Source organism: Ictidomys tridecemlineatus, chromosome 2 (assembly GCF_052094955.1).
Source record: "Ictidomys tridecemlineatus isolate mIctTri1 chromosome 2, mIctTri1.hap1, whole genome shotgun sequence".
NCBI classification, from domain to species: domain Eukaryota; kingdom Metazoa; phylum Chordata; class Mammalia; order Rodentia; family Sciuridae; genus Ictidomys; species Ictidomys tridecemlineatus.
This window is the reverse complement of record NC_135478.1, coordinates 12753662-13042019: the sequence shown is the minus strand read 5'-3', so window position 1 is coordinate 13042019 and position 288358 is coordinate 12753662. Positions and strand designations below refer to the sequence as shown.

Sequence of the window (288358 nt, the reverse complement as noted above, 5' to 3'; positions counted from 1 at the left end):
AGACCGTCTGGGGTCTCCTCGGTGCCTTCTCAGTGACGGGTCCATCTGTGCTCCCCGGACCTCATTTCTCCTTCCAGAGTTTTGGGGGACTCCCTTTATTCACGATGGATCTATAAACCAGCACGTTGTCCCCCATGAGCCTGGGGCCTCCTGCCAGCGGCTTCCCCCACAGGACCCTGTCTCCTCCTGTTAGTTACGCCCACACATTTTCCCTTCAGGACATTTAGGGACAGGGACTCCCTCCCCAGCCAGCCAGGCAGGGCTGGACGGAGGCAGCTTTGGGTCCAGGCTGAACCCTGTGGCTGACCTCCTGGTTCTAAATCAAATGGTTCCTTAGGATGAAGCGCAGCCGGGCTTCCCGAGGGGCCTGTGACAGCCCACCCTGGTCGTGTTTTCAGGCCCCTGGCCACCAAACACAGGGGACGGGGGCCCACAGAAGCATTTCCATTTCTTTCAAATCCAGATGAAGAAAGTTGAAGCTATCTATCCAAGTCGGAGTAGAAATGTCTTTAAACAAATAGACATCCACAAAATGTCACTGTAAGTAGTTTTGCATTGGAGGACAAACAACAGTGACAGGTGACTCCTGTTGGGATCGACAGAGGCCAAAGTGCCCCCCCACCCCACCCCATGCATGCAAGTCACCCTGGAGCCTGGCCTCAGCCTCGTGGCTAGTTTTGTAATAAAAAGAGAGCCATTTGGCCGTCACCCCCGGCCACCCAACTCCAGATGAGTGACAAGCCCTCTGTAAGCATTTGCCAAATGAGTAAAGTCTCTGAGGGGATGTGGCTAAGGTGACAAGGGACTGGCAGGAACTTCCCTGTGACTGAGTCCAAGTCCCTTGTTCTGTGTCCTCTGTTCTGTCAGAGCAACCGACTTTGGCTCCTTGGTCCTGTCTCTCCAAGGTTCACTGTTTTTATCTCTGAAAACTGCTTCAGAGTGTCATTATTTTACTGTCCCCAAAAGGGGAGATGAAGCTGTCCCTGGTCTCAGCTCCGGACAACGGTCAGGAGCTCTGATCACACCCGGAGCCCGGCAGCAGGCCCTGGAGTCCCTGGCCCTCGCTCCCCCTTTTCAGGGTCTGAGGGAGGCCCCGCTGCACCCCGCGTGCACCTGGTCTCCCCGCATCCCGGGTGTCCTCAGGCTGAACCTCCTTGGAAACCAGCCCCTCTGATAAAGGAATCCTTGGCCCACGGAGTCACCGGAAAACCTCTCTGAGGACAGAGTCCCCGAGGGACAGGGTTTCTTAAAATCTCGGGCAGCTGCTCATTATCTCCTTTTTTCTTTTGTCAGAGAGAAAATGAAAAGCCCTGGGAGTTGGATCCCCGAGGCTGGAATCATCCCTGGAAGATGGTGGAAAGCCATCTTCAACTTTCAGAAATATTATTTCCTCCAGCTGCGGGTGAGGCTCGGTGGAACAGCCCTTGCTCGCACGCACCTTGGGCACGGGAATACAGGGAAAAAAATGTGATTTCTGGTCTTCAGAGGATCTCTGCTGAAGGAAATAATGGAGCATGATGTTGGAGATTCAGCCAGGAACCAGCCAGCTTCTCGGGTCTCCATATTCTCTGTGGTGCTCTACGAACTCACAATCCCAAGAAAAAATAAATGCTGCAGGTACTGATGCCCATGAGGACCTCGGCAAAGTCACTGGGAAAATGGGAAAGGCAATAGTGGGCATGTGGTAATGTGGCCAAAATCAGGGGACAAAATGGTATAGGCACCAGGGTATTGAACCAGGATGCAGAACTAACTGAGAGTCGTAAGTCATAAGAGTCCTAACATAAGAGTCGTAAGTCATTGGAGGCAAGACCAGTGACCCCAAATAAGTCAGGAGAATGAATAGCTGTTCATCCCTGCTAGAACCATTGCAAAAGATTTCCTGGTGAGTGGTGCACATACACAACGGAATATTACTCAGTCATAAAGAAGAATGAAATCATGGCATTTGCCAGTAAATGGATGGAACTGGAAGCTATCATGCTAAGTGAATAAGCCAATTCCAAAAAAAAAAAAAAAAAAAAAACAAAAACCAAAGGCCAACTGTTCTCTCTGATATGCCCGGGTTCAATCCTCAGCACCACATACCAACAAAGATGTTGTGTCTGCCGAAAACTGAAAAATAAATATTAAAACTCTCTCTCTCTCTCTCTCAAAAAAAAAAAAAAAGGTCCACTAACAACTAAAAAAAAAAAAAAAGATTTTCTGGTGATACCATGTGTGTATCTGATGTGAACTGCTCTTTTCTGGATGACAGATGGCATTTGGGGACCATGATAGAGGTGAAGAGATGCGCACGAAGGAGACTTAGGAGAAGATGAAGCCTGAGTTCGGAGGTGGAGGCCAGAGACGAGGAGAAGCAGGCCTCGCCCTGAGAAGCAAGTTGATTGCAAAGACAGGCGTCGGCAGGGATCCCAGGCTGGCTTTCCGGGAGTCACAGAGGGATGATTCCCTGTAACTGGTCCTGTGGCTTTGCCCTCGCCTCACCAGAGAGACTGCTGGGAGTCACATACCACGGAGGACCCTAACCGGCCTCTTCTTACTGGAAGGATGATCCAAATTGTGATTCCTGAAGCGTGACCTGTGTTTACAGAGAGCAAACCCTAGTGCTCAAGGGGAGGCTGGAGAATGTGGAGATGCTCCCCAAGTCCAGGTGTGAACTGGAGAGTCCCTCTCCTTTGAGATACCACACCTTGGCAAGGCTCAGACAGGTGGGAGAGTGGGCGCCTCGACCGGTAAATGGACACCTGAGTGGCAAACGGGAGAGGGATGAGATGATCCACGAGCAACTGGTCTCCTTGTGCGATGGTGTCCGCCCAGGAACAGGTGAGAAGCAGGGATTCTCTGACGGGGTGAGGGGACTGTAGAGGTTGGATGAAATATAAAAACAAATTTGCAAAAAGGCAATAGCATCCAACAAGTCCATATGTCAATACTTGAGAGTGTTAAGAAGATGTATGTACCCCGGGCCAAGCTGATGCATAAAAATGGAGACTGTGAGGGTTTAGATGTGGTGTCCCCCAAAAGCTCATGCGTGAGGCAACACAAGAAGGTGCAGAGGAGAAGCGATTAGGTTGTGAGACTCTTAACCCAATCCCTGAGCTTCCTATACAAGTCCTGTACCACTGAGCTATTCCCTGCGCACTGTTTCTTTTTCTTTTTTAAATAATACTTGGAAAAGTAGTTCAAATTCTAATATTAACATGTAGAGCTCTGTAAATGTTTGTTTTCCTCTCATGGGTTTATTGAGTATTTTAAAAATAAATGATATTTAATATTTTACGAAAGTGTTTTATATTTAATTACTTTTCCTATGAAACCGATGTTGGTATCTTTTTCTCTAAAGGGCTCATTATTCCAAAAGAATTTAATGAAATTTTTTTTTTTACGTGTCTTACGACTTTAAATACTAGTAGCTTCCCAATTAGCTGAATTTATTTACACAGTTGGGTTTATTTCTGGATTGTTTTCGGTTCCATTTATTTCTGAGGTCATAAATAAGCACCAAGAAGTCTTTGTTATTATATTTGATGAAGTTATTATTATATTGGATTAAAAATATATTTGATGAAGTTGGTCTTGTCTCATGGCTTTAATAATTTCTTCTGGAGTCTTTAAGTTTTGCACTTGAACTCCATGATCAGGTGGGCTCGTCTGAAGAAATGCTCTTGAAATATTGTTACTTCTTGAGGTGGGTCTCATTGTGTGGCCCAGGTTGGCCCCGAACTCTTGGGTTCACGTGCTCTTCCGGCCTCAGCCCAAAGTCCAAGTGTGAGCTGGTGAACTAGAGTCACCCACGAGTAGTGCAGCTCTAGTAGTGCAGCTGTAGCGCACCTGGTGAACATGTTAATTCGTTCATTTTCTTTTGAAACTCGGGTGACAAGGGTGGAGTTAACCATGCTCCTCTGTTCCTGACTGATCCCATCATTTTTCCACACATTACTTACTCATTCCCAATTCTCTTCTTCCAACTCTCCACCCATATGATTCTAGAGAGGCTAGCCTGATCCTTTAATTTGCCAAATTTGTTACTGGGGTGGATGTATGTTAATAATCACAAATATGTTGCTGTTTCACAGTTCTCATGCTGATTCTTATCTTTTTCATGATTCGCTGTTAAGCCACGGTTTAAGGACATTCAGCCAGCTGCAGGGAACCATCAAGCCGCGTTTCCCTCTGCAATTCCCTAGTGCTGGACACCCGGGCTGCTCTAGGGCAGGGAGCATGTCTCCGTCTGCCTGTCTGACGGTCTCTCCAGGATCTAGAGCTGGGAGGTCTGCAGGGTTGTAAACCCACCTCATCGCTCCTTGGCCACACACTGGCAGCCCACACCCCACCCTCAGCACAGATCCCTCCACCCCCCACACCTCAGCTGACCCTAAACACTCCTGGCCTTGTTGATTCTTGCCTGAGATAGATGTGAAGTGTCATCTCACTGTTAAAACTTTCCATTTCTCTAATAAACCATGACTCTGGGCCTCTCTTCTTCAATCTCTTGTGTTTATAAGTTTATCTGAATACATAAGATCCTCTGGGAAACCTCTGGGAATTCCTAGGTTAACTCCCTTGTCTACTTGTCTCTCGGGTCGCCTGCCATTTCACGTGTTAATTGGCAGGAATTCCTTGGATAGTCAAAATATTGTTCTAGATCAATATGTTGATTGTAGACATTTTCACCGAATCATCTGAATGTGAATTTGGTCTAGGATTGCGGTTTTTTGTCTTCCAGTTTATAATTTGGAGCTTTTACGAATTCCTGTTGCTAAGTCACAAAAATGCAATGTTACCTTCTTGGAACTTTATCAGGCTAGGAAGGGGAGTAGAAAGAGTTGAAAAGCAGGTACAAAGTCACAGTGAGAGGGAACTTCCAATCCCGTGTTCTCCTGCGACTACCAATTGCGGTTGACAATAGCAGGCTGTTTACTTCACAAGAGCTAGGAGATGGGGATGTGGCTCAAGCGGTAGCGCGCTCGCCTGGCATGCGTGCGGCCCGGGTTCGATCCTCAGCACCACATACCAACAAAGATGTTGTGTCTGCCGAGAACTAAAAAATAAATATTGAAAATTCTCTCTCTCTCTCTCTCACTCTCTCTTTAAAAAAAAAAAAAGAGCTAGGAGAGAGGACTTTGAATAATTTCACTGCAAAGAAATGCTAAAGGTCAGCAGCCATGGGAACACTGATTAACTTTACAGTTCCACCTCTCACAGGGAGAGAGACTTGCTCTCTGCACGCAGTGGACAAGGATTTGGTTCTTTGGGTTCACATCACGGGGTCTGTGGAACCTCCTTCATCAGATGCTAAATTTCACCTATTCTTGAGTCTGACTTGACGCTCTGCTTAATGGGTCTGTTTTCCTATTCTTGCTGCAGTGCTGCAGTTTTAAAATTTCTCATTTCATTTCATTACTATGCTTTATATATATTTAAAACTTTTTGTTTATTTATTTTTCACTTTTCAGTGGACACAATATTTTTATTTTATTTTATGTGGTGCAGAGGATCGAACCCAGTGCCCCGCGCATGCCAGGCGAGTGCATTACTGCTTGAGCCATATCCCCAGCCCTCATTACTATGCTTTTGTAACAGGTTTTCCTATCTGCCACATTGAGTTCTCCATTTTTATTCTTCTACACACACACACACACACACACACACACACACACACATATTTAAACTGAGGACTGAACCGAGGGGCACTTAACATTGAGCCATATTCCCAGCCCTTTGAGATTTTTATTTTGAGACAGGGTCTTGTTAAATTGCTTAGGGCTTAGGGCCTCTCTAAGTTGCTGAGGCTGGACTCAAACTTGGGATCCTCCTTTTCTCTTGAGATCCTCAGCCTCCCAAGCAGCTGGGATTAAAAGCACGCACCACCATGCCCAGTAGTTACTTTTATATTAAATTAGTGCTTGACCAACTTGAACTCTTCCAATTAGAATTAGATGATCAATTCTTGAAAAAAAATTCGGGTAGATTTTTTATTGGATTGTATTGAATATATTGATTAATTTAGAAAAACATGATACTTTATAGTATTGTCATTCCACCCTAGAGTGTTGAGTGGATCTTATTTATTCAAATAAACTTATAAGCATAAGATTTTCAGCTTTTGTTAGCTCATTATACATGTTTTAAAATTTTTTATGTAAATGTATCAGCACTTCTACACCCTTTGAATGTTGTGTTTTGCTGATAAATGCTTCTAAATATACCAGATCAAGTTTTTGTGACTTTGATGTTCTAATGTTTAGACCTTTGATCTATCTGGGATTAGGACAGAGGGTCAGAGGGCAGCAGCAAGAGGGTCTCATGGGGCGGCAGTGAGGCTGGGGGAGTCTTTCTGTTTGCTCCCTGGATAACTGTTTGGGGGCGGTTCCTTAGGGCCATCCCAGCCCAGTTGCCCTTCCTGACCACGTGCGTCAAGAAGAGTCTTCAGGCTGGGCATGTAGTATAGTGGCACCCCTCTGCCACAGAAAACCTTAACTCAGCTTCTCCAGAAATCTTCACTATAACTGATTTTAGGACTATCAGCAAAAGAATCTCTGCAAAAGAGTTCAACGTAGTTAAACTTTCTATTTGCCTGTTGCTCTATTTTACTTGGCCACTGGCCTGGGAGAGATCAGCCACTTCAGGTGCTGAACACCCCTTTATTGGTTTTTCACAAACATTTATCCAGTATAATAATGTGTAGAAGTGTGTTTGCAAATGCAAAATGTGATTAAAACTAAAAAAAAAAAAAAAAAGACTGATCCTTTAACAAGGCCCCTGGCCTTGACCGGGCTTCACCGAGATGTCTACATTCCTAAGATAGAGAAGTTACCAGTTGGGCTCCATGGTAACAGCTGGGAGGGGGAGGGAAGAAAGGGAAGAAGCTCTCCCCTCTCAGGTGTTGTCCTTGAAGAGTTAACTTGCCCAGAACAGTGCAAGGAAAAGCTGCTTTTCTGTGAACTTCTGCAGACTGTGAACTTCGGAGCCCCTCCTCTCACATGCTGGGAATAATGTTCTGAAACTGCCTGAATTTGGGGTACAGGGGGATTGATTGATTACAGCGAAAGCTGTGCCCTCTGAACCTGGTATAGCTAAATAAACCTGATTCCTATTCCTATTTCCATCTTGCCTCTTTGTCCCCGGCAACAATAGCTCAGCTGGGAGCGTGCTTGCCTCCCATGCACAAAGCCCTGGGTTCCATCCCCAGCACCACCCCCCAAGAAAGGAGAGTCTGCGCTTGCACCCCCCAGTCACAATCATCTCCCGCTGCTGTACCCAGGACGTTGCCCTCCCCGACGGCCGGGTCATCCCCAAAGGTGCCCACAACAGCAGGGGGAGGAGGAGGCTCCTGGGCACAGTGGTGGTCTCATGGGGCAGCACAGACCTCATCCTGATTGTCCCCTCTTCCCCTACAGGGAACGTCTGTGCCATCAGCATCTTTGGGATCCATCACAATCCGTCGGTCTGGCCAGACCCTGAGGTGCTGCTCCCCCTCCCCATTCCTGGGGCCTGGTGATGGGGCGCGGACCTGACCTGGGACACCAGCCTCTGTCCCTCTACTGCACTTTCCCCCGGGGTGGCTGGTGTGCCTGCCGAGAGACCCCTCCCAGCAGCCCTCTCTTGCCCTGTCCCCAGGTCTATGACCCCTCGCGCTTCGACCCAGAAAACCCCCAGAAGAGGTCACCTCTGGCTTTTATTCCCTTCTCGGCGGGGCCCAGGTGAGGGCAGCGGGCATGGAGGCGGGATGGGGAGGGTGTGCAGAGGGGCCTCGTCCCAACGCCCCCTGCCTGATTGTGGGGCGCGTGCGTCACGGGCTCGAGGTTTGGAACGGGATCCCAGGAAAGGGGTGTGTGTGGCAGAGTCCCCTCCCTGCTGCTGGTGCGAGCTGGGGCAGGAGTCTGGGCCAGGCCCCGGGACATGGGGACGCCCGCAGAGGTCCAGGCGCGTCAGCGCCCCTCGCTGCTCCTCAGCCCGATCAGGGTCGGAGGGGGGATCCCGGGTCAGGTTGCGTGGGGATGGCCCTGGATGGGGGTCCCCGACACAGTGAGAGTCCCCTCCCCGCCCGCAGGAACTGCACGGGGCAGACGTTCGCCCTGAGCGAGATGAAGGTGGGGCTGGCGCTGACGCCGCTGTGCATCCTTGTCCTGTCCGGGGACACGGGGGACACCGAGCCGCGCAGGAAGCCCGGGCTGATCTGCGCGCAGGGGACGGGCTCTGGCCGCAGGTGAAGCCGCTGAGCGCAGTGACCCGCCGGGGTCTGACCTGGGACCCACCTGGCCCCACCCTCCTACCTTTGCAGGTCCCCAGGAATAAACCATTGTCGCTGGCGCTGGAGGCTCAGGGGGACAGCGGGGGGCGCGGGGCGGGGGACAGCGGGGACCAGGGGCTGCCTGTGAGTGGCGAGGCGGGGCGGGGTCCTGGAATCCGAGATGGTGGACTGTCCCAGAGCCCAGGCTGGAAGTGTATTCTGCGGCCACGGCTCATGCGGAGGGGCTGAGCGGGAAAGGACCAGGGTTCAGGACGAATTTAAGGGGCAAGACTGAAGCTTTATGGAGCCCCTAAAAGTAGATCCTTCCTCTGGGGTGCCCCGGCCCCCAATACAGAGGTCCTTGGCCAGCTTCTCTCTTTCAGGGGGATGGATATTCGTGGGTGGTGGATATTCACGGGATTCTCCCAGGATTCGGGAAACGCACTCGGTTCCATTCGCTGGTGGTTGCGCAGCTCAGGGCTGCGTGGGTGCAGACGGCGGCCGCCTTAGTGAGCCCAAAAGCACCCCTGAGGGCAGAAGCGTCACACGGGTCGCAGGACACACGGCTACATCCGCAGGGACAGTGGCCCTGGGCAGGTGGAATGCCATTTTCCAGTCTGTAGGGGACCTCTGTGGGAGGCAGAGCAGCTGCTTCCTGTCCCCATCTCAGCCCCATCGCAACCCCCTCTTCTGCCTTCAGGAAGACCCCCTCTCCCTCTTCTGGGCTCCAGGCGCCCAGCCCTCACTGTGTGCAGGGTGCCCCGCAGGAGGAGGGCTCATCCCTCTCCCCCTTTCCCCTTTAACTCCAGGTTCCTCCTTCATTACCATCCCAGACATTGGAAGTTCTTTTGTGACAAAAATCACCCTCAAGAGCATGAGACACAAAGCCAAACTGCTTGGGCTCAAGTCTGAGCTCTGCTGCGTGACTTGGGCAAGTTGATTCCCCTCTCTGTGCTTCAACCATGTAACGGGGACAGCAACACCACCTGAGCTGCTCCAAGGAGTAAAAGAGCAAATGCTAGGGACCTAGAGAAGGCCTGGCACATAGTAAATGCTCAATAAACAGGGCCATTATTACTTCTTCCAGAAAGTTTGGCTCTGGCAAATCAAAAGCATGCCTTTCAAGACCATGTCTGTGTCTTAAACCCAAATATTCTGATATTTGGCTCCCTGAATCAGCTTTCCCCACTTTAATAGTTCTGCATACAGGAGGCAATTTTTCTTAGTGCAAGGAAGTGAAAAAATGAGAGGACCCTCACTGGTTAATGTGCCAAAAGGACATCTGGCCACAGAATCCATCTCTCACCCTAGGCCCTAGTCTGGGGGTCTCTACCTGCAGAGCCTCGCTGACCCCCCCTCTCCAGCCCACCTTCCTCCCCCAAGCACTGGATTCTGATCTCTGGGGTTGTTCTTCTCCCACTCTTTGGTGAGGATTCAGGGACTGGCTGAGGTGTCACCTGGTCACAGAGGCTCTCCCTCTACTGTGTAAGGACCACCGTGCCCCCAGCCATTCCCACCTGTTATCCACTGTTGCCATAGCGATTTCCTGTTCTGAACTCACATTGTCTTCTAGTTCCTTGTTTGTCTTCTCTGATCAAGATTTGAGCTCCAAGGAAAAGAAAAAAGACAAGCGCCACACGACACAGACCCTGCCTGTCTTGTTCATCCCTGATTTTTTGATATATATTTTAGTTGTTGATGGACCTTAATTTTATTTGCTTATATGTGGTGCTGAGACTCAAACCCAGGGCCTCACAAGTGCTCTACCACGGAGCCCCAGCCCCAGCCCTTCTTCCCTACTGTTTAAATAGTTGTAGCCACAGCTAGGGAGCGTCTCCCCTATCCTTTGGAGCATCAGTATTTCAATCTTTGCAAACTTGGCTTCCCACTGCAGGTATCTCTACCAAAAGCTTCCGGTGGCTGCATCTCACCTGCCCTCAGAGGAAGCAGAAGTGTGGGAGGAGGACTGGGCGCAGGTGTGAACACTACCTGGCCTCGCCCTCTGCGGGAACTCTCACGTGCATTACCAACACTGTCCTCCAGGGGTCTCTTTCTCCTTTCTATTGGGGATCATGGCCTCAAGACACCGGTATCTCGAGTATTCCACGGAGCATACCCACATTAAAAAAAAAATCCGTCCACTGATTGACAGATACTTATATCGATCCCACATCTTGGCCACATTGAGCAATACTTCAGTAGACACCGGTGTGTCGTTATGTCTTGACACAATGATTTCAAGTCCTTTGGATTGGGATTGCTGGATCAGTTAATTGCTTTTAGTTTTTTAAGAAATTCCATATTATTTTCCATGTGCCTATATTAATTTACGTCATCACCAACAACCTTTTGTGGTTCCATTTTCTCCACGTTTTTGCCAACACTTGCTATCTTTCTTTTTTATAATAGCCATTTTCAAGTGCTACGTGAAATCTCATTTTGGTTTTGATTTGTATTGCCTTGATGATGCAGAGCTTTTTGCCATATATTTGTTTGACATTTTTATTTCTCCATTTGAAAATGTTTATTCATGTCCTTTGACTATACTTTTTTCTTCCTTTCTTTTTATTGAGATATGTCTTGCTCTGTGGCTATGGTGTCAGAATCCTGTGCTTCCGACACCATAGAACACGGTGACTACAGTGAATAGAGGAGTCTTGCATACATACCCTGTAATCCCAGAGGTTTGGGAGGCTGAGCCAGGAGGATCACAAGTTCAAAGCCACCCTCAGCAACTTAGAGAGGCCCTAAGTAATTTAGAAAGTTCCTGTCTCAAAATAAAAAATAAAAAGGCTGGGGACGTGGCTTGATGGTTACAGATTCCTGGGTTCAATCTCCAAAAACAAAAAATAAAATAAAATTCTAGATTCAAGTAATCTCGTGCCTTAGCCTCCTAAGCAGCTGGGACTACAGGCACACACCAGTCTGTCCCATTTAAGCAATTTAAAAATCAAGTTGTTTTCTTGGTATCAAGTTGTTTGAGTTCCTCATATATTTTGGGTATGAACCCTTGTCATGGATGGTTTGCCAATATTTTCTTCTATTCCATAAGTTATGAGTTTCCTTTTCTTTCCAGAATCTTTTAATTTGATATAATCCCATCATTCCCCCCCCCTGAGATTTGGGGGTCAAACCCAAACAAGAAGGAGTGGGTGAGGGGCACGTGGCATACATGCACATGGAACACTGCGCCATCTTTTTCCTAATGCTTGTTGTGGTTTAGATGGGAATAATCCTTTATTTTATTTCTGTGGTGCTGAGGATGGAACCCGGTGCCTCCCATGGCTAGGCTGCGCTCTGCCACTGAGCCCCAGCCCCAGCCCCAGTCCACCTTTAAAAAGAAGGGAAGTCTGTCACTTTGCAACCATATGGATGAGCCTGGAGGACATTACGTTAGGAGAAATAAGTCAGCCACAGGAAGACTGCATGGTCTCACTTTTATGTGGAAACTCTACCATGGAGCGTGGACGAGCCGAGGGTAAAATGGTGGCTGCCAGAGCTGAGGGGTGGGTTCTGGGGAGAGGTCCGTCACAGGATACAAAGTTCCAGTTAGACAGGAGGAAGAGGCTCAGGAGCCCCTTGTGCAACACCGTAGCTGCATACAGCCTCCCTCTGGAGCCCTGGAGAGTTGGCTCCAGGGCCTCCTGGAGATGCCTGAATCTGAAGGTGTCAAGTCCCTGGTGTAAAATGACCTAGCGTTCGCAAAGGACCTACCTGCCAAGCTACTCAGTGGGTCCCTGTCTCTAATAAAATACAAAACAGGGCTGAGATGTGGCTCAGTGGTCCAGGGCTCCTGAGTTCAATCCCCCATGTTCCCCTAAAATGTTTTAAATGTAACTGACAGATAATAATTGCATTCCTTCATGGGATACAATGTCACCTCTTGATATCCGCATTCATTGTGGAGTGAGTGATTACATCAGGCTGATTATCCACTCACCTCGAATATTATTTTTGTGCTGAGAACATTTAGAATCTACTTTGAGGAATTTTGAAGTATACTAGATGTGCTCATTGACCGTGGTCAGGATGGAGTGCCACAGGTCATTCCTCGGGCCCCAGTGAAACTTTGTACCCTCTGACCAACAGCTGCCCACCCGCGCCCTCCTCCTGGCAACCTGGGTCCTGTCCTCGGCTTCTGAGTTGGACTTGGGAGAAGACCTGGTGTCTCTCTGGGCCTGGCTTCTTTTCTCACCCTAATGCTACCACATGAGCTACCGCCCAGCACAGCCCGTCCACCGCCCGCAGTCCACACAGTTGCTGTCACCCTGTGGTCAGGACCCACCCTGGCTCCCGGGTTCCTGCGGGTCAGCTGGGACAGCTCTGGCTTCTCTGCCCAGTGCAGATCGTCAGCTCGCGACCTCTGCCTGGGGCCAGCAGCACTGTCCCTCACGCAGGGACACGCGCTGTTCCTCCCCAGGGCGCGCACAGCCGTCCCCGTGTTGGGGACACTCAGGAGCACTTAGCGCCGTCCCCGCTGTCAACAGAAGTCGCCAGCTGAAAGCACCGAGATGTGGAAAATGTGGCACAAAAAGGACCCTCACGGGTGGGCGGACCTGCGGCGAGGAGGGGGAACGTCCCGCGCCCCCACCCCGTGAGCCCACCCGGGGGACAGCCCGAGCGCGGTAGCGTGTAACCAGCGGGCGGATTCGCAGATGGGGAGCTGCGGGTGACCAAAGGGTGTCCCCGCGGGCAGAGGGACCCGGCGCCACTGCCCTGCACCCCTGGCCGCTCCCTGCCAGGTTCCTGCACAACCTCCGCGACCTTGGGGTCCCTTGCCCCTTTCGGAGCCCCATTTCTCAAACTTGGCACCGCGGGTCTGGGGGGGCCGCTCATTCTAGGTAGGGGCATGGGGCGGGAAAATGTCCCCAGATGTCCCCTGAGGGCAAAATCACTCCTGATTGAGAACCACGGCTCCCGAGTTTATTTAACCGAACTAGGAACGTCAACCGGGATTCACACTGGACTTTGAGTCACGTGTCCCAACTTACTGGAGGGTGGGGCAGTTCCCTCTGTGGCTCTGATGTGGTCCAGTCACAGGGAACACGGCCGGTCTGGGTGGAAGAGTGAGTCCCTGTGGTCGGTGGAGGCAAGTGCAGGCCGTTGGGAATGTGACCAGGAGGTGGGTGACAATCCCACTCTACTGGTGGCTCCCTCCCGCAGGCCCCTGCCTTTCCTGCCTCCTGCTTCAGCTTCTCCTCAGCCACCTCACCTGGCCCCAGGCCCCTGAGTCTTGTGCACAGAAGCAAGCTCACCTGGTCATCATCACAGCAGGGCACAGGTGGGGAAGTGCCAGGGACCAAAAGGGAGTTCTCCTTCAAAAAATAGCCTGACAGTTACAAGAAACAGCCCCCTAGGAGACATCTCGCCTGGGAGACACCCTGCAGCCATCCATCTCCCTGAGACACCCTGCGGCCATCTGTCTCCCTGAGACATCCTGCGCTATCTCACCTTGTGAAGACTTCTAGCAACTGCCGATAAGAGAGCTCCCCCCATCCCCAGCCCATAAATACCCCTGTGTGAACAATAAAAGTTGCAGCTTGATCAGAACTTTTGTCTTGCTGTCACCCTTCGTGTCTCTTGTCCCTTCATTCCTCCCCATCTAGGTTCGCTGCCCACGTTGATGTGTCCCGCCGGTCGGGGCAGGGAAGGGGTGGTAGGGACAGACAGGCAGGCACCGAGGACAGCAGGAAACATTTGTATTTGGCTGCAGCCAGGCTCAGAGGGCACAGCTTTTGCTGTCATCAATCAATCCCCTGAACCCCGAGTTCAGGCAGTTTCAGAGTTTTGTACCCAGCATGTAAGGGGAGGGGCCCAGAAGTCACAGTCTGCAGAAGTTCACAGAAAAGCAGCTTTTTCTGTCACTGTTCTGGGCAAGTTAACTCTTCAAGGACAACACCTGAGAAGGGAGAGCTTCTTGTCCCCCTCTCTCCTCCCGCTGCCAGCTGTGACCATGGAGCCCATTTGTTAACTTTTCTTATCTCGGAAACGTAGACATCTCTGTGAAGCCCAGCTCAGGGCCAGAGGCCTTGTTAAAGGATCTCTCTCTCTCTCTCTCTCTCTCTCTCTCTCTCTCTCTCTCTCTCTCTCTTTAAATCACATTTTGCATTTGCAAACACACTTCTACACAGTACTACAATGGATAAATGTTGTGAAAAACTATTAAAGAGGCATTCAGCACCTGGAGTGATGATTTCTGCCAGGCCAGTGGCCAAATAAAATAGGGCTACATGAAAATAGGAAGTTTACCTACGTTGAACTCTTGTAGAGACTCTTTTGCTGACAGTCCTAAAATCAGTTATGGTGAACGTTTCTGGAGAAGCTTAGTTAATATTTTCTGTGGAGAAGTGGGTACAAGGGTGCTTAACCACTGAGTCACCCTTTTTATTTTGAGACAGGGTCTCACTAAGTTGCTTAGAACCTTGCTATGTTGCTGAGGCTGGCCTTGAACTTGTGATCCTCCTGTCTCAGCCTCCCAAGTCTCTTCTCTGGGATTACAGACAAGCACCACCATGCCCTGCTAACAACTGTCATTTCAAATTAGGCCAAATGGAACTTGGTTTGGTCCCTGCTCTTGCCCTGAACTCGAGGGCTGAAACTGCTAAGATAAAGCTCCTGTCTGCTCTGCCCTCTGCAGAGAGGAGAAACAACAGCCCCCCCCCCCCACCGCCCCAGGATCATGGAGTTGAGTATCAGGAATTAGGAGTCACCTTTTGCTCTTGGTCCAGAAATTTGAGCTTCAGGCCAGCGCTATGGGCCAAAAGTGTGCCTCCCCTACTGCCCACCTGTTCATGTACCGACCCCCTAGCTCCCAGGTGATAGTGAAAGACCCCCGTCCAATGAAAGACCCCCGTATCCCTGTCCAAGGAGAATCACACGAAACACTGGCTGCAAAAGCAAGAGGTTGGTTTATTGGGACACAGGCGCCTGCGGGTGCCCAGCAGAACCTCAGCCGGAGCTTTGGTGAACTGGCACACCGGGCTTGGGGATACAGAGATTTTTATAGGGTTTGGGACAGGTTTCGCGCGCGGGAAGCAACAGGTTTCTTATTGGTTTGTTTAAATCTAGCATATAGGCCACCTAGGGGGTACAGGTCTGCATTCCAAAAACCACAGGTCTGCATTCTATTCTTTCTGTTCCTGCTTATCTGTTCCGGTTTATTCATTCATGCCTCAGGATGCAGGTGCTCTGTTCTTCAACCGGTTGTCCGGAAAGCATGCCTGGCGCCTGAACCTGTTTATGGCCTGTCTGGTATCTTGGTTTCATATCTTGGCCTTAGGTAACTAGGCTGACTGGGCTAGGGTCTTTCAATAGTACACTCAGCCCTCGATATCAGCAGGTTCTGCTTTCACTGATTCAACCAACTTTCGATAAAAAAGATTTTTAAAATTGCATCTGTCCTGAACACAAAGAGACTGTTTTCTTGCGGTGATTCCCCAGATGATACGGTAAATCAAGGCGTAGCAGGCTTTGCATTGCATTAGCCATTCTAAGTCATCTGGAGACTCACAGTCCACAGGAGGCTGGGTGTGGGTTCTCTGTGAATACTGGGCATTTTACATAACGCACTTGAGCATCCAAGGATTTTGGTATCTGTGGGGGTCCTGGAACCAACCTCCAGTGGAAACTGAGGGACAATGATATTTGGAAATGGGGCTTTGGGGAGGTTATTAGGTTTAGATAAAGTCTTGCAGGCAGGGCCCTCAAGATGGCATTAGTGTGCCCACAAGAGGAGCCCTCAGTCAACCACGTGAGCTCACATGAGCAGGCGGGGCCCGTCTGCAAGCCAGGAAGAGAGCCCTCACCAGGGACCCTCCCCAGCTGGCACCCTGACGGAGGCCAGTTTCTAAACTGTGACAAAGAAATGTGGGTTTTAAGTCACCCAGACTCTGGTGCTTTCTTATGGCAGCATAAAGCTAAGAAGCTACAACTGGAAAACTCTAGGTCGACCAGCTGTCCTGCCATGATTTAGCAAAGGAGGCCAAACCTGTGCTTCCTCTGGATGCACTTTATGATGAGTTTATTCAGTAAATGTTCACATGTACGTGGCACGCCAGGCACAGTGGTAAAGAGCCAAGGGGACTGTCACCTGCTGCCCTCCAGGGGCTTTGTAGTCTGCTAATTCGGGGGGCAGGGGGGGCTCACCAAACACTGGATATACAACAGTGGTGTTGGATCCTCATGGGAGACAGGGCGGGGCCCCAGAAAGTCTCTTAGTCACAGTCACTGTGACCACGATCTGCTGCCATTTATTTGTTGACTCTGATCCTAAATTTGGCCCAATAACCACAACCACAAATCTATCATCTTAAAATTAATATTCTGTATACTGATTCATTAACACATATTTTGAGTTTTCTCCCCATGAGAAGGTGAGTACCAAGAAGCCGAAGAACCTCATCTTATTGCCCTTGTGTTTGAATTCCTAGAGCCCAGAACACAGAAGGGTTTGATAAGTGTTTGATGAATGAATGGATGGATTGTGAAGGTGGGGGTAAAGTCGATGAAGCCATTATCTGGCTCAAATCAACTATACGCAAACATCTACCGGGCTCCACTGAAGGACGGCATGATACAGTCCAGCGTTTACCAGCTGTTGGCAAGTTTACAAGCTGCGCTGTGATATGATTCGTTTCCCTGTTTGCAGCCAGGCTCAGAGAGGTCAATTCAGTTCATTAAGTTCTCACAGCCAGAAAATGACTGGCCAGGATTTGAATCCCAGTTGGTCTGAGGTGTGTCAGTGCCCCAAGACACAAAGGCATCCAGGCTACTGTGCGAGTCTCCCCTGCCTATTAATGTGCGTTGAGGATCAATTAATCTGTGTTTTTAACACAAAGACAGATAAATTGCACCCCAAGTGGGTTTTGTTTTTTTAAAGAGAACAGGGCTGGGGGGGTAGCTCCGTGGCGGACCACTTGAGGCTCTGGGCTCTACCCTCAGCAAGAGAAAAGGGAAGAGGAGCAGAGCACAGGAGAGGGAGAGAGAAAAGAGAAAGGAAAACAAGAGCGTGGGTCCCCCAGGGTGGTGCCAGGGTTCTCTGTGCCAGGCAGTGGGTAAGGTTCACCTGGCTGCCACCCGGCTCCTCTCCACGGCTCTCAGTGCCCATCTTCAAGTCCCCTCAGCCTCCTTCCTGGAGGACATCGGAGCTGAACAACACTAAGAGCCCCAACTGCCATTAAAGGGCCTCCTGAGTCACCTGCAGGCACGACCTGCCAAACTGCCGCCACAACAATCCCAGGAAGCCACAGGATTCCCAGTGACACCCGGGGCCTCATTAAAAGTCACATGATCTCAGTCCCTGCTTCATTTGTGCAAATGAAGTCCCGGAGGCACAGCCTCAGAGCGAGGCTGACACCCACCGCGCGTCCTGGGGACCCCTCTTAGGTCTGATGAGCAGGAGAGCTGTCGGTGGGAGTCAGAGGTGGCTTCCCGCCCGGGCACAGGGTCCCCAGCTGTGGTCGGCGGAAGCTGCAGCAGGCACCAGGGCCTTCAGCAGAACCCAGGCAAAGCGCTGGAGTCCAGCAGGGCCCCTCTGCCCGTCCAGGCTGTGCACATCGACAGCGTCCCCAGGACAGTGGAGGTGTCCCCTGGCCTTGTGGTCTGCCCGGCTGCCCGGCTGGCTACCTGGCCAACATCTTCCCTCCTCCCTGAGAGGCAGGGTGCAGTGGAGGCGAGGGGCTGGGGCTCTTTCTGGTGAGGTCTGACCCCCCTCTACCTGCAGCCCTGAGTGCAGGTTCTGTGCTCAGCAAGGGCTGCTGCACCTATAGGGAGTGAGAAGACTTGAACTTAAGTTTATTATTTACCCTCTGGGTCGGACCCAGTGCAGAGACCCAGAATATTCACGGGCAAACTGAGCATGCTGCACGGCTGTGGGTCAGAGAGATCTTGCTTATTCACCATTGTTTCTCCAGTGGTTGGACAGACAACTGCTCAGCATGTAGTAGATGCTCAAGAAATATTTGTGGGATGAATGAAAGAACAGTGTCCACAATTAAAGAAAAATTTGAAATGGAATGGGAAAGGCTCTCACTCTACTTGAGTGTCTACTCTGTGCCAGGTTCCTTACAACTAATGTGTCGCATAAGAGTAATTCAGTCCCATTATTTGTGCATGGTACTGGCCACTGAACTCAGGGCCTTGCCCATGCTAGTCAAGTGCTTTACCGCTGAGCCACACACCCAGCTCTTCTTGAAATTTTTGAGACAGGGTCTACTAAGTTTCCCTGACTGACCTTGAACTTGCAAGCCTCCTATCAGCCTCCCCAATAGATGAGATTATAAGCATGTGCCACCCCACCCAGCTCAGCCCAATTTTCCTTTATTCTTTCCTTTGTATTGAGGATTGAACCCAGGGGTCTCTGTCACTGGCTACGCTCCCAGCTCTTTTTATTTTTTATTTTCAGACAGGATCTCACTAAATTGCCAAGGACCACCTTAAATTTGTGATCCTCCTACCTCAGCTTCCCAAGCGTGTCATCAGCCAATTTTTTAAAGAGCAAATGAGGCTCAGAAAGGCCAATCCACTGGCCCACAGTCACCGCACTCCACCAGGAAGGGCCAAGATGCAGCTGCCCTGAGATCCCGGTCCCCCACTCCACTCCTTGGCTGTCCTGTGTGACTCAGCCCTGTGTCCTCGTATCTCTGGGCTCACAGAAGCAGCAACAAGAACATCCTCTCCTAAACCCCGGCTCCATTTCTTGGCTGGTTGTTCCTTTATCTTCCCTTCCTGGTGTGGACTGTGTTGAGAAGTGCCTCATAGGAGAATGTCTGGGGCCCAGCCCAATCCCTCCAAATCCTTCTGGGTCTTCTGCTGTCCAGGGCTAGAGCTTAGAGGAAGGTGTTGGCGGCCACTGCCCCTGCCAGGTTGGGAGTCCAGCTGCTTCCGGTCCTCTTTTCCAGTGGTCCCTCTCTCCTTGCCCACGCAGCACCAGAGCAGGGTTCCCTGACTCCGGCCCTTCGCAGTCGGGTCTCCTAGCTTCCCCCAGCCCACCCCAGGGCTCCTGCGTGGCTCTGTCACGCTGGTTCCTCTGCTGGGGCTACTGTGTTAGTTGATTTTCCAGACAAAATGCCTGAGATAATTCACTGATAAAGAGAAAACATTTATTTTATTATTATTTTTTTATGGTACTAGGGATGAACCCAGGGCCTCATATGCTAGACAAGTGCTCTGCCACTGAGTCACATCCCTCTCCCTAACTGGAGCACAATTGGAGGTTCCAGCAAAGGCAGGGAGCACACAGAGTAGAAAACGACTCACCCCATGGTCAGGAAGCAAGACAGGAAAGGACTGGATGGACCAGGGTCCCCAAATCCTCTTGGGGACACATTCCCAGTGATCTGAGAACCTCCAACAAGGCCTCACCTCCTGAAGGCTCCACCGTCTCCCATCCTGGCACTGTCCTGGGTCCAAGCCTTTACACCTGGGCCTGGAGGGGACACGTCCACACCTTAGAAGAGGCCCCATGGCTCCGGGCACTTCGGACCTCCTGCCGACCTTTCCAAGCTCATCAGAGCACCTCCTCCCCCTCGGCCCCTGACCAGGGGGGTCTCACAGCCTGCAACCCTCCCCCCATTATTTTCCAAACTGTGTTTGCTGAATATGTACCATAGGTAAGGAAACTGTAGGTGCTGTGAACACAACAGGGCTCCCAGGGGATGCTGAGAGATAAAGATGGTTACTCCATTCTTCAGGTGAGCAGGGAGCATCAAGGAGGGCAAGCAACCGCCCTGGGCCTCGCACTGTGAGTGCTGGTGTTGAGAATTAAACAGTCTTCTGAGGTGAGATGTGAGTGGTCCCCCAAAAGCTTATGTGTGAGACATGCGAGAATTTTCAGAGATGAGATGATCAGCTTATGAGAGGTGTAACCTGATCAGTGGATTAATCCACCAATGTGGATTCATTGTGTGGTAACTGTAGACAGGTAGGTATGGCTGAAGGTGGTAGGTCACTGGGGGTGTGCCTTTGGATTTATATCCAGGGTGAGACCACGTGTGATTTCTCCCTTGAAACTCCAAAGAAAGTAGGAATGTCTTAAACTTTCTTATTGAAACACTGAGGTGAGAACAGACAAAGCTCTGTGTTTCAGTTAGATAGTAATTTAGTGGGAAAGGGGGTATATTCAGTAGTCACAAGAAGGGGACTTTATCTTTTGGTTAATACTTTTTAATTACATGATTGTAATTGTACAATTTCCACTATTCAGTATTTTGGACAAATCCAGGATTTTGGAATGCAATAATATGTATCAAATTACTTATGTGTGCAAAGCTTCTAGGCCATATGCAGCTCTGACCTAAAAATACCTTCAGGAAAATAAGTATTCAACAGTTCTCCCAGCTTTAAAGAATATTAGAAATATACATTCTTAAAAAAATCAACACAAAGATGGACTAAATACTGATTAATCAGTTACATTTTGAAACTTTTAATCATCTATATGTGAATGCATGTCAGCTAAGTCTGCAAATTATTAGTATAAAGCTGCAGCGTGGCCTGGGGCTGTGGCTCACTGGGTTTGATCCTTGGCACCACATAAATAAATAAATAAATAAATAAATAAAATAAAGATACTGTGTCCATCTACAACTAAAATATATATATATATATATATATATATATATATATATATATATATATATATATATATATTTTTTTTTTTTTTTAAAGGCTGCAGCACTCTATCCCACAGCTCTGCTGGGTGATAAGGAGTATAGGAAAGTCCTAGACACATCCGTGTAAGGGTGTGGGAAAATCCCAATGTCTTTTGGAAGCACAGCTGGAAGACTGTTTCCGTGACCCACAAAGCCCCAAAGTCCATTTTGCTGTCCTCAGGTCTCACTTGTGCAAAATCAGACTTCAGCACCTGTTAAGGTAGAGAGGAAATGTAGAGGTTTGTGTCTTACTAAAGAACAAAGTGTGACAGTCAAGCCAACCAAGGTGACTCCATTTTGCTTAGTGACTCCATCCTATAAAACAGCCATGCCAGGTAGACCATGACTGGGGCAAGATGTTCTTTCCTTTTGCTATAGAAACCCTTAAGAACACGGAACTACCTAATGGGGCACTGTTTCTGTAACTAGGGTAACGGGCCTGTGTTTCTGGAACTGGGGTGACTGGGCTAACTCTGATTGGCTAAGCGTCCCTCCTCCTGACTGCACTCTCCCGCTTCTGTAACCTGGCTGGCTGGCATTGGCTGGACCTCAAATGTCCCTTTTGTGGTTTTCAGGCTTATAAGGAGCGTCCTGGCCATTGTTCGGGGCTGATCGGGGGAACAGTTTGATGTTCTGGTCAGCCACCACCCGCGTGCTTCAATAAGGGCTTGATTCGATTTATACGTGAGTGGCCTGGAAGTCAGCTTATGAAACCCCGGGACGAAGCTTTAACTATGACAAAAGCAAATGTTTCGTCCGTGTCCTCAGGCACGACTGATTCTCTTCACAGTGTAGGTGTGATTCCACGACTGTCAGCTTCTCTTTAATCATCCTTCGCCTTCTCCCCAAAGTTTCCTTCTAAAGAAAGTGAGGCACAGGGACCTCAGGGCCTTCCTACACCCTCACACTCCACAGTGATGGACTCTCTGTGTGATATGCAAATGTGTCACCAGTGTCCTTGGCATTGTCACAAGTACCATAAGTTAGTGTTTTCATGCAGTTTTAGAAAAGTGGCAGCCATTTGTCAGATTTTCATATCACACCATCAACTACTATTGGGAGCACTGAGGCAAGGATACTATTCTTACAATTTAAGAAAATACCTCGTCAAGACTGATGCAGGAGGATCTTGAGTTCAAAGCCAGCCTCAGCAATAACAAGCAACTCAGTGAGCCCCGTCTCTAAATAAAATACAAAATAGGGCTGGGGATGGGGCTCAGTGGTTGAGGGCCCCTGAGTTTAATCCCTGGAACCAAAAAAAAAAAAAAAAGTCATGATTTAGGATTCAACTTAATGGTTTTTTTGATTTTATTTGATGTGGAAAATCAATAAACATTTAATAAAAACAATATTCTTAAAATTTTTTCCTCCTTCACTTCAAATTGTCACCCCCCCCCACCCCAAGTCACACATGCGTCTCCGACCCACATTGCCCAACCCACCTCTGACGGGTTACCTTGACCTTCTTTATTCCCAGCTCTAGTCTTGGCGCTGAAGGTCCCCTCCTCCTGGATGCTCTCTCCATGACCAGCTTCTTTGCCTTCTTAGCCCACAGCTCCAAGTCCCCAAGGTCCCCACCCTGAACCCCTCTTTAACGCACCTCCTCAGCCCCACCCATCAGTCTCCTTCATTGTCACATCTGTTCCTCTCTGAAGTTCTATTATGTGACTTGCTTATTAATACTTTTTGTGTCCCTGGCTCACCAGCTTCCCCTCTGGAATGTCCACTCCCTGGTACCTGGACACTTCTTTTGTTCTTGGCCCCATCCCCATGCCCTGGCACATACCTCCTGAATGGCTACTGGAGATTCCCAGGATGAGCCCATGGTGGGCTTCTTGGGAAGAGACCTGTAGAAGCCTCAGGCCCCAAGGAGATACCCATTTAGTCATAGAGATAGTCACACAGCCAACCCTGGGCAGGGTGGAGTACCAGAATGTTGAATTTGGGTCTTTTCCTGAATTGATCATGCAGTATGACATTCTTCCCAGTCAGCATTGTGATCAGGAAATGGTGAAGAACTGATGAGTCTGTGCTTACTATATTCAGTAAATTACATGACATTCTCAACACTTCTGTAGAAATCAGGCCTTGTTCGATCATTGTCCCCAGGTGAGGCTAATGGAAGTGCTCTGAGCACGTTCAATGCAGGGCTAAGCTGTGCTGTCCAGTAGATGAGGTGTGTTAAATGCATTTTTAACATGATGATGGGTTTGCGGGGGTGTGACCTGGTCCTATGGGAAGGAACTTCTGTCAACCTGTTACTCAGTCTTAATGACGTGGTGATCAGCACAGTGCCAATCTCAAGAGATTGTTTCATGAGTTCCATGCAAAGTTTCTATAGAACAACTCCCAGAGTAGAGTGAATGATCAGTAAACAGTGGTGCTCTTGATGTCAGAGTGCAGCTCGGAGCGGGGGGGGGGGGTTGGGTTCTGTGTCTCAAGAATTAGAAGAATGAAATCCATGGACACAATGGTGTGCACAAAGTAACAGGATTTATTAGAGCAATAGAAAGCAACCAAGCAGAGCTCCCTAAGGCGGAGGGATCCCCCAGAGTGGCTGCTGTCTGGGGGCTTCCATGGATCTACAGGGAAGCCAGCCCCCGGCCCAACCCTGGGTAAGGCACTCAGTGTCCACAAGTTCTTTGGTCCAAAGAGGTTACTGTGCCCCCCTTTTGATGGGGGTCCACGGTACCAGACCACAGAAGTCTCACTGTCAGTTTCTTCCCTTACAGGAGCTGTCTGACCTTGATGAGGCCGGCTGGTGTCTGTCCCAGCTGCTGGACAGAAGCCTAACTTGAAGGAGCCCGAGTTTCCTGCCTGTCCACTTGAACTCTTTTTCCTGCTTCAGAAGGAAATTAAAAGTTCTTTTGAAACAAACAAAAATGGAGACACTACATAGCAAACCTCCAGGACACAGCAAAAACAGTACCGAGCGGGAGGTTTGTACAGTGAAAGCCCAAATCAAAAATGGAGGGAGAACTCAGATGAACACCTGCTACTGCACCTTGAGGAAGTGGAAGAACTGAAGAATACAAAAACTCACTGAAACAGAGGCGGTTCTTCACCAAGGACTGACAGAAAAGGCACACCTTTTACTCAACATACTGCAGGAAGTCCTAGCCAGAGTCCTTAGGGAAGACAAAGATAAAGTGCATCCAATTTAGAAAAAAAAAAAAAAACAACACCAAAATGTCACTTTGCAGATGACACATAGAAAACCCAAAAGTAGCTGTTCATGGTGATAAACACCTGTAATCCCAGTGATTCAGGAGGCTGAGGCAGAAGGATCACAAGTTCAAGCCCCACCTTACCAATTTAGCAAAGCACTAAGCAATTTAGTGACACTCTGTCTCACTATATAAAATAAAAATGGATGGGGATAGTGCTCACAGTAAAGAATCCCTAGGTATAAAAAAAGAAGAAACAAAAACCCCAAACCACATATACACAAAAGACTACAACTAATAAATGAATTGAGCAAACATGCAGGATTCAAGATCAACACACAAAAACCATTTGGATTTCTGTATACTAATAGTAAATTACCTGAAATAAAAATTAAGAAAGCCATTTTATTAACAATATCTACAAGAAAATAAAGAACATATATCTAGGAATAATTTTCCAAAATGAAAATTATAAAACACTGATGAAAGAAATTGGGGAAGATACCAAAAAGTGAAAAGACATCTTGTGTCATCTTGAATCAGAAAAATCAATATTGTTTAAAAGTCCATGTTACTGGAAATGATTTACAAATTCAATGCTATTCAGATCAAAAGTCAATGGTAGGGCTGGGGATGTGGCTCAAGCGGTAGCACGCTCGCCTGGCATGCGTGCAGCCCGGGTTCAATCCTCAGCACCACTTACAGGCAAAGATGTTGTGTCTAAAAAAAAAAAAAGTCAATGGCATTTTTCACAGATCTAGAAAAAAACAATTTTAATATGTTTATGGTACTAGAAATAACATGAGTAGCTAGGGACATTTTGAGCAAAAAGTACAAAGCAGGAAGAGTAATGCTACCTCACTTCAAAACATACTAGAAAGCTATAGTAATCAAAAGAGCACGGCAGTGGCGCACAGAGACACACAGACCAATGAAAATCAACAGCCAACTGATTTATGAGGAAGGTGCTGAGAATCTGTACTGGAAATAGGCTGTCTTTTCAGCGCAGGTTAGTAGGAAAATTTGGATTTTCAATTCAAAATGAAGCTAGACCCCTTTTTCTCACAGTTATAAACATCAACTCAAAATGGAGTAAAGACTTAAATGTTAAGAGCTGGATCTAAAGCGTGAAAATGGGCTGGGTCATATGTCTGTGATCCCCGTGGCTCAGGAGGTGAGGCAGGAGGATCATGAGTTCAAAGCCAGCCTCAGCAATTTAGCGAAGCCCCAAGCAACTCAGTGAGGCCCTGTCTCTAAATAAAATCCAAAAAAGGGTTGAAGACATGGTTCTGTGGCTAAGTGCCCCTGAGTACAATTCCCAGTACAAAAAAAGAAGGGGTGGCGTGGAGTGAAAATCCAAGGAAAAATGCTTCAGGACACTGGAGGGGGCAAGCATTTTTTGGACAAAGAACCCAAAACACAGGAAATGAAGGTAAAAATAGAAAAATGGGATTGGTTAAAATTAAAAGCCTTTGTACAACAAATGAAACACTCAACATAGAGAATGTGAGAAAATACTGGTAATACACACACCTGGCAGGGAGATGAGATAAAGAATACCCAAGGAACTCCAAAACTCGATAGGCAAAAATAAACCCAATAAAAATGTGGTCAATACATCTAAGTAGCCATTTCTCAAAAGCTGACCTACACGTGGCCAAGGGTACATGAAAAAGTGTTCCACGTTACCAGTCGTCACAGAACTGCAGGTCCCCCTAGTAAGAATGGCTAATATAAAAAAGACAAGAGAGTAGGTGCTGGCAAGAATGTGGAGAACTGAGATCTTTCTAAACTTTTGGTAAGAAAGTAAATTGGCAAAGTCATTATGGGAAAAAGGGTGGAGGTGTTTCAAAAACTGAAAATAGAGAACTACCTATGTACCAGCAACCCCACTACTGCCTCCATATCCAAATGAAATGAGAATTCAGAAGACATTTCTACTACCATATTCCTCACAGCACTAGTCACAACAGCAAAGATATAGAAACAGATGAGTGGTAAGGCACATGTGGTACATGTTGCAATGGCAGACTATTCAGCCATTAAAGGAATGAAATCAGTGTTAGGGGATGCAGTTCAGTGGTAAAGCACTTGCTTAGCATGCAGGAGGTGCTGGGGAAAGAAGGAAAGACAGGAGAGAGAGGGAAGATAGAAAAGAGAAAGGAAGAAATTCATTCTGTCATTTCTAACAACATGGATTGAAATGGAGATTATGACACTGGGTGAAACAGGCAGGCACACTCAAGTGCTGCACAATGTTACTCATATATGGATTCTAAAAAAGCTGATCTTGGGCTGGGGCTGGGGTTCAGGGGTAGAGCGCTTGCTTAGCATGTGTGAGGCACTGGATTTGATTCTCAGCACCACACGTAAATTAAAAAAAAAAATCAATTGACAACTAAACAATATTAAAAAAAAAAAGATGATCTCATAGAAATTGACACGAAAGTGGAGGCCACCAAAGGTTGGGGATGTTAGTGGGCAAGGGGAGAGACTGACCAACAGGCACTAAGGCAGAGATGAGCAAGAAGCCTTAGGGATGCTGTATGCACAGTGTAGTAATTGCTGAAAATGATCACACACTGTACATTTCAAAAAATCTAGAAGTAAGGATACTGAAAGGTTTCACCACAAACATAAAAAACCTGTAAGGGGAGAACATGTTTTAACCTGATTTTAATATGACACAGTGTGTACACATTGGGACATTACATTACCCCATTCATGTGTATAATTTTTATGGTTTTGTGCACCCCACATAAAATTTTAAAAAGCAAAAGCAAAATACATTTGAAACAAGCCAAAAAAGAAAAAAATAAATTTTAAAAGACATCCTGAAGATGCTGAAGTCTCTTTGGCTTAGTGAAACCAATAGTGTGAATCATCTTAACTGGCTTTTCATATATAAATAGGACTTTACATAGTTTAAAAAAGGTTTAACTCTCTTATGTTTGATTCTAATACTGTGGTTTTACTTGGAACTAAATAATTTTATTTTGGTATGCAATAACTAAATGTAGGTTCTTTTAAAAAATATTAGTTGTAGATGGACACACAATATATGTGTGTTTAACAACTAAACAATATTAAAAAAAATTACTTTTATGTGGTGCTGAGGATTGAACCCAGTACCTCACACATGTGAGGCAAGTGCTTCACCACTTACAGCCCCAGCCACAGCTCTAAATATAGGTTCTCTCTTTTCATTTCTGCTAAATAATTCTAATCAATCACCAAGCAAATGGACACCTTTGGTGCACCAACATGAAGGTCAAATAAAATGGAATTTGAAATTAAAAAAGCTATGTAAATCAGCAAAAAGTTACAAGTTCTAACAGTCCTGGTCTTTGCTACTTGTTTTTTAACTCTTCCATGGCCTCACTAAAAGTCTCTTAGTCATCAAACTGTGGTCTGCAGGCCAAATCTAGACATCTGATTTTGCAAGGCTCTTGAAGTAATAATTTTTTTTCCTGGGTACTGGGGATTGAACTCAGGGGCACTGGGCCACTGAGCCACATCCCCAGCCCTATTTTGTATTTTATTTAGAGATAGGGTCTCACTGAGTTGCTTCGTGCCTGGCTTTTTGCTGAGGCTGGCTTTGAACTTGCAACCCTCCTCCTGTCTCAGCCTTCAGAGCCACTGGGATTACAGGTGTGCACCTCCGTGCCTGGCAATATTTCTTTCTTTTCTTGGTGGAGATGTGGATCAAACCCAAGTCCTCATACATGCTAGGAAAGTGCACTACCACTGAGCCACATCCCCAGTCCAAAGATGATATTTTTCAATGTATAAGTTGTTTGAATCACTGAGGAAGCTCTAAAAATCATGTATAGAAATCATGTCGAGGAAACTGGACACCAAAAAGTGAAAAATTTATAAGCTGGTGTGGAGGCAAACACTCAGCTGCTTGGGAGACTGAACCAGGAGGATCTCAAGTTCAAAGCCAGCCTCAGCAACTTATTGAGGCCCTAAGCAACTTGGTGAGACCCCGTCTCAAAATAAAAAGGTCTGGGTATGTGCCTCAATGGTTAAACATCCCTGGGGGTTCAGTTTTTGGTACCAAAAAAAATGTGAAAAATACAAAATTGATGTAAAAAGTCTTTTGTCCCCCACAAACAAATGTGTATATATGTATATACATATATATTTGTGTGTGTGTATATATATATATATATATATATATGTAAAAACCTGTTACATGAGACCAATATGAAAATCCCAACAATAAAAACTAATTTTTCATTGGTCTACTAACCATAGTTTTTTTAAAACTACATAGAATTTAAAATTCATCCATTATTACCTAAATAAAACTTGCATAAGTATGTCACCACAAACTTTATTTTCATGAATAAAAATTAGACAAACATGAAAAAAATTCTACATTAAGAATGAGCTTGGGGGGGCTGGGGATGTGGCTCAAGCGGTAGCGTGCTCGCCTGGCATGCGTGCGGCCCGGGTTCGATACTCAGCACCACATACCAACAAAGATGTTGTGTCCGCCAAGAACTAAAAAATAAATATTAAAAAAATTCTCTCTCTCTCTCGCTCTCTCTTAAAAAAAAAAAAAAAAAGAATGAGCTTGGGGATGGGATTGTGGCTCAGCAGTAGAGCGCTTGCCTAGCACGGGCGGGACCCAGGTTGGATCCTCAACACCATTGTGTTGTGTCCATCTACACCTAAAAAATGTTAAAAAAAGAGAGAGCTATTGGTTGCAATGGCTCATGTCTGTAATCCCAACGATTTGGAAGGCCACGGAAGGAGGAGCACAAGTTCAAGGCTAGCCAGCCCAGCCTCAGCAACTTAGTGAAGCCCTAAGAAACTTAGCAACACCCTGTCTCAAAATAAGGGTTACGGGCTGGGGCTGTAGCTCACAGGTAGAGCACTTGTCTACCATATACGTGAGGCACTGGGTTCAATCCTTAGTACCACATAAAAATAAATAAAGATATTTTATCTATCTACAACAACAATAACAACAACAACAACAACAAACGGTTAAAAATGGCTGGGGATGGTAAAGCATCCCTGGATCCAATTTCCAGGAACACCACCCCTGCTACCACCAACCACAACAAAAAAGAAGAGTGAGCCTCCTTGTAGGCCACACTACCAGGGATGACCAGGGCCTTCTGTGGTCTTCACAATTTGCCTCAGGTTTCCAAAGTCTGGGGCAGAGCGGGCATTCTTCCAGAGGCCTGGGAGTCAGGAACTCTGTGTTTGGGAATACAGCTGGTCCTAACTATGTGGTCAGGCCCTCGGACAGGAAACCACCTCCAGGCTTGGGATCCTGCCCCAAAGTCATGTGCTCACCTATGGAAGCCCGAGCACCAGGCACAATGTTCTTGGCTGTCTGAAGAAACTGCTGTCTGTGAAGTATCTGGGGTGCTGAACTCTGGAAGAAACCTTTCCTCAGTCATTCAGGACTCCCTACCCTTCAGGTGAGCTCAGCAGCTCCAATCACCATCTCTTCAAGACACAGAATGCTCCGCCTCGTCACACTGCAATCAACCCACTTTGTTCACATCAGATCCCTGTGTGGGAGGACGCACAGCCCAGATGGAGGCAGAGGCTTTCATCAGTGCATGAGCTAGGGAAGAAACTGCAGGGCCAGTTTATCAGGACACCAGGACCCTTTTCTTCTTCTTCTTTTTTTTTTTTTTAATTTTAATATTTATTTTTTAGTTATCGGCGGACACAACATCTTTGTTTGTACGTGGTGCTGAGGATTGAATCCGGGCCGCACGCATGCCAGGCGAGCACGCTACCACTTGAGCCACATCCTCAGCCCCCCCTTTTCTTCTTGAGGAGTGACGTGGCCACACAGGTTTCCCAGGGCCGTGGGCACTATGCCAGTGTCTGTGTCAAATCTGAGTTTTTTGCAGCCTCCTGTTGCCATAGTGGCACAACAGAGTTCAGAGATGACAGCTATAACCTCCCCTAGAGCCTGGTCTCCTATGGCCATGCTAAGGGCAGCCCCACAGTCCACAAGGTAACGAGGATGAATGTCCAGCAATGCCTCCAGCTGGGATATCAAGATCTCTTGGTGGACAATATGGGTATTCTGGTTGCCTGACTCTCACCTGTCATATCCCCAAGACACACACACTAGACAAGAGTCACACCACCATGGCAGTGGCCACTCTAGGGAACTCAGCTGTGGCTCCCCCATGCCAACACCACAATCCATGTCAGGGAGAATCACCACAATGAAGCTGCTCCCAGCAGACATGGGAACAGTGGAAAGGGCCGCTCAGCCTCTGGCTCTCACCATTCCAGAGGCAGCACCCTCTCGGCAGTGGAGAGCAGCCAACTTCACCCAGGTCAGTGTCAGCCCAAGCTAGAGCCAAAGAAAGAGGGCGGGAGCACAGGGTCCTCACAGTTGGTTGGCCCTCATCACCTGGGCCCAAGGGAACCCTCAACCACCTGTAGTCACTGACACTCAGAATGTGGCCTCTTCTACCTTACCCTCAGTTGGTTCCTGGAGAAGTCCACACTCATTAAAGGAGACACAGTCTCCTGGTTAGCCAGAGTACAGTGTGTTGTGTGTTCTAACCCACCGTTGAAGCTCTTTGGTTAAAGGCTGAACGTCCACTTGGAGTTCACAAGTTGCACCGTCACCCCTTTTCCACTAAGAGCATTCCAACTCTGTATGGAACCACTGCCTCCTGATGGAAACAGAACAATATCAACTCCTCTCATTTTGCATCTAGCCTCACAACCCCAGAGCTTTCTTATTCACCTTGTTGTTTAAGAGAGTTTGGTGGGACAAAGCCTCACCTCTATTTCATGTGAGGCCAAAGGTAGTTAATAGACTCCTGGATGCTGCAGTCGGCAGAGGCAGAGACGACTCAGACCAGAGTCCCAGCGCCTGGTTCAGAGCTATACACTCTCATCCCTCCAGAGTGAGCAGGCTTTGGAACTGAGGTGGCAGAGATATTTATAAAACATGACCATGCCCTTCACAGCTTACATTCAGTTGAGAAAATAAACCCTACCCTTATAAATCAGAAAGGCTGAGCACCTGATGAGCCCACATATTTATAATTAGCACATTTCCTTCAGTTAATGCATTTTCTCAAGTATTCCAAACAAATTATTTTGCATCAAGATCTTTATATGAAATACTATATTAAATCCTATAGGTTTCAGTAATAAGGACTTTTCAGAAGATTTTAAAAACATTTTTTATAAATGACAAATTTCTTATATTTTTCACATGCACAAGCTTTTGATTCAGTGCAAATACTTATACATGAGTCTACTGAAGGCTTCTATACATCTTTTCTATTCCAGTTTCTCTCCATTCCATGTTCATTTATATGTGCATAATGAACCAAGATGACCGAAGGCATTCCCATATGCTATCCATTAATACAAATTCTCTCCAGTGTCCACTCTCATGATTGACAGAAATGACTTCATGTGCTAATGAAGTCTTTCCACATTCCTGAGTCAGGGTTACTTTCCAATGAATGTTTAACTGGAAGAAATAAAGGCTTTTTCATTTTTTTCTTTCTTTCTTCTTTTTTTTTGGGGGGGGGTGCAGTGGGTCGAATCCAGGGGCACATTACCACTGAGCCACATTCCCAGCCCTTTTGATTTTTTTCTTTTGAAACAGGGTCTTGCTAAGTTGCTTAGGGCCTTGCTAAATTGCTGCGGCTGGCTCTGAACTAGTGATCCTCCTGCCTCCGCCTCCCAAGTCAGTGGAATTATAGGCATGCCTGATTTCATATTCCCTACACAGAGAGTGTTTCTTTCCAGTGTGAGTTCTTTGATGTCTGAGAACATGACTGGATTGACTGAAGGGTTCTCCATATTCATACATATATAGTTCTTTGATGATTTGAAGGGAAAAGGAAAAACTGAAGGCCTTCCCATGTTGCATAAAAACAGAGGGCTTCTCTCCAATGTGAGTTCCTCCATGGTTTCAAAAGGAACTTCAAACTAAAACTTTCCACACTGCTTATAAATATAGGGTTTGTCTAGTGTGAGTGCATGCATGGTATTAAAAGGAATTGGAACGACTAAAGGCTCTTCTGTACTGCATCCATTCATAGGGTTTCTCTGAGGTATGAATTCTTTTATGCTGTTGAAGGGAACTGAGACAAGTGCATGTTTTCCCACCGTTCACAGTGTTTCTATCCAGTGTGAATTCTTTTATGAATTTTAAGGTAACTGAAGGTCCTGAATGCTTTGCCACAATATTCACATCCATATGGCCTCTCTCCAGTGTGAGTCCTTTTATGTCTGTGACAGGAACTAGAAGTAGCAAAAGCTTTCCCACAATCCTTACAGACATAGGGTTTCTCTCCACTATGAGTTCTTTTATGTCTGAGACAGGAACTAGGGTCACTGAAGGCTCTCCCACATTCCTTACATACGTATGGTTTCTCTCCAGTGTGTGTTCTTTTATGTCTGCGACAGGAACTAGGGTCATTGAAGGATTTCCCACAATCCTTACATATATATGGCTTCTCTCCGGTGTGAGTTCTTTGATGTGTAAGAATATGATTGGATTGACGAAATTCTTTCCCACATTCCTTGCACACATAGGGCTTGTCTCCGTTGTATGCTCCTTCATGAACTTCAGTGCAACAGGAAGAACTTAAGGCTTCTCCATACTCCTTGCCTACTGAGGGTTTCTCTCTAGTGTGAAATCTTTTATGATTTTGAAAGGAACTAGAAATATTAAAGGTTTTCCCACACTGTTTACACACATAAAGTTTCTGTCTACGGTGAGTTTGTTCATGTCTTCGCAAGTATTTTAAAGAAAAGAAGGCTTTTCCACATTGCTTACATACATAGGGTTTCTTTCCACTATGAGCTTGCTCATGTCTTTCAAAGCTCCTGAAACAACTGAAGCCTTTCCCACATTGCTTGCATCCATAGCGTTTTCTGCCACCACGAATCCCTTCATGGTGTGCAGGGCTACTGTGATCAGTGAAAGATTTACCACATTGCATAGATGCATATTCTTTTTCTTCATTCTGGATTTTTTCACGTATTTGAAGGGAACTAGAACGAGTTAAGATCCTCCCATGTTGCTTGTGTTCTATAATGTGGGACGTTCCATGCTTCTGATGATAACTGATGGCTTTGCCAGGATTCTGACACCTGTACTGTTTCTCTCCATGTTCCTGATACTCATATGGTTTGTGTCCAGCATGAGATCTGAGGAGCACATTTTGTGATGAATCACCAATAAGGACTTCTCCACATTCATAGCTTTCACTTGGTTTTACTTTAGAAAGAGGTGCACTATTCTCAATACAGTTTGGAGTTTGACTCAAGATTTCTTCATATCCACTACCTTCTTTACATTCACTAAGTCTCCTTAACACTTGACTTCTGGAAAAAAATGAGAAGCATATTATTAAGGTTTTAATCGTTTTCTTTTTTAATATATATTTTTTTAGGTGTAGATGGACACAACACAATGCCTTTATTTTTATGTGGTACTGAGGATCGAACCCGGGTCCTGCCCACGCTAGGCGAGCGCTCTACTTCTGAGCCACAATCCCAGCCCCAAGGTTTTAATTCTTAATGACTTACAAAGAGAAACACTGGTTTTATGGCTTGTACAAATTTTTGAACATGAAATGATTTTATGCTCTGCAGGATGGATCAAAGACAGATATTATCAAGACAGTGTTTCTGTGTTTGTTTTGCTTTGGATACTATGGATTGAACCCAGGAGCTCTTTATCACTGAGCTACATCCCCAGACTTTTTTATTTCTTATTTTGAGACACAGTCTAAGTTGCTGAGGGCTTCACTAAATTGCTGAGGCTGCCTCAAACTTGTGATCATCCCATCTCATTCCCCCAAGTAGCAGGAATTATCACTATGCCTGGCAAAACAATGATACTATTATCAAAGTATTAATATTGTTTCCAACTACACTATTTGACAAATACTGTATATAGTATTATATGTACAATGTGATATACAATAATATATTCAATTTAAGTACAGTTGAATACTCCTATGTGAGAGGATAGGGATCAAAAGCATTTGGATTTTGAAATATTTTTCATATATATAATGAGATAGCCTGGGTGTTAGTCTAAACACAAAACTCAATTTTGTATCATAAACACCTTATTTCCAAACCCTAAATTTTTAAAATTACATTTTTGATAATTTTGTGCACTGAAGTCTCTCTGTGTGTAGCCATCAGAAAAGTGCCACATAAGACATTATATTAGTGATCAAGATGTTTTCATTTTTGGAACACTTTGGATTTCTGATATTCTGATTAAGGTCATTAATCTTTTCAAGTTTAGAGAAAATTTCCTTAGATCAGATCAACTTGAAGCTGGGTTTATTTGCATTGTTTGCTTGTTTTAAAAATTTCCTGTCATCCCAAAATTCTTGAGTGACATGGCTTTCTCCTTTGAGTATAGATTACCTTAGATTTCTGCTTAGATTTTTGTACACACCTTCCTTGGTCTGGTTGTCGCTTCCTTTTCCTAAAATGCAGACCCAGAAAATCAGTATGAATAATTAAACAATATAGAAAAATGACTGCATTCTAGCTAGGTTCCTGGTGTTTCGTGACCATGCTTGGTATAATCACCAAACATTCCCTTTCCATATTTCATGTATAGAGGAAACATTATGAGGAAGAAACTTTTTTTCTTGATTAAATAAATAAGGGAAATGATGTCATTCTTACCTAGAAAGGCCAGGCTCCTGAAGGTTTCCAACATCACTTCTTTGTAGAGCTTCTTCTGGGAAAGATCCAGCAAAGCCCACTCATCTCGGGTGAAGTTCACAGCCACATCCTCAAAGGTCACCGACTCCTAAATTATCCCACATATATTTCCAAGAGGAAGAGTAAGACTCAGTACCAGAGATAGGAAATCATTTCATTAAAAGCCAACACGATGCTGTGTGCCTCTACACTCACTCCATGTTTTGTCATCACCTTGAATGTCCCGTTCACACTCACATCCTCTTACAGCAGTTCTGATACTAGTCTGGAACTGTTTACACAACAGCAGAACAGTAACACACATGGTGCTCCTGGGTCACACCAACATCTTGCTGTGCAATAGGGTTTGTAATGCCGCTCAGAACAAAGTCTTAATATTGAGTGTACCCAAGACAGTAAGTACCACCTGTCTTGAGACAAATCTAACTTACGCTGGTTCTCAGAACTGCTCCTGGATGAACCTCACCAGCCTAACTGGAGAGAAGGGCTTAGGGTTTCCAAAGATTGTGCTCTTAGTTCATAATCTGTTGGTCTCCCTGAATGTTTACAATATTCTGAATGGTCATCAGCCCCCAAAATACACTCTGGATAACGAATCTCTAATGAGCTGCTCTGACAGACACAATTTAATATCACTTGTCACAACTTGTTTCTTTGGGAATGGAGCACATCCTCTCCTACTACACTAAGAGACAATATTTGCAAGCTTGCACTTTTTTTTTCACAGACCAAACTTAAACAAATACTAAATAAAATTCATGAATAGGGAAAGAGCACAATGTCACCTCTCCCACATATCAAATATACAACTAAAATGACAAGCCAGAAAAGATGGGAAGCTTATACAAAAACCCAGAACAACAAAAATGTTACAAATATGGTACTTATTCATCCAAATATTATCAAATTATTTTTAATGGAAATAATCTGCATACATCACTTGGAAGACTGCGTAGAGAAAAAAGGAAGACTCAACTTTGTGTTCTCTCCAAGAAAAACTATTATATAGATAAACATAGAGAGAGGGGAAATTGGGGGGAATATTGTTCAAGATTATAAAATTTAATTAAATAGGACAAGTTATTTCACAACCTCTATTAAATAATGTAGTTATAGTAAGTAACATTGTATTATGCCAGCCTGTAAACCCAGTGGCTCAGGAGGCTGAGGCAGGTGGATATGAGTTCAAAGTCAGCCTCAGCAACTTATCAAGGCCCTAAGCAAATCAGTGAGATCCTGACCCTAAATAAAATACAAAAAAGGGCTGGGGATGTGGCTCAGTGGTTAAGTGTTCAGAGCTGCTGGGATTAAGGTGTGCCCCCACACCCAACTCACTGCTTTGTTCTGTTTTTGCAGGACTAGGGATTGAACCCGTGGCATGCTACCTCCAGCTATGTCCCCAGCCCCCCTCCCTTTTTCAAAATATTGAGACTGGCCTAGACTTGTGATCTTCTGGCTTCAGCCTCCTGAGTTGCTTGGGTTGCAGGCATGCACCAACACACCCAGCTCCAAAGCTATTTTGTAGAAACAAGAATCTACAAATGAAACAAAAGAGAAGCAGCTCAGAGAAGTAAACTGCTTCACCCATAGTTCCCAAGGAGATCTTTACTCAGAGGTCAAACACATCCCTAAGCTTACAGAACACTGTCACTTTGCAGATGCAGCCTAGGTGTTCACAGGCAGGAAGTGAGGAAGAGAAATCTGAATAGCCAGAAAACTAAATCCTGGGACCTCCACACACCTGACTTTCCACTCTTCCCACTACGGAAAGGATCCCTTGTGCACAGGCTCAATTCTAGTGAGCACTTATCCAGAGTCATTTGAAGGTTGTGATCTGTAGTATCTTTTTCTGAAATTATCTGACACTAAATCTGTGGTGTTTGAACACCACCCAATTTTTCAGTACCAACTGAGTGTCAAACAATTCTTATACCACCTAGACTTAGAGTCCCTGCAAGTTCAGGCGTCAGTCCCAGCACACTGACCCCCCTGCAGATGTGAATACAAAGCAGGTGTTTGATTTGTGTGATCAACAGTCTCTATTTTGAACTGATAGAGGGATGGTAGCTTGAGTCAACTCCTGGGCACAAATTCAAGTACTGCCTAAAAGAGGTTGAGGATAAGCACCCAGAGATTCTCCTACTGCTCACGAAATTCCAAGGGTTTTAGGTTCTCTGTGCCAGAATTATGGACAAATACCAATTTTTTAAAAAAATTCGACCATACATCCAAATAAACTATAAACCCTAAAACACATAAAACTTTTCTCCAGCAGGAAGAACTCAAAGATATCTTCCAGACTGCCTCTGTCAGAAATTATACTATGACAAGACCAACTATGTAGTTGCAAAGGTTCAATTTCATGTAATCCTAGAAATCAGTGGTGATTAACAAACTCCAGCAGCCTAGTGCAATCAACGTCCTACTCATTGCACTAACCTGATGCTCCCTTTAGGTTACCTATGACAAAGGTGACCACACAGATTCCAAATACCCACTTTTTGCCTCAAAAATGATCAGCTCAAGTGATCGGTAAAAATCAGCAAACTTTCCCTAAAATTTCTCATTCCTCCAGGCCTGAAATCTTTGACCAACCATAAACCTGACCCAGCACAAAATCTCTCCTTTATAATCACCCAAAGAACAGGGGAACCTGAGGGGAAAACCTCCACCCTCCCTTCCTTGCCCACCTGGTTTCTACTCCCACAGGCTTCTCAAGGTTCTTTTCTTCCTAACCCGTAAGACGCTTACCATCTTACAGTTGGTTTTCCCTACTGCAAACTCCTTTCAAATGAAGTCATGTCCCATGTCACAAGGGGAGTAGTGTCAGGTGGATTCTGTGTCTCCCGAGTTCAAAGAATGAAATCCACGAACAATCGGAGAGTAGCAAGATTTATGTAAAGCAAAAAAGGCTGGCCTGTCTTCTAGGGGTTTTTATGGGCTTGATCTGTCCCTATAGGAATCTGGTGGGATGACATGTAAATATAGGATTTAGAAAGAGGGCTATCATTTCTATTTTGTCTTCTTTGGACAAAACTGGGGAGAGTAGTTTTCAAGCGTCTCTTAACATAAGGAGGGCTGAGGTTTGTTGCCTCAGGTGCTTCAGAGATTGTGCGGCTGATGCCTAGGGGTAGTTAAGGCGCTGTCCCCGAGGCCAGGACGAGCTGGGGTCAGCAGCTGGATTTCCCAGTCCCCTCCTCCTCCTCCCGTTCCCGGACCTCTCCCAGCTGCCTGTGGACGGACTAACTTTTTGTCAACTTCAGTCAGCGTTTCTAACAACGTCTGGAACGTATATAACAATGACACGGGGGGCACTCCCCTCCCAGCCAGTCCGCGGGACACCCTCGCCATCGAGCTTAGAACGCGGGGAGTCCCAGAGACGTGGGGGTCCCCGCCGGGTCCCCGACCCCCGCCGTCACCGCACAGCCTGGGGAGACGGGCCTGCGCCCCGCAGAGGGCTCAGGACCAGGTAAAGGTACCGCGCAGGTCCCCGCGGCCAGACCCGCCCCGCGGGACAGAAGGGACCAGGGGACCGAGGGCCGAGCGCGGTGCCAGGCACCTACGGAGCGGGTTTCGCTGGGCCCCAGTCAGAGCCAGGCCCTGTGCCCACGTCCGGGACGCCTGGGCCCCGCACACTCACCATCTCCCTGCTTCTGGGTGTCCTGCTGTCCACCTCACGGCTGCCGAAGTCAAAGGAGGTCACAAGGCCAAACAGGAAGAGCAACCTCGGGAGCCGGCAGGGTCCCAAAGATGGCGGAGCAGAACGGAAGGTCCCGCGGTTCGGAGCGGACCCGCCTCCCGCCGGCGCTCCTGATTGGACCGCTCTGCAGCCCCGCCCCGCCCCCCGGTAGGCTGTCAGTCAAAGACCCGCCCCGAGCGCGCCGCCTGAACCGAGCTGCAATCCCGTTCCCTCTCTGCCTGGAACGTCTGTGAGCTCCAACCAGAGCTCTCCCCAGGCCACACTTCTCCCAGGCCGCGACCAGCAGCTGCCCCAAGACGGTGCACAGAAGCACAACTTGCTCCTGGCTTTCCACGCGGCTCTGGCTGCTTCTTCAGTGGGCCCTTCTTGTTCCTCCTGGAAATGGGGCCACAGGTGTGCTCAGGGGATTCCAAACTCAGTGTCCCATGCAGACAACCCTGTTCTCAAGAAGGAGGGGTGCCTAGGGCAGGCCAGGACAGGCCTCACTGGAACCGAAGGAAGGGCCTGTTGTCACACCAGAGGACCCTGGGATAAGACAACTGACTTCCTGGTCAAGGCTTTCTCACTCCTATTTTCAGCGAAGAAAATAAGATGCCAATAAGAGATTAGCATCATTAAACCGGAGGGGGGCGGGTGAGGAGTGTCCTGGAACCATATGGCAGCAATATTCTGCGAAGAAATCAAGATGGAAGTGAAGGAAACATTTGGAGTGCCTCAGGCAAGAACACTGCTTTGTCTGGGGTCACAAGGAGAACCTGAACTCATAAAGTTAAACATATCCCCATATTTCAGAGCCATAATGGAACACCACTTGGTGTTGAGGAAGGTACACCTAAGGATTAAACTCTGGGAATTTAATGCCCTGATATCTCCTATTGCCAGTATGGAAACCTTTGTACTTCAACACCTTGATATTCACCAGACAGGAGCTATCACCTGGTGCCAGCAAGATGTCAAATTCATAAACTCTGTCTCTGGGAGACTGCCTAAATGAGTCTTTCTCTAAGCCTGACTTGCACAGATTTTACTTATATGTAGAAATTACAGGTTGAGTACAGCAATCCTCTACAGCATCCCCAAACCAAAACATTCTTTATAAAACAGCTGCCTAACAACCAGACTTACCAACCTCTAAAAGGACAGTATCCCCAAATACATCTGTATGTGGGTCTCCTGCTTTCCAGTGCTCTACAGCTGCTCACTGTTGACACTAATTCTGCAGCTGTTCTAGTTATTGGGTGGTACTGAGAAACTGATGTGACTCCATTTTTGAGAAACCAGCCTCTACCTTAGAGCAAAGCCTGTCCAAGGAAGGGGGCGTGACCTTTATCCTTGGAAAAATCCACAGAGCACTCCTAGGCATATACCCACCCTGTTGAGTTGTTTAAATACAAATAACAAGAGAGATCAGTGGTGCCAGGTGTCCCTGACAGTCAGGCTAGGTAAGGACCCATAGCAACCCCCTAGCAACCACCAATCAGCATGAGACAGGGAAAATACCTGGGATGCCAGATGACCCTCCCAGTAGTTTACGGTGGCTGACAACATGTTGGGAAACCATGCAGTTCAGCACGAACACCCCTCGTAGCTTAAACCAATCAGTTCAAACGAATCCCCCTCTTGTACTAACCAATCACCCTTACCCAACTTGTTCCCGCCAGTGAAGGTGCTAATCATGTTTTAGAGTTGTTTTATGATTTTCCCGCAGTGTGTTATGATTTGCTAAGAGATGCTATGCTATATGTAGGGTCCCTGCCCTCCCCAAAGAGTGTATAAAACTGCTGCAAACCCTGGGCTCAGGGGCCTCTCAGCATCACCAGTTGCTGTGTGCGCGGAGGACCAAGCTAGCTCGCAATAAACACCTCTTTGCTGCTTACATCCATCTTGGTCTCTGGTGGTCACCTGGGGGTCCCGAACTCGAGCATAACAGTACAAGATCCTACCTGGGAAGAAAAGAGGCTTGGACATAATGCTCTCTGTTCCAGAAAAATTCAGAGTCAAATTGGTATGAAAAGAGGTCTTATTCAAAGTCAGCTTTGAAGGAAAATGAAAGGCTCTTCACTGTTTTGAAAGTTTCATCGCGGTAGCGCGCTCGCCTGGCATGCGTGCGGCCCGGGTTCGATCCTCAGCACCACATACAAACAAAGATGTTGTGTCTGCTGAAAACTAAAAAATAAATATTAAAAATTCTCTCTCTCTCTGCCGCTCTCTCTCTCACTCTCTCTTTAAAAAAAAAAAAGAGGCAGTGTGCATTAGGACAAAAGTTCACAGGTTTCCCTTCATAGTCATAAGTCCAAAAGAATTTCACGGGTTGGGTTGTGACTCCTTTGTATCCAGGAACCATCCTTATCACATCAAAAGGAGCTGGCACTTCCTGGGGCTAGCATGTGTATCTCCCCTAACATGGAGAAGGGAAGGTGCTTCAAAATACAATGTATTTCATACTGAGCACCAGGAGATTGGTCAGGAATAGTGGAAGGCAGCTACCCAGTGGCACTAAGGGGAACTTTACTGCTCTCCCTTGGCAGGCTAAAGTCTGACCTCAGCTTGGAATCCTTAGGAGGCAAGAAGAACACTAAGATACTTCATACACATTTATAAACTTTCTCTGAGAAAGCAAAGATGCCTGTCAACTCCAACTTATTTTCATGTGAACAAACATGGAACCAATCAATCAAAGTGTATAGCCCCTTTTGCATCTATTCCAGCATTTCCCATGTACTCTCATTCCTTTGTGCAACCTGGTAATCAGTGCCTGGGGACTGACATGTGGTTTACAGTTTTGAAGCTGTCTCCAGACCCCATCCTCACTAAGCCAAGCACTCCACTCCATAGCTGCATCTTAAGCATGCCAGGAACACATTTCCCTTTAAGACTTTTATCTGGCTCCAGGTTGCACCCTCCTAAGCCCCTCTCACACCTCTCCATTTAGTTATCCATTTTAAGAGCTAAGGAAAGGGCCAAGGATGTGGTTCAGTGATAGAGCGCTTGCCTAGCATGAATGAGGCACTGGGTTCGATCCCTGGCACCAAATAAAAATAAACAAATAAAATAAAGGTATTGTGTCCATCTACAACTAAAATAAATAAATAAAATAAATAGTTAAAAAAAGAGAGAGCTAAGGAAAATATTAAAGGTCTTCCCTGTCCGTTTGCCTGCCTGACTCACGCATCCTTAATGGAACATCTAAGGAATGCTGACTTCTCATGGGCTTGGCTCACTCACAAGAATTTAAGAGTCATTCACCTATCTCAAGTCTCCCACTTCCTTCCTTTGGAAATCTGGCCAGTCTTTGTGGGGGTTAAAGTGTCCTTGAGGGGATCGCTAGGTCATGCAGGTTGTTAGAATGGAGGTTTCTTTGTTCTAACTTGCATTTAAGGAGTCCCACTGGGCATGAGACTTTGGAATCTCACCTGTGGAGAGGACACTCTGCCTGGGACTTCCCAGTTGGGACCCTGAAAGGCTGCCCCAGGACTCTCCACCTACATGACTGGGGAGCTACATGATATTGAAGTTGATACCAGTCTCAGAGATCAGGAACAGGTCCTTGTTCCCCGGTGTTGAAAAATAAATACCTGGGCTGGGGATGTGACACAAGTGGTAGCGCGCTCACCTGGCATGCGTGGGGTTCAATCCTCAGCACCACATAAAAATAAAATAAAGATATTGTGTCTACCTAAAATTAAAAAATAAATATTAAAAAAAGGAAATTAAATACTTGAGAAATGCCCAGGCAAGTGTAGAAAGCAAATTTTATTTAAGAAATAGCAACAAACTCCTCCAAAGACAAGGGGCCCTGAGCTGGGAGTGTGCAGGAGTGGGAGTGGGTATGCCTTGCTCTTTTATAGATCCCAGAATCATTCACCTTCTCTTTCTTCTCCACATCAGTGCCCAAGGGCAGGAAGGAGCAGGAGTATATTGTGCAGGAAGTGCAAACCCAATCCCATCCTGAAGGTTAGCTGTCAGCAACTCACTGCCTTCTATTTGCTAACCAGTAATCATCCGCCATCATTCATTATCTCCACTGACTGCCAGACCTTTGCCCTCCGCCTCAGTTTGTTGAGGAATGTGACATATCCTGTCCTTGGACTGGGCAGGACTGCAGGCAGATTGCTATTTGGCAAAGAAAGCATGTGGGGTGTCAGTATAGTGGGCTCATTTTATAGAATTAACCTTGTGTTCTCACCATCCTCACCTATTTGTCCCTTTACAGTGTTTTCCCCAATCTAGTGATGTATTTTCTTCTCTTTCTCTCCTGCCTATCACTTTGGCTTTTGCTTCCATATTTTTACTGAAATAAATGCTATCTAATATTGTATAAAGAGTGTCTTTATTGTCTGTTGAACCCAACCTACCAAATCCAGCAGCTGCACACATGTAACGCTTTAATGGTCTCACAGAATTAGATGGTGATATTTTGAGTGAGTACTAATGACATTTTGTGTCTTGTGATTTTTCAAAACCTGCCCAGTCACCTTTTTATTGAAGGCACATGGAAAACTACATTCTTGGGGTAGTCTAGGGTATCTGACCCCAAACCTTCTAAGACTCTTAGAATCTTTGAAATGAAAATACTTTCTTTTGCATGCGACAGAGAGGCCATGTGAATGACTCCAGGCTGTCTTCGTTCAGGGTCATCAAGGAACAGATCTTCTTAACAACAGCATGGAGAAATCGGGCTGGCTATTTATCCAATCATATCATTCTTTTGTGTCATCCGTTTTGAGCCTGTTGATGTCTGGAACATCTATCAGTGGGTTGCTAGGAAGAGGATCAATGTTTGTATTCCCATCAGATCAGTTTCAGAGACTGCTTAAAATTAATCCAGCCTGGAAAACCCACAGACTTCTTGATTTAGGTGCTGGAGATGGAGAAGTCACAGAAATCATGAGCCCTCATTTTGAAGAAATCTATGCCACTGAACTCCCTGGAACTATGATATGGCAACTTCAGGAGAAGAAATAGAGTGCTTGGAATCAATGAATCAATCAATCAATGAACAGGGGGTTTCAGTATGATGTCACCAGCTGCTGGAATTGCTGGACTGCTGTGATCAGCCCCTGACTTTGTTAGAAGGTATCAGAAGTGTCTTGGAGCCAACTAGAGGAAGAGTCATTCTTGCCCTTGTCCTTCCTTTTCATCCCTATGTGGAAAATGGTGGCAAGTGGGAGAAACCATCAAAAATTTTGGAAATCGGGCTGGGGACGTGGCTCAAGCGGTAGCGCACTCGCCTGGCATGCATGCGGCCCGGGGTTCGATCCTCAGCACCACATACAAATGAAAATGTTGTGTCCGCCGAGAACTAAGAAAAAATAAATAAATGTTAAAATTCTCTCTCTCTCTCTCTGTCCCCCTCTCTCTCTCACTCTCTCTTTAAAAAAAAAAAAAAGAAAGAAAGAACAAGTGAATAGCCTGCCTGAGGTGTTCAGAAAAGCTGGTTTTGTTATCGAAGCTCTCACCAGACTGCCATACCTGTGCAAAGGTGACATGTATAACAACTACTATGTTCTGGATGACTACTTAGTTCTCAAACCAGTACAGACTGGTGGAGGCCAGAGTCTGCAGAATCTGCCCCAGGATCTATCCTTCAGAAGAGGGTTCACAGTTATGTGAAGGGAGGACCTTTGGGGAAAGCCATTCTAAACAGCATGTAGGAATTTAAAAAGCCAAAATACTAATTATTTCTTTGTAGTGTGTAAATCGAATGTTTTTAAAAAACAAAAACCCAACTCTGGATTTTTATCAACTCTTTACTCAGTTAGAGCTGTTCTTCAATGCCGGTCACATTCCAATTATGATGGAAGATATCTTTTATACTTAATTGCAGTTGGGACTCACTCCCAGACAAAGCAATAGTCATGACTTCATGGAGCCAATAAATGGATTGTTTTTAATAAAATGAAGACTGGTAATAAAGTTGTCCACTGAATTCCAAATATTACTTGTAAGGTATAGCCACTGATATTCTTTCATGTTTAGAAACTGTTATTCAAGAAAATGTTTTTAATTGCTGAGAGCCATAGCCAAGTAGGAATGATGCATGGCAATTTCCTTGTCAGCCTACCCAGCGCCCGCTCCTTGAGTTCCTGTTGACTGCTCGCGTATTCAGAGGGTTTTTGGTATGCAGAGCCCCGTGGAGGGTGTGGATTTTCCCAGAATGTGTATGTAGAGTGCCGGTGAGAGAATAAAGAATTGCTGTTTGAATCCACAAGGCTGTGAGTGGCTCGTGATTTTGTGCCCAGCCAGACTGCGGCATTTAATCATGCTAATAAACTTTTTTTGGAGATAAAGAAAAAGAATATAAAGCACAAGATCATGAAACTGACAAGGATCACAGAAGAAGTGGCATTTTCCCTAGACGATTTTGAAGGACAAAGAGATTCCCAGGCAGGTTTTCTTTTTTCTTCTTCTTTTGGCACTGGGTATAGAACCCAGAGACACTTTACCATTGAGATTCTTTTTAGACAGAATCTCACTAAGTTACTTATGGCCTTATAAGTTGCTGAGACTGACCCTGAACTTGGGATCCTACTACCTCAGCATCCTGAGTTGCTGGAATTACAGATGTGTACCACCACAACCACCCCAAGCAGTGTTAGAACAGCATTCTTGCAGAGGAAACAAAGGCACAGGATGTACTAAGCATGGAGAGAGGGAAATCTGGAAATTCGGCTCTTTATGTATTCATGTGCTATCGTTCCTCATATTTCATTGTCCTTGTACTTAAACCAACTTAGACTCTTTATCAAAATAAAATAAATGGAGCTGGGGATGCAGCACAACAGTAGAGCACTTACTTAGAAAGTGTGAGGCTCCGGGTTCAATGCCCAGAACTGTAAAAGAAAGGAAAAGGTCTCTTTGAGTCCTGAACTAGTCTGCAGGCCTGACACAGCAATTTGATTTTCTTGGACTTAGCTGTAAGAAATGTTGTAGAGGGCTGGGGTCGTGGCTCAGCAGCAGAGTGCTCGCTTAGCACGTTCGAGGCCCTGGGTTCCCTACTCAGTACCACATAAAAACAAATAAATGAAATAAAGATATGTCTAAAATTAAAAAATAAATATAAAAAAAAGAAATGTGGGCTGGGATTGTGGCTCAGCGGTAGAGCACTCGCCTAGCACGGGCGGGACCTGGGTTCGATCCTCAGAACCGCATAAAAATAAAGGCATTGTGTTGTGTCTATCTATACCTAAAAAATAAATATTTTTAAAAAATGTTGTAGAGATGATAACTGTAATTAATTTGATAGGGAAGTCTAGCGTGAATTTCCAATTACAGAGAATCGCTATCCCACTGAAAAAGAATTTCATTCTGGGCTGGGGATGTGGCTCAAGCAGTAGCGCGCTCGCCTTGCATGTGTGCGGCCCGGGTTCGATCCTCAGCACCACATACAAAGATGCTGTGTCCGCCGAGAACTAAAAAATAAATATTAAAAATTCTCTCTCTCTCCCTCCCTCTCTCACTCTGTCTTTAAAAAAAAAAAAAGAAGAATTTCATTCTTCTCAGTTGCTAATCTGTATTACAAAAACATGTACTCATCACAATATTTTCAGTGTTTCCAATAAAAATTTTTCAAAGAAAAAGCTAATGTGTTAATCTATAATTTGTTTGAAACATTTAACAAACACTAAAAATGTATGCACAGAAATCTGATTTGAAAATATACATCTACTGCCATATCATGGGCATGTACAAATATGTAAAAATGAATTTCACCATTATGTGTAATTATGATGCAGCAATAAGATGGAAAAATATGCCATCACAGTGTGAAAAATATAAAATCCATGTAAAAATGTCATTTTTCCCCTGAAAATAAATATACACATGTATACATGTACACATATGTGTATGTATATATATAAATAAGGGGGTACGCATAACCCATCATGTGAGGTCAGTAGGATGTTAGCAACAATGAACAAAGACTCATTCTTCAGTGGCCTGTTAGCCACAAATATTGAAAAACAACATACAAACTAAGACTAATTGCATATTGGAAATAAAATTCAATTTGCTTTTGATCCAACATGGTTCAAAGTGTTAGAGGGCTCACTACCTGATTTGATTAAGAATACACTACCTAGGAAATTCAGATAGTACAGCCTAAACAAAACTTGCACAAGTGTTTCACCTCATTCTTTATTTTGAAGAATACAAATCAGAAACACACAATGCAGAGATCTACTTTAAAAATGAATACACACACACACACACACACACACACACACACAGGGTTTCTCTCCAGTGTGCATTCTGTCATGTATTTTAAGGGTGGAGGAATAACTGGAGGCTTTCCTGCACTGCTCACATGCATGTTTTCATGTCACTGTGAATTCTTCGATGTTGTCTAAGGGTATGGGGATCACTGTAGGATTTGCCACATTGCTTGCACACGTAGGGTCTTTCTGCAGTGTGACTTACTTCATGTCTTCTGACTAAATAGGAGTGAATGAAAGCTTTTCCACAATGTTTGCAGGCATAGATTTTCTCTCCAGTATGAATTCGTTCATGTATTCTAACGGAGCTGGAAGAACTAAAGCCTTTTCCACATTGCTTACATATGTAAGGTTTGTCTCTAGTGTGAATTTTTTCATGTTTTCTCATTGCATTGGAATGACTGAAAGCTTTCCCACATTGTTCACATGTATAAGGTTTCTCTCCACTGTGAATTCGCTCATGTATTCTAACAGAGCTGGAAGAACTAAAGCCTTTTCCACATTGTTCACATGAATAAGGTTTCTCTCCACTGTGAATTCGTTCATGTATTCTAACAGAGCTGGAAGAACTAAAGCCTTTTCCACATTGCTTACATATGAAGGGTTTTTCTCCAGTGTGAGTTTTTTCATGTCTTCTGATAGCATAGGAATGAGTGAAAGCTTTCCCACATTGTTCACATGTATAGGGCTTCTCTCCACTGTGAATCAGTTCATGCATGTGAAGGGAACTGAGAAATGGAAAACCTTTCCCACACTGATTACATGTATAGGGTTTCTGTTCACTGTGATTTCGTTCATGTTTAATAATGGAGCTGGAGGAAAGAAAGCCTTTTCCACATTGCTTACATATGTAAGGTTTGTCTCTAGTGTGAATTTTTTCATGTTTTCTCATTGCGTTGGAATGACTGAAAGCTTTCCCACATTGTTCACGTGTATAAGGTTTCTCTCCACTGTGAATTCGCTCATGTATTCTAACAGAGCTGGAAGAACTAAAGCCTTTTCCACATTGTTCACAAGCATAGGGCTTCTCTCCACTGTGAATTCGTTCATGTATTCTAACGGAGCTGGAAGAACTAAAGCCTTTTCCACATTGCTTACATACAAAGGGTTTTTCTCCAGTGTGAGTTTTTTCATGTCTTCTGATGGCATAGGAATGAGTGAAAGCTTTCCCACATTGTTCACAGGTATAGGGCTTCTCTCCACTGTGAATTAGTTCATGCATGTGAAGGGAACTGAGAAATGGAAAACCTTTCCCACACTGATTACATGTATAGGGTTTCTCTTCACTGTGATTTCGTTCATGTTTGATAATGGAGCTGGAGGAAAGAAAGCCTTTTCCACATTGCTTACATACATAGGGTTTCTGTCCATTGTGTGTTATCTCATGTATTTGAAGGGATCTATGTAAATGAAAAGCTTTCCCACATTGTTTACATGTATAGGGTTTCTCTCCACTATGAATTAGTTCATGTTTTTTCATGTATCTAGAAGTACTAAAGCCTTTCCCACATTGCTTACACACATAGGATTTCTCTCTGTTGTGAATTTGTTCATGTACTTTCATGCGGCTTGAAGAACTAAAGCCTTTTCCGCATTGCTTACACACATAGGGTTTCTTTCCATTGTGATTCTGTTCATGAATTTGAAGGTCATAGTAAAAACGATAGGCTTTTCCGCACTGTTTGCAATTGTATGGTTTCTCTCCACTGTGAATTCGTTCATGAATTTTAATGTAGCTGGAAGAACGAAAGGCTTTTCCACAGTGCTTACACACATGGGGTTTCTCACTTATGTGATTTCTTTCATGTCTTTTAAGAGATTTGAGACAACGCAAGGCTTTTCCACAGTGCTTACACACATTGGGTTTCTCTCCTGTGTGAGTTCTTTCATGCTTCTGAAAATGCTGGGGATCATGCAAGGCTTTCCCATCTTCCTTATATTCATATGGCTTCTCTCCATGTTCCTGATACTCATGTGCTCTGTGTCCAGTGTGAGCTGTCAGGGGCACAACTAGGGATGGATCAGCAATGGTGACTTCTCCACACACATGATGTTCACTTGGTTTTACTCCAGAAGGACGTATCTTGTTTTCAAGAGGATCTATGATGTGGCTGAGGACCTCTCCACATTGACCATCTTTTTTCTGTTCATAGAATCTCTCTAAAACTTGAATTCTGCAAAGAATGAAAATGACGTTACCAAGGATTTATTTATTAATAATTTAGTAGAAGAATTGACTTTGTGCTGTGTAAGCTTTACTACTGTGCTACATCTCAGTCCTTTGAAAAAAAATTTTTTTGAGACAGCCTCTTAGTAAGTTGCTTAGAGCCTCACTAAAGTGCTGAGGCTAGCCTTCCACTTATGATCCTTCTCCCTCAGCCTTCCAAGTTGTTGGGATTAGAGGTATGCACCACCACCAAATTCAGGTTTCTAAATAATCCTGTCAAGTTAAGATTTTATTAACCCTGAAGATGTTTATCACTTGTGAATATAACTGATCACTACTTATGTGAAAAGCATGGGACAAAACTCAGATTGGATTTGTGATATTTGCATATACACAGTAAAACATTTTCAAAATGGGTCCTACCTGAAGGTAATTTCATACATGTCTAATAAATTGTGTATGGAAAACAGTCTGTGTACGATAAACTACCAGAAAGTGTCACTTATGACACCAAGTCTGTTCCAGATGCTGCCTGCACTGGAACATTTTGGATTTTTAACATTCCAATTATGCATGCTCAACCTATATGGACTGTTGTAAGAAAATGGAGATTAAATTAATTTGAACCTTGGCATGTATCATTTCCTTCTTTTTATGATTTTTTATAAGTTACTCCCAGATTTGTGAGGAACATTGCCTTCACTTGTGAGTTCAATTACCTTAGATTTCCCTTGGAACTGCAGTGATCATCGTTGGCCTGATTTTTCCATTGTTTTCCTAAAATGCAGACCCAGAAACATTATGACTTATTTCAACATTACAGAAAAAACTATCGGAGTCTTGCAGATCTGTTATATAATGTCACCATGCTAGTATAGCATGTAGGTTTTCCATATTCCAGATCATGGAACAGAACTCATAAGCAAGTAATAACCGTTCTCTGATTGACAAAGTGAGGGGAAAAATGTCACCCTTACCTATAGTGGTCAGGTTCCAGAAGGTTTCCTGCATCACATCTCTGAAGAGCATCTTCTGGGAAGGATCCAGCAGAGCCCACTCCTCCAGGGAGAAATTCACAGCCACATCCTCAAAAGTCACTGACTCCTAAAACATCCCAGATATTCCCAGAAGGAAGGTGAGACACATAGCACTGGAGATCTGCACTCACTGTGTGAAAATTTCACATGATATTATGTCCTCCCAATACTCCATCACCTGGTGTCACACTCTTACTCTCCAGCCAGGCTCACATAGCAATTCTGGTGCTTAATTGCACCTACTGGTAGAGAAACAGGGAGAACAGGAACACTGGCTGTGCTGCTGGGTCTCTCCAATTCTCTTTGTACCATGGTCTCCAGTACCTCTCACATCAAAGTCCAACATGTACTGCACATAATAACAGTAGCTGTCCTGAGATAGCATATTCTTAGAAATACTTGGGAACAAACTTTGATCTATGTTGCTCTCTGGGAACTACTGTTGGGATGAACTTCACCAGCTTAACTGCAGGAGGGGTTTGGGGTTCCCAAGCAGGTTGTCCCAACAAAATGCAGCCTGTAAGTCCTGTTGGTCCTCTACATGTTTTCAATATTCTGTATGCTTGACAGAGGTTGTCCATCTCATCAGTCCTCAAAACACACTCTGGATGATGAATCTCTAGTGGACTGGTATGTCAGATCGAATTTGAAACCTCTTTTTACAACTCATTATTTAGGGAATCCAGTACATCCTTGGGATTGTACAAAGGGACCACAACTGGAAGCCTGTACCTTAGGTTCTGTATGTCAATCAGAATTAAATAGTAAATAAGACTCATGAATTATAATTCAGTAGAATAATAGGTAATCATTAAAGGTTTGGTTGGAGAATGTCAGAGCAGAATAAAATAAGGGGAAAAGTGTACATGTTCTTAGAAAGATTTCACTGTCACCAAGATGTAACTGGTAAATGAATGTATAAAATTGCAAAATGTCCATAACAAGACTTTTACTAGGACAACCAAAAACAGTTCATGCCTGCTGCAGTGGCATACATGTATAATTCCAGCAACTTGGACTTACCAAGACCCTGTCTTAAATAATTAAAAATAAATGAAATGAATAGATTTTTTTTCAAAGGGTAAGGATATTGCTCAGTGCTTTAGGGCCTGTAGCAATCTTTACCCAAACTGAAGGAAAAAAAAAAAAAGTGGAAAGTAAACAGGAAAAAAACCAGCTTATCAAATCCTCTAGGTGTACTTAATGTCTAACAACATTTAAACTCATTAGAATAAGAAACTGGTCATTTGGCTAATATACATAAAACATTTTGAAGCCACACAATTTGGAAGACTACACTAAGATTACCTAACAGATCTTGAAAAAGAAAAGAACAGTCAGTCATCCCACATGTGGACAGAGAATTGATTCATGACACAGCAGGCGTGGCACAACAGTGGCAGACACCCCATTCTCTCTCTAGTTGAGAGAGGGACAAAAAGTTATCTGGACAGGCAATGTGTTCCCCTCTACTCCAAGGATGAAACACAGATTACACAGTAAAACCAGAAAAACAATACTGGAATAGTTTGAGAAGCCACAAATATCTTTTAAACATAGAAAATAGTGTTTCCAAATTTAAAAAGTAATATTTCCTAAAAAATAAGTGGAACAATTTACATCTACGAAAATAGAGGAAGGTAAAAGACAACAACGTACAAAAATTTTTGCAACACATGGCATGTAAAAGGACAGCGTGCTCCAAGACTTTGTGGCACACACCTGTAATCACAGCTACTTGGGAGGATGAGGCAAGAGGAGCCCAAATTCCAAAGAAGCCTGGGCACATAGGGAGACCCTGTTTCAAAATTAATATGAAAGCGGGGCAAGAACAGTCACACAAATCTGTAATCCCAGCGGCTTGGGAGGCTGAGGCAGGAGGATCGCTAGTTCAAAGACAGCCTCAGCAACTCAGCGAGGCCGTAAGTAACTCAGTGAGACCCTGTCTCTAAATAAAATATAAAATAGGGCTGGGGATGTGGCTCAGTAGTTGACTGCCCCTGAGTTCAATCCCTGATATCCCCACCCCAAAAGAAAAAGGGCTGGAGACGTTATGTTAGGCCAGTGTGAGAGCAGTTGCCTAGCATGTGAAAAGCCTAGGGTTCAGTCCCCACTAACCCCACCATGAACACAGACATAAGATTGATATGCAGAACAAAAATAAATGAATACATTTATTTTGTTTACATACAGTAAACATTTTAACTCAATATAAAACACCAAAAAGAGAGCTGTGTCCTTGTTTGAGGAAAAAGCCAAATACATATAAATATTGAAGATCATAGCAAAACAACCGAGGTTTATACATAAATGGAGGATAAATTGATGCATATCACTGACACTGTAATTTCAAGTTTCGAAGCCATACAATTTGGAAGACAAAGACATTCATTGGGCAAGTGGTGCACTCCTGTAATCCCACTGCGTCAGCAGACTAAGGCAAAAGGTACATAAGTTCAAGGCCAGCCTTGGCAACTCAGCAACACTGAAACTCTAAACAAAACATGAAGAAGGGCTGGGGGTATAGCTCTATGATAAAGCTTAAATCCTCAGTCCCACCAAACAAAAAAGCAACAAACCAAACAAAAAAGACCATAGAGGAAATTGCAGGTTCCAATTAAAACAATTATATGAAACCATCATTATAGGTGTTCCATGGCATACTGGAGCAAAGAGAACAAAGAATCAGTTAAGATGAAGTTAAATGATTGAAATTATACAGTCTGAAGAAGGAAAAGAACAAGAAAAAAATTTAGAGACTGTTTCACCAGTGTATCTCCTTGTCTACCTTTTGGAAAGAAGTTCTTTAGGGAGAAGCAAAAAGATGTAGGAACAGAGATGTAAAACGAACAGAAAGTAGTTTACAAATATGGTATATATTAATCCAACCACATCAATAATCACTTTAAATGTGAATGCTCTACAGATAGAATGGTAGAAAACAAGATCCACCCTTGTATACTTTATGAAAAAAAAAGTTTTACCTATCAAGACATCAGGTCAAGAGTCAAAACTTTTCTTATATATGAGAAATAAATTCAAGAAATCTAGTACTATGAGAAATCATTAGAGAAGTATGTTTACAGTTCCCTCATCCCCACCCCACAAAAAAAATGTATGTGAAGCAATGTATTTGGTAATTAGCTCAATTTAGCCATTCAACAATGGTTAAAGGCTGGGGACATAGGTCAGTTGCTGGAGTGCTTGCTTCACATGCACAAGGCCCCAGGTTCAATGCCTACCATCTCACACATGCACAAAAAAGGCTACATTGTGTGTGTGTGTGTGTGTGTGTGTGCGTGTGTGCGTGTGTGTGTGTGTGTGTGTGTGTTAGAGAGAGATGGAGGAAGGTGGGGAGGGAGAGAGAGAAAGAGAGGCGGGGGGAGAGGTGTTTACATGGGTTGAAACCAGGAACATTCAGTTGTAAGTTACATCCCCAAGCCATTTTTAAATTTTTATTTTGAGACAGGGTCCAAGGTGCATAGGTTGGTCTTGGATTTGCTATCTTCCTCCTACGCCATTCAAGTGGATGGATTACAGGTATGCCCCATGACATCAGATTGAAAGCACCATGTTCGAAATTACAAATAAATTCCATTTTTATCTATTAACAATATATAGATATTTTCAAAATAGATCAATATGAAAACATAGATGAATTAATTATAAAGTTATGCCCATTCTTGTATTGATCCAAAAATAACTTTAAAATTTCTCTTAATGCTGTACTAATCAAGCTGTATCTCAAATAAATAAGGAATAAAGGGATTAAATAATGATAGAACAGTTGATTCTCTAAGAAAACATAACAATCCTTAATATATACACTCCTAAACAGAGCATCAAATCACATGAGGTAAAACATGGAACTGAAGGGAAAATCACAGATCACAATTATACCTTCAGATTTCAACTCATCTCTATCAGCAAGGGACAGATCAAGAAGTCAGAAAATCAGTACTGGAATAGTTGAAATCAACAGCATCAGGCATCAACTAGAGACATCTGCTCAGGTAGAACCACTATGGAGTGCACGTTCTTCTGCCTGTTCCTTTTGTAGTGTTGGAGATTGAATCCAAGGCTTTGCAAATACTAGCTATGTGTGTCTACCACTAAGCCACATCCCAAGCCTCAGTACAAATTCTTGTCAAGATCACACTATAGCGGGAAATGAGGTTCAGGACACTGAGATCTGGAAGCAATACATTGTTCCTGTTGCCACAGCCCAGAGGGATAATTCCCAAAGTCTGAGCCCTGAGCACAACAGGGCTTTTACTTTTTACATAAGTACATTTGGGGCACATTAAGGCAGGGGATTTGGTGCAATCCTTCTGGAAGGTGCATTCTACATTTTTTATATGGATGCAAGCTTGTCAATATCCCAGGGACTCTCAGCTCTTACTGCTTAGGGACTTTTACTGCATTAAACCTAAAATAGGATTGTTCTGTCCCTGTTGCTTGGTTTACTGCTTTAGTTACTGAAGTTATGATTTACAGGTACCTGTTGGCCACCTCAAGCCTCTAGGTTTAAATGTCAGTAAGACAGTTTCTGTGTGTCCACAGGCAAAACCACAGCCTGTCAGCTCCTAAACTGCCAAAGTTCCCATACTGCTCCACCACAATACAGAATCTTTACCAACATGGACCATGTTACAAGACATACCTTAACAAACCAAAGGAACACAAATTGTGGAGAATGGCCAAGCCCTGGTCATTTCTTATCCTGTGTGGTTGGCAAAAGCCAAGCCTGGGAAACATTTCTTGCCAAAACGCATGGATGTGAATAGCCTTGAACTTGGCTCTGATGCTAACAGTTACCAAATGTTCCAGTACAGTGCGTTTTCTGGGCACAGCAGGATAGCTGCAAAGAGTTTCTAGCTTATAACTTTATAGTGCACAAAGAAGCCTCTTAATAGCTCATAAGCCTTGAACAATTTACAGTGCCCTGATAAAGCTAAACTTCCTGATTAGAAAACCCTACATAATCAACTTGCCAAGCTACTTCTGGGTCACTGTTCCACTATCAGAAGGCAGTGTCCAACCTGGCCCCAGCTGTGCTTAAAAATGCCTCTGTTCTCTTTGTTTCTGGGTTTTTCTCCATCTCCCATTGCCAACTTGAGATCCTTTGTTGATGCTGCATGGGTCTCAGCAAGAAATCAGTTGCTCACTTTCAGACCATACTGAAAAGAAACCAGCCATCAATAGCATAAAATAGCTAGAAAATGTCCAAAAATCACACAATACATAGCTGAATAGTATACACATCAAAGGAATTTAAGTATTTCAAAATATGTGAAAATGAACAAACATGTCTCTTGTGAGATACAGAAAAAGCAGTGCATAGGGAGAAATTTGCAACAATGCTTATATTAGAAAATAAAAAAGACCTCAACTAAACAGTCTGGTGCACCACATTGGATAACTGGCAGAACAAGAGCAAGATAATTTTAAATAAAGCACAGAAAAATAACTTGGAAGAAGTCAAACAATTTCTGGAAAGAAACAATCCAGAAAAACTCACATGAGAAAAGATAAACAATGTAAATAAGGCTCTATGCATTACACAAATTGAAACAATAGCAACTCAAAAACAGGGAGAATCAGGTCCACCTTGTCTTTTGGGCTTATTCTAACATTTAAGAACACCAATCATTACAATGTCTTCCAGGTAAGAGATGCAAAAGTACTACTTCATAATGTATGAGGTCCACAGTGCCAAGAAACAAAATGAGACAGACATTATAAGAAACAACAAAAATAAATGAATAAAGACAAGGAGCATAGTTCAGTGAGAGTGCCCTGAGTTTCAATCCCAGTACAGAGTAGGGGGAGAGAAGACAAACTGCTTCTAAGAATAAAGATGAAAGAATCTTCAAGCTCAGTGGTATAGCATCTTCTTAGCATGTGTGAGGCTCTGGCTTTGATCCCCAGCACTGCATAAATAAATAAATAAGAAAAAAGAAAAAATATTGAACGAATAATGGCAAATTACATCTATCCTTTAACAAACAGAATGATCCAATAAAACCAAATAGGAATTATAAGTAGTTTTTAAAAAATATTTAGTTATTGGGCTAGGATTGTAGCTCACCTGGTAGAGTGCTTGCCTTGCATAAGGGCATGTGTTCAATCCCCAGAACCCCCCTCCAAAAAATAATTTAGTTGTTGATAGACCTTTATTTTATTTATTGAAACGCAGTGCTGAGAATCAAACCCAGTGCTTCAAATATCCTACGCAAGCATCTACATTTGATCCACAACCTATAAGTATTTAAAAACGACCAAACATTTAAAAGTCAACTCATGTAATTGATCACCTCAACCGGCTAAACAACAAAATTCTAAGATCAAATCAATGGGTACAGAGAAAGCATAAGAAATAATAATGATAGGCATTCAGACTGAGAAGAAACAAATAAAAAATGACTCTTCATACATGCCATTATGGCCTACCTACAAAATCCCAAAGAACCAACAAAAACTCTGGGAATTAATACTGGAATGTAGCAACACACACATGAGCTTAATATGCAAAAATCCATTATTTTTCTATATTTCAAGTATAAAAAATCAATTTTAAATTTAAAACAATACTATTTATACAGAACAAGAAGTTGGACAAAGAGATAAACAATTTCACAAAAATTAAGGACACTAAAGAAAAATGCTCAAGGCCAGAGTTAATTAATAAAAGCAACACATATAGTAATGGCTCAAGAGGCTGAGGCAGGAGCATCTCAAGTTCAAAGCCAACCACAGCAACTTAGTGAGAACCTGTCTCAAAATAAAAACAAAAGGGCTGGGGATGCAGCTCAGTGGTGAAGCACCCCTGGGTTCATCCCCAATACAAAAAAAAAAAAAAAAAAAAAGAAGAAGGTTTGTTGCTGGGGATATGGCTCAGAGTTTAATGAGGTTGCCAGTATCAAACAAGACAGACAAACAACAACAAGATAACAAAGAAGGCTGACAGAAGGGTGAACCATTCTCAGATGTATAATTAGGTTGCCACCCTCCATCCTCCCTTAATCTAGGGAAACAGGCCAGAGACCTCCCACCCGGGAAACCCTTACCATAATTAAGCAGAAACCCCCACCATATATACAACATATGATTCCTATTCTTCTCAGAAAGCCTTTCACACAGGATGTTAGCAAAAACAAACAACAACAAACAAACAAACCCACACAAACCAAACAAAACCAAAAAAACTTCTGCATAGAGGCATAGAGCAGCACTGTGGTGGTAGTTTCCTCTTTTTGGAAATTGTAGGTTTGCAAATTAAAAAAAAAAATTGTGAAACCTCTAGTCTCAAAAAATGGAACAAAAAAGCACTTGTCCTGTAAACCTTCAAACCCCTCCTCTCAGGGGGACAAAGTCAAGAACTCCAGACTCTGCCGCCCACAGAGTGCTTCAGGCAACGGCCTCTCTGGGCCCCGCAGTCAATAAACCTGCTTCCCGAAAATTCCTACGGATTCCCGGGTGCCCAACCTCCCCCGTCCTCCATCACTAGCGCCTTCTTGGCACCCCGCTTGCTCCCCTCTAGAAAGAGAAGTCCTTTCTGCCACCCACTGAGGGGTCTGCAGCCCTCACAGCGGGGCTCCCTGCTCTGCGGTTCTCTTAAATGCAGCTGTGCCTCCCTCGATCCGCATTTTCTAAATCAACGTCCAGCGGCGCTGATTTCCAGTCAGGGGGCCCCGGCAGAAGGGTCTGCAGCTCTGTCCGCCTCCTGCCCCCACAAGCCCGGGGCTGAGGGTCAGTCGCGGATTTGGGAACCGGCTTCCCCAGTTTTACTCAATTACTTTATTTAATTACTTAATTTACTCAATTACTTCGGAGTAACCGGGGACCCGAGGAGCAGGGGGGCTGGGACGCGCACACGTCCCTCCCAGGCCCTGCCCCACCCGCGGCGGGAGTCTCCCCGCGACCCTCCCGCCGCCACCGCAGAGGGGGAGACGCGGGCTGCGGGGCCGCGCTGCCCACAGACCGCTCCGGCCGGCAAAGCGCCGCGCAGGACCCGGGCCCGGCCGGACTCCGACCGCAGTCGCCGCAGCTGCCGCCGGAGGCCCGGGTCCCTCCACAGCGACTCATCTGTCCCCTTCACCGAGACCCGCTCCCCTTGCGGGAAGGGCGCCCTCCACACTCACAATTCCCCGCCTTCTAAGGTTCCCGGGGAGATGTCACAGCGAGGAGGCTGGGCCACTTAGAAGTTCTCCTCACAAGACCCGCTGGACACTCTATGGCGAACTCTAGAAGAAGCTCCACAAAAGTGGAAGGCTTCCATCTATCTTCCAGCTGCGGTGCTGATTGGACAGTTCCTGCGGCCCCACCCCATGTCTCTGATTGGCTAGTGATCCAGGCCCCGCCCCTGAATCTTGAGTGACAGCAGGATAGAACCTCTACCTGGATGAAAGGAACCCAAGAGATGGTTTCCAGCTCTTCCCAGCCCCAGCAACTTCCCAGGGCCTGGACCTGACCTAACGTGAGGGATAAAATTGCATGTATACATTTAGATCCAACCTCCCAGATCTGGGAACACCTGAATATGGTAAATGATATGTAATAAAACTTTATAAAAGAGCATTTTAAATGTAACCATATAAGATATTAATAGTATTAAATAATATTAATTGTTATTTATAATTAAATTAAATTCATTGTAGAATTGAAAAATTGGGATTTAATTGTTTAAGCAAAATTCAATCCTGGACTTTCAAAACTGGTGTTGTCTTCTCACTGTATTATTGGGCTCTTCCTGTTTTTGCTCCTGTAATTGAGGGAACAAGTGTACTTAGGCAGTTCCAGAGGCAATAGCCATGAGATAAGACCCCCACCTCAGAAAAGGACATCTTACCAGGAGCGGTGGCACACGCCTCAATCCCAGCAGCTCTGGAAGCTGAAGCAGGAGGATTGCAAGTTCAAGCCACCTTCATCAACTTAGCAAGAACCTGTCTCAAAATAAAAACAGAAAGAAAGGGCTGCAGAGGTGGCTCAGTGGTTAAGCATCGCAGGGTTCAATCTCTGGAACCAAAAAAGAAAAGGTCATCTACTCAGATTGCCAGGACATAATGGAACAGAAGGGAGTGAGGCAGTGCCTCGTATTGTCAGAGGTCTGACATTTGGGATGAGACAGCTGGCTTCACAGCCAAGGCTTTCATATGCCTTTGCTGTCTATCTACCCATTTTCACCTAAAAATATAAAAAAATACCTAGAGGGAAGTACAATTATTCAATTCAGGGGGCAATGGAGCTGTATGGAAGCAACGTTCTACAAAGGAATCAAGAGGGAATAGGAAGAAACATTTGAACTCAGAAACCAGCCTGCTCCACATGAGGCTATAAGAAAAGCCTAGACTCAGAAGATTTAAAATATTTCTGTAAAGAAAAACAAAAAGAGACAGAAGCAAGGTGCAGGGGCAGAGTAAAAAGGCTGCTCATCTGAGCTTCCAGCTTTACTTATATCCATAGGTTACATTAAGTCATTGGCATTATTAGAGCCTATTGCTCAGTCTATAAAGTTATAGTTATTTGGGCAGGTTTAGGCACAGTGACACATTGGTGTTGTCTAAGAGAGTTCCTCTATTCCCAAAGCTGAGTGTCTGAGATCAAGGCCAAGGCTGATAAGACTCTAGCATAGAGCCTCCTCATGAAGGACATTACCAGAGCAGCTAGACATTAAGCATGTATTAGTCAATTTACTAGTTCCAGGGAGAAACTGCAGAATAGTCCAGGTGTGGAAAAACAGGGCGCCTGTTACCCTCTGGGAGTTTGCTTACCAGAGGAATGCTGCCTTGTACATTTTCACAGCCAGAATCCTTACATATACCCAAGCTTGAGGGCCAGAATGACAGCTTGCTGAATCCAAGTTTTTGGAGAGGGACACTCCTGGGTGCTGACACAGGATGCTTAAGGAGTTCACACCAGGAGTCACCATGCCGGGCTGCCCCCTCTTCATGGTGTGCAAACTCTCCATCCTTCAAAACCTGAATATTCATTCACCATAGACACTCTCACCTTGGCTCACTTTCATGACCTTCTCTCCAGGAGATCTTTCAATCTTTTTCTCTAATCTTGTTCCTCATACATTTCCTTCACATGGACAAGTTGTAGATTAACTCCAGGAAGCTACTCATCCCAAATCACTGTCTCCAAAACAGCCACAGTGAATCATGAGTCTCCACTTCAGAAAGGAAGCAGCCTCAAGTCCACCTACAAAGGGGGCTCCTGCTTCCCAAAGCTCTGCAGCTTCTCACTGTCACCTTGCCCTCTGGTGTTGTGCTCAGCAGCAGCAGGACACCTACAGGAAAGGGCTGCAGGAAGCACCAAGGGGAATTCAGTGCCTTCTCTTCCCAGGCTAGACACAGTCCAGTGTGTAGGAAGAAAGGAAATGCTTTATCGCAAGGTGCAAAGTACATATTCCAAGCTGCGTTGGGTTTATTCAAAAGCTGAGCAGTTCGACAGTTAGAAAGACTTTGGGTTATTGTAACACAGAGCATGGGTCTGGGTTATCTCATGAATTCTAAGAAGGAAATCTGTGGACACAACGGATCGAGAGCAAAGCAACAAGTTTATTGGGTAATAGAAAGAGAAAAGGCAGAGCTCCCCAAGAGGGAGGGAAGCCAATGGGTGGCTGTTGTCTAGGGTGTTATGAACTTGATCTGTCCCTATAGGTGACTGGTTAGATGACATGAAAACAGGATTTAAAAGGGGGCTCATCAACTCTATTTGGTCTTTTTCAACAAACACAGACAATAGTTTTTAAGCCTTTCCTAGTATAAGGGTAGAGGTGAGGGTTTCCTGGCACAAGAGGAAGTGGCTTAGAGAAGGTATTATGTGATTTATGTCGTTAGGCATAGCGGGAGGAGGAACTCAGGATGAGCTGTTGCAGTTGAAGCTGTCAAGGGCAGCAAAAATACATCCCCCAGGCTAGGATGGCATAGTCTCCTCCTCCCTTTTTCTCTGAGACACTTTTCCTGGCCGCTTATGTGTGGTCTATATTTCTCTCTCATTATGATATTTAGAGGAATTAATATTCACAAGTAGGGGTTGATAATGGATGAAGTTCCTCAGAATAGGGATGTCCATTCATGGAACCCCACTAAGTACCCAAGCCTGGGTACAGGAGCAGCATCTATCTTATCTTAGGATCCAATCAGGTGTGATTAGTCCATTTGCTTAAAGAACATTGTAAGGAGGACTTTAATAGTCTTTGGCTAATGTTTACCCATTTTCCCCAATGGCGGCAAATCTCCCTTGTGGTTTTACAGCCAAGCAGGTGGAACACAGGTACACTCAGAAAATCCAATTGCATCACATGACGGCTGACAGGGTGTTTACGCAGTTTGACCAAGTACACTGATTGTGACAGCAGGAATCTACAACTTTACAGCAGGGAAAGAAGGTACCAGAGGTGTTTATCACCATCAAATGAAGCCCAATTTCAAAGGTTCACATCTAGGGTTCTGGAAGTGGCTGAAATTGGGCTCAGCTACATTAGTTCACCTCGACAAAGCCAAAGGCTAAATTGAAGATGAGCTTTAATTCTTGGGTTTGGATGGGTGGCTTTAGCCGTCAAAGGTAGATTTAGAATCACGTTAGTCTCGTTTGCCCAAATACCCTCAATATTGGCTTGGTGTCTCCTGCCAGAGTGAGCTGGTGGCAAATCCAGCAGGAAGACTGTCCCCTCTCACTCTGTCTCCAGTCCACCTGTGAAGAGAGGGGGAGAAACAAGAGGAGCGCAGTTAGGGGTGTGTGCTGCCATCTAGTGGTTACTCCTTGCATATGCGTTGCTTTACAGCAGCTCCCGCAGGCAGCCGGAGGGCTGGAAAGGCCAAGGGAAAGCCAACCCTCAGCCAGGGGTGGGTTCCTCACGGAACAGAATAATCCCCACAGCCAAAAGGGCAAGTCCCACCAGAGCAGAAAGGAGCAAGATTCCTGGTAAGTGGTACATAGGGGAGCAGCTTAAATGGGACCCTGCTTCTTCTGAAAAGGACCCATCATCTCCCAGAAGCTCACAAGAACATGCATCCTTTTTCTCTTTTCCTGGTGGCAAGTGGTCCTGGGCTGTAAAACCCCAGGAGGGGCAGGTTTTATCCTTGGAAAGTGGGCCCATCATGTCTGGCCCTGGAATCTGACAACCCTCGGGTGCTTACGACCTGGCAGGAGTCCTCCCATTTAGGGAGGAACAGGTTGGTGTGTGAGTCGCTTTTCCAAGTCTTTACAGAAGGAAGTCAGCCAGGTGTGGTGGCACACCCCTGTAATCCCAGCCAATCAGGAGGCAGAAGCAGGAGGATCACAAGTTTGAGGCCAGCCTCACAACTTAGCCAGACCCTGACTGAAGAGAACTAAAAGGGACTGAGGATGTAGCTCAGGTAGCTCAGGGTTAAAACGCGCCTGGGTTCAAAACCCGGTGTCAAAAAATAACTAAAAATAAATTAAAAGCACAAACAATAAGGTAGTGCCTGGGTGGATGTGGAGCAGCAGGGCTGGAGCCAGGAGCTGGGAGGACTTCACTTCTGAACTCCAAAGGGCCTTTCGCACCTGTTCCAAATCCATTACACATCTGACCACCGCTTGTCTTTGAGGGTCAGTGGCGAGGTCTGTGCTCACAAGTGGCCTCCCACACAGTATTGCACAATGGCTCAGTTGGAGAGAAGTTTTAGGGGCAATTCTGATTCTTCACAGTCCGGTAGGTCAAAGCTGTCACCAGCGTTTGGGGGAGAGTGGCAGTTTTTCCAAGGTGATTTTAATCAGTTGGTTGTCCTTTTCCACTTTTTCTGATGATTGAGGGAGCCAGGGGGTGTAGAAAATAAATAAAATATAAAAAGGGCTGGGATGTGGTTCAGTTGTTAAGCACCCCTAGATCCAATCCCATTACCCCCCTCAAAAGTCTTATTTTGATAGACTTTTAACACTCTTATAACTGATAGTTTTTAAAAATATATATATTGCAAGTTAATATTCATAGATTTCTTCTCACCCTGATTTCTGTAAAATATTTCCAATTCACCTTTAAGCAAATAGATGCCTGTAGTCTAATGAGATCAGGTAAACAGAATGTAAAATAATGCAGCATATAAATGTATTTAAGAAAAAGGTAATTTATTGCCATTCTTTGTTTTTGAATTCTTCCCTGGTCCTAGTAAAATGTCTCTTAATAAGCAGGGCTGAGTGGCACAGTCCTAAAATCCCCATTTCCTGGGAGACTAAGGCAGGGAGTATAGCAAATCAGACATTAGCTCAGACAAATCAGACCCTTTATCAAGTGAAAAATGGGGCTGGAGATACAGCTGAGTAGTAAAGCACTTACTTAGAAAGTGTGAAGCCCTAGGTTCAATGCCCAGAATGGCTAAATAAATAAATAAAAAGAAAAGATAAAAAAGTCTCCTTGAGAGTCCTGAACTAGTCTGTAGGCCTGACACAGCAATTTGATTTTCCAATTAGAGAGAATTGTTATCCCACTGGGAAAAAAATTTCTTCTCAGTAGTTGATCTGTATTATAAAAACATGTACTTGAACAATACTTTCAATGATTCCAATAAAAATTTTTTTAAAAAGCTAATATGTTAATCTGTAATTTGCTTGAAACCTTTAAGAAACTCTAAAAAAGTGTGCTAAGAAATGGGGTTTGAAGAAAATATACATCTACTGCCATATCATAGGCATGTACAAGTATGTAAAAATCAATCTCACCATTATGTGTAATTATGATGAAGCAATAAGACAGAAAAATATGCCAGACTGTGAAAAATATAAAATCCACGTAAAAAATATCATTTTCCCTGAAAAGAAATCCACACATGTATACATGTACACATATCTGTATTATATATAAATAAGAGGGTATGCATAACCCATCATGTGAGGTCAGTAGGATGTTGGCAACAATGAACAAATTCATTCTTCAGTGGCCCATTAGCCACAAATATTGAAAAACAACATACAGTTGTTGTTTTTCGCATATTAGAAATAAAATTCAATTTACTTTTGATCCAACATGGTTCAAAGTGTCAGAGGGCTCACTACCTGATTTGATTAAGAGTATACTACCTAGGAAATTCAGATAGCACAGCCTAAACAAAACTTGCACAAGTGTTTCATCTCAATCTTTATTTTCAAGAATACAAATCAGAGGGTTAGGGATATAGCTCAGTTGGTAGAGTGCTTGCCTCACATGCACAAGGCCCTGGGTTCAATCCCCAGCACCACACACATACACACAAATACACATCAGAAACACACAGTGCTGGGGCTGGGGATGTGGCTCAAGCGGTAGCGCGCTCGCCTGGCATGCGTGCGGCCTGGGTTCGATCCTCAGCACCACATACCAACAAAGATGTTGTGTCTGCTGAAAACTGAAAAATAAATATTAAAAAAAAATTCTATCTCTCTCTCTTTCTCTCACTCTGTCTCTCACTCTCTCTTTAAAAAGAAAAAGAAAAAGAAACACACAGTGCAGAGATCTACTTTAAGAATAAATTACTGGGCTGGAGTTGTGGCTCAGTGGTACAGCACTCGCCTTGCATGTGTGAGGCCCTGGGTTCGATCCTCAGCACCACATAAATAAATAAATATATTGTGTCCATCTACAACATTTTATACACACACACACACACACACACACACACACACACATATATATATGAGAGAGAGAGAGAGAGAGAGAGAGAGAGAGAGAGAGAAAGAGAGAGAGAATGAATTACTGATGAACACAATATAAGTTTGGGGACATTTCCTCCAGGTACTACATTTTCTGGAGACTTCTATTCAAATTTCTTTGCACCATGCTCTTCATATTAATTGCACGTATAGGATTCTACTACATGAGGAATTTTCACAGGCCCCTGAAACTGTTACAACTGACACCTCTCTTCAAAGAATTTTTCACGTTCACAGGTTTTTTTTTTTAAATTAATTAGGTACATATGACAGCATAGTGAATTTTGATTCATTTATACACAAATGGAGCACAACTTTTCACTTCTCTGGCTAAACATGAATATAGATTCGCACCATGTGAGCGGTCATACGAGTACCTAGGGTAATGATGTTCATCTCATCATCTTTCCTGCCTCCATCCCCCTACCCTTCCATTCTTCCCCTTTGGCCAAAGATCCTCCATCCCCCCATCCCATTATGGATTACCATCCAATTATCAGAGAGAACATTCAGCCTTTGGTTTTTGGGGGGATTGGCTTCCTTCACTCAGTATAATTCTCCAACTCCATTTATTTACCTACAAATGCCATAATTTTATTCTTTTAATGCAGAGTAATATTCCACTGTGTATATATACCAGTTTCTTTACCCATTCCTCTGTTAAAAGGCATCTAGTTTGGTTCCAAGTTTAGTTATTGTGAATTGAGCTGCTATGAACATTGATGTGGCTGTGTCACTATAGTATGCTGATTTTTAAGTCCTTTGGGTACAGATTGAGGAGTAGAATAGCTGGGTCAAATGGTGGTTTCATTCCAAGTTTTCTAAGGACTCTCCATACTGCTTTCCATAGTGGTTGCACCAATTTTAAGTGCCACCAACACTGTATGAGTATCTTTTTCTCCACATCCTTGACAACACTTATTATTGCTTGTATTCTTTTTTTTAAAAAGAAAGAGTGAGAGAGAGGGAGAGAATTTTAATATTTATTATTTAGTATTTGGCGGACACAACATCTTTGTTTGTATGTGGTGCTGAGGATTGAACTCGGGCCGCACGCATGCCAGGCGAGCGCGCTACCGCTTGAGCCACATCCTCAGCCCCATTGCTTGTATTCTTGACAATTGCCATTCTGACTGGAGTGAGATGAAATCTGTTTTGATTTGCATTTCTCTAATTATTAGAGAATCTGAACATTTTTTTCATATACTTGTTGATCTATTGTATATCTTCTTCTAAGAAGCATCTGTTCAGTTTCTTAGCCCATTTATTGATTGGGTTGTTTATTTTTTTGAAGTTTTTTTGAGTTCTTTATGCATCCTGGAGATGATATGTGTGTGTAGTAAAGTAGTTCCCCCACTCTGTGGGCAATCTCTGCACATTATTGTTTCCTTTGCTGAGAAGAAGCTTTTTAGTTTAAATCTATCCCATTTATTAATTCTTGATTTTATTTATTAATAAATAAAAGGAAGTCAGAGCCTAGTTGACATGGTGAAGTTTTGGGCCTATGTTTTCTTCTATTAGGTGCAGGGTCTCTGGTCTAATTCCTAGGTCTTGATCCACTTTTGAGTTTTATGCAGGGCAAGAGATGGTGGTTTAATTTCATTTTGCTGCATATGGATTTCCAGTTTTCCCAGCACCATTTTTTAGAGAAATTATCTTTTTGCCAACGTATGTTTTCAGCACTTTTGTCTAGTATGATATAACTGTGTTTAAGTGAGTTTGTCTCTGTCTTCCATTCTGTGCCATTGGTCTACATGTCTATTTTGGTGGCAATACCTCAGCATTTTTGTTACTATAGCTCTGTAGTACAGTTTAATATCTGGTATTGTGATGTCTCCTGTTTCACTCTTCTTGCTAAGGGTTGCATTGGCTAGTCTGGGTTTCTTGTTTTCCCAAATTTAATGATTGCTTTTTCTGTGGTGAGCCATTTCAGCGGACTGTGGCCGCCATTACAAGATGGCGCCGGTTTCCGCCGTGGTGTGAGACAAACAACTCCTTATTAGGGAGAGTTGGCACGTCATTGTTTAACACCCTATGAGAAAGGTCCATGTGGCGGCTTTGCATTGGGGCTTGGTGTGCTTTATTAAGTGTGGGAGGCGCGAGCGGAGAGAGAATGCTTGAAGACATGTCTGAGTAAAGGCCTGAATAAACTGCTGAGAGAAGATTCCTGAGTCGTGTCTTCCTTGCGGGCAAGGGGTCACGACATTTTCTATTTCTTTTAGGAATGTTTGGATTTTTGCATGGGCTCTCACACGTCCAGCGAGGAGGCCCACAGAATAGGGTAGAGGAGAGTGTGGCTGCAGAGTCGCTCATCAAGACCTCCGGAGACCAAGCAGGTCGGAGTTTATTGCACAGTTACATGTATATATACTCAGGCCGTAGCTAGGCAGATTACAGGCAGCCACCAATGTAATTTCTGCTAACTTGCAGCCACCAATCTAGGAGTGGGCTGCAGAGCAAGTGCAGGAACTGCAACACATGGCCTCATGCCCAGGGCTGTGTGTATGGGGTAAGTGTCCTACCACTCAGACACCCTTAACATATGCCTTGTATGCAGTATGGTAGCTCCTTTATACACGAAGGGGTTAAAGTGGCGGGGTATGCTGTCATTTCCCTCTCATCCATCATAGAGGCAAAACCTCTCCCACCCAATACCACTAACCAACAAGTTGAACTCATAGCTGCCACAAGTTCATGCGAGCTAGCGGAGGGAAATCTCCCACACAGCCATTGGGAAAGAAAGGGGGCTATTGACCACCAGAGGGATGACAGTCATTAATTCCACACTTTTTTTCTTTTTTTTAGAGAGATAATTTTTAATATTTATTTTTTAGTTCTCGGCGGACACAACATCTTTGTTGGTATGTGGTGCTGAGGTTCGAACCCGGGCCGCACACATGCCAGGCGAGCACGCTACCGCTTGAGCCACATCCCCAGCCCCACACTTATTTCTTATGGAGTCCAATCTAGCTCCCTGAAGGAACGAGCAGAGAAGGCTTGTCGTCGAGAAGTGTCACAGCTCTGCATATTTATAGAGCTGGGGGCGGTTTGACAGTTATGATTTAACAGTTTGACAGTTGGCACAGGGCACTTTCTGATTGGTGGGTAAGGATCATGTGAGTCAGCAGGGCTCACCATTGGGTGGTTCTTCCCATTCCTTGGAGGATGAGGAAGTTAGTCTTTGGAGCCCGGGCAACTCCTGACACTTGTCCCCAGATTTTAATTGGAATTGCATTTAATCTGTATAACGCTTTTGTCAGCATAGCAATTGACAATATTAATTCTTCCTGTCCAAGAACATGGGAGACCTTTCCATCTTCAAAGGTCTTCTTCAATGTCTTTCGTGTTCTGTAGTTTTCATTGTATAGGCCTTTCTCTTTTGTTTTTATTTATTTATTGAGGCTATTGTGAATGGGATTGTTTTCCTAATTTCTCTGAGGGTTCATCACTGATGTATAGAAATATATTTGATTTCTGGGTGTTGATTTTGTATCCTGCTACTTTGCTGAATTCACTTAAATTCTAGAAGTTTTCTGGTGGAGTTTTTTTGATCCTCTAAGCATAGAATCATGTCATCAGCAAACAGTGATGTTTTGAGTTCTTTTCCAACTCAAATGCCTTTAATTTATTTTGTTTAATTGCTGTGGCTAGAGTTTTAAGGACAATGTTAAATAGGAGTGATGAGAGACAGCATCCCTGTCTTGGTTCAGTTCTTAGAGGAAATGTTTCCAATTGTTCTCCCTCTACAATAATGTTGGCCCTGGGCTTAGCTTTACAATGTTGAGGTATGTGCCTACTATTCCTAGTTTTTCTAGTGTTCTGAATATGAAAGGGTGTTGTATTTTATAAAATGCTTTTTCTGCATCTATTGAGATTTTTTTCTTCAAGCCTATTGATGTGATGAATTATGTTTATTGACTTCTGTATGTTGAACCAAATTTGCATCCCTGGAATGAAACTTGGTCACTGTGCATTATTGTTTTAATGTTTTTGTATGTAATTTCCCAGAATTTTATTGAGAATTGTTGTATCTATGTCCCCACATCCTTTGCAAAAATACAAGTTACTGCAAGTGCGTTCTCATGTTTGCTAACAAGTTCATGTGATAATAAAGACTTCCCATTTTTCTGTATTCACAGTTACTCTCCAGTGTGCTCTTCCATGTACATGAAAGAATCTGAGAATAAAGAATTTCCCAAATTGCTGACATCATTAAGGTTCCTCCTCACTGTGAATTTTTTCTTAGTATCAAAGGAAACTGTAAACAATAAAGCTTTCTCACATGGCTTACACTCATGGAGTTTCTCTCAAGTGTGAGTTCCTTGAATTTTGAGACGGTAACTGGATGGAGTGAAGGCTTCTCGGCTTTCTTTACACACACACAGTGGTGAAGGCGTTCCTGCACCCATAGTTTGACCGGGCCACGGCGTGGGGGCTGCTGCGGCAGGGCCACATCATCTGGAAACCATGAGGAATGTTAAGTGTTTTGTTTATGATACTCATGTTATGGGTAACAGGGCATATGTCAATCAATAATAGAAGTATTGCCTGAAATTTCAGGAAAATTCCCAGAACGAGACTAAGGATACAATTAAGACATGCCCCGAGGTGTATTTCAATATCTCTCAGGATACAAACAATAGTGTTATTCCTCAAGCCTAAGCAACAATTTAAACTAAGCCCCTGTTCTAGAGCCACGACCTGTGCAACATACATTCCCCCCACTAACAGACCCTCCTTTGCCTTACACAGGAATTTATGATGAGAATGGGAAACTCATAGATAATATTAACTGCAAATGGGTTGAGGTGCAGAGCCTGTCCTTTAGTTAAAGAATACAAAGATGTCCCAGACTTGGTGTGCTTTGACTAAGGATCAGAGAACTTCTTTAAGAAAGAAGTTAAATAGGTCATATGAAAAAAGGAAATTACATTGGAAATTAAAAATAGAGTAATGCAAAATTAACAGATATATTTTAGAGTCACTTCAGAGTCGTAGGCTTTTAAGTAATAGACTTTCACTATTTTAAGTGTGTTTTATTGGGACTTTAGGTTAGAAGTAAGAAAGCTTACCAGTCATCATAGGTAGGCTTTCAAGTTAAAAGTTAATGGTAGGGCAGGAGACCTGTAGTCAAGTTGCATAGTCTAGCACCTAGTGATTGAAGTAAAAACATAAAAGCTTAATCATGATTGGCAAAGGTTTACAGGAAAATATTTTAAACAATGTACTCAATGTCTTAGGTTGCCGCAGTCCAGCTGGGCAAAATAACCAGGGGGTGACAAGCAACTTGAAGGTTGAAGCAGGAACTGCTTATTGTGAAGCAACAGAGGTTTATATACCCAACTGATTACACACAGCTTGACTCAATTAGCATCATTCAGATACAGTAGTCAGCCAATAAGGAATCCCCACCAACTTAATGGCTCGGTGGCCTTGCCTCACAAACCACTCTTCCTGGCAAACTGCCAGGCACCATCTTGACTTGATTTGCAGTCCCCAACATTAGGTAATCAATGTCTGTCAGAAAAGATTGTAACTCTTGTAAATTATGTAAATCAAAGACGTTTTGGGCTTTGAGGCTATTCATTAACTACCTGAGAAAACACTTGCAAAAAAGGTGTAAAAATAAGGGCCCCTCTAGGGGCAGCAGATCCTTCTGGAGGGTGCTCGTAACTTGAAACCTATCTTCCAGTCTCTCCTTCTTTCGCAGATGCCACTCCTCCTTCAAGACCCCTGGATCCTCACTGGGGCTGGACCCGCAACACAGGGTTTCTCTCCAGTGTGCATTCTTCCATGTATTTTAAGGGTGGAGAAATGACTGGAGGCTTCCCACACTTCTCACATACATGTTTTCATGTCACTGTGAATTCTCTGTTGTTGTCTGTGGGGGCTGGGGTCACCACAGGCTTTGCCACATTGCTTGCACACAGTCTTTCTCCAGGGTGACTTATATCTTCTGACTAAATAGGAATGAATGAAAGCTTTCCCACCTTGTTTACATATATAGGGCTTCTCTTCACTCTGAATTTGTTCACGTGGCTAGATGAACAAAAGCCTTTTCCACATTGTACACATAGATAGGATTTCTCTCCATTGTGCTTTATTTCATGTATTTGAAGGGATCTGGGGAAATGATAAGCTTTCCTACATTGTTAACATGTATAAGGTGTCTCTTCACTGGGAATTCATTCATGTGTTTTAATGTGGCTAAAAGAACCAAAGCCTTTTCCACATAGCTTACACACATAGGGCTTCTTTCCACTGTGAATGTGTTCATGAATTTGAAGCAAATTAGGAAAACAAAAGGCTTTCCCACCTTGTTTGCACTTATAAGGTTTCTCTCCACTGTGAATTCGTTCATGGATTTTAACATACGTGGAAGAACTAAAGGCTTTTCCACATTGTTTATAAATGCATGATTTCTGTCCACTGTGAATTCCTTCATGTGTTTTCATGTAGCTAGAAGAACTAAATCCTTTTCCACATTGCTTACACACATAGGGTTTCTCTCCACTATGGATTTGTTTGTGTGCTTTAGAATTGCTGGGTGATCTAAAGGCTTTTCCACATTGCTTACATATATAGAGTTTCTTTCCACTGTGAATTTGTTCATGCCTTTGAAGAGAACTGAGAAATGTAAAGGCTTTCCCACATTGCTTGCAATTATAAGGTTTCTCTCCACTGTGAGTTCATTTGTGTACTTTAGCGTGGCTGGATGAACTAAAGGCTTTTCCACATTGCTTACACATGTAGGGTTTCTTTCCACTGTGAATTTGTTCATGAATTTGAAGAGAACTGAGAAATGTAAAGGTTTTCCCACATTGTTTGCATTTATAAGGTTTCTCTCCACTGTGAATTTGTTCATGTTTTTTAATGTAACCATAAGAACTAAAGGCTTTTCCACATTGCTTACACACATAGGGCTTCTCTCCACTATGGCTTTGTTTGTGTGCTTTAGCGTTGCTGAGTGAGCTAAAGGCTTTTCCACATTGCTTACATATGTAAGGTTTCTTTCCACTGTGAACTTGTTTATGAATATGAAGAGAATTGAGAAATGTAAAGGCTTTCCCACATTGTTTGCATTTATAAGGTTTCTCTCCACTGTGAATTCGTTCATGTTTTTTAATGTAACCATAAGAACTAAAGGCTTTTCCACATTGCTTACACACATAGGGCTTCTCTCCACTATGGCTTTGTTTGTGTGCTTTAGCGTTGCTGAGTGAGCTAAAGGCTTTTCCACATTGCTTACACATGTAAGGTTTCTTTCCACTGTGAACTCGTTCATGAATTTGAAGACAATTGAGAAATGTAAAGGCTTTCTCACATTGTTTGCATTTATAAGGTTTCTCTCCACTGTGAATTCGTTCATGGATTTTAAGGTAGCTGGAAGAACTGAAGGCTTTTCCACAGTGCTTGCACACATGGGGTTTCTCTCCTGTGTGAGTTCTTTTATGCTTCTGGAAATGCTGGGGATCATGCAAGGCTTTCCCATTTTCCTTATATTCATAGGGCTTCTCTCCATGTTCTGGATACTCATGTGCTTTGTGTCCAGCATGAGATGTCAGGGGCACAACTAGGGATGGATCAGTAATGGTGACTTCTCCACACACATGGTGTTCACTAGGTTTTACTCCAGAAGAATTTCTCTTGTTTACAAAAGGATTTATGATGTGGCTGATGATTTCTCCACATTGACTATCTTCTTTCTGTTCACAGTCTCTCTCTAACACTTGAATTCTGCAAAGAATGAAAAGCACATTACTGAGGACTTATTTACTAATGATTTAGCAGAAGAATTGGCTTTATGCTGTGTAAGCTTTACTACTGAGCTACATTTCAGTCCTTTAAAGTTTTTTTGTTTTTTTGAGACACCATCTTAGTTCAGGGCCTCACTAAAGTGCTGAGGCTTGCCTCTCACTGGAGCTCCTCTCCCTCAGCCTCCTAAATTGCAGGGATTAGAGGAATGCACCACTGCCCAGTTCAGGTTTCTAAATAATCCTGCCAAATTAAGATTTTGTCAACCATGAAAATGTTTATTATCTGTAAATACAATTGAGTACTACTTGTGTAAAAATGCATGGGACAAAACTCAGATTGGGATTTTGTGATATCTGTGTATACACAGTAAAATATCTTCAAAATGAGTCCCACTTGAAGATAATTTCATAATCTTCAATAATTTATATACAAAAAAAAAAACCACTCTGTATAAAAAACTACCAGAAAGTGTCACCTATGACATCAAGTCTGTTCCAGATGCTGCCTGCACTGGAACACTTTGGATTTTGAACTTTCCAATTATGCATGCTCAACCTGCATGGTTGTGAACAAATAGATAAATCAATTTGAACCTTGGCATGTGTCTTTTCCTTCTTTTCATGATTTTGTATAAGTTACTCCCAGATTTCTGAGGGATACTGGCCTTCTCTAATGAGTTCAATTACCTTAGATTTCCCCTGGAATTGTAGTGATCATCGATGGCCTGATTTTTCCATTGTTTTCCTAAAATGCAGACCCAAAAACATCATTATGGCTCATTTCAACATTACAGAAAAAACTATCAGAGTCTTGTAGATCTGTTGTATAATGTCACCATGCTAGTATAGTCACCAAAATGTGGGCTTTCCATATTCCAGATCATGGAACAGAACTGACAAGCAAGTAACCACAGTTCTCTGATGGACTAAGTGAGGAAAGTATGTCACCCTTACCTATAGTGGTCAGGTTCCACAAGGTTTCTTGCATCACATCTCTGAAGAGCTTCTTCTGGGAAGGATCCAGCAGAGCCCACTCCTCCAGGGTGAAGTTCACAGCCACATCCTCAAAGGTCACTGGCTCCTGAAATATCCCACAAGTATTCCCAGGAGGAAGGTGAGACACACAGCACTCACTGTGTGAGAATTTCACAGGATACCATGTCCTCCCAATACTCTGTCACCTGGGTGTCACGTTCTTAATCTCCTACCAGGCTCATCCTCTCCACAGCAATTCTGGTGCTGAATTGCACCTACTGGTAGAGTAGCAGGGAGAACAGGAACACTGGCTCTGCTGCTGGGTCTCTAATTCTTTCTGCATGAGGGTCTCTGGCACTTCTCAGAAAAAAAGTCCAAATATTTACTGCACAAAATAACAGTAGCTGTCCTGAGACAGCATATTCTTAGAAATGCTTGTGAACAAACCTTTATCTTTGTTGCTCTCTGGGAACTACTGTTAAGATGGACCTCACCAGAATAACTGCAGGAGGGGCTTCGGGTTCCCGAGAGGGTTATCCCAACAAAATGTAGCCTAAGTCCTGTTAGTCCCCTAATGTTTATAATATTCTGACATACTTGTCAGAGGTTTCCTATCTCATTAGCCCACAAATATTCTCTGGGTGATGAATCTCTTGGGAACTGATCTTTAGATCAGATTTAAAACCTCTTTTTATAACTCATTGTATAGGGAATTCAGTCCATTCTTTGGATTTGCACTAAGGGACCACAACTGGAAGCCTATATTTTAGTTCCTGTACATCAATCAGAATTAAATAGTAAATAAGACTCGTGAAGGATAATTCAGTAGACTAATAGGTAATCGTTAAAGTTTTGGAAGGAGAATGTTAAAAAACAATAAAATAAAGGGAATATTGGTACATGTTCTTAGAAAGATTTCACTGTCACCAAGGTGTCAACTTTACATGAACTTATAAAATTAAAAAATGTTAATAATAAAACCCTTTGGTAGGAAAACAAAAAATTGTTCATGCTTGCTCCATTGGTACATGTGTATAATCTCATCAACTAGGACTTTTTTATATATATATATAAAAATTTCCATCTCTGATACCTGTGGAGAGCCATTCTCACAGGTGACTGGGAAACTCCCGGTTTGGGTCTGAGGCGCTCTGGCTAATCTGTGTCGGAGCTTTCCCGGCCCTCTCCTGATGAGAGAGCCTGTCCGTGTGGGGGTGTGACTGACCACTGACCCTGGGGGCCAATCACTGACCCTGACCTTGGAGTGCAGACCCCCTCAACCTTCATTGGATGGAATTCTCCCCTGAATTTCTTGTTCCCCAATAAAAGGCTACTCCCTGGCGTGCTCACTCTCTCTCTCTCCTGCTAGCCCTGAGTAATCCTTGCTGCCCTACCGGGTGGTTCGAGGTGGGAACCAGAGAGGGGAGCCGACTCGGACCTGGTCATAGAAAAAGGTAACTGAGTCTGTGTATTTTATTTCGATCTCGCTAGCTAACTTTTATGCCAAGAACCTCATTAATGAAACCAGTGCGCTGGTCGCATGGTGGAGATACCCGCACCCAAAAAGAAAAAGGGCTGCAGTGTAGGCCAGTGTTAGAGCAGTTGCCTAGCATGTGCAAAGCCTTGGATCCAATCCCCACTACCTCCACAATAAACATGATTAATGCACAGAACAAAAATAAGTGAATACATGATTAAAGACACTCTAAACACTTTAACTCAATATAAGACACCATAAAGAGAACTGTGTCCTTGTTTGAGGAACAAGCCAAATACATATAAATAGTGATGATCATAGCAAAACACACAGGCTTATATATAAATGGAGGATAAACTGATGCATAACCCTGACACTGTAATTTCAATTTTACCACAAACTTCACACCAGTGGCTGAAATCAAATTTAACCTCATCAAATATTTCTGCTCACACACTGAAAGAAGAGAATCTGATCCATATAGATACCCATTAGACTCCTCAAATGTTCACATAGCAACAATAGCAAAAACGAGAAATCAAGGTGCACTCCTATAAGCCCAGCAATCTGGGAAGCTGAGGCAAGAGGGTGGCAAATTCACAACCAGCTTCAGCAACTTGGCAGGACTCTAAGCAACTGAGCAAGACCCTGTCACTAAATAAAATATAAAAAAGGCTGGGGATATGGCTCAGTGGTTAAATACCCCTGGGCTCAATCCCCGTAATAATAATAATAGTAATAGTAATAAAGAAGAGGGGGAGAAGGCTCATTAATAGAAAAAAAATAGAGAAAATCCATTTCAAGGAAACCTCAGAATTTGAACTCAGTCAACAAAGACATTCACTGGGCGAGTAGTGCACTCCTATAATCCCACTGAATCAATAGGCTAAGGCAGAAGGATCACAAGTTGAAGGCCAGCCTTGGCAACTCAGCAACACTGTAATTCTTTAAAAAATAATTAAAAAGGGCTAGGGATATGGCTCTGTAATAAAGCTGAAATCCTCAGTGCCACCAAACAAAAAAGCAACCAGCCAAACAAAAAAAGACCAGAGTAATTTGCAGATTCCAATTATAACAACTTACATGAAGCTATAACCATAGGTGTTCCGTGGCATACTGGAACAAGGGGAACAGAGACTCAACTAAGATGAAGTTAAATGATTGAAATTATGTGGTTGGAAGAACACAAAGAACAGAGAATAAGCTTCAGAGACTGTTTCAACAGTGCATCACCTTGGCATGCCTTTTGGAAAGGAGTTCTTGAAGAGTGAAGCAAAAAGATGTAGGAACAGGGATCACATAAAATAAAACAAACAGAAATTAGTTACAAATATGGTGTATATTAGCCCAACCATATCAATAATCACTTTAAATGTGAATGCTCTGTAGACAGACTGGTAGAAAACAAGATCCACCCTAGTGTACTTTATGAGACAAAAACAGGTTTGTTTTACTTTTAACTGTCAAGACATCAAGTCAGGAGTCAAAATTTATTTTATATATGAGAAATAAATTCAAGAAATCTAGTACTGGGGCGGGGTTGTGGCTCAGAGGTAGAGCGCTTGCCTAGTGTGGGTAAGGGCCTGGGTTCGATCCTCAGCACCACATAAAAATAAGTATTGTGTCCCAACTACAACTAAAATAATAAATATTTAAAAATAAAAAAATTTAAAAAATAAAGAAATCTAGTACTGTGAGAAATCACTAGGATTATGTTTACAGTTCCCTCATCCCAAAAAATATATGTGAAGTAATGTAGTTGGTAATAAGCTCAATTTAATAATTCAACAATGGCTAAATTGTACATGCACATTTGTGTGATAAAGGGCATTGAAATCAGGAGCATTGAGTTGTGAGTTGCAGCCAATCATTTTTAAATTTTTATTTTAGTACAGGGTGTAAGTGGCACAGGATTGGTCTTGGACTTACCACCTTCTTCCTAAGCCATTCAAATGGATGAGATTACAGGTAAGCCCATGACATCTGATTGAAAGCATCATATGTGAAATTACAAATTCGTTCAATTTTTATCAATTAAGTATATATTTTTAAAATACATCAATATGAAGACAAAAATGAATTAAATCTAAAGTTATGTCTATTCTTATTTTGACCCCAAAACAATTTTGGAAGCTCTATTAATTTTGTACCAATCAAGTTGTACCTCAAACAAAATAATAAGGAATAAAGGGATTAAATAATGATAAAACTGTTGACTCTCGAGGAAAACATAAAAATCCTTAATATATAGTCTCAAACAGAGCATCAAATCACATGAGGCAAAACATGGAACTGAAGGGAAAATCACAGATTCACAATTTTATCTTCAGATTTCAACTCATCTCTATCAGCAAGGGATAGATCAATAAGTCAGAAAATCAGTACTGGAATAGTTGAAATTAATAACATCAGACATCAACTAGAGACATCTGCTCAGGTAGAAACCACTACAGAGTGCACGTTCTTCTGCCTTATCCTTTTGTAGTGTTGAGACTGAACCCAAGCTTTGCAAATACTAGCTAAGTGTGCCTACCACTAAGCCACATCCCAAGCCTCAGTACACATTCTTGTCAAGATCACAGTGTAGCAGGAAATGAGATTTAGGACAGTGAGATCTGGAAGCAATATGTTATTCCTGGCTCCACAGCCCAAAGGGATAATTCCCAAAGCCTGAGCCCTGAGCACAGCAGGGCTTTTACTTTTATACATAAGCACAGTTGGGGTACCTCAGGCAAGGGAGTTGGTGCAATTCTATTGGAAGATGCATTCTACTTTTCTTATATGGGTGCAAGTTGTCAAAAGTCCAGAGACTGTTAGCTCCTGCTTAGGGATTTTTACTGCACTAAGCCTAAACTGGGATTGTTCTGTCCCCATTGCTGGGTTTCCTGCTTCTGCCCTGCAGTTATCTTTTACAGGTACCTGTTAGCCACCCCAAGCCTCTATATTTACATGTCAGTAAGCAGAGTTTCTGTGTCAGTGTGCAAAAACCACAGCCTATCAGCTCTTAAAATGCCAATGTTCCCATTTTTGTTCTACCACAGTATAGATTCATTACCAACACGGACCATGTTCTGAACTACACGACACACCTTAACAAATCTAAAGGAATACAAATTGTGCAGAACAGTTAAACCCCCAACCATCGGCTGATGTTGTATGTTGGCAAAAGCCAAGCCTGGGAAACATTCCTTGCCAAAAGGTGAGGACATGAACAGCCTTGACCCTCAGCTCTGACACTAACAGTTATAAAAGTTCCAGTAGAATGGGTTCTCTGGGCACAGCAGGATAGCTGTAAAAAGCTTCTTGTTCTGTAACTTTTTAGCGCGCAAAGAAGCCTCTTAATAGCTCACAAGCCTTGAAGAATTTATAATGCCCTGATAGCTAAACTTCCTGATTAGAAGACTCTATAATAAACATGCCAATTAGTTCTAGGTCACTGTTCCTCCATCAGAGGCCAGGGTTTCATCTGGCCCCAGCTGTGCTTAAAAATGTCTCAGTTCATTTGTCTCTGTTTTTCTCCGTCTCCCTTCCCCAGTACTCAAGATCCTTTGTTGATGCTGTGTGGGTCTCAAGCAAGAAGCCATAGACACTTGCTCCCTTTCAGACCATACTGAAATTAAAGCAGACATCAGTAGCATAAACTTAACTGGCAAATGTCCAAGATACATGGCTGAATGGCACACGGATGGAAGAAAACAGCAGAGAAATTTAAGTATTTCAAAATACGTGAACATGAACAAACATCTTTTTAAAAAATTTTTAGTTGTAGGGCTGGGAATGTGGCTCAGGCGGTAGCGCGCTCGTCTGGCATGCGTGCGGCCCGGGTTCGATCCTCAGCACCACATACCAACAAAGATGTTGTGTCCGCCGAGAGCTAAGAAATAAATATTAAAAATTCTCTCTCTCTCTCCTCTCTCACTCTCTCTTTAAAAAAAAAAAAAATTTTTAGTTGTAGATGGACACAATACCTTTATTTGACTTATTTATTTTCATGTGGTGCTGAGGATGGAACCCAGTGCCTCACACATGCTAGGCAAGTGCTCTACCACTGAGCCACAACCCCAGCCCTGAACAAAATCTTACCATCACTTGTGGGATACAGAAAAAGCAGTGCATAGGGAGAAATTTACAACAATGAATGCATTTATTCAAAAAGACGAAAAACTTCAACTCAACAGTTTAATGTACCACATTGGATAACTGACAAAAGAAGAGCAAGATACTCTTAAAGCACAGAAAAATAACTTGGAAGAAATCAACCAATTTCTGGAAAGAAACAATCCAGAAAAACTCACATGAGAAAAGATAAACAATGTAAATAAGGCTCTATGTATTACAGAAATTAAAACAATAGCAACTCAAACACAGAGAACCAGGCCCACCTTGTCTTTAGGGCTTATTCTTAACACTTAAGAACACCAATCATTACAATGTCTTCCAGGCAATAGATGCAAAAGTACTACTTCATAATGTATGAGGCTCATAGTGCCAAGATACAAAACTAGACAGACATTATAATAACAAAAATAAATGAATAAAGGTGAGGAGTGTAGCTCAGTGAGAGTGCCCTGAGTTTCAATCCCAGTACAGAGTAGGGGGAGAGAAGACAAACTGCTTTTAAGAATAAAGACGAAAGAATCTGGGGCTGGGGATGTGGCTCAAGCAGTAGCGCGCTCGCCTGGCATGCGTGTGGCCTGGGTTCGATCCTCAGCACCACATACAGACAAAGATGTTGTGTCCGCCAAATACTAAAAAAAATAAAAACACATTAAAATTCTCTCTCTTTAAAAAAAAAAAAAGATGAAAGAATCTTTATAAGGGCATAGCTCAGTGGTATAGCACCTGCCTAGCATGTGTGAGGTTCTGACTCTGATCCCTGGCACTGCCAAAATAAATAAGAAAAAGAAAAAATCCTCAACAAATAATGGCAAAGTACATCTATCCTTATATGAACAGCATGATCCAACAAAACTACGTAGGAATTATTATAAGTAGTTTTAAAAATACTTAGTTGTAGATGGGACTTTATTTATTTGGACATAGTGTTCAGAATTGAATCCAGTGCCTCATACATGCTAGGTAACCATCTACCACTGAGCCACAACCACTGCTCCTACTATAAGTATTTAAGAATGACCAAACAGCTGGGTGCAGTGGTGCACACCTGTAATCCCAGTGGCTCGGGAGGCTGAGGCAAGAGAATCATGAGTTCAAAGGCAGCCTCAGCAAAAAGCAACGTGCTAAGCAACTCAGTGAGACCTTGTCTCTAAATAAAATACAAAATAGGACTGGGGATGTGGCTCACTGGTCAAGTGCCCCTGAGGGTACCAAGAAAAAAAAAAAAAAAAAGAACAAACATTTAAAAGTCAACTCATGTAACTGACCATCTCCAAAATCTAAATAATAAAATCTTAAGATCAAATCAATAGGAACAGAGAAAGCATAAAACAAAATAGTGATAGGCATTCACACTGAGGAAAAAAAAAAACAAATAAAAAAAGACTTCTGAATCCGATTCGCCAGAATTTTATTGAGGATTTTTGCATCTAGGTTCATTAGAGATATTGGTCTGTAGTTTTCTTTCTTTGAAGTATCTGTCTGGTTTCGGAATCAGGGTGATGTTGGCCTCATAGAATGAATTTGGAAGAGCTCCCTCTTTTTCTATTTCCTGAAATAACTTGAAAAGTATTGGTATTAATTCTTCTTTAAAGGTTTTGTAAAACTCTGCTGTATATCCATCTGGTCCTGGGCTTTTCTTGGTTGGTAGTCTTTTGATTGCTTCTTCAATTTCATCCATTGATATTGGTCTGTTCAAATTGTGTGTATCCTCCTGACTCAGTCTGGGCAAATCATATGACTTAAGAAATTTATCGATGTCTTCACTATCTTCTATTTTATTGGAATATAGGTTTTCAAAATAATTTCTAATTGTCTTCTGTATTTCTGTAGCATCTGTTGTGATATTGCCTTTTTCATCCCGGATTTAGTAATTTGAGTTCTCTCTCTTCTTCTCTTCGTTAGCATGGCTAAAGGTCTGTAGATCTTATTTATTTTTTCTTTCGAAGAACCAACTTTTAGTTTTGTTAATTTTTTCAATAGTTTCTTTTGTTTCAATTTCATTGATTTCCGCTCTGATTTTAATTATTTCTTGCCTTCTGCTACATTTGCTGTTGTTTTGCTCTTCCTTTTCTAAGGCTTTGAGATGAAGTGTGAGCTCATTTATTTGTTGGTTTTTTCTTTTTTTGAGGAATGACCTCCAGGCGATGAATTTCTTTCTTAAAACTGCTTTCATTGTATCCCATAGATTCCAATATGTTGTGTCTGTATTTTCATTTATCTCTAAGAATTTTTTTATTTCCTCCTTTATGTCTTCTGTAACCCATTGATCATTCAGTAACATATTGTTCATTTTCTATGTGATGTAGGATTTTTCCTTCCTTCTTTTATCATTGATTTCCAGTTTCATTCCATTATGATCAGATAAAATGCATGGTATTATCTCCACCCCTTTATATTTACTGAGGGTTGCCCTATGGCATAATATATGGTCTATTTTTGAGAAGGATCCATGTGCTGTTTTTTTTTTTTTTTCATCTTTTCATACCACATTTTATATCATGGATAGTTACTTTTTAAGAGTTTTATGGTTACATTACAATTAATATACAATGAAACAAATTTCTAATTGTTACAGGTATGACAAAGAACCTAACACCCCCTCCTATGCAGGGAACAGATAAAGAGCTTATAGACTGGCTACAACTGCAAGGAACAGATGCAAATACAATTGAAAAGGTAAATTTATAACCAAAAACTATTCCTATGATATTGTTAAAAGCTGCTTATTTCTTATGTATTTGATCTTTGTTTCAGATTGTTGAAGAAAATTATACACTTTCTGATATTCTTAACAATATCACTAAGGAAGACTTACAATGCCTTAGACTACGGTAAGATCTTCAAAACGGCTTATTAGAACCTTTTCTAATAAGTAGGCAATAGTACTGGTAACTTCCCCTCCTTGAAATTCATTCCCTTTCCAGTGTCTTTAAAAACATACTACCTCTTCTCCCTCCAAAATCTTGGCAGGTTTGGGCTGGGCATGAGGTACCAGTGCACTAGACCCAACACCTCCCGTGGTCTTGTTCCCACTTCATTTAAAATAATCACCTCGGGGCTGGGGATGTGGCTCAAGCGGTAGCGTGCTGGCCTGGCACACGTGCAGCCCGTGTTCGATCCTCAGCACCACATACAAACAAAGATGTTGTGTCCACCAAATACTAAAAAAAAATAAATATTAAAAAAAAAAAATAAAATAAAATAGTCACCTCTACACCAAAAACACATCAAAAAAATTATGCACCATGATCAAGTAGGATTCATCCCTGGGATGCAAGGCTGGTTCAATATACGGAAATCAATAAATGTTATTCACCACATCAATAGACTTAAAAATAAGAACCATATGATCATCTCGATAGAGAAAAAGCATTCGACAAAGTACAGCATCCCTTTATGTTCAAAACTCTCGAAAAACTAGGGATAACAGGAACATACCTCAATATTGTAAAAGCAATCTATGATAAGCCACAGGTCAGCATCATTCTGAATGGAGAAAAATTGAAGGCATTCCCTCTAAAATCTGGAACAAGACAGGGATGCCCTCTCTCACCACTTCTGTTCAACATAGTTCTCGAAACACTGCCCAGAGCAATTAGACAGACGAAAGAAATTAAAGGCATAAAAATAGGAAAAGAAGAACTTAAATTATCACTATTTGTGGAGGACATGATTCTATACCTAGAAGACCCAAAAGGGTCTACAAAGAAACTACTAGAACTAATAAATGAATTCAGCAAAGTGGCAGGATATAAAATCAACACGCATAAATCAAAGGCATTTCTGTATATCAGCGACAAAACTTCTGAAACGGAAATGAGGAAAAACACTCCATTCACAATATCCTCAAAAAAATAAAATACTTGGGAATCAACCTAACAAAAGAGGTGAAAGATTTATACAATGAAAACTACAGAACCCTAAAGAGAGAAGTAGAAGATATTAGAAGATGGAAAAATATACCCTGTTCATGGATAGGCAGAATTAACATCATCAAAATGGCGATATTACCAAAAGTTCTCTATAGGTTTAATGCAATGCCAATCAAAATCCCAACGGCATTTCTTGAAGAAATAGAGAAAGCAATCATGAAATTCATATGGAAAAATAAAAGACCCAGAATAGCAAAAGCAATTCTAAGCAGGAAGTGTGAATCAGGCGGTTTAGCGATACCAGATTTCAAACTATATTACAGAGCAATAGTGACAAAAACAGCATGGTACTGGTATCAAAACAGGCGCGTGGACCAATGGTATAGAATAGAGGACACAGAGACTAATCCACAAAGTTACAACTATCTTATATTTGATAAAGGGGCTAAAAGCATGCAATGGAGGAAGGATAGCATCTTCAACAAATGGTGTTTGGAAAACTGGAAATCCATATACAACAAAATGAAATTGAATCCCTTTCTCTCGCCATGCACAAAAGTTAACTCAAAATGGATCAAGGAGCTTGATATCAAATCAGAGACTCTGCGTCTGATAGAAGAAAAAGTTGGCTCCGATCTACATATTGTGGGGTCGGGCTCCAAATTCCTTAATAGGACACCCATAGCACAAGAGTTAATAACAAGAATCAACAAATGGGACTTACTTAAACTAAAAAGTTTTTTCTCAGCAAGAGAAACAATAAAGAGGTAAATAGGGAGCATACATCCTGGGAACAAATTTTTACTCCTCACACTTCAGATAGAGCCCTAATATCCAGAGTATACAAAGAACTCAAAAAATTAGACAATAAGATAACAAATAACCCAATTAACAAATGGGCCAAGGACCTGAACAGACACTTCTCAGAGGAGGATATACAATCAATCAACAAGTACATGAAAAAATGCTCACCATCTCTAGCAGTCAGAGAAATGCAAATCAAAACACCCTAAGATACTATCTCACTCCAGTAAGATTGGCAGCCACTATGAAGTCAAACAACAACAAGTGCTGGCGAGGATGTGGAGAAAAGGGTACATTGTACATTGCTGGTGGGACTGCAAATTGGTGTGGCCAATTTGGAAAGCATATGGAGATTCCTGGGAAAGCTGGGAATGGAACCACCATTTGACCCTGCTATTGCCCTTCTCAGACTATTCCCTGAAGACCTTAAAAGAGCATGCTACAGGGATACTGCCACATCGATGTTCATAGCAGCACAATTCACAATAGCTAGAATGTGGAACCAACCCAGATGCCCTTCAATAGATGAATGGATAAAAAAAATGTGGCATTTATACACCACGGAATATCACGCAGCACTTAAAAATGACAAAATCATGGAATTTGCAGGGAAATGGATGGCACTAGAGCAGATTATGCTTAGTGTAGCTAGCCAATCCCTAAAAAACAAATACCAAATTTCTTCTTTGATATAATGAGAACAACTATGATCAGAGCAGGGAGGAAGAGCAGGAAGAAAAGATTAACATTAAACAGAGACATGAGGGGGCTGGGGATGTGGCTCAAGCGGTAGCGCGCTCGCCTGGCATGCGTGCGGCCCGGGTTCGATCCTCAGCACCACATACCAACAAAGATGTTGCGTCCGCCGAGAACTAAAAAATAAATATTAAAAATTCTCTCTCTCTCTTTAAAAAAAAAAAAAAGAAAAAAAAATAAACAGAGACATGAGATGGGAGAGAAAGGGAGAGAAGGGAAATTGCATGGAAATGAAGGGAGACCCTCATTGCTATACAAAATTACATATAAGAGGTTGTGAGGGGAATGGGAAAATAAACAAGAAGAGAAATGAATTACAGTAGATGGGGTAGAGAGGGAAGATGTGAGGGAAGGGGAGGGGGGATAGTAGGGGATAGGAAAGGTAGCAGAATACAACAATTACTAATAGGGCATTATGTAAAATTGTGGATGTGTAACCGACGTGATTCTGCAATCTGCATTTGGGGTAAAATTGGGAGTTCATAACCCACTTCAATCTAATGTATGAAATATGATATGTCAAGAGCTTTGTAATGTTGTGAACAACCAATAAAAAAAAAAAAAAAAAAAAGACTTCTCACATGTGCCATTACGGCCTACCTACAAAAATCCCAAAGAACCAACAAAAACTCTGGGAATTAATACTGGAATGTAGCAAGGCTGTAAACACACACAAGTTTAATATGCAAAAATCCATCATTTTTCTAAATATCAAATATCATTTCTAAATATAAATATCAATTTCAAATTAAAAACAGTATTTATACAGAAGAAAAAGTTGGACAAAGAGACAATTTTACAAAAAACAAAAAACCACTAGAGAAAATTGCTCAAGGCCAGAGGTAATCAATAAAGGCAAGATATATCTCAGTGGCTCAAGAAGCTGAGGCAGGAGGATCTCAAGTTCAAAGTCCACCTCAGCAATTTAGTGAAACTCTGTCTCAAAATAAAAATAAAAAGGGCTGGGTGTGGGAGGCCATCCTTGCACTTGAATTACCTCCCCAGCTGGGCGAGAGGCCTCAAACACATCTTTGTGTTCAGAGCTTTCCCCACCCTTGTTGGGTCTCAGGGCTTGGTGTGGAGGCATGCCTGATCACAGCCCCTGAAGACCCAATCGTCTCACTTGACCTTGGGACACTGTCCTCCCTTAATCTTCATTGGATAGGATTTTCCCCAGAATTTTCTGTTCCCCAATAAAAGTCTACTCCCTGGTGTTCTGTCTCTAGCTGGCCTCTTCAACAAACCTGGCTACTTGAATGGGTAGCTTGAGGCTGGGGTATGAGAAGCCATCCAGGAGCTGGTTTAAAGGTAATTAGAGTCTGTCTCTTTAATTCAAACTCCCTTTGGATTTCCCACGTGGCCCAACCTTCACCTATAAATTAGCCTGTGCTGGCAGGGCTAAAGCTGGGGATGCAGGTCAATGATGAAGCACCCCTGGTTCAATCCCCAATACAAAGGAAAAAAAAAAAAAAGAAGAAGTTTTGTTTTGGGGGATATGGCAGTGCCTGAAGACCCTAGGTTCAATGCCAGTATTTAAAACGAAACAAACAAATAAAACAATAACAACAAAGAAGTCTGAGTGGAGGTTCAGAAGTAAGACGATGTTGCCACCTCTAGTCTCCCGTGATCTATGAGGCAGAGCGCAGATCCTCCACCCAGAAGACCCTTATCATTAAGCAGAAATCGCTACCATTCTTATAAGTTCCTCTTCTCAGAAAGCTTTTTACACAGGGTATCAGGAAAAAGAAAAAAAAACAAAAACGATAAACTTCTGCATGCAGCACTGTGGTAGGCAGTTTCCTCTTTTTGGAAAATGCTGCTTGTAAATGAAAAAAAAAAAAAAAAACTTGTAAAATTTCTAGTCTCAAAAACTGAAAAAGCACTCGTCGGTAAACCTTCAAAACCCCTCCTCCCAGGAGGGACAAATAGAGAATTTCAGACCGACTCCCACAGAGTGCTTTAGGCAACGGCCTCTCTGGGCCCCGCAGTCAATAAACCTGCTTCCCGAAAATTCCTACGGATTCCCGGGTGCCCAACCTCCCCCGTCCTCCATCACTAGCGCCTTCTTGGCACCCCGCTTGCTCCCCTCTAGAAAGAGAAGTCCTTTCTGCCACCCACTGAGGGGTCTGCAGCCCTCACAGCGGGGCTCCCTGCTCTGCGGTTCTCTTAAATGCAGCTGTGCCTCCCTCGATCCGCATTTTCTAAATCAACGTCCAGCGGCGCTCATTTCCAGTCAGGGGGCCCCGGCAGAAGGGTCTGCAGCTCTGTCCGCCTCCTGCCCCCACAAGCCCCGGGCTGAGGGTCGGTCGCGGATTTGGGAACCGGCTTCCCCGGTTTTGCAGACTTGGAGTAACCGGGGACCCGAGGAGCAGGGGGGCTGGGACGCGCACACGTCCCTCCCAGGCCCCGCCTCACCCGCGGCGGGAGTCTCCCCGCGACCCTCCGCCGCCACCGCAGAGGGGGAGACGCGGGCTGCGGGGCCGCGCTGCCCACAGACCGCTCCGGCCCGCAAAGCGCCGCGCAGGACCCGGGCCCGGCCGGACTCCGACCGCAGTCGCCGCAGCTGCCGCCGGAGGCCCGGGTCCCTCCACAGCGACTCACCCGTCCCCTTCACCGCGACCCGCTCCCCTTGCGGGAAGGGCGCCCTTCACACTCACCATTGCCCACCTTCTGGGGTTCCCGGGGAGACGTCACAGCGAGGAGGGTGGGCCACTTAGAAGTTCTCCTGGCAGGACCAGCGGGAGACACCGAAGTTGTTCAAAAGTGGAGGCTTCGGTCCTCTTATAGCTGCGCTCCAGATTGGAGGATCCTGCAGCCCCACCCCATGTCTCTGATTGGCTAATGATCCAGGCCCCGCCCCTGAATCCTGAGAGGCTGCAGAAAAGAACCTCCACCAGGCTGAATTAGAACCCTTCCCAATGCCCCAGTCTGGCTGGGCACAAATAACCAAGCAGTCTCAAAGCCTTGTAGGTTCAAACAGCAACTCTTTATTCCCCCAACTCTCAGGGGCACTGCACACACACTACTGGGGAACACACTCCTTCCACCAGGGTGGCGCCCAATCTCCCCAACCCCAACCAGAACTCCAAAGTAGCCATAGTCCCTGGCAGATTCTGGGAGCAGCCTGAGTAGGGTTCATATACAACTCAATCAATCCAGCATCACAGCAATTATATGCACCTTAACTCAAATCATCATCTCAATGGTTCTATGGTGTCACCTTTCAACCATTCCCTCTGGCAATATGCCTGACGTCATTCTGACTAGGTTGTGGCTCTCAACATCCCAGCATAAGCTTCTTCCCAGGGACCTGAAGGATTATTGCACCTTTTCATTTAATTGCATCATCCCGATGTGGGATAGAGGCTGGGGTCATGGCTCAGCGTGGAGGACTTGCCTAGCAAGGCGCTGGGTTGGATCCTCAGCACTACATTAATAATAATAATAATAATAATAATAATAATAATAATAATAATAATAATAATAATAATAATAATATGTCCAGATATGGAATACCTACCCAAAGTTAAGTATAGTGCTGGGGGTGTAGTTCAGTGGAAGAGGCACTGAGTTCAATCCTAAGTACCAAATAAATGTAGATACAGAATAATGTACAAAAGATTGGTGGTTTTTGATGCTCAATGAAACATGGAATTCAGAGAAGTGTCTTCCTTTGTACCTGGATTTGACCCTTGAGTGTTTCTCATTATTATACAGCTTTTCATTTAGAACACATGTCTTATGAAAACAACTATATACATATGATTTCATTTTCCAAAAATTTGTGTAAAGTTCTTGTTTAATTAAATGACTTAATTTAATTTTATTGTATTATGTGATCAGACACAAAATGAATTAAAATTGCTCCCCCCCATCACACTTTTAATCGAAGGTTTGTTAAAAATGCAGGTTTCTAGAGTCCTATAAAATTCTGATGAAATAAGTTCCTTGGAAACCACAATTATATGGGCTGGGAATGTGGCTCAAGCGTAGGGAGCTCGCCTGGCATGCGTGAGGCCCAGGTTCGGTCCTCAGCGTCACATACAAACAAAGATGTTGTGTCCGCCGAAAACTCAAAAATAAATATTAAAAAAATTGAAAGGATATTGATACCATTCATTGATGTCCAAGTCCTGTTTCCCCATGAGTGAAATAATGAACACCAGTATGGATTGCTTTCTCCCTTGGGAGGACTCTGACTCTGTTCTATCCTTTAAATAAAACTTAGAATAGAACAGAGACAGAGTCCTCCTAAGGGAGAAAGCAATCCATACTGGTGTCCACCAAGGTGTGGAATCTTTTTTCTTTTTCTTTTTTTTTTTAAGAGAGAGTGAGAGAGAGAATTTTTAATATTTGCTTCTTAGTTTTTGGCGGACACAACATCTTTGTTGGTATGTGGTGCTGAGGATCGAACCCGGGTCGCAAGCATGCCAGGCGAGCGCGCTACGGGTTGAGCCACATCCCCAGCCCAGCGTGTGGAATCTTGTTCTTTAGATTTTCCAAGTTTCTAACTTCTCATACCCCCTCCTCCTATCCTGCCAATGTGGGATAGAAGGGCATGATCCAGGGGAACCTCTCCCTATTTTCCATTGTCTGCCCAGAAAAGCAGGAAGAGCCACAGAGATTACTCATTAACAATTCCCTGGTGGGAGGAATGACCCCCTCCCCAGGCGGTCTTAGCCACAGGTGAGTCCGAAGTGCCTTGAGGGTATTAACATTCCATTTCCTTTGAACCAGCTTCCATCTTCCCCACCTGACCTGAGGACGGGCTGTCTACACTAGCTCCCTGCCCTTTGTTCTTGCTTCACCCCCACGTCTAATTTTAGGGAACCCTTGCTGCTGTGAGGGAAAAGTGCCCATGACAGCTCTGGCCTCTGAGCTGAGAGGGAATGATGTGGGGCAGCAGCTTGAGCTTCCCTTTCAGGAATGGGGTTGGTCGAGGGGTCCACAAGAAAAGACTGGTTTGGAAGCAACAGGTTGTAAAGTCATTGAGAGGCGGGTGATCCGCCAGAGAAACAAGAAGACGTGAGCACTGGTGTTACCACTGTTGACCGGTGACGAGTCCTTGCTTCCCCAATGTTGAAGAATAACACCAAAGAAGCACGCGAGGCAAGGTCAGAGTAGAAATTAGAAGTTTATTAAAGGACAGCAGAAAAGACTTCTCCTGAAGGAAGAAGGGGACCCAAGAGGTGGAATCCATGGAAGTGCGGATGTTTCCCCTTTTTGTAGTTTTGGTGATGGAATGTAGGTTGGAAGGGTTAGGACACAGGTGGGCCAAATGGGCAGGAAGGACTTTTGGGATGGGCTTATCACTTCTCTGGGATGGGCTATCTCCAAATCTGTTGGGGGTTGTTTCCTGGGCTCCATTAACATTTCTTTGAGGTGGACTTTGGCCTAGGGCCTTTTTGGGACTTCATTAACATTCCATGAGTTGTCCTGTTTTCCCTGAGTCATTCTCAGCATGGCCTCCATTTTAGATTTCACTCGATATTAGACCTGATTTACCTAACTTCACTGACTACCTAATTTTAAATCTGGCTTTATTGGCATAAGATCAGTACAACAAAAAAATGTCGCAGCATGCGAACCCGCCGATGGGTATGGAGAGGACAACAGAACTTGAGAATGTCTTCCACCAGGGGACACCAGAGGACCAGAAGGAAGAAGTTGTTCCCATGACAGGGCTGGTGGCCTCAGCCTGGGAACCTAGATCTTTAGGAAGTGACTTACATTGCCAGAGTTGTCAGAAGTGTAAACACAGCATCAGTTCAATCATGGCACAAGGGCCACCTTGGGCTGCAGTGAGGACTTCTAAAGCCATCTGCTTTTGTCAGATGGCTTTCCTCATGAGGGCTACTTCTGTGTTAAGAAAGAGAAATACTCAACCTGGTATAGGGCAGTGTGAGTATAGGGTTTCCAGGTGCCACAGTCCAACCTCTAAGCCAGTTTGTGGAGTAACCGTGAAGCTGAGGATCATAGCAACAAAAACCAGATCGGACCCACCCGCGTAGGAGACTGCAGAGGTTTGCTGGCTGTCCTGTACTTGGTGTCCATCTCCCTTGCCTCCAGGGGTACCCAATAGTCCATCTTTCTCTCCATCCTGGGGGAAACCTGTGCTATAATTTTTTCCCACACATCCATTGTGTCCCTTTGGGGTGCTGGCCACCTAATTTCAGGACTAGAGAACCAATGAGTCTCAAAGCAATTGTTGGCCTGTAAAATCACTATGTGTTGACTCGGGAGTCCATCCTAATTCCCAGGTAGCATTAGGCCATTTGTCAGGTGTGGCTACATTGTTCTCAACAGATTGGGGCTTCTTGGTTTAGATGCCCTGTGGTGGGTTTAAGCTACAAATACCCATCCCAAATCTACAGTCACCATTCTTAGACCTTTGACATGTTTGCACTGATGTTGGGAAGCATGGAGTAGATGGGCTTAAATGTGATTTGACAGCTATAAATCTGAAGGCTGGCTTGTTGGAAAGTGAAAGTTTTTCCATGACCTGGTTGTGATAAAGTTTCATTTATAGGCTATAATTTAATATTGGCATGAGTCGCAGCTTGTTCTGTGTTTCTCTTTCTTCAGTTCTAACAATTAAAGACTGTAATTCTGTCCAGTTACTTCCTTGTAAGGGAGATTCCCCCCAAGGTAGCCCAGAAGTGCTGGGAAAGGGGAACAATCCTCATGTCCACCAGTCATGCACCCTAGTGGCATGCTGTTGACTCAAACAAGAAAAGAGTTCATTTCAGTGGACCTGTGTAAAATAATAAAGAAGGACCAGGAAAAAAAGGTTACTGATCACTTTTATCTTTGTGGAAACCTAATCTGAACCTGGCTTGACTACCAACTGGGGGAAAAAAATGGTTAAAAAGCCCCAGGCATTGGGGTTGGGCTTGTGGCTCTGGTACAGCGCTGGCCTTACATGAGTCACTGGGTTGGATCTTAGCACCACATAAAAATAAAGTAAAAGTATTGTGTCCACCTACAACTAAAAAAAATCAATATTTTTTAAAAAGCCCTAGGCTTGATGCTTTTGCTCTAAACAGAAATTTCCCTTGGCCAGATATCCTGACTTCAGCACAGGGAGAAAAATTATTTCAGGGTTCTCTCTCTCTCTCTCTATCTCTCTCCCTCCCTCCTTCTCATGCGGCTTTACTAAATAATTAAGAGCCATGTCATTTTTTTCTAGGATTCCTTTTTTGTAATGTGTATTTTTTGGAGCTCATGATTTGATCCTACAAGCCTAGGTTAATATATATTTACTGATTAGTCCTATTGTATCCAACTATAGAGGTTTTTCACACTCTGCTTTCTTCAGAGGCTTGTTTGCAAGGGTCAGCTCTCAATCGAATAGGTTTTTAAAAGCTACACGGCCTTTGTTTGTTTGTGTATGTGTGTGTACCAGTGTGTTGTCCGGTCTACGTGTGTGTATCAAACTTGAGCGCTCATAAATTAAAATTTAAAAATGTGGATCCGAGTGCCTTTGATTCACGTAATTTGAAGTGTTCAGTTTACACTGGGCAGACAGATAAGAGTGAATGGTGTCTTTACAGCTACGAACTCACTGGTTTTTCTAAGTGTCAAATTGATAAAATGTAGATGTATAAATCCATTGTTTCTAAGGTCTTTGTTCAACATGGAAAAAAATAAATGCTTTTTGATACACCTGTCTGATACATTGGTTCTTATAATTAATATATAAATTAGATTTAATATCAATAACATTAATCTTCATCAATGTGTTTATTAGAGGCATGTGATTAATTTACAAAGTTAAAATGTTAACTTTCAATACTCTTAACTTCATGAACTCTGTGGGGTGATATTCTTGAGCATTATTTGTGTTTTCACAAATTTGTAAATAATCAGATGTGATTCTATGTACAAGGGGTCCAAAAGTTTCAACTATGCTTCAATTAGAATATAGTGAATAACATAAAGTGTTTTTTCTTCTTAAAATAGAGTAATTTGGGGGATGGGGTTATGGCTCAGTGGTAGAGCGCTAGCCCAGCATGTGTGAGGCACTGGGTTCAATTCTCAGCACCATGTATAAATAAATAAAATAAAGGTTTATCAACAATTAAAAAAAATTAAAAAAACAAAAAAATGGAGTAATTTGTCTAAATTTAGATATTTATTTTTTCTTTTTTAGGTACTCATTCATTCATTTTTAATTTTTTAATTTATGTTTTAATTAGCCATACATGACAGTAGAATGCATTTATGCACTTTGATAGAAGGGATATAATTTCTCATTTTTTAAAAGATTTTGTTGTAGATGGACACATACATTTATTTTTTTTATTTATTTTTATGTGGTGCTAAGGATTGAACCCAGTGCCTCACACATGCTAGGCAAGTGCTCTGCCACTGAGCTACAACCCCAGCCCTATAATTTCTCATTTTTTGAGTGCACATGTTGTAGAATCACATTGGTCCATGCAGTCATATATATACATAAGGTAATAATGTCGGTTCCATTCTACTATCCTTCCTATCCCCTCATCCCTTCTCCACCCCTCCTTCACTTCACTCCACCTAATCTAAGGTCACTCTTTTCTTTGGCAGTGCCCCCCCTTTGTTGTAAATTAGTAACCGCATATTACAGAAAACATTTGGTCTTTGTTTTTGGAGATTGGTTTATTTCTTTTAGCATATTTTCCAACTCTATCCATTTGCTGGCAAATGCCATAATTTCATTCTTCTTTAAAGTTGCTTAATATTCCATTGAATATACACACCACATTTTCTTTAACCATTCATCTATTGAAGGACACCTAGGTTAATTCCATAGTTTAGCTATTGTGAATTAAGCTGGTATAAACATTGATGTGACTGCATCATAGTAGTATACTGATTTTAAATCCTTTGGGTATAGACCGTGGAGTGAGATCTGGGTCAAATGGTGGTTCCATTCCAAGTTTTCTGAGGAATCTCCATACTGCTTTCCATAGTGGTTGCACAATTTGCCGTCCCACCAGCAATGTATGAGTGAACCTTCCCACCCCAATCCTCGCCAACATTTATTGTTGCCTGTATTCTTGATGATTGCCATTCTGATGGGAGTGAGATGAGATCTTAAGAGTAGTTTTGATTTGCATTTCTCTAATTGCTTGAGATGTTGAACACTTTTTCATATATTTGTTGATCAATTGTAGTTCTTCTTCTGTTCAGTTCCTTAGCCCATTTATTGATTGGGTTATTTGGGGTTTTGTGGTGTTAAGTTTTTTGAGTTCTTTATATGTCCTAGAGATTAATGCTTCATCAGAGGTACATGAGGTAAAGATTTTCTCGCAATCTGTGGCTCTCTCCTCCTGTTATTAATTGTTTCATTTGCTAAGAAGAAGCTTTTTAAAATATTTTTTTAGTTGTAGATGAACACAATATCTTTATTTTATTTATTTGTTTTAATGTGGTGCTGAGGAAGGATCGAACCCAGTGCCTCATGCATGTGAGACAAGTGCTCTACCATGAGCCATAACCCCAGTCCCTGATAAGAAGATTTTTAATTTGAATCCATTCCATTTATTGATTCTTGATTTTACTTCTTGCACTTTAGGAGTCTTGTTAAAGAAGTCAGATCCTAGGCAGACATGGGGAAGATTTGGGCCTATTTTTTCTTCTATTAGGTGCAGGGTCTCTGTTCTAGTGCCTAAGTCTTTGATCCACTTTGAGTTTATTTTTGTGTACGGTGAGAGATAGAGGTTTAATTTCATTTGCTACATATGGGTTTCCGGTTTTGCCAGCACCATTTGTTGAATAGGCTATCTTTTCTCCAGTGAGTGATTCTGGCACTCTTGTCTAGTATGAGATAACCAAAATTTATGTGGGTTTGTCTCTGTGTCCTCTATTCTGTATCATTGGTCTACAAGTCTATTTTGGTGCCAATACCATGTCGTTTTTGTTACTATAGTTCTGTAGTATTGTATAAGGTCTGGTACTGTGATGCCTCCTGCTTCACTTTTCTTGCTAAGGATTGCTTTGGCTATTCTGGGTCTCTTATTTTTCCAAATAAATTTGCAAAGAATATCATTGGGATTTTAATGGGATTTGCATTCAATCTGTATAACTCTTTTTTGGTGGTATGGGCATTTTGACAATTTTAATTCTGCCTATCCAGGAGCATGGGAAATCTTTCCATTTTCTGAGGTTTTCTTCAATTTCTTTCTTTAGTGTTCTGTAGTTTCATTGTAGAGATCTTTCACCTCTTTTGTTAGATTGATTTCCAGGGTTTTTTTTTATCTGTTTGTTTGTTTTTTGAGGCATTCTGAAGGGGTAGTTTTCCTAATTTATTTTTCAGTGGATTCAATGCCAGTGTATAGAAATGTGTTTTGATTTATGGGTGTCGATTTTATATGCTGCTAACTTTGCTAAATTCATTTATTGGTTCTAAAATTTTTCTGGTGAAATTATTTGGATCTTCTAGATGTAGAATCATGTCATCAGCAAATAGTGATGGTTTGAATTCTTGTTTACCTATTTGTATCCCTTTAATTTCTTTCTTTTGTCTAATTGCTCTGGCTAGAGTTTCAAGGATGGGGGATGGGGCTGTGGCTCAGCAGTAGCACACTTACCTAGCATGTGTGAGGCACTGGGTTCGATTCTCAGCACCACATATCAACAACTAAAAATATAAAATTAAAATTTTTTTAAAAAGGATGTTGTTGAATAGAAATGGTGAAAGAGGACATCCTGTCTTGTTCCAGTTTTTAGAGGGAATGCTTTCAATTTTTCTCCATTTAGAATGATGATGGCCTTGGGTTTAACATATAGCTTTTATCATATTGAGGTATGTTCATACTATCCCTAATTTTTTTAGGGATGTTTTGAACATGAATGTGTGCTGTATTTTGTCAAATGCTTTTGCTGCATTCATTGAGATGATCATATGATTCTTAGGTCTATTAATATGATGAAGTACATTTATTGATTTCCATATGTTGAGCCAAGCCTGCATCCCGGGGATGAACCCCACCTTGATTGTGGTGCACTATCTTTTTAATATGTTTTTGTATGCAATTTGCCAGAATTTTATTGAGAATTTTTGCATCTATGTTCATCAGGGATACTGGTCTGAAGTTTTCATTCCTCCATCTGTCTTTGTCTAGTTTTGGAATCAGGGTGATATTAGCCTCATAGAATAAGTTGGGAAGGGTTCCCTCCTTTTCTATTTCATGGAATACTTTGAGGAGTATTGGTGTTAATTCTTTGAAAGTAAGTAGAACTTGGCTGACAATCCATCTAGTCCTGGGTTTTTCTTGGTTGGTAGGATTTTGATGGCATTTTCTATTTCAGTTAATTAAGAAAAGGGGAACAGACAGGAAAGAGATATTAGAAGTTCTAGGTGGAAATATCTTTCCTAGAAGGAAAAAGAAAAAAATATTTCTGTGTAAAAAAGTATCTGTATGATGAAAAAACCACAAGAGGGCCTGATTAAGTGACAGGAGGTGTGTGTAACTAAAGGGCAAATTTCAACAAGTTTATGTGTAACTATGTTATAGATTGATGGATGGATGGATAGATGGACAGACAGACAGACTTGCTGGATGTTTACAATCAAGGTTTAAAAATTAAGGCTAGGAATAAAAGGTACAAAAGCACCAATATTCAGCTCTTGTCCTCTGAGTCAGCCTGACAATAGGCAATAAGGGGACTTTTCTAAGGGCTTTGCAAATCTGGGCTACATGAGCTCCCAGTCAGGGAGATAATGAGACCACTGGAGAAAGAAAGCTGATTAGTGCACACATACTGCAAAAGAGGAGGGTCATTGGAAAAGGGAGACATCCCAGATGCCTCCAAGAAAAGCCACCTCATCAAGGAGACCCTGACCCATCCTAGAAGATGGCACTAAAAGAGCTATAAAGCTGCTCTCAAGTTCCCCAAGAGTGACCCCTATGGGAACTCAGCTGACTCTTAACAACAGAGAGAAACCTAGAAAAACAGTTATAACCAACATACAATCATATCTGGGCATTGAAAAAGAAATACAATGGTTCTTTAATGGAACTTAAGAACTACACTTGTGTCAACCCTGATGCCCCCCAAATTATTTTTTTTCCTTTGTGAGGCCCCTATTTGCCCCTGCTTACCAAAATTAAACTGGCCTCTGTACCTTAATCTTCCTTACTCCTCAAACTGACACTTTCCCCAAAAACCAAAGCCTACCATTCCAATAACAGCATACACCAGATGTAGGAGAGCCCCACGAAGCTATTTGCTTACTCATAGGGCTAAGAACATCCACCAGGATTGGCACAGGAGGAACGGGATTAGAAACCTCTATTCACTATAAAAATAGCACAGGACATTGCAGATATGGAACAGGACACCAATTTTGTACTGACTTTACAAAATCAAATGGACTCCTGGCATCTGTTGTCCTACAAAACTGATCATGAACGAATGCTGTTTCTATGTAAACCAATCAGGGATGGTAAGAGACAGGGTTAGCATGGCTCCAGAACAGCCTGGAATACGGAGGGAGGGCAGGTCTGACTCAGGAGCCTTCCCAGATTGGAATGGTAATTTTCAATATAATCAGTTTGAAAAAGTTACCCATCTTAATATTTATTTTCATAAAGCATTCAATCTCACAGTGTAAGTATTAGATCCCTATGTTTTATTGTCTGGACCTATTTAATACAAAATAATGACTCACAAAACATACATGTTAAATGTGACAACTGTATGTTATAATATTTCAATTGGACTATATTGCACAGTCCATGATAAACTGTTATGATTCCCCAAAGGCCAGGAGCCACCTGGATCGCTGGACAAGTGCTAAACAATAGCTTGGCCAATAGCTTGCACTGTTATCTTGGTTGGGATAATTGTTTCTGCCATCTACCTTCCACAATTTCAAATTTTTTTTTTGAAATTTTAATATTTATTTATTTTTTTAGTTTTCGGCGGACACAACATCTTTTGTTTTTGTATGTGGTGTTGAGGATCGAACCTGGGCCGCACGCATGCCAGGCTAGCACGCTACCGCTTGAGCCACATCCCCAGCTCACCTTCCACAATTTCAAAAGAAATTTACTGAGACCTGCCAAACTCAAGTACATATTGCTCAGAAAATTTTGAGCAAAATTCAACAATTAAAAGATTCTTTTAGGGGCTGGGGATGTGGCTCAAGCGGTAGCACGCTCGCCTAGCATGCGTGCGGCCCGGGTTCGATCCTCAGCAGCACCACATACCAACAAAGATGTTGTGTCCGCCGAGAACTAAGAAAAAATAAATAAATGTTAAAATTCTCTCTCTCTGTCCCCCTCTCTCTCTCACTCTCTCTTTAAAAAAAAAAAAAAAAAAAAAAACTTCTGAAAAAAAAAAGATTTTTTTATATGGCTAGGAGAACAAATACAAAATTTACAATGGGCTCAAAGACTCCAATGTCATTTTAACATTACCCAATTTTGTGTCACCAGAATTCCATATAATGATAGTAAGATTCAATGGCAAAATGTATGTAATTACCTAATGGAAATTGATCCCAGTTTAGCTGAAGGGATTTCTTCACTTAACCCTTTTAAATACTTTTGTCCACATGTAGCTGGGTTACTAGCTATAACTATACTGTTAATTTTATCTCTGTTCTTGTTTTGCATGGTCTGTCAAGCAGGATGGAGACAATTAAAACCTCAGGTAACTGGCTCCAACGTTAATCATGCTTGCTTTGCATCAGAGGACCCAGAATCTTGAGATCATAGAGAGTGCACCCTAAATTTGATCGTGGCAGGATGGCCTTGATTAAGGAAAATGAGTTCCCGACTATTTCACTTGCTATATATTTTAGGTGTATGATTCCTGGCATTTAAGAATATTTCCTGTTTTGACACCCGAAAAATTTTCCCTAGCATTACTAACAAAATAATTAATTCCTTGGCTTTCACATTTCCCCCCTATTGTAAACTTTGTACAGAAGCAGTTTCTTAACGAGGTAACCTGTCAGCTCAAACTGCCACCAGGACATACTTCTCCTGAGTCACAGCCTGACTTTCTGAAACCACACAAGGAAGACTTCACTTACAATGACCTCAAGGATCCTCCCTCTTCAGCCTCAAATGCCTGGATTCTCCATGTCCTCCTCCAGAGCTCTGAAAGGAGGGGTTTCACTACTTCAAGGCTTCTCAGCAGGAAGCAGCTAGATCTGATATGGTCACCCCAGTTCATTCTCCCTTTTCAGAGTCTGGAATGAAGGATATGGAAAATGCAACCCCCAAAAAACTGTCTGACCCAGAGGAAGAGGGAGGAGGAAGGCAATCATTAATCTTTTCCCAGTAAATCCTTTCCAACTAACCTTGGACCCTGGTTAAGAGGGAAAGAAAGCAAACTTCCATCCCTTCCTGGGTTCTTTCCCAGCATCTCCACCAAAAGCAAACAATCGTTCCTTCCCAGCCACATTGGGTCCCCAAGGAAGGAGATGGATACTGAAATGCTGGGTCCTGGACTGTTACCCTTTCTTATGGCTGATGAATCCTGGAAGGAGAAGAGCAAATAGTGAAGGTCTGGGTAACAATGGGTCCCGAGGCAGAGGATAAACAGAGAACACCAAGTCCTGAGCTTTTCCCAGTGTCAATGAGTTTCAGGCTTTTTACTTCTTTTCTGACTGTTTAAACCAACATGTCTACTTTAGTGTTCAATGATTAAGCCATCCTCACTGTAACCCCTAAAGCTCAGACTCCTTGTGTAACTAGCAGCCCTTTTCCACCCAGAATGAGCCCCCACTGTTGCCTTACTGACCAACTCCACTGTGGAATAAAGGAAAGCTTGTGGATCCAGTAGAGGTCTGCTTCCGTCCTGGTTGTGTTTTCAGAATGGTGCCAAAACCACGTTGGTTATCTTTGCTTACACCTTGGGCCATGTACCGTGGATTTCTTGAGTGACTTGTTTTAGATGTCTCTTTAAGATATAATTAGCCTTTTCTATCCTTCCAGAGCACTGAGGTCTGCATATACAGTGGAGATGATGTATTTTATTCCTATGGTTTTGGATATTACCTGAGTGACAGCTGCTACATTGTCACATGGGAGGCTGTGAGGCATTCCTAATTGGGGAATTATTTCCTGTAATAAGGCTTTTTCTACTTCTTCTGTCTGTTCATGTTGGGAGGGGTAAGCCTCCGTCCATCCAGCAAAGTATCTACCATAACCAATAAATACTGGAATCCACTGCTCTTAGGTTGTGGTTAAAATCAAGTTGCCAGTCCTCCCCAGGAAATTGTCTTGTCTTTTGTAATCCTGGAAGTTTTTTGGTGGACTTAAGTGGGTTATTTCTCTGGCATATCTCACAGACTTTGACTTCTTGATGAATTGTCCTTCGTATTTTGTTTCCCTCAAATATCTCTGAGTTAGTTTGAGAGTGTATTCTTTTCCCAAATGAAAAATTGATGTACGGTGTGTTTAAACTTTCCATTGAGAGTTAGTGGGTAAGTAAAGTTTATTATCTTCCAATTCACCCAGAAGCTAAGAGAATGTCTCCTCCTAGCTATATGGAGGTCTTAACTCTAGGGAGGGCCTGTCCATAGTAGAGGGGCTAAGGTTGTTGGTTGGTGCAAAGCCCTGTTGCAGCCACTTTGGCCTCTTAATCTGTTTGTCTATTGCACTTTGATATCTCATCTGTTCCCTTTTGATATTCTTGGCAGTGGGTTACTGCTACCTTTTTAGGTGTATAAAAAGCTTCTAATAGTTTTAAGATCTGTTCTTTTTTTTTTTTTTCCAGGTATCTGGAATACTCTCTTTCCAAATTGCTACATATGCATGCAGCATTAGGTAGGCATATTTAGAGTAGTGTAAATATTAACTCTCCATTATTTCTTAGCTTGAATGCTCTCTTTAGGGCAATTAATTCAGCAGGCTGTGCCATTGTGTCCAGGGACAAAGATTGTGCCACCAAAGTATTATGTAAAGTCACCATGGCACAAACAGGCTTGGGTTCTCTTTGTTCTCCATAAAGGAACTCCTATCTCTTTACATGGCGAGATCTGGATTAGACAGTGGAAGGTGTTGAAGGTCTCCTCTAGCTGAGTACTTTACAGCTAGGACTTGTTAGCAGTCATGATCAGGATTTCCCTCTAGTGTTTCTGGGAGGAAAATGGCTAATTTTCGATTAGAGCAAGTCCTTTTTGAGTTACCGGTCCTTGTAGAAGGAAAGCCTGTTATTTCAGAGATGACTATCTGAGAGACATAACCTGCCTTTTGTATTTAAAATCCCTGAGAGAGCATGAGAGGTATAGACAATGAAGTGTCTTCTCAGGATGATTTTGATTGTGTCATGGATTAGCAGGGCAACTGCTGATACCACTCCCAAGCAGAGGGGCCATCTCTAAGACTCTATGTCAAATGCTTTACTGAGCTATGCCACTGGCTGTTGAGCTGTTCCATTCTTTTGGGAGACTAATTATTCCCAGACCACTCCTCCTCATTCAGTGACAAACAGGTTAAATTTTTTTGCTATGTAGATAACCTGAGGGCAGGGGCTTTAGTAAGGCCTTTTTAAATACCTTACAAGGCTTAGTGTGTCCCAGTTCCCATATCAGGACAGTTGTTCCTTGGTGTGCAGGTTTTTTTTTTTTTTAAGGAGGTTGTAAAAAGATTTAGCTAATCCCCCATACCCAGGAATCCAAAACCTTAGTGCCCAGTTATCTCTAAGAAGCCTCTACATGGCCTTACCGTGTGGGATGGAGGTATGGCCCTGTGGGGGTTCTTTTCTCCTTTCCTAGCTTGCAGATTCGCGAAGACAACTGTAATCCTAAGTATTGAACCTGTTGTTGACACAATCGAGCTTTCCTTTTTAATACCTTATAAACTTTCTGCTAAAAGGTTTAACAGTTCTGTAGTGGCCTTTTGACATTCATCCTGGCACACAAGATGTCTACATATTGGAGAACAACCACAGATGACCTTTCTCTCAATTCTGCAAGGTCCTTGGCTAGGGTTTGCCCAAACAAGTGAAGGCTATGTTTAAATCCCTGAGGCAACACTGTCCAGGTTAATGGAGATCCACTATCTGGTTCCTCGAAGGCAAACAAATATTGTGATTTAGTCTGGAGGTATACAGAAAACGGCATCCTTTAAATCTAACACAGTAAAAAAGCAGCAAGCAGCTGGGATCTCAGATAACAGAGGGCATGTGTTAGCAACTACAGGGTGGAGGGGAATGTCAGCTTCATTAATCATCCTAAGGCCCTGGACTAGGCAGCATTCCCTATTTGGCTTCTGAACTTCTACGGTGGTGTATTGCATGGGCTGTTGCAGGCCAATAATAGTCCCTGCCCTTTGAGGTTCTGAATGATCTCTCATAAGTCCCTTTCTGCCTCTGGGTCCCAGGGGGTATTGTCTCTTATACAGAAAGACAGAGGGATTCTTTAAGAACATTTTAATTGGTCCTGCACATTTTGCCCATCCAACCTTGATTCACTGTCCCTACTTGAAGGTTTATGTGGCATTCTAATAGATGTAAATGTCCTAAATCCATCTTGATGGGAGCCTGGAGTCTTAAAATTAAATCTCTCCTTAATACAAAGGTAGGACACTCTGGGACTATCCACAATGCATGAGAAAACATCACCCTAATCCACTCACCACTCAGAGGGGGAATAAACTTTTGGGTAACAGACTATTCATACACCCCTTGCACCATCACAGTATTAAAGGAAACAAGTCCAGGGTAAGAGGTGAGTACAGAAAAGATGGCACCAATATCCAAGAGGAAACTGACCTCCTGGCTTTCCTTGGAGAAGAATACACAGGGCTCATGTGTGGTGATAGAGTTATAGGAGCCATTAGAAGAGACACAGGCCTGGTCCTGTCGGGCCTGTGTGGATGAATCTGCCTCAGGCCCTCTATACCAATATGAATTCTTGCCTTTTCCCTCTGCTTCCATGGTACTCTCATCTTCCCAGTTGATGTTTGTCACCAGGTGCTCTCTGTCTGGGGTTTGGCATATTCTGTTCACCACTGTGAAACTCCCTAGACTCCACCATCCCACCAGATTTATCCACCCAAATATTTTTCTATAAAAAATCCAAAGCACACTAAATATAGATCTCAAAAAACAAAACAAAACAAAAAACCCAACCTCAAACTGGCCCCAGTCTCAATATTCCTGAGGCTCCCTCACATGCCTCAAAGTAAATAACCCATTTAAAATGGTCTTACAAAGTGGGGCACAGTGGTGCATACCTGCAATCCCAGCAGCGAGGGAGGCTGAGACAGGACTGCCTTAAGTTCAAAGCCAGCCTTAGCAATTTAGAGAGGCTCCGAGCAACTTGCCAAGACATGATCTCTAAATAAAATACAAAAATAGCTGGGGATGTGGTTCAGTTGTTATACACCCCTGGGTCCAATCTCATTGTCAAAAAAAAAAGAAAGAAAGAAAGAAAGAAAGAGCCTTTTTTTTTTTTTGGAGAAATATGTATCAGTTCGTTTTATTTGGGTATTCAATAATATCCTTGGTGATAATGCTGACTCCATGGCTTCTGATCCCAGAATTGACCCTGCTGCCACTGGTTGTAGCCCTGAGATTGATTTAAAAATATGGAACGCTTCACGAATTTGCATGTCATCCTTGCGCAAGGGCCATGCTAATCTTCTCTGTATCGTTCCAATTTTAGTATATGTGCTGCTGAAGCAAGCACGAAAGAGCCTTATTCCAAGAGAATATAATAACACTATATTTTTAAAATAATATAATACTACTATATTTAAAAATTTTTTTCTATAAATTTTATTGGTTCTTTTTAGTTGTACATAACATTAGAATTCATTTTGACATAATTATACAAGCATGGAATATAATGAAAACCATAGGCCTGGGGATGTGGCTCAAGTGGTAGCGTGCTTGCCTAGCATGCGTGCGGCCCAGGTTCGATCCTCAGCACCACATACCAACAAAGATGTTGTGTCCGCCAAGAACTGAAAAATAAATATTAAAAATTCTCTCTCTCTCTCTCTCCTCTCTCACTTTCTCTTAAAAAAAAAAGTATGCACAGAAATCTGGCTTAAAGAAAACATACATCTATTGCTATATCATGGGCATGTACAATATGAAAAATTAATTTCAACATTATGTGTAATTATGATGCAGCAATAAGATGGAAAAATATGCCAGACTCTGAAAAATATAAAATCCATGTAAAAATGTCATATTTCTTTCTTTTTTTTTTTAAAGAGAGAGTGAGAGAGAGAATTCTTTTTTAATATTCATTTTTTTTTCTTTTAGTTATCAGCGGACACAACATCTTTGTTTGTATGTGGTGCTGAGGATCAAACCTGGGCCACACGCATGCCAAGGCGAGCTCGCTACCGCTTGAGCCACATCCTCAGCCTCCAAAAATGTCATATTTCCCCTGAAGAGAAACATACATGTATACATGTACACATATCTGTCTGTGTATATATAAAAAGAGTGTATGCATAACCTATCATGTGAGGTCAGTAGGATGTTGGCAACAATGAACAAAGACTCATTCTTCAGTGGCCTGTTAGCCACAAATATTGAAAAACAACCTACAAACTAACACTAATCACATATTAGAAATAAAATTCAATTTGCTTTTGATCCAACATGGTTCAAAGTGTTAGAGGGCTCACTACTTGATTTGATTAAGAATACACTACCTAGGAAATTCAGACAGCACAAGTGTTTCACTTCAATCTTTACTTTCAAGAATACAAATCAGAAACACAGTGCAGAGAATCTACTTTAAGAATAAATTATTAGGGCTGGGGATGTGGCTCAAGCGATAGCGCGCTCGTTTGGCATTCGTGCAGCCTGGGTTCAATCCTTAGCACCACGTACAAACAAAGATGTTGTGTCTACCGAAAACTAAAAAATAAATATTAAAATTCTTTCTCTCTCTCTCATCTCATCTCTCTCTCTTTTAAAAAAAAGAGAATAAATTATTGGTGAATACAATATAACTTTTGGGACATGCCTCCTGGTAGTACATTTTCTGGAGACACCAAATCAAAGTATTTTGCACCATGCTCTTCTATTAATTGCATGTACATAATTCTGCTACATGAGGAATTTTCATAGGCCTCCGAAACTGTTACACCTGTTATCACTCTTCTAAGAATTTTTCACATTCATAGGGTTTTCTTGGTGTGTTTTGTTTTTGTACCATGAATTGAGCCAGGGGCACTTAACCATCTAGCACATCCCCAGCCCTTTTTTTTTTTTTTTACATTTTATTAAAGACAGGGTCCCACTAAGTTGCTTAGGACCTCTCTAAATTGATGAGGCTGAATTTGAAATTGCAATCCTCCTACCTCAGCCTCCCAAGTCACTGGGATTACAGACATTCACAGGGTTTTTCATTCACTGTGATTTCTTACATACGAACCAAAGAGAGAATGTTGCACAGGTCTTCCTTCTATTGCAGGTTCCACCGCATACTGTGCTCATTTACATGGGCACAGTGAACCAAGATGGCAACAAGGGTCAAAACTTCCACTGCAAAAATACAAGTTATTGCAGGTGCTTATTAGGTTTGCTCACAAGTTCATGTGATAATAAAGACTTCCCATTTCTTTTGTTGATACAGGGTTACTCTCCATGTGGTGTTTTATGTACTTAAAAGAATCTTAAAATTAAGGTTATCCCACATTGCTGACATCATTAAAGTTCCTCCTCGCTATGATCTTTTTCATGGTATCAAAAGGAACTGTGAACACGAACACTTTCTCACATGGCTTACACTCACGGGTTTCTCTCAAGTGTGAGTTCCTTGAATTTTGAGAAGGTACCTGGATGGAGTGAAGGCTTCTTTGCACTCTTTACACACACAGGGTTTCTCTTCAGTATGCATTCTTCCATGTATTTTAAGGGTGGAGGAATGACTGAAGGCTTTCCTGCACTGCTCACATGCATGTTTCATGGCACTGTGAAATCTCTGATGTTGTCTGAGGGGACTGGAATCACCATAGGCTTTGTCACATTGCATGTACACATAGGATTTTTCTCCAGTGTGATTTATTTCATGTCTTCTGACTAAATAGGAATGAAGAAAAGCTTTACCAGATTGTGTACATGTATAGGGTTTCTCTTCACTCTGAAAGTCTTCATATGGTAGATGAACTGAAGCCTTTTCCACATTGCTAACAACACAACATTTCTCTCATTATGCATTATTTCATGTATTTGAAGGGATCTGTGAAAATAAAAAGCTTTCCTACATTATTTACATGTATAAGGTTTCTCTTCACTGTGAATGTTTTCATGTGCTTAAAGTCTTTCCCACATTGGTTACATATATAGGGTTTTTCTCCAGTGTTTTTGAGGTTTTTCATGTTTTCTGATTGAACTGTAAAGACTGAAAGCTTTCCCAAATTGCTTACATGTACAGGGTTTCTCTCCACTGTGAATTTGTTCATATATTCTAATAGAGCTGGAAGTTCCAATAGAGCTAGAAGTTTCTTGCATACATAGGGTTTTTCTCCATTGAGCATTATTTCATATATTTGAAGGGTTCTGGGGAATTGAAAAGCTTTCCTACATTGCTTACATGTATAAGGTTTCTTGGCACTGTTATTTTACTCATGTGTTTTTTTTTTTTTTTTTTTAAAGAGAGAGAGAGAGAGAGAGAGAGAATTATATAATATTTATTTTTTAGTTCTCGGCGGGCACAACATCTTTGTTTGTATATGGTGCTGAGGATCGAACCCGGGTCGCACGCATGCCAGGCGAGCGCGCTACCATTTGAGCCACATCCCCAGCCCCTACTCATGTATTTTTAAAAAATATTTTTTAGATGTTGGTGGACCTTTATTTTATTCATTTATTTATATGTGGTGCTAAGAATCAAACCCCAGTGCCTCACATGTGCTAGGAAAGTGCTCCACAACTGAGCCACAACTCCAGCCACTCATTCATGAGTTTTGGTATGGCTATAAGAAGTAAAGGCTTTTCCACATTGCTTACATACATAGGGTTTTTCTCCAGTGTTCTTGAGACTTTTCATGTTTTCTGATTGAACCGTAATAACTGAAAGCTTTCCCACATTGTTTACATGTATAGGGTTTCTCTCCACTGTGAATTCGTTCATGTATTCTAATTGAGTTGCAAGAACTAAAGCCTTTTCCACATTTCTTGCATACATAGGGTTTCTCTCCACTATGAATTCGTTCATGTGTTTTAAAATTGGTAGAAGAACTAAAGCCTCTTCCACACTGCTTACATACATAGGGTTTTTCTCCAGTGTGAGTTTTTTCATGTCTTCTGATTGCTTTGGAATGCCTGAAAGCTTTCCCACATTGTTTACATGTATAGGGTTTCTCTTCACTGTGATTTCGTTCATGGATTTTCAAGTACTTAGAAGTACTAAAGCCTTTTCCACATTTCTTGCATACATGAGATTTCTCTCCACTGTGAATTAGTACATGTCTTTTCATGTATCTAGAAGTAGTAAAGCCTTTCCCACATTGTTTACATGTGTAGGGTTTCACTCCATTGTGAATTTGTTCATGTCTTTTCATATACCTGTAAGTACTAAAGCCTTTTCCACATTGCTTACACACATAGTGTTTCTCTTCACTGTGAATTTGTTCATGTGTTTCCATTTGGCTAGAAGAACTAAAGCTTTTTCCACATTTCTTACACACATAGGGTTTCTCTGCACTGTGAATTTGCTCATGGATTTTAATGTAGCTGGAAGAACTAAAGGCTTTTCCACAGTGCTTACACACATGGGGTTTCTTTCCACTGTGAATTTGTTCATGCCTTTTCATGTCACCAGAAGAACTGAAGCCTTTTCCACATTGCTTACACACATAAGGTCTCTCTCCACTGTGAATTCGTTCATGGATTTTAAGGTAGCTGGAAGAACTGAAGGCTTTTCCACAGTGCTTACACACATGGGGTTTCTCTGCTGTGTGAGTTCTTTCATGCTTCTGGAAACGTTGGGGATCATGCAAGGCTTTCTCATCTTCCTTATATTCATATGGCTTCTCTCCATGTTCCTGATACTCATGTGCTTTGTGTCCAGTATGAGCTGTCAGGGGCACGGCTAGGGATGGATCAGCAATGGTGACTTCTCTACACATATGGTGTTCACTTGGTTTTACTCCAGAACTTCTCTTGTTAACAAGAGAATCTATTATATGGCTGAGGATTTCTCCACATTGACCATCTTTTTTCTGTTCACAGAGTCTCTCTAACACTTGACTTCTGCAAAGAATGAAAAGCACATTACTAAGTATTTGTAATATTAATGATTTAGCAGAAGAATTGGTTTTATGCTGTGTAAGCTTTACTGTTGAGCTACCTTCCAGTCCTTTTAAAGTTTTCTTTCTTTCTTTTTGATAGCATCTTAGTAAGTTGCTTGGAGCCTCACTACAGTGCTGAGGCTGGCCTCCCACTTGTGATCCTTCTCCCTCAGACTCCCTAGTGGCTGGGATTAGAGGTGTGCATCACTGCCCAGATCAGCTTTCTAAATAATCCTGCCAAGTTACGATTTTGTTAACTCAGAAGATGCTTACACTTGTAAATACAACTGAGTACTGCTTATGTGAAATGCATGGGAAAAAATTCAGATGGGATTTTGTGATATTTGTCTATACACAGTAAAATATTTTCAAAATGAGTCCCACTTGAAGGTAATTTCATACATTTTTAATAAACTGTGTATGGAAAACAGTCTGTATATAATAAACTACCAGAAAGTATCACTTAAGACATCAAGGCACTGTTTCAGAGGGTGTCTGTACTGGAACATTTGGGTTTTGCGCTCTCCAATTATGCATGTTCAACCTGTATGCACTGAAGTGAACAAATGGAGATAAATCATTCTGTACCTTGGAGTGTATCTTTTCCTTATTTTTATGATTTTTTTAATAAGTTACTCCCAGATTTGTGAGGAACATTGCCTTCTCTTGTGAGTTAAATTACCTTAGATTTCCCCTGGAATTGTAGTGATCATCAATGGCCTGATTTTTCCATTGTTTTCCTAAAATACAGACCCAGAAAAATCATAATGATTCATTTCAAAATTATATAAAAACTGTAAGAGTATAGCAGATCTGTTGTATAATGTCACCATGCCAATACAGTCATCAAAATGTGGGCTTCGAATATTCCAAATCATGGAACAGCACTGATAACTGAATAACAGTTCTCTGATTGACTAAGTGAGAAAAGTATGTCATATGTCACCTTTACCTATAGTGATCAGATTCCAGAAGGTTTCCTGCATCACATCTTTGAAGAGCTTCTTCTGGAAAGGATCCAGTAGAGCCCACTCCTCCAGGGTGAAGTTCACAGCCACATCCTCAAAGGTCACTGGCTCCTGAAATATCCCACAGGTTTTCCCAGGAGGAAAATGAGACACACAGCACTAGAGACCTCATTCACTTGTGAGAATTTCACATCATACTATGTCCTCCCAGAGAGAACAGGAATACTTGCGGTACTGCTAGGTCTCTCCAATTCTCTTTCTACACAGGTCTCAAGCACTTCTCACAACAAAGTCCAACTATGTACAGTGCTTATAACAATTGCTGTCCTGAGACAGCACATTCTTAGGAATGCTTGAGAATATACTTTGAACTTTGTTGGTATCTAGCAATTACTGCCGGGATGAACCTCACCAGCTTAACTGCAAGGAAGGGCTTGGGGTTCCCAAGCAGGTTATCCCAACAAAATGCAGCCTGTTTAAATCCTGCTGGTCCTCTAACTGGAATAGTTTGATATGCTTGTCAGAAGTTGCCTATCTCAGGCTGTGGCTCAGTGGTAGAATGCTTGCCTTGCACACATGAGGCACAGTATTTGAGTCTCAGCACCACCTAAAAATAAATAAATAAAAATATTGTATCCATCTACAGCTAAAAAATATTTTAAAAAAGAGAAGAACTGGGCTGGGGATGTGGCTCAAGCGGTAGCGCACTCGCCTGGCATGCGTGCGGCCTGGGTTCGATCCTCAGCATCACATACAGACAGAGATGTTGTGTCTGCCAAATACTAAAAATAAATATTAAAATTCTCTCTCTCCCTCTCTCTTTAAAAAAAAATAAAAATAAAAATAAAATAAAGGGCTGGGGATGTGGCTCAAGCGGTAGCGCGCTCGCCTCGCATGCTTGCAGCCCGGGTTCGATCCTCAGCACCACATACCAACAAAGATGTTGTGTCCGCCGAGAACTAAAAGTAAATATTAAAAATTCTCTCTCTCTATCTCTCTCTCTCCTCTCTCACTCTCTCTTTAAAAAAATAAATAAATAAATAAAATAAAATAAAATAAAATAAAAAAGAGAAGAGGTGGCCTATCTCATCAACGCCCAAAATACACTAAGAGTGATGAATCTCCAATGAACTGGACTATCAGACCAAATTTGAAACCTCTTTTGCAAAACATTAGAGAATTTAATACATACTTTGGGATTGCACTAAGGGCCCACAACCAGAAGCCTGTACCAGGTTCCTGTAAGTCATTAGAATTAAACAGTAAATAAGATTCATTAGGGATAACTCAGTAGATTAATAGGTAATCAATAAAGATTTGATGGAGAATGTCAAAGCACAATAAAACAAGGGGGAAAGTGGTATGTGTTCTTAGAAAGATTTTACTTCACCAAGATGTCACCTATACACTGACCTATAAAATTGCAAAATGTCAATAACAAAAGCTTTTCCTAAGAAAACAAAAAATTGTTCCTGCCTGCTCCATTGGCACATGCATATAATCCCAGCAACTTGTTCTTAGCAAGACCCTGTCTCAAAAATAATAAAGAAAAAAAATTAATAAGTTTTTAAAAATAGGAAGGCATATGGCTGAGTGATTTAGGGCTTCTGGCATCATCCCCCAAACCAAAAATTGAAAAAAACTGAAAAAGGAAAAAACAACAGAGGAAAAAACGTAGCTTATCAAATCCTCTAGGCATATTTAATGTCTAACAATCAAGGAATAATAAAGAGCCAGACACACTGGTGCATGCCTGTAATCCCAGCGATTTGGGAGGCTGAGGCAAGAGGATGGCAAATTCAAAGCCAGCTTCAGCAACTTGGCAAGGCTTTAAGAAACTGAGCTGGGGATGTGGCTTAGTGGTTTAACGCCCCTGGGTTCACTCCCTGGCAGCATCATCATCATAGTAATAAAGAAAAGGGAAACAGGGCTCAATAATTGAAAAAAAGAAGAGAGAGAGAGAGAGAGAGAGAGAGAGAGAGAGAAAAGCCACTTCTGAGAAATCTCAGAATTTGAATTCAGTCAACAAAGACATTCACTGGGCAAGTGATACACTCCTGTAATCCCACTGAGTCAGTAGGCTAAGGCAGAAGGATCACAAGTTCAAGCCCAGCCTTGGCAATGCACCAAGACCCTAAATCTAAACAAAAAATTTAAAAGGGTGGAATCTAACTGTGATAAAGATTCAATCTTCAGTATCACCAAACAAAAAAGCAAGCAAGCAACCAACCAACCAAACAAAAACCCATAGAGTAATTTGCAATTATAACAAGTCACATGAAGCCATCATTATAGGTGTTCCATGACATAATGAAGCAAGGAGAACAAAGAATCATCTAAGATGAAGTCAGAGACTGTTTCACCAGTATATCTCCATATCATGCCTTTTGGAAAGTTCTTTAGAGAGAAGCAAAAAGATGTAGGAACAGGGATCACATAAAGTAAAACAGAAATTAGTTACAAATATGGTGTATATTAATCCCATTGTATCAATAATCCCTTTAAATACAGACAGACTGGTAGAAAACAAGATCCACCCTGTGCTCCACCCTTGTGCACTTTATGAGAAAAAAAACAAACCCAGTTTTAACTATCAAGACATCAGGTCAGGAGTCAAAATGCTTCTTATATATGAGAAATAAATTCAAGAAATCTAGTACTTTGAGAAATCATTATAGAAGTATGTTTAAAGTGCCCTCACTCCAAACACACACAAAATATATGTAAAACAATGTATTTGGTAATCAGATCAATTCAGCCATTCAGCAATGGCTAAGGGATGCGGATATAGTTTAGTTGGTAAAGTGCTTGCCTCACACGTACAAGGTACCTGGGTTCAATCCCCAGCATCACAAACAAACAATGGCATATGAATAGAAAGAAAGAACACCAAAGAAATTTAAGTATTTCAAAACTATGTGAACTTGAACAAACATGCTAATATTACTTATGGGATACAGAAAAAGCAGTGCATAGGGAGAACTTTAGAACAATAAATGTGTATATTAGAAAAGAAGAAAGACCTCAACTCAACAGTGTGATGTATTACACTGGACCTGCAAAACAAGAGCAAGATACTCTCTTAAGCCACAGAAAAAGAACTTGGAAGAAGTCAAACAATTTCTGGAAAGAAACAATCCAGAAAAACTCACATGAGAAAAGATAAACAATATAAATAAGGCTCTATGTATTCCACAAATTGAAACAATAGAAACTCAAAAACAGGGAGAACCAGGCCCACCTTGTCTTTTGGGCATATTCTAACATTTAAGCATATCAATCATTACAATGTCTTCCGGGTAAGAGGTGCAAAAGTACTACTTCATAATGCATGAGGTCCACAGTGCCAAAATATAAAACTAGATAAGCATTATAAGAAATAACAAAAATAAATTAATAAAGGAAAGGAGTGTAGCTCAGTGAGAGTGCCCTGAGTTTCAATCCCATTACAGATTAGAGGGAGAGAAGACAAACTGCTTCTAAAATACAGTGAAAAGAAACTGAAGAGAGCTTAGCTCAGTGGTATAGTACCTGCCTAGCCTAGAATTTAAGAATGACTAAACATTTAAAAGTCAACTCATGTAATTGATCACTTCAACCAGCTAAACAACAAAATCCTATGGTCATATCAATAGGTACAGAGAAAGCATAAGAAATAATAACAATAGGCATTCAGACTGAGAAGAAACAAATTAAAAATGGCTGTTCACACATGCCACCTCCCACCCTGAAAATCCTTACCATAAACATGCAAATACTCATCATTTTTCTATATATCAAGTATAAAAAAATCAACTTCAAATTTAAAACACTATTTATACAGAACAAGAATTTGGACAAAGAGAGAAACAATTTCACAAAAATAAAGGAACACTAAAAAAAAAAAAAAAAAAAAAAGATCAAGGCCAGAGGTAATCAATAAAAGCAAGCTATATCTTAGTGGCTCATGAGGCTGAGTCAGGAGGATCTCAAGTTCAAAGCCAACCTCAGCAACTTAGTGAGACCCTGTCTCAAAATAAAAATGAAAAAGGCTGGGGATGCAGCTCAGTGGCGAAGCACCTCACCCCTGGGTTCAATCCCCAATACAAAAAAAAAAAAGAAGAAGAAGAAGAAGGTTTGTTGCTGGGGATATGGCTCAGTGCTTAAGGACCCTGGGTTCAATGACAGTATCAAAACAAACAAACAACAGCCTGGTAACAAAGAAGGCTGACAGCAGGGTGAACTCTTCTCTAATCTAGGGAAGCAGGCCAGAGACCTCCCACCATGAAAACCCCCTTACCATAATTAAGCAGAAACCCCCACCATATACATAACTTATGAGTTCCTATTCTTCTCACAAAGCTTTTTATGCAGGATGTCAGCAAAAACAAAACAACAAAAACAACCACAAAACAAACAAAAACCAAACACTTCTGCATAGCAGCAAAGAGCACTGTGATGGTAGTTTCCTCTTTTTGGAAATTGTAGGTTTGCCAATGAAAAAAAAAATTTGTAAAACTTCTAGCCTCAAAAAATGGAACAAAAAAGCATTTGTCCTGTAAACCTTCAAACCCCTCCTCTCAGAGGGACAAAGTCAAGAACTCCAGACTCTGCCGCCCACAGAGTGCTTTAGGCAACGGCCTCTCTGGGCCCCGCAGTCAATAAACCTGCTTCCCGAAAATTCCTACGGATTCCCGGGTGCCCAACCTCCCCCGTCCTCCATCACTAGCGCCTTCTTGGCACCCCGCTTGCTCCCCTCTAGAAAGAGAAGTCCTTTCTGCCACCCACTGAGGGGTCTGCAGCCCTCACAGCGGGGCTCCCTGCTCTGCGGTTCTCTTAAATGCAGCTGTGCCTCCCTCGATCCGCATTTTCTAAATCAACGTCCAGCGGCGCTCATTTCCAGTCAGGGGGCCCCGGCAGAAGGGTCTGCAGCTCTGTCCGCCTCCTGCCCCCACAAGCCCCGGGCTGAGGGTCGGTCGCGGATTTGGGAACCGGCCTCCCCAGTTTTGCAGACTTGGAGTAACCGGGGACCCGAGGAGCAGGGGGGCTGGGACGCGCACACGTCCCTCCCAGGCCCCGCCTCACCCGCGGCGGGAGTCTCCCCGCGACCCTCCGCCGCCACCGCAGAGGGGGAGACGCGGGCTGCGGGGCCGCGCTGCCCACGGACGGCTCCGGCCCGCAAAGCGCCGCGCAGGACCCGGGCCCGGCCGGACTCCGACCGCAGTCGCCGCAGCTGCCGCCGGAGGCCTGGGTCCCTCCACACTCACCATTCCCCGCCTTCTAGGGTTCCCGGGGTCGCCTCAGCCTGTAGAACGGAGATGTCACAGCGAGGAGGCTGAGCCACTTCTCTCTCCTCACAGAACACGCTAGGCACACTACCACGTCCCAGGGAGAAAGCTGTTCAAAAGAGGAAGGTTCCCGCCCTCTCCCAGCTGCGCTCCTGATTGGACAGTTCCTGCAGCCCCACCCCCGTGTCTCTGATTGGCTAGTGATCCAGGACCCGCCCCTGAACCCTGAGTGACAGCAGGATAGAACCTCTACCTGGCTGAATGGAACTCAAGAGGCGTTTTCTATCTACAGCCCTTCTCAGCCCCAGCAACTATCCAGGGCCTGGACCTGACCTAACGTGAGGGATTATTGCATGTGTCCATTTAGAACCAACCTCCCAGGTCTGGGAACACCTATAAAAACTAAATATAGTATATGATATGTAATATAGTTTTATAAAAGACCATTTATTATTTATTATTTTTAAATTTATTTTGTAATTATAGGTGGGCACAATATCTTTATTTTATTAATTTATTATTTATTTGGTGCTGAGGATCGAACCCAGTGCCTCATGCATGCTAGGCCAGCGCTCTACCACTGAGCCCCAGCCCCAGCCTTAAAAGGCCATTTAAAATATAACCAATAAGATATATTAATATTCTTAACTATATTAATTATTATAATATATAATTAAATGAAATTTATTGCAGAATTGAAAAATCTGGATTTAATTGCTTAAGCAAAATTCGATCCTGGCCTTTCAGAACTGGTGTTGTCATCTCACTGTAATCAGTGGGCTCTTTCTGTTGCTGCCCCCTAATTGAGGGAACCAGTGAATGTACTTAGGCAATTCCAGAGGCAATGTCCACGAGATAACATCCCACCTCAGGAAAGGACATCTTGTCAAACATAGTGGCACATGCCTGGAGTCCCTGCAGCTCTGGAGGCTGAGGTGGGGGGATTGCAAGTTCAAGCCAGCCTCAGCAATTTAGCAAGAACCAATCTCAAAATAAAAACAGAAAAAAAAGAAAAAGGGCTGGGAAGTGGCTCCGTGGTTAAGCACCCCAGGATTCAATTTGGTACCAAAAAAGAAAAGGACATCTACCCAGACTGCTAGTGAAGCCAGAATCAGACAGGTAGTCAGCATAGATAGGTAAGTTGAGTCAGGTCAGATCAAGGAGACCAATTTTGAGTGAGTGAGGCAAGTTGGAGACTATCCCCTGAGGGATTGAAATGTTAATTCCTTCAGAGCCCTTCCTCCACCCTTATCAGCCCCTGTTCTAAGGTAACCTGTCCCAGATATTGCCCCTCCCTCCAGGGAGCTATAAGATTGTTAATCAACCTGTCCTGGGCTGCTTCTTCCTGCCCTTCCCCCTTCAGCCCACACTTTCCCACCTTTGGTCTGTTCCACTGAGCATTCCTGGGCCTAGTCCTGGGCTAGTCACATATGCAGGAAGGAGAAATATAAGGGGATAAAGGCAGGAGAACAAAAGAAGCCGAGGACATAGAAAAAGGGCAGAACACCTTGCTTCTGGAGATACCAGGATACCAGCTACAGCCCCCTTTCTCCTGGGAGAAGTCTATGTTACCCCTTTTTAAATAAACCCGCTTTGTATGCTTGCCTCTCAACATGCTTCTCTAATATTCAGACTTCAACATTTGAGGTGGCAGAACTTGTCACAGGTAACTGGCAGTATTAGCAGGACATAATGGAACAGAAGGGAGTGAGGCAGTGCCCTGTATTGTCAGAGGGCTGACATTTGGGATGAGACAGCTGGCTTCACAGCCAAGGCTTTCTTACGCCTTTGCTGTCTATCTACCCTACCTACATACCCACAGGGGAGTACAGTTCAGGGGGCAATGGAGCTATATGGAAGCAACGTTCTACAAAGGAATCAAGAGGGAATAAAAGGAAACATTTGAACTCAGAAACCAGCCTGCTCCACATGTAGGAAAAGCTTAGATTCAGAAGATTAAACATATTCCCAACCTCGAGGGCCACAATGACATCTTGCTGAATCCAAGTTTTCAAAATGGGACACTCTTGGGTGCTGAGGCAGATTGCATAAGGATTTCACGTAGGAAGTCACCATGCCCAGCTGTCCCCTCCTCACGGTGTGCAAACTCTCCATCCTTCAAAACCTGAACATTCACCATAAACACTCTCATGTTGACTCACTTTTATAACCCTTTCTTAGGAGATCTTTAAATCTTCTTTCTCTAACCCTGTTCCTTATATATTTCCTTCCCATGGACAAATTACAGATCAAACTCCAGTAGGCTACACATCCCATATCATTGTCTCCAACATAGCCGCGGAGAAACAGATGAACCCAGCCTAATTCCATCTTAAGATTTGGAGCCATCTTGTCACAAAGTCATGAAAAGTTAATCTCTGTTTTTCTATCAATTACTGAGATTTCTAAACTTCTTTGGAATTCCTGCCCATGCCTTGAACTCAGTTCCCATCCCCAAAGCCAGTTAATGCCAATTTAATAATGAGGTCATGGTTTTGAGAAAACAGTTACAAATTTTGACACCCCAGTGGGACTTCAGAGCAGCCCCCGCTCCTCTTTCTTGGGGAAACCTAGCACTCCAAGCAACTGCACTTTGATACCTAGGATGTAAGATGAATTTTTTGAGAGCTGACTACTGGAAAGTAAGTTGGAGACAGGCGAGTGTGCCTGGGGTCAGACAGAACCAGAACCAGAGGAGCTGTGCCACTCCCAGCAGCTGCCAAAGCTCCTTTTGCTTCAGGGAACACCCCACCACCACCACCCCACACTGTAAAGATTGCTCCATCTCTGTCTTCTTAAAAAAAAGAAAAGAAAACTTAATGCAGTAAAGTCGCCACACCAAGACCCTTCATTTTACACTTTTGGTTCCCCTTTGTGGGAACATCTGGTCAACTCATGGGGACATTTGTGGTGCTACCTGTATAGAAGTCATAGTTAAGTGTTAGTTGGGAACTTGAGGAGATTTTCCCCCTATCTGGTCTGTCTGTTTTAAAGGTTTCTGCCTGTTGGCCAAGTTTGGAGCTCCTCTCTTCCTGTCTGTCATTATGTTTTTGTTTGTATCTGTTTCTGGCCCTTTAAGACATGGGCAATGTGTTGATATTATAGATTGTTTCCTGGGAATAATCGTGGCTGAATGGGCCACCTATAGATGTAAATGTGTCTAAAAAGACGGATGTTTTACTGTAACAATCTGGTATTTGAATGTTTTTTTGAAGCATTGTACAATCTTGCAGTTAAAAGTTGATTTGTCAGAGATAAAATAATTAATAAGGAGTCTTTTTAAAAAATTTTAAATATTTATTTATTTATCTTTTTTTTTAGTTTTCGGTGGACACCACATCTTTGTTTGTTTGTGGTGTTGAGGATGGAATCTGGGCTGCACGCTTGCCAGGCGAGCGCGCTACCTCTTGAGCCACATCCCCAGCCCCCATGGAGGTAAACTTAGCCAAGCTTTTTCCTTCAATGCCCCAGGTATGCTTCTCCTGCGTCTCTGTGAGGAGCCAGAAGTCAATTTCCCCTAGAATACAAGCACCAGCTTTCTGTTCTCTCCTCTTACCTTAGAACTCTTAGAAATATCCAAACAGCCAAAAGGTTTACTCCCCCTGAGTTATGAACAGACTTTGGAGCCAGATTTAACCTGTTTGTCACTGAGAGAGGAAGACTAACCCTAGGAATGGCAAGGAAATGCCAAGGACCTGTTCAACAGCAAATGGCTTATCTTAGGAAGGAGCTTAACATTGTAGCTTTGTTCTCAAAGGTAACAGAAAATAAGGTACCATGATTTTAGACATCCAACCATGTCCAATTACCAACTAGAAAAAATAGTTAAAACAACTTAGACATGTTTTCCCCAGACCTCAGCCAGAGCTTACATTGAAATGCAAATGGCAGAAGCCTGCAGGCTCAGTAGGAGACTAATTTGAGGCCCAAGGGAAAAAAAAAGTAAAAGTGTTTTTTAACTAAATTTATATTAGACTAAACCAAAAAGTAAACTGTATGTTACTTTACTAATTCCTGGCTGGTCATTTTTTCTAGGACTCTTGCTTTTTCTTAGATCCTGTTTTTTGTTTTTTTTTTTAAACTCACGATTTTGACCCTACAGACCTATTTTTTATTCAACTATGGAGTTTTTATTTTTATTTATTTATTTATTTATTTATTTATTTTTGGTGCTGGGGATTGAACCCAGGGCCTTGGGCTTGAGAGACAAGCACTCTTCCAACTGAGCTATACCCTCAGCCCCTAACTATGGAGTTTTTAAATATTGCAACAGAAAAGCTACAAGGCCTTTACTATTGTGTTATGTATGCACACTTGTGTTATGTGTATTGTATGCCTATATGTGCGTATGTCCATATATCATGTACATAGCATGAAAATTGGCAGTTAAATAAGGAACACTCATAAAATTTTTAAAAAATGAATTCAAATATCTTTAATTCACATGATTTAAAATGGTTCAGTTTAAATTGGGTAAACAGATGAAAGAAAGATATCTTTAAAATTAAACTTAACTCACAAGTCTCTCTAGGTGGGCAAAGAACTAATTAAATGTTGATCCCTATAAAATGTCTAATTTTCCTTGGTTATAGGACTTTTCTTCAACAAGGAAGAAATGGCTAATACTGTTCAATATACTTATCTGATATTTTGGTAAAATAAATAAAGTAGATTTGACATGGGATTACTCATATTTCTGAGTAATTTTGTTTGTTAGACATCTGATTAATTTACAAGGTTAAAATGCTGTAAATATACTATCAAGTACTCTTAACTTCTTAAATTCCATTGGGTAATATTATTAATGTTTTTATAAATTGGTAAATGAAGAAAAATAGGGTTTAAAGTTGCTTTGTCATCACTAAAAAAGGTTTTACTAAAAATTTAAAGTCCCACAGGTATAATTCTATATACTTAAACATTGTGTTTTCATGAAATGGTAAACAGATGTGATTCTAGATACAAAAGTTTATAGAAGATTTCTATATACAAAGGCTCAAAAGTTTCCAACTGTTCCAATTAAGAGTACTATAAGTAACATAAAATATTTCTTTTTATTAAAACGAAATAATTTGCCTAAATTCAGAAATTTACAAGGATTGTTTCAAAATGTGAACAGAAAAGGAGATTTACAGATAGGAAGGAGAAATTAAAAGGTTCTAGGTATGGAAACCATATTTAATAGAAGGAAAAGAAAGTACTTTTGGATAAGAAATTCTTTAATAAGAGGGTTTAAGTAAGTTATACAGAAGGTCTGTATAAGTTGGTTATATATATATGTGAAACAATCAAAGCTATTTAAGGTTTTTCCTAAAGTCAGATGTTAATATACTGATATAAACCAAACTTTAATATATGTATTAAAAGGAAAAAGATTTCTTTCTCTCTTTCTTTTTTTAATATTTTGTTTTTTAGTTGTAGTTGGACACAGTAGCTTTATTCTATTTATTTATGTGGTGCTAAGGATCGAACCCAGGGCCCCACACGTGCGAGGCGAGCACTCTACCACCAAGCCACAACCCCAGCCCTAGGACAAAGATTTCTTAAAACATTAATTTACCCATAACATTGTGTTTTAAGTCTTTTTTTTTAAGCAAATAATCTTGAAAGACTTAAGGATTAAACAACAACTGTTATTTTAGAGCATTTTATTATGTTATTTCTTTAAAAGCTAAATTTGGTTAATATAAAAACATCAATGTAATTGCAGTGCTATTACTCTTCTTTGTATATTAAATGTGTTCATATCTTCCAGGTATTCAAGTCTTTAAGGCAGAAGATTTAAAAGAACATTATATCAAGCTGGTTTTCTCCAAACTAAAGTTGTATGGTAATTTTAGGCTTATAAAAATAATATATATGGGGATGGGGATGTGGGTCAAGTGGTAGCGCGCTCGCCTGGCATGCGAGCGGCCCAGGTTCGATTCTCAGCACCACATACAAACAAAGATGTGTCCGCCAAGAACTAAAAAAATAAATAAATAAATATTAAAAATTCTCTCTCTCTCTCTCTCTCTTTAAAAAAATAAAAATAACATATTGAGATTTATTTATATCATTTAATATACTACAACTGGACCTCTTATCAATAAGATATATAAAGTTTTATGTAACTTTTTACACTGGGATACAATTTAAATATATTTTTAAGTTAATGAGAGCCTAATCTATGTAAAGGTTAATATTATAAAACACAAGCATTTTGCTACTTTTCCACAAAAGGTTAAAAGCTCTCAGCCTTTCTTTAATTCATGCTTTAATATCATATTGAGTTAGCTAGTATTCATGTGACCTCGAGCAACAAGTGTGTAAACTTTGTAAAAATGATATTTAAGAAGCAAAGATCAGCTTCAGAACTAGAACACTTAAGATTTATAAAGAACCCTGTCTATACCTGAGATAAGGCTCTGTCTCCCATCTTGCTACATGATAGAATGACGCCAAAGTAGGCCAAACTTCAGTTCATTTAAAGTTGTGTTCAGAGATTGATTTTTATTAAGGTTACTAGGATCTTGGGGGGAGGTGGGATTGTGGTTCAGTGGTAGAGCACTTGCCTAGCATGTGTGAGTTACTGGGTCAATCCCTGGCACCACATAAAAAAAATAAAATAAAGGTATATAAAAAGAAGATTACTAGGATCTCAAACAGGGGGTATAATATATTACTCAGTCAAAATTCAAGGTAGCTATTATATGAACTAAATGTTTTTAACTGTAGTTAATTTTATTCTGTATTTTCCTTATAAACTGTCTAACAGTTGCCTATTAATGTTTTGCAGAGATATTACTTCAAGAACACAACCTGGATTAATTTAAGATACTAAGCCATCACCTACAGGACAGATAGGATATTGCAGACCCCAGTTAATAAAAAGGGTTTATGATTCTAAAGTTATAGATATTAAAGTTAAAGCCCAGTACTCTTTAATTTAAGAATGGTGAGCTGATTTGCTAGGTGTTTAAGCTCAAGACTTAAAAATTAAAGTTAAATTAAAAGGATCAAGAAAACCAATATTTGACTCTTGCCATCTGAGTCAGTTTGAATCCAGAGAACAGGGAATTTCTCTAGAGCTTTGAAACTCTGGGCCACAGGACCTCCTGATCAGGGAGATTAATGAGACCCCTGGAGAACAGAAAGCCCATCAGTGCACTTGCTATGAAGAGGACAGTCATTGGAGAAGGGAGACATCCCTGATGCTTCCAAGGGAAGCCACATGGTAAAGCAAGATCTGGACCAATCCTAGTGCAAATGGCACTAGCAGAACTAAGAAGCTGCTCTCAAATTCCCCCAGGAGTTATTCCCATGGAAACTCAGCTGACTGTTAATAATAGATAACAATTGACTTAACTGACTGTTAACAATTGACTTGCTCCATCTTAAACCCCCAGTGAAAACAGTTAAAACCAAAACAGCCATTCCTGGGTATTTAAAATAATAATAATAATAATAATAATAAAGATAAATGTAACTTAAAGCATACACCTTGTGTTAGCCCCCCAAAATAAGCAAGACAGGAGGCTACAAAAGAGAGATTCTTAGGCAGGAATGCCTGAAAACTATCAGAAGAAACTATCAAGAGAAACTGGCAGAGTCAGAAGGTTTTAGTTAGTTTAAGGCCTACAGCTATTCCTAACCTACACAGGTGGGCTTGATGTTTGCTAGTGTGATTATCCAGCCCTGAGTAACAAAAGCACACACCAGATGTAGGAGAGACCCCCCCGGCCCCCCTGCAAGTTATCCCCTTACTCATAGAGCTAGAAACATACATTGGTATTGGCACAGGAACAATGGGATTCGGGACTTCTATTCACTATAAAAGTAGCACACTTTATTACAGATATCCAACAGGTCATCAATTTGGTACTGACTTTGCAAAATCACCCGGACATCTGAAGTCCTGCAAAACTGGTTGGGAAAGAATGCTGTTTCTATGTAAACCAATCAGGAGTGGCAAGAGATGGGGTAAGAATGGCTCCAGGACCATCTGGAATATGGAAGGAGGGTCTGACTCAGGAGACTTTTTGGATCTGGAATGGTGATTTTTAATATAATCAGTTTAACAATGTTACCATCTCAATATTTCCTTTCATACACAGAATGTGTATTACATTCATATCTATGTTTTATTATCTGGACCTATTCAAGAACAATACAATGCCTCATGAAACATAAATTATGTTAAATGTGAGAACTGTGTATTACAACAATGTGTCAATTGGACTATATGGCCGAGTCCATGAGAAGCTGTTATGATTCCCAAAAGGCCAGGAGCCACCTGGCACTTTTACAAAGTGCTGAACATTTTATCTGGTGGCCAATAGCTGGCATGGTTATCTTGGCTGGGATAATTGCTTCTGCATCTACCTTCAACAATTTCAAAAGAAATTGTCAGCACACTTATTGCGGATACCCAACAGCTCACCAATTTGGTACTGACTTTACAAAATCAAAGTAAAGGAAACCTGGCAAAGTAAAGGACATATTGCTCAGGAAATTTTGAGTGAAATTCGCAACTAAAAGATTCTGTTACATGGCTAGGAGTACAAGATTTACAAGTACAAGATTTACAATAGGCTCAGAGACTCCCAGTGTCTTTATAACATTACCTATGGGGAGGCAGCCAGAGTCTTGTTAAGTGGGTTCTTCTTCCTGCTCAGGAGGATATAAGCCACCTAAGAAATTGAAGTCTAGAATAATTAGTGAAGAACAAAAGATTAAGCCAAAAAGATAATTTCAAAAGATGGAGACCTGATAGGTCCAGTCCACCCAGGAGCTGAAGATAAACAATTAGAAAATAGCTCCTTGGGGCTGGGGCTGGGGCTGGGGCTGTGGCTGGGGCTGTGGCTGGGGCTCAGTGGTAGAGCGCTTGCCTAGCATGTGTGAGTCACTGGGTTTGATTCTCAGCACCACATAATATAAATAAAGGTCCATTGACAACTGAAAAAAGAAAGAAAGAAAGAAAGAAAGAAAGAAAGAAAGAAAGAAAGAAAGAAAGAAAGAAAGAAAATTGCTCCTGACCTTTATTGAAGGGGGTATATCAAAGAGAGATAACATTTCAGGGGTGAAGAATTACTTCATGATGTCTTTTTTTAAAAAATGTTTTTAGTTCTAGTTGAATACAATACCTTTATTTATTTATTTTTATGTGGTGTATTTACTTTTCATGTGGTAGCATGTCACATGTGCTAGGCAAGTGCTCTACCGCTGAGCCACAACCCCAGCCCTCTTCATGATGTCTTGAAGGCAGCAGATTGATTGGCACCTTGGCAGGACACACCCATCTCAGAGGGGCTGTGAGGGACATTTGGCAGAGCTTGAATAAGGCTCACAATGTGTCTGGGCAGTCAGCCAGAGGAAATGTCCACTGGAAGTTCCCAGTCACCAGATTCTCCTATTCATTAGGCTGTGATGTGTGACGTAGTCCCCACACAGCCCACAGATGGCTCTCAACAATCATTTGTGTTAAGAGTTCCATATAATGATACTGAGACTCAATGGCAAGATGTATGTAATCACCTAATGGGACTTGATCCTTTTCCATAATGCCTCTTTGGATGTGTTAAAATTACAGTCTCAAGTTCTGGCCATGGCTAATGCAAAAACATCTATTTTTTTCTTTTTCTTTTCTTTTCTTTTTTTTTTTTTTTTTTTAATAATGAAGAAGATTGGGGCAGTTTAGCTGAAGGAATTTCTTCACTTAATCCTTTTAAATATTTTTCTCCACATGTAGTTGGATTACAAGCTATAACTATGAAGTTAGTTTCGTCTCTGTTCTTGTTTTACATAGCCTGTAAAGCAGGATGGAGACATTACAACATCAGGAAACTGTGGTTCAAAAGTTAATGATACTTGCTATGCACCAGAGGACCCAGACCCCTGAGATCATGGAGAGTGCACCATGAATTTGAATGTGGGAAGATGGCCTTGATTAAGGAAAATAAGGTCCTAACTACTTAACTTGCTGCATACTTAAGATGTATGATTCCTGGCATTTTAGGAGAACACATCCTGTTTTGACACTGGAAAATTGTTTCCTAGCTCTAACAAATTTAATTAATCCTCACCTCTTTTAAAAAAATTTTTAATAAATTCATTTTATGTATTTTATTTTTAAAATTTATTTATTTATTCTAATAATACATGACAGCAGTGTGCCTCTCACACATAGAGCACAATTTTTCATGTCTGGTTGTACACAAAGCAGATTCACACCATTCATGTCTTCATACTCGTACTTAGGGTAATGATGTCCATCTCATTCCACCATCTTTCCTACCTCCTGTCCCCTCCCTTCCCCTCGCCCTATCTAAAGCTCCTCCGTTTCTCTCATGCCCCTCCCTGCCGGGAGCCACTCTGAATGACCCACACCTTCCAGTCCTGAAGCAAGAGGCTCTGACCAATCACTACATTTGTGGTGACTTGGGCTTTATCCTGGTTTGGATAGAGAGGCGGGTTTTCAGGTGTAGGGAAAACATGTCCCTCCTAACCCTGCCCCTTCTGGCCTTTTTTGGATAGAACTTTCTAAGAACTAAAGTCTCCTCAATAAAAACTCACTTCCGAACATGCTGGCTCTCTCTCGCCAGCCTCTCATGACTTTCTCTTGCTCTCTCTTTTGGGGAGCCTGAGGCCAAGAGCGGGGAAGCTGTCCTGAAGCTTGTATAAAGGTAAAGCGTGTCTGTGTTTTATTTGGTGTCCCTACACATTCACACAAGCGATTGTAAGTTAAGCTGCCGCTCAGGTTGGGGGCGGCACCTCCCGCCATCTCCATTATGGATCAGCATCCAGATATCAGAGAAAACATTCAGCACTTGTTTTTTTTGGAATTCACTCACTTCACTTAGCATAATATTCTTCAACCCCATCCATTTACCTGCAAATGCCATGATTTGATTTGATTTTAATGCTGAGTAACATTCCACTGTGTAATATACCATTTTCTTTATCCATTCATCTACTAAAGGGCATCTAGGTTGGTTGAAAATTTAGCTATTGTGAATCTTGTTGCTGTCAACATTGATGTGGCTGCATCACTATAGTTTGCTGTTTATAAGTCCTTTGGGTTTAAACTGAAGAGTGGGATAGCTGGGTCCGTTCAAGTTTTTTGGGGGATGGGAATCTCCATACTGTTTTCCATAGTGGTTGCACCAATTTGCAATCCCATCAGCAATGTATGAGGGTGCCTTTTTCCTCACACATCCTCACCAACATTTATTGTTCCCTGTATTCATAATAGCTACCATTCTGACAAGAGTGAGATAAAATCTTAGAGTAGTTTAGACTTACACTTTTCTAATTGCTAGATGTTGAACATTTTTTCATATATTTATTGATTGATTATATATCATCTTCTGGGAAGTGTTTGTTCACTTCCATGGCCCATTTATTGATGATGATGATGATGATGATGATGATTTAGTGTTAAGATTTTTGAGTTCTTTATATATCCTAGAGATTAGTGTTCTCTTTGATGTGCATGTGGTAAAAATTTGCTCCCATTCTGTAGGCTCTCTATTCACCTCACTGATTGTTTCTTTTGCTGAGAAGGTTTTTAGTTTGAATCCATCCCATTTATTGATTCATGATTTTGTTTCTTGTGTGGTAGGAGTCTCATTAAGGAAATCGGGGCCTAATCCAATATGATGAAGATTTGGGCTTACTTTTTTTTTTCTGATAGGCTCGGGGTATTCATGATTTTGTTTCTTGTGTGGTAGGAGTCTCATTAAGGAAATCGGGGCCTAATCCAATATGATGAAGATTTGGGCTTACTTTTTTTTTTCTGATAGGCTCGGGGTCTCTGATTTAATTCCTAGGTCCTTGAACTCACTTTTAGTTGAGTTTTGTGCATGGTGAGAGATAGAAGTTTAGTTTCATTTTGCTACCAGATGGATTTCTAGTTTTCCCAGCACCATTTTTTTTTTTTTGAAGAGGTTATCTTCTATACAATGTGTTTTTGGTGCCAATACCATATCTCTAATATGAGATAACTGTATCTATGTGGGTTTGTCTCTGTGTCCTCTATTCTGTACCATTGGTCTACAAGTCTATTTTGGTGCCAATACCATGCCGTTTTTGTTATTATTGTTTTGTGGTATATTGTAAGGTCTGATATAGTGATGCCTCCTGCTTCACTCTTCTTGGTAAGGACTGCTTTGGCTATTCTGGGACTCTTATTTTTCCATATGAATTTCATGACTGCTTTTTCTATTTCTTTCTTTCTTTTTTCTTTTTTTTTTTTTTTAGTTTTAGGTGGACACAATATCTTTATTTTATTTTTAAAAATTTTTATGTGGTGCTGAGGAACGAACCCAGTGCCCCGCGCATGCCAGGCAAGTGCGCTATTGCTTGAGCCACATCCCTAGCCCCTGCTTTTTCTATTTCTATGAAGAATGTCATTGGGATTTTGATTGGAATTGCATTAAATCTGTATAATGCTTTTGGAAGTATGGTCATTTTGACAATATTAATTCTGCCTATCCAAGAACAAGGGAGATTTTTCCATCTTCCAAGGTCTTTTCTTTCTTTAATGTTCTGTAGTTTTCATTGTAGAGGTCTTTCACCTCTTTCATTGATTCCCAAGTTTTTTCTTTTATCTTTTTCTTTCTTCCTTTTTTTCTTTTTCTTTTCTTTTTTTGAGGCTCTTGTAAATGGAGCAGTTTTCCTAATTTCTCTTTCAAAAGAGGATTTGTCACTAATGTACAGGAATGCCTTTGATTTATGGTGTTGATTTTATATCCTGCTACTTTTCTGAACTTATTTATTAGTTCTATAAGTTTTCTGGTGGAATTATTTGGATCCTTTAGGTATAGAATCATTATTTGTTGTCAAATAGTGATAGTTTGAGTTCATCTTTCCTTTCTATATCCCTTTAATTTCTTTTGTTTGCGTAATTGCTCTGGGTAAAGTTTCAATAACTATGTTAAATAGAAGTGGTAAAAGAGGGAATCCAGTTTTTAGAGGGAATGCTTTCAATTTTTCTTCATTTAGGAAGATGTTGGTCTGGGTCTTAGCATAGATAGTTTTTACAATGTTGAGAAACGTTCCTGTTATCCCTAGTTTTTTAGTGTTTTGAATATGAGCATGTGCTGAATTTTGTCAAATGCTTTTTTAAAATTTTTGCATCTATTGAGATGATCATATGATTCTTGTTTTTAATTCTATTAATATGATGAATTATGTTTATTATATCCATAGGATGAACCAACTCTGCATCTCTGGGATGAATCCCACTTGATCATGGTGCACTCTCTTTTTAATATGTTTTTGTATGTGATTTGCCTGAATTTTATTGAGAATTTTTGCATCTATGTTCATCAGGGATATTGGCCTGAAGTTTTCTTTCCTTGATGTGTCTTTGTCTGGTTTTTGTATCAGGGTGATATCAGCCTCATAAAATGAGTTTGGAAGGGTTCCCTCCTTTTCTATTTCATAGAATACTTTGATAAGTATTGGTATTAATTCTTCTTTGAAAGTCTTGTAGAACTCGGCTGAGAATCCATCTGGTCCTGGGCTGTGCTTGGTTGGTAGGCATTTGATGGCATTTTCTATTTCATTATTTGAAATTGATCTGTTTATATCATGTATGACCTTCTCGTTCAGTTTGGGTAGGACATTTGTCTCTAGAAACTTGTCAATGTCTTTGATATTTTCTGTTTTATTAGAGTATAAATTTTCAAAAAAGTTTCTAATTATCTTCTCTCTTCCAGACATGTTTATTGTGATATTTTCTTCTTCACCTTGATTTAGTAATTTAAGTTTTCAATAGCATGGCCAGGGTTTATCTATTTTATTTATTTTTTTCAAAGAACCAACTTTTTGGTCATTTTTTTCAATTGTTTCTTTTGTTTCAGTTTCATTAATTTCAGCTCTGATTTTGATTATTTCCTGTCTTCTGCTTTTGATGTTGATTTGTTCTTCTTTTCTCTAGAGGTTTGACACATAGTGTTAGGTCATTTATTTGTTGACTTTTTATTCTTTTAATGAATGCCCTCAGTGCAATAAACTTTCCTCTTAGTACTGCCTTCATAGAGTCCCAGAGATTTTGATATGTTGTATCACTGTGCTCATTTACCTCTAGAAATTTTTTTATTTAATTCTTGATTTCTTCTACCATCCATTCTTCATTAAATTGTGTATTATTTGGTCTCCATTTGTTATAGTAGCTTCTATTTTTTATTTTATCATTGATTTCTAATTTCATTTCATTGTGGTCTGATAGAACGCAAGGCATTATTCCCCCCCCCCCCTTTTTGGTATTTACTAAGGGTTGCTTTATGGCATAAGATATGGTCTATTTTAGAGAAGAAGCCATGTGCTGCTGAGAAGAAAGTATATTTGCTTGTTGATGGATGAAATATTCTATCTAAGTCTCTTAAGTCTAAATGTTGATTATATTATTTAGATTTACAGTTTCCTTATTTAGTTTTGTTTGGAAGATCTGTCTAGTAGTGAGAGAGGTGTGTTAAAGTCACACAGTATTATTGCATTGTGGTCTATTTGACTATTGAAATTGAGAAGGGTTTGTTTGATGTACATAGATGCTCCATTGTTTGGGGCATAAATATTTATAATTGTTATGTCCTGCTTATATATACTTCTCTTAAAAAGTATGAAATGTCCTTCTTTGTATCTTCTGATTAACTTTGAAGTCTACTTTATTTGAAATGGGAATGAAAACCCCTGCTTATTTATGCAATACATATGAATGATAAGTTTTTCCCCATCCTTTTACTTTTAGCCTGTAGATGTCTTTGCCCATGAGGTAAATCTCTTGAAGATAGCATATTGTTGGGTCTTACTTTTTAATCTAATCTGCCATTCTATATCTCTTTTTTTTTTTTTTAAAGAGAGAGTGAGAGAGAGGGGGACAGAGAGAGAGAGAGAGAATTTTAACATTTATTTATTTTTTCTTAGTTCTCGGCGGACACAACATCTTTGTTGGTATGTGGTGCTGCTGAGGATCAAACCCGGGCCGCACGCATGCTAGGCGAGCGCGCTACCGCTTGAGCCACATCCCCAGCCCCCATTCTATATCTCTTGATTGATGAGTTCAGGCCATTAACATTCAAGCTTATTATTGAGATATAATTTGTATTCCCTGTCATTTTGATTTATTTCTGGTTTTTATTTTTCTTAAGATTCTCATTTGGTTGAATGTCCCTTTAGTGTAGATCCTCCCTTTGCTGGTTTTCACTTTTTTCCCCCCACTTTATCCTCATGGAATATTTTGTTGATAATGCGCTGTAGTGTAGGCTTTCTAGTTGTGACTTTTTAAATTTTTTGTTTATCAGAGAACGTTTTAATATCATCTTCAAATCTGAAACTTAATATTTCTGGATATAAAATTCTTGGTTGACATCATTTTCTTTCAGAGCTTGAAATATATTATTCCAGGACCTCCTAGCTTTGAGGGTCTGGGATGAGAAATCAGTTGAAATCCGAATTGGTTTCCCCCATACATAATTCAATTTATTTCTCTCGTAGCCTTTAAGATTTTATCATTATTCTCTGTTAGTCATTCTTATTATAATATTTTGTGGCGTGGGTCTGCTGTAATTTTGTTCATTTGGGGTCCTGTAAGCCTCTTGTATTTGATTTTCCATTCCATTCTTTAGGTTTGGAAAATTTTCTGTTATCATACATTGAAAAGATTGTGCATTCCTTTGGTTTGTATCTCTATTCCTTCATCTATTCTGATAACTCTTAAATTTGGTCTTTTCATGTTATCCCATAATTCTTGGATATTCTGTTCGTGGTTTCTTATCATCTTCTCTGCATGTTCAACTCTACTTTCAAGATTATATATTTTGTCTTCATTACTGAGGGTCTATCTTCCAAGTGGCCTAATTTGTTGGTGATGCTTGCTATTGAATTTATAATTTGGTTTACTGATGCCTTCATTTCAAAGATTTCGACTTTTTGTTTTCCATGTGCCCTAACTCTTATTGAAGTGGTCTTTCACTTCCTGTATGTTTTGTTTGATTTCACTCCTTTTACTATCCTTATCAATTCCACTATATACAATCTGAACTCCTTCTTGGACATTTCTTCTACTGTGTTATCAGTGGCTTCTGTTGTTGAAGCCTCTTGGTATGTTTGGGGCACTTTATTCCCTTGTTTTTTCATGTTGTTAGTGTGTTTTCCCATCTAAAAGTATGGATCTAAGGCAGAATAAGTGTACACAATATATAGCCAACCCAATAGCTCCAACTAAGGCGTCTACTGCTTTCTCGCATTAAAACAAAATGATAAGTCCAATAACTATCTATAGTACAAGCAGAATATTTGTTACAATTTACAACTTCAAATGGTGGATGTGAGAACAGAGGTAGTGTAGTAAGCAATATTCATAAGGGAGAAGGAGAGAGGCTAAAAGTAAAAATTCACAGGAAGAGTGGAAAAGGAGCTGACAGAGATTGGCTGTTGGTTGGAGAAAGGTTGGAAAGAAAATAGATGGGGGGGGGCTGGGGTTGTGGTTCAGCAGTAAAATGCTCGCCTAGCATGTGTGAGTCACTGGGTTCGATCCTCAGCACCACATAAAAATAAATATATAAAATCAAGGTATTGTGTCCAACTACAACTAAAAAAAATTTAAAATAAATAAAGTTAAAGAAAATAGAGGAGGAAGGATATGAACAAAGAGAAAAAATTAAAAACATAAGAGTACAACAAAAATGCAAAACACCATTCATATATCATTGTCCTCCATACACTGATGCATAAAAAAACATCCTGTTTAAATATGTCAGAGATTAGTGAATCAAAAAATAAAATAAATCTTGCTGGAAAGTTGAACTTTCTCAGTTAGTGTTCAACAGTTTCTCAACCCTGTCTCTGATGTCTTTCGGGATCACCAAACCCAGATCAGCCCTCCCAAACCCAGTTTCTAGCCCACCGATCTGGGCTTCAGATACTGCAGGCTCAGCCACGCTGCAGTCCCAAGATCTCAATGCTGCTCCTATTTGCAGAGAGACCACTAGGGATACACTCATGCAAAGGAGCAACCCAGAGATGCATCAGCAAGACAAGAACCACCAGCACTGTCAGCAGGAAGACAGCAGACTCCTCCAAACCCATAGGAACCCCAACACTGGATCTGAAGGTCCCAGATGGAGTCCCCAGACAGAGGCTCTTGTGGTGATAAACCTGCTGGCACCCAGGCCCCAGGCCCCAGGTCTGGTTGGTGTCCCAAAATAAGTGCAGCCACGTACAACCAAACCTGGAGTCTCTCCCAAAGCAGTCCCCTAGGCTGTGGTAGCAGCGGTAGTGGGGTGGTTGTTAGCAGCAGGCAGTGGGTCAGCAGTAGTGGTGGTTGCAATTAGAGCTGCAACTGCAGCCATGGGAGCAGAGTCACCAGGCAAAATCTCCAGGAGTCAGCAACAGTGTCAGCTTCAGTTGCATCCAGGTATTGTGTCCAACTACAACTACTTTCTCCTTGGCAGCAGCATGCAGAAAGAAGACCTCCAGGCGACCTCAGGCTGGCAGTAGTGGAATCAGAGGCTACAGCATTGGTGGTAGTGGTGCAGGCAGCCTACAGTCCTTTGTGATAGTCAAATATTAGGTATTTTCATAAACATCCTTCCTTTGTAGCCGCCAATGTTACTTACACTTTGGTAGGTTGACACAAGTGTACATCTTAAGTTACATTAAAAAACAAACAAACATTATTTTTCCTTTTAAATGTCCATGTAGGACTGTACTGAGGTGTTCAAGACCAAGTTGGTCAATACTGACCTTGTTTCTATCTATTCTTAAGAGTCAGCTGAGATTCATCAGCGATCACTCTTGGGGAAAGGTGTGAAGCCTCCTGGCTCCTTTAGGCTTCCTCTATCAGTGGTGCCATGTGCCAGGATGGGTCAGGATAAGGTCTTGATGACCACACATGTGGCTTCTCTTGGAAGCTTCAGGCATTTTATTTTCCAGTGACCCTCCTCTTCACAGAATATGCACCACCAGTTGGTGGCTCTCTGTTCTCTAGGGTCCTCTCCATCTCTCTTAGTGCACACAAGTTGTCTCATTGGAGTTTCAGAGCCCTTAGAGGGGCCCCATCATTCTCTGGCTGCTGGCTGACCTTACAGTGCAAGGGCCAAATATTGGCTGCTTTTTCCTTTACCCTTTTACTTCCTTGACTTTGGTCTCAAAATTTTAATTTAAACACCCAGCAAGCTAGTTTTACCAGTCTTAAAGAGGGAATAACAGGTTATAGCTTTTTAAAAATATTTATTTTAGTTGTAGGTGTACACAATGACCTTTATGTTATTTTTATGTGGTGCTGAGGATCGAACCCAGAGCCTCACATGTGCTAGGTGAACCCTTTACCACTGAGCCACAATCCCAGCCCCCAGGTTATAGCTTTAATATCTATAATTTTACAGTTACCCCTTTCATTTAATTGGGTTAGTATTAGTATTGCAAGTCAACATTATATACTATTTGTCCTGTAGGTGATAACTTATTCTCTCAAATTAACCCAAGTTGTTTTTTTTCTTTTCCTTTTCTTTAGAAGGAGAACCACCGCAAAACACAATATAAAATAAAATTAACAGCAAAAACATTTAGTTTATGTAATAGCTATGAACCAAGAAAAAATGCTTTTATAATCTTGAACCTTTACTTCATTGTACATTATATCCTGTTTGAGATCACAGTAATCTTTTTTAAGTTTTAATTTTTTTAGTTGTCAATGGATATTTGTTTGTTTATTTATTTATATGTGGGGCTAAGAATCAAACCCAGTTCTTCATGCATGCGAGACAAGTGCTGTACTACTGAGCTACAACCCCAGCCCAAGATCACAGTAATCTTTACAACAAAAAACAATTTTTTGAACACAGGTTTAAATGAGCTGAAGTCCAGCCTCTTTTGGAGACATTCTAAGATGGAATAAGGTGGGAAGCAGAGCCTTATCTTAGTTAAGGTGAGGTTCTTCACAAATAACACAATACTCATTACATATGAAATATGAATCCAAGAAAAGCTTAGAGAGCTTTTAACCCTTTTTTCGTGGGAAAGTGGTAAAATATTTTCATGTTTTACAATATCCACTTTTAACCAGATCAGGCACTCATTATCTTAAAAGTACATTTATCTCAATGTAAAAAGTAACAGGTCCTATTATAGACCTGTTGTAATTTTAGAATACACTAAAAGACATAAAGAAATCAACAAAATTAAAATTACCATTTCAGACAATTTTAGTTTGGAGAACATTAGCTTGGAAAATCAAGCTTTATATTTTAAAACCTGTATATTAGAAGAACATGAGTATACTTAATATATAAAGAACTAATAGCATCATCATTACACAGATGTCCTTATATTAACTAGGTTTGAAATTCCAAATTCATAGATTATTACAGGTTTGCAGAGTTTAGCAGTACTAGAAAAACCCCTTAAATCTCTTATACATTTAGGGAACAGCATTAATGATCAAAACTAGGTTTACTTAAAGCAGACAGATTTATATCACTTTCTCAAATGGCAGTGTGGCCCTTTTATGCCAGATGCAATATATAAAAGATAGCACTTATTGGTGAAACCTATATAAAATTTCATTTTATAAACTTTTACAGAACTTTTAAATAAGACTCAGATAAACCTATTTAGCTTCAGATGCATACACATGTCTAGTCACATATATTCATATATTCACATATTATCCATGAAAAAATCAAGCCTGGCCAAAATTGTAAGTTATCTGCTTCTCTAGCAAAGAAAAATCCTAAAAGTAATGGACATCACACTTTAATATTGTACAGCTCAAGCCTTGCACAAATTGTTACTCATCAGTGTTGGGTGTTTTTGTTTGTTTGTTTTTCTTTTTCTTTTTTCTGAGAGGAGAGAGAGAGAGAGAGAGAGAGAGAGAGAGAGAGAGAGAGAGAGAGAGAGAGAGAGAGAGGGAGGGAGAGGGAGAGGGAGAGAGAGAGAGAGAATATTCTTTTTAATATTTATTTTTTAGTTTTCGGAGTACACAGCATCTTTGTATGTGGTGCTGAGGATGAACCCGGGCCACATGCATGCCAGGTGAGTGTGCTACTGCTTGAGCCACATCCCCAGCCCATTTTCTTTTGTTTTTCCAGGCAGGATAGGCAGAGTAGGATATCTGGAAAACCTGACTCAATTCACATTTTCAAAAACTATCCAGAAGAGAATGAATCCCCAGAATCCCCATTAATATTTCTTAAATGGTTATCCCCTTCTCATCAGGGGCATGTTATTTCTTCCTAAAATAAACTCTTGGTTAAGAAAACCTTGATCACTTTTTTTTCAGGGTTAGGGATAGGCTCTTCCACATTGCTTGCACACATAAGGATTTTCTGCAGTGTGAATTATTTTATGTCTTCTGACTAAATAGGAACGAATGAAAGCTTTCCCATAGGGTTTGCAGGTATAGTGAATTTTATAGTGAATTCACTATAGGTACAGTGAATTTGTTCATGTATTCTAACGGAGCTGCAAGATCTAAAGCCTTTTCCACATTGCTAACATATGTTAAGGTTTATTTCTAGTGTGAATTTTTTCATGTGTTCTCATTGAACTGTAACGACTGAAAGCTTTCCCACATTGTTCACATGTATAAGGTTTCTCTCCACTGTGAATTCGTTCATGTATTCTAACAGAGCTGGAAGAACTAAAGCCTTTTCCACATTGTTCACAAGAATAAGGTTTCTCTCCACTGTGAATTCGTTCATGTATTCTAACGGAGCTGGAAGAACTAAAGCCTTTCCCACATTGCTTACATATGAAGGGTTTTTCTCCAGTGTGATTTTTTTCATGTCTTCTGATGGCATAGGAATGAGTGAAAGCTTTCCCACATTGTTCACAGGTATAGGGCTTCTCTCCACTGTGATTTAATTCATGGATTTTCATGTGGCTAGAAGTACTAAAGCCTTGTCCACATTGCTTGCATACATAAGGTTTCTCTCCAGGGTGCGTTATTTCATGTATTTGAAGGGTTAGGGTTGGGATTAAGGACTGAGGCCCCCGTCCTTCCCCAGCGACTCACCCATTCCCTCCACCGCAACCCGCTCCCCTTCTGAGAAGGGCGCCCTCCACACTCACCATTGCCCTCCTTCTGGGGTTCCGGGGTCGCCTCAGCCCGCAGAGGGCGGAGGTCACAGAGAGGAGGCTCAGCCACTTAGAAGTTCTTTCCCAACACCTGTGACACACCTACTATGGTGGCTCCAGGAAGGAAGCTGTTCAAAAGCGAAAGGTTCCCGCCCTCTTCCAGCTGCGCTCCTGATTGGACAGTTCCTGAAGCCCCACCCTGTGCCTCTGATTGGGTCGTGATCCAGGACCCGCCCCTGAACCCTGAGTGACAGCAAAAGAAAATCTCCCTCCTGGCTGAATGGAACCCAAGAGATGGTTTCCAGCTGCAGCCCTTCCCAGCCTGAGCTTCTTCCCAGGGCCTGGATCTGAGCTAATGGGAGGGATAATTGCATGGATCCATTTAGGTCCACCCTCCCAGGTCTGGAAACACCTATAAAAGATAAATATAGTATACAATATGAAATACAATTTTATAAAATATTACCATATTATATTAATATGGTTAACTCATTACATAATTTAAAATCATTATAAAATTGAAAAATTTGGATTTAATTAGTTAAGCAAAATTCGATCTTAGCCCTTCAGAACGGGTGTTTTCTCAGCATACTCCGTGGGCTCTTCCTGTTTCTTGCCCCTGTGATTGAGGTAACAAAGTGTACTCAGGCAGTTCCAGAAGCAATGTCCATGGAGATAACATCCCATGTTAGAAAAGGACATCTTGTCAGAGGCGGTGGCACATGCATTTAATCCCCACAGCCGGGCATCTGAAGCAGGAGGACTGCAAATTCCAAGCCAGCCTCAGCCACTTAGTGTAACTCTTTCCCCAATAAATAATTTAAAAAAGAACTGGGCAGGTGGATCAGTGGTTAAGCACCCGGGTTTAATCACCTATACCAAAAAAATAAAAGGACATCCACCCAGACTACCACGACATAATGGAACAGAAGGGAATGAGGCAGTGCCTCATATTGTCAGAAGTCAGACATTTGGAATGAGACAGCTGGCTTCATAGCCAAGGCTTTCTTTGCCTTTTCTTTAGTTACCCACTTTCACCCAAGAAAATAAAAACATACCTACAGGGAAGTATACTTATTCAATTCAGGAGGAAAATGGACTTATATGGAAGCAACATTCTACAAAGGAATCAAGAGGGAATAGAAGGAAACATTTGAACTCAGACACCAGCCTGCTCCACATGAGGCCATAAGAAAAACTTAGTCTCAGAAGGTTAAACATGTTCACAAGTTGAGGGCCAGGCTGATAGCTTGCTGAATCCAAGTTTTCAGAGTGGGACACTCCTGAGTTCTGAGGCAGGATACCTAAGGATTTCATTGGGGAGCCACCATGGCCAGCTGTCCCCTCCTCATGGTGTGCAAACTCTCCATCCTTCAAGACCTGAATATTCACCTTAGACACTGTCACTTGACTTACTTTCATGACCCTTTCTCAGGAGATCTTTAAATCTTCTTTCTCTAATGCTATTCCTCATTTTCTTCATATGAACAAGTCACAGACCATCTCCAGCAAGCTACACATTTGAACTCATAAACCAACCAAAATCACTGTCTCCAAAACAGCCACAGTGAATCATGAGTCTCCACTTCAGAAAGGAAGCAGCCTCAAGTCCACCTACAAAGGGTGCTCCTGCTTCCCAGAGCTCTGCAGCTTCTCACTGTCACCTCGCCCTCTAGTGTTGTGCTCAGCAGCAGCAGGACACCTACAGGAAAGGGCTGCAGGAAGCATCAAGGGGAATTCAGTGCCTTCTCTTTCCAGGCTAGACACAGTCCAGTGTGTAGGAAGAAAGGAAATGCTTTATTGCAAAGTGAAAAATACATATTCCAAGCTGCGAGTGGGTTTATTCAAAAGCTGAGCAGCTCGACAGTTAGACTGTGGACTATTGTAACACAGAGCATGGGTCTGGGTTGTCTCATGAATTCTAAGAATGAAATCTATGGACAGAACGGATTGAGAGCAAAGCAACAAGTTCATTGGGCAGAGCTCCCAAAGAGGGAGGGAAGCCAATGGGTGGCTGTTGTCTAGGGTGTTATGATCTTGATCTGTCCCTATAGGAGACTGGTTAGATGATATAAAAATACAGGATTTAAAAGGGGGCTCATCAACTCTATTTTGTCTTCTTCAACAAACACAGAGACAATAGTTTTTAAGCCTTTCCTAGCATAAATGTTGGGGTGAGGGTTTGCTGGCACTAGAGAAAGTGATGTAGAGAAGGTTATGTGATTTATGTTGTTAGGCATAGCGGGAGGAGGAACTCAGGATGAGCTGTTGCAGTTGAAGCTGTCAAGGGCAGCAACAATACATCCCCCAGGCTAGGGTGGCATGGTCTCTTCCTCCTTTTATTCTGAGACCCTTTTCTGGTTGCCTATGGGTGGTCTCTATTTCTGTCTCCTTATGAAATTTAGGGTTGATCTTCATTTTAATATTCACAAGTACGGTTGATTATGGATGCAGTGCCTCAGAATAGAGTGGCCCTTATGGAACCCCACTCAACATCATTAGCATGTAATTATGCAGCTAAGGGGTGTGGGAGGACATATGGTAACAAGTCATAATAAGCAAAATGTAGAGGTCAGCTTTCTTCTTAGTGCATCTCCCGGAAAAGCAATTGAAGGCTTGCTCAAGGTACACATTGCTCAAAGTGTGGTCCCTTGTGGCTAGGGAGACTATTGTCTTTTCCAAACTAATGCAGGTGGGATACCTGTGCATGAACAGGAGGCCTGATGCCAGCAAGATTCCCAACTACTCCCCATATTTAGAATCTGGCAGGAAGCCTTATGCCAATGGAATTTCTGTTGTCGAGTAACTGCCCACTGAGCAAGACTCTGTGCCTGCACCTACTTCCTTGTTTCCTGTCTCATTCGTTCCCTTCTCCAGAGACTCTGATATCTTATTTAGGATTTGATAAAGGGGGATGGTCCATCTTCCAGAGATACCTCTGGCTGGAGTAGGACAATATCCCTGCCTAGCCAGGAACCAAAGGTGTCTGATTGCCTGGACTCGGTGGAGGGGATGCTGGCAGCTTTGGGGTGGGGTGAGGGTGGAGTGTCTGGTGTAGGGAAGCCTAAGTCTTGACCCAGCATTTTCTTAATCTCAAGTTTCTGTCTCCAAGAGACATATTTTACCAGGAGATGAAGAAGATCAGAGCCCAAAGTAGGAGAAATATAGCAACCAAAAATCCTAATCATGGTAAGAGCCAGGTGAAGCTAGTCAAGGAAGCCTCATAGTTTGGCATAGAGCCCAGCACTGCCTGGGGGAAGCAGTTGTAAGCCAAGTATTTACAAAGATTTACTTTGTAAAGTCTTATCAGCTATCAGCACTGGTTTCTGGGTTCAGACACACTGACATGAAAACAGCAGGTGGTACTTGCCAGAGCCCAAATCCACCTTCCTGAGGCAAAAAGTAATCTCTTATTTTGTAACAACAGATGAGTTAACGAGACCATGGAATTTGGTAGCAATTGAATGTCTTGTCCAGTTTTGATGGCAATGTCTCTTGTGGTTTCTGAGGTGTCATCAATCCAGAAAGTGATTTAATTCAGGTGATTCCCCAGCTACAGTTAGACTTGGACCTCTCTTGTCCAGTTCCTGTGTAGCATAGAGATGGTATCTCAGTGGTCATTGGTGAAAATGTGTATTTTGTCAAGCTGAAGAGAAGATACATCCTACTCCCCATGTTTGAGACACCTCTTTTCAATAATGTGTTATGGTTTCCATGTCATAGAAGCCTCCAAGGTTTTGTGCCTGTGTCACAAAAAAACATTTTCCCAGGTAATCACACAAGCCTGTGTTCAGGAACAGCTTCTGTCTTATCATAGGAGCCGCTGAGGTGTCACAAGTTCATTTACTTAACAGGTTGGTGTGTGAGTTCCTTTTCCAAATCTTTAAAACAATGACATCCCTTGGTTGAATTTGTGGTACAGCAGAGCTGCAGTCAGAAACTGAGTGGACTTTATTTCTGAACTCCAAAGGGCCTTTTGCACTTCTTTCAAATTGATTTTATATGATTATATATCTGACAGCTTCTTGTATCTTAGGATCAGTGACAGGGTCTAAGTCACAAATGGCCTCCCATACAGTATTTCACAATGGCTCAGCTGGAGAGAAGTTTTGGGGGGCCACTCTGATTATTCACAGCCCAATAGGCCAAAGTTGTCCTAAGGGTTTGGGGGTTTCTTTCAAGGTGATTTTAATCAGTAGATTGTCCCTTTCCACTTCGTCTGACAATTGAGGTAAGGGTGTAAAGATGTAAGAGGTGCTCAATGCCCATTAGGTCTCCTACATCACCCAGGAGATAGAGGCCCAGGATCACTCTGGAGTGACCCAGGGATCCAACCTGAGGATACTTTCCTTTCATAGAGCTCTAGTGACCTGTTGCGCCTTTTGGGTTCAGGTGGGGTATGCTGCTATTCACCCAGAAAAGGTTATCAGCAAAACCAAGAAGGTGTTCACATCCTTACCATGGGGGAGGGAAATGGGGAATGCACCTCATTCCTGCAGAGGTTAGGTAAAGGGGGTGGTTTGGTCACCCACACCCGGACTCTGCTGGTATTACACGGGTGTGGAACAAGCTCTTATAACATCTTGAATGGTAGAGGTGACATCTTTCCCCACAAAAAGGTCTGAGTGACCAAAGTCATCAGTGCCTCCCTAAGCAACAAGTCATGTTTTATGATCTCTTTAGTCCCCCAGCCATCTTCTGCTGCTTCTGTCCCCATTGTTTGCCCATCCCTCCTCCATCTTTGACTAAGAGCAGGATGCACGCGAGATTGGGGCCACAGGCATTAGGCCATTTCTGAAGCACTGGGATCTATAAATGTACTCCCTGCATTCTGTGTGAACCACCATCTTGGGGGTCCCCTGACCTGCATGGACGCTGCGTGAGTAACCATACTGCTTCCAGGAGGGGGACAGTTTCAGATCCATGTTTTTATGTTCGACTGGTTTTTTTTTTTCCCTCCTGTCAGGAGTCCCTGTTCCTTCTATATTGTCATGTGAGCATGAAGACCTAGGAATGCACACCTACAGTCAGTGTAGATTTCTGACTCAGCTGCAGGAAAGTTGGTTATTTCAGTTTTGTTGAGGAGCCTGGGGGAAGAGGTCTTGCTTCTGGGATGGAGTGGCACAGTCTGCCCTCCTGCTCCCTCCCCCAAGGAATATTTCCCTGTGTCAACCAGTCCACATCAGAGTTAGTCAAATGTTGGTTCCATCCCAGAAGCAAGGCCTTCTAGGGTGAACCTTTTCTGGGGTCTCCATACAGGGATGAATGAAGTCATCTTCTTCCTCTGGGGAGGGAACCAGGGTTGCCAGGTTTTCAGTTAGGCAAACATTAGGAAAAACCACAGGGGATTCCAATAGGGCGCCTGGGGCTTGGACAGTCATCATCCAGTCAGGGGTCTGAATCTCCAGTGTGTATCCCAGGGTTAGTTTAATGACCTTTTCCACCAGAAGTCCTGTGGTGACCATGGTACATAGGCATTGAGGCATGCACGAATCGAACTGATTAGAAAAGTAAGTTACAGGTTGAGGACCCTCTCAGGTATGTACGAGAGAAAGGGTTCATCCAAGTCAGGATCCCCCCAGCTGCAACAGAAAGCAGTTAAGTTTTTGAGCTCCATTTCCCTGTCCAGCCCAGCAGTACAGTTGGGACCCAGAGTAACCTCAGAGTAGCTTGGCCAAGTTCAAAACCAGGGATCTACCTTCTACAAAATCCAGTCATTTCTAGGAAGGCTCTGCGTTTTCTCTTGGTGTGGAGTAGTTCTACCATTTAAAGGACTCAGGGGTGAAGAGTTATTTCCTGTGGAGTTAGGATATGGCCTACATATCTTAGTTTTTGCTGGGAGAGTTGGGGATTTTGTGGAGACACCAGTACACCGGGACCCCTAAGAAATTAAGAACTGCCAGGCATGGTGGCACATGCCTGTAATTCCAGTGGCTCAGGAGGCTGAGGCAGAGGATCATGGGTTCAAGGCCAGCCTCAGCAACTTAGCAAGGCCCTATGTAACTCAGCAAGACCCTGACTCTACATAAAATATTAAAAGGGCTGGGGATGTGGCTCAGTGGTTAACCATCCCTGGGTTAAATCCTTGGTACAAAAGAAACTAAGAACTGACAGCAATTTTTGTAGGGCTGCAGATAAGGAGATAATTATTGAAGAGCTCCGTTTCTATTACTTAGGAAGCTGCAGTTCTCTTGTTAGGCCATTTCTAAATAGGTGGGAATTGTGCTTGAGTACCTGAAGCAGCACCACCTAAGTGTATCTAGTGGTTTCTGCTGGAGAAGGGTCAGTCCACTCAAAACAAACAGGTATTTCGAGTCAGAGTATAATGGAATAAGAAAGGTGGTTTTACTATTGTTGAGGTCAAGGAGACACTTGAATCATCCAGGCCTACTGGTAAACAAGTCAAATCAGTGTATAGGTTTGGGACTGTGGGATGGAGTGGGATAACAGCCTCCTTAATTGAAGGAAAACCTTGGAGTAGAATATTCCCCATTTGGTTTTAGTGCTGATAGAATCAGGAGACTGGCAATGAATGTCATCCCTTTCCCAAGTTATTTCTGTGCCCTTTTCATTATTTATTTGTTTGCTCATGCACATTTTCATTCCTTTATTAAATGTCATGTGATTCGAATGAGAAAGGTTGGTGTTGGGAGCTGTCTTGGGATACAGATGCCTTTAAGTCCTGATGTCCCAAGCCACTGAACAATTATTACCTTCAGTCTGGACGACAGTGCCAGGTCACAGTAACTTGGGGGGGCGTTACCCCAGCTTGGATAACAAGGCATGCTCCAGGAGTAGGTGTCACCCTCCGGGGTTGAGTTACACTCACCTGTTCCTTTGTAATCCTACCCCTTTGCCCTTTTGGGGATAGAATATTCCATGGAACAGCCTCCTACAATAAACCCTGGGTTTGAGGCATGCTGTCTTGCCACCTATGTGGGAGCTGGGTCAGAGGAGCCATCACAGAACCCAAAGGAAAAGGTATTTCTCTGACTCTGTGTGATTCTTTTGTCAGCCTAGTTCATCTCGAGTGACCCTGGCTGGTGTGGTTGTGTACTGAAACAGGGTGGTATACCCTGGCTGCCAATCCAGTTAGGATCCTGGGTGTATCCTGCAGTAGTTCCTACTCCCTGACTGAAATCCAGGGTCACTACACCTTCAGCATAAGCCTGAGCCTTGCCCCAGGTATGAACCTTCTCCTCTAGGGTACAGTAGGCGAACAACACTAAAAACAGGTCACCCCAGGTAAGATTAAAGGTCACAGCACCTGTAACTAATCAATTTGCCTCAATCCCATCAGAGTCAATATTAGTTTTTGTTTGCATCAAGTCTAAACTAGAGAAAGGGGAATATACCCAAGTGATACCATCTGCGTTGGAGACTTCCTAGAGTGGACACATGGTAGTTGTTCTGGGGCCCCACCATGGAGTGAGGTATATGTCTGAGGACAAATAGGTGGGGCAATTGGATTGAATGGCACTGAGAAGTGACTGGGGGTCCCCTTACGTGGGAGAGGCTGGACTCCCAGCTCCACAGGCCTGCTGTGTTGACACACAGCATTTTCACTCAGAACATTCTTCCTGGCTTCTGGCAAGGAACATGACTACAGCCCAGAGTCCTGGTACAAGACCATGAAGGTCTGGACATAAGGAACTTCTGTCCAGTTTTCCTCTCCCTTGCAGGAGATTCAATTGCAGCCTTGTATTTTAATTCAGAGATCCATTGGGAGGTCAAATTTCCCCAATTCCCAATCTGTATTGAGATCTTGAAGTAATGTAAGACAAAACCAACCTTTTTCTTGAATCTGTGAACCTTAGATGATGAGCCATTTATCTTACATGTAGCTGAGAGACTTTACTTGACCTGTGGTTTACTTTTCTAATCAACCCCAAAGGAGCTGGGCACTGTGGTATATGTCCGTAATCCCAGTGACTGGAAAGGTTGAGGCAGGAAATCAAGGCCAGAGCTTAGCAACACCTTCTGTAATTTAGTGAGATCTGTCTTGGAATAAAAAATTAAAAAGGCCCAGGAATATACTTAGTGGTATACTTACTGTCTTTGGATTCAATCCCTACTATAAAAAACAAACAAAACAAAACCCCAAAGGTGAACTGGCTAGGATGGGTGAGGTGAGCATCAACCATTTTGAAAAAGCTCAGCTTGGTAATGAACTGGTATTTAAACCTTCTTAGGCTTGAAAGAGAAAAAAAAACAAAAACAAAAAAACCCCACAAATGATCATCTCCTGAAGAGATCCTTGCCCCTATGGACAAAGTTCAAGAGCAATCTACTGCGGATTTGGCCTACACAGGTCTGGCTTGCGATCCTCCTGAAGGTTAAGGATGTTAGGCATCCCTAAACATAATACTGTGGTACCCAAGTACTCCTAGAGACCCAGAATCTGCTTAGCATTCTCAAAACCCATTTACAAGAGCCACAAAGCTCCATCAGGGTTCTTGAAAAAAGAACAATGTCAGAATAAAAGAGTCAGTTTTGGTGGGCCCTATAAAAAATCTTGAATGCAATTTTCAGTGATGGAAATAATTTATATTCATCCTTATAATTATTCATATGGTTCAGCAGGGTAAAAGGACAAATACCCTGAACACTCCCCCAAATATTTGGTGAGAGGTTTGAGGAAAATAGGAGCTTTCTAATGGAAAAAATTTGGACTTAGTGACTATCTTATCCCCACACCACTGCCAGAGCAATCGAGGATGCCAAGTCGGCCAGTGTTGTGATGGAAGGAGAGGAAGTGGGCAGGGAAGCTAACTCCTGGATAAGGTGAGAGCAGGGATCTACCAGAAAATGAGTCCAAGGGCAGAGACCTTTAGTGTGTGAGAGAGGAGAGTTATCTTCTGTAAGATTAGGGTGGGGGTGATTCCAAAGATGACCATGGAAAGTCAAAAAAGATTGTCCTCCCGAAAGCTTAGTAAAAAGCCTTTGCAAGTAAATGCAAAAGCTTGAAAAGGTTGAGTTTCAGAGTCAGAGCAACGTGAGCAGCATCCATTGAACAGGATCAGGTACATTTTCTCTAGATGCCTTAAAAAACAAACAAACAACAACAAACTAATTTAGGGGCTGGGATTGTGGCTCAGCAGTAGAGCGCTCGCCTAGCACGGGTGGGACCCAGTTCGATCCTCAGCATCACACAAAAATAAAGGCATTGTGTTGTGTCCATCTACACCTCAAAACAAAACAAAACAAAACCTGATTTAATGGACACGTCTTCTGTCCCTCAAGACACTGGTGATCAACCTGTGTGTATCGTCCCAGATGAGCCAGGGATGCTCCTCACACCCAGAAATGAAGTGTTCCTTTGGGGCTTCCCTGAGAGGGTGCTGCAGATGCAGGGTGTTTCCCCTCACATGTTCTCCCTGTTGAGCTGGAAGGAATGATTGCTTACAATCAGGCACTCACAGACGTTCCAAACTAGAAGAGGCAAGGCTACAATGATTTAAGAGGAAACAAAACAGGCAAAGGGGGGGGGCAGAAAATTTATCTAGTGGAGGGATAGCAGACTAAATAGAATATGCTAGAAAAAAGTTGGCCACTCACCAGTTTGTGCTGTTGCTTTCAATTTACTACCTGTTGGCTTGCCAAGGAAGGAAAACTGTCACCAGTTAGGGGTTTGCAGAGTTGTCCAGAGACAGAGCAGACCTCCACTGAAATCTTTCTAGGTTCCTGACTATGCCATCAAATATAATTTTATTTATGTCTTTATATTGGGGAATGAATCCAGGGGCATTTAATCACTGAGCTACATCCCTAATCCTTTTGTATTTTTTGAGATAGGGTCTCCTAAAGTTGCTTAGGGACCAAGATGCTGGAACTGGTCTTGAACATGTGATCTTTCTGACTCAGCCTCTTGAGCTACTGGGATTACAGGCATGCCCAACCACCAAAAAGAATTTAAGGACAAGTCAGGTTATAGCAAAAGAACAACTGTTTTGTTGCAAAGGGAAGGTACACATACTAGGAACAGCATGCAGACATACCCGAAAGCTGAGCAGCTCCAGTGTTAGAAGGGCTGTGGTTGTTTAGAACTGATAGTAACATCAGGGGTTGACTATTTGGAATAGGGAGGTAACTTCATGGAACTCCACTCAACTCATTAGCATATAATTATTCAGCTAAAGGGGGAGGGATTACATATGGTAATGAGCCATAATAAGCAACAAGGTAAAGTAGAGGTTACATTGACTCTCGGTGCACCTGCATGAGAAACTACTTGGAGCTGGCTCAAAGGTATTATCAATTTGGGGTTGTATGGATATCTTTTTGCTCAATTACAAGCTAACAAGATATCTGTGGATGAAAAGGAGGTCTGATATCAGTGGGATCCAAGCCTGGTGCTAGCAGAATCTACACCTACCCCCATAACTACAGTTGAGAAGGAACATAATGCAGTTGCCTGACAGGTAAGAACTCTTGCATGGCCCTAATAAAAAGTTTTAGCTGAGCCAGTGGTACACACCTGAAGGTCCAACTACATGGGAGGCTGAGCCTCGACAACTTGGACATATTCCAAAATGAAACAGGTCTGGGGATATGACTCAGTGGTATAGCACTTACCTATAAAGTATGAGGCCTCTGTACTAGAAAAAAAGAAAGAAAAACATTTCTTAGTCATCAAACTATATGCTCTACAGGGCAAATATGGCAATTTGATTTTGCAGGGCCCTTGGGCTAAGATTAGTTTCACAGATACCTATAATCAATTTGATAACAGGAAAGACTTAATTTTGAATTCAGGAAAGGGAATTAGTATCTGAGAATTTCATTCTTCTCAATAGATCTATACCCACCCCAATAGTACTCAATTATTATCAATATATTTTGAGAACTGAGTGTGGTGGTGCACGCCTATAATCCCAATGGCTCAGGAGGGTGAGTAGAAGGATTGCAAATTCAGTCAGCCTCAGCAACTTAGTGAGGCCCTAAGCAATGTAGTGAGACCCTGTCTCAAAAAAATAAAGGGCTGGGGATGTGGCTTATTTTTTGAGCACTCCTGGGTTCAAGCCATGATACAAAACAAACAAAAAAAGTATATATATTTGAATTTTTCCAATAAAATTTAGAGAGTAAAAAAAAAAGATAGGAAAAATATATTAATCTATAAATTGTTTGAAAGAGTTAAGAAATTCTTTATAAAAAATCTACAGAAATCTGAAGAAAATATATTATCAAAAAGTAAAAAAACCTAAAATGTAAAAATGTCATTTGTTTCCTGAAAACGTACACACACACACACACTTACATAGTTCAAAATGAAAGAAGACTTACCATCCAGTTTGATTTAAAAAGACAGTTACCTATTAAACTCATATACTAATGCCTAATCAAAACTTGCAGAAGTATACCACCTCAAAGTTTATTTTCAAGAATAAAAATAGAAACACACAATACAGAGATCTACTTTTAAGAATGAATTACTGGAGCAGGCATGGTGGCACACACCTATAATCCTAGCGACTCAGGAGGTAGAAGAATTCCAAGTACAAGACTAGCCTGAAACTTAAGCAGACCTTGTCTCAAAACAAAAGGTAAAAAGGCCTGGGGATATAGCTCAGTGGTAAAGCATCCCTGGCTACAATCTCCAGTAGCAATATGCATCACACTTTTTTTTCTTCCCTTGCACTGGGGATTGAATCCAGGGGCAGTTTACAACTGAGCTATATCCCCAGAATTATTAATTAGTTTTTCAGAGAGGACCTTGACCTGGGGATCCTCATATCTCAGCCTCCTGAGTTTTTGGGCAATAGCAGTGAGCTGTAGGCTAATGCATGTGAGTATATGTGAGATAGGTTTGGCTCAGCTTTGAGGTTCACTAGGTGTATTAAATGCATTTGTTCACTTATGTGTTAACTTACCATGGGTTTATCAGAATGGAACCATATCAGTAGTTAATTTATACTTATGGAGAACATTGTACAATACATTGTAGGAAATTACTATTTAGATAGTAAGTAAGAAAGGCAAAACCAGATCCTGAAACCTGGAGTCAAATTCATATTCCAGCCAATTATGACACATACTTCTGACAATGTGCCTGTAAAACTGGTGAAACAGAACATATTCTGAATCATGAAAAGGAGCAAAGTTTCCCTTTTCTCACTGAAGTGACTGGTACATCGCATGAATTAGGGTTCCCTTCACCCGATTATTGCTGCCTTCCAAGTCAGAAACTATTATGGTTACCAGACAGGAGTGCACTCAACCCTGCCAGAGCATCTAGTAGATGGAGATGCCTCACTATACATAAATAATCATTTGTGATGAAGAAAGTAATTACTGCAATTCAATACATTCTATATGACAAAGGTATATTCTGGCAGTCTCTGGCAAGAGTCTACTCACAATATCAAAATGTCTTTTTTGGGTTTGTTGAGTGAAGGACAAATTATGATAAAAAGAAAAGCTATAAAACTATAACATATAAGCAGGAAGAATGAAAATTAGGTGGGAAAATAATCTTTAGTTGTATACACATGATAATGTATATTGACATGAAAGGAAATACAACTCACACACTTGATTTATCAGTGATTATGATGGGCTATTTACAGGTATTTTCTCAATAAATAAAACATTGTAAAGAAAAGAAAACACTCTAGCAGAGTTTTGTTATGACTACATTTTTTCCTTTTGTTAGTCTCTATTCATATTCTTATGACAAAGTTAATGTTGCAATCATTTCAAGGTAGCTTTATACTCAATAAATTTTTTGGGGGGGGACACTGGGGATTAAACTCAGGGGCAATCAATCACTGAGCCACATCCTCAGCCCTATTTTATATTTTATTTAGAGACTGAGTCTCACTGATTTGCTTAGTGCCTTACCATTGCTGAGAGTGGCTTTGAACTTGCAATCCTCCTGCCTCAGCCTCCGGATCCCCTAGGATTACAGGAGTGTGCCATTGCCCCCGGCCTCAATAGTTTCTGTTATTACTCACAGAATTGACAAAAACAAAAATCCATAACAGGGAGGAAAACAATAAGCAAGTAATAAAAACAGTGAATCTGAATACTTTGGTTAACCTTCAAGTAAGTCTCTAACATAAGCAGAGAGTCAGTATGCTGGACATGATGGCACACATGTATAATCACAGTGAGCTGGGAGGCTGAGGAAGGAACATTGCAAATTCCAAGCCAGTCCAGGCTGGTAATGTGGCTAAGTGAAAGGGGCTCCAGGTTTATTTCCCAGTACAGGTGAGGGAGGGGTGAGGAATTACAACAAAACCAGAAAACAACAGCCTGGTGTAGTGGTGAATGCCAGTAATCCTAATATATTTATATGCACCCAGTATCACATATATTTATATCAAACATATAAAGTAAGTATTAGTAGACCTAAAGTAAGAAATAATATCCAAAACCGTAAAAACTGGGTGGCAGAGGCAGGATGATCACAAGCTTGAGGCCAGCCTTGGCCACTTAGCCAAACCCTGCCTCAAAATAAAATTATAAAAAGGGCTTGTGATATACTTCAGTGGTACGTGCCTCTGGGTTCAATCCCCAGTTCTACAAAATAAGTGAATAAAAAACTAGAGGGCCCCTGAGGGCCCCTGGATTTAATGCCTGGTCCAAAAAAAAAAAAAAAACCAAAAACAAACCCTCGATAATTACCATAACAATAAGATTGATATTCAATTAAAAGACAGAAAGAATGAATGGATTAAAAAATGCCCAATATGTTATATGAAACTCATTTAAACTATAAGAAGACATAAGACTGAAAGTGAGGGGATGGAATAATATATTCCACCTCAGTAAGTGGAAGCCAAAAGAATGCAGCAGTGGCCAGACTAATTTCAGATAAACTTTAAATAAAAAGCAGTAAAGAGACAAAGGTATTAGATAATGACAAAGGTGTCAATTCAGAAAGGAAAAACAATTCTAAATATATTTATATGCACCCAGTATCACATATATTTATATCAAACATATAAAGTATTAGTAGACTCAAAGTAAGAAATAATATCCAATACCATAATATTTCTACACTGAACAGATCACCCACAGAAAATCAACAAAGAAAGAGAATTAGCCCTAACACACTACAGAACCTTTGATTGACAACTGCTGAAAAATTTTTCTCAGTAGCATATGGAACACTCTACAGAACAAATGAGGTGAGAGGTCATAAAATAGTCACAACAAATTCTAAAAATGTAATGTATTTAATAAAGCTAGAAATCAGTAACAAAAAAGTAAAAACCTTTGAAAACTATACACACATGTGGAAATTAAATGACTTAACTTTTGAACAACCAAAGTACTGAAGAAATTAAGAAGGAAATTTTAAGAATTCCATTGAAACAAATAAAAATGAAGACACAACATATCAACAACACTGATGTTTATAGCAGTCAATGCCCAAATAAAAAAATGGACAAGTATCTCAAATAATCAAGCTATTCCTGCATCTCAACCAGAAAAAGAACTAAACCCAAAATTAGTAGAAGGAAAGAAATAACAAATATCAGATCATAAATAAATCAAAGGGACACTAAAGAAATACAAAAAAGAAAAAAAATCAATGAAACAAACAGATGGTTCTTCAAAAAGAAAAGACAAACCATTAGCTAGACTAAGAAAAGGAGAAAACTCAAATAAAACTGAAGATGAAAAGGGAAACATTACAATTGATACCACAAAAATATAATACATCATTAGACACTGTTAAGCACTACTATATGCAAACAAAGTTAATAATCTAAAAGAAATTCCTAGACACAACACCTTGCCCAGACTCACTGTCAAAGAATTAGGAAAACCTGGAGCTGGGGTTGAGTATTTGCCTGGCATGTGTGAAGCACTGGGTTTGATCTCAGCACCACATAAAAGTAAATAAATAAAGGTATTGTGTCCATCTACAACTAAAAAAAAAAAAAATTAAATTAAATTAAAAAAACAATAATTAGGAAAACATGAACTAACCAAAAGCAAGTAGCAAAATTGATGGGGCTAAGGCTACAGCTCAGTAGTAGTATACTAGCATAACATGAGCAAGGTCCTGAGTTCAATCCCCAGTACTTCAAAAAAAGAAAAATAAACAGGAACAAGATTCAAGCAGAGGAGGGGTGGGGAGTAAGAGCCTTCCATCAAACAGGTCAGGATCAGAGTGCTTCACTGTTAAATTTTATCAAATATTTAAAGAACTTTTACCAATTCTCCTTAAGTTATTCCAAAAAAATAAAAAATAAAAAAGAAGAAATAGGAAGAATACTTCCAAAGACATTCTCTGAGGCCAGCTTTATTCTGATAGATAGGTATCCATCTGTGTTGAACACAGATGCAAAATCCTCAACAAAATACCAGCACACTGAATTCAACAGCACATTAAAAAATTATTCACCATGATCACATTTTATTCATTGCAGGGATGAAAGGATGGTTTAATAAACACAAATCAATAAAGCTGATAAAGTAAGAGCTGTGGTTGTGGCTCAGGGGTAGAGTGCTTGCCTAGCACGTCCGAGGCCCTGGGTTCAATCCTCAGCACCACATAAAAATAAATAATAAAAAGGTATTGCATTCATTTACAACTAAAAATTAATATTAAATAAATAAAGCTGATACAGTACATCAACGGGACAAAAACCACATGGTCATCTTAACTGATGCAAAAAAGATATGTGGTTAAATTTAGCATTCCTTCATCATAAAAATACTGATCAAATTAAGCAGAAAGGTATCTCAACATAAAATCATTTACAATAAGCTAAGAGCTTTCATTATATTGAGTAGGGGAAGAGCTAAAGGCTTTCTAAGATACAAAATAGATCAAGGATGCCCAGTTTCACTTTTATGCAACATGACAGCAAGAAGTTCTAGCCAGAGATAAGGAAAGAAAAAGAAATAATGGGTGTTCAAATTAGAAAAATAAAACTGACACTGTCTACAGATGACATGATTATACATAGAAAATCCAAATCAACCAAAAGAAAAAAAAAAAGAGGTTATAGATTTTAAATGAATTGAGCAATAATACAGAATGAAAGTTCAACATAAAAAAACTTTGCTATATGCCAACAATGAATTATCTGAAATAAAAATTAAGAATACAATCTCATTTACAACAGCTAAAAGAAAAAAAATATTTAGGAACGACTTTAAAAAAAAAAGAGGGAAAAGAGCCTTAAAATTAAAAATTATAAAACATTGATGAAAGAGATTGAAGGGACACACACACACACACACACACACACACACACACACACACACAGGAAAATAACCTACATTCATGGATCAGAAGAATTGATATTGTTAAAAAGTCCATACTACCCACTGTGATTTACGAATTCAATACTATCCATATCAAAATATTTTTCACATATAAAAAAGAATTTTAATATTTTTATGGTACCCAGAAAAAAATCTATTAATAAATAGCCAAAAGTATTTTGTGCAAAAAAGAATACAGCAGGAGGCAGTTAGCTACCTGACTTTACATACTAGAGAAAGCTGTTGTAATTAAAACAGCATGGCAGAGGCACACAAGAGACACATTTATCAATGCAACAATATGTATTAGAAAAAGGCTGTCTTTCAACATGTTAATAAAAAAACTTAATTTTCAGATGCAGAGTGACGCTATAGATGTTTGTCACTTTCTCTCACCAATCATAAACATTGACTCCAAATGGCTTTAAGACCTAACCATAAGAATTGAAACTACGGGATGAAAATGCAGGGGAAATGCTTCATGACTCTGGAGTGTACATATTTTTTGGATAAAACCCAGAAGCATTGAAATGAAAGCAAAAATAGACAAATGAGATTACTTGAAGTTAAAGGTTTCTGCACAACCAAGGAAACATGAATCACAGAATACTCAACCAACATAATGTGTGAAATATTTGCAACAGACATATAATGTGTGAAAATATTTGCAACACACAAAAACTCAAGAGGAAAAAAACAACCCAATTCAAAAGTTGTCATTACATCTAAATAGTTCTCAAAAGATGACATGGAAGTGGCTAACAGGTACATGGAAAAATGCTCAACATCACTAGTCATCACAGAAATGCAAATCAAAACCACAGTGAGATTATTAGCTCAAGCCAGTAAGAATGGCTAAGATGTAAAAGGCACAAGAAAACAAGTGCTGACAAGAATGTGGAGAAATGACTGGGCATGGTGGTGCACCACTGCTGAGGCTGAGGGAAGGCTGAAGTTCAGGGCCAGCTTCATCAACTTAGCAAGGCCCATAACTCAGCAAGACCTTCTCAAAACAAAAAGGGCTTAGCTCAGTGGTAGAGCACTCCCAAGTACCTGTCCCTCACCCCCAAATGTGGAGAAACAAGATCCTTGCAAACTTTTGGTGGGAAAGTAAATTAGTACAGCCATTATGGAAAAGAGGATGGAGGTGTTTGAAAGAATTAAAAAAAAAAAGAACCTATGTACCAGCAATCCCACTACTGCCTCTATATCCAAATGAAATTAAACCAGAATTTGGAAGAGACATCTCTATTCCCATATTCATCATAGCACTATTCACAATAGCAAAGTTACAGAAGCAATTTAAGAGTCCATCAACCGGTAAATGGATAAAATAAATGTGGTATATACTTGCATGCTAGGTGCAGTGGTGCATGCCTATAATCCCAGTGACTCAAAAAAGTTGAGGTACAAGGATCGTAAGTTCAAAACTAGCCTCAGTGATTTAGAGAGACACTACCTTAAAATAAAAAATAAAAAGGGCTGGGGATGTGGCCCAGTGGTTAAGTGCCCCTAGGTTCAACCCTTGGTACTTAAAAAAAAAAGGTTCCTATTTGCAATGGCAGACTATTCACCCACTAAAGGAACGAAATCAGGGCTGAATATGCAGCTCAGTGGAAGAGCACTTGCCCAACATGCAAGAGGCCCTAAGGAAGTAAGGAAGTAAGGAAGAATTAAAAAAAAAAGAGAGAGAGAGAGAGAGAGAGAGAGAGAGAGAGAGAGAGAGAGAGAGAGAGAGAGAGAGAGAGAGAGAGAAATCCTGTCATTTGCAACAACATGGATGGAAATGGAGATTTTGACACTATGTGAAATAAGCCAGACACAGACAAGTATCACATGATCTCACTCATATGTGTATTCTAAAAAAGCTGATTTCATAGAAGATGACATTTAAGTGCAGATTACCAAACGCTGCTGAAAGATGTGGTGTAGGGGGAAAGGTTGATCAATGGGCAGTAAGTTAAAATTACATATAATCAGAAGCTCTGAAGTACTACTGCATAATGGTAACTATAGTTATGTATTATACATACTAAAAATCTAGAAGACTTTTGAAAGGTTCCACTGCAAAGATATAAAAAAGGCTTACAGGGAAAAAATATTTCAATATTTAACTTGGCTTAAATATCACACAGTGTATATATTGTATTGGATAGTACATTATCCCATTCTTATGTATTATGGTTTTGTACTCCAGCTAAGATTTTTAAAAGCAAATACAAACAAAAAATATATATAATTTTTGAAAGAAATGAAAAACAAATTTTAAAAAAAGTCCTAAAAACGCTTAAGTTTCTTCCCATGGCGTAGTGAAACCAAGGGAATGAGTCATTCTAACCAAGTTTTCACATGTACACAGTTCTAAAAAGTTTAACTCTCTTACTTCTGTCTGACTTCAATACTCTGGTCTTACATGGAACTAAAAAATACTTATTTTGGTAATCAAAACTAAACATAGGCTCTTTCTGTGTCTTTTCATCTCTGCTAAATAATTCTTTTGGGAAGGGGAGTACTGGAGATTGAACTCAGGGGCACTTAACCATTGAGCCACATACCCAGCTCTTTTTTAAAATATATTTTATTCAGAGACAGGGTCTTACTGAGTTGCTTAGGCCCTTGCTAAATTGCTGAGGCTGGTTTTGAAATCATGATCCTCCTCTCTCAGCCTCACAAACTGCTGGGATAACAGGCGAGCACGACCATGCCAGGCTCTGCTAATTGTAACACATGTCCAAACAAATAGATGTCCTGTATACACTAAGGAAAGATGAAATGTGAAATAAAGCATATAAACCAGGAAAGTTACAAAACCTAACATCCTAGTCTTTGCTTACTTCTGCTTTTCTTTCTTTTTAAAAATATTTTTAGTTGTAGTCGGACACAACACATTTTATCTATCAATCCATCTATCTATTTATGTGGTGCTGAGGAATGAGCCCAGTGCCTCACATAGGTTAGGTACGTGCTCTATGATCTAGCTACAACCCCAGCCCTTACTTCTGCTTTTTAACTCTTTCATGGTCCCAATAAAATGTCTTTTAGTCACCAAAGCATGGTCAAATCTGGTCATCTGATTTTGCATGGCTCTTGAGCTGTAATGGTCTTCACAGATGGTATATTTGATAGGTAAACTTAAAACTTTAGCTAAACTTAGAATTTTAACAGTTAAGAAAATTTACCCCTGAAAAGAACTTTGTTCTTCTCATTAGTAGACCTGTATCCAAAAAAAATTATACTCAATTATTATCATCACTACATTTTGAATTTTGTCACAAAATTGTGTAGAAATATAAAAATGGGGAAAAAGGACATTTCTTAAAGTTGTTTGAGACACTGAGAAAAGTATTTAAAATTAAAAAAAAACAATGTACAAGAAATGATTTTTTGGCAGATGGGAATGGGAAAGACAGTGGGATGAATCAGACTTAACTCTCCCAAGGTTCACATGAATACAGGACCAGTGTAACTCCACATCATACACAACCACAAGAATGGGAAGTTATACTCCATGTATGTATAGTATGAAAAATACATTCTACTGTCATGTATACCTAAAAAACAAAATTAAAAAAAAATTTGTGTTTGAAGAAAATCTACATCAAAAAGTGAATACAAAATCTATGTAAAAAGTCCTTTGTCTCCCCAAAACCAAATATGTATGTACATACATACATATATGTATGTGTGTGTGTGTATGTATATATATGTATGTATGTATAAAGGGGTAAAAACTTGTCACGTGACTATTAGGAAAACCCCAACAATGAAATCTAATTTTTCCATTGGTCCATTAAAAACAATTATTTAAAAACTACAAGGAGCCAGGTGTGGTGGCACATGCCTGTAATCCCAGCAGCTCACAAGGCTGAGGCAGGAGAATCAAGAGTTCAAAGCCAGCCTTAGCAACTCCAAGGTGCTAAGTAACTCAGTGAGACCATGTCTCTAAATAAAATACAAAATAGGGCTGGGTTGTGGCTCTGTGGTAAAGCACTTACCTGGCATGTGTGAGGCACTGGGTTTGATACTCAGCATCACAAATAAATAAATAAATAAAGGTCCATCAAAAAGCAAAAAAAAAATTACATAAAAATTAAGTCCTCTGACATTAGAAATATACTTCAATTTGCCTATGAGTCCAACGTGATTCAAAATAAAAGGAGAAAAATTCCATTACCTGGTTTGAATTTAAATTCATCCACCACTGCCTAACAAAACAAAGTATGTCACCACAACTTTATACTTTCATGAGTAAAAATTAGACACACACAGGGTGGAGATACATTAAGAACGAGTCACTGGAGCCCTTTCCTTTCACCTGCACCACACTGGGGATGGCCAGGGCCTTCTGTGATCTTCCCAGTTTGCCTGGGGTTTCCAAAGATGGGCAATTTTTGCAGAAGCCTGGGAGTTAAGGACTGTGTGTGAGAGTCTAGCCTGGGTTAGGCGGGCTATCAGGGCTTGGACTAGGAAAGCACATGCTCATGAAACAGGAGACAACCTCCTGGCCTAGGTTCCTGCCCTCAAGCCATATGTTCACCAATGGAAAATGAACCCCAGTCATGTGATGTTCTCAGGTGTCTGAAGAGATCACTGTCTAAAAAGTACCTAAGGTACTTAACTCCCTGAGAAACATTTACTCAGGTCACTCAGAACTGCCTTCTCTTCTTCAGCTGGGCTTAGCAGCTCCAATTACCATCTCCTTCAAGACAGAAAATGCTCTGCCTCATCACACTGCAATTATCCCACTTTGTTCACATCCAATCCTCGTGTGGAGGATGCACAGCTCAGCTAGAGGCAAAGTGCCACAGAAGGCTCTCCACTTGCACCAGTGCAGGAGCTAAAGAGAAGAAATTGCAGGAGTGTCAGTTTCTCTCAGGGCTCCAGGACCTCATTCTTCAAGAGGAACAACATGGCCATACAGGTTTCCCATGGCAGTGGGCACTGTGCCAGTGGGGTCTGTGTCAAAACTGAGGATTCTGCAGCTTCCTCTTACCACAATGGTACAAGAGTGTAGAGATGGCAGCTATGATCGTGCCGGATTCTGGCCTTCCAGGATCACACCAAAGGCAGTTCCATAGATGCCAGGATAATGAGGATGAATACACCTTCACTATGTCAGCAGTGCCCTGTGTTGGGATAGTAAGGATCTCCTAGTGGATGATCTGGATGTTCTGGCCACTCCATTCTCAACCTGCCAGATCCCTAAGACATTCACACTAGAAAAGAACCACAACAGCATGGTACTGGTCACTCCCCAGAACTCAGCCATGGCTCCTCCATGCTAGTCCCACAATGCAAGCCAGGCAGAAACACCTCAGTGGAGCCAACCTAATGGAGCCACCCTAAGCAGAGATCTGTAGTCAGTGGAAATGGCAGACTGGTTTGTTACTGCAACCATCTCCATTTGCAGCATCTTTCCTGCAGTCGACAGCAGGAACTTTATCCAAGTCAGTGTGGGCCCAAGCTAAAGCTAAAATAATAAGTAGTAGTACAGGAGCCTCACATTTTGCTGACCCTCATCACCTGGGCCAAGGGAGATTTCAACCTTGTGGTAACTGACACTCAGGATGCAGACCTCTTCTACCCAGTCCTCAGCAGGTCCTTGTAGAAGTCCACCCTCCTAAGGGGGACAGACTCTGGGTACAGAGTCTTTAGGCTCAATTATGGTTCAAATCAGAATGCTTTACTCACTAACAAATCAAACCAAGGATTTTTAAAAGAATTTACATCAGGCCAAAATGGAGCCAAGTCTAGGTGGGCAGACTACTAAAACAAAATCAGAAATTCAGGATATATTCTAAACCTGAATCTCTTTGGTTGAAGTCTCAATGTCTACTTGAAGTATCTAAATTCCTGTGTCACTCATTTTCCACTGAGAGCATTCCAATTCTGTGTATCACCACTTCTGCCTGATGAAAGAGAACAATATCAATTCCTTTATGTTTGCATCCTGCCTCACAAAAGCTTTTTCTTATCCATTCTGTTGTTTAAGAGTTTGGTGAAACAAAACCTCACCTCTATTTCATGTGAGGCCCAAGGAAGTTAATAGAATTATTGGGTCCTGCAGTCATCAGAGGTAGAGCTGACTCAGACTGGAGTCCCAGGGCTGGTTCTTTTATCCCTCCAAAAGCAAGCACTCCCCTGAGGCTTTGGAACTGAGGGTGGCAGAAATATTTATAAAATATGTCCATGCCCTTCACAGCTTGCATTCATTTGGGAAAATAAACACTACATGTAAAAAACAAGATGCTTCCCTCTCCCAAAAAAGCCACTGATGAGCACAATCAATTCATGATTAGTACATTTCCTTCAGGTGGTGCATTTTCTGAAGCATTCTACTCAAAATTATTTTGCATCAAGGTCTTCACAGTAATCACACCTTTAGAATTCCAGTCCAGAGGCCTTTTTAGAGGACAGTGAAACTCTTTCTGTTAAATGACAACTTTCTTGTATTTTTCACATTCACAGCCTTTTTGCTCAGTGCAAATACTTACACATGGGTCAACTGAAGGCTTTTGCACATCTCTTCTATGTTCATTTATATGTATTTACTGAAAAAATGACTGCAGGCATCCCCACATACTTAACATTAATACAAGTTCTCTCCACTGTTCACGTTTGACATAAAGTTCAAGAAAGAAGTCTTACCACAGTCTTTGGTCATCGCTACTTTCCCTTGAGTTCTTTCATCTATGAGAACATAGTTGGACTGAACGAAAGCTTTCCCACACTGCTTGTATACGTGGGATTTTTCTCCAGTATGTGTTTTTTCATGTATTTTAATATAACTAGAAGAACTAAAGGCTTTTCCACATTGCTTACATACATAGGGTTTCTCTCCAGTGTGAGTTCTTTGATGTCTGAGAACGTGACTGGATCGACTGAATGCTTTTCCACATTCTTTGCATATATAGGGTTTCTCTCCAGTATGAGTTCTTTCACGTCTTTTAATGTAACGGGAAGAACTAAAGGCTTTTCTATACTCCTTGCGTATAGAAGGTTTCTCTCTAGTGTGAGTTCTTTCATGATTTTGAAGGGAAAAGGAAGAACTAAAGGCTTTCCCACATTGCATGCAAACATAGGGCTTCTCTCCAGTGTGAGTTCTTTCATGTTTTCGAAAGGAACTAGAGTAACTAAAAGCTTTCCCACACTCTTTACAGACATAGGGTTTTAGCCCACTGTGAATTTTTGCATGGTCTCGAAAGGAACCAGAATAACCAAAGGATTTTCCACATTGCTGACATACATAGGGTTTTTCTCCAGTGTGAGTTCTTTCGTGTAATTTAAGGGAACTGAAACAACTGAATGCTTTTCCACATTGTTCACAGGCATATGGTTTTTCTCCAGTGTGAATTCTTTCATGTAATTTAAGGGAACTGAAACAAGTGAATGCTTTTCCACATTGTTCACATATATAAGGTTTCTCTCCAGTATGAGTTCTTTTATGCCTGTGACAGGAACTAGAGTCACTGAAAGCTTTTCCACATTGCTTACAAACATAGGGTTTCTCTCCAGTGTGAGTTCTTTGATGTCTGATGATATGACTGGTTTGACTGAATGCTTTTCCACATTCTTTACATATATAGGATTTTTCTCCATTGTGTATGCCTTCACATATTTTAATGTAACAGAAAGAACTAAAGGTTCTTCCAAACTCCTTGCATACAGAGGGCTTCTCTCTAGTATGAGTTTTTTCATGATATTTAAGGGAAAAAGAATAACTAAAGGCTCTACCACAATGCATACATACATATGGTTTCTCTCCATTGTGAGTTCTTCCATGGGTTCGAAAGGAACTCAAATAACTAAAGGCTTTCCCACACTGCTTACATACATAGGGCTTCTGTCCAGTATGAATTGTTTCATGTAATTTAAGGGAACTGAGACAACTGAGTGATTTTCCACATTGTTCACATACATAGGGCTTCTCTCCAGTGTGACTTCTTTCATGTACTTTAAGGGTACTGAAACAACTGAATGCTTTTCCACATGGTTCACATACATAGGGTTTCTCTCCAGTGTGAGTTCTTTTATGTCTATAAAAGGAACTAGAGTCACTGAAGGCTTTCCCACAATCTATACATACATAGGGTTTTTCTCCAGTGTGAGTTCTTCCATGTTTTCTGAGGGAACAGGGAAAATGAAAGGCTTTCCCACACTGCTCACATACATAAGGTTTCTGTCCATTGTGAGTTTGTTCATGTCTTCGCAGGTGACTCAAAGAAAAAAAGGCTTTTTCACATTGCTTACATCCATGGGGTTTCTTTCCATTGTGATTTTGCTCATGTCTTCCCAAACTACTGAAACAACTAAAGGTTTTCCCACACTGCTGACATCCATAGGGTTTTCTGCCACTGTGAACCCTTTCATGGTATCGAAGAGTACTGTGATTATTGAAGGCTATACCACACGGTGAACATATATATGGTTTCTCTCCAGTGTCAATCCTTTCATGTATTGGAAGGGAACCAGGACAAGTTAAGATTGTCCCACCTTGCGTATGTTCATGTTGTTCCACTCCCGTTTGAGTCTTTCCATGCTCCTGCAAGCACTGGTAATAAACAACAGACTTCTCATATTGCTGATATTCATATGGTTTATGTCCAGTTTGAGATCTGAAAAGCACATCTGGTGATGAATCGTCAATGAGGACTTCTCCACACACAAAGCTTTCACCTGGTTTTGCGCCAGGAAGAGTTGTATTGTTCTCAATATAATGTGGAGTTTGGCTGAAGATGTCTCCATGTTCACTACCTTCACAGAGTGTCCCTAATACTTGACTTCTGGAAAAAAATGAGAAGTATATCATTAAGCTTTTGTTTCTTTATGGCTTATAAGGAAAAGTATTGGTTTTATGTCCTATAATTTTTGAACATGAAATGATACAATGCAGAGCTGGGTTTGTGGCTCAGAGGCAGAGTACTGGTCTAGCACTCGTGAGGCCCTGGGTTTGATCCTCAGCACCAAATAAAAATAAATAAACAAAGATGTTGTGTCCAACTAAAAACTATATATATATATATATTTTTTTTTTAAATGATACCATGCACTATGGTATGGGTCAATCACAAATATCATCAAAGTAGGGTTAGTGGGGTTTTGCTTGTTTTTTTTTTTTTTTTGTACTAGGGATTGAACCCAGGAACTCTTTACCAGAGCCACACCCCCAGCCCTTTTTAATTTTTTATTTTGAGACAGGACAGGGTCTTACTAAGTTGCTTAGGGCCTCACTAAAATTCTGAGACTTAATGTTGAAACTGTGTTCCTATTGATACAGCCTCCCTAGTTGTTGGGATGATAGGTGTGTGCCACCCTACCAGGCAAAATAGTAATGTTATAATGCAAAAATCTTAATATTGTTCCTAAATAAACTATTTGGCCAATACTGAATATAATATTACAATTAAATATGGTTCATTACTCCTTATGTGAAATGATGGGGATCAAAAGCAACTGGATTTTGAAACATTTGCAAATAAAGAAATATCCAGGGAGTTAGCTCAAACACAAAATTTACTTTAATATCATAAACGCCTTGTACCTAAACTCAAAGGAAATTTAATACAACATTTTTGATACTTCTGTGCATGGAACAAAGTCTCTCTAGGTCGATCCATCAGAAAAGTATCATATATGACAATATGAGTGCCTGATATGTTTCTAATGCTGGAACATTTTGAATTTCTGATTTTCTGATTAACAATACTAACCTGAATAAAAGTCAAGGAAAATTTCCTCAAATCAAATCAATTTAAAGCTGTGTTTATTTGCATTGTTTGTTTTTTAAAATTACTTGTCATTACAACATACTTGAGCAACATTGCTTTCTCCTAAATATAGATTACCTTAGATTTTTCCCAGGATTTTTGTATGCATCCTCATTGGTCTGGCTGGCTCTTTCTTTTCCTAAAATGTAAACCCAGTAAATCAGTATGAATTAGTAAACACTATAGAAACCTTATTACATTCTATTTGGTTCATCGTGTATTGCGACCACACCTAGTCTAACAACTAAATATTTCTTTTACATATTCCATATCATGTAGTAGCCCTCATAAGGAAGAAACACTTTATTTCTGATAAAATAATTAAGAGAATGATGTCATCCTTACCTAGAGAGGCCAGACACCTGAAGGTTTCCTGCATCACATCTTGGTAGAGCTTCTTCTGGGAGGGATCCAGCAAAGCCCACTCATCCACGGTGAAGTTCACTGCCACATCCTCAAAGGTCACCAACTCCTAAATTATCCCACATATATTTCCAAGAGGAAGGGTAAGACTCAGTACCAGAGATGGGAAATCATTTCATTAAAATCTGACATGATGTTGTATTCCTCAACATTCACTTCATATCATCACTCTCTAATTCCCTATCCACACTCATCTCCTCTCACACAACAATTCTAATACTAGTCTGGAACTTAACAGCAGGATAGGAACACACACTGTGCTCCTGGGTCACACCAATATCTTATTATGCAGTGGGTTTGTAATACCTCTCAGAACAAAATCTTGAGTGCATCCAAGACAGTAAGCACCACCTGTCCAGATACTGCATATCCTTTTTTAAAATATATATATTTTTTGTTGTCAATGAACCTTTATTTATTTATTTTTTAGTTGGAAACAATACCTTTATTTATTTATTTTTATGTGGTGCTGAGGATCGATTCCAGGGCCTTGCACATGCTAGGCGAGCGCTCTACTGCTGAGCCACAACCTCAGCCCTGAACCTTTATTTTTTTTTTCTTTCATTTATACGCAGTGCTGAGAATCACATGCTAGGCAAGCGCTCTACCACTAAGCCACAACCCCAGCCCACTGCATATTCTTATATATGCCTGAGAGAAATTTGAGAGTATAAGCCAATAATGTGTTCTCATTCATAATCTGTTGTACCTCTGAATGTTTTCAATATTCAGAATGGTCATCAGCCCTCCAAGTACATTCTGGATGAAGAATCTCTAAGGAATTGGTCTGACAGATACAATTTACACCACTTGTCACAACTTGCTTGTTAGTACAATACCAGAGGATGTGTTCTAGTCCCTAAGAGACAACCTTTGGAAGCTTGTACATTGTTTCTTACAAAACAACCTTAAACACTAAATAAGCCTCATAGGGGCTGGGGATGTGGCTCAAGCAGTAGCGTGCTCGCCTGGCATGTGGGGGGTGCTGGGTTCCATCCTCAGCACCACATTAAAAAAAAAAAAGAGATGTTGTATCCACCGAAAACTAAAAAAATAAATATTAAAAAAATTCTCTCTTAAAAAACTAAATAAGCCTCATGAAGAATAATTCACTATGCTAATGGAAAACACTTTTTATCGGACAATGTCCAAGAACAACTGAAATACAAGAAATGATAGCACATGAATATAGAGTTCAATGTCTTCAAGATATCTCACATACATTAATAAAATTCTTAATTCCCAAAGCTCACTTTTTATAATTAACTAGTCAGCAAAAACCACTTTCCTCAATTTAGTAGGTATAATCAATGCCCAACAATCATTGGAACTAGAAATTAATTTAAAATTAATTCAAAATCATTGGAATTAGAAATTAATAGCTTACCTAAAATACATAAAAGATTTTCCTACTACACTATTCAGGATACTACATTTATCACAGATTAACAGATTACAGAATATTAATTTATGATAGCTCAGGCTGAATACAAGAGTGTCAGAAATCACAATCTCAATACATGAGACAGGGAGAAACTAGTGTCTACTTGAATTTTATACAGTATTACTGTCTATGTCATGGATGATAATCAAATTATAAAACAAAATGGGAAAGTTAAAACTTGAATTCTTTGAGAAGTCAATAACAAATATATTTTGGATGAAATAATAATTACATAAAAAGAGATAAGCCAGCAAGGCATGGTGGTGCACACCTGTAACCCCAGTGACTCAGGAGGCTGAGGCAGGAGAATAACAAGGTCAAGACCAGCCTTAGCAATTTAGCAGGTCCTAAGCAACTTAGCAAGCCCTTAAATCAAAATAAAAAGGGCTAGGGATGTGGCTCAGTGGTAAAGTGCCCCTGTGTTCAATCCCTGGTACAAAAAAAAAAAGATGGAATTGTAGCTCAGCAATTGAGTTCAATCTTAGCACCACATAAAAACAAATAAAGGCATTGAGTCAATCTACAACTAAAAAGAAAAAAAAATTAAAAAGAGAAGAGATAAGCCACTAAAAATGGATTGGGAATTTTAGTATATGAATATTAAGGGAAGTAAAAGGCAAGGAAGGAACACATGAACAAAGAAGGATCAAAATCATGAAACTTAGGAAGAAGAAACCACATATTAAAACAAAAAGCAGATTTGGTTGAGGAAGTAGCTTGACATAGTGGCCACTGGAACTGATGAGGAAATAATTTGCCCCCCCCCCCTCCTGAAACTAGCATGTGAGAAACATTGAGGCAAGTGAAGGACACATAATACCTTTTTCTGTGATTCCTTTAATAATCACTTATGGAAAGTTTCAAGGAGACAATGCTAAAATAACTGCTGAGTGAAAAATCACACTTGCTAAAAGATAGGAAAAATAGCCTAAGGATCAGGATAGTAGATACCTTTGGGGCAAGACAGGAAAGGATAAGTCAGAGGACCACATGGAGACAATCCAAGTTATAAATCTTCTTTCCCCCTTTTTCCTCAAGTTATTAATCATAACAAGGATTCCCAGTTTATATTGTATTATTAAATCTTACCAAATTTTTTATTCTTTTTCTTCTTCTTCTTCTTTTGTACTGGGGATTGAACCCAGGGGTTCTTTAGTACTGAGCTCTATCCCTAGCGCTTTTTATTTTGAGACTAGGTTTCCTGAAGTTGCTTAGTCTGGCCTTGACCTTATGATCCTTTTCCCTTACCCTGTCCAGTATGCCTGGCTATTCACTGTTTTTAAATGTACTTCACGATGATTTATTTAAATAAAAAATTAAATTTGGGCCAGGTATTGTGGCACACACCTGAAATCTCTAGTGATTCGAAAGACTGAGACAAGAGGATCATAAGTTCAAAGCCACCCTCAGCAACTTAGTGAGACCCTGTCTTAAAAAAAAAAAGGCAAAAAAAAAAAAAAAGCTGGGGATGGAACTCAGTGGTAAAGCACCCTTGGTTAAATCCTAGAGCCCTCTCCCCTACACACAAAAATTAAATTTAGGAAAGACATATTTATTTATATGTTTTTCTTCCTTGCAACATGGCAACATGAGTCAAGATTTATACACTGGGCAGCAACAGAGAAGCACAGGTCTAACGCAACAAAATCCCTTCAAAGCCAGGAAACAGAGGTCCAGTATATGTTGGCCATCAGGTAGGAGACCAGGTTAGCAAATCGAAGCAAGAAAAGACAGACACAGAAAGTGGTTATAGCTTTGATCAGTTTTAGAGGTGTGGTTCTGATGTTGACACTGATGAGGAGTAAGAATACAAAACCAAAGGACAGCCAAAGTCTCACTATTCATATAATTGAGGGCATAGGGAGAGTAGGATAAGCATCTCAAACAAGTAGCAAGTGCCTTAAGAGAGGGAAGAAATGAGTCCGGCCTGGGAGTTTGATACGTTATTAACACAGAAGTTTTCATGAGAATTCACTCCAGTTACAAGGACATAGGTATGGGTGGTTTCGGGCTCCTGGCAATGCAAAGTAGAGCAGTGCCAGGCTTTTGATCACCTTATCTTGATGTGGGGCACAAAGGGACGAAGGAGTGTTAAAGGTTAAATAGTGAATTTGAATTGAATATCTAAAAACGGAGTCACATAGAAAGACACGGTGGCACATACCTATGATACCAGCAGCTTGGGAGGCTGTGGCAGGAGGATCAGAAGTTCCAGTATAGCCCTCGGAACTTAGTGAGATACCCGTCTTAAAATAAAAATAATGAGCTGGGCATGGTGGTGCAAGTCCGTAATCCCAGTGGCTCGGGAGGCTGAGGCAGGAGAATCACAAGTTCAAAGCTAGCCCCAACAACTTAGCAAGGCCCTAAGCAACTCAGTGAGACCCTGTCTCTAAATACAAAAAAGGGCTGGGGATGTGCCTCAGTGGTTAAGTGCCCCCGAGTTCAATTCTCAGTACCAAAAAAAAAAAAAAAAATGTTATTTTCAGGGAAATGGATGAAACCTGAGAACATTATGTTAAGTGAAACAGGTCAAACTCAAAAGGTGTGATAGCTAGAGAGGAAAAAAGAAAAGATCAGTGGGATCTCATGAAAAGTGAAGGGAGATCAGTAGAATACAGAAAAGGGACTAGGAGAAGGAGGAAGGGAGAAAAAGGGGACGTACTGGGGAATTATAGTGACCCAATTATATGGTCATATTGTAGGCACGTATGAAACAAATCCCACTACTATGTATGACAACAAAGTACCATTAAAAAATTTGGAGCCAGGTGCAGAAGCACACACCTGTAATCCCAGTGACTTGGGAGACTGGGGCAGAAGGATCATAAGTTGGACACCAGCCTTAATAACTTAGCAAGGGCCTAAGCAATTTAGTGAGATCTTGTCTCAAAATAAAAAAATAAAAAGAGCTGGAATGTGGCTCAGTAGTAAAATACACATGGGTTCAATTCCCAGAACCAAAACAAAATACCCCCCAAAAGCTGGTTCTTTGGAAAAATCATCAAAATTTATAAGTCTTAATTAGCCTCAGTTAGACACACAAATTACTAACCTTGGTAACAAAAGTGGTACATTCCACCAAGTCCTTGGATATTAAGTGAACCACTAACAAATATTCTAAACAATTATATGTCCATAAACATAATAAAATGAATCAACTCCTGGATAGAAATAATCTACACAACTCACAGAAGTGATAAACAATATACATGGGCTGGGGATGTGGCTCAAGCGGTAGCGCGCTCGCCTGGCATGCGTGCAGCCCGGTTTCGATCCTCAGCACCACATACCAACAAAGATGTTGTGTCCGCCGAGAACTAAAAAATAAATATTAAAAATTCTCTCTCTCCCTCTCCCTCCTCTCTCACTCTCTCTTAAAAAAAAAAAACAAACAACAACAATAAAAAAAAACAATATACATAAGAGCCTATACAGCCAGGCACAGTGGCACACACCAGTAATCCCAGTGATAAGGAGTCTGAGGCATCAGGATCTCAACTTCAAGGCCAGCCTTAGTGATTTAGCAAGACAATGTCTCAAAATAAAAATAAATAAATAAAAAAAGCTCAGTTGTAGAATGTCCTGGGTTGCATTCCCAGTATAGCAAATTATAGAGTATATTACAGAAACTGAAAGAGTATAAAACATAATCATACAAAAAAGACCAGGTCCACATGTTCTCACTGGTTTATTCCACCTAACATGTAATCAAAATATGACACCAATCATCTACAAACTTTTCCAGGAAATAGAAGAGGTAGTAACACTACATCATGCTCTGAGGCCCATACTGCCACAATATCAAAATTAGAGACATTACAATAAACAAAAACCACAGGAAAATATTTCTTTTTTTTAATATTTATTGTTTAGTTTTTGGCGGACACAACATTTTTATTTGTATGTGGTGCCTGAGGATCGAACCCAGCGCTGAGCGCATGCCAGGTGAGTGCGCTACCGCTTGAGCCACATCCCCAGCCCAAACCACAGGAAAATATTTCTAACAAACATAGAAAAGAGTAAATCCCATAAGGCATAAACAGAAATATGTACCACAACCAACTGTGAATTCTAAGTATGGAAACCTAATAGAAGATTTATAAAAAAATTCATGTAATCCATCACATTTACAAGCTAAATATCAAAACTCCTAAAATCACATTGACACTTAGAAAACACCAGGCAAGAAAAGAAAGCTCTGAGATTGAAAATAAAACTGTCTTTGTTCATTGGTGAAATTGTCTATGTAGAAAAAAAAAACAAAAAAATCAAAATCAAGCACCTCTGGAATTAATAAGGGATTGTAGCAAGTTTCCATGATAGTTGCTAAATATACAAATATACATTTTATTTCATATCAACTATATAACTGGATCAGAAATTTTTTTAAAAAATCACAAAACTGTTTATACAGCACAAAGAAAGAAAAGAGGTGGGTAGAAGACCACCGAGAAAAAAATCTCAAAAAGATACAATCCCACAGTGATGCTCTTTAATACCAAAATATAAATAAATTAGAGCATTGCAAATGTTAGCAAACCTTTCAATAAACACAAAAAACATGGAAGGTCAGAAGATCATAAATTTATACAGACACAATTTCCTATTCAATTTCAATTTGTCCATAATTTACAAAAAGGTTTCCCACTCTGTTTAAAAAAAAAAAAAGATATATTAGCATTAGAGGACAAAATAAACATTGTTGAAAACATCAAAAAATAAACCTGAAAGGGCTGGGGTTGTGGCTCAGTGGTAGAGAGCTTGCCTAGCATGTGAGGCCCTGCGTTCGATCGTCAGTACCTCATTAAAAAAATAATAATAATAAAATAAAGGTATTGTGTCCAACTACAACTAAAAAATAAATATTAATAAATAAATAAATAAAATAAACCTGAAATAACCAAGTTCCAGAAGCAGTGAGAACCAAGGGAACTATCATCACACCAGCAATAGATGAATGAAAAGATACAACAACAAAAGAGAAATCTCATAGTGCTGGGCATGGTGTCACAAGCCTGCAATTCCGGTAGCTTGGGAGGCTGAGACAGGAGGATGTCCCAAAGCCATTCTCTAAACAAAATAAAAAAATAGGGATGGGGTGTGACCCAGTGGTCAAGTGTCCCTGAATTAAATCCCTGATAATCCCCTCCCCGTAAAAAAAAAATCTCATAATGATAAATAGATGGTAACCAATAAGGAAGGTTCAAAAAATACATCCTCTAGTCACCTAAGGATGCCAAGCTACATGAGATCAGGGAAACACATTGGAAGTGATTACGGTCTGTTTATTCCCCTGCACAGTGATTCCATGTACCTTTATAAACTTAATTCCTATAAACAAGTAATTCATGTCAATAATTCTCTCTCACATCTCATTAAATCCATCCATTCAGGTCAAGAAAGTTGGCATCTTACGTTCAATAAAGTTCTTAAATGTGTAAATCAACTGCCCTCCCCCCCTTTTTTTAGTACTGGGGACTGAATCCACTGGTACACTACCACTCAGCTTCATTCTCAATCCTTTCTAGATTTTACTTTTGAGACTGGCCTGAAACCATGCATGATTCTCTGGCTTCAACACCCTGAGTTGCAGGGATTGCAGGTATACACTAACATACCACTGCTATTTTGTAAAAACAGGATTTTTCACAGGAAACAAAAGGGAAGCAGCTCAGGGCAGCAGTCTGCTTCACCCACAGTTCATAAGGGGATCTAAACTCAGAAGGCAAACACATTCTTAAGCCTACAGAATTCTTCACTGCGCAGATGAAGGCATCCACTGTCAGAGAGTGAGTGAGGGAAACATGAGCATTCAGGAAATTGAATCCTGGAACCTCCATATACCCTACTTTTCACTTTTCCAAGTCATGGAAAGGCTCTCTCACACACAGGTTCAATTCTAGTGAGCATTCACTCAGTCATTTGAAGGTTCTGATCTGTGCTCTTTTCTAACATCATTTCTGACACTAAATCTGTGTTTACTGAATGCTAACCAATTCAATACCAACTGGGCATCAAACAATTAAATTCTGATACCACCAAGACTTAATACGGTCCCTGCAAATTCAGGGCAGTGCAGATGTGAACACAAAGCAAGTGTTTGCTTGTGTGGTCAATGGTCCCCATTTTGAAGCTAGAAGGGTGGTACCGAGTAACTCCTGAGCACAAATTCAGGTACTGTCTAAAAGAGGATGAAGATAAGCAACCAGAGATACTCCTATTGTTTAGGAAATTCCAGGGTTTTAGGTTTTCTGTGCCACAATCAGGGACAAAGACCTGTTTTTAAAAATTCTTCTATACATCAAAATGAAATATGAAATTCTCCAGTAGGCAGAATCCAAAGTTTTCTTTCTCTGACTGGTCCTCACTGACACAAATTACACTCTGACAAGAACAACTATGTAGATGCAAAAACAGCTGAAGAGATTGAATTTCATGTCACTGCTGAAATCCTGGAAATCAGTCGTGATTAAAGAAATCCCCTGTATATAATGCTTTGTACCCTGGGGAAGCAGCCTAGTGCAAACAACACTATACTCCTTCCACTTACCTGATGTCCCTTTACCTTACCTATAACAAAGCCAGACACAGTTTCCAAATTCTCACTTTTTGCCTCAAAAATTGCCAGCTCAAGTGATTAATAGAAACAAAACCGTTAGGCAAACTTTCCTTGGTGGTTTCTCCTTCCTTCTTGATTCACCCTCAACCTGAGCCAGCACAAAATCTCTTTATTGTCACCCTAAGAACAGGAGAAACGTTGTGGCTTCTAGGAGCTTACGTTGCCATCTCCATCTTCCCCTCCAACTTAGTTTCTACTCCCATCTTCTTCTCCCAAGGAAAAAAGTCCCTTTTCTACTTATCCACTGAGATGCTCGGAACCTTACAGTTGGGGCTTCGCCCTACTGCAATGCTCCTTTCAAATGAAGTCAGGTCCTCCTTTAATCAGTGTTTCCTTTTTAAAAACAACGTCTGGAACCGTCTATAACAATGACACGGGGGAAACTCCCCTCCCAGCCAGTCCGCGGGACACCCTCGCCACCGAGCTTAGAACGCGGGGAGTCCCAGAGACGTGGGGGTTCCCGCTGGGTCCCCGACCCCCGCCGTCACCGCACAGCCTGGGGAGACGGGCCTGCGCCCCGCAGAGGGCTCAGGACCAGGTAAAGGTGCTGCGCAGGGCCGAGCGGACGCCGGTCCCCGCCCCGCGGGACAGAAGGGACCAGGGGACCGAGGGCCGAGCGCGGTGCCAGGCACCTACGGAGCGGAGCGGGTTTCGCTGGGCCCCCGTCAGAGCCAGGCCCTGTGCCCACGTCCGGGACGCCTGGGCCCCGCACACTCACCATCTCCCTGCTTCTGGGTGTCCTGCTGTCCACCTCACGGCTGCCGAAGTCAAAGGAGGTCACAAGGCCAAACAGGAAGAGCAACCTCGGGAGCCCACAGAGTCTCAAAGATGGCGGAGCCAGAACGGAAGGTCCCGCGGTTCGGAGCGGACCCGCCTCCCGCCGGCGCTCCTGATTGGACCGCTCTGCAGCCCCGCCCCGCCCCCGAAGTTGACTGTCAGTCAAAGACCCGCCCCGAGCGCGCCGCCTGAACCGAGGCGCGATCCCGTTCCCTCTCTGCCTGGAACGTCTGTGAGCTCCAACCAGAGCTCTCCCCAGGCCACACTTCTCCCAGGCCGCGACCAGCAGCTGCCCCAAGACGGTGCACAGAAGCACAACTTGCTCCTGGCTTTCCACGCGGCTCTGGCTGCTTCTTCAGTGGGCCCTTCTTGTTCCTCCTGGAAATGGGGCCACAGGTGTGCTCAGGGGATTCCACACTCAGTGTCCCATGCAGACAACCCTGTTCTCAAGAAGGACGGGTGCCTAGGGCAGGCCAGGACAGGCCTCACTGGAACAGAGACAGCTGACTTCATGGTCAAGGCCTTTTTACTCCTCCTTCTAACCTACCTATTTTCAGCCAAGAAAATAAAGGTGCCAATAAGAGATTAAATAGGTAAAGAAACTATAGAGGTCTGTGGCAGCAATACTCTATGTCCAGAGTCACAAAGAGAACATGAACTCAGGTTAAACATATCAAAGTTATTCAGGGATCAGAAAGAAGCTGTCAAATTCATAAACTTTCTCCAGGATAGTGCCTAAATGTGTCCTTCTCTAAGCCTGACCTTAAAAAGATTTTATTTACATAGAAATTACAGGTTGACTACAGTAACTCCATGCATGCCAAAATCAGAATGTTGTCCAGAAAACAGCTACAGAGAAAACAGACTTATAACCTCTAAATGTGTAATAATGGTTCACTTTATGCTTTGAATATAGGTCTTGCTGCTGTTACTGTAAATTATTTTCAAAACAGACAAGTTTCTCTCTCTTCCTCTCTCTCTCCACATCCCTAATCTCAGGGGAAACAGGATTACCTTTCTTCCCTATCCTGGGCAGGGCCATCTGTCCTTAAGCACACATCAACCACAAAAACTAAGTAATTCAGGCTTCAGGGATGGTACCAGAAGATCTAAGAAATGACACTCCCATATTAACAAGTTAATTACGTATCAACAGAGAATATCTAGAATGTAGCCATTACCTCTTTAAAAGCCCTCTATTCTCCCTGACAGTCAGAATCACAGCCTCTGGGACAGAAGCAAAGCAACATAGGGAGACCCTATCTCAAAATGGGGAAAAAAAGAAAAACTAAAAAACTAGAGATGTAGTTCATTGGTAAAGTGCCTGTGGGGGCAATCTCCTAAACCAAAATTAATTAATTAAGAAAATAAAGATGCAATACATTAGAATGACAACAGGGAACACAGTGTTGCCAGAGACAAAAACAACTGCCAAAAATCACATTTCACATACTTTTACACCACTGAATATCATTCAAAATATATCAACATATTATTTACATAAAAGTAAGTGGCTCCCAGGGTTGGGGTTGTGGCTCAAAGATAGAGCCGAGGCTCTGGGTTCGAGTCTCAGCACCATGTAAAAATAAATAAATAAAATAACAGTATTGTGTCCAACTACAAATAAAAAAAAATTTTAAAGTAAGTGATTCCAATATCAACACAAATTATAAAGAAATACTCTGGGAGCCAGGCATGGTGGTATACGTCTGTAATTCCAGTGACCTGGGAGGCTGAGGCAGGAGGATTATGAGTTCAAAGAGAGCCTCAGGAATTTAGCAAGGCCCTAAGCAACCTAGGGAGACCCTATTGCTAAATAAAAATAAAAGGGGCTGGGGATGTGGGTCAGTGGTTAAGCACCCCTGGGTTCAATCCCTGGTACCAAAAATAAAATTAAATTAAAAAGCTTGCTACCAAGGAAAAACCTAAATAAACCCTGTAGCTTTAGATTTTCTTACTTGACATAATTTGAAAGGTTGCATAGTGGGGTACTACATTATTTTTCTCCACTAGCTTTGTTGTAGATCACATCTATCACGTAAGTTATGATGTCAATGATTGCTCAGGTTATTATTCAGGGATTGAGACTGCTTTTGCTAAAAATACTTCCTCTTCACTTCCGCTGAAAGCAATGAAAAGGCTTGAAACCTCTCTGTATGTTCTGTATGTCCTTTGCTGTCTTAATCTTTGGGTCAGATTTCTACTAGAAAGAAAAGGGAACCCTGTAATAGACTGTTGCTATCAATGGTCCCATCTTGCTTGATTCCAGTTCCCTTTCTCATTGGCCAGCTATGGGGCCTTCATCTGCATTCTGGTGATCTTGTTTATTTTTCAGAGCTGACTCCAGAAACTGGTTGTTTTTTTTTTTTTTTTTTTAAAGAGAGAGTGAGAGAGGAGAGAGAGAGAGAGAGAGAGAGAGAGAGAGAGAGAGAGAGAGAGAGAGAGAGAGAGAAAGAGAGAGAATTTTTAATATTTATTTTTTAGTTCTCGGCGGACACAACATCTTTGTTTGTATGTGGTGCTGAGGATCGAACCCGGGTCGCACGCATACCAGGCGAGCACACTACCGCTTGAGCCACATCCCCAGCCCAGAAACTGGTTGTTGATCACAAACTTAACCCAAAAACAGACTGCCTGGCTCAGGTTCCTGAGATAGTGCTGATTTCGGCACATATTCCCCTATCTGATCTTCATATAAACATTCTCCATCTCCCCAAAGACCTTGAAAGAACAAATTGAGACATTAGTCATCCTCCTTTCCCAGTTAGTAGCATCCTCAGTAAAGTCTTTCATTCTCAACACTTGACTCTCACTGATCAGTTTTTCCAAGGGATGAGCTTCTGCACCTAATTTCAGAAATAAGCTCCCAAACACTTACTCTCCAGTTCCCTGTAAACACAATAACTATGGAGGATTCTAAAGGACTTTTGATTGCTTTGGCTAAACTATTGCTATGTACTATGTGAGGAATCAAAGCAGAAATATAAAAAAGTTATTTAGGCATCAATTTATTTATGCGGGAATTGAACCCAGGGGCTCTCAACCACTGAGCCACATCCCCAGACCAATTTTTAGATTTTATTTAGAGACAGGGTCTCATTGAGTTGCTTAGGGCCTTGTTAAGGTGCTGAGGCTGACTTTGAACCCACGATCCTCCTGTCTCAGCCTCCCAAACAGCTGAGATTCCAGGCATGTGCCACCAAGCCCAACAAGACCTCTTAAATATGCGAAACCACAAATGTCAAGTTAACTTTATAAAGATATAGGAAAAAGGACTAGGGTTATAGCTCAGTGGTAGGTCATCGTCAGCACCACATAAAATAAAGAAAGATATTATGTCCATCTACAATTTAAAAAATATTAAAAAAAAGACACAGGAAAAACAAAATTTAGGATTTGTGATCAACAAAGACTATCCTGGATAAATTAACAGGCAGATGGAAAGTTGGGAAAAGGTGTCTGCATTGTCCAAAAGTGACAAGGGAAGAATACTGAAAATCAAGATATCAGGTCCGTGGCTGTGACTTAGGACAAAGCAGCCCTCAGGAAAGAAACATCTATCCAGCGCCAACAGAAACGCCTATCAATCAGAGGGATCTCCTGACTAACACCTGTCAATCATCAGGACCCCCTGGCCAATCCTGGAGTTCAGCCAGCTCCTGGGACCAACTTCAGTGGGACAAGGGACTCTAAAAGTACCTTTCCTGTCCCAAGCCCTTCCCTTCCTGCCCAAGCTCCATAAAACCCCTGTCCGGGTTGAGCTCCCAGGCAGTTTCTCCTCAGACCCTTCACTCTGTCTGTCTGATCAAGTTCCACCAGGGAGTGATATCTCAATGAAGCCTCCTTTGGCAGCCTTTTAAAATCTGCCTCCTTTGGTTGCTGCCCGCCTTGCCTGATCTTACACAAGAAACCAGTTATATCAAGACATGGGAACCTCAATATAAAAAAATGAGCACAGAATATGAGCAGATAATTGACAGAAGGGTTACCTGAGCAAAAGGAAGGATAGACAAAAGGAAGAAAAGGAGGGAGGGAGGCAGGAAAGAATGTAGGAAGGAAATAAAAAATGGCCATCGCATTTCACTGTTTATCAATGAATTTCTCCAAATTAGAAAACACCCAGTGATGGTTTGCCACGACACACGACTAAACCAGTCAGGGTCACTCCAGGTGAACAGGGCTGGCATGAAATAATCAGAGACAGAGAAATACCTTTTCCTTTAGTTTCTGTGACAGCTCCTCTGACCCAGCTCCCACAAAGGAGGCAAGGCAGGCAAGAAAGAGGGGTCATGCCTTGAACCTGGGTTTTATTGGCAGGAGGATGTTCCATGGAATACTGTACCCCCCAAAAGGACAAAGGGGCAGGATTACAAAGGAACAGGTGAGTGTAACTCAACCCCAGTGGGTGACACCTACTCCTGGAGCCATGTCTTGTTATCTGAGCTGGGGTAACCACCAAGTTAGTGTGACCTGGCATGACCTTGCAGCCTTGCCCTCCTGAACACAATAATTGTTCGTGCCTCAGAGCATCGGGACTTAAAGGTGCATTCATTCAGGGCAACTCCAGATAAGGGTTGGGACAGGAGGAATAAGGAATTCTTGCACACTGCCAGTGGGAGGGTAGAGTGGTGGAAATTAAGAACAGAAATGCACATGTGCACTATATATCAGGAAATGTGCTTCTGGGTCTCTATGATGCCTTCTCACACCTGTTTGTAAGGCAGCATGAAAGTCGATGTTCCCAGAAGCATTTCTTTCAGTAAGGGAACTGTTACTGGGTAGGAGGCAGGAAAGACCCTGGTGATGCAGAAAAACAGACCACCCATAAGCCAACAGGTAAGGGCCTCAGAGACTGGAAGAGGGAATGAGGCCATTCCAGCCTAGAAGGAGACATTGGGCCTGGGAATGTTCTGTCACTGCCCCTAACAGCTTCAGCCACACAGCTCCTTAGTTATGCCTAACCCTACCCCTAGCAATGGCTAACCACTTAATCTTCTCTAAAATCCTTCCTCTTTTGCCAACAAACCCTCACCCCCACCCTTATGTTAATAAAGGCTTAAAAATTACTTTTCCTAGATTTGTTGAAATACTGAGCTGATTGGCCCCTTTCTGAATCCTATTCCCTACCAATCAAATATAGGGACAGATCAAACCCATGAAACACCCTGGACAACAGAGACCCTTGGCATCCCTCTCTTGGGACCCCTTCCTCTTCAGGACCTCTGCTTCTATTATTCAAATAAATCTTGTTTTTTGCTCTCACCCTGTTCTCTGTGGATTTCATTCTTCACATTCACATGTTACCCTGGCAGGTACTAGGTAAAGACACACAATATACATTATCTGGTAAATAGTACTGACTGAATACATCAAAAACCAGAAAAAAATTCTCTAACATTATTCCATTTGGACACATTATAAATATATGTACATTAACTCTGAGGCAGAAGGATCTCAAGTTCTCACAAATTTGAGGCCAGCCTCTGGAACTTGGCAGGACCTTTGTCTGGTTAAAAAAAAAAAAAAAGGGGGGCTGGGGATGTGGCTCAAGCGGTAGCGCGCTCGCCTGGCATGCGTGCGGCCCGGGTTCGATCCTCAGCACCACATACAAACAAAGATGTTGTGTCCGCCGAGAACTAAAAATAAATATTAAAAACTCTCTCTCTCTCTCTCCTCTCTCACTCTCTCTTTAAAAAAAAAAAAAAAAAAAAAGGAAAAAGAAAGAAAAGCAAAGACAATGACTCAAAACTGCCTGGCCTTGCACTGGGAATTTGGCTCAGTGGCAAAGTGTCTACCTAGCACGTGTGAGGCTGTGGGTTGGTTCCCCAGCACCCTCCCCACACAAACACACATAACCTGTCCCAGCATCCATCCACTACCCAGTTCCACAACCACATCCACATTTTAGGTTACTTGTTCCAGCAAAATCCATTTCTTTCTTCCATTCAATTTTTGTTTTGGTCAGCTTCATGCGAGATTGGGGAATTCCTAAAGAACCAGAAATTTATTTTCTCACACTTTCAGAGGCTGGGAAGTCTGATATCATGACACCAGCACCTGGACATGTCCTTCCTGCTGCATTCTCATGCGGCAGATGGCAAAGGGGCAAGATGAAACAACTCACTTCCATGAACCCGTTAGAGAGGCATCAATCCATTCATGAGGACACATCCCCCATCATCCAAACTCCTCTCCAAAGGCCCTGCCTCCCAATACTGTTACATTGGGGACTAAGTTTCCCGCATAGGACTTTGGGGAAAACACTGAGACCACAGCATAAGACTACACGTCCATTTTAAGTTTGAATCTGAGCTCTGACTTTTATTTCCAAGAAGTTATAGTTCTAAGATTTTTCACTTACAAACACAGGAAAACCAATTAAACAGCCACGCACTCCCAGATCAAGGACACCACTATTTACTGACCATTCACTCTACTCTGGGAGCTACTCATAAACACTCTGGCGTGCAACTCAGAAAACAGTCTCTTGAGATTGGCACTGTGCTGATCACCATGTCATTAAAGACTCTGACTAACAAGCTGACAGAAGTTCCTTCCCTTAGGACCAGGTCACACCCTCATAAACCCATCATCATGTTAAAAATGTATTTAATACACCTCATCTACTGGACAGCACAGCTTAGCTCTACATACCTTGAACATGCTCAGAGCACTTCCATTAGCCTCACCTGGGGAAAATGATTAAACAAGGCCTGATTTCTACAGAAGTGTTGAAAATGTCATGTAATTTACTGAATATAGTACAACAAAGACTCATCAGTTCTTTACCATTTCCTGATCACAATGCTGACTGGGAAGAATGTCATATTGCATGATCAATTCAGGAAAAGACCCAAATTCAACATTCTGGTATTCCACCCTGCCCAGGGTTGGCTGTGTGACTATCTCTATGACTAAAAGGGTATCTCCTTGGGGCCTGAGGCTTCTACAGGTCTCTTCCCAAGAAGCCTACCATGGGCTCATCCTGGGAATCTCCAGTAGCCATTCAGGAGGTATGTGCCAGGGCATGGGGATGGGGCCAAGAACAAAAGAAGTGTCCAGGTACCAGAGAGTGGACATTCCAGAGGGGAAGCTGGTGAGCCAGGGACACAAAAAGTACTAATAAGCAAGTCACATAATAGAACTTTAGAGAGGAATAGATGGTGTCATGAGTAATGGAGTCTAGTGGGTAGAGTTAGGAAAGTGCATTAGAGAGGGATTCAGGGTGAGAACCCTCAAGTATTTAGAGCTAAAGAATATGAGAATCTAGCTGGGTGCAGTGATGCATGCTTGTAATCCCAGCAGCTCGGGAGGCTGAAGTAGGAGGATTGTGAGTTCAAAGCCAGCCTCAGCAACAGCAAGGCACTAAGCAATTCCGCGAGACCCTGTCTCTAAATTCTCTAATAAAATACAAAACTGAGCTGTGGAGGTGGTTCAGTGGTCGAGTGCCCCCAAGTTCAAACTCTGGTACCAAAAAAAAAAAAAAAAAAGATGAGCCACTGATGAACACAATACTCACAACTTTTAGAAAGTTTGCTTCAAGGAGGATATTTTCTATAGCATTTTACACAAATTACTTTGTATTAGGCTCTTCATGTGACTTGACATTCATAGGATTTCTTAACATTCATAGGATTTCACAGCGTGAGGAATTTTCATAGGATATTCAAACTATTTGTCACAACTGACAACTTTCTCATATTTTTCACATTCATAGGGCTTTGATCCAGTGTGCATCCTTACATGTAGGCCAACTGAAAATTTCCACACATCTTCTATTGAAGCAGTGTCTCTACATTATGTTCTTCTATATCAGTGAACTGAACCAAGATGATGAGAGCTGTGGCGTTGAGTCCTCTCCACTCTGCATGCTCATGTGTGCTACAATGGTTGTATGGTAATGAAGCCTTCCCACATGCTACAAATAGGGTTTCTCTCTAGTGTGAATCTTTTCATGTTTTTCTAAATTATTGGAGCCCTTGTAGGCTTTCCCACAGTGCTTACATAGTTTTTCCCTCCAGAGTGTATCTCTTCATGTCTTTGCATTTTACTGAACTCTCTGAAGGCTTTCCCACATTGCTTATGTACATGAGGTTTCTCTCTACTGTGATTTCTTTCATGTATCTGAAGAGTACTGGCTCAAGTGAAGGCTTTCCCACAGTGCTTACATATGTAAGGTTTTTCTCCAGTGTGGATTCGTTCATGTATTTGAAGGAAACTGGAACTTCTGAAAGCATGCCCACATTGCTCACATACACGTTTCCTTCTACTGTGAGTTTGTGCGTGTCTTCCACAATTAACAGGAAGACTGAAGGTTTTCCCACACTGCTTACATTCGTAAGGTTTCTCTCCAGTATGAGACCTTTCATGATCTCGAAGGTAACTGGGCCACTTAAAGACTTTATCACATTTTTTTACATTCATAGGATTTCTCTCTATACTCCTAATACTTAAGTCATCTGCAAGTAGAGTCAGATGTGATGTGCCTCTTAAGGGATGAATGACCAAAGGCCACTTCACACACACAGCTTTCATGAGTCTTTACTCCAAGAAGTGTTTTCTTGTTCAGAATATGATCTGGAGTCTGGCTGAACATTTTTTCACACTGTCTACTTTTTTTATATTCATTGAGTCTCTCTACCACTTGACTTCTGTAACAAAAAAGCAGCACAATATAAAGGATTTGCTTATTAGTGATTTTACATTTATTAATATATATTAGCTTTCATGTTAACACCATCAAGAAGTGTATAGGCTTTATACCTATATGAACCAAGGGAACTTGAATGGACTGACTGCTTGGCAAGATTGTTCAACAACAGATATTGTCAAAGCAGTGATATTCACTGGGTTTCTTGATTGGGATTTTGGGGAGGATTTTTTCTTTTCTTTTTGAATTGTATTTTTGGAACTGGGATCCAATGCATGACATTGCACATGTGAGGCAAGTGCTTTACTGCTGAGCTATATCCCAGCTCTCACTGGGGTTTCTTGATACTATTTCCAACTTAACTATTTTGCAAACACTGACCATCTAAGTCACATTTAAGTACAGGTTAGGTATTCCTCATCTGAAATGCATGGGCCCAGAAGTGCACTGAATTTCAGATTTTGAAATATTTGAATATACATATGAAATATTTTGGAGATGGAACCCAAGAGAAAAGGTCAAATTCATTTAGGTTTTATAATATACCATATGCTCAAAGCCTGAAAGTAATTCCATACAACATTTTAAATAATGTTGTGCATGAAATAAGGTTTCTGTACATTAAATCATGAGAAAATGTCACTTGTAGCATCATGCTGGTGCTCAAGTAGTTTAGGATATTGCAGCATCTAAATTTTGAATTTTTGGAGTAAGGATGCTCAACCTGTATTTAGTTCTGGAGAAAATATTCTGAAAGAAAATAATTTTGAAACTGGGCTTATTTGTTTTGTTTGCAATGTTTTAATGTTAATGTTTCCAACTCACTCTAAATTTCTTGAGGAATGCTGCTTTCTCTTGTGAGTTCAAATCATTAATATATATATTAGCTTAAAAATTGATTTCTCCACAGATTTTTGTACTCATCTTCAATGTTCTGATACCCCCATTTTTGTCCTAAAATGTAGACCCAGAAAAATTATTATGAATTACTATCACAGAAAATTTCTAAGAACGTAGGTTCACATTATATTGAGATCATGTTGAATTTTTCACCAAAGCATTCCCTTTTCATATGCCAAATCTTTAAACAGCATTGATGAATACTTGTTCCCTAACTGACTAGGTGAATGAATGATTTCACCATTACCTACAGAGGCCAGGTTCCTGAAGATTTCCTGCATCACAGCTCTTTAGAGCTTCTTCTGGGAATGAGTTAGCAATGACCACTCTTCCCGGGTAAAGTTCACAGCCACATCCTCAGAGGTCACTGACCCCTAAAAGAATCCCAAATATGTTTTCAGGAGGAAGGGTGAGACTGACAGCTCCTGGGGTCCTGTACTCAATTCATAACAAGGTCACATAAGGCTGCAAACTACAAACATTTATTGCATGACTCGGTTGTTACATTCTTTCTCTGCCCATACCCATGTTCTCTCACATAGCTTTTCTGATGCTAGATTTGAATGCTTCTATACAGAAACAGCAGAACGAGAACATTTGTCACATTGGGGAGTTCAAATATACTGCTGGGGCAACCCTAATATCTCCTTGTACCATGGACCTATAGCATCTATCCACATAGTGTAGGCAACAGACTTAATATCAGTGGTCTTGAGACTTCATCCTTAGAAATACTTGGTCACTCATTCTGCCTCCTTTACTGGTAGCTGGGAACTGGAATTGGGATGGACTTCATCTATCTAACCAACAGGAAAAGCTTGATTTGCCTAACTGGTTTATGCAAATGGTATGGGAAGTTGCTTCACTCCTGTTTCCCCTCTAAAAGTTTGCACTTTTCTTACCTGCTTAATAGAAAGGGCCTACCTGATCAGTCCTGAAAATCTTGTTTAGGTAATGAATCCCTCTCTCTTTCTTTTTGCAGCACTGGAGACTGAACCCAGGACCTCGCACATGTTAGGTAAGTGCATTACTACTGAGGTACATCCCCACCCTTTCAATAAAGTTTTATCTTAAATTGCCCAGGCTGACCTCGAACTTGAGATCCTCCTGAATCATCCTCCCCAGTAGTTGGGAGTATGGGTGTATACCACCATGCCTGGAATGAATGCTAGATCTCTAATGAGCTTCCCCAATGGACAGTGGTTGACAACTTTTATTAGTTGACAACTTTTCACCTGGAGAATGCAGCACATCCTCTATGGTTACATTAAGGGATGTCTGGAAGCATGAACCTAGTATCCTTTACATCTAATTTAATTAAATATTTGATAAGACTCATGAAGGATAAATACTCAGTAGCAGAACTGGGTAACTATCAGTGGGAACAATTTACTGTATACTTCAAAATAGGTAGGAGGAGTTTGCATGTTCCCAGCATGAAGAAATGGTAACCATTTGAGATGATAGATGTGACAATTACCCTGATCTGCTCATCACACACTGAACACAAGTACTGAAATATCAGATGGTGCTCCATAATATACATAATTATTATGGGTTAATTAAAAATTAAAAACACTTATCAAATAGCCTTATATTTTATTGGGGGATGTCAAAGGAAAATGAAATAAGGCGAAAGAGGCATAGGTTTTTAAGAACTCAATGTCTCCTCTCACATGTCTATAAAATCCCCTAAATTCCCTCAAAATAAATCTTTTAGAAGTCAACAAAACTATTTTACCAAATCTAGTAGGAATAATAAATTCTAACAGAACTGAAAATCTTCCAAATGGGAAAGAGCTTGCCTAAAATACATGAAGTGTTTTGAAACTATAATATTTAGAACATCATGCCACTAATGGATAGAGATAAACCAGTAGACTAAGTATAGGAAAATAATGTTTACATACATGAACAGTAGATTAATAATAGCACAGGTATGAAATAGAAAAGTGGCAGAAATCAAAAGCACTTTAATTCATGGGAAGGGGTAAATTGATATCTAACTGGAAACTGCATTACCTCCCAATCCATTCCATGCACAATAATCAATTCATTATACATTCAAATGGGAAAAGTAAAACTCAAAGGCTTCAAGATGTCAAAAATCTTTTGAAGGCAGATGTAGGGCACAGGCCTGTAATTCCAGCTGCTCAGGAGGCTCAGACAGGAGGATCCCAGTTTGAGGTCACTGTGGGCAACATAGTGAGATCCTATCTCAACATAACAAAGTGGGACAGGGGCAAGAGGGGCTGGGAATGTTGCTCAATGCAAGAGCTTGGCCTAGCGTGCCTAAGGCCCTGGGCTCAATTCTAGTCCTCAATAAAAATTTGTTAAATTTTTCTGGATGAAAGAAGAGATTCTTCAATACTTTAAATACAGGGAAGTAAACAAGAAAGCAGAAGTAAAATAACCTGAACACATGCAAAATGAAAGGATTACTCTGCCAAGTTAAAACAAACGAACACATGATTTAAAGACTGGGAAGCCAGGCAGGGTGGTGCCTGAAATCCCAGCAGCTTGGAAGGCTGAAACAAGAGGATCCCAAATTCAAAGCCAGCCTCAGCAACTTGGCAAGGCCCTGTCTCTAAATAAAATATTAAAAAAGAGCTGGGATGTGGCTCAGTGGTTAAGCGCCCCTGGGTTCAATCCCCGACATAAAAACCAACCACCCAACCTGGGAAAATGATCATAATGTATTCAATGGTACATAAAAATACCATACATGGAAAAAGATCCATGTCTTTGACAATGAAGGAGTAGTCAATAAATCAACGGTCAAGTAGGTCCCATTTCATAATCATAAGCACAAAATTTAGCCAATAAGATAGTGCCAAGTGTCAATGTCCACAGCAAGTCATTATGATGAATGAAGATCACTGGACACACTCCATTGGTATTTCTTATTGTTTGAATTTGATCACAATCTAAATAATAATGTATTCTGGAAATCAAAGGATTGCATTTTAAGCATCCTTTCCACACACCAAAAAATGGTAGATATGTTAGCTCAACTTAGGCACTCCACAATGGATACATATTTCAAAGCATGATGTTTTAAATTATAAGAATTCAATTTTATGTATCAATGAAAAGTATATGGATATTTTTTAAATAAAATAAAAATAAAGACAAAGACATTAAATATGTTATGCAGAGAGACAGGTTTCTAGCATTAACTGAAAAAACAGCTGGGGCTAGAGTTGTGGCTCAGTGGCAGAGTACTTACCTAGCATGTGTGAGGCACTAGGTTCAATTCTCAGCAACACATATAAGTAAATAAAGGTCCATTGACAACTAAAAAAATATTTTAAAAAACCAGCTGGAGTGCTTATATTAATTCAGACTAATCAGGCAGTAACTGTTCAAGGAAAATTATAAGGAATACAGGGATCAAATAATGATAAAGCAGTAGGTTCTCCCAAAAGACATAATAATCCTTAATATGTATGCTCCTAAGTAAACAGTCACGTTATGTGAACCCAAACTTAAAACAAATAAAATATAGATCTATAATTATATTTGAAGACTTCTACAGACATATTAGTAATTGACAGATAAAGCAAAAATAGTCATAACAGAATTAAACTTAAAAGTATCCATTAGGGCTGGGTTTGTAGCTCAGTGGTAGAGTGCTTGTCTGGCATGTGTAAGGAACTGGGTTCCATTCTCAGCACTGCATATAAGTTAATTAATTAATAAAGGTCCAACAAAAACTAAAAACAAAATAATAATAATTAAGTATCATCCATTAACTGAAGCCATTTGATATTTCAGAATACTCCACCTAACAACTACAGAGTGTACACTATTCTCAAGATTACATGGAATACTCACCAATATAGACCATGTTCTGAGCTATAAAACACACCACAACAAATCTAAGGGAACAGAAATCATATAAAGTATGCTCTCAGAGCATATTGGAACTGAAGTGGAAATCAACAGCAGAAATATAGTTGGAGAAACTTCAAATTACTACAGACTGAACCATAGATTTCTTTAAAAAAAATGTTTTTAGTTGCAGATGAACACAATATCTTTATTTTATCTATTTTTTAAATATTTGTTTTAGTTTAGGTGGACACAATAACCTTTATTTGTACTAAGCAACTCAGCAAGACGCTGTCTCTAAATAAAATACAAAAATAGGGCTGGGGTTGTGGCTCAGCGGTAGAGTGCTTGCCTAGCACATGCAAGGCACTGGGTTCGATCCTCAGTACCATATAAAAATAAAGGTATTGTGTCAACTAAAAAAACATTTAAAAAAAAAAGAAAAGAAAAAAGAAATCAACGAAACCAAAACCTATTTCTTTTCTTTTTCTTGTTTGGTACCAGGAATTGATCCTAGAGCACTTAACCACAGAGCCATATACCCAGTCCCTTTTTGTATTTTATTTATAGATAGGGCCTCACTAAATTGCCAAGGCTGGTTTGGAACTTGCAATCCTCCTGCCTCAGCTTCCCCAGCTGCTGGGTTTACAGGCATGTGTCACCACGCTGAGCTCCAAAACCTGTTTCTTTTTTGGGGAAAAATAATCAATGAAATTGACAAACCCCAGCCAAACTAACTGAAAAAGGAGAGAACACACAAATAACCAACCACAATGATATAATGAGGGGATCACTGACACTAATTCCATAAACATTAAAGAAACCACAAAGGAATATTACAATTCCATGCCAAAAAATTTACTAACTTGTCTGAAATTAACCAATTCCTGGAAAGAAACAATTTGCTAATACTCATACCAGGAGAGAGAATATAAATAGAGGGGGCAAAAGTATATCATTTTGTAATATATCAACAATAAACAATTGGATATGAAATTTAAAACCACAACATCATTCACATAATACCCAAAACAAGAAAAAAGCAAAAACAATAAACCTCATGAAAAAGTAAGAGGCTCTCTGGGGCCCCACCCAGTAGACACTAAGCAACTCAGTGAGACCCTCTCTCTAGATAAAATACAAAATAGAGCTGGGGATGTGGCTCAGTGGCTAAGTGTCCCTGAGTTCAATCCCTGGGAGCCAAAAAAAAAAAAAAAAAAAAAAAGGCTTGCCAAGTACAGTGGTGCACACCTGTAAATCCCAGTGACTGGGAAGGCTGAGGCAGGAGAATCATGAGTTCAAAGCCAGCCTAAGCAACTCAGTGAGGCCCTAAGCAACTGCCTCTGAATAAAATATAAAAAAAGGTCCTCTGGGTTCAATTCCCAATACCAAAAAAATAAAAATCAAAGGTTTAAACAGCAATACTGATCAGTAAAAAGCAATATAGAATCATACAGATATAAAGGATATAAATAAATAAAATAAATTAGATCATTCCGAGTGTAAGTCACAAGCATAAATAACATGCTTGAAAGGTCAGAGCATTCATCCATAAACAACTACTGACATCTTAGATTAAATTAGTCACAATGTAAAAGGCAACATTTTCCCCAATTGTGTAAAAAAAATCAGCAGTGTTCTAGCAGTTGTGAACAAAAACTGAGAATGATATTGTCAACATCAAAAATAAAACCCCTGCTGGGCATGGTGGTGCAGGTCTGTAATCCCAGCGGCTTGGGAAGCTGAGACAGGAGAATCAAGAATTCAAAGCCTCAGTAACTGGCAAGGCACTAAGGAACTCAGTGAGCCCTGCCTCTAAATAAAATACAAAATAGGGCTGGGGATGTGGCTCAGTGGTTGAACTCAGATCAGAGCCCCCGAGTTCAATCCCCGGTACCCCCCATCAACAACAACAACAAAACCCCAAACCATCCAAATCCCAAAATAAGTGAATCTAGGTTCAGCATTAGGAGCAGCATGTGTGTGACAGGCAAAGAACCAAGAGCTTTTCTGTACAAAGGAATGGGATCTTAAGTGTACTATTAACACCTTCAAAATCCCAAAGAGGTAAAACCCAGCAAAACTACCTCATGATAAATACAGGGTAAAGCCATAAAGAACTTCAAGAAATAGGAATTATTGTCATCTCTGGGTTCGGAGGTAGGTGAGAGTAGGGAGACACTCCAAAATTAACCACCATTCTACCTGGATGGTGATGCCGTGGGTGCTTATATTCTTAAACTTAGTATGAAACAGTTTATTTCAAGAATTCTCTTTGCTTCTCCAGACCTTATCATTCTATCCATTCAGGTTCAAACCAAGAAAATAAAAATCTTACATTTGAATCTTGAAATACATACAATTCTTCACTGCTTAACTAAGCCTGAGCTGTTCAAAGGAAACAAAAGGGAGCAGCTCAGAGAAGATGAGCACTTTAGCCAGAATTCACAAGAGAACCCACACCCCTAAGCTTGGGCCCAGGATAGCTCACATCTAGGCTGTGAATGAGGAAAGCCTGAGCAGCTCGGAAATGAATTCTAGGGACTCCATACACCCTACTGTCCTCTCCTCACAGTCCTCCATTGTCCCAATTCTCACCAAGGACCACTCACCCAGTTTAAAGCTCTGACTTGTGACATCACTTCAGGTATAAAATGCATGGTACTTACCAAACACCACTGAGTGTGCCCCAATTCTACTCTGACACCAGAGTTAACAGAGACCAAACTAGTTCAGTGCGCAATCTCACCACACCACCCCACTGTAGATGCCAGTCCAAAGCTGTCTAGTTACCAGTCCTGAAGCAGATATCTAGAGGTCCCACTTTGAGTTATTCCATTAGCATAATGGGATATTTCCAGAAAGAAGCTCCTTATGCACAACCAAAGACATCCTATCACTCAGGAAATTCCAAGGGATTTAGGACATATGCGCCAGAAACTGGAGACAGAGATCAAGAATATTTTTTTAATTATATCACAGACCCAAAGAAATTCTCAAATTCACAAATGCTCCTCTAGCAGAACCCAGAGGTGTCTGGGTCAGAAATTCATAGACTTTCTCAATTGGCAAAAACTATGCTGACTAACCCAACTCTGTGGATGCAAAATCATGCTGCTAAGAGTTTAATGTCACCCAAGGCAGGCATCCAGCAATAATAAAAGAAATCAAGTCCCATTGCCTGGTGTTCTGGAGAAGCAGCCTAGTGCAAAAAACACCTTTCCCATTACACTTAGATGATATTGCCCCCACCTTTTAAACCAGACATGTATTTTCAAATTCTTGATTTTTGCCTCATATGATTAAGCTGAACTTATCAGTATAAATAACATATACTTGTTCATCAAACTTAAATTCTCTCCTTCCTCTAGACCTGTGATCTCTGACCCAATCTCAGCCTGAGCCAGCACACAACCCTCCCTTTATATAATGGACTATCTTCAGGGGAAACTTTCTCTGGTTCAGGATCTTATGTTCCACCTCCATCATTCCTTGCTCTCCCATTCTTTCTGCTCTCTTCTTGTATCTACCTCCTGAGGTGGGGTCAGGGAAGCCCTTTCTGCTTACTACTGGGATATCTACAGACCTTACAGTTGAGGCTTTCCCCCTACTACAGTACTCCTTGCAAATAAAGCCATATCCTCAATCAACATTTCAATTTCACTTTTTAATTTTTGGTACTGGGGATTTAGAAAGGTCATGACTGGAGCAAGTTGTTCTTTTCCTTTTGCTATAGAAACCCTTAAGAACACTGAACTACCTAATGGGGCATTGTTTCTGTAACTAGGGTAACGGGGCTGTGTTTCTGTAACTGAGGTGACTGGGCTAATTGTGATTGGCTAAGCGCCCCTCCCTCTGACTGCACTCTCTGGCTTCTGTAACCTGGCTGGCTGGCATTGGCTGGACCCCCAAATGTCCTGTCCCGTTTGTAGTTTTCAGGCTTATAAGGGGCGCCCTTGCGATGGTTTGGGGCTGATCAGGGGAACAGCTGTATGTTCTGGTCAGTCGCCACCGGTGTGCTTCAATATGGGCTTGATTAAATTATACGTGAGCGGTCTGGAAGTCAATTTATGAAACCCCGGGATGTTGCTTTAACTATACAGCCTAAACAAAACTTGCAGAAATATTCACCACAAGCCATTTCTGTGAGCCCCTGGAGCCTTCTTTTTCCCCTACAACCCCAGGGTTAACTACAGGCCTTCTACAGTCATCCCAATTTGCTGCAGTTTTCCAAAGCAGAAGAGCTGTGTACAGTGAATTTCACACAGGAGCTGGCCAGGACTAGAGATCAGTCCCTCAGCTCTCCAGGAACAAAGTTATATAGCACAAAAAGTTGCAAAGTGGGGTGTCTTGAGAACTTACAGGTAACAAGATTTTGATAAGCATAATACAAAGGCAGATAGCAGGTTAATGATCTACACCGCATGCTATTTCAAGACAGGGAGTAAATTCAGATCTCAACATCAGAATTTATGAGGTGCTGCTGAGGTTTCAGAGAGGGTTGTTATCTGGTCAGGGGGAGCCAGGATTTATGAGGCACCACTAGGTTTTAGAGAGGGTTGTTATCTGGTCAGGGAAAGCCAGGCATGGGTGAGTTCAAGGTACCAGCAGGAATTCCAAACAAGCCTAGAAATCGTAGTAATTTATAGTAAAACAGAAATTAACTTTTCAGGACTTGTGACAAAATGGCTACCAATCTTAAAATGTAAGTAGGTTGGGTTCATCATTATTTCCTATAATAGTGCTTTTACTACTTCTGCCCATTCAGTTTTGGAGGGGTAGGCCTCAGTGTATCCTGTAAAAATATCGACCATAACTAATAAATACTAGAATCCACCGCTCTTAGGCATGTGAGTAAAATCAAGTTGCTGGCTTTTTGGTAGAGTTAAGTGGGTTAATTCTCTGGCATGTCTCACAGGCTTTGACTATTATTTGATGGATTTTCCTTGGTATATTTTTTTTCCCGTCAAATATTTCTTGAGTTAGCTGGGCAGTGTTTTTCTCCAAATGGAAAGATTGACGTAGGGTGTGTAAAATTTTCAATTGAGAGTTAGTGGGAAGTAAAGTTTATTATCTTCCATCTGATTCCACCCAGAAAGTAAGAGAATGTCTCCCCTATATAAGGCCTGATGTGACTCTTCTTGGCTGTATGAAAGTCTTATCTATGGGGGAGACCCTGTCCATACTAGAGGGCATAAGGTTGTCAGTTGGCATAGAGTTCCCTTAGAAGTATCTTTGGCTTGTTGATCTGATTGTCTATTGTTTTGATGCCCTTGGCAGTGCATTACTACTACCCCTTTAGGTGAACAAACAGCCTCTAACAGTTTTAAGATTGGTTCAAAGTTTTTGTGGATGTTCCCCCAGTTTTTTGGAATCCTCTTTCCAAATTGTTGCATGTGCAAGCAGCATTAGGTAGGTGTATTATAGTCCATGTAAACATTAACTCTGTTGTTTCCCTAGTTTATGTGCTTTCCTTAGGGCTATCAATTCTGTAAGCTGTGCACTTGCGCCTAGGGGTAAAGACTGTGCCTCTAAAGTATCATGTAATGTCACCAGGTCACCATGGCATATTCAAGCCTTGTGTATTACTTGTTCAATAAAGGAACTCCCATGTGTAAACAAGGTGCTCTCCAGACAGCACTGTCTCCTCAGGCTGAGTAGTTTACAGCTAGGACTTGTAGGGCAATGCCAGATTCGTGGGACCCCAATAGACCTCCAGAAGCTGAATCCAATGCAATCACACAGGAGTCTTTATTACAAGCTGGAGCCTGGACTCACAACTGTTCCTGACGCAGCGGTCCCAGGGAGTGAGTCCCGGTCCTTTGTTCAATGAGATTTTATAGGTTTTGGGAGGGTACTCTATGCATCACAACATCACACAGCAAATCATTCCATACTGTGGGAAAATCAAACAACAACTCTTAACATTGATTAGCACATTCAATGGTAGGAACAAGTTGGGTAAGGGTGATTGGTTAGTACAAGAGGGGGATTCGTTTGAAATGATTGGTTTAGGCCACGAAGGGTGTAAGTGCTAAACTACGTGGTTTTCCAACATGTTATCAACCACCATAAACTACTTGGGGGTCATCTAGCATTCCAGGTATTTTCCCTGTCTCATGCTGATTGGAGGTTGCTAGGGGAGTTGCTATGGGTCCTCACCTAGCCCAACTGAGTTAGGGACACCTGGCGCTGCAGACCTCTCTTGTTATTTACAGACAAACAACTCAGCAGGGTGGGAATGTGCTTAGGAGTGCTCTATGGGTTTTTCCAAGGACACGGGTCACGTCCCCTTCCTTAGGGCAGGCCTTGAGGTAGAAGCTGCTGTTATTTATTTATTTTTTTAAATGGAGTCACATCAGTTTCTCAGTAGGACTCAGGTTCAGGATTTTCTTCTTGTGTTTCTGGGAGGAACTTGGATGGGTTTCAATTAGAGCAAGTCCTTATTTGAGTTACAGGTCCTTCCAGAAGTAAAGCCTGGCATTTCAGGAAGCGACTGTGCCGCAGTCTGGCTGGGCACAATTCAGGAGCCACTTGTCAAAAGAAACGAACTTTATTTTTAGAACACACACACCACACCACACAGCTCCTCAGGAAAAACCCTCAGAGCCCAACTGCCACCACCGGCTTCCCACAAGCCTCTCAACCTCCCACACTCCTCCTGCTCTTGAGGCCCATTAGCTGGGTCTCCTGGGCAGAGCCAAAAAAAGTCCCCCAATGAGCAGCTCTGTGGTCTGAAAGGGCAAGGAAATAGCCCAATGAGCATCACCGCAGAGAAGCCAATCAGTTGGCAGCTAGAAGTTTGCTGGGGCCGCTGTGAGCCAATCATCAGCTGGCAGCTGGAAGTTTGCTGGCAGCTGGAAGTTTGCTGGGGCCCCTTGGCTGTGGCTCTCAACTGAGTCATAATCCCTCTTTTGTATTTAAAATCCCTGAGAGATCATGAGAGGCATAGACAATGCGGTGTCTTCCCAGGGCGATTTTGATTGCCTCAAGGACTAGCAAGGCAACTGCTGCCACTACTCCCAAGCAGTGGAACCGTCTCTGAGACACTGTCAAGCTCCTTACTGAGCTATGTCACTGGCTGTTGAGCTGTCCATTCTTTTGTGTGACCACTCCCAGGACTATCCTTCTCTATCAATGACAACCAGGTTAAGTTTTTGCTCCATAGGTAAGCTGAGGGTAGGGCCTTTAAGTAAGGCCTCTTTTAATGCCAAAAAGGCATTAAAAAGTATGTTCTGGTCTTGGTCTCAAATCAGGACAGTTGATCCAGGATGTAGTTTCTTTAAGGAGGCTGTAAAGAGGCTTAGCTAATTACCCGATACCTAGGAATCCAAAGCCTTCAGTAGGCAGTTATTCCTAAGAAGCCTCTACATTGCCTTCCTGTTTGGGGGTGGATAATATGACCCTATGAGGGTTCTCCTCTCCTTTTCTAGGTTGAACATTCAATGAAACATCTGTAATCCTAAGTATTGAACTCACTACTGAGCTTTCCTTTTTTTTTTTAAAGAGAGAGTGAGAGAGGAGAGAGAGAGAGAGAGAGAAAGAGAGAGAGAGAGAGAGAGAGAGAGAGAGAGAGAGAGAGAGAGAGAGAGAAAGAGAGAATTTTTTTTAATATTTATTTTTTAGTTCTCGGCGGACACAACATCTTTGTTGGTATGTGGTGCTGAGGATCGAACCCGGGCCGCACGCATGCCAGGCGAGCGCGCTACCGCTTGAACCGCTTGAGCCACATCCCCAGCCCGTGAGCTTTCCTTTTTGAGACTTTAAAACCTCTACCAGCTACAAAGTTTAGGAGTTCTGTAGTGGCCTTTTGAAATTCCTCCTGAGTGTTGGCACACAGGATGTTGTCATCTACATATTGGAGAACCATCAAGATGATCCTTTTCTCAATTCTTGGCTAGGGTTTGTCCAAATAAGTGAGGACTACCTTTAAATCCCCAAGGCAACACTGTTCAGGCTAAAGGAGATCCACTATCTTTTTCCTTGTATGCAAAACAACACTGTGTTTCAGAGTCTGGAGGTATATACAAAATGGCATCCTTTAAATCTAATACAGTAAACCAAGCAGCAGCAGCTGGGATCTCAGATAACAGAATATATGGGTTAGGATCTACAGGATGGAGAATGACTGCTTCATTAATCATTCTAAGGTCTTGGACTAGGCACCATTCCCTGTTTGGCTTCTAAACTCCCAAGAGGGTGTAGTTCATGGGCTGTTGCTGGGCACTAGAAGTCCTTGCCCTTTGAGGTTCTAAATGATCTGCAATAAGCCCTTCATGCCTCTGGGTGCAGGAGTATTGTGTCTGATGAAGAAAGAGGCATCCTTTAAGACTATTTTAACTGGGACTGCACTTTTTGCCCATCCAATCTTGCCTTCGGTGGTCCATACTTCAGGGTTTATATTGCATTCTGATACAGGTAAACACAGTGGTCCTAAACTCATCATGATGGAAGCCTGGAGCTTTGAAAATAAATCCCTTGCCAATGAAAGGGTAGGGCACCCAGGGACTATCAGAAACGCATGAGAAAACATCACATCCCACTCAACTTATTGGGAGAATAAACTTTCTGGTAAAAGGCTGTCCAGAAATCCCTTGCACCATTATAGTATTAGAGGAAAGAGATCTAGGGTAATAGGTGAGTACAGAAAAGTGCCAGTATCCAAGAGGAAACTGACCTCTTCACTCTCTATGCAGAACCATATCCAGGGCTCATGCATGGTGATGAGTTATGGCAGCCTTTAGAATCCACTCTAAGCCTCATCAGGCCTGTGTAGAGGAATCCAGCCTCAAGAACCCATACCTTGGAGGACATCTGCAGGTATTCATTCCTCCAATGATTGCCTTGACATTGAGGATGGGCTCCATAGATGGCCATTTGGCCTGCGGGCATTTCTTTTAAAAATGGAAACAAATCCCTTCTCCTCTCTTATCTGGGAAGCTCTTAGGGCCATGACCAATGCCTCAGCCTTTTTCATGTATCAAGGCTCCCTTTCCTTCTTTTCCTCCTGATCTCTGTTAGAAAACATGAAAGTTGCAAATTGGAGGATATCATCTGAGGATTGATGAGGGCCTTATGCCAATTTTTGTAATTTCAACCGAATGGGGCTGGCAATGATAAATTTAACTTTTTTAAAAATACTTTTTTAGTTAAAGATGGACACAACCTTTATTTTTATGCAGTGCTGAAGACTGAAACCAGTGCCTCACACATACTAGGAAGACACTCCACAACTGAGCCACAACCCCAGTCCTAAATTTATCTTTTAATTGTAGGTGGCCCTCTGTAGATTCAAGATCCACAGTGGTGTGTTTTCCTCTTTGCCTCTCTTGAGTTCCTCCATAAAAATATTGGGACTTTTGTTAAGGCTTTGTACAATCTCAGATAACTTGGAATAAGTAATAGGTTATTTTTTGGTTTTCCTGAGGGTCTTAAGGATTAAAGTCTAGAAATATCTAATTTTCTAGGCATCCTGTTCATCATTTGGATGCCATCAAACTATTATTTTCATGGTAACAAACTGATAAGAAGAACAAGTATTCAGATGTGAATACTTTTCCCTCTGCTTCCATCCTTTCCTCATCTTCCCAGTTGATGGTTGTCACCAGTGCTCTCTGCCTGGGATTTGAAGTATTCTGCTCATCATTGTGAAACTCTCTTGACTCAACCACCCCACCACTGACTGATCCATCCAAATAAATTTCCATTAAAAATCCAAGGCATAATAAATATATTTGTATCAAAAAAAGTCAAAGTGGCTCCACATTTAACATACGAGGGTCTCTCAAAGCAAATGCCCTGTTTAAAATGGTCTTACACAGTGCACACTGGAGCACACCTGTAATCCCAGCAGCTTGGGAGATTGAGGCAGGATGATCTTGAGTTCAAAGCCAGCCTCAGAAACACATCAAGGCTCTAAGCAATTTTTTAAAGTAATGTCTTATTCTGATACTTTTAATACTATCTTATAACTGAGAACTTAAAAACATTTATTTTGAATGTCAATAGTCACAGATTACTTCTCTCCCTAATTTCAGCAAAATAGTTCTAATTAATCTTCAAGCAAATAGAAGCCTTTTGCTTAAAATGAGATCAGGTAAATTGGAATGTGAGATAAAGCAGCATATTCATGTATTTCAGGAAAAAAGGTACTTTATTGCTGGTCTTTGTTTTCTTTCATTTTAAAACTCTTTCCTGGACCTAGTAAAATGTCTCTTGAGAAGCTGGGCTGAGTATGAGTAGCACAAGACTAAAATCCCAGTTTCCTGGGAGGCTAAGGCAGGAGTTTGTGAATTAGACATTAGCCTTGGCTATTTAGATCCTTTACCAATATAAAATAAATGGGGCTGGGGATAAACCTTAGTAGTACAGCAATTACTTAAGAAGTGTGAGGCTCTGGATTCAAAGACAGGAACTGCAAAAAAAAAAAAGGGAAAAAGTCTCATTGAGTCCTGAACTTGTCTGTAGGGCTGATACAGAAATCTGGTTTTCCTGGACTTGAGCTCTAAGAAATGTTCTACAGATGATAGCTGTAATTAATTCAATATATAAGTCAATATAATTATAATTTATAATTAAAGGCAATTGGTATCCAAATGAAAAAGATTTTTTTCTCAGGAGTAGATCTGTATTATAAAAAAATGTACTATATTAAAAATTATCAATGTTTCAAATTAAAAAGTTTAAAAGAAGAAGTTAATATGTTAACCTGTAATTTATTTGAAACATTTAAGAAAACCTAAAAAAGTATGAACAGAAATCTAGTTTAAAGAAAATATACATCTATTGCTATATCATGGGCATGTACAAATATATATGTAAATAAATTTCACCATTATGCTTATTTATGATACAGCAATAATATGGAAAGTACACACCAAACTGTGACAAAATCCATGTAAAAATCTCATTTTTCCTCTAAAAAAAATACATATATATATATATATATGCATAATCCATTATGTGAGGTCAGTAGAAAATTGACAACAACAAAAACTCTTTTTTCACTGCCACTTTATCACAATTATTTAAAAACTACATAAAAAGAAGGCTAATGGCATATCAGAAATACACATCAATTTGCTTTGGATCCAACATGCTTCAAAATGTTAGAAGTCTTACTATCTTACTACCTTTATTTATTTTTAAAAATACATTACCTACAGCTGGGGTTGTGGATCAGCAGTAGAGTGCTCACCAGGCACATGTAAGGCAGTGAGTTCGATCCTCAGCACCACATAAAAATAAATAAATAAAATAAAGGATACATACATACACACACACACACACACACACACACACACACACAACCTATTAAACTCTCATAATACAGCCTAAAGAAAACTCCCAGAACTGTCTCACCTCAATCTTTATTTTCAATAAGTCACATTAGAAACAGTGCAGAGATATACTTTAAGAACAAATTACTGGTGAACACAATATAAGTTTTGGAACATTTCTTCCAGGTCGCACATTTTCTGGAAACTTTTAATCAAATTATTTTGTACCAAGCTCTTCATATTAATTGCATGTATAAAATTCTGCTACATGAGGAATTTTCATAGGCCTCTGAAACTGTTACATTTGACACCTCTCATCTAAGCATTTTTCACATTACAGGGTCTTGATCCACTGTGATTTCTTACATGTGAACCAAATGAAGATCATTTCACAGGTCTTCTATTGCAAGTTCTACTGCATACTGTGCTCATTTATATGGGTACACTGAAACAAGATGACAAGTGTCTCCACATCCTTTGTAATAATATAAGTTATTACTACTGCATTCTCATGTTTGTGAACAACTTCATGTGATAATAAAGAATTTCCAATTTTCTGTATTCAGAGTTACTCTCCAGTGTGCTCTTCCATGTACTTGAAAGAATTTGAGAATAAGGGCTTTCCCACATTGCTGACATCATTAAAGTTCCCCCTCACTGTGAATTGTTTCATGGTATCAAAGGGAACTGTAAGCAGTAAAGGCTTTCTCACATGGCTTACACTCATGGAGTTTCTCTCAAGTGTGAGTTCCTTGATGTTTGAGAAGGTAACTGGATGGAGTGAAGGGTTCACTGCATTCTTTATACACACACATACACACACACACACACACACACACACACACACACACACACAGGATTTTTCTTCACTATGAATTCTTTCAGGTATTTTAAGGGTGAAGGAATCACTGGAGGCTTCCCACACTGGTCACATGCATGTTTCATGTCACTGTGAATTCTTCTATTGTCTGAGAAAACTGGGGTCATGACAGGCTTTGCCACATTGCTTTCATACATAGGGTTTTTCTTCAGTGTTCATTATTTCATTTTTTCTAACTAAATAGGGATGAATGAAAGCTTTTCCAGATTGCTTACATGTATAGGGTTTCTCTTTACTGTGAATATGTTCATGTGTTTTGGTGTGGCTAGAAGAACTAAAGGCTTTTCTACATTTCTTACATGCATAGAGTTTCTTTCTACTGTGAATCTGTTCATGAATTTGAAGGGAATTTAGAAAACAAAAGGCTTTCCCACATTGTTTACATTTATAAGGTTTCTCTCCACTGTGAATTCATACATGTTTTTTAATGTAACAGGAAGAACTAAAGCCTTTTCCACATTGCTTACATACAAAGGGTTTCTCTCCATTGTGTGTTATTCCATGTATTTGAAGGGATCTGGAGAAATGAAAAGCTTTCTCACATTGTTTACATATATAATTTTTCTCTTCACTGAGAATTTGTTCATGTGTTTTCACATGACTAGAAGAATTAAAACCTTTTCCACATTGCTTACATATGTAGAGTTTCTTTCCACTGTGAATTTATTCATGCATTTGAAGATAACTGAGAAATGTAAAGGATTTCCCACATTGTTTGCATTTATAAGGTTTCTCTCCACTGTGGATTCGTTTGTGTGCTTTAGCGTTGCTGATGAACTAAAGGCTTTTCCACATTGCTTACATATGTAGTGTTTCTTTCCACTGTGAATTTGTTCATGAATTTGAAGAGAACTGAGAAATGTAAAGGCTTTCCCACATTGTTTGCAGTTATAAGGTTTCTCTCCACTGTGAATTCATTCATGGACTTTAATGTAGCTGGAAGAACTGAAGGCTTTTCCACAGTGCTTACACACATGGGGTTTCTTTGTTGTGTGAGTTCTTTCATGCTTCTGGAAATGCTGGGGATCATGCAAGGCTTTCCCATCTCCTTATATTCATATAATTTGTAGATGGACACAATACCTTTATTTATTTTTATGTGGTTCTGAGGTTTGAACTCAGTGCCTCATACAAATGAGGCAAGTGCTCTGCCACTGAGTCACAATCCCAGCCCCACCTCTTGAGTTTTGACTGACAGCAGGATGGCATAAGACTTTGAAGTCCCCTCTTCCATGACAAGTCTAAGTCACTTTGGCCCACGCTGACTGGTTCTAATTGGAATAGGTTCTTACAGATTTTATGGGTAGAGAAAATTATCCGAATTTTCTCAGAGTCGCAGGACGTGATTGATGTAAGGGTCACAAATGTCACCCCCTTCAGGGTAACTTGTGTTCCTCTTATGAGCATTTCCCCTGAAGATAACAGGTACTTCCTTGAGGAAAGTACATCCTGTCAACTTAAGCCAGACTTGGCTGCAGGTAAATTACTTTCTAAAAGTTAAAGCATGTGGGGGGTCTGCACAGTGGGCCCATTTTATAACATGATTCCCTTATCTCATGGTCCCACCGCTCACACCTCTCTGTCCCCTGACATTTCTGATCCTGTTTGTTCCTCTCTATAAGGAAAACCCACTTTTCTATCTCTTGAATGCGTGCAGACCTTACAGTTGAGGATTTCCTCCTCCTGCTCTACTTCTTTTAAATCAAGTCATGTCCCACCTCAATCAGCATTTGGCTTTAGAACAATACCTACAAACAGCCCAAGGTCGACAATAATTTCAGAGAGGACAAGACCTTTCCCCTTCTCCTCCAGTCCCACCCACACGTACCTGTGGATCTCCCCTCCGATCCGCGTGGCGCTGCGGGGAAACACCTGTGTGGACATCACTTCAGGCCTCAAGAAACTTGGCACCACGGGACAGAGCGTGGGTTTGGGAACCGGCTTCCCCAGTTTTGCAGACTTGGAGTAACCGGGGACCCGAGGAGCAGGGGGGCTGGGACGCGCACACGTCCCTCCCAGGCCCCGCCTCACCCGCGGCGGGAGTCTCCCCGCGACCCTCCGCCGCCACCGCAGAGGGGGAGACGCGGGCTGCGGGGCCGCGCTGCCCACGGACGGCTCCGGCCCGCAAAGCGCCGCGCAGGACCCGGGCCCGGCCGGACTCCGACCGCAGTCGCCGCAACTGCCGCCGGAGGCCTGGGTCCCTCCACAGCGACTCATCTGTCCCCTTCACCGCGACCCGCTCCCCTTGCGGGAACGGCGTCCTCCACACTCACCATTCCCCGCCTTCTAGGGTTCCCGGGGACGCTTCAGCCCCCAGAGGGTGGAGGTCACAGCGACGAGACTGAGCCACTTGGAAATTCTCTTCACAGGACCCGCCGGACACCCTATGGCGGCGCCTAGAAGGAAGCTCCACAAATGTGGAGGTTCCCGCCCTCTTCCAGCTGCGGTGCTGATTGGACAGTTCCTGCAGCCCTACCCCGTCTCTCTGATTGGCTAGCAATCCAGGCCCCGCCCCTGAACCCTGAGTGACAGCAGGATAGAACCTCTACCTGGCTGAATGGAACCCAAGTGAATTGTTTCCAGCTACAGCCCTTCCCGGATGAGCTTCTTCTCCGGGCCTGGACCTGACCTAACCCAAGGATTATTGCACTTCATCCACGATTACTGCACTTAATCCATTTTGTTCCATCATCCTAGATGTGGAATATTTATAAAAACTTAGAGTACAAATATAATTTTATAATGAATGATTGTATAATATAATTATATTAATTAATATTAGTTAATGTGATAATTTATAAACTCTAGATTATGGAAATCAACCTATTTTAATGCATTAGAGAAGGAACTTTAGAGGGTCACCAGGGAGTGTCCCAGCCAAAACCTCGCAGTTTTTCCCCTTTATCCATCACCATGCATCCAAAGGCAGACTGGGATTAGAGACATTGTGTACTCATGCCAGAAGCCCTCTGAGCCTGGATAGGATAGTGAGAAATGGCTTTGGCAAAACCCGACATGCCTGACACACAGGAAAGGTGATTAGGGACCCCCTAGGCCCTGAATCCTATCACCTGAGTCTTGTAGAATGGTGGCTTGCACTAACTGCATTTAATTAATTGAGGGGTACCCATTATTGTCCTCCAGAAAGAGACAGAAAGCTCAGAAAGGTGTGCGGTGGGCGTGAAGGACCTTATCTCCTTGATCATCCTGGAGGAGCTCCCAGAGATGATGCCGGTATGGTGAATCCGATCAGTAATAGATATGGAAAATTTAAAATCCCCAAAATAATGCGGCCTGAGAAAAACAGGAGGAAAAAAAAAAAAAAGCCATGCACTGAAAGCTTTCGTCTCCCAAGACAAATGTTTTCCTGATGCTAATTGCAGGCAGGAAGGAAGTGTCTCATTACACCTAAAGTGATAGCCACTGAGGGGCACTGACCTTCCTCAGAGTAAATCCTTCCAGGTGCTCAGCACAGACCCCTCACCCAAGAGCTCAAGTTCTTAATTGCTCAAACTGACCCCTTCACTGATTGCCCAAATTCCTTGGTGCCCAAGAAAACTGAAACATCTACAAGACCACCTTTCAGGATAATCTATATAAGCCCAGGCCCTTTCTTTGTTCATTTCTTTGTGTCATTTCATCCCTGCATTCCCTGCTCCTGTGTGAAACTTCATTCCTGAATAAAGCACTGAGCGATCTGTGAAGTTTTCATTTGTCCAGATCTAACCATCAGGGCCCAATTCCCCTGGTGTGGAAGAATGAATCCCTGAGAAATGCCAACTAAAGCACAGAAGAGGTTTTATTTAAAGGAATAGAGACAGACTGCTCCTGAGGGCGGAGAAAAGGATCCAGAGCTGGAATCCATGAGAGGAGGGTGTCCTACTCCTTTTATCCTTTCTTCTCACTTCCCAACCTCCCTTGTATTGTTTATGTGGCCCCAAGTTGGGAAAGAAATCGTCCAAGGGTGCCTCTTTCTGTCTACTGAAAGGGTCAGGAAAGGAGCCATCCAGGAGGTACTTCAATAACAATTCACTTGGGGGCACAGGGTGGTGGTCCACGCCTATAATCCTAGGGGCTCCAGAGGCTGAAAAAGGAGAAGCCAGCCTCGGCAAAAGCAAGGCACTAAGCAACTCAGTGAGACCCTGTCTGTAAATAAAGTACAAAATAGGGCTGGAGATGTGGCTCAATGGTCGAGTGCCCCTAAGTTCAATCCCCTGTACCAACAAACACACACTAATTTTGGGGAGGAACATTTCACTGGAGGCAGGTAAACTTGGCAACAGGTTGAAAGGGGCGAGGAAGTGTCCTGAAGGTAGTAGCATTTTGTTTCTTTCCTTTCAAACCAGCCTCATCTTTCCTATTTGACCCGATCATCTATCTATATCTGCCCATCCTTTGTTGTTATATAACTATTATTCACTTCATGGAGAAACTGGAGTCACCTCAATGCAATGCCGCACACCTGTAGTCCCAGCAATTTGGGAGGCTGAGACAGGAGGACAACAAGTTGGAGGACAGCAAGTCCAAGGACAGCCTAGGCAACTTTGCAAATATCTGTCTCAAAATAAACAAAAAAGGGTTAGGGATGTAGTTCCAGGATAGAGTGCCACTGGGTTGAATCCCTAGTACGACATCAGCAACAAAAACTGAAATTTTATGGCAGCAATGTTCTGTAAAGAATAAAAAGGAAAAAATGTAAATACTTGACATGGCTCAGACAGGCCCCCAGCCTCACCCAAGGTCACAAAGACCCCCCATTCAGAAGGCCAAACATATTCATAACTCCAGTGCCAGCTGACCACTGAAATGAGCCTGCAGGTCACTCACTTGCTTCACATCAACACTGATGAGTTCAATGACACAGATAATGAATACAGTACATTTTTTAATATGAAACAAAATCCAAGATACATTATATGGATTTTAAAAACTGACAATTATTCCTCTGAAAGTAGAAAGATGTCATCAAACTATTATTTTCATATGAACAAACTGATAAAAGGAACGACTAACCAGATGTGAATTCTTCCCTTTCCCTCTGCTTTCATGGGAAACTCTCTTCACTCAGCCACCCCACCACCGACTGATCCAGCCAAATATTTTCTGATAAAAATCCAAAGCATAATAAATATATCTCTATCAAAAAAGTCAAGCTGACCCCAAGTGTAATGTCCCTGAGGCTCTCACTGCCTCAAAGTAAATGACCTTTTTAAAATGATCTTCCAAAGCTGGGTGCTGGGGTGCATGTCTGTAATCCCAGCAGGTCAGGATTTTGAGGCAGGAAGATCTTGAGTTCAAAGTCAACTTCAACAACTTTGTGAGGCCTTATGTAATTTAGAAACCCTGTCTCAAAGGGTGGGGGGGCTGGGGATATGGCTACATGATTAAGTACTCCTGGGTTAAATCCCCAGTACTCCCCCTACCCCCAAAATAGCTAGGGTCTTAACCTGATAGACTTAAAAACTATCTTATAACTGGGAAATTTTAAAAAATTTATTTTGGAAGTCAAGTTACAGATGCCTTCTCTCCCAGACTTTTGTAAAATATTTCTAATTCATCTTGAAGCAAATAGATTGCCTTTGGCCTAACAAGATCAGGCACATTGGGATGTGATATAAAGCAGAGTATAAATGTATTTGTTTTCTTTTGTTTTCAAACTCTTCCCTGCCCCTAGTAAAATGTCTCTTAATAAGCTGGGCTGAGTGGCACAAGTCTAAATTCCAAGTTTCCTGGAAGGCTAAGGCAGGAGGATGGCAAATATGACATTAGGCAGGGCAACTTAGACCCTTTATCAAAATAAAATCAAGGATATAGCTGAGTAGTACTCAGAAAGTGTGGGGCCCTGAGTGCAAGCCAGGAACTGCAAAAAATTAAAAAAATTTAAAAAAAAGGAAAAAGTCTCTGCGTCATGAACTAGTCTGGAGGGCTGACACAGCAATCTGATTCTGCTTGGCCTTGAACTATAAAAAATGTTGTCGGGCTAAGGATGTGGCTCAAGCAGTAGCTAGCTCGCCTGGCATGAGTGCGGCCCAGGTTCGATCCTCAGTACCACATACAAAGAAAGATGTTGTTTCTGCCAAAAAATAAAAAATAAATATTAAAATTCTCTCTCTCACTCTCTCAAAAGAAAATGTTGTGAAGATGATAGCTGTAATTAATTCAATATGGAAGTCTAACAAAATTGCTGTCCCACTGAAGAATTTCATTCTTCTCAGTAGTAAATTGGTATTACAAAGTACTCTATCACAAAGTTTTCAATAAAAATTTTTGAAAGAAAAAGCTAATATATGTTAATCTGTAATTTGTTAGAAAATATTTAAGAAACTGTAAAAAAGTAATGCACAGAAATCTGGTTTGAAGAAAATATACATTCATTGCTATATCATGGACATGGACAAATATGTGAGTGAATTTCACCATTATGTGTAATTATAATGCACCAGTAATATGGGAAAGATATACCATTCAACTGTGAAAAATATAAAATCCATGTACAATTGTCATTTTTCCCCTGAAAAGAACATACACATACATACGCATACCTCTGAGTATATATATAAATAAAAGGGTATGCATAATCCATTAAGTGAGGCCAGTCAAAAATTTACAACAATGAACAAAACCTCATTTTTCCCTGGCCCATTAACCATAAGTATTTAAAAACTACAAACAAATGAAGCCTAATTGCACCTTAGAAATACACATTGATGGGGCTGGGGTCAATATGTTAGAAGGCTCACTACCTGATTTGATCAAAAATACACTACCTATTAAACTCAGATAGTATAGCCTAAACAAAACTCATAGAAGTATTTCACTTGAATCTTTTGTTTACAAGAATCAAAATTAGAATCATGCAGTGCATCCAGGCATGGTGGCACAGGCCTGTAATCCCAGCGGCTCTGGAGGCTCAGTTAGGAGGACCCTGAGTTCAAAGCCAGGCTCAGCAACAGTGAGGTGGTAAAGCAACTCAGTAAGACCCTGTCTCTAAATAAAATACAAAACAGGGCTGGAAATGTGGATCAGTGATCAAGTGTCCCTGAGTTCAATCCGTGGTACCCCTCACCACCCAAAAAACACACGCACGCGTGCGCACACACACACAGTGCAGAGATCTACTTGAAGAATAAATTACTAGTGAACACAATATAAAACTTGTGGGAAACCTCCAGGTAGTACATTTTCTGGAGACTTCTAAAGAAATTATTTTGCATCAAGCTCTTCATACTCATTACATTTTAGGATTCTGCTACAGGAGGAATTTTCATAGGCCTCTGAAACTATGTTACAACTGACAACTCCCTTCTAAGAATTTTTCACAATCACAGGGTTTTTATTTACTGTGATTTCTTACATGTGAACCAAATGGAGATCATTGCAAATCTCTTCTATTGTAGATTCCACTGCATACTGTGTTCATTTATGTAGGTACACTGAACCAATTTGACGAGTTCCCCAGATCCTTTGCAATAATACAAGATATTGCAACTGCATACTTGTGTCTGCTAACAAGTTCACATGATAATAAAGACTTCCTGGGCTGGGGTTGGGGCTCAGCGGTAATGCACTTGCCTGGTATGTGGTTTCTATTTTCCGCATTGCATATAAATAAATAAAATAAAGGTCTATCTACAACTAAAAAAAATTTTTTTAAAAAGAGACTTTCCGGGCTGGGGATGTGGCTCAAGCGGTAGCGCGCTCGCCTGGCATGCATGCGGCCCGGGTTCGATCCTCAGCACCACATACCAACAAAGATGTTGTGTCCGCCGAGAACTAAACAATAAATATTAAAAAAATTCTCTCTCTCTCCTCTCTCACTCTCTCTTTAAAAAAAAAAAAAAAGAGACTTCCCATTTTTTCTGTATTCTGGGTTACTTTCCAGTGTATTCTTTCACGTACTTGAAAGAATCAGAGAATAAAGGCTTTCCCACATTGTTAACATCATTAAGGTTCCTCCTCACTGTGAAGTTTTTCATATTATCAAAGGGAACTGTAAGCAGTAAAAGCTTTCTCACATGGCTTACACTCATGGAGTTTCTCTCAAGTGTGAGTCCCTTGATGTTTGAGAAGGTAACTGGATAGGGTAAAGGCTTCATGGCTTTCTTTACAGTTTCTCTCCAGTGTGCATTCTTTCATGTATTTTAGGGGGTACAGGAATTTCTGAAGGCTTTCCCACTGCTCACAAGCATGTTTTCATGCCACTGTGAATTCTTTTATGTTTGCTGAGGGAGCTGGGCTCCCCATAGGCTTTGCCACATTGCTTGCATACATAGGGTTTTTCTCCAGTGTGCCTTATTTCATGTATTCTGAGTAAACAGGAATGAAGAAAAGCTTTCCCACATTGTTCACATGTATAGGGCTTCTCTCCACTGTGAATTCGTTCATGTTTTCTACAGGAGCTGGAAGAACTAAAGCCCTATTCCACATTGCTTACATACATAAGGTTTCTCTCCATTGTGCATTATTTCATGTATTTGAAGGGATCTGGGAAGATGAAGTGTTTTCCCACATTGTTTACATGTATAGGGTTTCTCTTCACTGTGAATTCGTTCATGCTTTCTACAGGAGCTGGAAGAACTAAAGCCTTTTCCACATTGCTTACATACATAGGGTTTCTCCCCATTGTGTGTTATTTCATGCATTTGAAGGGATTTGGGGAAATGAAACACTTTCCCACACTGTTTACATGTATATGGTTTCTCCCCACTGTGAATTTGTTCATGGATTTTAATGTAATAGGAAGAACTAAAGCCTTTTCCACATTGCTTACATATGTAGGGTTTCTTTCCACTATGAATTTGTTCATGCATTCGAAGGGCACTGACAAAAGTAAAGGATTTCCCACATTGTTTACATATATAGGGTTTCTCTCCACTGTGAATTCGTTCATGGGTCTTTATGTAACTAGAAGAACTAAAGCCTTTTCCACATTGCTTACACACATAAGGTTTCTCACCACTGTGAATTCGTTCATGTTTTTTCATGTGGCTGGAAGAATTAAAGCCTTTTCCACATTGCCTACATATATAGGGTTTCTTTCCACTGTGAATTTGCTCATGAATTTGAAGGGAACTGAGAAAAGGAAAGGATTTCCCACACTGTTTACATTTATAAGGTTTCTCTCCACTATGAATTCGTTCATGTGTTTTCATGTGGCTAGAAGTATTAAAGCCTCTTCCACATTGCTTACATACATACGGTTTCTCTCCACTGTGAATTTGCTCATGAATATTAAGGGAACTGAGAAAAGGAAAGGCTTTCCCACATTGTTTACGTTTATAAGGTTTCTGTCCACTATGAATTTGTTCATGTGTTTTCATGTGGCTAGAAGAACTAAAGCCTTTTCCATATTGCTTACACACCTAGGGTTTCTCTCCAGTGTGCATTATTTCATGTCTTTTGACTAAATAAGAATGACTGAAAGCTTTCCCACATTCATTACATGTATAGGGTTTCTCTTCATTGTGAATTTGTTCATGTGTTTTCAGGCGGCTGGAAGTACTAAAGCCTTTTCCACATTGTTTACATACATACAGCTTTTCTCCAGTATGTTTTTTTTCATGTATTCTGAGTGAATCTGAACGACTGAAAGCTTTCCCACATTGTTTACATGTATAGGGCTTCACTGCACTATGAATTTGTTCATGTCTTTTGAGGTACCTGGAAGAAATAAAGGCTTTTCCACACTGCTTACATGCATAGGGTTTCTCTCCACTGTGAATTCGTTCATGGATTTTAAAGAAAAAGGAAGTACTAAAGCCTTTCCCACATTGCTTACATACATAGGATTTCTTTCCACTGTGAATTTGTTCGTGAATTTGAAGAGAACTGAGAAAAGTAAAGGATTTTCCACATTGTTTACATATATAAGGTTTTTCTCCACTGTGAATTCGTTCATGGATTTTAATATAACTTGAAGAACTAAAGGCTTTTCCACAGTGCTTACACACATGGGGTTTCTTGCCACTGTGAATTTGTTCATGTCTTTTCATGTCACTAGAAGAACCAAAGCTTTTTCCACATTGCTTACACACATAAGGTTTCTCTCCACTATGAATTCGTTCATGGATTTTAAAGAAAAAGAAAGTTCTAAAGCCTTTTCCACATTGCTTACAAACATAAGGTTTCTTTTCACTGTGAATTTGTTTGTGCGTACGAAGAGAACCAATAAAAGTAAAGGATTTTCCACATTGCTTACATATATAAGGTTTCTCTCCACTGTGAATTCGTTCATGGATTTTAATGTAGCTGGTAGAACTAAAGGCTTTTCCACAGTGCTTACACACATGGGGTTTCTTGCTACTGTGAATTTGTTCATGTCTTTTCATGTCACTAGAAGAACCAAAGCTTTTTCCACATTGCTTACACACATATGATTTCTCTCCACTGTGAATTCGTTCATGGATTTTAAAGAAAAAGAAAGTTCTAAAGCCTTTTCCACATTGCTTACATACATAAGGTGTCTTTTCACTGTGAATTTGTTTGTGCGTACGAAGAGAACCAATAAAAGTAAAGGATTTTCCACATTGTTTACATATATAAGGTTTCTCTCCACTGTGAATTCGTTCATGGATTTTAATGTAGCTGGTAGAACTAAAGGCTTTTCCACAGTGCTTACACACATGGGGTTTCTCTCCTGTGTGAGTTCTTTTATGCTTCTGAAAATGTTGGGGATCATGTAAGGCTTTCCCATGTTCCTTATATTTATATGGCTTCTTTCCATGTTCCAGATACTCTTGTGCTTTGTGTCCAGTGTGAACTGTTAGGGGCACAGCTAAGGATGGATCAGCAATGAGGACATCTCCACACACATGGTGTTCACTAGGTTTTACTCCAGAAGAACTTCTCTTGTTTATGTGAGAATCTATGATTTTTCCACATTGACTATCTTCTTTCTGTTCACAGAGTCTCTCTAACACTTGACTTCTGCAAAGAATGAAAATACGAATGATTTGTTTATTAATGATTTACCAGAAGAATTGGTTTTATTCTGTGTAAGCTTTATCACTGAGCTACGTTACAGTTCTTTTTAAGAATTTTTTTTTTTTTCAGATAAGTTCTCAGGAAGTTGCTCATGCCTCACTAAAGTGTTGAGGCTGGCCTCCCTCTTATGATCTCCTGCCACATCTTTCCAAGTTGCTAGGATTATGGGTGTGCACTACCACTCAGCGCAGTTTTCTTAATACCTCTTTTCCAAGTATTTTGTTAACCTTGAAGATGTTTATCGAATGTAGTTACAATTAAGCACTACTTATATGAAATGCATAAAACAAAATTCAGATTGGATATTGTGATATTTGCATATACATAGAAAGATATCTTCAAAATGGGTCCCATTTGAGGCCAATTTCATACATTTCTAATAATTTGTGTATGGAACAGACTTTGTATATAATAAACTATTAGAAAGTGTCACTTATGATATCAAGTCAGTGTTCTAGATGGTGCCTATTCTGGAACATAATGGAGTTTGAGTTTTCTAATTATGGATGCTCAACCTGTATGCACTGTTTAAGAAAACAGAGATAAAATCAACTTGAACCTTGGCATATATCATTTCCTTCTTTTCATGATTTTTTATAAGTTATTCCAAGATTTGTGAGGGATACTGCCTTCTCTAGTGAGTTCAATTACCTTAGATTTCCCTTGGAATTGTAGTGATCATCGATGGCCTGATTTTTCCATTGTTTTCCTAAAATGCAGACCCAGAAACATCATTATGACTCATTTCAACATTGCATAAAAGCTATTAGAGTCTTGCTGATCTGATGTATACTGTCACCATGCCAGTATATTCACCAAAATATGGGCTTTCCATATTCTAGATCATGGAACAGAACTGATAAGCAAGTGATACCTGTTCTCTGATTGACTTAGTGAGGAAACTATGTCACCCTTACCTATAGTGGTCAGGTTCCACAAGGTTTCCTGCATCACATCTCTGAAGAGCTTCTTCTGGGAAGGATCCAGCAGAGCCCACTCCTCCAGGGTGAAGTTCACAGCCACATCCTCAAAGGTCACTGGCTCCTGAAATATCCCACAGGTATTCCCAGGAGGAAGGTGAGACACACAGCACTGGAGACCTGCACTCACTTTGTGAGAATTTCATATGATAGTATGTCCTCCCAATACTCCATCTTACTCTCCAGCAAGGCTCACATCCTCTCACACGGAAATTCTGATGCTGGATTGCATCTACTGGTAGAGAAAAAGGGAGAATAGGAACACTGGCTGTGCTGCTGGGTCTCTCCCATTCTCTTCTAGCACTTCTGGGTCTCTAGCACTTCTCACAACAAAGTCCAACTATGTACTGTATTTAATAGTAGCTATTCTGAGACAGCATATTCTTAGAAATGCTTGAGAAAAAACTTTGTTGGTATCTGGGAACTACTGTTGGAATGGACCTAAGTAGCTTAACTGCAAGGAGGGAACTGGGATTCTCAAGCAGGTTATCCCAACAAAATGCGGACTGTTAAAGTCCTGTTAGTACTCTATGTGTTTACAATGTTCTGACATGCTCGTCACAGGAGGCCTATCTCATCAGCCTCCCAAATACACTCTGGGTGATGAATCTCTAGTAAACTGGTCTGTTAGATCAGATCTGAAACCTTTTTTACAACTCCTTATTTAGGGAATTCAGTACATCCTTTGGGATTGCACTAAGGGACCAGCACTGGAAGCCTGTATGTTAGTTCCTGTATGTCAACCAGAATAAAAATAAATAAGATTCATGAAGGATAATTCATGAATAGGTAATCATTAACAATTTTCTTGTAGAATGTCAAAACCTAATACAATAAGGTAAAAAGAGGTACATGTCCTTATAAAGATTCAGTGTCATCGAGATGTCACCTCTCACATGGACCTATAAAATTGCAAAATACCAATAACAAAACCTTTTCCTAAGAAAGCAAAAAGTAATGTATGCCAGGTGTAGTGACACATGCCTATAATCCCAGTGACTTGGACTTAGTGAGACCCTGTCTCAAAATTGTAAAAAAATAAGTAAAATAGATAAGATTTTTAAAAAGGGATAGTGATATAGCTCAGTGCATTAGGGCCTCCGTCATCATTCCACAAAATAAAAGGACAAAAAAAAAAAAAAAGAAGAAAAGGAATGAATGAAGGGAGGAAACAAAAGAAAAAAATAGTTTATAAACTTTCTAGGCATAATAAATATCTAACAATATTTAAACTCATTGGAATAATAAAGTGATCAATTGACTAATAAACACAAAACATTTTGAAGTCACACTATTTGGAAAAGTACACTATTAACAAAAAGATTAACAAATGATGGGCTGGGGATGTGGCTCAAGCGGTAGCGCGCTCGCCTGGTATGCGTGCGACCCGGGTTCGATCCTCAGCACCACATACCAACAAAGATGTTGTGTCCGCTGAGAACTGAAAAATAAATATTAAAAATTCTCTCTCTCTCTCTCTCTCTCTCTCTCTCTCTCTCTCATTCTCTATTTAAAAAAAAAAAAACAAATGATGAAAAAGAAAAGAGCACTCATGTGCCCATATGTGAACAGAAAACTGATTCATGACACAGCAGCATTGAACAACAGTGGGAGACACTCCAATCTTTCTAATAACCAAGACAGGGACCAAAAGGTATCTATTTATCTGGACATGCCATGTATTCCTCTCTATTCCAAGCATGAAATCCAAACCACACATTGAAACCATAATACAATACTGGAATAATTTGAAAAGCCACAAATACCTTTTTTTAAAAAACTTTATTTAGTTGTCAATGGATCTTTATTTTGCTTTTCATTTATATGTGGTGCTGAGAATCAAACCCAGTGCCTCACACATGTCGGGCAAGTGCTGCTCTATCACTGAGCTACAACCCCAACCCATACAAATAGCTTTTAAGGGCTGAGGATATATCTCAGTTGGTAGAGTGCTTGCCTCGCATACACTAGGCCCTGGGTTCAAATTTCTAGCATCACAAAAAAAAAAAAACAGAAAAAACAAATACAAATACCTTTTAAACATGGAAAACAGTGTATCCTAATTAAAAAATTGTCGTGACCCCTCGCCAGCAAAGGAAACACGACACAGGATTCTTCTTTCAGCAGTTTATTCAGGACCCTTGAAGCATGATAAGAAAACAGGAAGAGCACAAGCGGTTGGTCTGCCCTGGCTTAAGTACCCAGCCCCGCCAATGAACTAGCACCACGTGGAAAAGTCTAATAGGTACAGCGCAGCGGAAGCAGGCCAGAGCCCAGCCCCACAGCCTTACAAGGAGTTGTTTACCTCTAACAACTCTAACTGCTAAAGAAGCAGAAGCAGGAAACCAGCACCATTTTCAGGGTGCGGTCGCCAGCTCCCAACAAAAAATAATAATAATAATTTCTAAAAAATAAGTGGAGCAATTTAAATCTATGAAAGTAGAGGAAAGCAAAAAGCAAACAACAAAGTTCAAAAATTTTTGCAATACATGGCATGAAAAAGTACTGGTGTGCTCTAAGGCTTCATGGCATACACCTGTAATCACAGCTACTTGGGAGGCTGAGGCAAGAGGATCCCAAGGTCCAGGGAAGCCTGGGTAACTTAGGGAGACCCTGATGAAAAAGGACTTGGCTGGAGGCATAGGCTAGTCTTAGAGCAATTGCCTAGCAATGTGCAAGGCCTTGGGTTCAATCCCTACTACCCACCGCCACAAACACACACATGATTAATCTGCAGACAAAAATTAATGAATACATGATTAAAGACACACTAAACATTTTAACTCAATGTAAAACATCATAAAGAGATCTGTGTCCATGTGTGAGGAAAAAGCCAAATAAATATAATTACTGAAGATCCTAGTGAAACAACAAAGGTTTATACCTGAATAGAGGATAAAATGATGCACTCCACTAACACTATAGTTTCAATTTTACCATCAACTTCAAACCAGGAGCTGAAATCAAATTTAACCCTATCAAATATTTCTGCTCAAACACTGAAAGAAGAGACTGTGACTCATATAGATACCCATTAGACTCTTCAAATGCTCATATATCTATAACAACAACAAAAATCTAAGAATAATGAAGAGGCAGGTGAGGGGGAACATGCTTGTAATCATAAGCACTTGGGAATCTGAGGCAGGATAATATTTTTAAATTATTATTTTTTTTAATTGCAAGTTGAAAGCCAGCCTCAGCAACTTGGGAGGCTCTAAGCAACTGAGCAAGTTCCTGTCTCTAAATAAAACATACAAAAAAATTAAAAAATAAAAAAAAGGCCAGGTGCAGTAGAACACACCTATAATCCTAGTGGCTTGAAAACCTGAGACAGGAAGATTGCAAGTTCAAAACCAGCTTCAACGAAGCAACTCAGTGAGACCCTGTCTCTAAATAAAATACAAAATAGGGCTGGTGATGTGGCTCAGTGGTTGAGTGCCCTTGAGTTCAATCCCTGGTATCAAGAAAGAAAAAGAAAGAAAGAAAAAAGACTAGGGATGTTGCCCAGTGGTTAAATGCCCCTGGGTTCAGTTCCCAGTATAATAATGGTAATAAAGAAGAGGGAAATAGGGCTTATTAATAGGAAAAAAATAGAGAAAAGCCATTTCTGAGAAAACTCAGAATTTGAACTTAGTCAACAAAGACATTCACTAGGCAAGGTGGAACACTCCTGTAATCCCACTGAATCAGTAGGCTAAGGCAGAAGGCAACTCAGCAAGACCCTAACGCTAAACAAAAAGTAAAAAAGGGCTGGAGATATAGCTATGTGATAAAGTTTTAATCCTCTCTACTACTGAACAAAAAAGCAACCAACCAAACAAAATAACAACATATAATAATTTGCAGGTTCCCATTGTAACAACATATATGAAACCATCACTATAGGTGTTCCAGAGCATCCTGGAGCAAGGAGAACAAAGAATCAACTAAGATGAAGTTAGATGACTGAAATTATACAGTCTGGAGGAGGAAAAGAACAAAAAATAAAACTCAGAGACTTTTCACCAGTGTATCTCCTCGGTGTGCCTTATAAAAAGAAGTCCTCTAGAGAGAAGCAAGAAGATATAGGAACAGTGATCACATAAAGTAAAACAAACAGAAAGTACTTACAAATATGCCATGTTTTAATCCAACTACATCAATAATCACTTTAAGTGTAAATGTTCTGCAGACAGGCTGGCAGAAAACAACACCCAACCTTGTGTACTTTATGAGGGGAAAAAAAAAACAACAGTTTTTAACTACCAAGAAATCAGGTCAAGAGTCAAAACTTCAGTTACATAGGAGAAATAAATTTAAGAAATATGTTATGATGTCTTGAGGTAAGATCATTGGATTGTACTCTGAGAAATCATTAGAGAATTATGTTTAAAGTGCTCTCATTCCACAAAAGATATGTATGTGAAGCAATGTATTCGGTAATTAACTCAATTATCTTGGGTTACCTCTGCTACCACCACCACCATCTTTAATTGAGGCAGCTTCCACCTTGGGACACCAATCTGGGCCTGGAAGCCCAACATCAAGGTACCTATAGTCTCCCAATCCCCAACCCCCAAGTGCTTGCAGCTATATGGTGGGCCCATCTCTCTCAATGCCTGATCCTGATCTGCCTGCTCTCCATGACAGGCACAAAGGTCCCAGTGCTCAGCCCTCAGCACCTCTAGAGAGAAAAGTTCTTGATTGGGAAGTAGAAAGGGAGGGAGGGAGGGAGACACAGTTAAGAGACTAAATTAGAGACCAAGAATTGTAGGGTCCACAAGCAAAATAAGGGCCTAAAACCAGGCTCCCACATACCATGGGTGGACCCCAAAGGAGATTCCTGAGGTGCAGTCTTCCAACAGAGGCTGACAATTGCTATACCCCTCATCCAGGAGTTCCACCTCCAAGACTAACCCTTCCTCCCTAGTAACCTTCAATATCCTGAGGGTGGAGATACTAGCAAACTCCAGACAACCCCACCTATTGGATAAGAAGGGAAGCAGGGAAGATATTGAACTCCTACAGAAACAATCAATTTTCCTTTGAAAACTTTTTTCCTTTCTTTTCCTGCCCTCTCATCCCTAACAATTGAAAAACCAAGTACTTTTTTTTTTAAAGAGAGAGAGAGAGAGAGATTTTTTATATTTATTTTTTAGTTTTCAGTGGACACAACATCTTTATTTTATTTTTATGTGGTGCTGAGGATGGAACCCAGTGCCCCGCGCATGCCAGGCGAGCACGCTACCGCTTGAGCCACATCCCCAGCCCACCAAGTACTTTTATTTTTACCTTTATTTACTCTTTTCTCCTAACAGCCAGCTTCTTTTGATTCCTCTTTCAACTTCCTATGATTTAACCCCTCCATATTCTCACCTCCTACCTCATTAACATCTCATCCTACCCACTCCCAGTTCTGTTTGTGCACCATTAGAAACTGTCCACTGTTTCACAAACCTACTGTTTATACTGTAGATGATAATCAAATACACCATTTCTGTTTACTGCGACAAAACTGACAAAACTGTAAACGTCTTAATAGGAGCTTTTGGTTTAAGGATGCATACTGTTTACATTGAGTGCTGCTAATATTGATCATTATAAGAAACAACTAAGCTGGGGGTGGTGGCACCCCTCTATAATCCCAGCGGGATTAGGGGGCTGAGGCAGGAGAATCACAAGTTAAAAGCCAGCCTCAGCAAAAGTGAGACAGAGAGCAATTCAATCAGACCCTATCTCTAAATAAAATACAAAACAGGGCTGAGGATGTGGCTCAGTGGTCCAGTGCCCCTGAGTTCAATCCCTGGTCCCCAAAAATAAAAAATACAAAAGTATTTTTAAAAAACAACAAAATAAACAAATAAAGAAAGAACTTGTGGTGTAGCTCAGTGAGAATGTCCTAGTTTTCAGTCCAAGCACATGAGAAGGGAGAGAGAAGACACAGTTTTTAAAAATAAAGATGAAAAAGTCTTCAATAGAGCCTGAGGATAGCTCAGTGGTAGAGCACCTGCCTAGCACTTGTAAGGCGCTGGCTTTGATCCCCAGCACTGCAAAAATAAATAAAAAAGATAAAAGAAAAAATCCTCAACAAATAATAGCAAATTTATATTTGCTATTATATAAATATAATATAAACAAAATGATCCAAAACCCAAGTAGGAATTGTTATAAGTATTTTTAAAAAATACATAGTTCTTAATGAGCCTTTACTTCATTTATATGAACATGGTGCTAAGAATCAAACCCAGTGCCTCACACATGCTAGGCAAGCATCTCCCACTGAGTCACAACCCCAGCCCCTACTATAACTATTTAAGAATGACCACACATTTAAAAGTCAACTCATGGGGCTGAGGTTGTGGCTCAGCAATAAAAGAGCTGGCCTAACGTGTGAGGCCCTGGGTTTGATCATCAGCATCACATATAAATATAAAAATAAATGGTTAATGTGGATTTTTTTAAAAAAGTCAACTCATGTAATTAATCACCTCAACAAGCTAAACAACAAAAGAGGGGCTGGAGTCATGGCTTAGTGGTAGAGCACTCGCCTAGTGTGTGTGAGGCATTGGGTTCAATTCTCAGCACTACATATAAATAAATAAATAAAGGCTCACCGACAACTAAAAAAATTTAAAAAATAAAAATAAACAACAAAAGAGTAGGATCAAATCAATAGGTACAGAGAAAGCATAAGAAATAATAACGACAGGGATTGAGACTGAGAAGAAACAAATAAAAAATAAATCTTCACATGTGACATTATCGTCTTATCTACAAAATCCCAAAGAACCAACAAAAATTCCCGGAATACCCGGGTTAGCAAGGTTGTAAAAAACACACGACCTTAACATGCAAAAATCCATCATTTCTCTGTATATCAAATATAAAAAATCAATTTCAAATAAAAACAACACTATTGATACAAAACAAAAACATGGAAAAGAGAGGAACAATTTCACAAAAATGAAAGATCATCTAATAAGAACACATTTTTAAAAAATTTTTAAATTGATAAAGAAAATGAAGGATCACTTAAGAAAAACACTCAAGGTCGGAGGTAATCAATCAAAACAAGATACCTCTTAGTGGTTCGGGAGGCTGAGGCAGAAGGATCTCGAGTTCAAAGCCAGCCTTGGCAACTTAGTGAGATTCTGTCTCAAAATAAAAATAAAAAGGGCTGGGATGTGGCTCAGTAGTAAAGTATCCCGGGATCAATCCTCAGTACCAAAAAAGCGCGCAGGGGTGCGGTGGGGTGCGGGGCTGGGGATATGGCTGAGTGGTTAAGGACCCCCGGTTCAAGGAGGATAACAAACAAAAACAAAACCCACCCAAGGCTCACGTCAGGGTGAAACGTTCTAAGACGATGCTGCCACCCTCCATCCTCCCTTCATCCGCCACCTTCTTGGTACTCCCCTTTGCTCCCCTCTAGAAAGAGAAGTCCTTTCTGCCACCCACTGAGGGGTCTGCAGCCCTCACAGCGGGGCTCCCTGCTCTGCGGTTCTCTTAAATGCAGCTGTGCCTCCCTCGATCCGCATTTTCTAAATCAACGTCCAGCGGCGCCGATTTCCAGTCAGGGGCCCCGGCAGAAGGGTCTGCAGCTCTGTCCGCCTCCTGCCCCCACAAGCCCCGGGCTGAGGGTCGGTCGCGGATTTGGGAACCGGCTTCCCCAGTTTTGCAGACTTGGAGTAACCGGGGACCCGAGGAGCAGGGGGGCTGGGACGCGCACACGTCCCTCCCAGGCCCCGCCTCACCCGCGGCGGAAGTCTCCCCGGGACCCTCCGCCGCCACCGCAGAGGGGGAGACGCGGGCTGCGGGGCCGCGCTGCCCACAGACCGCTCCGGCCCGCAAAGCGCCGCGCAGGACCCGGGGCCCGGCCGGACTCCGACCGCCGTCACCGCAGCTGCCGCCGGAGGCCCGGGTCCCTCCACAGCGACTCATCTGTCCCCTTCACCGCGACCCGCTCCCCTCGAGGGAAGGGCGCCCTCCACACTCACCATTCCCCGCCTTCTGGGGTTCCCGGGGTCGCCTCAGCCTGTAGAACGGAGATGTCACAGAGAGGAGTCTGAGCCACTTAGAAGTTCTCTTCCCAACACCTGCGACACACCTACTATGGTGGCTCCAGGAAGGAAGCTGTTCAAAAGTGGAAGGTTTCCGCCCTCTTCTAGCTGCGCTCCTGATTGGACAGATCCTGTGCCCCTCCCCATCTCCCGTCTCTGATTGGCTAGTGTTCCAGGACCCGCCCCCGAACCCTGAGTGACAGCAGAAGAAAACCTCCCTCCTGGCTGAATGGAACCCAAGAGATGGTTTCCAGCTCCAGCCCTTCCCAGCCTGAGCTTCTTCCCAGGACCTGGATCTGAGCTAACGGGAGGATAATTGCATGGATCCATTTAGGTCCACCCTCCCAGGTCTGGAAACACCTATAAAAGATAAATATAGTATACAATATGTAATATAATTTTATAAAAGACCTTTTTAAATATAACTATGATATTAATATTGTTAATTTTAATTGTTATAAGAGATTATTAATTTCCTTTCAATTCACTGTAGAATTGAAAGTTTGGGGTTTAATCAGTTAAGCAAAATTCAATCCTGGCCTTTCAGAACTGGTGTTGTCTTCTCACTATATCCAGTGGGCACTTTCTGTTTCTTGCCCCTGTAATTGAGGTAACAAGTGTACTCAGGCAGTGCCAGAAGCAATGTCCATGGAGACAACACCTCATGTCAGAAAAGGACACCTCACCAGGTGCAGTGGCATAGGGTTTTAATCCCCGAAGCTCAGGGGGCTGAGGCAGGAGGATCACAAGTTCAATGCCAGTCTCAGTAGCTTAGTAATAAGCAATTTAAAAATAAAAATAGAAAAAAAGGGCTGGACAGATGGCTCAGTGGTGGAAAGCCCCTATGTTCAATCCCCAGTATCAAAAAAGAAAAAAAAAAATCTACCCAGACTGCCAAGACATAAACAGAAGGGAGAGTGAGGCAACACCTCATATTGTCAGAGGTCGGGCATTTTGGATGAGACAACTGGCTTCGTAGCCAAGGCTTTCTTATACCTTTGCTATCTACCCATTTTCATCTAAGAAAATAAAAACACACCTACAAGGGAGTACAGTTATTTAATTCAGGGAAGCAGTGGAGTTATACGGAAGCAGCGTTTTACAAAGGAATCAAGAAGGAAAAAATGGAAACACTTGAACTCAGAAACCAGCCTGCTCCAAAGAAGGCTGTAAGAAAAACTTAGATTCAGACAATTAAACATATTCCCAAGCTTGAGGGCCAGAATGACATCTTGCTGAATCCAAGTTTTCAGAGAGCGACACTCCTGTGTGCTGAGGCAGGACAGCTAAGGATTTCACTCTGGAAGTCACCATTCTCAAATGTCCCTTCCTTACAGTATGGAAACTCTCCATCCTTCAAAATAGTTTTATTAGCCACCATAGACACTGTCACCTTGAGTCACTTTCATGTTCTGACCTAACCAAACTGTCATAAACCCTTTCTCCAGGAGATCTTTAAATTTTGTCTTTAATCCTAGTCTTCATACATTTCCTTCACAGACACAAGTTACAGAACAACTCCAGCAAGCTACACATCCCAGATCACTGTCTCAAAAGCAGCCACAGTGAAACAAGAGTCTCTGGTGTAGGAAAGCCCAATGACCTTGATCCAGTATCATCTTGATCTGGAGTATCTGTCCCCCAGAAGAGACCCATTTTACCAGGAGAAGAAGAAGATCAGGGGCCAATAATAGGAGAAATACAGCAACCAAAAGTCCTAATCATGGTAAGAGGCAGGTGAAGTTAGGCAAGGAAGCTGCTTTGTTTCCCCTAGAGCCCAGCACTGGAGAAGCAGTTGTAAGCCAAGTATCACTTTGTAAAATCTTATCAGCACTAGTCTCCGTGTGTCCAGAATGGCTGACATGAAAACAGCAGGTAATGGTTGCCAGACCCCAAATCCACCTTCCTGAGCCAACAAATAATCTGATCTTATTTTCTATCACTAGTTGGGCTAATGAATCCAAGGATTTGGTAGCAATTTAAAGTCTTGCCCAGTTTTGATGGCAGTGTCTCCCGTGGTTTCTGATGTGTCAGTCACTGCATGGCTGGTCATTCCTCTCACCAATCCAGAAAGTGATCCAATTCAGGCGATTCCCCCAGCTACTGTTAGACCTGGACCTCTCTTCTCTGGTGCCCGGGGTTACATAGAGATGGTGTATCCAGGGTCATTAGTGAAAGCTTGTATCTTTCTGCTGAAGTGACAATACATCCTACTCCCCATGTTTGAGTCACCTCTTTCCAAAGATGTGCTGTACAGTCTGCTTCTTAGAATCCTAGATGTTTTTCTCTTCACGAACACACAAAAAGGCATTCCCCTAATATGCACAGAATTCAGGGTTCATGACCAGCATCTCTGCTGGGTGTGGTGACTCATGCCATTAACTCCTAGCAGCTTGGGAGGCTGGGTAGGAGTTCAGGGCTAGGCTCAGCAATTAGTGAGTCATGGGATGAAAATGAAAAATTGGTATGTAGCTCAGTGGAAAAGTGCCCCTGGGCTAAGCTGCCAGTAAGGGAAAAAAAGAAAAAAAAGAAAGGAAGAAAAGTAAAGAAAAAAACTGAGATCAACATCTATTTTATCTTTAGGAGCTTATGAGGTGTCACTAGTGCATTTGCTTGATCAGGAAAAAGTCCTCTTTGTAAGAAGGACCTCGATACTCTTTGGCAATGATGGCAAATCTCCCCTGTGCTTTTATAGCTGAGGGAGTGGGAAACAGATACACTCAGAAAAGCCAATTGTGTTATATAATGATGACTTAGGGGGGTATTGGGGCAGTTTGACCAAGATTCAGGAGGAATCTACAACTTTACCACAGGGAAAGAAGGTACAAGAGGCATTTAATACCATGTGAATGAGGGCAGATTTTGAAGGTTCACGTCTGGGTATCTGAAATTGTTGAAATTGTACTCAGCTACAATAATTCACCAGGTCCTGGGCAAAGGCTAAAAAGCCCATGGAGTGGTGAGCTTTAATTCTTGGGTTTGGAAAGGTGGCATTAGCCACCAAATGTAGATTTAGAATCATGTTAATCTCGTTTGCCCAAATACCCTCTGATATTGGATTGGTGTCTCCCCACAGAGTGAACTGATGATGGCAAATCTAATGTTAGGAAGAAAGATGTCGTCTCTTGCTGTGTTTAAAGTGAAGAGGGTTACCCTGCCAGGAATGAGAAAGTGCAGGGCGGGGAGGAACCAGAGAAGCACATTTATGTGTAGATGCTGCCATCTGGCGGCTCCTTCTGGTATATGCATGGCTTTACCGCAGCTGGGGCAGGCAGCCACAGGGGAGGAATAGGAGGACTGAAATGCCAGGAGAAAACCAATCCCCAGCCAGGGGTGTGTTCCTCATGGAAGGGAGTAATCCCAACAGCCAAAAGGACAAGTCCCACTAGAGCAGAGAGGAGCAAGATTCCTAGTAGGGAGTACAGAGCTTACACAGGACCCTGCTTCTTCTGAAAAGGACCCATCATCTCCCAGAGGCTCACGTGAACACACCTCCTTTTTCTCTTTTCCTGGTGGCAAGCATCCTGTGAACCTCAGGAGGGACAGATTTTGTCCTTGGAAAGTGGGCCCATCATGTCTGGCCCTGGAATCTGAACACCCTCACGGTGTCTAGGACCTACAAGGCGTCCTCCCATCTAGGGAGTAACAGTTGGCGTGTGAGTTTTCTTTCCAAGTTCTTAGAAGAACGGAGTCAGCCAGGTGGCTGCACACACCTCTAATCCCAGCCAATCAGGGGCAGAAGCAGGAGGACCACCGGGTGGTGGCCAGGCTAGCAATTTAGCGAGACCCTGACTGTAAAGAAATAAAAGGGCCGAGGTTGTAGCTCAGTGGTAAAATGCTCCTGGATTGGATCCCCTGAGCCGCATAGATGAACGAGGTCGCCTGGGTGAATGTGTGGAGCAGCAGGGAGGACTTGACTTCTGAGCTCCAAAGGGCCTTTGGCACCTGTTCCAAGTTGATTACCTATATGATCACCTCTTGTATCTTAGGGTCAGTGACAAGTTCTGAGATCACAAAGGGTCTCCCCTACAGTATTTCACAGTGGCTCAGTTTGAAGTTTTGGGGTGACTCTGATTCTTCACAGGCCCGCCTATAGGCCAAGGCTGTCACTAGGGTTTGGGGATTTTTTTCTTTTTTGCACAATTTTACCAAGGTGCTTTTCATCCCTTGATTGTCCCTTTCCACTTCGTCTGACAATTGAGTGAGCCGTGGGGTGTAAAAATGTAAGTGGTGCCCAATACCCACGAGGCCTCATGTGTCACTTTGGAGACTGGGGCCCCAGAATCACTCTGGAGTGACCTGGGGATCCAAACTGAGGGATGGTTTCCTTTCGTAGAGCTTTAGTGACCTGTTGGGTGGGATATGCTGCTATCTACCTAGAAAAGGAGTCACCCAAACCCAGAAGGTGTTTATTCCTTGCCATGGGGGAAGGGGTCTGGAAGAAGTCTACCTGCCAGTAATCCCTGGGGAATCACCCCATTACTGCAGAAGGTTACATAAAGGGGGATGTTTGGCTGCCCACACCCCACCTGGAGGCCCTTTCTCAGGTGTAGGGCCAGCTCTTGTGACCTCTCAGTAGCAGACATGAAGTCTTTCCCTGCAGAGGCCTGAGTGCCAAAGTCATCAGAGCCTCCCTCCCTAAGTGGCCCAAGTCCTGGTTCCCTTTAATAATTTCCCACTGGTCAGCCCGAGGCAGTCATGTTTTATGACCTCCCTTTTACTCCACAGCTGTCTTCTGCTGCTTCTGTCCCCATTGTTTCCCCATTTCCTCAACCAACTTGTCCCTCTGAACCCTGAGTCCAGAAATTTTTAAAGCTTTGTGCCCAGTATGTAGGGGGTGGGGGACTCAGAGGTTCACAATCTGTAGAAGCCCACATAAAAGTCGTTTTTTCCTACTGTACTGGGCACGGGACCCAGGCCTGAATACAAAAATAAACCAAGGACTACCAGGGGATTGGTTCACTGACTGGGTCAAGGCTCTCACAGCCCAATCACTTCACCTCTAAATCTTCATTGTCTCACACGGGAGCTTTTGGGGGACACCCACATCTGAACTATGACGTCAATACTGACAGTCAGTGTTGACATTGACCCATTGGTCTTTGCCCAGTGGCAGAGCCCAGGGGGGCTGGTGACTTCAGCCTCGTGTCCTGAGGGGCTTGGGAGAAAAGGTCTTGCCTGAGCCCCCTCCTGGGGGTGACAGTGGCACAGCCTGCCCTCCAGGTTCATCCATCGCAGAAGCTGACCCATCACAGGGTTGGTCCAAGGAGGCTCCATCCCGGAGCCCAGGCCAACGAGGGTCAACCTGCTCTGGGGTCTGCACACAGGGAGGAAGGGAGTCACCTTCTTCCTCCGGGATGGGAAGGGAGGACCCCTCCTCACTCTTCCCTACCTGCCCTTCTTCCCTGCCTGGGCGGCCCCCCTTGACCTGGCCCTCCCCACCAAGAGGGCCCACCAAAAGCAACTAACTCCCCTCATGACCTGGCTCTGCTAAGGCCGCAGAAAAGCCAGACCCTCCTAGTGGCCCACCACCATTTCCCCTGAGGACGTGCCCCTCCGCTGCTGAACAAAGCCTCACTGGGCCATGAGTTCTTCCTCCATTTTTTCTTTTTGCATTTCCTTCCGTGTGCTTTCTCGGTTTGCTGACCTGGAGGGGGGTGTTTGGGGTTTCTTTTTACCCCTCCCCATTCCAACGGCAGTTTCCTTCTCTCCGTGAGACCTCCAAACCCGAGGCCACTTTCTGCCCTTTTGTTCCTCAACGCAACACCGGCCTTCTCGTTCCTTGGAGGGGCCAGATCCCTTCTGGTCTCTAGTGCAGGCGCACGGCCTGAGACCCTAGCCTTTTGCCCTTTCGGACCCCAGGGGTCCCCCACCATTGAGGATGGAGAGAAGACATTCCTCATTCTCTGGCAGAACTCTGTCTGGTGATGGGAGAGAGACGTCAAGGAAGGCCTGGGTCTCAACTGCCCCCCTGTCACACCTTCAAGATGGGGGCTCCCATGGGACTTTCCCTTAGATTGCCCGAGTGCTCATCTGGAACCCAGGGTTTCTCCACCAACCTGTCCACAATTTAAATTAGGCCACCTGAGTCAATGCCTCCATGACCTTTGAACCCCAAATCCTCCAAGATTTAAACAATTTCCTCCAATGAAATGGCAAATGGCCTGGGGCTCCCTACTCCAAGCTTCTTGTAGCCTCCACTCAGAGCCCTCATTAAGACACCTTGCTCCTTCCGACAATCAATTCTGTCAACACCCCCCTCCATAAGCCCCCTAGGTCAAGTCCCGACCCCCAGCCCTTTTCTTCATTTACTCTACCCAGAATAGCCATGCACCAGCCCCGCTTTTACCTGCAGGTCACTAGCACCCATCAGTGCCACCTGCAGTGAGCTGTGTCGGGGAGCGTGCTGGCCCATGTTTGGGTCATAGTTTAACCCAGGCAGGGGCACACCACTTTGGGCATGTCCAGCTTCCCTGCTGCTGCCCCCCCCCCAAATCCCAAGGCTCTGCCACATGACCCAGGCTGCCCAGACAAGTCACCTCCACTCACACCCACCCCACCAGGGGTGGGCTCAAACCAAGGGAGGAGACACAACCCTGGCAGCGACCTGTGAGAGGCCACAACATCTCTGACAATGTAATCACATCCTTAAAGATTCACATTCCCCAATACAGGCCTCGTCTTCACTGGCCTTGTGAAAGGAACAACTTAGCTCTAGCGTCACCTGATAAAAGAAAGATGAATGGTTTCTATCTTCTTTATGATTTTCATTGACAGGTTCCAGATGCTGCCACATTTATCTTGTATAATCTCACTCTAGTACTCATGTCTTTTTGTTTCTCTCAAAGCAGTACCCATGGCCCCTCAAAAGACCCAGACATTCCTAACTGCTTTCCCCAGTCACTCACTCTCAGCTCTACGTAGCTAGAGGCTTCATCGTCCAGAGGGTTAAATAACAAAAGACTGGGTCAAGAAAGATAGGGGCCAATCAGGAGAAGATAAAATGTTTACACCTTCAGGACCTTTCACACTGCCCCACCCCTCCCTGTTGCTAAGGTAATGTGGCTCAGGGGAGGGAGTTATAGGAGTTGAAGTACCCCTGGGCCACGCCATTCCCACCCTTGGATCACTCCACCTTTAGCCCACCTTTTGTCACTAGTAGGTAAGGACGTGGGGAGCAGAGAGCATGCTAAATACTGACCCCTACATGATTTCTTTTCCAGGAGGCAGTTTGCCTGCGCCCCTGACTGACCTCTGAGGACAGGATATGTCACATTCCTTAGCAAACTACCTGTTCCCTGCAGGAGGAATCCCGGCCCAAAATAAGGTTGACAAGAGAAACCAAGTTTCCCTGCAGGAGGAGACTTTTATGACCAGATTATGAAACTCTTGAGAGAATCTCAAGACAGAGCTCCCCTCGTTTCAAAATTAGCCTTCCTTCCCTAGACTCTCCTGAGACACATTTTCTCTTTTACTCCCCTCATCTGGCAGGAAAAAAACAAAAACAAAAAATCTGTCTCAGTTAATTAGACTAAAACTACCCTTCATCTGTCCAAGTCCAAGAACCCCAACTATTTATATTCTCTAGTGGAGACATCACCCAGAATACTAAGAGACTTGCCTCGCACTTAAAATTGAGGAGCTTAAGATGAAACCATGGTTCTACGAGGAACATGGAAGAAGATTTAAGGGCACAAGTAGCTGGCAAATGTCCTCCCTCAAAATAATTTTCAAAAGGTTAGTTAGAATCCTCCATTCTGAGTGAGGCCCCAGACAGAGGTCATGGAAGGAAAGACGGAAACGTTGATCCCTAGAGGCTCTGGGATTGGGAGTTGCCCCCAGCCAAAAAAACCCAGTTTTCTCAGCACCTGTGCCCATATTTCTGTTTTCTTTTTGTTTATTAAGAGGGAGCCTCACCCTCATAAGTAATAGTAGGTTATTTTAATTATGGCCATATTATATTTTTATAGGACTTTTTTTTTATAAATTCTATATTTTTTGAGCTCTCGGTTTTTGATCCTGTGCACCAAGATTAATGATTTTCTTATCGATCCTCTTTTATCCAAGAGTTTTTTTTTCTCCATTCTGCTTTGTTCAGAGGCCAGTTTGCAAGGGTGAGCTCTCAATCTAATAGGTTTTAAGCAGCTACGTGGTCTGTTTCTTGCCTGTCTTGTGTATGTGTGCACACTGTATACTGTGTTTTGCCTACATATGTCCTTATGTCCACGTCATGCACATGGTATTAAAACTGACAGCGATAAATGAGCACACATAAATTAAGTTATAAAAGAAAAACGGACCCAAATACCTTTAGTTCATGGGATTAAAAAAAAAAGTCCGATTAAAATTAGGTAACCAAGTGACAGTAAAAAATGTCTTTAAAATGACTAATTGACAAGTTTTTCTAGGTGGTCAGACAATTGGTAGAATGTTAATTTCTGTAAAATGTCTAGAATGCAATATCCATTGCTCCTAGGATTTTTTCTTTAACAGCAAAAAGATGGCTAGTACTGTTACCTACACTTGTCTGATGTTTGGGTTTTTACAGTTAATAGTAAGTTAATTAGATTTAACATCAATGGGATTAATCTTCATAAATGTGTTTGTTAGAGGCATCAGATTAATTTACAGAGTTCAAAGTGCAAACTGATAAATTTAAAATCAAGTACTCTTGATTTCTTTTATTCCATAGGGTAATATACTTAAACATCATGTATGTTTTCATAAATTGGTAAATGGAAAAAGGTTTAAGATTTTTTTTATCTGTATAAAATAGATAAAAATAAATTGTTTTCTTCACTGAAAACAAGGTTACTAAGAGTTAAGTTCTAACAGGTATAATTCTATATGCATAGGTTCCAAATTTTTCAACTGTGTTTCAATTAAAGCACTGTAAATAGCATAAAGTATTTCATCTTATTAAAATCGAGTAATTTGCCTAAATTTAGAAATTTCATAAAGGTTATATCAGAGTGTAAATTAAGAAAAAGGATCAACAGCTAGGAAAGAGATGTAAGAAGGTTTTAGGTATGGAAATATCAGTACAGAAAATAGAAGGAGAAGGAAATGTTTCTGGGCCCTGTTGGCAGAGCAGGGCTGAGCCCTGGCTGCGGGAGCGGGATTCAGCGAGCAGAACCAGCTCAGCCCGGGAGATGCTGCAAGTGCGGCCTGGGTTGTACCTGGGTGGGGCAGTCACAGAACCTGGACTCAGAACCTGGTTTCAAGGAGGGGGCTGGGTTCGAAGGTCTATGGAGCCTCTTGGTGCCAGGCCTGGACAAACCCGAGACCGACTGGCTCAGCCGTCTGGATGGGTGCGTGGCCTGCATCCGCCAGGCTGGTCTCTTTTTCAGCCACGCAGGCAGGCATCAGTCGAAGTGTTGCTATAGTGACTGCTTTTTGATGAAGACTGACCGCCTTACCTTTGAAAAAGCCTATGAGAATCTACAGACTATCAAACCTGGAGCTAAGATGAATGAGGGGTTTGAATATCAACTGGAATCATACCAGGCAATGGGATATGAAGTGGGTGCCTCTAGTGCAATTTATAAGCAATATCGCTTACAAAAGTTCACAGACAAGTATCCAGAACTGCACAATCTACCTCAAGAACTCTTTGCTGTTGATCCAACTACCATTTCAGAAGGATTAAAAGATGAAGTTCTCTACAAATGTAGAACATGCAGGCGATCCTTATTTCGAAGTTTTAGCATTTTGGATCATAACCAAGGAAGCAGGCCTCTAGCCTTTGCCCACAAGAGAATGACACCCTCTTTCCTGCTTGCCACAGGGAATCGGGCTCAATGTACATCTTATTTCATTGAACCTGTACAGTGGATGGAATCCACTTTGTTGGGAGTGATGGACGGGCAGGTGAGAACACACTTTATTTTCTATAGTTTCATTGTATCATTTATATTGTGTTCATTTTGGCATTTTTAGCCAGATTTTAACCAGTGTTTTACCTCCTCTTAATGCCTTTCTTTCTGAACATTATACCTTTCTAATGTGGGTAAGGCTATCAAAAATAAAGTTGTTTATATATTTTTGATGCTGGGAATTGAACCCAAGCCTTGTTCATGCTCAGCATGCACTCTACCACTGAGTCATAGCCCCCAAATGAAGTATTTTTAAACACCAGCTGATCTGAAGTAATGAAACATATTTGAGAACCACTGGTCTAAGTTATTAGATTCCTTTTAAGGCTATTGTTTTAAATTTTTCCAAATATAAAGCTAATGTTATTTATTTTGTAAACTGTCTAGAATATATGTGACACAATTTGTAACAATTAGGGTAAGTCAGGATTTTAAAATTAGGTTTAAAATTTCTTTCATTTTTCTCTTTTGGGTTCATCTATTTTCTCTAATTTTTCAATTTAGTGTGTCTGCTATGAGGTTCTTTTTCACTTCTTGTTAAAAGTGCAACTCCTGAACATTCTTTGGCAGCCATATTTCTCCTTTATTATTCTAAAGGTTATCATGAATGATTATAATATTTTTGTGTTTATGTGTACACTTTGTACCACTGAGTTACAACCCAGACCCAAGTAATAATCTTAATGAATTTGAAAGATGTATGGTTTTTATAAAAGTTTGTAAGAATTTGTGTAACAGCTATTTTGTGAAAGCCTTCCCTAAAACAGGGTAACCTTTTTTAAAAAAAAAAAAAAAAAAAAAAAAAAAAAGCTTTATTAGGGTATAACTCATATACCATACAATTTACATTTTTAAAGTGTATAATAGGTTTTAGTATGTTTAGAGAGTTTTTTCAATCATCACCATTCTCTTTTTTTTTTTAAGAAAGAGTGAGAGAGAGTGAGAGAGAGAATTTTAATATTTAAATTTTTTTTTAGTTTTCGGCAGACACAACATCTTTGTTTTTATGTGGTGCTGAGGATTGAACCCAAGGGATAAGATGACTTCTCTAAGAGCTTCCTAACTCTGGATCACATGACCTCCGGATCAGGAGGATCATTGAGATCCTGGAGAACAAAAAGCCCAGTGCAACCAGTGCACATGCTGCAAAAGAACTAGGTCATTAGAAAGGCATAATCCCTAATGCTTCCAAGGAAGCCACATCATCAAGGAGACCTTAATCCATCCTAGCAGATGGCACTAAAGGAGCTAAGAGGCTGCTTTCAAGTTCCCCAAGAGTCACCCCTGTGGAACTCAGCTGACTCTTAACAATAGAGAGGCACAAGGTCAATTTGACCAGCTTGGTCTTCAATACCTAGCAAAACAGTTATAACCAGAACAGCCATACCTGGGCATTTCAAAGAAAAGGCAATAGTTCTTTTATTTTTTTAAAGAGAGAGAGAGAATTTTAATATTTATTTTTTAGTTTTTGGTGGACACAACATCTTTGTTTATATGTGGTGCTGTTTATATGTGGTGCTGAGGATCGTACCCGGGCCGCACGCATGCCAGGCAAATGTGCTACCGCTTGAGCCATATCCCCAGCCCCAGCAATAGTTCTTTTAATAGAACTAATGTGATAGTCAAGCCAAAGTGACTCCATTCTGTAAAACAGCCATGCCAAGTAGAAGGTCATGAATGGGGCAAGTTGTTCTTTTCCTTTTGCTATAGAAACCCTTAAGAACACGGAACTACTTAATGGGGCATTGTTTCTGTAACTAGGGTAACGGGGCTGTTTCTGGAACTGGGGTGACTGGGCTAATTGTGATTGGCTAAGTGTCCCGCCACCTGACTGCACTTTCCTGCTTCTGTTACTTGGCTGGCTTGCATTGGCTGGACCCCCAAACATCCCTTTTGTGGCTTTCAGGCTTATAAGGGGTGCCCTTACAATTGTTTGGGACTAATCAGGGGAACAGCTGTATGTTCTGGTTAGCCGTCACCAGTGTGCTTCAATAAAAGCTTGATTCGATTATATATGAGTGGTCTGGAAGTCAATTTATGAAATCTGGGGACGTTGCTTTAACTATAACATTAAGTCATACACTTATGTCAGTTCCACAACACTGATGCCCCCAAATTTTGAGAAATTTTTCCTTTGCAAGGCTCATATTTACCCCTGCCTGCCAAAAATTGAATTGGCCTCTGTGCCTTGGTCTTCCTTACTCCTCAAATTGACATTTTATATGACAATCAAAGATTGCATATCCTGATAAAGGCACACACTGGCTACAAGAGAGCCATTCCATTTATTCCTTTACTCATAGGGATAGAGATATCCACTAGGATTGCCACAGGAGCAGCAGGATTAGGAACTCTATTTACTACTACAAAAATTGTCTGTACAGTTTATTGAAGATATTCAACAGGTCACCAATTTGGTACTGGCATCTGTCATCCAGCAAAATCATCAGGGCCTAGATCTCCTGTGCCTCTTTCTAGGGGAAAAATGTAGCTTCTATGTCAATCACTTGGGACTGTTAGGGGTTATGTTTAAACAACTACAGGTCCAAGTGGAACAACAGAGATGAGAATTAGTTCTTAAAACACAGGACTTCCTGGCTTCTCCCATCTTTCAACTTTTCTAATGCTGGTCTTTCTGGCAATGACCTTTCCCTTCTGCTTTGTTTACTTTATACAGAAGCAACTTCTTGACAAGGTGACCTATCTAGCCCACCTTGAAAGAACATTCAAAAGCCATTCTACTTCATTTACAATGTGACTCTCCTGAGCCCCATAATAAATCATTCTCTTGAGTCCCGTAAGGAAGGAATCACCCATGATGATGCTGAAATTCCCTCTCTATAGCCACTCAAGCCAGCCACAACTACCAGAACTGTATATGACATCGCTCCAATGCAGTATGTCCTAAGAACCTGGAATGAATGACACGGACAATGGACCCCCAATGAACCTCCTTCCTCTATCTGCCCTCCTTCCCTGTCCTGGTGGCCCCTCCCACCAAGAATGCCCACCAAAAGTACCTAACTCTTCCCATACCTGGCTCTGCTAAGGCCATATAAAAGCCAGACCCTCATGGTGGCCCACCACAATTTTCCCTGAAGTTGTGCCCCTCTAGTACTGAATAGAGCATCACTGGTCCATTCTTTGTGTGTGTGTGTGTGTGTGTGTGTGTGTTCCCTTCTATGAGCTTTTAGGAAGCATGGTTGCCAGGTTTAGAGTTGGGCAAATTTTAGGAATGACTTCAGGGGATTACAGTATGAGGACTGGGGCTTGGTCAGTCACCCTCCAGTTAGCCATTGATCTCCCTCCTTAATCCCCCAGACATCTTCTGCTGGCTGATATTGATGTCTTTTAACTTCAAGGACACTGAGCCTGGTGGCTAGTAAGTATCCTTAGTGGGCTCCTCTACCAAAAGGGCTGTGGCCACTAAGCCCCTAGGTATCCAGGCCATGCACAGGACATGGAATCCAACTGTTTAGAAAAGTAAGCCACAGACTGAGGAATATACCTCAGTTTTTGAGTGAAGACTCATGCCACACCTTGTCTCTCAGCTACATGCCAGGTGAATGGCTCATGTAAGTTAGGAATCTCCAAGGCTGTGGCAGACAAGTCCCTGAGCTTTAGAAAGAACCTGTTTTGGGCTAGGGTTGGCTCAGTGTTTCCTGGGAGGCTAAGGCAGGAGGATTGCAAACTAGACATTAGCCTGGGCAATTGAGACCCTTTATCAAAATAAGTGGGGCTGGGGATGTGGCTCAAGCGGTAGCGCGCTCGCCTGGCATGCGTGCGGCCCGGGTTCGATCCTCAGCACCACATACAAAGATGTTGTGTCCGCTGAGAACTAAAAAATAAATACTAAAAAAAAAAAAAAAAAAAAAGTGGGGCTGGGGATATACCTCAATTGTAGAGGATGTACTTAGAAAACTTAGAAAGTGTGAGGCCTTGGGTTCAAATGCAGAACTGCAAGCAGTACTGCAAAAAAAAAAAAAGGGGGGGGTGTCTCATTGAGTCATAAATTAGTCTCTAGGACTGACACAGCAATCTGATTTTCCTGCCCTTAAACTGTAAGAAATATTGTATAGATGATAGCTGTAATTAATTCAATAGGGAAGTCTAAGTTGAAATTACAATTGAAGAGAATTGCTACCCACTGAAAATGAATTTCATTCTTCTCAGATCTGTATCACAAAAGAACTCTATCACAGTATTATCAATATTTATCCAAAAAATTTCTTAAAGAAAAAGCTAATGTATATTAATCCTCATTTTGTTTCAAACATTTCTTAAATCTAAAAACGCATGAACAAAAACTGTTTTGAAGAAAATATACATCTATCGCTGTATCATGGGCATATACAAATATGTAAAAATGAATTTCACCATTATGTGTAATCATTATGTGCCAATATTATAGAAAAAATATGCCATCAAACTGTGAAAAATATAAAATCCATGTAAAAATGTCATTTTCCCCTGAGAAGAAACATACACATGTATACATGTACCTGTATATATAAAACTACAAATTGTAATATAAAATGAATTACATTCTGCCATCATGTATAACAAATTGGAATAAATAATAAAAAAGATACTATTACATTTGCACCCCCCCAAAAAAAAAACTACATATAAATGAAGCCTAATGGCATATTAGAAATACACATCAAATTGCTTTAGGGCCAACATGCTTCAAAATGTTAGAAGACATACTACCAGATTTGATTTAAAATATAGTACCTATTGAACTCAGATAATACAGCCTATCTAAACAAAACTCAGAAATGTTTCACCTCAGTCTTTATTTCAAAGAATCCAGATTAGAAACACACAATGCAGAGATTAAGAATGAATTACTGGTGAAAATAATATAAGTTTTGGGAAATCTCTAGGTAGTAGAGTTTCTGGAGACTTCTAAACTAATTATTTTGTACCAAGTTCTTCATATCAATTGCACATATAGAATTCTGCTACATGAGGAATTTTCATAGGCCTCTGAAACTATCTTACAACAGGAGAACTCTCTTCTGAGAATATTTCACATCCACAGGGTTTTAATCCACTGTGATTTCTTACATGTGAACCAAATGTAGATCATTGAATATGTCTTCTATTGCAGGTTCCACTGCATACTGTGTTCATTTATAGGAGTATCCTGAACCAAGAGGACAAGCATTCCCATATCCTTTGCAATAATAAAAGTTATTGCACCTGTATTCTCATGTTTGCAACAAAGTTTCTGTGATAATAAAGACTTCCCACTTTTCTGTATTCACAGTTACTCTCCAGTGTGTTCTTCCATGTAGTTGAAGCAATCTGAGAAAAAGACGGTTTTACATTGCTGACATCATTAAGGTTTCTCCTCTGTGTGAATTGTTTCATGGTATCAAAAGGAACTGTGAGGGGCTGGGGATATAGCTCAGTTGGTAGAGTGTTTGCCTTGCATATACAAGGCCTTGGGTTCAATCCCCAGCACCACATACACACAACACAACAAAAAGAACTGTAAGCAGTGAAAGCTTGCTCACTTTGTTTACACTCATGGAGTTTCTCTCAAAAGTGAATCCTTGATGTTTGAGAAGGTAACCGAATGGAGTAAAGGCTTTGCTGCTTTCTTCACACACACAGTTTCTCTCCAGTGTGCATTCCTTCATGTATTTTAAGTGTGGAGGAATCACTGGAGGATTTCCCACACTGCTTTCATGCCATGTTTTCATTTCACCGTGAATTCTTTAATATTGTTTGAGGGGACAGGGATAACTGTAGGCTTTGCCACATTGTTTTCATACACAGGGTTTTTCTCCGGTGTACATTTCACGTCTTCTGATTGTACAGGACTGAATGAAAGCTTTCCCACACTGTTTACATGTACAGAACTTCTCTTCCCTGTGAATTCATTCATGTGCTTTGATGGGGCTTGAAGAATTAAAGCCTATTTCACATTGCGTACACATATAGGGTTTATCTCCAGTGTTTTCTCAGGTCTTTTGATTGCATCAGAACGACTGAAAGGTTTCCCATTGTTTACCCATATAGGGTTTCTATCCCCTATGAATCCGTTCATGCTTTCTAATGGAGCTGGAAGAACTAAAGGTTTTTCCACATTGTTTACATATGTAGGGTTTCTTTCCACTATGAATTTGTTCATGAATTTGAAGGGAATTGGGAAAACAAAAGGCTTTTCCACATTGCTTGCATTCATAAGGTTTCTCTCCACTGTGAATTCGTTCATGGATTTTAATATAATAGGTAGAACTAAAGGCTTTTCCACATTGTTTACATACACAGGGTTTTTCTCCACTGTGGATCTGTTCATGTGTTTTCATGCATCTAGAAGTACTAAAGCTTTTTCCACATTGCTTACATATATAGGGTTTCTCTCCACTGTGAATTCGTTCATGTTTTCTAATGGAGCTGGAAGAACTAAAGGCTTTTCCACATTTCTTACACACATAGGGTTTCTTTCCGCTATGAATTTGTTCATGAATTTGAAGGGAATTTGGAAAATGAAAGGCTTTCCCACATTGATTGCATTTATAAGGTTTCTCTCCACTGTGAATTCGTTCATGGATTTTAATGTAATAGAAAGAACTAAAGGCTTTTCCACATTGCCTACATACACAGGGCTTCTCTCTACTGTGAATCTGTTCATGTTTTCTAATGGAGCTGGAAGAACTAAAGCCCTTTCCACACTGCTTACATACAAAGGGTTTCTCTCCATTGTGGGTTATTTCATGTATTTGAAGGGATCTGGGGAAATGAAAAGCTTTCCCACATTGTTTACATGTATAAGGTTTCTCTTCACTATGAATGCGTTCATGTGTTTTCATATGGTTAGAAGAATTAAAGCCTTTTCCACATTGCTTACATACATATGGTTTTATTCCACTGTGAATTTGTTCATGCATTTGAAGAGAACTGAGAAAAGGAAAGGCTTTCCCACATTGTTTACATGTATAAGGCTTCTCTCCACTGTGAATTCGTTCATGTTTTCTAATGGAGCTGGAGGAAATAAATTGTTTCCCACATTGCTTACATACATAGGGTTTCCTTCTAGTGTGCGTTATTTCATGTCTTTGAAGGGATCTATATAAATGAAAAGCTTTCCCACATTGTTTACAAACATAGGGTTTCTCTCCACTGTGAATTTGTTCATGGATTTTTATGTAATAGGAAGAACTAAAGGCTTTTCCACATTGTTTACATACACAGGGTTTCTCTCCACGATGAACTTGTTCATGGATTTTAAGGCGATAGGAAGAACTAAAGGCTTTTCCACATTGCTTACACACACAGGGTTTCTCTCCACTGTGAATTCGTTCATGGATTTTAATATAATAGGAAGAACTAAAGGCTTTTCCACAGTGTTTACATACACAGGGTTTCTTTCCACTGTGAATTTTTTCATGTGTTTTCATGTATCTGGAAGTGCTAAAGGCTTTTCCACATTGCTTACACACATAGGGTTTCTTTCCACTGTGAATCTGTTCATGAATTTTAAGGGAACTGGGAAAACGAAAGGCTTTGCCACATTGTTTGCATTTATAAGGTTTCTCTCCACTGTGAATTCGTTCATGAACTTTAATGTACCTAGAAGAACTAAAGGCTTTTCCACAGTGCTTACACACATGGGGTTTCTCTGCTGTGAGAGTTCTTTCATGCTTCTGAAAACCTTGGGGATCATGGAAGGCTTTCCCATGTTCCTTATATTCATATGGCTTCCCTCCATGTTCCAGATACTCATGTGCTTTGTGTCTAATATGAGCTGTCTGGGGCATGGCTAGGGATGAATCTGCAACGAGGACATCTCCACACACATGGTGTTCACTTGGTTTTACTCCAGAAGAACTTCTCTTGTTTATAAGAGGATCTAAGATCTGGCTGAATATTTCTCCATATTGATTATCTTCTTTCTGTTCCCAGAGTCTCTCAATCACTTGAATTCTGCAAAGAACAGAAACTACATTACTAAGGATTTACTTATTAATGATCTACCAGAACAACAGATTTTATGTTGCGTTTTATTGAGCTACATTCCAGTCCTGTTAAAGTTATTTTTCATATTTTGAAACAGCCTCTCAGTAAGTTGTTCAGGGGTTTACTAAGGTGCTGGCCTCCCACTTGTGATCCTCCTGCCTCAGTCTCCCAATCGCTGGATTTACAGGTATGCACTACCACTTAGCTTGGGGTTCTAAATACTCCTTCCAAGTAATGTATTTTTTTAATCCTGAAGATGTTTATCAAATTACAAAAGAATACTATTTATGTGAAATGCATGGGACAAAATTCAGATTGGATTTTGTGATATTTGCATATACACAGTAAGATACCTTCAAAATGGGTCCCACTTGAGGGCAATTTCATACATATCCAGTAATTTGTGTATGGAACACAGTATATAATATATATAATAAATTATCAGAAAGTGTCACTTAAGACATCAAATGGTTCCTATACTGGAACATTTTGGATCTTGAACTTTCCAACTCAAACTGTATGTATTGTTTTTAAAAAAAAAACAACAGATTAAATCATGGCATGTATATTTTCCTTCTCTTCATGACTTTTTTATACATTACTCCAAGATTTATGAGGTACATTGCCTTATCTTGTGAGTTCAATTACCGTAGATTTCTCCAGGAAATATAGTGATCATCGATGGCCTGATTTTTCCAGTTTTTTCCTAAAATGCAGACCCAGAAACATCATTGTCAGTTCAATATTACATAAAAATTATCAGTGTCTTGTAGATCTGTTGAATAATGTCATCATGCCAGTATAGTCATCAGAATGTGAACCTTCCATATTCCAGATCATGGAACAGAACTGATAGGCAAGTAACAACCATTCTCTGATTGACAAAATGAGGGAAAAAAATGTCACCCTTACCTATAGTGGTCAGGTTCCAGAAGGTTTCTTGCATCACATCTTTGAAGAGCTTCTTCTGGGAAGGATCTAGCAGAGCCCACTCCTCCAGGGTGAAGTTCACAGCCACATCCTCAAAGGTCACCAACTCCTAAAATATCCCACAGGTATTCCAAGGAGGAAAATGAGACATACTGCAGACCTACACTCAGGTTGTGAGAATCTCATATGGTACTGTGTCTCCCAATACTCCAACACCTGGGTGTCACACTCTTAACTCTCCAGCCAGGCTCACATCCTCTCACATCAATTCTGATGCTGGATCATATCTACTTGTTAGAGTAACAGAAAGAACAGGAACTCTGGCTGTGCTTCTGGGTCACTCCAGTTCTCTTTGTACACTCATCTCTAGCCCTTCTCACCACAAAGTCCAACATGTACTAAACGTAATATCAGTAGCTGTTATGAGACAGCATATTCTTAGAAATACTTGAGGAAAAACTTTGATCTTTGTTGATATCTGGGAACTACTGTTAGTATGATCCTCACCAGCATAACTGTAAAGAGGGAATTGTGTTCCCATGCAGGTTATCCCAACAAAATTCAGCCTGTTTAAATCCTGTTGCTCCTCTACATGTTTGTGAGACTTTGACATGCTCTTTAGATGTTGCCTATCTCATTATCCCCTGAAACACGCCTGGGTGATGAATCTTTAGTGAACTGGATCAGATTTTAAAACTCTTTTTTTGGCTAGGGATATAGCTCAGCCGGTAGAATGCTTGCCTTGCATGCACAAAGCCCTGGGTTCAATCCCCAGCATCACAAAACAAAACAAAACCTCTTTTTACAACTCCTTATTTAAAGAATTAAGCACATCCTTTGGGGTTGCACTAAGGGACCACAACTGGAAGCCTGTATGTTAGTTTCTGTACATCCACAAGAATATAATAGTAAATAAGACTCATGAAGGATAACTCAGTATACTCATAGGTAATCATTAAGGTTTTTGTTGGAGAATGTCAAAGCTGAATAAAATAAGGGGAAAAGTGGTACATGTTCTTAGAAAGATTTCAGTGTCACCAAGGTTTCACCTCTCACAGGACCTATAAAAATTGCAAAAATGCCAAAAACAAGTCCTTTTCCTAGGAAAACAAAAACTAGGTCATGCCTGGTACAGTGGCACACTCCCATAATCCCATTGACTTGTATGTAGTGAGACCCTGTCTCAAAATATTTAAAAAAATAAGATAAAGGAATAAATTTTGGGCCTGGTTCGGTGGAGCATGCCTGTAATCCCAGTGGCTCAGGAGGCTGAGACAGGAGGATCACGAGTTCAAAGCCAGCTTCAGCAATGGCAAGGCACTAAGCAACTCAGTGAGACCCTGTCTCTAAATAAAATACAAAAATAGGGCTAGGGATGTGACTCAGTGGCCAAGTGCCCCTGAGTTCAATCCCTGGTACCAAAAAAAAAAAAAAAGAAAGAAATTTTGGGGCTGGGGATATAGCTCAGTTGGTAGAAGGCTTGCCTTGCATGCACAAGGCCCTGGGTTCAATCTCAGCACCACAAAAAAAATTAAAAAAATAAAAGTTTTAAAAAGGGCTTAGGATGTGGCTCAGTGATTTAGGGCCTTTGGCATCAACTCAAACCAACAAGAAAAAAAAAAGGAAGAAAACAAAGGCAAAAAACTAATTTATGAAAGCCTCTGGGCATAATAAACCTCTAACAATATTTAAATTTGTTGGAATAAGAGAGTGATAATTTTATTGTTCTTTTAAATTAGGAAACACTCTATTTTCTTTTTTATTTTTTAGTTGTAGTTGGACACAATACCTTTATTTTATTTATTTTTATGTAGTGCTGAGGATCAAACCCAGGGCCTCGCATGTGCTAGGCAAGCGTTCTACCACTGAGCCACAACCCCAGCCCCAAGGAAACATTTAATAATTACATTTAAGTAATTTAAGTAATTACCTTAAATGTAAATGTTCTGCAGAAAGACTGGCAGAAAACAAGCTATTAATGAGGGTCAGGACACCAATATCTGAAAGCAATACTTTATTCATGGTGTCACAGCCCAGAGAGATAAATCCCAAAGTCTGAGCACTGAGCACAGCAGGGCCATTACTTTATATAAGCATGTTTGGGGTACATCAAGGCAAGGGAGTTGGTGCAATTTCTATTGGAAGGTGCATTCTACATTTAAAAAAATTTTTTTTGAAATTGTAGATGGACAGAATGCCTTTATTTTATTTGTTTCTTTTTATGTGGTGCTGGGATGGCATGCTAGGCAAGTTCTCTGCCACTGAGCTACAGCACTAGCCCACATTCTACATTTCTTATATGGATGCAAGCTTGTCAACTGCCCAAGGACTCTTAGCTTCTACAACTTAGGGACTTTTACTACACCAAGCCTAAAGTAGGATTGTTCTGTCTCTGTTGCTTGGTTTATTGTTTCTGCCACTGTAGTTATCATTTACAGGTACCTGTTAGCCACCACAAGCCTCTATGTTTAAATGTCAGTAAGCTGAGTTTCTGTGTGTCCACAGGCAAAAACCACAGCCTGACAGCTCTTAAACTGCCAAAGTTCCCATTTGCTGTACCACAATACAGAATCTTTACCAATTCTGTCTTGTTCTGAGCTACAAGACACACCTAAAGGAACAAACCTAAAGGAACACAAATTGTGGGGAGCAGATGAGCCCATAGTCATCAGCTGATCCTGCATTGTGGCAAAGGCCAAGCCTGGGAAATATTCCTTGCCAAAGGCGAGGATGTGAACAGTCTTGACACTCGGCTCTGACTTCACAGACTTCAGTTATCAAATGTTCCAGTACAATGCTTTTTCTGGGTACAGCAGTTTCTAGCTCTGTAACTTTTTAGCGCACAAAGAAGCCTCTTAATAACTCACAAGCTTTGAATTTGAACACTTTACAATGCCCCAATAGTTAAACTTTCTGATTAGGAGTCCCTATATAATAAATTTGCAGAGCTAGTTCTGGGTCACTGTTCCTCCATCAGAAGGCAGTGTCCCACCTGGCCCCAGCATTGCTTAAAAATGTGTCTGTTTTTTTCTCTCCATCTCCAGTCCCCAGTACTCAAGATCCTTTGTTGAAGTTTCATGGGCCGCAGCAAGAAATCATAGTCAGTTGCTCACTTTCCATACTGAAAGACCATACTGAAATGAAACCAGACATCAAAAGCATAAACATAGCTGGAAAATGTCCAAGAAACTGCACACTCCATGGCTGAGTGGCACAGGCATTGAAAGAAACAATACCAAATAAATTTAAGTATTTTGAAATATGTGAACATGAATCAACATGTTAACATCACTTGTGGGATACAGAAAAAGCAATGCATAGGGAGAAACTTAAAACAATGAATGCATGTATTAGAAAAGAAGAAAGACCTTAACTCAACAGTTTAATGTACCACATTGAATAACTGCCAAACCAGAGCAAGATAATTTTAAGTAAAGCACAGAAAAATAATTTGGAAGAAATCAACCAGTTTCTGGAAAGAAACAACCCACACTATCTCACTGAGGAAAGATAATCAATGTAAATAAACCACTATGTATTACAGAAACAATAGCAACTCAACAACAGGGAAAAGCAGGCTCACTGGTCTCTTTGGCTAATTCTCACGTTTAATAACACCAATCATCACAATTTCTCCAGGTAATAGATGTTAAAGTACTTCTTAATAATGTATGAGTCCTATAGGGCCATGATACTAAACTAGATAGACATTATAAGAAACAAAATAAATAGATATATAGATAGATAAAGGAATGACTGAGGTTCTCTAAAGAAAGAAAGAAAGAATTGGGGATGTATCTCAGTGAGAGTTCCCTGGGTTTCAATCCCAGTACAGAGAAGGAGAGAGAAGACAAAGAGATTTTATGAATAAGGATGAAAAAATCTTCAACAGGGTCTGGGGATAGCTCAGCAGTAAAGCACCTGCCTAGACAGATGAGGCCCTGACTTTGATCCCCAGCACTGCAAAAATAAATATATAAATAAATAAGAAAAAAGCCCACAACAAATAATGGTATATTACATCTATCCTTATTTAAACACAACAATCCAACAAAATCCAAGTAGAAATTCTTACAAGTATTTTTCAAAAATATTTTGTTGTCAATAGACCTTATTTTATATATTTGTACATGAGGCTGAGAATTGAACCAGTGCCTCACACATGCTAGGAAAGCATCTACCACTGAGCCACAACCCCAGCCCCTACTCTAAAGAATGACCAAACATTAAAAAGTCAACTCATGTAATTGATCATCTCAACAAGATAAACAACAAAAACTCTTAAGATCAAACCAATAGGTACAGAGAAACCATAAGAAATAATAATGATAGACACTGAGACTTAGATGAAACAAATAGAAAATGACTTCTCACACGTGCCATTATTGCCTACCTACAAAATCTCAAAGAACCAACAAAAACTCCTGCAATTAACACACAGGACCTTAATATGCAAAAAATCCATGATTTTTCCATATATCAAGTATAAAAAAAAATCAATGTCAAATTAAAAACAACACCACTGAAACCGAACAAAAAGTTGGACTGTTGAGAGCCACAGCCGAAGGGGCCCCAGCAAACTTCTAGCTGCCAACTGATTGGCTCCTCTGCGATGACGCTCATTGGGCTGTTTCCCGGCCTTTCAGACCACGGAGCTCCTCATTGGGGGACTTTTTTGGCTCCGCCCATGCGACCCAGCCAATCGGCCTCAAGAGCTGGGGGAGTGGGGGAGGTTGAGAGCTTGTGGGAAGCCCTGGTGGCAGTTGGGCTTTGAAGGTTTTCCTGAAGAGCTGTGTGGTTTGGCATGTGTGGTTCTAAAAATAAAGTTTGTTTCCTTTGACAAGTGGCTTCTGAATTGTGCCCAGCCAGAATGCGGCATTGGACAAAGAGACAGAGAAACAATTTCAGAAAAATGAAGGATCACTTAAGAAAAACGCTCAAGGGCAGAGGTAATCAATGAAAGCAAGATACATCTTAGGGCCTCGGAGGCTCAGAGAAAGGAGGATCTCAAGTTCAAAGCCTGCTGCACCAACTTACTGATACCATGTCTCAAAAGAAAAAAGAAAAAGCGCTGGGGATGTATGTAGTTGAGTAAAGTGTCCCTGGGTTCAATCCCCACTACAAAAAACACGGAGGTGGGGGACAGGCAGTGCTTGGGGATGTGCCTCAGCGGTTAAGGACCCTGAGTTCCATGCCGGCAGCGAACTAAACCCACCACCCACCCACCCAAGGCTCACGTCAGGGTGAAACGTCCTAGATCTAAGACGATGCTGCCACCCTCCATCCTCCCTTCATCCGCCACCTTCTTGGTACTCCCCTTTGCTCCCCTCTAGAAAGAGAAGTCCTTTCTGCCACCCACTGAGGGGTCTGCAGCCCTCACAGCGGGGCTCCCTGCTCTGCGGTTCTCTTAAATGCAGCTGTGCCTCCCTCGATCCGCATTTTCTAAATCAACGTCCAGCGGCGCTCATTTCCAGTCAGGGGGCCCCGGCAGAAGGGTCTGCAGCTCTGTCCGCCTCCTGCCCCCACAAGCCCCGGGCTGAGGGTCGGTCGCGGATTTGGGAACCGGCTTCCCCGGTTTTGCAGACTTGGAGTAACCGGGGACCCGAGGAGCAGGGGGGCTGGGACGCGCACACGTCCCTCCCAGGCCCCGCCTCACCCGCGGCGGGAGTCTCCCCGCGACCCTCCCGCCGCCACCGCAGAGGGGGAGACGCGGGCTGCGGGGCCGCGCTGCCCACAGACCGCTCCGGCCGGCAAAGCGCCGCGCAGGACCCGGGCCCGGCCGGACTCCGACCGCAGTCGCCGCAGCTGCCGCCGGAGGCCCGGGTCCCTCCACAGCGACTCATCCGTCCCCTTCACCGCGACCCGCTCCCCTTGCGGGAAGGGCGCCCTCCACACTCACCATTGCCCGCCTTCTGGGGTTCCCGGGGTCGCCTCAGCTCGCAGAGGGCGGAGGTCACAGTGACGAGGCTGAGCCACTTAGAAGTTCTCTTCAGAGGACCCGCTGGACACACTATGGCGGCCCAGGAATGAAGCCGATCCGAAGTGGAAGGTTTCCATCTTCTTCCAGCTGCGCTCCTGATTGGACAGTTCCTGCAGCCCCACCCCATGTCTCTGATTGGCTAGTGTTCCAAGCCCCGCCCCTGAGTCCTGAGTGACAGCAGGATAGAACCTCTACCTGGCTGAATGGAACCCAAGAGGTGGTTTCCAACTACAGCCCTTACCTGCCTGAGCTTCTTACCAGGGCCTGCACCTGAGCTAACGGGAGGGATAATTGCACACGTCCATACAGGTCCACTCTCCGAGGTGTGGAAATACCTATATAAACTAAATATAGTAAATAATATGTGAGATAATTTTAGAAAATATAACTTTTAGGACTAAGGATTGAAACCAGAGCCATTTAACCATTGAGCCCCATGTCCAGCCCTTTTTTTAAAACACTTTTATTTTATTTATTTCCCTTTTTTAATGTGATGCTGAAGAGCGAACCCATGCTTAGGCTCTATCACTGAGCAACAACCGCAGCCCCATAAAATACAACTTTAAATGTAGCTACAATATATTTATATTGCTAATTACTATTAATCACGTAGGACAGAAGAGGCTGGACGCTCAGAGGAGTTTTCAGGAAGCAGGTTCATTGGCTGCAGCTGGCTGGTCCGGAGCTGGTGCACTCCATGCATTCTGGTTGAGCCACCTTTTGGGGGTCCCCTAACCTGTATGGCTGCTGCCCATGTGGGTGACCATGCTGCTTCCTGGAGGGAGACAGTTTCATGTCCATTGTTTCCATGTTTGTTTTTCTTTCCTCCTGTCAGGAGTCCCCTTTCCTTCCATCTGTTCACATAAGCATAAAGGACATCTTTTTCATGGCTGTGACCAAAAGACTTTACAAAGTCAGTTTTAAATTGATCCATTTTAGAAGAGGAAAAGTTTATTTGGGACTTATATTTTCAGTCCACAGACACTCCTTAGGCTCCATTCCTTAGGGCGCAAGTTGATGCAGAACATCATGGCAGAATTGTGTGGTTGCAAAAAGCAGCTGGGTTCAATTCCCACTACCTCTCCCACACAAAAAGTTTCCTAGGCAGAGTAACAATGATTGAGTATATGCATGAAAAGTACACCAAATCATACTTATCTAAAGATAAAACACTCTACAATTAAAAGACCCATGTCCTTGTTAGGGTTAAAAGAAAAAAAAAAGGCCCAAATACAATGTTAAGTATTTAAGAGTGTAACAAACAATCAAAGGCTTATACCTGAGTTTAGGATAACTTGGTGTACTCTACCGAAATTTACTAGAGTTTGAAGTTAGCCAAAACCTACAAGCCAGGGGTTGAAAGCAATTTCAACCCTCTTTCTGCTCAAACTCAGAGAATCTGATTTTCACAGCTACCATTATAGATATTCAAATATCCACTTATCAATAACAGTAATAACCAAAAGAATAAATAAATAAAAAGAGGGAAATAGGGATTATCAATGAAAAAAGAAATGAACTGAGAGAAGCCATTCCTGAGAAACCTGAGGTTTTGACCTTAGACACAGACTGTCAGGCAACTGTCTTAACTATGCAGAAAGTGGTAGAGGCAACCATAGAAAAAGAGCTAAAGGTCACCAGGACGATGATGTATGAATAGCGTGATATCAGTACAGACTTAGAAGTCATCAAAAGGATCACATAAATATTTTGCAGGTTCAACGTAGAACAACTTACATAAAACCATCACTATAGGTGTTCCATGTCACACTGGAGCAAGGAGAAGAAAGAATCAACAAAAATGATGCCTTTTAGGAAAAAGTTATATAGAGAAGCGAAAACATGTGAGAGTGTTCACATAAAGAATGCTAGTAAAGGCTGGGGATGTGGCTCAAGCGGTAGCGCACTCGACTGGCATGTGTGCGGGTTCGATCCTCAGCACCACATACCAACAAACATGTTGTGTCCGCCGAGAACTAAAAAAAATAAATATTAAAAATTCTCTCTCTCTATCTCTCTCTCTCCTCTCTCACTCTCTCTTAAAAAAAAAGAATGCTAGTAAAGAATTACATAGAAGTACAATAAAAACTTTATGCTTTCTTTATTCCTATCTGCATCAACAGATGTTGCTTCAAATTGATCATATCAGCAATCTATCTGGTAGTTATACCTAATGGATAGATAAAACAAATTACAGCAGTTATATATGGCATGGGAAAGAGAACTGAGAACAAACGAAGACACGTGAGGTGTTTGTAAAATAGTACTCTGTTGTATACAGATATGGGGGAGGTACTAGAGGTTAAACTCAGGGACACTTTACCACTGAGCTACACCTCCAGCCCTTTTTTATCATTTTTGAAACAGAGTCTTGCTAAGTTGCTAAAGCTGACCTTAAACTTGCAATCCTCCTGCCGCAGCCTTGCAAGCTGCTGGGACTACAGGCACCACTACATCTAGCTTAGTTATAAATAGATTTTGATAACTGTACTAAATTACTTAGAAACATATTTGTTTAATTTAACTATTGTGAACTGAACTGCTATAAACATTGATGTGGCTGTGTCACTGTAGTATGCTGATTTTAAGTCCTTTGAGTATAGATCAAGGAGTGGGATAAGCTAGATCAAATGGTGGATCTACTCCAAGTTTTCTGAGAAATCTCCATACTGCTTTCCAGAGTGGTTGCATCAATTTGTAGTCCTACCAGCAGTGTATGAGTGCACCTTTTCCCCCACATCCTCACCAACACTTATGATTGCTTGTATTCTTGATAATTGCCATTCTGACTAGAGTGATATGAAATCTTAGTTTTGATTTGCATTTCTCTAATTGCTAGGGATGATGAATATTTTTTCATGTTTGTTGATCAATTGTTTTTCTTATTCTGAGAAGTGTCTGTTCAGTTCCTTAGCTCACTTATTGATTGGGTTATTTGTTTTATTGGTGTTAATATTTTTTAGTTATTTATATATCCTGGAGATTAGTGCTCTATCTGAGGTGCATGTGGTAAATATTTTTTCCCATTCTGTTGTGGTATGAACTGATTAACACAATCAATAAGAGTGTAAGTTATAGATTAGTAAAAAATACAGATTATAGATATAAGGTTTTGATAAGTGAGATAAGATAATTATAAAGCAAGAGCTGTGATAGACAGGTCTAAGACTCCATTTTGTTGCTTTCTATATAAAAAAAACTGTCACAAGAGCTGTTTCTAAGAAACTTGGTACCCCACCAATTATACCCTACTCCGGATGCAGCAGTGGTCATGGTGAGCTGCATCCTGGATGTGAATGCTCTTGTGGGTCTACATGACTTTGAAGTAGATTCTCACCTTGCTGACCCCTGCCCAAATTCAGGATGCGACTGTCTAGCACCTGCTTGAACCCGGGACTGTGGTCAACTGAACTGCAAAGCTAGCTAATGTTTTTTTAGCTTCTGTTTATCCCTTGCTTGCTGATTGGGAAATTCTAGTCCTGCCCAGAGCCCACAGGTCCCACTTATTAATATTTTAATTTCTATGACTGGCTAGCTCACATGATGATAAGCAAGTCACTGTGTGTGTTTTTTTTTTTTTTTGTGTGTGTGTGTGTGTGTGTGTGTGCGCTCATGTTCTCTTTGGATGGACCAGGAAGCTTCTGTCTTCCCACAGAGCTTGAGTCTCTACAGTGGGTGACAGTCCCTGGCCAGGTAAATAAAGCTCTCTTTTGATTTGAAATTCAGACTTAGGGTGTTTTTCTGGAGCGGCTCCCGATAACAAATCTATAGGTTCACTCATCATATTGATTGATTCCTTTGTTGAGAAGAAGCTTTGTAGTTTGTATCCATCCCATTTATTGATTCTTGATTTTACTTCTGGCACTTTAGGAGTCTTGCTCAGGGGGTCAGTTTCTAAGTCAACATGATAAAGACTTGGGCCTACTTTTTCTTCTTTTAGGGGTGTGTATATATATATATATAATGAAATTAAACTTCTGTCTATGAATTAAATAATAAAATGTCTATCTCATTTTACCATCCTTCCCATCTCTACAACCCCACCCTTGTCCTCCCTTCCCTTTACACAAACCAAAGTTCCTTCATTCTTCTTGGAGATATCATTCCAAATATCTAAATATATATATTTAGTTTGGGATGAGCTTTATTTATTTTTATGTGGTGCTGAGGACCAAACCCAGTGCCTCACACATGCCAGGCAAGCACTCTACCACTAAGCCACAACCCCAGCCCTAATTTCATTTTGCTACATAGGGATTTCCAGGTTTTTAAAAATATCTTTATTTTATTTTCATGTGGTGCTGAGGACCAAACCCAGGGCCTCACACATGCCAGGCGAGCGCTCTACTACTTGAGCCAAATCCCCAGCCCCATGGATTTCCAGTTTTCCCAGCACCATTTGTTGAACAGACTCTCTTTTTTTCCAGTGTATGTTTTTGACACCTTTGTCTAGTATGAGATAACCGTATTATGTGGGTTTGTCTTTTTGTCTTCGATTTTGGTCTTCATGTCTATTTTGGTACCAATACCACGACATTTTTGATACTATTGCTCTGTAGTAGTTTAAGGCCTGAAATACCTTGTACTTATTTATTTTTAGGTGTGGCTGAGGATCAAACACAGTGCCTCCCACTTGCTCAGTAAGCACTCTACCACTGACCTATAACCCCAGCCCCAAATATGGTACTTTTAATCCAAATAGCCACTTTGAAATGAGTGATCTTTACATATCACTTAAAGGATAGATTGGCAAAGAAGATTAGAAAACAACCTAACCTAACCTTCGGTTCTCTATTAAAAACAAAACAAAATAATTTAGCTGTAAATTATTTTTTGACGGAAAGTCAAAAGTTCAGCAGGATAGGAGAAAGAAGTTCAGGGAACCCATTATATAACATGGTGACTAAAGTTAAGACCATGGTATCATAGCCTAGAAAATAACCATGGGGGGCTTAAACACGGACCTGTGCCTGAGGAACTTCCCCATGCTATGGCCTAAACATGGAGGACTGAGGCACTTCTAGATCCTAGAGCCTAAACATGGATGCACACCTGAGGAAATTCTGGACCCGGGAGCCTAAACATGGATGCCTGAGGAGCTTCCGGATCCGGGGACCTAAACATGGACGCCTGAAGCGCTTCCGGATCCAGGGGTTTAAACATGGACATGCGCCTGAGGAACATCCAGATGCTACGGCCTAAACATGGACGCCTGAGGCACTTCCGGACCTGAGGGCCCAAAGATGGACGTGTGCCTGAGGAACTTCCAGATCCGGGGGCCTAAACATGGAGGTGCAACTGAGGAACTTCCGGATCCGGGGGCCTAAACATGGAGGACTGAGGAACTTCTGGATCCGGGGGCCTAAACATGGAGGTGCAACTGAGGAACTTCCGGATCCGAGAGCCCAATGATGGATGTGCACCTGAGGAACTTCCAGATCCGGGGGCCTAAACATGGACGCCTGAGGCATTTCTGGATCCCAGAACCTAAACATGGACGCCTGAGGAACTTCCGGATCCTAGAGCCTAAACATGGAGGTGCAACTGAGGAACTTCCGGATCCGGGGGCCTAAACATGGAGGACTGAGGAACTTCCGGACCCGGGGGCCTAAACATGGAGGTGCAACTGAGGAACTTCCGGACCTGGGGGCCTAAACATGGAGGTGCAACTGAGGAACTTCCGGATCCAGGGGCCTAAACATGGAGGACTGAGGAACTTCCGGACCCGGGGGCTTAAACTTGGACGTGCACCTGAGGAACCTCTGGATCCATGGGCCTAAATATGGATGTGCGCTCAAGGAACTTCCGGATCTGAGGGCCTAAACATGGACGTGTGCCTGAGGAACTTCCGGATCCGGGCACCTAAACATGGACGTGTCCCTGGAACTTCTGGGTCCTTGTGCCTTTAAGGGGCAGGGCGTGACTCTCAGAAGGGGAGCTGAGTATGGGACCTGTTGGGGGGCAGACTGAGCTGTCACACCCTGAACTTGAATGTAATGGTGGCCTCACTTCCCGGCCTTCCCCTGGGTGTCACTTCCTCCCTTCCAGGCGGTGCTGGGGAGGAAGTGAGACCAGCGCAGGGGCCAGGCCCTGAGGAGAGACACCGTCTTTCTCCTCGCTTAACCAGGTGCCTGGCCTGGCTGGGGACGGGATGTCCTGTGACACTGGCTGCCTCCTGCATCCCTGCCCCAGGACCTCAGGGACCACAGGCGGGGACGTTGATTCTCCCCTGGCCGCTGACCCTCAGCCCCGGGGTCTGCCCAGGGAGAGCTCTGTCTCCCAGAGGGTCAGGGGGCCCCTGTGACCTGCTGCTCCTTACCCACCGTCATCCTGGGCAAGTACAGGTCAGGACACCAGACGCTACTGAGAGTGGCATCTCCTGGATGGGCGGCTGGGGACTTTGCCTCTGTCCCCAGGTCTCAGACACTGGATAATCCCCCCCAGAGACAGAAAATAACCCTACACTGCCCAAGACTTTCTTTTAAGCTTTGGATTCTGAAATTTTCCCGCTGCCACCTTCTTTGCGAAGCCACTTTTTCAATAGAGACAATATTCCAGGGGGAAAAAAAACAAAACAAAACATGGAGTCAATCAAACCAAGCTGACACGTCTGGTCCTCCAAGAGAAATCTGGATTGAAGGGAGAAGAGCCATTCTCGACTGGCGAAATAGTTAAATTCCCTTGTCCTTATTTTGTGTGAGCAAAATAAATAATCTGATGTAAACTCATCAAAAAAAAAAAAGAAAAGAAAAGAACCATGGGATCATATTCAAAGTGTTCCTACCATAGAAAAGACGTATGTGAAGAAATGTATCTGATAATCAGCTCAATTTAGCCATTTGACAATGTACACATGCTTAAAGGCCATATGTACGTATATATTAATTAATTAACTAATCAGTTATTTTTTTGTGGCACTGAAGATTGAAACCAGGAGCACTCTGACTGAGTCATTCTGAGTTACAACCCCATCATGTCCCTAGGTTATTTTAAAATTTTTATTTTGAGACAGGAACTTGATATCTTCCTGACAGGCATGCTGAAAGCACCATGTTTGAAATTATAAATACATTCAATTTGTCAATTAAAAATGTATAAATATTTTCAAAATAAGATCAACTTGAAGACAAAGATGAATATAGTTATTCAGAGGCAGATATCATTCCAGCATTGATCCAAAAACACTTGTGGATCCTGTGCTGAGAATAAACAAGCTGTACCTCCAACAAAATAATAAACAATAAACAGATTAAATAATGAAGCAGTTGATTCTCAAAAGACAAGGCAATCCTTAATACACACTCGCCTAGAGACAAAGCATCAAACCACATTAAGCAGAGACATGGAAGTGAAAGGAAAATCACACATCCATAGCTATAAACCAAGATTTCAATATGCCTCCAACAGAAAATGAAAGCTCAAGGAAGCAGAATATTAGTAATGATATAGCTGAAATCAACAGCATCTTATATTAAATGGAGACATTGGACACTGTAGAACAACAACTACACAGCACACATTCTATTGTTCGCTTTCTTTTCTTTTTTTGTAGGGATGGAGATTGAATCCAAGGCTTTGCAAATACTAGGTAAGTCTCTCTACCACTGAGCTATAGCCCAAGCCTCAGTGCACATTTCTCTAAGATCACACGCAATATTCACAACACAGACCATGTTCTGAGCTACAAGACATACTTTAACAAGTCTAAAGAAATGGAAAATGGGGGCTGGGGTTGTGGCTCAGAGGAAGAGCGCTTGCCTATTAATGTGAGGCACTGGGTTCAATCCTCAGCAACACATAAAGTTAAAATATAGACAATACCTTCAACTAAAAAATAAATGTTTTTTAAAGAAACAAATCATACATATTTGCTCTCAGATCATACTGGGATGAAACAGGAAATCAATAGCAGAAATATAGCCAGAAAATCTCCAAGGAATTGCACACTACACTTTTGAATGACACATGCACCAAAAGAAACAACTCCAAAGAAATTTAAGTAATTCACAATATGTGAAAATGAACAATTTTTTTTTTGTGGTGCTGGGAATTGAACCCATGGCCTTGTGCATGAGACATAAGCACCCTACCAACTGAGCTATATCCCCAGCCCAAACAAACATCTTAATATCACTTTTGGGATAAAGAAAAAGCAGTGCATAAGGAGAAATCTAAAACAATGAGTGTACATATTAGAAAAGAAGAAAGACCTCAACTCAACAGTCTGAATTTCCACATCAAATAACCATAGAAACAAGAGCAAGATAATCTTAAATAAAGCAGAACAAAATAATTAGAGAAGATATCAATGAAATTTCAAACTGGAAATCCAATAGAGAAAATCAGCAAAATCAAGTAATTTTTTATAAGATTATCAAAATTGATAAACCTTATTTAGCTAACTAAAATAAAGGAGAATACACAAATTCCTAACATCTATAATGAAAGAGATGCCATCCCCTACTAATCCCATGGACATTAAAAGGAACTTCCAAGAAAAATAAAAACTATTTTATGCCCACAAATTTAATAATTCAGAAAAAAAATCTATTAATTCCTAGAAAGAAACAATATATAAGAATTCACAAGGAAACAAACAAATGATAATATATGATATACAATAATACATATGACTATGTGACTGTATGCATATGATAATTCATATGACTTATATATTAAAAATTCAAAACAAGCTGGGCACAGTGGCACATGCCTGTCATCCCCAACTTGGGAGGGTTGAGGCAAGAGAATCACAAGTTCAAGTCTGGCCTGAGCAATTTAGCAAGACCCTATCTCAAAATAAAAAATTAAAAAAAAAAAAAAAGGCTGGGGCTGTAGTTCATTGGTAGAACACCCTTGGGATCTATTTTCAGTACCAGGAAAAAAAACAACAGTCCCAGCCCAGGTCCACGGATGATTCTATTCTTATTTATACTGATTTTGAAACAATAATTTATTTCAAGAATCCTTTTTTCTTCTTAATACCATAATTCTATCCCCTGAGTTTCAACCAAAAAAAGCCCAATTTTATGTTCATGGAAGAACATTCTTAAATGCTCCACTAAACTGGAATTTGAAATAAACAAGATTCTATGAAGGAATTTAAAAGGAAGCAGCTCGGGGAAGCAGAAATAGATATAGTAAAAGTTGTGAAGGGAAAGAGGTATAAAGTCTGAGTATGTGACAAAAAGTTTCTTTTAAGTTGCAAAAGGTTTGTTAAGGGGAAATTTCAAAAAGTTTGTGCGTGACTAAAGAGGTTATATGTAATTGGCATAATCAGTGAAAGTTATTTAAGGCATTTTCCTCTTTTAAAAAGCAAATTCCTAATCTGCCAGGCTGAAGGCTTTGAACAGAGTCTCCGGCATAAAACATACTTATGGAAGCAGACAAGAAAAAAACTGCTCTTTTCACAAACATTTGTTACATTTCAAGAGGAAGCATTCAGAATCCTAGGACAGTTGTTTACAGTTCAAAAGATAGAGACCCATAGTTAATTAAGCTTCCAAAAAAGAGGCTGAGAGAAAACAGAAAAACGGATCCTTTCCCCAGACACAAGTAAAATATTAATGGATTGATGTAAACCAGATTCTAGTTCTCTGTGTTAAAAGAATAGGAGTTACTAAAACATTAATTTGCTCTCACTGATCAAAATAATTTCTTATGTCTGTGAAGTTTTTTAAAAAAAAAGTCTTAAAGAAATTGTTTGTCCAACTCTAGTTAAACAATAACTATTATTTTAGAGTATTATGTGACATTCCAGATTCTATTTTTTTTTCAAAAGTTAAAACTTGGTTAATATAAGAACATAGTGTAATTGTCATACTGTTAACTGGTTTCTTTTTATTCTAAAACTATTCATATAAAGTCTTTTAAATATAAGGTTTAGGAGAACATTTTATAAAGCTGGTGTTCTCTATTACTGTGTTTTATAATAAAAATAACAAATTTAGTTAAAATTTTATTTATGGGATTTAACATTTTGTAATTAGATAAAAATAATCTGTCATAAGTTATATAATTTTGTGTTACTCTCTACACTGAGGGATACATATATTTTTAATAGATAATAAAGAGAGCCTGGTTTATTTAAAGGTGGACAATATGGGCTGTAAAGATACTTTGCCACTTTCCCACAAAGGAGAGTCACAGGCTCTCTTAACTCGTTTGATTCATATTTCAGATGTAATATCATATCACGTGTTAACTGATTTGCAGACTCAAAAAAATGAAATAGAAAAACTTTATAAAAAAATATTTAAGAAAGTAATTAAGTTAGTTTCAGAACTAAAACACCCTGGTCTTGGGCTCTAGCTCAGTGGTAGAATACTTGCCTGAAACATGTAAGGTACTGGGTTCGAACCTCAGCACTCCATAAAAATTAATTAATTAATTAATTAAAGGTGTCCGTTTACCACTAAAAATGAAAAAAAGAAAAGAAGGAAGGAAGGAAACATCTTACCTAAGATTTGACAAGAGATTACCTCACCTTAGTTAAGACTCACCTTTTTCCACATTGAGATAACCACTAAAGTTTATTTAAAGTTAAATTCAACCCTGCGGGCACAGCGGCACACACCTGTAATCCTAGTAGCTTGGAGGGAGGAGGATGGTGAGTGACAGCAACAGGTGAGGCCCTAAGCAACTCAGTGAGACCCTGTCTATAAATAAAATACAAATAGGGCTGAAGTTGTGGCTCTGTAATTGAGTGCCCCAATGCGCCCCCCCCCAAAAAAAGTTTAAAAAATAAATTTTGGTTAGAAATATTGCTATAATCTTAAACAGGAAACATAGCTAAATAAATATTTGGGATTATAAAAAAATCATGTTTCTTGGCTCATAGCGATTGTACATTCTAAATATGTTTTGACTCTTATTAAATTTCATTTTATATTTTCCTTGTAAATTGTGTAACTGTTGTCTGTTGGTGCCTGCAGAAGTATAAAAGGCCTTTACTTTGTATAGCTGGGCAAATTAATTATAGGAGACTTCATTCGTCCCCCAAAACTTACAGATTACAACTGATGTTTTACATATTCTCCATGATTTTCAAAATCAGAGATTTAACTGGTTAAGGCCGAGCTTACATCTATCTACTGCAGACTTGAGCCCTTTATTGGACCTATGATAGGAGATTCCCTCTCTGGCCTCTCCTCAGCAGCTTACAAAGGCTTCATTATTGAAGGTGGAAACTGCCATCCACACTGCACAACTTACTAGAATTAATTCACAAGAGCCTCTACAGTGGTTGATGTTCCTACTTCCACGTAGGGCCCAAGGACGACAACAATTTCAGAGAGGACAAGACCTTTCCCCTTCTCCTCCAGTCCCACCCACACGTACCTGTGGATCTCCCCTCCGATCTGCGTGGTGCAGCAGAGAAACACCTGTGTGTGGACATCACTTCAGGCCTCAAGAAACTTGGCACCACAGGGACAGGGCGTGGGTTTGAAATTTCTGGATTTAATTGGTTAAGCAAAATTCAATCCTGGCCTCTTAGAACGGGTGTGTCTTCTCAGCACACCCCGTGGGCTCTTCCTGTTTCTTGCCCCAGTGATTGAGGTATCAGAGTGTACTCAGGCAGTTCCAGAAGTATTGCTCATGGAGATGACACCCCACGTCAGAAAAGGACATCTCCCCAGAAGCTCAACTTCTGAGGCAGGAGAATTGCAAGTTCAAAGCCAGCCTCCACAACTTAGTGTGACCCTGTCTCAAAATACAATATAATCAAAGGGCTGGGAATGTGGCTTCCTTGTTCAACGCCCCAGGGTTCAATTTCTGGCCCCCAAAAATAAAAGGACATCTACCTCGACTGCCAGGACATAATGGGACAGAAGGCAGTGAGGCAGTGCCCTGTATTGTCAGACATTTGGCTTCATAGCCAAGGCTTTCTTTGCCGTTTCTGTCTATCTACCCACTTTCACGCAAGAAAATAAAAACATACCTACAGGGAGTACAGTTATTCAGTTCAGGGGGGAAATGGACTTATATGGAAGCAATATTCTACAAAGGAATAGAAGGAGACATTTGAACTCAGACACCAGCCTGCTCCCCATGAGGCCATAAGAAAAACTTAGACTCAGAAGAGTAAACGTATTTCCAAGCTTGAGGGCCAAAATGACAGCTTGCTGAATCCAAGTTTTCAGAAACAAACAAACCAGAGACTCCCTGCTTTCCTTCTGTATGGACTTATAAGTGCACAAGCAGAATTCTAAGATGCTTGTTATGGATTTAAAATTTGAAAAATGATTGGCCTGGGGCGGTGGCTCAGTGGCAGAGCACTTGCCTAGCCCGTGTGAGGCACAGGGTTCCATCCCCAGCACCACATAAAAATAACTAAATAAAATCAAGGCCTGCTGTCCGTCTACAACTACAATTTTTTTTTTAATGGACAAATCACTATTCCTTTGAGGGTGGAAAGCCACCAGCAAACTATTGTTTTCCTGTGAACAATCTGGTCCAGGAAATGATTAATCACATGTGAACTCTCCCCTTCCCCCTCTGCCTGGGGGGGGGGGGTGGTCTCATCATTGTCACCACTCAGGGGTTGGAGGAGGTCTGCAGAGCCAAAAACTTTCCAGGTTTGTGACCATGTCACCAAAAAGAATTTAAGGACAAGTCAGCTTGTAGCAAAAGAAGAACTGCCTTATTGCAACGTAAACAGTACCCAGAGCTGAGCAGCTCCATGGTCAGAGAGGCGGTGGGTTGTGTGGTGTAGGGGAATTTATGTGCCTGAGCAGGGATCAACTGTTCATGAGGGTTCCTGGAACTGGGAGGTCCCTTATGGAACCCCAGTTAACTTCATTTGCATGAACTAATGGGTCTGTGACTAGAAACAGTAATCAGCCTTAATAAGCAAGAAGGTAAAGTAGGGATCAGGTTGCTTCTTGGTGTGCCTGCATAAGAAATGGCTCAAGGTGTGCCGATTCCTGATAGGTCAAATGTCGTTTTGTCCCATGAAGCAGGTTGGTTGAAGAGGATGCTGGATGCCAACTGGATCCGGGCTAGATGCTAGCAGAACGCACACCTATTGCTCATATCTATAATGGATCCCTTTGGTGAAGCCACAGCCTGTCGTACAAGACCAGTTCAAACTGCCCACTGAGCAAGGCTATGCCTGCCCCTATTTCCCCACTTCTGGTCTCATTCCCTCCCTTTCCCAGAGACTTTGACACCTTAATCTGAATATTTTAATAAAGGGGACAGTCCATCTACCGGAGATAATACTGGCTAGAGTAGGGCAATGTACCTACCTAGACCAAAATCAAAGGTGTCTGGCTGTTAGACCAGGTGAAGGGGGCTGGCAGGGAGTCTCTAGTGTAGGAAAACCTCATGTCCTGGACCAGCATCTTCTTGATTTGGAGACACATTTTATCAGGAGATGGAGAAGATCAGGGCTAACCATAGGAGAAACATAGCAACCTAAAGCCTTTTTTTTTTTTTTTTTTTTTTGGTACTGGGGATTGAACTCAGGAGCACTTGACCAATGGATCACATCCTCAGCCCTTTTTTTAAAAAAATTATTTAGAGACAGTGTCTCACTGAGTTGCTTAGTGCCTCATCATTGCTGAAGCTGGCTTTGAACTCTCATTTCTCCTGCCTCAGCCTCCTGAGTCGCTGGGCTTACAGGCGTGCGCCACCACCCCTGGCCGGCCAGCAACCTGAAGTCTTAATGGTGGTAAGAGGCAGGTGAAGTTAGGCAGGGAAGCTGCCTCGTTTCTCCTAGAGCCCAGCACTGCCTGGGGGAGCAGTTGTAAGCCAAGTATCACTTTGTAAAATCTTATCAGCACTCGTCTCCGTGTGTCCAGAACAGTGGTGGTGTCTGCCAGAGACCCAATCCACCTTCCTGAGCCAACAAATGATCTAATCTATTTTCTGTCTCCAGTTGGGCTAATGGGTCCAAGGATTTGGTAGCAAATAAGTCTTGCCCAGTTTTGATGGCAGTGTCTCCCGTGGTTTCTGATGTGTCAATCACTGCATGGCTGGTCATTCCTCTCACCAATCTAGAAAGTGATCCAATTCAGGAGATTCCCCCAGCTACAGTTAGACCTGGACCCCTCTTCTCTAGTGCTGTGTAGCACAGAGATGGAGTCTCCGGGGTCATTGGTGAAAGCTTCTATTTTCTCTGCTGAAGTCACCATGCATCCTACTCCCTATGGTTGAGTCACCTCTTTCCAGTGATGCGCTGCACAGTCTCCGCCTCATAGAAGCCTAGACATTTTTCTGTTTGTGTCACAAAGAACACTCCCTAGGTAAGCACAGAATTCAGGGTTCAAGATCAGCATCTCTGCCAGGTGTGGTGACTCTTGCCAGTACTCTCAGCAACTTGGGAGCCTGAGTAGGAGTTCAAGGCTAGGCTCAGCAACTTAGTGAGACACTAAGATACCAAAATGAAAAATACACAGGGTTGGAGATGCAGCTCAGTGGAAAAGTGCCCCTGAGCCAAGCTGCCTGCACAAGAACCAAAGAAAACTGAGACCAACTTCTATTTTATCTTTGGGAGCTCATGAGTGTCACTAGTGCATTTCCTTGATGGAGACAAGGTCCTCTTTGTAAGAAGGACCTCAATACTCTTTGGCTAATGTAAACTGTTTACCCATTTTCCCCAATGGTGGCAAATCTCCCCTGTGCTTTTAGAGCTGAGTGGGTGGGACTCAGGTACACCCAGAAAAACGAATTGCAGGGGCTGGGGATATAGCTCAGTTGGTAGGGTGCTTGCCTCACATGCACAAGGCCCCCTGGGTTTAATTCCCAGCACTACAAAAAAAAAATTTGCGTTATATAATGATGGCTTAGAGGACTGTTGGTGCAGTTTGAACCAGTACACTGATTGTTACAACAGGAATCTACAACTTTCCTGCAGGGAAAGGAGCTACCAGTGGTATTTAACACTATGTGAATGAAAGCAGATTTTGCAGGGTTGCAGGGAGAGGGTGGTGCTGGGGATGAACCCAGGGCCTTGTGCATGGGAGGCAAGCACCCTACCACCTGAGCTATCTTCCCCAGCCCTGAAGGCAGATTTTGAAGATTCACATGTGGGTATTCAAAGTGGTTGAAACTTTACCCAGCTGCATTATTAGTTCACCAGGTCAAAGCCAAAGGCTAAAAAGTCCATGGGGGTGGTATGATGAGGAGGCGAGCTTTAATTCTTGGGTTTGGATTGGTGTCATTAGCCATCAAAGGTAGCTTTAGATTCAGGTTAGTCTCATTTGCCCAAATACCCTCTGCTCTTGGCTTGGTGTGTCCCCCCACAGTGAGCTAATGATGGCAAACCCAATGTTAGGAAGTAAGACTGTTCCCTCTGACCACCTCTCCAGTCCACCTGTGAAGAGAATTATCCTGAAAGTAGAACAGAGGAGCGCATTCATGAGTATGTGCTGCCCTCTCGTGGCTCCTCTTGGTATATGTGTCGCTTTGCAGCAGCTCCAGCAGGCAGCCCCAGGGGAGGAGTAAGAGGACTGGAAATGCCAAGAGGACACGGACCTCCAGCCAGGGGTGGGTTCCTCATGGAACAGAATAATCCCCACAGCCAAAAAGGGCAAGTCCCACCAGAGCAGAAAGGAGCAAGATTCTTGGTAAGTGGTACATAGAGGAGCAGCTTAAATGGGACCCTGCTTCTTCTGAAAAGGACCCATCATCTCCCAGAAGCTCACAAGAACACGCATCCTTTTTCTCTTTTCCTGGTGGCAAGTGGTCCTGGGCTGTAAAACCCCAGGAGAGGCAGGTTTATCCTTGGAAAGTGGGCCCATCATGTCTGGCCCTGGAATCTGACAACCCTCGGGTGCTTACGACCTGGCAAGAGTCCTCCCATTTAGGGAGGAACAGGTTGGTGTGAGTCGCTTTTCCAAGTCTTTACAGAAGGAAGTCAGCCAGGTGTGGTGGCACACACCTGTAATCCCAGCCAATCAGGAGGCAGAAGCAGGAGGATCACAAGTTTGAGATCAGCCTCGCAATTTAGCGAGAACATGACTGAAAAGAAACAAAAGGGCTGAGGATGTTGCTCAGTGGTAAAGTCCACCTGGGTTCAATTCCCCACACCAAACAATTAAAATAAGGAAGACCAAGGTCTCCTGGGTGGATGTGGAGCAGCAGGGCTGGAGCCAGGAGCTGGGAGAACTTCACTTCTGAACTCCAAAGGGCCTTTCGCACCTGTTCCAAATCCATTACACATCTGACCACCGCTTGTCTCTGAGGGTCAGTGGCGAGGTCTGTGCTCACAAGTGGCCTCCCACACAGTATTGCACAATGGCTCAGTTGGAGAGAAGTTTTAGGGGCAATTCTGATTCTTCACAGGCCTGTAGGCCAAAGCTGTCACCAGGGTTTGGGGGTTTCTTGGCACAGTTTTTCCAAGGTGCTTTTAATCCGTTGATTGTCCCTTTCCACTTTGCCTCACAATTGAGGGAGCCAGGGGGTGTAAAGATGTAAGCGGTGCCCCATGCCCCTGAGGCCTCCTGTGTCCCCTTGGAGATCAGGGCCCTAGGACCACTCTGGAGTGACCTAGGGATCCAAACCGAGGGATGGTTTCCTTTCCTAGAGCTCTAGTGACCTGTTGGGCCTTTCTGGTTCAGGTGCAGCTATCCACTCAGAAAAGGTGTCAGCAGAACCCAGAAGGTGTTTCTATCCTTGCCAAGGGGGAGCAAATCTGGGGGGAGTCTAGCTGCCAGTCTTCCCTGGGGAATGCACCCCACTACTGCAAAGGGTTAGGCAAAGGGCGGTGTTTGTTTGCTGGTACCCCCCACACACCCTGCAGGGTATTTGACAGGTGCCAGGCAAGCTCCTGTGACCTCCCGAATGGCATGAAGTCTTTCCCCACAAAGGCCTGAGTGACCAAAGTCATCAGGGCCTCCCTCCCTAAGTGGCTGAGTCTTGGTTTAATTTAGTGATTTCCCACTGGTCAGCCTGAGGCAGTCATGATTTATGACCTCCCTTTAGTGTCCCCCCACCAGTCATCTTAGGCTGCTTGTGTCCCCACTGTTTGTCCATCCCTCCTCCATCTCTGAGTAAGAGAGGGAAACACCTGAGATTGTGGCCAGGGACCCTAGGCCATTTCTGAAGCCCTAGGATCTGCCAATGGCCCCCCTGCATTCTGGGTGCACGGCCGTGTTGGGGTCCCCGACCTGCATGGCTGTGGCTGGTAGTTAAACACGCAACTCCAGGAGGGAGACAGGTGCATGTCCATGTTTCCTTGTTGGCTTGTTTTTCTGTCCCTGTCAGGAGTCCCCTTTCCTTCCATCTGTTCAGTGAGCATGAAGGACTAGGATGCAGTCAGCTTTTTCATCCCTGTGACAAGAGGACTTTACGAGAACAATGTTGAAGGAGGAGAAGTTTATTTCAGCTCACGGTTCAGAGGCTCAGTCCAGAGACACTCCTAGGCACCAGGCGAGGCAGAACCTCGTGGCGGAAGTTTGTGGCTGCAGAAAGCAGCTGGGAATATGGTACCAGGAGAGAGCCCTGTTCAACAAGGACAAAATAGAACCCCTAAGGCATGTCCCCAAGGATCCACTTCCTCCACCACACCTACCTGCCCACAGGTACCCTGGGATAATCCCTATCAGGAGATTGGGTTGAGACTCTCACAACCCCTCCTGTGCCTCTAAACCTGGCATCATCTCACACATGAGCTTTGGGGGTCACCTCACATCTAAACTGTAACAGCAACACCCACGGACAGTGTAGATGTCCACTCAGGTACCTTTCCTCAGTGGCTGAGCTCCAGGAAGGCTGGATTTCAGCCCTGGGTGCTGAGGGGCTTGGGGAAACCCCTGAGCCACCTCCTGGGAACAGTGGCACTGTTAGACCAGGTCGCAAGAGAAGACCACTGACTCCAATTAAAATCAAATTAAAGCAAGCTTATTATTTCCACCGGCTGGGCTGCCTCTCCCACCCAAAACCGCGGGAACAAGACTGAAGTGGCACCCCTTTCTCAAATGAAAAATCTTAACTGGGCCTCTCCAGAAATCTTCACCATGGCTGATTTTAGGACTTTCAGCAAAAGAGTCTCTGTGAAAGAGTCCAGTGTAGATAAACTCTCTATTTTCATGTCACCCTATTTACTTGGCCACTGGCTGAGAAGATGCCAGCACTCCAGGTGCTAGACACCCCCTTACTGGTTTTTCACAAACGTATCCAGTGTAGTACTTTGAAGAAATGTGCAAACAAGGCCTCTGGCCCTGAGCTGGGCTTCACAGAGATGTCTACATTTTTAAGATAAGTCACAAATGGGCTCCATGGTCACAGCTGGCAGGGGGAGGGAAGAAAGGGGAGAAGAAGCTCTCCCTTCTCAGGTGTTGTCCTTGAAGGGTTAACTTGCCCAGAACAGTGACAGAAAAGCTGCTTTTCTGTGAACTTCTGCAGACTGTGAACTTCTGAGCCCCTCCCCTTACATGCTGGGTACAAAACTCTGAAACTCCCTGAACTCGGGGTTCAGGGGATTGATTGATGACAGCAAAAGCTGTGCCCTCTGAGCCTGGCTGCAGCCAAATACAAATGTTTCCTGCTGTCTTGGTGCCTTGCCTCCTTTGTCCCTACAACATTTTTGGCGAGCCAGATGGGACAGAGGAGGTAGGGAAGGCTATTCTGCCTCTCTTGACTCTGGGACCCGCTTCCCTGGGGCGGTGGAGGACAGCGGTCCCCTTGGCACGCCCAGGCCACTCTTGGCCTGAAGGAGGATCGACTCACCCAGCGCTCGGGGCTGCCACCCTGAGCACAAAGGAACCCACAGGCAGCAGGAACCAGAATTAGGGTTTTGGAGCACCGCCCAGCTGAACAGGTAGGACCCGGGTCCATGTGGTTTGCAGCCACCTGACTTCCCCTTTGAGGCCTAAGCGGGTGGAACAGAGGTTGATCACCCTCTGTTGGGTCCCGAGTACCCTCCAAAGTGGTTGCAGCTGAGTCGGACCTGGGGAGTCGCCCGAGTAGTCTCTATTCGGGGTCAGCGAGCAGAGGGGACACCGTGACTCCCTTTTCTGTTTGGTTTGGAATTGTTGGAATTTGGGCGGTATAGGAATTCTGTCCTGGCCATGTCTGTGGGAAAGTGTGTGAATGAGATGGACAAAGGGAAGGGTTCCGACCCAACCGAGGGCCGAAGCGAGTGCAGAGTCCTGATTTGCTGTTCCGTGGCCCCTCATACAGTCTATGGCCGAATTTCACCAACCAACATCCAGGTGAAAGCTCCAGGTCGGGGGTTGATACCGACCCGCAAGACTAAGAGGGCCCTAAGTCCCCGCGAGGGGAGCGGCCGGAGATGGACGAAGCGAGTCTTGTCCTAAGTGTGTTTTGTTCTAAGTGTGCGACACCCATGCAGGGTGGAACATGGGAGGCACACTAAGGAAACCGAGCCTTCTGAAACGTGTGTTAGAAACCTTTAGGAAGGTTTTCCTGGTAACTGGGGGGGAGACTCACTCCACAAAGGTGGCATACTCTGTGAATTAGAGTGGCTCACCCAAGATGTGGGCTGGCCACCAGAAGGATCTTTACATGACAGAGTCACTGCTGAGGTCCTTTGATTGTTGTTGGAACCCTGAACCATTTCTCTTACATGGATTGCTGTCCAGAGATAGTGCAGAAACAGCCCCCTTGGTTGAGAGCCTGTCTAGATGGACAGTCCAAGCTGATGTCAGCCAGGAGCACAGTGGTCTCTAAGACCCAGCGGAAAGCAGCTCAACAGAAAACCTGACTAGGGAAGACAGGAAGGGAAACAGTTTTCCCCATGAGCCAGAAGAGGACCCAGGACCAACTTTGCCAAGACACTGGCCAGCAGACTGTCCTCTAGCCCCCTTGTCCTCAGAGGCAACAAATGATGGCCCCCAATACTGGCCATTCCTTCCTCTGTGATGGCCTCAGAGCCAAAGGCTTCCTAGGACCAAAGGCTCTTTCACCTCCCAAGATGAAGGTGGGAGATTTGTCCCGAGACCAGAGCCACAACTCAGATGAGAACTCTCCAGATGCCCCTGCAAGGGACTAAAGGACATACCCATGTTGACCAGAGGGAAATGTCTGAGGAGGACGAGGCAGTTTTGTGTGGCAGCCTTTCTCCACCTCTGAGCTCATAAGCTGGAAAAATCCTCCTCCCTCCTACACAGAGGAACCCGGGACCAGGACTGATCTGATGCAGCCCATTATCCAGACCAGGGATGGGGCCCCCATGAAGAAGAAGGTCTAAAGATAAAGAGATGTCAAGAAGCCCTGGTAGTATGGGGCTGGGGATGTGGCTCAAGCGGTAGCGCGCTCGCCTGGCATGCGTGCGGCCCGGGTTCGATCCTCAGCACCACATACCAACAAAGATGTTGTGTCCGCCGAAATCTAAAAAATTTAAAAAAAAAAGATTACAGATCAGGACTGAGAATATAGCTTAGTCAGTAGAGTGCTTATTAAAAAAAAAAAAAAAAAAAAGCCCTCGTAGGAAGTCTAAAAAAAAAAAAGAGGGCAAAACACACTGTCTGTGCCCAAGAGTTAGAAGGAATTGGAGCCAGCCCTGAGCCCCAGCCTAAGTCCAGCACGTCTGCAGACAAACAGAGCCGAGATAGGCCTCCTGCTGCTCCAGCATCTCCCTCTCGCACCCTCCATAGCCTGAATATTTCTCTCGGCTCCACATCTGCCTAAGGCCCCTTTGCCCTATGAAACTGGCAGCAATAATCAAAAGAGATATGCCCAACTGACTCAGAGCTAAATGTCCAGGCCACCGCCGCTGCCACCTCTCTCCCTGCCCAGAGGTGCCTGTGTGTGAACAATAAACATTTGCAGCTTGATCAGAACTCCTGTCTTGCTGTTATCCCTCATGTCTCTTGTCCCTTCATTCCTCCCCACCTAGTTTCGCCGCTCTTGTTGATGTCCTGCCTGTCGGGACAAGCCATCTCTCCACAAAGCCAGGAAAAGATAATTTCGACTTTACTATAAATTACTGCAAATTCTGAACCTGTTTGGAATGCCTGCCCGTGCCTTGAACTCACCCATGCCTGGCTCTCTGACCAGATAGCAGCCCTCTCTAAACTTTAGTGACGCCTCATCAATCTTGGCCTTCCCTGGCCAGACAACGACCCTCTCTGAGGCTCTAATGGTCCTCATAAATTCTGATGTTGGGGCCAGCAAAAATGTGAACTACCATTAGTGTGATGCTTGTCAGAGTTCTGTTACCTGTAACCCCACTTTGTGTAACTTTCTGGGCTATAAAGCTGGGCTGTAGGAAAGCTGGGGTTGCTGATCTTGTTCCCAGCGTTTTGGGAGGGAGAGACAGCCCGGCCGGTCGAAATAATAAGCTTGCTTTAATTTGATTTTGATTGGAGTCAGTGGTCTTTTCTTGCATCCTGGTCTAACAGACTCGTGCCACACCTTGTCTCTCAGCTACATGTCAGGCGAGTGGCTCCTGTACGTCCGGAATCCCCAAGGCTGGGGCAGACAGCAGCAAGTCCCCAAGCTTTTGAAAAGACTTGTTTCCCTGTTCAATCAAGAGGTTCACAGGCAGGACCCCGAAGAACCTCACAGAGTGGCGTGACTGCGAGTCCAAAACCAGGAATCCCAGATTCACAAGATCCAGCCATTCCTAGGAAGGCCCTGAATTGTCTCTTGGTCTGGGATGGTTGGTTATTTTTCTTTTAGGTGGTTCTATTTTTTAAAGGACTCTTTCTTTTCAGGGGTGAGAGTTTCTTTGGGGGTCAGGATATGAACTATTTGACCTTTTTGTTGGAAGATCTGGGCTTTTGTGGTGATACCATTATCCTGAGGGTCCAAGAAAGTGAGAACCTAACAGTATTTGTCAGAATCCTGTGTCGTAGGGCTGCCTTACCTAGAATAAGGACCTAGAATAATTCCATATCAAAGGATCGTGAGGGGCTGGGTTGTGGCTCAGTGTAGAACATTTGCCTAGCACGCATGAGGTCCTGGGTTCGATCCTCAGCACCACATAAAGATAATTAAATAAGATAAAGGTATTGTGTCCAACTACAACTAAAAAATATTTTTAAAAAAAGATCATGAAACCCATTGTTTCAATATGTGAGGGAAGAAAACATGGTAAGATGCTGTCAAAACGTAGAAGTAATGGAGCATATGTTCATGAAGGAGGCATTGAAGCTTTAGGTTTGAAGGACAAAGAATAATCTCCTTGTCACCATGTGCTCTCTGCCTGGGAACTGGCATGTCTTGTGATTACTGAAACTCTCAAAAGCAATGGAACCACCACTGACCCATCCAGTCTGAGACAAATCCTAAGTATCTCAGAAACTCAGTGTTAGGTCGGTGGCGGCGACATAGTGGCAACTTAGAACAAAGCAGCCCGCGCCAGAAAAGAACATCAATCAGATGCCAGCGGAAATGCCTGTCAATCAGCCAGATCTCCTAACACCTTTCAATCAGCAGGACCCCTGGCCAATCCTGGAGTTCAGCCAACTCCTCTGACCAACTCCAAGGGAGCAAGGGATCCTAAAAACACCTTTTCCTGTCCTGAGCCCTTCCCTTCCTGCTGTAAGCCCCATAAAAGTGCAGTCCAATCGAGCTTCCACACGGTTTCTCCTCAGACCCTTCCCCTTTCCCTTCTGTGGGTCTGATCGAGTTCCGCAGGGGAGTGATATCTCAATAAAGCTTGTATAAAACCCTTTTAAATCTGCCTCCTTTGGTCGCTGCCTGCCTTGCCTGATCTGACACTCAGGATCTCTTTCAAAAACTCAGAGCAGCTCTAAATTAAGCCCCTTGAGTCCCTCTCACATGCCTCGAAGTGAATGACTGTTTGAAACAGCCTCACAGGATAGATGGTGACACTTTCATTGCTGTTCTCCGCCACTGTCACCCGCCTGCTCACTGAAGGTGCACATAGACTGTTACACTACTGGGTCTTAGTGCAGGGGTTCTGAGGTTTTCTAAGACCCTGGGATCTCTTTGTGTTTTGTGTGCGAATGAGATGACGGTTGGCTGGGGACTCCTGGGTAGCCTCAGGGTTGGGAACTTGTGGTAGTTAGTAGAAAGAACAAGGCAGCCTAGAAGGAAGTTTTAAAAATAATCACTTTTACTTGTGATTGACAAGAGGGTTGGAATGTGGAATACCACCCACTGGAGCTCTAGGCAGGGAGGAAGGTTACAATCTAGTTAAATATGAAGGTCCAAAGAGCTAATCAGCCATGGGAACACTGGAAACTCCTCAGTGATGAGGAAGGAGAACATCTGGGCGGTTGGAATAGAGGGGTTGAGATGCTTGAGGCTAGACCCAGCAGACAGGTGAATGCCTGCGCCCCAGTCACTTGCCCCCACACCTCGCCCTACGCACCTCTTACAATTGGTTGTTCCTGGGTTGTACCTTTAATCCTAAATTGGTGGGGCTGGGGATGTGGCTCAAGTGGTAGCGCGCTCGCCTGGCATGCCTGCGGCTCGGGTTCGATCCTCAGCACCACATACAAACAAAGATGTTGTGCCCGCCGAAAACTAAAAAATAAAGATTAAAAAATTCTCTCACTCTCTAAAAAAAAAAAAAATCCTAAATTGGTGGGTCACAGAAGTTGAGGTGGAAAACTATGTCACCATTATCCCCATGACCAAGTCACTATCCCAAGAGGAGACCAGAGGATAGGCAAAACCAAGCAGGATCATGAGCTCAGTACAAGACAAGTGGTGGCAAATGACCTTATAGTGGTCACAGCCAATCGGCATAATCAAATTCGTAAGGGATTTTAACAGGATCTTGCAACCATTTGGTAAAATTCAAACTTTTCTTGTATTTTTGACATTTATAAGGTTTTAGTTCAGTGGGCATTTTTACATGTGGGCTAACTGAAAACACATTTTGCATCTCTTTTTTCTTTAACTGGGGAATGAAGATAGGGGCACTTTACCACTAAGCTACATCCCTAGTCCTTTTTATTTTCAGACAGTGTCTTGTGCCCAGTTTCTGAGGCAGGACTCAAACTTGTACTCTTCTTGCCTCAGCCTCCTGGGTAGCAGGTATTTTAGACATGCACCACTGTGCCCAGCTAAAAAACTGTAATTTGAAAACTTGTTTGATCGATCCTAAGTGTCCATGTTTAAGAGGTAAAATGTGATGTTTTCATACAAACAGACTTCAGATCTGTTAAATCTGCGGTAACTATATCTCCTCAAACCTTTTGTTCTTTGTAGTAAGAACTTTCAAAACCCCTTTTCTAGATTTTTTTAAAAAATATATACATATCATAATCTACAGTCGCCCAACTGTACTAGAGAACACTTTCAGGTGGTGGACATTAGGGTGTCATTGTACAGAAAATGAGGGCCCCTGTGCTTGAGGCAGATGAAAGAGACAGAGTCGTACATAAGATCACCACCGTGAGGTGGGAAACCCAGCAGAAGGGATCCTCAAGATGGTGGTACAATGAAGACGTAGGAGAGATCATGAGGAATCAGTGGCCTATCAGGAGGAGTCACACACTGGTGTCACAGCCACAGTGACTGGCTATCTCCTCCCCATAGGTGAATACCAACCTGGAAAACCCGTGGGAGAGAAAATGGTGCATCACATTAGAGTAAAAGGTGAGGTGAGAAACTACGAATGTAATCATCATCTCCTAGAACCAGGCCACAAGATGGGCACATTCTGTGACAAGAGGTAGCAGACAGCCCCACAGTGATCACACTCACATCCTGTGATCATGAGCAAGGAGGAGTGGAGCTCATGTGAAGAATATTATTATCTGGTTAACCAGGTTAAAAAGCTGTTGGAGCAATGATGGAAAACAGGTCGGCCACCAGGCAAGGGCTGATGACAACACAGAACAGAATCTCAGAGACGGTCTCCAGCAGAGCACACAGTAGGTACAGCAGGAAGAGAGCTGAAGTAGTTGCTTTAAGAAGGATGGGAAACCTGAGAACAAATTCAGACATGGTGCTATAGTAATGACCCTAAATGGCTGCTGTATCTGGTGAGATAAGGAAGAAAATGAAGGGACAGAAGTGAAAATTCAAAGGCAATTTGAGAGCTCTGTACTATTGAACCACTTGCTGAACTTTCCTAGGTCACTGCCGTTGTCTATAAAGCATACAAAATAGTTCTTTCATTGTCATGAAGGGAGGAAAAGGGCAATAAATAAGGAAAGAACTGTGTATCATCCAATGAGGTTCAAAAGCTCCAAGTTGGAAACCCTGTGGAATCAAACGTGACTCTGAAGTCTATCAGAGAACAAGACACAAAACATTTAAATGACTAACTTGAGCTACATAACTGAGCAGAGCTACTGAACCCCTTGGCCCTGGAACAAGGCCTTCTATACTCATAACCCCTGTAGTCTCAGAAGGGTACTGTTGTCCCAAGTATAACCCACAGGAAGGGTCACCTGGTGCACAGAATCACCTCCAAAATGAAGAAGACTGTTGCTGGACACGAGGAAGAAATACCCGTCTTCGTAAGAGCACATTTATGAGCTGCACAGAAAGTCTTCTGACCACGTCCCCTACTCAGTCTCTCTGAAGATGACTCATGCACAAGTGCTGAGCAAATATTACACAGCACATGAGTGCACCTAGCTCTAATCTGCCTCTCCAGGTTATAAGGGGAACAAATATGGCAATTATGGAAGTGAGAAACACCTGGACCAGGGTCTCTGAAGGTTAGCACCAGTGACATATGGAGCTGAATAATCCTTTCAGGTGGGCACGCACACCATTTAGCAGCATCCTTGGCATTAACTCACTAGATAAATTCCCTTAATTTCCCAAAGTAATGAGAACAAGAAATGTTTAGAGAATTATTGTGGAGTGAGAATCACCAAGTTAGAAGCTAAAATGGGCACCTAAGCTGGGTAAAGACAAGGGGTGGGGGTGGGGGGAAGAAGAAACCAAAGACTTCCTCAGAAAGCCTCCCACACTGGAAGATTCTGGCTTTTTCTCCCTTCTCTGCAATGCTGCACCCCAACACCAGACACTGAATAGCTCTAAGTGCAAATGTTCCATGCTGTCTGGTGCTATCACCTTCCTGTTCCCCCTCTACCTGGACTGCATTTCCAAGAAGGAGCCAGTTAGAGAAGGCCTAGGCGGCTCCCTGCTCGATGCTTTCATGGTGCATGCCCATGCTGTGCAGGAACCAGACCAAGGAGTACTTTGAACTAAAGCTCTGTCCTGTCTGCTGTGTCCTTCCCCACAGGACATTCTGATGGGCCTCTGCAGGAGGCCAAATTGGACTGGCTGTCTCAGGGTCTGCAGAATAGAGACTTGAGGTGCCTTCAATCTCCACTCCCTTTCCCAGCCCATAACAAAGGCTTCCTGCAGCATCTCTCTGCACAGAAAGGCCTTGGCTTGAGGAGCTCCCTGCAGTCTCACGTGGTCAAGGTGGGGTCGGAGGGAGGACAGGAGCTGGGGGAGCCAAGAGTGTGAAGTCAGGCCTTTGCCAGAAGGGGGCAATTTAGATCTGGTTATGAAAGAGTGGTTACTCTTAAATGTAGGTGCTCAGTGTCTTCTGGTCAAGTTGGAGGAAGTTCCAGTTCTCACATGAGTGACCCAGGCACCTCCTATTTCATTGTTTTGTGCTCCAGGCCAAGCTCTTTGGGTCTGTCATGGCAGAGGCAGCACTAAAGGTGTCCAAAAGAGCTTGAGAGTCTTTCACCCATTTTCTCAATGATAGCAGCACATGGTTTCCTTCTATCCACATTTATTTTCTCATTAAATGGTCACTTGGTTTGATAGTTTTCCATCTCTATGACAAAAAACTAAAATAAACAACTGGAAGGAGGGAAAGTTTAGTTTAGCTCAGTTTCAGGGATGTCAGTCCTGACATTTGGCTCTGTCATTTCAGCCACTGATAACAGAACACAGCATGGCAGGGAGTTTCTCACCTCATGGTGGCTCAGAAGCAAAAAGTGAGGAAGAGGCTGGTGTTCCAACATCTCCCACATCTCAGATGTCCAGTTTCTCCAAGGAGGCCCCACCTCTTAAGAGAACTGCCACCTCCAAATAGAACCACTAGCTTGTGTTGGGTGTGGTGGTTCACACCTGTAATTCCAATGGTTCAGAGGCTGAGGCACTAAGCAACTTAGTGAGATCTGTCTCTAGATTAAAAAAAAGGGGGAGTTGGGGCTGGAGATGTTACTCAGTGTTAAGCACCTCTGGGTTCAATCTGTGGTACCAAAAAAAAAAAAAAAAGAACTAAAAACATTAATTTTGGTAGTCAATAATACAAATTTATTCTTTCTCTTTTCTGCTAAATAATTCTAATCCATCTCTGAGCAAACAGATGACTTTGTCAACAAGGAGGTCGAATGCAATGAAATGTGAAATAAAGCAGCATACAGATATTAGAAAAAAAGGTAAGAAACAACATCTATTTTTGGTGGGCTTTGATTTCTTCTGATTTTTGTTTCTTCCTTGGTACTGGTAAAAATATCTTATACACCAATTATGATTTGTAGTCCAAATCTAACGAACTGAATTTGCAAAGCCTTTCAGCTAAGAATTATTTTTACAGAACATATCTGTAATTAGTGTGACAGAAATTCTTAACTTTTAATTCCCAGTTAACTGAATTATTATTCCATCTATAAAGAATTTTCTTATTCTTATTAGATCTGTATCCCAAAATATATATTATCACTACATTTTGAATTTTGCCAATAAGTTTTTGTGAAAATACAAATTTAAAAGAAAATGTTAATCTACAAGAAAGTCTAAAAAATGTAGAACCCCAGTACCAAAAAAACGAAAAACAAAAAAACTCTAAAACCACTTTACTTTTCAGTAGCCTTTTAACCACAATTATTTAAAAACTGCATAAAAGTTAGGCCTATGGCACATTTGAAACAGATTAATTCACCTATGGATCCACAACATGGTTCAAGTTCAAAGGACAAAAACTCATTTGACTGAAAGACAACTACATATATAAACTCTCATGCTATTGCCTAAATGAAACTCGCAGAGATATGTTTCTCATTTATTTTTAAGAATATAAATTAGAAATCTAGACTGTAGAGATCTACTTTCAGAATGAGCCACTTATGAACATAATATATTTATAAGTTTTAGTATGTTTCCTACAGTGAATTCTCTAGAGAATGCTAAACAAATTATATCAAGCTCTTCACATTAATTACACTTATAGGGTTCCACTACCTGAGAAATTTTCACAGGACATTGAAATTATTAAAACTGAAAACGATCTTGTATTTTTCAGAGTTTGATCCTGTGTATATGTAGGCCAACTTAATCTTTTTGCATTTCTCTTCTATTCTAGGCTTCTCTCCATACTGTATCTATGTACATATATATATATATATATTGAACCAAGATAACTAGAGGCATTCCCACATGATTTACATTAATACAAGTTCTCTGCAATGTGCATTCTAAACTCTGCTAGAAAGCTTATGTAATAACAAAGTCTTCCCACGTACTTTATTCAGGGTTATTCTCCAGCGTGAGTTCCTCCATGTCTGTGAAAGGAAATGGAACGACACACAAGGTTTCTCTCAAACATGGAATTCATTCATGGATTTCAATATAATAGAAAGAATGCAAGCCTTTTCCACATTGCTTACATGTATAGTGTTTGTCTCCTGTGTGAATTCTTTCATGTATTCCAAGATAATGGAAGAACTAATAGTGTTTCCACACTCATTTTATATACACATAGAGTTTGTCTCTATTTTGTGTTTTTCATGTCTAAGAACATGATTGCAGTGACTGTATTTTCCCCTACGTTGTTTATACACATAGGGTTTCTCATCAGGGTGTCTTTTTGTTTGTGAAAGGAAATGAAATAACTACGATTTCCCACTCTCCTTACATATAGGGTTTTGCTCCAACGTGAATTCTTTCATGCTTTTTAAGGGAACTGTAATAACCAAAGGCAGTTCCACATTTTTTACACATATACCGTTTCTCTCCAGTGTGAGCTTTTTCATGTATTCGAATGTAACTGGAAGAATTAAAGGTTTTCCCACATTCCTTACATACATAGGGTTTCTCACCAGTGTGAGTTCTTTCATGTATTTTAAGGGTACTTGAATCACTCAAGGCCTTCCCACACTGCCTACATATATAGGGTTTCTCTCCACTGTGAGTTCTTTCATGCCTGTAAAAGGACCTAGTATGGGTGAAAGCCTTCCCACAATCCTTACATACATAGGGTTTCTCTCCAGTGTGAGTTCTTTCATGTATTGTAAGGGAACTTGAATCACTTAAGGCTTTCCCACATTGCTTACATATGTAAGGTTTCTCTCCAGTGTGAGTTCTTTCATGTCTGTGAACAGACCTGGAACGAGTAAAGGCTTTCCCACAATCCTTGCATACATAGGGTTTCTCTCCAGTGTGAATTCTTTCATGTATTTGAAGGGAACTGGGAAGACTGAAGACTCTTCCACATTGTCTACATTCATGATATCTGCCCTCAATGTGAGTTCCTTCAAATTCCTCAAAGAACTGGGGAGAACTGAAGGCTCTTCCACATTCATTATATTTATATGGGTTCTCCCCATACTCTGGATAATCATATGGTTTCTGTTCAATGTGAGCTCTGAGGGGCACATTGAGGACTTCTCCACACACCGGGCTTTCACTTGATTTTACTCCAGGAGGAATTATCTTGTTTTCAAGACAATCAGGTTTACAGCTGCCGCTTTCTCCACACTGATTACTTTCTTTATGTTCACAGCATCTCCCTTCCTCTTGACTTCTGGAAGAAATGAGAAGCACATTACTAAGGTTTTCCTTCTTCATGACTTACCAGAAGCACTCTTTTGTGCCCTGTAAGAATTTTTTAATATGAATGGACTGAATGCTCTACTGGATGGTTTGAACACCAATATTATCAAAGTAGTTGTATTATTATGGAGTATCTTAATACTGTTTTCAAGAAAACTGTTTTGGCAAACATTGAATGTCTATATCACCTTTAAATGCAATCAAGTATTCCTTATGGAAAATCCTGTGGATCAAAAATGTTTGGATCTTCAAATATTTTCATGTACATAGTAAGATATCTTGAGGATGGGTCACAATGGAACACAAAGTTCACTTTTGTATCACAGCACCTAAACAGCCTTAAGGTAATTTCACATGATATGTTTAAATAATTTTAGGCATGTTATAAAGCTTGTGCACAATGAACCCCCCAAAACATGTCACATCAGGCATCATGTTGGAACATTTTGGATTTTAAATTTCCAGATTACAGACCTCAATGCATGTTGGGAGAAAATTTTGTGAGACAAAATCAATTTGAAGCTGGGCTTATTGTATCATTTGCTTGTTTTTAAAACTTCTTGTCACTCCCAGATTCTTGAGGGACATTGATTTCTCCTTTCAGTGCTCATTACCTTATTTCTCTTGTGGGATTCTGGTGCACATCTTCAGTGGTCTGACCTCCTCTTTCTTTTCCTAAAATATAGACCCAGAAAAATCAGTATCCATTTTTTAAACACTGATGAACAATTATTTGATTCTAGCTAGGTTGATAGCATAATTTGACCAAACCTATATATTCACCCAAATGTTCTTTTTCATATTCCATATAATGGAGCAGAACTAATGAGCAAGAAAACACTTGTTCTGTGAATGACTAAGGAGGGAACAGTGTCACACTTACTTATAGAGGCCAGGTTTTTGAAGGTATCCCACATCACATCTCTGTAGAGCTGCTTCTGGGAAGGATCCAACAAAGTCCACTCTCCCAGAGTGAAGGTCACAACAACATCCTCAAAGGTCACTGAATCCTAAAAACACATCCAAGAGAAAGGGTAAGACTTCATACTGGAGATTGCAGTTCACTTCATAGAGTTGACATGAGGCCGAGTTCATTCCATGTTGGGTCACCACACTCTTCTTCTCCATCCACAGTCACATCCTCACTCAACAATTCTGAGGCTAACCTACAACTATGTGTTAACACAACAGCAGAACTGGAACACACATTAGCCTCCCGGCTCACCCCAACTTCTTTGGTAAACCTGATCTGTACCTCTTATAACAAAGTCCTATCACTTGGTGTGCACAAGAGAGTTAACACAAGCTTTCCCAAGACTGCAAGTTCTTAGAAATGCTTAAGAACAAAGTCCAACCTTTATCAGTATCTAGGAATTGCTACTACTATCAATCTCAACAATGCAACTGTAAAGAGGGTTTAAGTGTACCCAAACAGTATATGCCAATGATCTTAGAATGGGGTATGTATCACCAACACACATCAGTAAAATTGAATAATTCTCAAAACACACCTTCGACAAGATGTCAAAAACTACTTTCCCCACTAGTAGGTGTAATAAATGCTTAAAATGTATAATGATTAAAATCATTGGAACTAGAAAGTGATAGTTTGCCTAATATTGATAAAAGCCTTTTAAGGGCTGGGGATGTGGCTCAAGTGGTAGCGCGCTCGCCTGGCATGCGTGCGGCCCGGGTTCGATCCTCAGCACCACATACAGACAAAGATGCTGTGTCCGCCAAATACTGAAAAATAAATATTAAAGTTCTCTCTCTCTCCCTCTTTCTTTAAAAAAAAAAAAAAAAGCCTTTTAAACTATGCTATTCAGCACCCTTTACAACTTTTTAACGTTTAGGGGGGTAGTACTATGTACTGAACACACACACAGGAACTCTACCACTAACCAACATCACCATCCCTTTCTTCAAATTTTTTTGGGGGACAAGATCTTGCTAAGGTACCCAGGATGTCTTCCAACTTATAATCCCCTTGCCTCAGCCTCCAAAGCAACTGGAATTAGAGATGTGCACAACCACTCCCAGCAGGACACTATGCTTATTATGTAGTGAGTCAGTTTTTTGTTTATGTGTCCATTAAATACTGTTTTCCTTATTTAAAATGTAATTGCATAATGTTTTTCAGGGTACAATACAATGATCTTAATTATAGTCAACAGAATGTAATTACAATTAAGTTCTAAAACAAAACACTAGATATTATAATTGTATGCAATCTTTTTTCAATAAAAAAGTGTAAATATTTGAAAAATAAGATCAATATAAAGATGAAGACTAAATAAATTTATCTAGAATGATATACCATTTTAGCATTGATATAAGAAACCATCTAGAAGATACAGAGACTAATTAAGCTGTATCTGATAACAAAATAATAAAGAACAAGGGGATTAAATATAAAGCAGTCCATTGTCCAAGAAACCACAACAATCTTTAATATGTATTCCCCTAAAAAATGCATCAAGGGGCTGGGGATGTGGCTCAAGCGGTAGTGCGCTCATCTGGCATGCGTGCGGCCTGGGTTTGATCCTCAGCACCACATACAAACAAAGATGTTGTGTCCGCCGAAAACTACAAAATAAATATTTAAAAAAATTGCATCAAACATAAGGCAAAAGCATGGAACTGAAAGGAAAATCATAGATCAACCATATCTTGAGATTCAACACAAACATGTCTGGAGAGTTCAACAGTAATTGACAAATTAAGAAGACAGAAAATTACTAATGGTATATTTGAAATCAACAGCATGATTTCTGTAGTCATTGGATATGGCAGAATGCTTTATCTAATAATGGCCAAGCACACATTCTTTTCATTATTTTTCCAGTGCTAGGGATCAAACCCAAGTGCCGCGACCAGTGTGGCCAAACTATCAGGTTCCGGAGAGGAGCAATGGGAGATTGGAAGAAATAAGAGTCAACACTGGCAGATCTTGAAGATAAAACAGCTGGGGTCGGACTGAGCACTGTTCTCTGATGGAAAAGCAGGTCTAAAGAATTACACCAGCAATCTTTATTATATGTCTGTAAATTAGATTAAAGACTATGCAAGCATTATTCTTTGTATTCATGAAAGTTACAGAGTTAGCCACAGTATGCAGCTATTTCCTCAGTTACATTCTTCAGTTGCAAATGTGCAATGTTAGGAGCATTGTGCAGGTCTCAAGAAAGTCCATTGTTTAAAGTTACTAATTCAACAGCAGATTCAGGAATTTTATAAACAATTACCATGCTCATCAACTTTATCACTTGTATGAAATCTATCAATTCCTAGAAAGTAGCAATCTACAAAAACTCTCATAGAAAGCCAGGCATGGTGGCGCAAGCCTGTAATCCCAGTGGCTTGGGAGGGTGACACAGGAGGATCGGGAGTTCAAAGCCAATCTCAGCAATAGCGAGGCACTAAGCAACTCAGTAAGACCCTGTCTCTTAATAAAATACAAAATAGGGCTGGGGATGTGCCCCTGAATTCAATCCCCAGTACAAAACAAAAACAAAAAACATCAATGTAAATAAGACTATATGTAGTCAAGAAATTAAAACAATAATAGGAAGGACCAGGCTCACATGGTCTCACTGCTTTGTTTTGACTAATATTTAATGAAAATCATCTACAATCTTTTCCCAGTAATAGAAGCAGAGGTTAATACTTAATAATCTATGCCATGATGTTCATATTGCCATATCAAAACTAGAGATGTTAGAAAAAAACAAAACCCACAAACATCTCTTATTTGATGAAAAAATCCTCACCGAATATCAATTACATCCTTCAGTTCATAAGCAGAATTATATGCCAAAACTAAGTGGGATCTATTATAAACATAAAAGAACTTAAAATCCATTAATGTAATCAGCCACCTCAAAAATTCAAACAACAAAATTCCAAAAATCAATAGATGAAGAGAAACAAAGGGCAAAAAATAATAATAAAAGGCCTAGAGTTGGGGTTGGACATGCTTGCCTGTAATCACAGTTACTCAAGAAGCTGAGGCAAGTTCAAGGCCATACTGAATAACTAAACCTGTCTCAAAATGAAATTTAAAAACAAAGGCTGGAGTCAGGTGTGGCGGAGCAAGCCTGAAATCCCAGCTATTTGGGAGGCTGATGCAGGAGGATCAAGAAGCCAGCCTGAGCAACTCTGTGAGACCTTGTTGCAAAATAAAAAAGGTTTGGGGATGCAGCTCAGTGCTAAAGCAACTGTCTAGAATACACAAGGCCCAGGGTTCAATTCTGTTATGTCATTAAAGAATTCAGACATTGCCTAATATGGACTCGTGATAAATAAGGAAAGACACTCCTACTACCCAGGAACTTTCAAGGATTTTAGTTGTCTGTATCAGAATGTGGGGCAAAAACAAAATTATTTTTTATTCTACACACCCAAATAAACTCTCAAATTCATAAATATTTTCTCCAAGGTTTCTTTCCATCAGATTGCCCCACCTAGACTTTCTCAATCAGCACAAATTACATTCTGATTAGACCAACTCTCTGGATGCAAAAGCGAATACCTGAAGATTATAAATTTTACCCAAACACTGTAATCATGGTAAATGGTGGCGACTAAAGAATCCCTATCCCATATTTCCTTGTTGTGTTGGAAAAACAGTGCAAAGAAACACTGTTCTCATTACACCAAAATGATGTCCTTTACCGTTTTTGAATCTACAAGGGCAGAACACACTTTCCAAAAATCCCACTTTTTGCCTCAAAAAATGATTAGTTGAAATGATCAGTAGAAACAAAACAGTTAACTGAAATTTCCTTATATTTCTCTTCTTCTTCAAGACCTCTGAACTTTGAGTCAGCCTGAACCAGAACACAATCCCTACATTACTGTCATCCTAAGAAGGGGCTGACCTCAGGGGCAAACGCTCTTATATCTAGGATCTGATGTTGCCACCCTCCACACCCCGACCTCTCCTCCATTGCCTAGTCCTTCAGATGCTTCCAGACCTCAACAGTTGAGGCTTTCCTCCTATTGCAACACTCCTTTCAAATGATGGCATGTCCTACCTCAACCAGCATTTTATTTTTTAAAAAGAATGTCTAGAGACAGTCCAGGGAAAATAACGATTACATCACAGAGGGCAACACCCTTCACTCCCACCAACCAATGTGCATGTGGATCCTCCTTACCAATGAGTCTGGCAATCTTTGTCAGCCCCAAGAAGCACGGGGCTGAGGGGACAGGTCGCGTATTTGAGACCCTGCTTCCCAAGCATTTAGAAGATGTGAGGAAAGCAGGACTACCCTGAGGAGAAAGGAGGTTCTGGGGACCACACACACAAATCCTTCCAAGCTCGAACCCCACCTACGAGTGGGAGTCTCCCCGTGACCTTCCCACGGTCACCGCAGCGTTCGGGGAGACGCGGGGCTGCGGACACCGAGCTGCTCGGACAAGACTCCAGGCCCCGGCGGCGGTGAGTGGACGGGACGAGACGCCGCCGTCCCTAGGCGGCCCAGCCCCACCGCGCTGGCTGGAGGGGAAGGAGCGGAGCAGGCCGCTGCAGACTCGGGCGGCGGCCGGGAGGCCTGGGAGGCCTGGGTCACCCCAGCTGCCTCCGGTCGATTCCAAGGGGACCCTGCTCCCCTCCGGCAGACACCCGCCCTACAACACTCACCATTTTGTGATGGCCGGCTCCCGCGTCCTCCCTAAGCAGCCCACCCGGCCAGAATCTGCGGACGTAAAGGAGCCGCAGCCTTTCCTGGACCCGGGGCCTCCTCCGACTGCTAACCCAAGATGCCGACTATGGCGGCTCCAGAAAGTAAGATCGCGAGAAGTATGGGTCGCCGCCTCTCCCAAACCGTGCTTCTGATTGGACAGTTCACAAAACCCCGCCCACAAGACTCTGATCGACTAGTGGATCCGCCCCTGAGGACCCGCCCCTGAGCCCTGAGTGACAAGAGAAGGATCCACTACCTGGCTGAATCCCAAATGATGGACTCAAGCCACAGCCCTTCCCAGCCCGCGGTTCTCCCAAGGCCTGGTCCTCACCTATCCTAAGGGAGTCTTGCTTTTAAGCAGAACTTGATCCTGGCTATTCAGAAGTGGCACTGACTTTACTCTGGGCTCTTCCTCTACCCTCTGGAAATGGGGTAACAAGTGCGTGCGCTCAGGCAGCTTCAGAATGTCCCATGGGGACACCATCACCTCAGAGAAGGAAGTCAAACTCAGACTAATGCAGGACGCACACTGTCCGAGCTCAGAAGTTTGGGATGAGGCAGTTACCATCGTGGCCAAGGTGGTGTATGGTCATGCCTTTTCTGACAATCCATCCATTTTCATCCAAGAAAATAAAAACCTGTTAACAAGGGACTTATTCAGTTATTCTTTATTCATTTCATGAAGTAGCTGGAGTTCTATGGTAGTATTTTACAAAGGAATCAAGCTGGAAGAAAAGCTAATATTTGAATTGGTTCAAAAGGGCAGCCCGCCTATTCAGGCTCACAAGGGAAACTGCACATTCAGAAGGTGAAACATATGCCCAAGCTTGAGGTCCAGAATGAAGGCAGAAATGGAGCCCAAGAATGGATCAGTCCCTGGTGCTGAGGCACACCTAAGAATTTTACTCTGGGAGTTCACTATACCCTTCTGTCCCTTCATCGCTGTGGGGAAACTCTTCTTCCTTCAAAATCTTAATATTCACCCTTACCTGGAGTCACCTTAACATTCAGATCTCAAGAAATCAGATCTCTTTAAAGTTCACAAATAATTTCTCCAGGAGGATACTAAAGTGTCTTTCTCTAAACCTGACCTTCCCACATTTCCTTCATGTACACAAGTTATACAGAGATTCCAGTAAATGTATGCATACCCAAACCTAAATACTGTCTAGGAAACAGCCCCAAGGAAACCAGAGGAACAACCTCAGAAAGAACAAAAGCCCCAAATTCCATCTGCATGAGAGTCTTCTGCTTTTCAGGCTCCGCCACCTCTCACTGTCATCTTTCCCATTGCAGTTGTTCTCAGCAGCTGGAGATCACCTACAGGAAGGGGCTGCTTCCCATTAAGCACCCTGGGGAAGTTCACTGCCCTCTAGGGAAGTTCACTGCCTTCTTTTTTCAGGCTCAAGACCCACCTCAGCTTAGAAGCACTGGCCTCTTCTCCCCACTGCAGGTTATTCACCAGCTTCAGTTCAACATCAATGAGTTAAATGAGAAAGAGATGCCAAATGCAATTTTGTGAATAGGAAACATTCTTTCTTGACTATTTATAGAGTAGAAAAATCCTGAGACATCCTGGCTTTAAAAAGCAGGAATTATGATTCCTTTCAGAACGAAAAGATGCCATCAAGTGATTGTTTTCATGTGAACAATCCGATATGGAAAATGCTAATGGATGTAAACTCTCCCCTTTATCATCTGCTTCAGAGGACCCCTAATGATCACAGTTTCGGTTGTCCCCAGGTACTATGTGCCTAGGTATTAACATGTTCTGTTTTCTCTTTCAAAACTGTCTCTTTATTTCATCTTTACCACTATGGATCCATCCAGTCATTTTTAGAATAAATCCTAGGCATTTTAGAATACTTCTCCCATTTAAAAACTCAAACAGACCCAAAGATGAATCCCCTGGGTCTCTCTCACATGCTTCCTCATAAATGACTCTTTTGAAACGGTCTTACAGAATAGATGGTGGTACTCTGAGTGAGTAGTAGGGACATTTTCTTTGCTGCTATTCTCCATAACCTTTCACCACATGATCACTGAAGACACACACTATTGGGTCTTAGCCTGGAGATTCTGACCCACAGACTTCTAAGTCTCTTGGAATCTCTGGAATGAAAAGACTGTTTTTTGTGTGTGTGCTGATAAGATCACTGGTACTGGGGGCTTCTATATAGTTTCAGGATTGGGAATGGTCTGGTACCCAGAAAAACCAAGTTATGCTTAAAGGGTAGACTCAAAAAATTATTTTCAGGGCTGGGATTGAGGTTCAGCAGTAGAATGCTTGCCTCGAACATGCGAGAGCCTGGGTTTGATTCTCAGGACCACATGAAAAATAAATAAGTGAAATAAAGGTATTGTGTCCAACTACAACTAAAAAATATTTTTAAAAAATTACTTTCATTTGTAATTGACAAAAGGATGGTAAAGTTGAACTTAGCCCCTGGAGCTCTGGGCAAAGGTTAGAGATGGGTTAGAGATGGAGAAAATTATGAAGGTCCAATGAGCTAATCAATCATGTAAATCAATTAGAAACATACATAAAAATCCCTGAAATGGGGCATGGGGTAAACCTGGGTTGTTTAATACACAGAGGTGCTGACAGGCTGGAACCTCCAGACTGGAACTGAAAAATCTACACAGAGTCTGCCAACAGGAATCTTCTCATGTTGCTCATGCTTAAAGCCAACTGACTGGTAGAAACACTGAGTTAAACTGGCAGTATGTATTCTAGTTGATGGAGGCCTCCCCTGCAACCCAGCAATTACTTCCTTGATGCGGAACTAAAATAACTAATAAAGATGATCTGCTAAGGATATGCATTAGATGTTAAGGAGAACGCCATATGGGAATCAACTCAAATATCCATGAATGCACTAGTATGGCAATATGTAAATCAATGGAAGTATAACTGATGTGATTCTGCAATCTGTATACGGGATAAAAATGGGAGTTCATAACCCACTTGAATCAAAGTGTGAAATATGATATATCAAGAACTATGTAATGTTTTGAACAAGCAACAATTTTTAAAAAAGGAAACTAAAAAATAAAAAATATCCATGAATGTTCCCCCAATGGAATATCAGACCTCATATGCAGAAATGAGATTTTCAACTGTGCTGAGGAAAAAAAAAAAAAAAACTTTTCAAATGGCTTTCATAGTCCCATGATACTGTGCTCCCACCTGTCTGCCTTGATGTCTCAGAACCCCCTCAGCTCCTTCCAACTGGGCTCAGTAAACACATCATCATCTCCGCATGTGCCATACTTCTGTCTCATACTTTTGTACTTGCTATTCCTTATACCTGGAAAAGCCTCACACCTGCCCGCCTCACCTGAATCGCAATTAAACATGCTGCAGGTCTCACTTTACACATCACCACCTCCAGACGCCTCTAAGATCCCCTGACTGGGTCTCTGAACGACATGTTACCCCTATAGTCACCTGGGCCTCCCTTATCACATAACTGGCCATTCTATCATCCAGGTACAGGAGAGCTTCCCAAATGAACATGAAAATCTGGGGGCAGAGAATACCTTTTTTCCTATTTTGGGGTACCAGGGGATTGAACCCAGAGGTGCTTTACACTGAGACACAACCCAGGCCTTTTTATATTTTATTTTGAGACAGGGTCTCACTAAGTTGCTTAGGGCCTTGCTAAATTGCTGAGGCTGGCTTCCAACTTGCGATTCTCCTTTCTCAGCCTCTCAATCACTGGGATTACAGCTGTGCCACTGTGCCCAGCATCTTGGTTCTTAATTACTACTGACTCTTAGCACCTAGAATGTTTCCATTTCAAATGAGCATGAAACAAGCATTTGTTGACTCCAGGGGAAATAAAAGAGGCCAAGATGTTGTATCAACTTAGAAGTTATGGGTACTAACTTGAATGCATGTTTGGAGAAAGTTTCTGAGATCAAATCCACTTGAAGTTGGGGTTATTTGTCTCATTTTTTTCTCCCAATTTCCTGTTACTCCAAGATTCTTCATTTTGTTTTATTTTTTGGTACTGGGAATTGAACCCCAAAATGCTTTACTACTGTGCTACATCCCCGGTCCTTTTTATTTTTTCTTTTGAGGCAGAGTCTTGCTAAGTCACTGAAGCTGGCTTCAAGTTTGTGATCTTCCTGCCTAAGCCTTCCAAACTGCTGGGATTATAGGCATGTGCCACCACACCCCTCTCTTCTCCAAGATTCTTGAGGGACATTGCTTTCTCCTTTAAGTTACCTTAGATTTCTCCTTGAACTTTTTAAATTTTTTTTTTTGAGGGTATGGGGGATGGAACTCAGGGACACTCGACCACTGAGCCACACTCCCAGCCGTATTTTGTATTTTACTTAGAGACAGGGTCTCACTGAGTTGCTTAGCACCTCACTTTTGCTGAGGCTAGCTTTGAACTCGTGATCCTCCTGCCTCAGCCTCCCAAGCCGCTGGGATGACAGACGTGTGCCACCGTGTCCAGTTCTCCTTGGAATTTTTGTACACATCTTCAGTGCTTTGATATTCCTTTTTTCTTTCCCAAATGTAGACCCAGAAAATGAATATGAATCATTACAACATTATAGAAAAGTTACTATATTGTAGCTAAATTCATGGCATAAACGTGATCATGCCTGACATCTTTACCCAAATGTTCCCTTTCCATATTCCATATATTGGAGTAGCCCTGATGAGAAAGAACACGTGTCTGATTGACAAAAGGAATCATACCATCCTCGCCTATAGAATCCATATTCCGAAGACAAAACTTATTGTCTCATTGAATGTTTGCAATATTCTGACCCACTAACCAAAGGAAGCTTGTAAGACATTATAACAACTCTTGTCATAACTTGTTCCTTATGGAATCCAGTGCATGCTCTGTGATTGCACTGATACAGTATTTTGAAGCTTGTACATGATGTTTTATAGATCATCATTAATTCAATACTAAATAATATTCATTAAGAGCAATTCATATGGGGGATGCATAGGGAAGAGTGAAGGAACTCTGGATTGTGCAGAGGAGAGTCGGGGGAAGGGTAGGGCTGTGGGAATGGGAAGGACGGTAGAATGAGATGGACATTATTACTATATATATGTATATATATTATAAATATATATATACATTATATTTATTTATTTATTTATTTACACTACTGGTGTGACTCTGTACCAGGTACAACCAGAGGAATGAGAAATTGTGCTCCATTTGTGTACAATGTGTCAAAATGCATTATACTGTCATGCATAACCAATTAGGACAAATTAAAAACAAAAACAAAAACAGAAGGGAGACCAGTAGAATAGAATAAGGGATCAGGAGGGAGGGAGGGGAGGGAAAGGGGAGGTATTTGGGATTGAAATTGTTCAAACTATGCTGTCTTATTGTATGCACCTATGAATATATTATAACAAATCCCACTGTTATGTATGTCTATAAAGCACCAATAACGGGCTGGGGTTGTTGCTCAGTGGTAGAGTGCTCGCCTAGCACGTGCAAGGCCCCTGGGTTCAATTCTCAGTACCACATAAAAATAAGTAAACAAAGGTATTGTGTCCAATTACAACTAAAAGATAAATATTTTAAAAAATAATAATGCACCAATAAGAAGGAAAAAAATTTTAAAAAGAGCAATTCACTATAGCAAAGGAAAAACATTATGGATGTTATTGGACAATGAAATAGGGGAACAAAGGCACATAATCTTAGAAAAGGCTCAATATCACCAAGATATGTCCTTTCACATATATCAGTGAAACTCTACAATTCCCAAAACACCTGTGACTAATCAACAGAAACTACTTTCCCCAAACTGGTAAGTATAATAACTACCCACTAATGCTTAAAATCCTAGCAACTATAAAGTAACAGCTTCCCTAATATCCAAATACATATGCCTACTGAATGACTTTTTTAAAATATTTTTCTATACTTGTAGATGTGCAGCATGCCTTTATTTATTTATTTATTTTTCACGTGGTGCTGAGGATCGAACCCAGTGCCTCACTTATACTAGGCAAGTGCTCTGCCACTGAGCTACAGCCCTAACCCCTGAAAGACTTTTAAAAAATATTTTATTGGTGCATTACAATTATACATAATAATAGAATTTATTGTGATATGTGTACATAAATATACCTTAATTTGATCAATTTCATTTCCCCAAAACCTCTCATTTCACACCCCTTCTCCCTTCCTGATGCCCTTCCTCGACTCTATTGTCCATTCTATTTTCATGAGGTTCAATAAGACTTTTAAATTACAATACTGATCACCCCCACGTATACATACATTTTTATTTATTTCTTTTTAGCTGCACTGGGTATTAATCTAAGGTGTACTTTGCCACTGAAGTACAGTCCTAGCCCTTAAAAAATTATTTTTAAAAATTTGGGGGGGCTGAGGATGATGCTCAGTGGTAGAGTGCGTTCCCAGCACGTGCGAGACCCTGGGTTCAATCCTCTGTGACCACATAAAAATAAGTAAAATAAAGGTATTGTGTCCAACTACAACTAAAAAACAAAATATTAAAAAAAAAAATTGGGGACAAAGTTTGGCTAAATTGCCCAGTGTAGCTTTGAACTTGAGATTCTCCTGCCTCAACCTCCAGAGGAGCTGAGATTACAGGCGTGCACAATGCCAGCAGGACACTCTCCGACTAGAACAGAGATTAACAGCAGGTGGTGGGTAAGGAGGAGTCTCCAGTGGACCACCTGTGGATGAAACAGTGACTCCCAATGGAGCAGGAGTCCTAAAAGGCGGCAGGAACCACAACTCCTCAATTCATCAGGAAGGGACCAACTGATTACTTGGAAACAGGCATCTTATTCCCCTCTGGTCTGTGGAAAACAGCCAAATTATAAATTGGGATGGGGAACATAATACTTTCTTCATAAGAAAAATAAGCCAAAAAGTGGACTGACATTTTAAGATATGAAAATTAAGAAAGGCAAAAGAAAAACAAAAAGCAGAAGCAAACACCTTCAATCATGTAATATAAAAGGAAGGGCGGGGAGGTGGCCTTGTGGCCGGTGTTGTGTGCGCGAGGGGGCCGCTCCCTGGGCTGTGGGAAACAGCAGTGACCATGACAGCGAGGTGGGGGTGGACAGCGACGCTGACAAAGGGGTTCATCATAATGCACCGGAACGAAAACTCAGGGACCGCGTCAGACAGCTTTGCCATCCGCGGGACTCGGTGCTCACTTCGAGGAGAGCGAGGCATCGGGGGTCCCCATCCTAGACGAAGGGCCCCCATCCCAGAGGAGGCGGCGGGGGGACACGTATACACCTACGAAGGGAAACCACACGCACCAGCGGGACGCCGTGACCTCGGGCGGATCAAGGCTCCTGGGCAGCAGCAGGTCCGAGCACTGGAGAGGAGGAGAGGAAGGCCCCTCTGCAGACCCCCTCCCCAGGCAGCAGCTCTACACCGAGGCCAAGGGCAGCTCCCGCGCGGCCTCGGCTGGATGGGGGCTTGGACTCTGCAGCTGCCGAGAGCCCCAAAGCATCAAGAAGCTCCCCAGGGCCACGCAAGGCAGGACAGCAACGAAACTGCCCCATCCTCCGCGGTCCACCTTTAGACCCCTAGAACCACTTACAACAGAGTCTCCCTCTAATTCTTGATTTTATGGAGAATCTCTTGGAAAACCACTCCCCTTCCCCTTCCCCATTCCCACTACACGTTAAACACACGTATTCCCTCGGGGACTCCCGGTCTCCAGCAGGCATTTCTAAAACCCCAACACCCCAACTTGGCAGCCTTTTCCCTGGAGGTCAGACGGACCTGCCCACCGCAGCAGCTCTCCAGCCTGGTGGGCCACATGCCTGGAGGACGCCTGCCTCGACCAGCCTCTCCTCTCTGTCCCCTGCCTCTGCGGGACAGACTTTGAGAATCTGAACTGCTCCGCTTTGAGGAGTACTCAAAATTGCCCCTTCGCTTTTCTTTTTTTAAAATTATTATTTTTTTAGTTTTCTTTTTTTAATTATTTAAAACGAATTTTTTTTAGTTGAGGTTGGACACAATACCTTTATTTTTTTTATTTTTATGTGGTGCTGAGGCTCGAATCCAGCACTTTGCACATGCCAGGCCAGTGCTCTACTGCTGAGCCACAACCCCAGCCCCAGCCCCAGCCCCAGCCCCTTCGCTTTTCTAAGTTTTTTTTCCCCCTAAAAATCTATTTATCACACTTTAGGAAAGACCAGACCCTTGAAGAAGCTTGTGATACAAAAGGAAAATGGGGACAGACTTACAAAGTCCTTGGCCTGGTCCCACTCCTCCTCCTCTCAGCCAGCTGGGGAAGCCTGCAGTGCCAGCGTTTTGGAGGGCCACATGACACTTGTGGTATATATGGGAGATGGCACAGTGAAGTGGCAGCCACCAGGGAGTGGTAGGGGACACTTAATTGGGGGTGGGTAATGAAGGGTGTATACTCTGAAGTCTTAGTCTGTGTTTGATTCCATTCTGGAATCAAATAAGAAAGCATATTGGGGCTGGGGTTGTGGTTCAGTGGTAGAGCGCTTGCCTCACATGTGTGGAATACTGGGTTCGATCCTCAGCACCATTAAATAAATAAAATAAAGGTATTGTGTCCTTCTACAACTAAAAAGTTTTTTTTAAACAGCATATTGTAGGGACTGGGGTTGTGGCTCAGTGGTACAGTGCTCACCTAGGATGGGTGAGGCCCTAGGATTGATCCTTAGCACCACATAAAAATAAATAAAAATAAAAATAAAGGCATTGTGTTGACTTAAAAAAAAAACAACATATTGTACGTAATGCCAAAGAATTGTCTTGCAAGTTAAAGCTCCCCCTTTACTATAATACTATAAATTAAAACTTTATTGTATGCCTGTAATCTCGGCTATCTGGGAGGCTGAGGCAGGAGGATTGTAAATTGAAGCCCAGTCTAGACATCTTAGTGCAACCCTGTCGCAAGATAGAAAATAAGAAGGGCTGGGGATATAGTTCTGTGGTACAATACCCCTGGGTTCAACACACACACACACACACACACACACACACACACACACAAAATTAATGCACAGACTAAACATGATTGAATACATGTTTTAAAAAAATGACCCAAATGTACAGATCTCAAGGTAAAATACTATAAAAATCCACAGACATAGTAGAGGAAATTGCCAAATAAAATATAAGTGTTGAAGACCATAACAAGCAAAGAGTTACATATGAAAAAGCTTAGTGGATACATTCCACTGCCACTTCCTGTAATTTGAACTTCACCTTAATGTACAGAGCCCCTGATTTTTCCCTAATGTCTAGAGGATGTATTGTGCATTGCCACTTCAACAAGATTGTTCTTATTTTTTGAGCCCTCCTGGTTTCCAGTCTAAAATCCATCCCCAATCCACTAGCACCTCTTATCTAACACTGAAAAAAAAGTAATTACTTTAAAACTGATCACACCCTGTTGTTGAGCTTAAATGTGAACCACAGTGCTCACTTTGGCAGCACGTATACTAAAATTGGAAAGATACAGAGAAGACTGGCATGGCCCCTGCACAAGGATGACATGCAAATTCGTGAAGTGTTCCATATTTAAAAAAAAAAAATGTGAACCACAGCTCCTTGATTTTTTCATAGCACCACCTCCTCTACATTCTCAAAGAATATTACATATGTCTCCACGACTTTCTACCCGAACACTGATTACACCTCATCTTCTCCACTGAAGTAGAAGACAAGTTTGGCATGAGCCCTGGAGCCAGGAATCTGGGGGTCTGAGGCCCTGTTCCACTATTCAGGCAAATTACTTTTCTGTGCTCCACTTTTTTCAACTGTTAAGTGGAGATGAGGATAACCATAACTAGTCCATTGGATTCTGGTGACGAATAAATGAGTTAATATGCAGGAAGCCTTAGAAGAATGCTGGCTAGGGATCATTCGGTAAGCAGCATCTGCTGTTAAATAATTATTGGATCTATGTCTTCATGGAATACCTCTTCTGTGGCTGATAAAGAAGAAATACTTAACTCTCAGATATTTGACCTGAACAACCCGGGAACTGGCAAAGCGAGGCATCTTATTCATGTTCAGAAATTTTAAAAAATGAAGAGCTCAGAAGTTGGCTCTATTATGCACACTCAGGTGGAAGCTGGGGTCAGGGCCTCATCCTGCCCTGCTCAATGGAGTCTGCCTGAGCCATGGCCAGTGGGAGAGGCCCAGGTCGGCCACCACAGCCCAAACCACTACTAAGCGCCAGCAGCGGCCCTGCCCACGCCTGGCCATGCTTGAGTTCCTTTGTGCTATTTATGAGATCACTGAAGAGGAACCTTGAAAAAGCTGACACAGTGACCATGGGACCTGAGGAGGCAACGGTCTGCCCCCACCTCAGGAATGAGTGTGTGCGAGACAAGGGAAGGGAGGGCAAGGAGAGCACCCCAATGCTTGGAATTCCTTTAATACTCACTGAAGGTTCCAAGGGAGAGAAACTAAAGGGAAACTACTTAGTGAAAAATCACACAGAGTAAAGATAGGAAAAGTAGCCAAAGGTTCACGGACAGTAGTCACCTGTGGGACAAGACAGGGACGACTACCTGAGATTCTAATGACCACCACAGTTATGAATATTTTTTTGGGGGGGAGCAGTATTGGGGATTAAACCCAGGGGCACTCTTCCACTGAGGAACATCCCCAGTCACCCCCCTCCTTTTCTTGAGACCAGGTCTTGCTAAATTGCTGTGACTGGTGTCAAACTTGAGACCCTCCTGTCTAGCCACCCGAGTCACTGGGATTACAGGCATGTACCATCATACCCAGTTCCCAAGTTATGAACTTGACAGAGGTTCCCGAGATACTTAAATTATTGTTATTATTCTTACTAAACTTTCAATTTATTCTTTTGAGAATATACTTCATGATGAAAAACTTTAAAAAAAGAAATTTTGGAAAGAACATACTAATATTTGTTTTGTTTTTCTTCCTTGTAACATAGCAATTTGAGTCACAATTCACTGGTTGGGTGACAATAAACAGATTCCTATGGATTGCAAAATGAGATCTCCTTACATCCAGTAAACAGAGGTCTCCATGCATGCTGGCCATCAGCAGGAGAACAGGTTAGCAAGTCATGGCAAATAAAAACAGACCCAGAAAATGGTCAACATGTAAAATCCTGCATATAGTGCAAACTGCTTTGGTCACCTTCAAAGGATTGTTTCTGATGTCGAATACTGATAAGTGTACAGCATACAAAAAACTAAGAAGACATGCAAAAATCATCACTCACATAATCATAACTCACATAAAGAATCATAACTCACAGAGATCATAACTCACATAAAAAATCATAACTCACATAAAGATCAGGGAGGGAAGAGCAGGTCTCTCAAGCTGTGATCAGAGATCTTGAGAAAGCAAGAAAAGGACCCAAGGCCGAGGGTTTACAAGGGTTAACAGGCAATCTATGGTGAAAATTCACTCTCATTTCCATGGGCAGAGGATTGGGTGGTTTCAGTCTCTGGCTAGCTCCAAAGGAGGAAGCCCCAGGTTTTTGGTCAATTACCCTGATGTGTGGCACAAAAGGAAGGAGCATTGAGGGTTAAAGAGTGTCACTGAATATCGAGAATGGGAAGAGGGGTAGGGCTGTGGGGCTGTGGGGATGGGAAGGATAGTAGAATGAGACAGACATTATTACCCTATATACATGTATGATTACACTACTGATGTGACTCTACAGCCAGAGGAATGAGAACTTGTGCTCCATTTGTGTACACTGTGTCAAAATGCATTCTACTGTCATGCATAACTAATTAGAATAAATTTTTTAAAATCAGATTTAAAAAGTCAAGCTATGATGCATATATTCCACAACACAAAAATTAGACATTATGAGTAGCAAAAATCACACAAACATTGCTTATGAATGAAGATGAATAAACAATAGTAATTTCAATGAATAAACAGAATAATCCATCAAAACCAAGCACTAATTATCCTAAGTATGAAACAATGATAAAACATTTAAAAGTGCTAAGCAACAAACTCTTAAGATCAAAACAAGAGATGCAGAGATGCAAGACAAGAAAGAATAAGAACAAGAAAGAACAAGAAAGAATAAGATACTGAGCCAGACATGGTATCTCAGAACTGTAATACCAGTTACTGAGGAGGCTGAGGCAGAGGATGGCAAATTGAAGGCCAGCCTGGGTAACTTAGACCCTATCTCAGCATACAAATTTTTAAAATGATTGGGTTGTACATACACAGGGGCCATGGTTCAATTCCCAATATTGCAAACAAGACATTGAAATTAAAAAGAATCAAAAAAGGTCTTTGTTCACAAACAAACTTACTGTTTTCTTTTAAAAAAAAAATTCCAAAGACCCCTGTGTGGTGACCCACATCTGTAAACCTTGGGAGGGTGAGGCAGAAGGATCACAAATCCAAGGACAGTCTTGGCAGCTTAGCAAGACCCTGTCTCAAAAACAGGGTGTAGCTCCATGGTAAAGCATCTCTGGGTTCAATCCCTAGTCCCTCAAAAAAAAAAATAAATAAAAAGACAAAGAACCAAAGAAAAATTCATGGATTTAATAGGTTTAATAGGGGATCATAGCAAGGTAGTACAATAGGTAAATATGTAAAAAATCCATCATTTTTCTATATAGCAACTATAAAAAATTCAATTTCAATTTTAAAAA

General features: G+C 41.8%; 10 protein-coding genes, 1 long non-coding RNA gene, 2 other non-coding genes and 1 pseudogene across 31 annotated transcripts in view; 4 read left to right on the top strand and 10 right to left on the bottom strand.

The window, feature by feature from the left end:
• Window positions 1–7210: 7210 nt before the first annotated feature.
• LOC144369735 (uncharacterized) lies at window positions 7211–7751 on the top strand. The gene is made up of 3 exons (XR_013429442.1): window positions 7211–7304; window positions 7404–7468; window positions 7624–7751. It is a non-coding gene; the product is annotated as an uncharacterized LOC144369735 (long non-coding RNA).
• Window positions 7752–23360: 15609 nt separating this feature from the next.
• Window positions 23361–38580, bottom strand: LOC110598903 (uncharacterized). Its single transcript, XM_078037740.1, has 4 exons — window positions 38413–38580; window positions 34734–34860; window positions 34467–34527; window positions 23361–33404 (listed from the first exon to the last, which is right to left on the bottom strand). The coding sequence occupies exons 1-4, from the start codon at window positions 38413–38415 to the stop codon at window positions 32195–32197; spliced, it is 1401 nt and encodes a 466-aa protein (XP_077893866.1). The 5' UTR covers window positions 38416–38580; the 3' UTR covers window positions 23361–32194.
• A 4613-nt stretch (window positions 38581–43193) lies between these two features.
• Window positions 43194–43701, top strand: LOC144374981 (protein-L-histidine N-pros-methyltransferase pseudogene; annotated as a pseudogene).
• A 2896-nt stretch (window positions 43702–46597) lies between these two features.
• LOC110598891 (uncharacterized) lies at window positions 46598–87091 on the bottom strand. 4 transcript variants are annotated; one of them, XM_078037739.1, is made up of 5 exons: window positions 86965–87091; window positions 58744–58837; window positions 49833–49959; window positions 49575–49632; window positions 46598–48862 (listed from the first exon to the last, which is right to left on the bottom strand). In XM_078037739.1, exons 3-5 carry the CDS (start codon window positions 49882–49884, stop codon window positions 46777–46779), a joined length of 2196 nt encoding a protein of 731 aa, XP_077893865.1. In that variant the 5' UTR covers window positions 49885–49959; window positions 58744–58837; window positions 86965–87091; the 3' UTR covers window positions 46598–46776. The 4 variants fall into 4 exon arrangements, with proteins under 4 accessions (XP_077893865.1, XP_077893864.1, XP_077893863.1 ...); XM_078037738.1 differs by lacking the exon at window positions 86965–87091 and adding an exon at window positions 61114–61791; XM_078037737.1 differs by lacking the exons at window positions 58744–58837; window positions 86965–87091 and adding an exon at window positions 58037–58325 and having other exon boundaries at window positions 49833–55825.
• On the bottom strand, window positions 60438–87099 carry LOC144374980 (uncharacterized). The gene is made up of 4 exons (XM_078037741.1): window positions 86965–87099; window positions 73259–73385; window positions 72992–73049; window positions 60438–72284 (listed from the first exon to the last, which is right to left on the bottom strand). Exons 1-4 carry the CDS (start codon window positions 86965–86967, stop codon window positions 71237–71239), a joined length of 1236 nt encoding a protein of 411 aa, XP_077893867.1. The 5' UTR covers window positions 86968–87099; the 3' UTR covers window positions 60438–71236.
• Window positions 87100–102830: 15731 nt separating this feature from the next.
• Window positions 102831–112364, bottom strand: LOC110598892 (uncharacterized). Of its 2 annotated transcripts, XM_078037731.1 has the most exons (3): window positions 108467–112364; window positions 108197–108254; window positions 102831–107476 (listed from the first exon to the last, which is right to left on the bottom strand). In XM_078037731.1, exons 1-3 carry the CDS (start codon window positions 108498–108500, stop codon window positions 106228–106230), a joined length of 1341 nt encoding a protein of 446 aa, XP_077893857.1. In that variant the 5' UTR covers window positions 108501–112364; the 3' UTR covers window positions 102831–106227. The 2 variants fall into 2 exon arrangements, with proteins under 2 accessions (XP_077893857.1, XP_077893858.1); XM_078037732.1 differs by lacking the exon at window positions 108197–108254.
• Window positions 102838–102944, bottom strand: LOC144375542 (U6 spliceosomal RNA). The gene has a single exon (XR_013435609.1). It is a non-coding gene; the product is annotated as a U6 spliceosomal RNA (small nuclear RNA).
• A 15531-nt stretch (window positions 112365–127895) lies between the features above and the next one.
• LOC101973656 (uncharacterized) lies at window positions 127896–215672 on the bottom strand. 11 transcript variants are annotated; one of them, XM_078037723.1, is made up of 6 exons: window positions 215555–215672; window positions 161155–161281; window positions 160888–160948; window positions 157691–159825; window positions 145388–145405; window positions 127896–144197 (listed from the first exon to the last, which is right to left on the bottom strand). In XM_078037723.1, exons 1-6 carry the CDS (start codon window positions 215555–215557, stop codon window positions 144028–144030), a joined length of 2514 nt encoding a protein of 837 aa, XP_077893849.1. In that variant the 5' UTR covers window positions 215558–215672; the 3' UTR covers window positions 127896–144027. The 11 variants fall into 11 exon arrangements, 6 of the variants coding, with proteins under 6 accessions (XP_077893849.1, XP_077893848.1, XP_077893847.1 ...); XM_078037722.1 differs by lacking the exon at window positions 215555–215672 and adding an exon at window positions 197889–200273; XM_078037721.1 differs by lacking the exon at window positions 215555–215672 and adding an exon at window positions 170014–170176.
• On the bottom strand, window positions 200483–204935 carry LOC144374979 (uncharacterized). Its single transcript, XM_078037735.1, has one exon. It carries the CDS (start codon window positions 204933–204935, stop codon window positions 204024–204026), a length of 912 nt encoding a protein of 303 aa, XP_077893861.1. The 3' UTR covers window positions 200483–204023.
• Window positions 204873–240411, bottom strand: LOC101973937 (uncharacterized). Of its 3 annotated transcripts, XM_078037730.1 has the most exons (5): window positions 215555–215658; window positions 214640–214711; window positions 207516–207642; window positions 207250–207307; window positions 204873–206541 (listed from the first exon to the last, which is right to left on the bottom strand). In XM_078037730.1, exons 3-5 carry the CDS (start codon window positions 207547–207549, stop codon window positions 204978–204980), a joined length of 1656 nt encoding a protein of 551 aa, XP_077893856.1. In that variant the 5' UTR covers window positions 207550–207642; window positions 214640–214711; window positions 215555–215658; the 3' UTR covers window positions 204873–204977. The 3 variants fall into 3 exon arrangements, with proteins under 3 accessions (XP_077893856.1, XP_077893854.1, XP_077893855.1); XM_078037728.1 differs by lacking the exons at window positions 214640–214711; window positions 215555–215658 and adding an exon at window positions 240296–240411; XM_078037729.1 differs by lacking the exon at window positions 214640–214711 and having other exon boundaries at window positions 215555–215694.
• On the top strand, window positions 224647–228417 carry LOC101974221 (dual specificity protein phosphatase 12). The gene is given in 3 exon segments (XM_078031244.1): window positions 224647–224819; window positions 224821–225487; window positions 228337–228417. Coding segments are annotated over 3 exon segments (921 nt in total).
• Window positions 230275–240435, bottom strand: LOC101974499 (uncharacterized). The gene is made up of 4 exons (XM_078037727.1): window positions 240296–240435; window positions 234379–234505; window positions 234115–234172; window positions 230275–233433 (listed from the first exon to the last, which is right to left on the bottom strand). The coding sequence occupies exons 1-4, from the start codon at window positions 240296–240298 to the stop codon at window positions 231531–231533; spliced, it is 2091 nt and encodes a 696-aa protein (XP_077893853.1). The 5' UTR covers window positions 240299–240435; the 3' UTR covers window positions 230275–231530.
• A 27044-nt stretch (window positions 240436–267479) lies between these two features.
• The window catches only part of LOC101976365 (uncharacterized), a 21739-nt gene continuing 860 nt past the window's right edge, over window positions 267480–288358 (bottom strand). Inside the window, exons 1-4 of one of the 3 annotated variants that reach the window (XM_078037734.1) lie at window positions 275664–275821; window positions 270903–271029; window positions 270634–270694; window positions 267480–269990 (exon numbers count right to left, since the gene is read on the bottom strand). In XM_078037734.1, the coding sequence (XP_077893860.1) occupies window positions 269099–269990; window positions 270634–270694; window positions 270903–271029; window positions 275664–275666 (1083 nt within the window). In that variant the 5' untranslated portion in view covers window positions 275667–275821 and the 3' untranslated portion in view covers window positions 267480–269098. Of the gene's footprint in view, window positions 269991–270633; window positions 270695–270902; window positions 271030–275663; window positions 275822–288358 lie in introns of those variants that run through there. The other 2 variants (XM_078037733.1, XM_013361836.4) reach the window with 2 other exon arrangements.
• Window positions 285155–285261, top strand: LOC120892164 (U6 spliceosomal RNA). The gene has a single exon (XR_005736815.1). It is a non-coding gene; the product is annotated as a U6 spliceosomal RNA (small nuclear RNA).

Bases quoted from the DNA above. Each gene is read 5' to 3' on its own strand.
- LOC144374980 (XM_078037741.1), bottom strand. The intron at 73,050-73,258 runs GTAAGGGTGACA...TCTGCATTTTAG, and splicing joins GTGGAACCTGACCACTATAG to GAAAACAATGGAAAAATCAG. The intron at 72,285-72,991 runs GTAATTGAACTC...CATTCTTTGCAG, and splicing joins AATTCCAGGGGAAATCTAAG to AATTCAAGTGTTAGAGAGAG.
- LOC101973656 (XM_078037723.1), bottom strand. The intron at 160,949-161,154 runs GTAAGGATGACA...TTTACATTTTAG, and splicing joins CAGGTGTCTGGCCTCTCTAG to GAAAAGAAAGAGCCAGCCAG. The intron at 159,826-160,887 runs GTAATCTATATT...ATTTTTTTCCAG, and splicing joins AATCCTGGGAAAAATCTAAG to AAGTCAAGTATTAGGGACAC.
- LOC101973937 (XM_078037728.1), bottom strand. The intron at 207,308-207,515 runs GTAAGGGTGACA...TCTGCATTTTAG, and splicing joins GTGGAACCTGACCACTATAG to GAAAACAATGGAAAAATCAG. The intron at 206,542-207,249 runs GTAATTGAACTC...CATTCTTTGCAG, and splicing joins AATTCCAAGGGAAATCTAAG to AAGTCAAGTGTTAGAGAGAC.
- LOC110598892 (XM_078037731.1), bottom strand. From the start codon at position 108,500: ATGCAGGAAACCTTCTGGAATCTGATCACTATAG. The intron at 108,255-108,466 runs GTAAAGGTGACA...TCTGTATTTTAG, and splicing joins CTGGAATCTGATCACTATAG to GAAAACAATGGAAAAATCAG. The intron at 107,477-108,196 runs GTAATTTAACTC...CATTCTTTGCAG, and splicing joins AATTCCAGGGGAAATCTAAG to AAGTCAAGTGTTAGAGAGAC.
- LOC144374979 (XM_078037735.1), bottom strand. From the start codon at position 204,935: ATGAAAACACATGAACAAATTCATAGTGGACAGAAACCTTATAAACGT.
- LOC110598891 (XM_078037739.1), bottom strand. From the start codon at position 49,884: ATGCTCTTCAGAGATGTGATGCAGGAAACCTTCTGGAACCTGACCACT. The intron at 49,633-49,832 runs GTAAGGGTGACA...TCTGCATTTTAG, and splicing joins CTGGAACCTGACCACTATAG to GAAAACAATGGAAAAATCAG. The intron at 48,863-49,574 runs GTAATTGAACTC...CATTCTTTGCAG, and splicing joins AGTTCCAAGGGAAATCTAAG to AATTCAAGTTTTAGAGAGAT.
- LOC110598903 (XM_078037740.1), bottom strand. The intron at 34,528-34,733 runs GTAAGAATGACA...TCTGCATTTTAG, and splicing joins CAGGAGCCTGGCCTTTCTAG to GAAAAGGAAGCGACAACCAG. The intron at 33,405-34,466 runs GTAATCTATACT...ATTTTTTTCCAG, and splicing joins AATCTAAGCAGAAATCTAAG to AAGTCAAGTGTTAAGGAGAC.
- LOC101974499 (XM_078037727.1), bottom strand. The intron at 234,173-234,378 runs GTAAGGGTGACA...TCTGCATTTTAG, and splicing joins CTGGAACCTGACCACTATAG to GAAAAAACTGGAAAAATCAG. The intron at 233,434-234,114 runs GTAATTGAACTC...TGTTCTTTGCAG, and splicing joins ATTTCCTGGAGAAATCTACG to AATTCAAGTGATTGAGAGAC.